Here is a 243,793-nt window from a genome sequence, read left to right as displayed (position 1 = left end):
GACACCAGTTTCCGAGAATGTTTCCCTCTCTATTTTTGGTTTGTGCCAAATTATATGTTTTGCGAAAGGCGACCCCTACCACCCAGAGCTACATGACGAGGCCTAAACCATCTCACCCAAGTAATTGAGAAGAGTTCATCGTTACAGCGTGGTGATCATTCCTTCATTCTCTTTCCGGCCTCTTGGCCCAGATGTTTTCGAATAGGCTGTGGCACTACCATAAGTCATGTCTAAATGATTCCCACTGGCAGCAACGGGAAGATGCAACAGTTGCAGCCTTAAAGAGAAACCCCCGCCTTCCCCTGAGTAATACACAGGAACCCACCCCCCACTCCCCACCCCCCTACATACAACTAACTCGCAACACACACTGAAAACAAAATCATAATAACCACCAAGAAAAAAAGCAGTTGTATGGTGGTGTGAGAAGTTCATTTTTGCACTTGCCATTCCATCTACCTGGAATACATGCAAAAAACTTTCTTTGCAGGTATCAAATGGTACATCTAATCAACCCTCACTGCCTGGATCCAGGTCTTGGTTCCTGTCCTTGTAATTTTATTCCCTGGTCCCACTTTTTCCAGTATTCCTCTTTTTTTGCAGGCAGTTCTCTCTTTCTCTCTCACTCTCTGCCCCCCTCCCCCCGCTCTTTATTTCCTACATTGTGTCAGGTATTGTTCTAGGACCTGGGATGAATGAAATGGAACATAGAAGACCCTTGATATTGTGAACCTTATATTCTGTGGCAGGAGATGGAGGGGGGGAAAAACCCAAAATAATAAATAAAGGAAGTTCAGGTAATGACAAGAGCTTTGAAAGGGAATCAGAGGAATGTGATAGGTCGGCCTTGGGAAAGGAGAGGGGCAAGACTGCTTTAGCTAGGATAAAGTTTGTTTTGGCGGGGGTGGGGGGGGGAGAGGAGATTAAAATTGAGTAGAGACCTGAATTAGAGGAAAGATTCAGCCAAAGGAAAAGCTTTCCAGGCAAAGAGAATAACACTGCAAAGGCATTGCAGTAAGAACTAGTGGGCAAATACGAGTAACTGAAAGCAGGAGGTCCAGTTAGAGCTTGGAGAATGAGGATAAGATGGTGACACACGAAGTCACAGAGTTTGCTGGAGGGGTCTGGGAGGTAATGTAGGGGTTTGAATTTTTTTCTAAACGCAGTAGGAAGCCAGGTCATAGCAAAGTAATGAGTTATATATCCAGAGCATTGACCATCCATTGTTTAGTTCCTTTGCATTCTCCCTAGACGGGTCTATAAAGATTTCATGACAGCAGGGCATACCTAAAGGACTTATTAAAAAATGGAGTTTGGGACACATGAGACCAGGTGAAAATGTGAGACCCTCTGCTTCATTCTACATCATCGTCCTCTTCTCCCATTTCTTTGACATATGAAAGCTACCACATTTCTCCATACGTAAGCCATCTATTTCTTATCTCTTTTTGATAAATTCATCCTTTGCCTTTGAATTTTCTTTTGTTTTTACCCCTCAAATGGTGAACATAGATGCTTTATAAAAATCAGTTCGTTTATCCATATATCTATATAGGTTGTTAGGGAAAAGGTCAAGAAAAGTTGTTTAATTCTAAATCAAAAGTTCCCATTATCATGGAGCGATGATTTACAACAATGCTGTGATCCTAGTACTGAGGTGACCGAAGGCCACAGCACATCGCTGCGGTTCTAATGTGTTTAGCACTTTTTCCTGCTATTAGGACTAATCCATTTCCAACATGAAAAATCGGCACCAGTTAATGACCATTTCTCAGCAAATTCATTACAGTTGAGATAAAAGTATCCAAATTGCTCATGTCACTTAAAATTACCCACTTTTATATCACATGTTACTGTAACTCACAACACATCTTGTTAGGTCTAAAATTCCCACAGTAATCACCTCCAATTAGCGTACCTCTCCACCCAGATTAAGTTACCAATCAAATACATTCTCCCAAATGAGAAGTTACGTTAATACTATCATTATATAACTCTTATTTGTATTCTCCAGTTACACTGCAGTATTCTCACCGTTTTTTTTTTTTCTTTAAATGATAACAGTGATTAAAAAAATGCATGATTCAAATGCTTCTATTTAAGAAATATGACAAAATCGGTTACGAATGTTTAAGCAAACAGCCCATATTTTTGAATGGTACATTGGGACTCCACAATGGTATGTGTGTGTGTGTGAGTGTGTGTGTTTGATACTATTTGCCACATTAAAAAAAAATGTAATCCCATCGAAATAAAAGGGAATGATAAAAGTCTTCGCAGAAGATCTCAGTAGATGCTTTTAACTGACATGTCTATGCAAATATACTTAGTCACAAATGAAAGCTTCTTAGGCCTAAATTCTGAAAGGTGAGTGGGGCTGTTAAGAGACCTTCACCACCTGGTAACCTATGTACCTCGATATAGGAAGGGGACTTTAGTTCTCCTTTAGTCCCTTTGTTTAGGATTAAATGAGACTTCAGCTTTGGTGTGGAGCTGTCAGCTGTCCCAATAAAGGATAACATACAAAAACTAGACTCTACGAATGAGAGACAAAAGGGAGGAAGATCTAGAAGTGGGCAGGAATAAAAGGGCAGCACTGAGCCCATATCTGCAGAAAATGTCCAAGGATGGCAGACACCGGTTAAGAACAATGGGAGAAGATGTCTTAGTACATTGGTTATTAGACAAGGCAAAGATGGCCTCTGCCATGCAGAATGGAGCCAGGGGAGGAGATGTGTGCATGCAGTAGACAACTGAACTAGAAAAAGCAGAACTATAAACAGCAACGATTCCCTATCTTGGGCCTGGTTATTGTGGGAAATAATTTCATGAGGTCTAGGTTGGGGCTGGGCCAGTTGCTAGAAGAGGAAGAACGAGGGCATGGAATCTGAACATCTTAATAAGTCATCTAGTAGCTCAGATCACTTTGGACATTCCTGGGGGATAAACAACAGCTCACTATAACAACACAACACTCACTGATACCTGTTTGTTCCCTAAGACCAATATGACAATGAGTTTCTACCATTTTAGCCTACAGAGACATTATTTAGTCCCGGTTACAACAGATTTTACAAAAGAGAGTTTGACCACATAGATATTTATAAAATGACTGTGGTTAAGAAAAAAGCACAAGGGCTGGAAGTCAGAAGAGCTGCGTTTCAGTCCTGGTTCTGCCGCTGTTCAGCTGTGTGAACCTGGAGAAGTCGTTTAGCATCTCTGGGTCTCAGTTTTTTCATCCATAAAGGATGGTGCCGAAGCCCGTATTCGCAATCCATGTTCTTGAGTGGATCCCCAAATGGAAGCTCACTGTGGAAATATAAAAGCCAATGGAAGATGCGGCACCGAAATGAACTGGATAACTCTAATATAACCACTCTGATATAATCATCCATCCTCATAAAGGGACTTTTTGGCCTCTGGTTTGATAAATACTGTCAAAGGCCATTTGTGTGTCACTTTCAAGAAAAGTAATTTTCAGATGCTAGTTTGGGAATAAGCTCATGAGGAGTCTTGGATCATTTCTAGTTTGAATGAATCATTAGTTTTGGCTTGGTGGGAAGTGGTGCTGAATGAAGGCTGCACATCCTTCAGAAGTCACGATGACAAGTCAGCCTTTATTTTAGCAGTGCTTGGTCTGGAACAGCTGCTCTATAGGTGTCAGTCCTATCTCAAACTCTAGATGATATTATTAACATCTTTATCCAAAGTACACTTGAGTTTTATATACTTATTACAGGAGAGAGAAAAAAAACAACAACTAATATTTGCCACGGGCCTTCTATGGGATAAGCAATAGCTAGGTGTTTTACATACATTCTGTCTGTCATTTAATCCTCGAGGCCACTTTAAAAGGTAGGTAACACTGTCCCCATTTTACAGGTGAAGAAACTGAGACTCAGAGTGGTTATGACTTTCTCAAGTTCACAGCAGTAGGCCATGACAGATCTGAAATAAAAATTCAGGTCTTCTGACATCACAGTCCATGTTTTTCCTTCTATATCATCATGCTACTAAGAAGAAAAAGAAAGGAGGGTGAGTTAGCCATCAAAGGTAGGGGAAAAGATATGCAATCAGTAAAGAGCTCACCCATTCTATATCATTCTGCAATGTCCAATTTTCAAATAATCAGAAGATGATAGAAATCTTCAATATTAAATCACTACTAAACATAAAAATCTGACTTTGATGATCCATGAGGTGCTTTCAAATTCTGCTGTGCCTTAAAGTTCTCACTAACAATACTGATTATCAGTGCACTACAGATGTGTGGAAAAGAAAAAGGCAGGTAACAGAAGCCAGATCGCCTGCTTCCAGGATGTTGGGTGCTGCACAGCTTTTATTACACCAGGTCAAGGAAACAAGTGGAGTCTATCAACACGGTCCTGCCTCTTTAGACATATATTCCAAACATACATCCATTTTCATGCCCAATGATGATGAAATTGATTCGAAAGGACCTCACCTTTCACCAAATTCTACCCTTAAAAACCTAAAACAGTCATATCACGGCGTACAATATTTTTGGCAGTCACAAGCTCCATCACGAATCAGAGCTGAAAACAACTGGAGAATGTAATGGGCATTTCAATGCCCCCTCGTTGGGTGGGTCAGACTGCATGAGGCAGTGTGGCTGTGTGGAGGGGCCAGAGGTCCGGACCTGCGGCCAACTGCTGCTCTCAACAGGGTTACCAAAGCCAAGGTTCTTGGCTGGTCTGTTCCTCAGCTGTCCCAGTGCCTATATCTCCAGCAACATTAAACATTGAAATATCTATAAGCGACCATATCTAAGTAAAGAGCTCCTTATTTCAATCTCCAAGAAGTGGCCATTTTCAGAAAGGCATTTCTTGACCTGCTAGAGCAGACTAGGATGAAAGTTGTACCGGAGGCTGGAGAAGAGCCCGATGTGTTTTACCAGGTTGGGCTCCACCACATAGGCCCGCTCTCCCTTGGCCCTCAACAGTGAGTACAGTGCCATGTCCTTGCCAAAGCCCTGGTGGCAGTATACCTGGGACAGGTAGGTGAGTGTCCGGCGGGCCGCAGGGGCAGGGAAGAGCATGGCTGGGGTGCAACACTGTGAAGCAGGGACCACACTGTACAGAGAAGGGCTCAGCCGCCGCAGTTCCAGAAAATAGTGCCGGCCCACCAGTTCCACCAGACCCATGCTATACAGGGAGAAGAAGAGCATGACGGGCCAGCTAAACCCCGGACGGCTGGCAAAACGCATGTATACCCAGGTCAGTAAGGGCCCCAGCAACATGCCCACACCGACCCACTCCAGGATCCTCATGGGCTCTGGGTTGATGTAGTGCTGGAGCCTCTCGGGATGATAGAGCTTTAAATAAAGGGCATCTCTGAGGTGTGGCTCGGAGAGGCGAGCCCGCAATAGGTGCTCCAAGACTGGGAAGATCTGCTCTTCTGGAATGGCGTCATCTTCTACCATCAGGACGTAGTCTGGGTTGTAGGTCTGCAGGGAGGACTCCAGGCAATAGACATAGTCCTGCTTCTCTTTCTCAAATGAGTTGGTTGAAGGGTCGTCGCCGTAATCATCCTCAGTGCCCTCATAGCGGTTGGCCACGGGGACGTACTTGGACAGCAGCTTGGCATCGAAATGGCTTACGCTGCGCTCCACGTTGCACAGGAAGAGTTGGTGTCCCTCGCACTGGGGTCCACATTGTTGAAGAAGCCGGTGGAACTGGGATACCACCTGCAAGACGTAGTGGAAGCCAGGCTGCCTGTCCACAGTGATGATTGTGATGACCAGCCAGGGACGGGGCGTGGCCTGCCAGACGATAGGCACTGAGCCGTTGGCTGAGGGCAGCTCCTCAAAGTAATGGAGGGCAGCTTCACCCTCTTTCAAGCTTTGTTGCAGGTACTCTTGGCTCATTTGGTTCAGATGCCAATGGCGGAGATAGAAGTAAGAGTGTAGAAGCCGGTGGCAGGCCAGGGGGGCCAGCAGGCCAAACGTCACCACCGTTAAGATGAAGAGCTGGACAGCAGTGCTGCCCCAGGAGAGCCGCCTCAGCCTCCGGAGGAGCATGGCAGCTGGAGAGGTTGATGTGCTCATGAGGTCACTTCTGGTCAGGTCTGGTCCCAAGAACAAACCATCCTGGAGTGGACCGTAGGCCAAGATCAGTGCAAGTCAAACCTAAAGAAAGAGGATGTAGAGAACGGTAAAGGGCTTTTAAAAAATCCAGGGCTGGAACTCAGCACATATCAAACCAGAAATTCTAATGTTAGGCTGTGTAGCAACTAGAGACTTAAGTCTCCCATACAGTATTATTTGGTTGTATCTGTTAATGATCTTTTGAATTCTTGTACTATTTTATTATGAGTAAGGAAACCTCAGTGCATCTGACCAAGTTTCCATGCCTGCAGATGCTTAGTTAATGTGCCGGTAAATCGCCAGGTAGTAAGATCATTATGTCAATTCGACAGCTACATAAACTTGGGTTCTTAAACAGATACAAAGAAGCGAGGCTTGACACATAGGAAATACACATTTAAAGTAAGTTCCAGTATAAGTACATTGTAAATACTTGTCGATGTAATTTTTGAAAACTGTCTTTTCTGCACATGCCAAACAAACAAACCAAAAAGAACTATTTAGGGTTCCCTGAAATGTCTTTGTCGAAATCTTCTATTCTTATTTCTCCAATTTCATGCAACTGTACTTAAAGTTGCATATTAATTTAATCCTGTTTGTTCTCCCGTTTTATCTTTTACAGAACTACTGTGGAAACCAGTGAGAGAAAGGGCCTCCCACGTGCAAGCAAAATCCAGAGCCCCAGACTTTAGGAGAGAAGGAAATGTCTGAAGAAAGATCCATGAGCAGCTTTCCAGTGAGAGAGGGGAGGGGTGGGCAGAGATGAAGATGGAAAAGACAGTTGCATCCAGCCAGTTCCAGAAAAGAATGTCGCGTGACACAATGACAAACAGTACAGGCCTGAAGTCAGGTACACGCTGGTCTGAATCCCTGCTTGGCCACTCGGTAAAAAGTCACTTCGCTCTCCACATCTTAGATTCCTAACCCCTAAAATGGAGATAGTAATAAGACCTATGTAATAGGGTTACTGTGAAGATTAAATATGTTACAGAGCAAAAATAATGTAGACTAAAAATGCCATTAAATATATCTATACTACAACTTCAAGTAATATCTTAGGACTAAGTAGACCTAACGACCTACTGACTCACACCAAAACAAACAAACAAAACCAAACCAAAACAAAAAGCAGAATTAAAAGGAGAAAACCAGTACAATACTAGTAAGGTCAATGCCAAACTCACTGAAGTCTACAGAACAGAAGGTAAACCTCTTACCTCACAAGTGTAATAGTTTGCACACATTCGGAAGAAAACAGCCTAGCTTGTGAATTATCTTGCAGGAAGGATTACCCAGGCACCAGAAAAGGCTGCTGTGGTGCAGAGTCTCTGGTGCTCTCAGATCCATGCTCTCTCCTTCTTGGGCACACAGAAAGACCACATTTCTTGGCCCGTCTTCTTCCAGGCAAGGTCATGTGACTAGGGATTGCCAGTAAAATGTGAGCAAAGTGATGGGTGTGACTTCTGGGCCAAGGTGGTTGAGAGCAGATGTGCCTCTCAACTTTCCCTTTCTCCATCTGCTAGCTGAACAAACAGGCTTGGTAGATCTAGAGATAGGTGGGGCCGCCAGATGGCAGGAGCCTGTGTCCTTGAACGGCTGCATGGAACACAGGTGTCTTCCACCGCTCACTTCCAAGAGTGGGATGTGTTGTGAGTTATACATAAACCTCTGTGTCTAGCCACTAATGATCTGTGGACTTATTAAAACAGTTAGCCTGCCCTGCCCACTAGAGTTGTGTAGAATACCAAACCTCTCCACAGGACAGCAAATCCTCAAGCAATGTTGTTTAGTTTTAACACTAATGAGATGCCGTAGGAACATAAGTCTTGTTTGTATCAACTAGTCTATGGTAAAACTGATTTCGTTATATGTCATTTCGCTTAAAGTCGAAGAGCCCATTAACGACATTGAGTGAGGACTTACTGTATCCTGACACAGTACAATCAAGAAAGCAGAGAGACAAGTCTCATTTTGACAACAGAAACAGATTATACTGTGGGACCCCAGAAGTGAGACAGATTACCCTGGTACTAGTAAGCGATCTGAGTAGTACTAAAGAGGAAAATAAGCAGGGAGAGGTTTGAACAGCTCGCCACCACGGCTTGCTGGTTTGTAAACTTCCAGAGTGCTGCAGGCAGGCTGCTTCTCTCTGTGATCTGCTCAGGTCACTGGAGCTAACAAATCACACAGCTGCACATCTCCATGTCCACATCACTACTAGTGGAAGCTAAGGGCTAAAACTGGGCTGAGCTCACACTTCTCGTAAGTTGGCCTTGGGAGTAGAGTCATTCAGGTGGCTTCTGGCTTATCCTGTTTTTCTCAGCCTTGCTAGTTATTATCCAAGAGAAATGTACTCACTTAGAAGAAACAAAATACAGTCAACAAGATAAGGCAGGCAGCTTGGAAAATGCAAGGCACGTATTAAGTGCTAAGATGACAATGTGATTATGACGACAATGCAGAGCTCTGTGCTTTGCGTGTAAAATTACTATCTCCCCTCCTTCCAACATACTCTTCCAGTGACAGTTTTTGGTAAAGCAACACTGTGACACTTTATTCTAGATAAGTCCTAGGGGTGGGATGTTTAAAGGGTGTGTGTGTGCGCGCACACGTATGTGTGTGTGCACACGCATGCTCACACAATTATCATTTAAAAACTGAATGTGATCATTTCAGTCTTCTGCTTAAAACCCTTCGTTAGTGTCCTATTGCTCTCTTTATAAAATCCAAACTTACGATGTTCACAAGGCCCTTGGTGATCTGGACCCCATCTTCTTCTGTCATCTTATTCTGCCTCGCCTTTCTCAGTGTGTTCAAGACCAGAAGTTGGCAATGCCTTTCTGCGAAGGGCTAGATGGTAATATTTTAGACTTTGCAGGCCACATACTGTGCCTGTTGCATATTTTTCTAAGACTTTCTCTTTTTAAAACTCTTTTCAAAGATGGAAAAACTATTTTTAGTGCTCCAGCCACAGAAAAACAGGCTGGAGGCCAAACCTTACCTGCAGTACATAGTTTACAACCCCTGCTCTAGACTGGCGCTGTCCAATAGAAATACAATGCAAGCCAATGTGTAGGTTACATTTTTCTTGTAGCCACAATAAAAAATAAAAAGAAACAGGTGAAATTAAATTTAATAATGTATCTTAATACAATAAATCAAAACTATTATGTCAATATGAAGCTAATATAAAAAATTATTAATGAGGTATTTTACATCCTTTTTCATACTTAGTCTTTGAAATCCACTGTGCGTGTTACATTTACAGAGCAACCACATTTCAAGTGTTCAATAGCTCCACGTGCCCAGCAAGCAGGACAGCTCTAGACATGCTGGTCTTTCACAACTTCAACTCGGTTTAGCTCATACTCATCTCCTGACCTTTGTTCACACAACTCCCTCAGCCTTAAAAAAAAAAAAAAAGAAAGAAAGAAAATCTGGCCATTTCTGACAGCATGGATGAAGCTGGAAGGCATTTTGCTAAGTGAAATAAGGCAGACAGAGAAAGACAAATACTGCATGGTATCGCTTATACGTGGAACCTTAAAAACAAATGTCAGACTCATAGAAACAGAGAGCAGAGTGCTAGTTGTCAGGAGCTGAGGAGTGAGAGGATAGGGAGCAGTTAGTCAAAAGCTACAAACTTCCAGCTATAAGATGAATAAATTCTGAGGGTCTAATGCATAATGTGATGACTGAAGTTGATAATACTGTATTGTATAAAATTGAAATTTGCTAAGAGAGTAGATCTTAGGTGTTCTCACCTAAGTAAGTAAGTAAGTAAGTAAGTCAGTAAGTAAATAAATAAATAAATGGTAAAAAAAAAAATCTAAGCAAACTCTATGTACAGATATGGAAAATTGTTAAAATGTATCTTTGGCTAAAGTAGACATAAAAAAACATATACAGCATGATACTATTCTCATAAGAAAAGGGGGAAATAGACATAAATGTACTTGTATATACATCTGCTATCTTTGGAAGGATATATGGGAGACCGGCACCTTTGCCTTCAAAGAGAACTAGGTGCTTTAGGAAATGGAGTGGGATGAAAACTTTTATTAAATATCTATTTGTACCTTTGACTTAAAAATACTGGCTTATAGAAAATAAATTTCCAATTTTAATATATTTAACATAAATATCATCTTTCTCAAGCAATTTTATCAGTAACAGTAGCTTGTTAGATTCCTTGCTAGCTCTTGGTTTGGTCAGCCTCCCCCATGAAAATTAACGCTCATGAAGGACAAAGAGCTTACCTGTCTTAAGCACCATGGATACCCAGCACTCGGCACTACCTGTCACACAAGTTTAAAGTCCATAATATTTACTGAATGAACAAACTGACAGAGGGCACATTCTAACACCCAGAAATGACTGGAGAGCCCCTGAAAGCACCAAGTCCTCCCAGGCCCATGGCTTACTGCTTTATTTTCCAGAATCTTGCTAAGGAGCCCGGTATGCTTGCAAGGCTGGCTCCAGAATTTATATACAGAGGAGGCTTGTGTGTTCCAGGTAGACAGGGGAGAGGGAGAGGACTTTCTTGAAGCTATGTTTATAAAGCAAGTGTGATGATCTTCTTTAGATTTCAGTATTTATTGGGATCGAAACTACAGACCTTAGCGCTGGTATAAAATGGACATTTAATCTCAGGCAATTTCTCCACTGGGGGTAATAACATCATTAACATCTCAGAAATCCCTTGTTTTAAAAATATGGTATGAGACTGCTGTTCTCTTGATGATCAGAGGAAGTGCAGAGATTCAGTTCTGAGGACACACGGTTCCTGCCTGAAGTGCAGAGATTCAGTTCTGAGGACACACGGTTCCTGCCTACGTTGATCAGCTCTTGCTGGGGTGATAAATAGCCCCGGATCTTCACAGCTTGATGTAACAACGTGCATTTCTTGCTCACTGGTCTGTGGATAGTCATGGCTCAGTTCCAGACTGCAGCTGAGAACCAGGTGTTTCCACATACCTCTCATTTCAGGTCAAGTTGCAGAACAGCCACCTGGGCATGCCTTGTGGTGGACAGCAGCTACATAAGAATCAAAGTATGCAGATACACTTACAGCCTTGCTTAAGCGTGCCATAGATCAAGTTCACTCACCATCCACTGCCCAAAGCAATGGGGCAGAAAAGTCTACTCCTCCCACAAGGCAGAGGAAGGGGAAAAGTGAAGATTCAACAGAAAGAAAGAACAGCAGGCCAATTTCTAAGCCCTCGGGGAAAAAAAGAAAGGATCTAGCAATCTGCTCAGAGGGTCTGGGAAATTTCTAGAAGGCATCTGGTCCCCATCTGGTCCCCATATACTGTTATGAGTTAGGACATGCTACAGTAATAACCCCAAAATCTCAGGGGTTTATAAGAATTTAGGTTGAATTCTTGGTTAAACTATTTGTCCACGGTGGGTCAATTTTCTCTGCTCTGTGTCATCAGTACTCTGGGACCCAGGTAGATGGAACTGTCTCTTACCTGAACATTGCTGATTTTGTGACAAAGGGTAAAGAGACAGATGGTAGATCACCAGCTGGCTCTCAAAGCTACAGCTCAAAAATGACACATCTTGTATTCACCTATATTTTACTGACCAGAGCAAGTCACATAATACCTCTTGAACTTAACAGAGTTGTGTAATTTTTCTGCAAGAAGGGGATATCAAAAGACTTATGGCCAAGCCTGAAGTCAATGATTAGGTAAATATATGTCTCTCCAGGGAGGAGCAGAAAATATCTTGAAAAACAATGCAATCTAGCACACCCACCTTAAGCCATGGGAGTTGGGATAGGATCCTTCATTCAATGATCAGATGACTGGTTTGCCTAAAATCCAGCTACATGAAGTTGTGTAGGCATTCAGGACAATGTTCTAGTTTGCTTTTAAAAACATCTTCTTAAAGATTGATGCACTGTGGGTGTGGTGCCCAACGCCACCTATAATTTTGTTTACTGATAGGCTTTTAAGATAACCGGTACTAGGGGAACGGATCTGAAAACATAGGGTTTTCCATTGTTAGTTTGAGAGAAGGAGGTCTCTACTCCCAGTCCAGTCATGGGGTGGGATAGACGGGGAGTTATGTCTATGTTATCACTCCGGTTGCCTTTTTTCCAGGATTCCATTGTCATCATGATGTTGGGGGCTCAGGCCCATGCTCCCACGTTGTCATGGACTGACTGGCACTGATGAGGTGTCCTGGAAACAATCCTACCTTCAGAGCCCTGATGCTAAGGCTTCCTTACAGAATTCTTGCCTATGCTTTGCAAATACACTCTGAAACACAACCAGCTCCTAAACTGGATTATGCTTGTTACCATGTCTAGGACGGAGGAGTCAAGGAGGACAGTAAAGGACGAAGACACCAAGAAATGAGCATGAAGTCGAGCTAGATGTTATAAATGGAGCAACAATGACAATCACATTTAGTGCAGCTTCTGAAAATTAAGCTGAAGGGGTCGTAGGGATATGGCAGGCAGACAGCCAGGCTGAACCTCGGGAGATAAACACACTCAGGAATGGCCTATGTTTCCCAGGTCACCCCTTCCATGCCACTGGCACCGTGGCTCTCCCAGACACTTGGATCCAAAAGACCAGTGAGTTCTGACTTTTCACCCCTATCCGGTCGCTTCCCAAGTGCTGGCAATTTCTCTCTTATGCCTCTGTTTGTTCTCTCCTCCCCTTCCCACTGCCATGCCCTTCCTCGCTGCCACACCCTGGTTACTCCTCACCTCCAGGCCAGCTGACTGCAACAGGCTTCTAAGGAGGCTTCTGACTTCCAGAATAAGCAACAGATTTTAAAACCAAAAAAACCTGTTCTGATGTCAACGCTCACTAATTAAGTTCATTTGCATCGAAGAATCACTTAATCTCTGCAAATCGTTTAATCCCTCCATCAATGACATATTTTTTATGTCACTGCAAAATAGGAAAATAAAAAACATGTCTCTGCAGAATAGGAAAATAAAAAAATATGTCATTGACGGAGGCACTGTGAAGGTGAAATGAGACGACAATTATAAAAAGCACCTGGTCAGACACAAGACACTGTGCAATGATGACAATGTTTTACATTATCGGCATCTATCTGATACTCAAAAGCACAGGTCTGAACATGGCACTCTTTTCTGTAGAACTGTTCGATGATTCCCTAATGACTGTAGAATGAAGTCCAAGTTCTTTGCCAAGGTTCTTCACAATCTAGTTCCAACTACTTTTCCAGACCCACTTCTTCTCACACAGCCAAATCAACCATCACGAGTCAGCTCAATTTTGTTAACCAATGCCACTGTAAAAAATTAATTAATTAATTACTTTTAAAAAGAGTCAGCTCAAAAGGGACCTCTTCCGAAAGCCAACTCTGATCTTCCCCAATTAGAAATAATAATCTTTTTTCTCAAGTGCTGGGGCCCTTAACAAGAACTTTCTCCCAAGGACATTTATGTGTCACTTTCTACTTTAGACTGTATCTATTTATAGCTACCACTTATTAAGGTCTGACTACATATCTAAGTTCTGTAATAAACTCACATCTATTTCTTCTAATCAAAATAGCAACTCACAAATAGCAATGGAATTAATACCATTTAGATGAGAAAAAAAAATGCTATGAAATTGAAAGCAAGAAATTCAAATACGGGACTAATTTCAAAGTTTTCTCCATGATACCTGCTGCCTTCAATGGCTTTATTCATGGCCCTTGACTTAGGCCCCAAGGAATTTATAAATTCTCTGTTAGTGGATTCAGTCTGATTTATCTTTGGTACCCCTCACAAACCCAGCACAGTATGCACAGAAGAGGCTCTATGCTTATAGACCAAGTATGTGATCACAGCCAAGTTGACCTCTGTAGGCCTCAATCATTAAGCTATAAAGTTGAGAGTATCAAAGAGCTTGGTCACATAATGATTAAAGATCAACTTATTTATAAATGTTTGCTAAGCACTTCTTAGGTGCCAGCACTGTTCTCAGGACCTCACTGATCCTCATACAAAGCCTATGAGAAGTACTACCCCTTAAGCCCCTTTTATATCTGAAAAACAAAAAACAAAAACAAAGAAAATTAAGGCACACTTAACTCATACCCAAGGTTAACAAAGCTTTTAAGTGATGATGAAACTTGAACGCAGGCAGATGGGTTTGAGAACCACTGTTCTCAACCAAGATGGAATAATGTCTCTGCACAGATTGGGAACCCAAGAAAATCAGCTGAAAAAATACATTAGAAATGATAACAGACTTTCAGAATGTAGTTTTTAACAAAATTACTATGTAAAAATAGTATTATATATACATTATATATACTAATTGGTTTCATCTAATCGATCACCAAATAATGGGATAAAAGATCCCAGACAAAATGGGGGGGGGGGGGAAGCCAACTAAAATACCTAGAAATAAATTTAAGGAATATGCAGAATATGTACACGTACTATAAGAAGGCCAGTTTTAAAAGTCTTTAATAAATGGAGAAAAATATTATTTTCCCAGCTGGAAAGACTCACTAATGGAAAGAGGAGATTGAGGTCTTTTTCTCCAAAATTAATCTCTATATTTACCATAAAGTCAATTCAATTTCCACAAATGGGCAATTTCATATAGAATGGGGCAACCTTCGGAGGAAAACTTGGGACAATATTTATAAAAATTTTATATGCACATCCCCGTCGACAGAGAAATTCTACTTGTAGTTATCTACCCTGCAGAAATGCAAACACATGCTACCAAAGATAGACAAGGAATGTTCAGGGCAGTTTTGTTTGTAATAGTAAGAAAGAGAAAGAGAAAGAGGGGGAGGGGAGGAAAGGGCTAGAAGAAAAGATGAACTTCAGAGAAAGAAAATACCTAGCAACACGGAACAAGTGTTTAGATAATTATACAAGGGGATGATGTGGAGACATTAAAAGAAAAAAGAAGGTTTAAATATACTGACATTAAAAGAGTCTTAGCTAGGTCTCTGCTATGGACTGAATGTTTGTGTTTCCCAAAATTCATATATTAAAATCCCAATCACAAATTGTGATGGTATTTGGAGATGAGGTCTTTGGGAGGTAATTAGGTCATGTAGATAGAGCTCTCCTGCTGGAATCAGTACTCTTATAAGAAGAGACATGAGAGAGCGTGCGACGTCTCTCTTTCTCTGCCAGCGAGGACACAGCGAGAAGAAGGTGGCCATTTGTAAACCAGGAAGAGGGTCTTCACCAGAACCCAACTACACTGGCACCTTGATCTCAGACTTCTAGCCTCCAGAAATGTGAGAAATAAACATTTCAGTTGTTTAAGTTACCCAGCCATTGATAATTTGTTAAATGAGCGGATTTTTAAAGTCTCTAAAAAAATGTAAACTATATCAATGCAATTTGATGAAAAATGTACATAGTACGATCATTTTATTTTTAATATGGAGTATGATTTAGTAAAGGAGAGGTGACAGTATGGAGGATAGAGGTTTTCTGTTTTTCTTTCTACGCATCTGCAAAGAGCACATATTGCTTTTATGATCATTATTAAACCTTCGATTCGACAAATACTGAGTCTCGTGCCAGGGACTGGGAGGGTGAACGTGACTATCAGGGCCCCTACTCTCAAGATTCTTGTTATCAAAGACCCAATAGAAATCCAAATGCTTTATTTTGTTTGTTTGGGTGGAGTGAGGAGAGGTTGGTTAACTGACCAGAGTATTGTAAAGATCATCTGGAATCAGTGCTAATAAAAACTGCCAGGGAATGCTCACTCTGGTGGTACATATACTAAAACTAGAAGGATATATTGAAAATTAGCATGGCCCCTCTGTGATGATGACATCAAGTTTACCTAGTGCTCCATAAGTTTTTACTGTGATGGTGGTTACATTTAACAAAATTCATCAAAATGTATATTTAAATCGTGCATATTGTTGCATGTAAACTATACCTCAATAAAATGACTTTTTTTTTTTTTTAAGCCAGGAAAATGATACTGGGTAATAAGAGAGAATCTGCCTAACTAGATGTTAAACCAATTATAAACTTCAGTAATTAAAATTTGGTGCACTGGCACCAAAAAATATTGATAAATAGACAGATGCAAACATCCACAAACTGATAGAAGTATGTAATAATTTAAACCTATCGAGATTGTAGCAATTTAAATCAGGGGTAAAAAACAGACTTAATAGCTATGCAGCAACTAGCTAACTATTAAGGAAAAGTAAATTAGCTCTCCACTTTACAACTTAAACCAGAATAAATTCCACATTAATTAACAATTAAATGACAGCTTAAAAATGCCTGAAGAAAATACAGAAGAATATTTTATAAACTTGGGTTATGAAGGCCTTTTTCAGCAAGGTCCTTGAGCAGAAACCAGAAAGAATAGGTAGAACAGATTTGACTACATAAAGTTAAACTTATATAGTGCAAAGATGAAAAACTGAGAACATTAAGCAAACTGGGAAACACTGTACAACGTACATGACAGAATTACTAGTTTACCGTGTAATATATAAAGAGCGCTTAAAAATCAGGAACAGACAAACTCTAATTGAAAAAGGAGCAACAGAATTAATAGTCAATTTGCCCACACAAATGCAAAAGACCAATACACTGAGGAAAAAGTGTTGATTTCTCCTGGGTAATCTGACATGCAAATTAAAACAAAATACTATTTTTGTCTGTGTTATTGTGTATGCAGTGAAAAATTTGAGATATCTAGAAAAATCTCAAGAATCTAGATGATGAAACTTCATCTTTATTCTCTCCTTTACTCTTTTCTGTTTTCTTAATGTTTTGTAATAAACTTTTCCTTTTAAAAAGTCTATTAACTTTAAGAGTGTTAGGTGTTAGACACAGTTTTCTCTCCTCATCTCCCAAAGTATCTGGTGCAGTGCACTCTAGAAATGCATCCCTAAAAATGCTATTCCCCCATACAAGGTTTAGTTCTCTTGGGGAAATGCAGACGCAAGCACGCACATACACCTCCGGGTTTTGTTAATGGTCCGCATAGTGATATCACTGCAGCCGCCCTGCAGTCCCCCAGGGGAGAGGATGGGATGCGCAGGGGATGCCTGGGTCTCACCCACCCTGCGGAAACTCTCGCCCCCAAACTCCGCGGTCGCAGTATGGCACGGGGGACACTCGAGCACAGCCAGGAAGAATGCGAGACAAGCCGGCCTGGTCCTAACTATCCCTGGTGGAAAGGGAATGGGGAGTGGAAGACCAGAGTCCCGGATCTACAGTCCGCCGCTGACCTTGGGCAGTCCCCGCCCTGCTCCAGCCTCAGTTTCCCCATCAATAGGCCGGGGCTAACGGTCTCGATCGCCACCCTGGCTCCCTTCGGCTGGCCTTCCCCGGAGCTGGAAGGGACACCTTCCTCTTCCCGGTCGCCCTTTTTCAGACCGGCCTGCGAGGTCGCCTGCAGAAATCCATCACTGCAGCAGTGCGTTATAGGCGTGCCCGGCTGGCGGGAGGGGTGGACGCGCGGCGGATGTCACCGCGCGCGGGCGGCCATTTGGCAATGAGCCCTGGCGCTCTTCGGCCCGACCAAGCCGGACAGGAACAGGGGTCTTACCTGGATTCCCACGTGCCCGGCTCGCGCCTTCCTGTCTGCCTCGCGGCGCAGCCAAAGCGGGCGAAGGGTGGGAAAGGTGGCCTCGTCGTGACACCCTCATCCCTATGCTAACGCCGACCTCGTCCGCGCCCGGGGGCGCCCTTCTGGGGTCCCCGAAGGGACGTGGCCGGCACCACCGGCTGGCCCACAGCGAACCCTGCCTGCCCAGAGCGCACGACAGGGGGCGCAGGCGCTCCCTGGCTGCGCCAGCCCCCGCAGCTGCTCTCCCCGTGCAAGCTGCGGCCACCCCTAATCCAGATCCCCTCGATCTGATATCCTCCCGGGGTGGGCGCTCCGACCACGACGTCAAAGGGGCTGGACAGATTGTGCGCAAGGGAAACCTACCCAGTGGGGGCGATCAGCTCTGTCCGTTACGTACGCCGAGGGCCGCCTCTGGTGTCGCCTAGGCTGGCTGGTTCGCCCCCATGGAGGAGCCATTGCTGAACCCTGAAACCCTAGAAGAGCGGGCGCAGCGCGGTTGGGTGCGCAACGAAGCCTCGCCTCCGGCGCGGGGTCCCCTCGCTCCGGTAGGCCATGTGACCTGCGAGCTGCGGAGCGACCGCAGCCCCCAAAGCTAGCTTGGGGAAAAAGGATGGCAAAAGGCGCCAACTGACGGGCGGAGAGGGAAAAGCAGGCTCGGGGAAAAGGAAGTTTAAATGCTGGAAGGATTGGGTCTCTGCGCTGTTCACAGCCTCAGCTGACTGTCAAACGTGTTCTCTGCTGGAGGGATTTGCTTTTGCCGGTAATAAGAATAATGAGGGCCACCACTTCCACCCCCAATTCCCACCGTACCCAGCGTTATACCAAGCGCCTTATGAACATTCCTCTAGCTCTCATTTCACTTTTGTGCATTAGAGATTACCACTCCCAGTTTGCAAACGACGAAAGATTTAAGAAAATAATTTGCCAAGCGCAGCCCTTATTCCAAAAGCCAGAAGTGTAAACGCTTATTAAAAAGCAGGTTTGGTCTAACCAGATCATCTAGCTTGGCATGAGATTTAGCCCTATGTCTCTTTCCACTTACCTGTCAGTCTCTGTCAGGGCTTTGGTAGTTCATTTGAATCCGAAGCAGTACTCACCCTCAACCTTTAATTTTGACGTATGGATAATATCATACCTGTCTTACATATGAAAAAAAAAAATAAGGTTTGGCCAAAGGAATAATCTTGTCCAAGTGACAGCTGGTCAGTCTAGTCTACTAGTTTGCAATGGAGTGGTTATCTGTTAGGCACTGTGTAATACCCAGAATTCAAATTATTTTAGTACTCACAACAACAATCTTGAAAGGAAACTACTATTATTATTCTAAGTTAAAACTGAGGCCCGGAGAGGTTATAAATTTACATAAGTTTACATAGCTAGTAAGTGGCAGAGTTCAGATTTAAATATATAGTCTACAGAGGCTTCACCTGTCTCCAAAGCAGTTGTTTTTTCCCCACACTGTGCTACTTCCTGCTCCTTCTATTGCTTCTGGATTTTGCTAGAGATTCATAGAGGCTCTAAACTGTATCCAGAGGTTCAGGGCATTATAACAACATCGAGCCCAGGCACTTAGATTACAAAAAGGAAAATAACAACTGCCACAGCTTACACTACAGATTTCTTCATGTCCTTACAGCATGACCTTATGGCTTCCAGGTGTTAAATGACAGAATTCAGCCCAGTTAATTTGGAGATCTAACTGACTTTAAAAGATTCATAAATCAGACAGTATCTCATCTAAGCAAACAGATAGATACTCCAAGGGATTGTACAAAATGAAAACTTTTTATTGGAAGAAGGGTGTGGCAGGGGAGTTATTAGTGAAAGAAAAGAAATGGGTTGGCATAATGGATTATTTTTAGGCTAGGACATCTTCCTTTGGCGTAGGGGCTCTGGAGGGGGTGCTTGACCAGAAAATTTCAGACTGGTTGATTAAGATTATATTCCTGGGAGAGTTTGAAAGTGAAATTAAATCAGTTATTAAATCTAGGTTCGGTATCTTGAGCTTTAGCACAAATGAAGCACTTGGGGCCTTTGGTTCCCTCTTCGACATTAGCAAGTTAGCTACAAACAAGTTTATGCAATGAAATGGAATGTAAGTTTCCAGTAGCAATTCACAATATAAAATAACATACTTGCTCATTCATGTTTTATAAACTAAGCTGTCAGTCACCACTGACAGAAAGTCTCCTTGTTTGGGAAAAATTTGTTTCTCACTCACTAAAATATTCATATTAAGTAAAGCTCTCTGAATTTTCTCTTGGCAGAGGCAATCGAAGACACTATATGGTTAGTGTAAGTTATTTTTGAGGTTCCAGTTTTGTTTTGAGAGGTTTGGTATTCAGCCTAGCAACTGCCATGGGCAATAACCTTCTGAGGACTCACCTCTGACTTCTCCTGAAGATATTAAATTATAAACAGGGAGGCCACTGGACCTAATGCCACAGTGGACTAACTTGGGCGACCTAACTTGAGCAACAGTGGACTAACTTGAACAACCTAACTTGAGCAATCTAAGCCTCTGAATGCCTCAAGTTTAGGAAATCAAATCACTAAAGGCAACCAATCACAAACAGGCAAGTAAGCGTTAAGCTATAGTCAATCAAGTAATTTCTTTCCTTTGCTTCTACCTTTTCTCTATAAAAATCTGTCTGTAAGCTACTTTTGGTAGAGTATTCCTAACCACTTTCAGTTTGGGTGCTTCCTAATTAAGGTAGATTTTTGCCGAAATAAACTCTTAAAAATTTTAATAAACCTCAGTTTCTTTTAACAATGCTTGAGAAATAAAGACTTTCCAGACATATAAAAATTGAGAGAATTGTTCACTACAAGGCCTGCACCACAGGAAATACTGAAAGGGGTCACCTCACCTAAAACAAAATGACAAAAAAACACATAATTAGGAGTAAGGTGACTAGTAGTCTGATAGAAGCAGTGGAGTGTAACCCTTATTAGGAACAGGGCATTATAAGCTTCAAAATAAGAAGAGATTTGCTATAGCAAGATAATAAAGAACATACAGCATACATAGGGACAAATTGAGACAACAATGACTGAAAATGGGAGGATTCAAAGATCCAAATTCGCAAAGGAGAATGGAAATAAGGCACACACAGACAAGAGATGACTGTATACATATAACTATCCTTTACCTATTCGTAATGGTAACCACACACCAAAGATTCAGAACTGAAGTATATAACATAAAACAAGAAGAACCAGAGGGGAAAACCACAAAAGCCAACCAAAATAAAGAAAATGGAAATACGAGGACAAGGAAGCAATGTAAACACTGAGTTACTAGAAAGCTAAAGATAAAATGGGCATCAGAACACCTCATGTTTCAATAATCGCCTCAAATGTAAATGGACCGAACTGACCAATGTTCAAAAATATATAATGTTTCTATACTCTAATAACGAAGTGTCAGAAAAAGAAGTGGAAAAAATAATTCCTTTTGCAATTGCAACAAAAAGAATAAAATACCTAGGAATAAATCTAACAAAACATGTGAAGGACTCATATAATGAAAACTATAAGACCTTATTAATAGAAATAGAAGAAGATACAAAGAAATGAAAAGATATTCCGTGTTCATGGACTGGAGGAATCAACATAGTTAAAATGACTTTATTACCTAAAGCATTATACAGATTTAATGCAATCCCCATCAAAATCCCATTGGCATTTTTTAAAGAAATGGAACAAAAAAAATCAGATTTGTATGGAAACACAAAAGATCCCAAATTACCAAAGCCATCCTGAGAAAAAAAAATGAGGCTGGAGATATCACTCTGCCCGACTTCAAATTATACTACAAAGCAACAGTAAACAAAATGGCATGGTCTTGACAGAAAGACAGACACATGAACCAGTGGAACAGAATCGAGGGTCCAGAAGTAAAACCATATTTATGTGGGCAAATAATTTTTGACAAAAATGCCAAAAACATACAGTGGAGAAAGGAAAGACTCTTCAATAAATGGTGCTGGGAAAACTAGAAAGCCACCTGCAAAAGAATGAAACTAAACTGTTGTCTATCACCACACACCAACATTAACTCAAAATAGATTAAGGACCTGAATATAAGACCTGAAACAATAAAATGCATAGAAGAAAATATAGTAGCTAAACTCAAGAACTTTGGACTTAAAGAGGATTTTATGAATTTGAACTCAAAGGCAAAGGGAGTAAAAGCAAAAATAAATGAATCGGACTACATCAAACTAAAAAGCTTCTGCTCAGCAAAAGAAATCGTCAACAAGATAAAGAGACAACCATCCGAATGGTAAAATATATTTGCAAGCAACACCTTCAATAAGGACCTAATATCCAAAATACACAAAGAACTCACACAACTCAATAACAACAAAGAAAACAAATGATCCAATCGAAAAAAAGGGCAGAGGACCTGAACAGACACTTCTCCCTAGAGGACATACAAATGGCCAACAAATATATGAAAAGATTCTCAATATCACTAGCTATTAGGGGAATGCAAATCAAAACCACAATGAGATATCATCTTGTGCCTGTTAGAATGGCTATAATCAACAGGACGAGTGATAACAAATGTTGGAGAGGATGTGGAGAAATAGAAACCTTCATACGCTGATGGTGGGACTGGAAATTGGTACAGCCACTATGGAAAACAGTATGGAGTTTCCTCAAAAAACTAAGAATTGATCTACCATATGATCCAGCAATCCTTCTACTGAGTATTTACCCCAAAGACTTGACAACTCATATCCAAAAACATATTTGCACACCGATGTTCATATTATTCACAGTGGCCAGGACATGGAAGCAACCAAAGTGTCCTACAATAGATGACTGGGTAAAGAAGCTGTGGTACATATATACAATGGAATATTACTCAGCTATAAGAAGAGATGAAATACTGCCATTTGCAACAACATGGATGGACCTTGAAATAACTATACTAAGTGAAATAAGCCAGACAGAAAAAGTTGAAAATCACATGATATCACTTATATGTGGGATATAAACCTAAAAGGAACAAATGAACAGGCCAAACAAACAGAGATTCATAGACATGGACAATAGACTAGTGATTACCGGAGGGGAGGGAGGAGGGGGAAAATTTTTTAAAAATTAAAAAAATCACAAAGCTTAAGTTAGACTCTATGCACCTTCTCTTTTGTAAGACTGGGAGGATGTCTTTTAACAATGGCAATAATGCCCTTTCTTTAAATAACTAGATTTACACTTGCTACTCAGTTTACATATTAAACTCATTTCATATTTATTTATATGTAAATAGCTGATAAATAAAATATTTAATTTAGGAAATGCAGTGAATGGGAGATGAAGAAGTGGAGACTGAGAGTAGAGACAACTTGTGTATGTTCCGAATTGGTAGTAATATTAGTTTTAAATGTTTTTAAATTTCTTATAAAAATGGATGCTACACATAATAATGTAACCTGATTACCTCTTCAGAACACATTGTAAGCTTATTTCATGTTAACAAATATGGCTCTCTATAACAGTGTTACCGGTTATATAGAATTCTGTATTATAGACATATCATAACACATTTAGGTTGATTTTAAAATTGTAAATAAAGCTATAATAAATATTTTTGTATAGTCAAATTTCAACAATCATTTGATTTTATTTTCTTTAGAATACATAATTACAGTTATGTATTTTAATTGCTGAATCATCAGGTATGACTTATATTTTCAACTTTCAGTACAAATCGACAGATTGATTGCCACTCATTTTAAAAGTAGGACAGCCTTCACAAGAATAAAATACAAAACAAGATGTTCAGTACTTCAGATATTTTAGCATTCAGCAAGCTTAAACCATATATCTCTTTGCTATTATTCTAAGTGTTAAGGTCACATTTCAAACAAGCTGACATAATTAGGCTTGATCTTCACTCAGTTGTAAGTGTCCACATGCATAATTACTAATAAAAATAAGCACAAGTGAAAAAAAGAGAAATTGTATGATCTTAAGGGAACAGGCCTTCAAGGTTAATTGAACATTTGAAATGTCAATGGTGTCAAAATGTGCTCCATGGCTTAAACATGTTCAGGAATAGTATCTTTATCACTACACTTTTGAAATGCCTATTACTCTGGCATCCAGTTACTTTTAAGGCTTTATTCAATTACAGGCTACAAATGAATCCAGCTTCTAGGCTAGTGCATAAATTGTAATTGAGATTCTAGTTCAATAAGTAAGGCCGAATGACTTAATCCATTTTGAAGTATAAATGTTATCAACCCGAACTATGCTTAGGAGGAAAAATAGGGAAGGGATGTCGCCTAAACTCCTTCCCACCTGATCCAAATAAGATCATGTATCTCCTGCTTTATACGTGTCTTCAACAGAAAATAACACCAATGTCCTGCAGTCAAGCTCCAGCAAGCTTCAGATGCGAATGAATTACTTGTGAGAGGTAACACATCAACTTAGATTCACAAGTCAGAATGAGAATGTGGCAGGTCAAAGTGCTCCCAGAGACCCTGAGAGCAAGAGAGAAGAGTTGGCCCAGTGCCAGAAGTATCTTGAAGCTGATGGGGATGGGGGCGGGGCCCAGCTGTGAGGACTTTACAAGAGCTGAGATGCTGGAGGCAGTCAATGCTGATTTCATGCCTCTGGAGGTAACTGTAACTGTGTCATCAGTGCATCAGCCTTATTCTTCCTTAGAGTTGGGCAAGAGGTGCTGATAAGGCAAGATTCTAAATACTCATGGCTTCCCAGCCATATACTACTGCTACCCGACCTCCTTTTACCTGGATCTTTTAACCAGAAATTTATATCTGAATGTACGTGAGTTGCATCTTAATGCTTGCAATTTGGTAAGTCAATAAATGTTTAAACTGATATACTCTGTCAGTTATGTTGATATCAATTCTCCTTCATTGATCTCAGAATAATTTAAAAGCTAGGGAATGAAAAAAAATTAGATATAATAATCATGAACCACACAAGACAGTATATATTCAACTAAGTAATAAATAGTATTGTCAAATTTAAATTTTATGAAGGTCTCGCTCTAAGGGAAAACAAATTTCTCATTGACCATCTAGTGCTTACTTAAATTACTTTTATTATTATTATAATGTTGGTTAAAATGTATAAACATAATCTTGTTATAAATGCCTAATGCTTACATAACTATACAAATCAAAATATATTTACAAATTAAATGTAAATAAAGCCAAATAAGCTTTACATGAATAGGATTTGATGTGACACTCGTTGTTTTGCTAAAATTAAGACCCTTCTTGAAATGCGAATATAGCACAATGTAGATTCTTTGGCTTTCAGAGAGCCATCTCATCACTCTTAAGTGTTCATTGGGGAAGAATCGTGATCTTTATCTACATAGATTCTCTTGAGACTCCTATAAACTCCAAAGGTTAGAGAGGGTGTGCCTGGAACCCTAATTGCCCAAAATTTTTGCTCTGAGGGGTTAAACTGAATAAGTACAATTATCTTGGGGAGGGAGAATGAGGCTGAGATAATGATTACTGCATTACAATTTTGTGTGTGTGTGTGTGAGAATATTTAAATTCTAGTCTCTTAGCAAATTTCAATTACATAAGTTTATTTTTTTTAATGAAAATGAGATCATACTATTTATACCATCATGGTGTTTCATTTTAACACCATAAATTGAGATACATTTTTCATTGTGAAGCTGTGCCATTGTTTAGCAAGCACTTCTTGATAGGTACCAATAATATTAAAAGAATATATCTAATTCTGATAGTTTTGATTCCAGTTTCACCAAGTAGTCTTCAGTTATCTATAAATGTGGCTTCATGCACACACCAGCTACAAGGAGAGAGATTAATGACCAGAGAATATAAGCGTCTAGTCTTATTGAAATAATTCATAAATGGTTTTTAGGCATTTTGGTTAAAACATTGTATATAAATTTGGGTAATGAGTGTTTTCTTTAGTCCTTGATTACCTGTGGGTGTTTTAAGTGTTTTTTTTTCCAAGGTAGGAAATAAGGTTACTTCACCTACATAATACCACATGGAGAGTTATTTTTATGCTAACCAGCCAACCTTCCCTAGGATACACCTCCTTCTTGCATTGTATTTCAAGTTTTAACACTACTTTCATTGTCAGAGTTGGGAGCTGGGACATTTTCTGGACATATAGACTTGAATTGGAGCTTAAAAGACAGATATGATTTAGATGGATGACTCAGATAGCTCATGGTGATTAATAAACAAGGCTAATATGACACAAACAAATTAAGCTGTCAGTTTCTGAAAGACAATATATAATATGGTGGTTGGCATGAACTGTAAATATTCGCGGTGGGAAAATACATGTTGCTGAGAAAAGAATACATGAAGTAGGGCGTCTTTGGTGTCATCATTCTCTTCAAGATATAATGAGATAAAAAAAGGGTAAAAATTGGTGTACATATCGGAAAGTACATAAGAAAACCATCATTATTTGTAGATGATATGATTGTTCTCCACCCTCTGCCCCCCCAAAAAAAAGAATTCAAGAGAATCATCAAGAGAGTTTCATAGGATCATAAGTCAAATGCAAAATATATATATATATATATATATGCCTGTCTTATACAGCAGGAGTCCCCAACCCCTGGGCCGCAGACTGATAGCGGTACCAGTCCGTGGCCTGTTAGGAACCGGGCTGCACAGCAGGAGGTGAGCAGTGGGCCAGCAAGCAAAGCTTCATCTGCATTTACAGCCGCTTCCTAGCATCCCTGCCTCAGCTCCACCTTAGATCATCAGACATTAGATTCTCATAGGAGCACCAGTCCCTGGTGCCAAAAGGTTGGGAACTGCTGCTATATAGCACTTATTGGAAAATAAAGTCTATTCTTAATAAAACCAAAGTCTATGGACTATCTATATGAACTTGGTAAGTAACATGAAGGACTTACAACAAGAAAACCATGAAACTAAGGAAACAGAAAGGAAGGCTTAAGAAGATGAAAAACGAAAAAGGAGTGTTATGATGTGTTTCTGGCTGGGAAGACAAAATATTAGAAATTTACATTCCTTCCTAAATTATTCTACCAATGTAATGCACTATATCAAAATCTCAATGGAATTTTGTTTGTAAAGTTTATGTATTGTTTTGATTCCTTGTTCTTGCTATAGGCCCCATCTCTCAATGCCATCACATTGGGGATCACATATGAGTTTTTGGGGGATACAATTCAATCCATAGCACTGGATTATTGAAAGTGTAAGAAAGTGGGCTCTCCTTTTCTCCTCTCTGAGGAGTAAAAACAGAGCCTATAACTTATGAAAATCATTTTACAAACCATCATCTAAAGGGATCAAGGAATTGCCTGTGTTCTGGGAGTAGGAACACCTTTCAGCAAGATTTCACACCTTCATTTGCAGGAGCCAAGTGGGAAACCCAGACCTCTGTGTCTCTTAGCAAGACTTCAGAACAACATTCTTTTAACTCCCATAGCTTAGGACTTCCAGTACTGGTTACCCTTATCCTTTGATCATCCAGTGGGTACTGTGATGTGCTGTCAACCTTTTAAAACTGAGGACAGGGACACAATTACAGAAGTAAGAACTTGAATTTCCAGAGAGCTTTCCCCCTGAGACTTTGATTCATTAAGTCTAGATCAGGGGCCATGGAATCCCTACGTTTTTGTTTAATAAGTGATGTTATGGTACATAAAATACAACTGGACTAAAAATAAGGGACTTCTAGAATTGTGTGTAGCATACAAATAACTCTATTCAGAGGTCATGGGATGTTAGAAAGAATGCATGGAGATATAACAATCTTACAGCAGGACATTTGCAGCAGCATACACCAAATGGTAAATAAAAATCCAAAACTATCTTAATTTTGTACTTTATGAGAGCATTAATCCCATCCTAAGTACTCGTGCAAGTTTCTAAGAGTGAAGTTGAAGGCATGCCCCCCAAATAAATACAGCACTCTGGAACCAACTTTAGTAGAGAAAGTTAGATGAAAACACATTGCCTGCTGCCACCTTGTGGCAGAATGATGTAGTCGACAATGACGAACTGCGCATCAGAAGACGGTCCTTCCACAAATTTTCACTAAGTAACTCAGAAAAATCACTTGAAATCTAAGTCTTTCTCCTTTGATTTTTAAAGGATTATTACTTAAATTACAATTTTGTTGAGACATGCAATGGGAACTTTTAAAAATAAGTGATATAAAACTTTAAGCCTTGCTTTAGAGAATGCTGGTCTGTCATTTATGAGTGAGGCCGAACTTAATTTTTGAGGACTATCCTTTTTTCTCATAAGATGGTGAAAAAGTGATAGCTGATCAGAAATGAGGAATGTGGTCAATGAGAGAGTTCTTTTCCATTCTCCCCTTTATCTATTCCATTTTCCCAGGTCTCTGGGTGAGGCTACCTCTTTGGATCAGGACAGGTTATTGGGAAAGTGTCAAGAGGCTGACTGGGGCTTTTGGAAAATATAGATCTCACTAGTAGCTGGAGAATATAGTTATCTACATGGTGAGAATTGAAAGGTTCTACCAAGGTCTGCTCTCTTCTCAGTATCTTCTCTAGCACTCTGCAGTGTGGATCGAAGTTAGGAGTGTTCTGAATTGATCTGGCTCCATTTTCCCAATATTCTCTTAGTTCTGCACACCTCTCTGTTGGCTTCATCATCAATCTGGGTAGCAAGGAGGCTTCAATGATTTAAGGCCTCACACAAAAAATTCAGAAAATAAGTATACTGCTTCAGCCCTGCTATTCAAGAACTTTGATTAAACCATCCATTTGTTAAGACTAGGACCTCAGCTTGGGAAATGGGACTTACTAATTATATTAAGACAATCCTTGGAGATGGAAATGAAGTTAGCTTTCACCTAAGGCATGCGGAATGAAAGGAGCTAAATGGATACATTAATAAAATCCTGGTTATGTTCTATTAAGAGGTGAGAGAGAGAGAGAGTGAATGCTAGGTAGGTAACCAACCATGTTCATTTACTACCAGCAATTGATTTATCACAGTACAATACACAGGTGATGATACTCGTATGAAACTCAACTAATGTGAGGAGGCTGACAATGAATAGTGGGGATTACGACAAACAAGAATAAAAGCAAAAGCATTATTCAGCTCCAGGCAATGTGGCCATGCAAGAACATAAGCCCAGCGTTGCTAGATCTTCAACATTTAAAAAAGAATTTGATAATCTGGATTTTTACATAAAATATTCTATTTTAAATGTTGGAAACTAGTTTTTGTTTTTGACCATGAAGGGCAAATAATACTGTCTAAAATAAACAGAGTATGTCTGTTGACCAAATATAGCTCATGAAACTCTAGAACAAACTTTGGACTGGAAAAAACATTGCTTGCCATTCAGTGGTTCTATTGATACAAGGCTTGCCAAGAATAGAGCAGCCAAAAGAGGGAGATCAGAACATTAGTGTCATTATTTCATACAATGTGTTTCAGCTCATGGGTTCCCAAACACAGTTCAGTCTTTTGCTTCACCTAACAAAATGTGAAGTCCATTTGGAGCCAGGATAGACAAAGTGTTCTAGTACTGGGAACCATGAACACTTTTCTGTTTACTTTCTTATTTATCCACCTGTAAGGCCCAGTAGGCAGGGGAACCAAAGTCTTCACATTATTGGAGATCCAGCGTGGATTAGGTTTGACTTTTTTTTTTTTCAAAGATGCCTAAATTCCATTGTATCTTTTAAGAAAGATACAGCAATTATTCTTGCATCTGAGCCCTTATCTAGTGTCATTAGGTTGTTGTACATAGTTCTGCAAGGTATACAGCCTTTTATTGGTAAGCTATATTGATTACCTTCCTACCATTAGAGCATAGACATTTAGTTTAATTGAATGGGAAATAGCAGTTTGTTGTTGACTAAAAAAAATCAATGCTTAATTAGCTTAAAATAGACTAGTTTTGACAACAGAAACTACTTATTTCTTATCTTTTCCCTGGGCAATTTCAGTAATTTTCAATTCAGTAATTTTCAATTCTGTTTGCACCTTACACACTTGGGAGAAAGAGAAGGTGGGTAGGGTTGGGGGTACGCTTTGAAAAAAAAACAAAAAAAAGATATCCAGGCGACCCTCCCCTCCCCCCAAGTGTTTCTAATGCTTAGGCAGGGCTGTATGTATATAGTTCCCTGTAAGAAAAGTTTACAATCTTCGAAACCCATCACATCTCTTGGGTTTTCTCCAGAACCCTTCATTTCAGCACGAGGGTCTCCAAATAACATTTTCCCGTGGTATCTGAGGCTAGCTAGTTTTTTTACTGCTGGGAGATTGACTGGAACATTAGCCAATCGGCAGTTTGAATGAGTCTCGGTAGAACCAATAACAGGCACTAGAATACGACATTTCATCTTAGTAGAAACACCAGGTTACAGTAAAATGCCAATAAGCCGAAAAAGTCTTGAGTGTTCTCTCCAGCGTCAGCCAGCCCCGGGTATGCCTTACGGTCTCAGCCACTCCCCACGCCCGCCCCCAAAGCGTTGCAGGAGAGACGGCATTACTTCCGGCGCTCGGCGCCCTCGCGTTGCGTAACTTCCGCCCGGCTGGGTGAAGCTGCTTCCTCTTTTCTTTCCCTTTTCAGATCACTGGCCGGGTCTCCCGGAAGGTTCGATGGCTCTTGGTTTACGGGTCAGGGGTGAGAGGTGGGAGGACTATGCGGACCTTGGTGAATAACTGTCCGGAGTTCTGCTCTTTGGCGGCTCGAGTGTGAAGAAGCCAGGTTAAATATCGGCCAAGGGAGCGATGGTATCGTGCGGAAATCATCACCCTCTCCGGCTCCGGGGCCTAATTCTTCCAGTTGACCGTACGGGGGCTAGGGGTCCTTGGCCTCTCGCGAGTCCGATTGAGGCTCTTGTCTCCTCTTCTGTCTCCATTCTCTAGGCGAGGGCCGACTCAGGTTGCTGCCACCGATATCCTTCCTCCTGGAGCTTTAGTCTCGGTGATCGCAGGGCTGCTTCCGAAAGTAGTAAAGTGCTTTAGCATCCTTCCCGCCTCCTTGGAGCTCCAAAACCCTGGGGGACCGGTGGGGCAGACAAACTATTTGTTCGCCTCCATTGTACATCTGAGGAAACCGAAGTTCTTGGAGAACTCACTCTTTCAAGAGAGCGCGGCTCCCTGCAAGGTAGAACTGGAATTCGCACCCAGATCTAGCTTCATTAGGGTCACAGAAAATCATGGGGAGAGCGTTTGGAAAAAGGAAAGGAACTGCAAATCTATAAAGGAGAGCTGGCATTTCTGAGTGCATACTTCATGTCAGGCATACACCTAAGTTCTTTCCATATTTATTGATTACTTATAAAGAGCATAGAAAGCGTTTACTGTTGTTATTTCTAGTTTAGGAAATACACGCTCAGAGATAATAAATGACTTGTCCAATATTTATGACTTAGCAGACATCTCCCAGATCTTTTTTCAGCTCTGCGATTGTTCCAACACAGTAGAATTTACTTCTGTTCTGATTAAACTGCTTTTTTTTTTTTTTAAATTTTAGCTTTTAAGAAAGGAAGATTTCTGAAATTTTCTTGGTCTCTACATCCTTTGCCCATTTTCTTTTATTAGCATCCTATTTAGAAATTCGTAATCATGTAAATTCAGCCCTGACTCTTATTCCACAACTTTTTTCTTTCAAAGAGGAATTTGGGGATCGTGTTACTTGGTGTGGAATTGATCTAGGTTAAAAGGCCAGCCAGAAGAATTGCTAATTTTTATAACACAGGTGGTATCTATCGTTCTCCTTGCATATTTTGCCTAAGTCTCTTGTCTTTTTTTTTTTTTTCCCCTGCAGGAAAAGGGCTATCATCTTGTGCCAAGATGTCAGGAATTGGAAATAAAAGAGCAGCTGGAGATCCTGGCACATCTGTGCCTCCAGAGAAGAAGACAGCTGTTGAGGATTCAGGGACCACAGTGGAGACAATTAAGCTGGGGGGTGTCTCTTCAACGGTATGTGGAAACAATGCTATGAGAGTGTGCTTTTCTTCTGTCAGTTGCAACCTGAAAGTAAGAATTTATGGAAGCCTTCTGGAGTAAGGGGAGTTGGTTTGAAAAGAGAGAAATAAAACAACCCAAAGTAGGTAAAGTGATGTAGTGGTCACTTCTGAAGAAGAGATATATTGACATTTGATCTTTATTTTCAAAGGTGTGCTTATCTTCTTTGGAGAGTCTGGTGCCTGATACACATTGATTATAGCTATTTAACAGGGGAAACTACATTCATTTTTTCCTTCACTGAAAAATTAGGTGCCAGCTAACAAGACCATGGAGGGAGTGGTGAAGAGAGTCTGAGGGCAGACTGCCTGGAGTTGACTGTCAACTCCACCACTTCCTCGTTATCCTCCCTGTGCCTCTTGTTTCTTGGTCTGTAAATTGTAATTATAGTAACTACATCATTGGGTTGTTGAAAGGGTAAATGAAAGAGTGACTGTTAAGGGTTACAGCATTACCTTTAACATGGTATGTACTCAACATATTCGAGCTATTGATAGTTATTATTGGGCTAGATATTATGATTATAATGGTGAATAAAATAGATACTGTCCTTACTCTTACAGTGTTGACAGTTTCATTAGACTATAATACACCAAAAGCTTATAATAATGCTATTTGTCCATTAGTCATCAGAAGTTCAATGTAATAGGTTTTGATCTAGATCAGGAGTCTATGTTTTAGAACTCAGCCATGGGGATAGAGTGTTAAAATGCTTTACATTACATATATATAACTTATGAAACCACATCTGTTACTTATTTGAATTAAGGCTGAAGATCAGAGAGAATAATAGGAATATTCAGAGTAAATTGTTGAAGTGTCATTTCTGAGTCTGTCTGGGGTTCAGCTACTCCATTCTACTGCCAGAAGGTGATTTTGTTTTAGCGCTGTGTCGTATCATGCATCCCAAGGACATTTATTTATTCAATAAATATAAATATTTGTTGAGCATTTGTTACTTACTAGACACTGCTTTACACTGGGGACAGACCCTGAAGTACAGGTTTTAGGGTGGCACTGACAAGGGAACAGACTGTTATAATACAGTGGGATGTGCACATCCCAGTTTGGACTTTATCCAGAAGGCAGTGAGGAGCCATTGGAAGGTTTTAAGCAGGGGAGTCACATGCTTTCACTTATGTTTGGAGAATACACTGCAGAGGAGCCAGGGTTATAAGCAAGAGTTCAGTTAGCAAAATTGTTTCCTCGTTCCTTCTTTCTACCCACCCCACTCCGCCTCTTTAAGGGTGGGCAGCTCACTTGGTTGAAGGTTGCCCTGGAAGGCAATATCTTCTCCTATTTCAGTTTGCTATAGTGAGCTGGCTGAGATTGTGGAACAAAAAACTAAGACTCCAAAGTGTGCTTGAAGTGGGAGCACTGACAGTGTGAATTGAGCTATCCACCATAGCCGTGCTGAAATCTGGCAGGCTGACATGGCACGGGGCACCGAAGTGTCTGCTACAGGAGGCCATTGCAGTAATCTTGATGAGGGATCATGGTGGCTTGGATCACTATGGAGGCAGTGTTGACAAGATTTGCTGATTTGTTGGGTGAAGTATATGAGAGAACAGAGGCAAGATGACCCCAGGATTTTGGAAGTATGGCATTTCCACTTACTGGGCTAGGGAAGAGTATGAGAGGAGCAGGATTTTGGGAGCTGTGGAGGCTGAATCATGAGTTTGATTTTGGACATGTAAGTTTGAGATATTTATTAGTTCCCTGAGCAGATAGGTAGTGGATATAATAATCTGCAGTCTGGGGAGAGGTCTGGGCTAATGCTGTACATTTGGAAATCATCATGTTGTAGATGATACTTAAATCCATGAGACTAAAGACTCTCCTCCAAGAAATGAGCATAGATAAAGAAGAGGTCTGGGAACAGAGTCCTGGAGCTCTGCAACAGTTTGATACCAAGAGGGTAAGGGGAGACTAACCAAAGAGACAGGAAAAAATGGGCCAGTGAGATAGGAGGAGAACAAGAGAGAGTGGGGTCCCAGAAGCCACATGAAGAAAGTGTTTCAAGACAGAATGCTGCTGATAGGTTGAGTAAGTTCACTGGAGACTTGACCAGAACTATGTCCGTGGAATGATGATGATAGAAGCCTGATTGCAGTGAGCTTAAGAGAATATGAGAGGAGAGGAATTAGGGAAAAGTGGATAGAGACAATGCTTTGGAGGAGTATTGATGTAAAGTAAAACAAAGAAAGTGAGGCAGTAGTCAGAGGGAAATGTGGGATTGATGAAAAGTCTTTTTTTTTTTTTAAGTGGGAGATACTGCCGCATGTTTATTCGTTGATTGAAATGATTTGGTAGAGAGGATAACATTGATGATGTAGAAAGAGAAGACAGTTACTGGCGTGATATCCTTGAGTAGGTGAGAGAAAATGTAATACAATGCACAAGTTGGGGAATTGGCCTTATTTAGAGCAAGGACAGTTTATCCATTGCAAAAAGGAGGCATCAGGGGATATGGGTTCAGATGTAGACAGGTTAGTAGTTATGGTCGTGGGTGATAGATGATCTTCTGATTGCTTTATATTTTTTTTGCAGTGAAATCAGAAGCAGGACTCATCTGAGAGTGAGGATGGGGGAGGCAGTTTTGGAGGTTTGAAGAGACAGGAGAAGGTATGAAGTAGTTGTCGTACAGGACTGTGCAGATGGAGTAGGATTGCTGGACAGCACTGAGGACCTACTTGAATTTGTGATCATGAGTTTAAAGTGAGACCAATCAGCATGGCGCTTTATTTTTTCTGGTCACATTCACCTGCATGGATACAGGCGTGGAGTTGGTGGAGAGTTGGATGTTACCAGGATTGGAGTTTTTACTAATCAAGTATGATAAAGGAGCAAGGAAGGAGAGGGTTGTTAAAGGGCATGATTATGACTGATTATAGAATTTAAGTTCGATAAAGAAGGAAGTGAGTGAAGGATAAGGAAAGGTAGAGGACCAATAGATTGTAGATCATGGAGAAGTAGAAGAATTGTTGGAGCCAGGAAACTAGAGAGTGAGCTGGAAAAATAGAGAATGGGGTGTTCAAAATTGAGGTTATAGAGAACATGCAGATGTAGCTAAGACTAAGAATAACTGGGAATTACCAAACCGAGGGAAGTAAAGTACAAGATCATTGGAGGAGGGAAGTCGATGGCTTGATGATCTGATATATAGGAAAGGTCATCTATATGGAAATTGATATTTTTGATGAAAGTAGTATTGCAGAGAGTGTTCATAATCTAGGAGCTGAATCTTCAGGAAATATGGGCAAGGGACCTGGGCCTTTAGAGATGAGTGCAGCAAGGCAGGGTGACAGGTGGTACAGACCAATGACATGAGCTGCAATACTAAGAGGTTTTAGGGATGAAAGTGGGTTAATGGCCTGGAAGTGGCAGTGGAGAACAAGGAGCACGCACGCCTACAGCAAGCACTGCTGGAGAAGCCTGCAGGGACGTGATAATCTCATCCAGTTTCAATTAAATCAAGAAGGAGAAGGCAGTGCTCAGAGAAGAGGTTAAGGATATAGTTTATTAAGCAATAAACTGGTACATTGGGAAACTATTGAGTCTTTTGGTATGTAAAGAATGGTTTGACCAAACAGAGAGAGGTAAAACAAGGAATTGGTGGTCTAATGAATCGTTCTTCCTTGAAAATATTCATTAATTCCCAGGTTAAGACAAAATGTAATCCTTTCCAATCTAGTTTCTTTGTCTGGGATACTGTCCCCCTTCCCCCCACTTGTCCTAGAGAAGTTAAAGATAATGAGAAGGGCATGGAATTACTGATGGAATTATTTTTTGCAGAAACAGACGAGAACAGAATTCTGAGCACAAGTTGAGGTTTAAAGAATGTGTGCTTAGGTTGGTAAGTAGTGTGAAGAGGTCAAGGAGATGGGAAATTGAAGAGCTTTTCATCTGATGCCTTCTATTTTCTCTTTAAAATGAGAAGCATAGTCATGTGAGAGGAGGCAGGGCTTGGTAGTTGGATATTATTTTGATGGAAAATAGGAGAAAACTTACTTGTTAAAAAAAGAAACATTTCCTGACAAATTCTAAGATCTGTTCAGGTTAAGAATTTATTTTGTAAAGGCTGCAGCCTCCCTGCTTTAATTACCCTATCTAAGTCTCATCACATGAGGTATACGAATAGAATAGTCAGATGTGTGGATTAATTCAGATTGGGGTTTGTTTGCAGAGGTGGAATAAAATGTTTAAGGGAAGAGGTGCATGATAGGCAGGAATTTGAAGGAATATACCATAGGGTATAGTCAAAGTATGGAAGATAGTGGAGACAGAAGGGGGCTGCCAGAGAGAAAAGAGAGAATTCAAAATTTTGGAGATCTAGATGAGGGCTGTGTATTGGGATAAGGGCATGAGATACCTGGAAAGATACAGCTTTATTCAGGGAATGGGAGATTGGAATTTTAAGATCTTGGATGTGGCTCAAAGCCCAAAATGTGGCTTTTGAAATGTGTGGCTGAAGCACAGAGGAGATCATCATTGGAGTTAAGGAGTTCAAAATATAGCCTAGATGCTGGAGGATGTGGTTTGTCCACATGTGTACATGTCCACGTGTATATTGAGGTCACTGAATGTATTGGCAGGAACTGGGGTAGAGAAGGACCCAGGTACCACAGTCATGAAGGAATGAAAGGCAGTACTTAGGAAGTAGATGACAGCATTGACTGGGGTAGAGGGTGATCTAGCTGGGCGGGGGAGCCTCACAGTAGCAGAACTTTGTGTGTGTACATGTGACTAGAACAGTGAGATGAGTGAGGTCAAGGTTCTGGTATATTTGTGTATCATTCTTTTCCTTCCATCATCACAGACCCTTTCCTTTATTTCTTCTGTTCTTACTTCTTATTTAATTATAGTAATTTTTTTAAAAAATAAATAGCTTTATTCATAGGAGATAACTCAGCAATAATGCCTTGTTGAGTTTAATAGTTGATTTGTCTAATTTTGTTGTGGAAACTAATGAGATTCATTTTCTGGGGCAGGAGGAGTTGGACATTAGAACACTGCAAACCAAAAATCGCAAGCTGGCAGAAATGGTGGATCAGCGGCAGGCCATTGAGGATGAGCTCCGTGAGCACATTGAAAAACTGGAACGAAGACAGGCCACCGATGACGCCTCATTATTGATTGTCAACCGGTACTGGAGTCAGGTAGCTAACTGTTTCTTTGCTTATTTTTATTTGAGCATTGTAGTTCCCCTTAGCACACTCTTCATTTTCAGAGTTGTGTGTTTTTGTTTTTCCATAACTGTGCCTGATTTTCTCTAGTTCGATGAAAACATCCGTATCATCCTTAAACGTTACGATCTGGAGCAGGGTTTGGGAGACCTCCTCACAGAAAGAAAAGCCCTTGTCGTGCCCGAACCAGAGCCAGACTCTGACAGCAATCAGGAACGGAAAGATGACCGAGAGAGAGGTGACTGTGGTGAATTTACCACTGCATGCTTTTTTTTTTTTTTTTTTTGAAGAGCCTCACATTGAAGTTTTCCATTTGAGGGGGAAAATGGCTTTGATATTTCCAGTTGAATAATTTGGGGGGCTTCTCTTTTCCCCCTGTGTCCTCAGGGGAAGGTCAAGAGGCAGCTTTCTCTTTCCTTGCTACTTTGGCCAGCAGTTCCAGTGAAGAGATAGAATCTCAGCTGCAGGAGCGTGTGGAGTCTTCCCGCCGAGCTGTGTGCCAGATCGTGACTGTCTACGATAAATTGCAAGAAAAAGTGGAGCTCTTATCCCGGAAGCTAAACAGTGGAGGTGAGGCAAGAACCAGGAGACGGGGAGCACAGGGGGAGGAATAAGAACTCACCTTTGCATGCTGCTTGGTACTTTGCAAGCTTTTGAATTTATTTTTAATTAAATTTCTTGGAATCCTAACCTCCAACATTACCAGTAATGTCATTACTATGGCATGTTATGAGTGCTTCATATTTTGAGCTATACGACAGTCCCATAAGAAGCTGAGGATACTCTATTAATTGGACACTTTTATAAGTAGCAGAATTAATTTTCTTATTTAAGAGATAGCTTTGTTTCTGGATTCTTGTGTGGTATTGGCCATTGATTTATAAGTGATAATAAGTATTTCAAATATTGGTAATTATAGTAAAAAGTTTTTTTCTTTGTTTATTAGATACTGATTTTTTACTTCCAAGAGTCAGTTTTGATATAGTCTTGTTTTTTTGTTTTTGTTATCTAATATTTTCAAAAAGAGTTGGCTCAGGTTTTAGAGTTAGATGATCTTTGTGTTTAAAAAGATAAAACAAACTATAAAGTTGGAAAAGTGTCTATTTGAAATAAAAGTATTATTTGAAATATGTTGTTATTCAGTGTTAATGCAGAAGTTGATATTTGTATAGTATTGTAAAGTATCAGTGTAGCTAGGTTGCATCTTCTTATTAAATGCCATGATTTCATGTTTTCAATAATAATTATGGTTCAGTAGTAATATCGTAATTTCGCAGATTATCATCAATGTGTTTAACCTTTTATTTCTGAAAGAAACATATTGAATATAATGGAGTTCGAACCATTGGGTGGGCAAAATGTATTACTCTGTGATTTTGTTTTTGAAGATAACCTAGGCTAAATTATTGACAAAATTAAAAGAAGAGGCGTTTAAAAGACTTGGATAAAAGATAGTTGTTTTAAAATATACAAATGAGAAATACCTAAAAGTGGACTCTAAAAGTCCTTTCATCTCGGTTTCCAAAGATAACCATTATAAATAATGTGGTTCGTGTTCTCCCAGACTTTTATATTCATGTATTGCAACTACTTATGTATTCCTAGCTGAACTCGTTGTCTCTTGGTGCAGTGCCTTGGCTCATTCTTCTTTATTTCTTAAGTGTCTAGCTCTGTATCTGGTGTTTAGTGGGTGCTTAGTGAATGGTGGACGAATGGCTACAAATCCTCCCTGACCTAATGTAAACAGGGCTGTGTGTTATTTTTTCTCCCTTGGCTGTACTTAAATACTTAGATGGTATTGTTAAATCCTACTAATATGCCACATGCATTATGGGATATGCCATGTGCATATTATACCCAGATAATATGCCATATGCAGAGGCTATGTAAATGTTAAACTTGATTTTACAAATGAATATCAAGTAAAATAATTGCTATATTGAAAAACTAAAGTGAGCTATATAGTAAATAGTACTTTAAAATTATTCTTTTGATGGCATGAATTTAAGGTAGGGTTTAAGTTAAAAAATAAAAACATGAGTTACAAATTGCTAAACTTTCATAACATAAAAGGCAGTTGCCACTGATAAGCTCAACTTTCTAAGAGATAAAAATATATAAAGTATGAGTTGTAGCATCAACTCTAACTTTTTGGCAATTTATTTTTTCCCCATGTTTATTTAATGGTCCTTGATTCAAAAGAATTGCATTTATCAGCTCGTTTATTAATTCACTAAATATTGATCAAGCTCTTATTGGATTCTGTCGTCTCAATATTTTAGTTTATTAAGAGGACCGAAATTCAGTCCTTAGTTCTTGGGTTATGAATCACTTTGAGAGTTTTCCGAGTATACTCTTTTTTAGCCCTGCCTATGGAGATTCTTATTCAGCAGGTATAGGATGGGTTCTAGGGAAGTGTCTAATTTTAAAAGTTCCACAGGTGATTCTGATGGGCACGCCTGGTACAAAACCACGAAAATCACTACATGACCAAGCTCTTCTGTATTGCATTTTTAAGAGTGCTGCCAAGGGCTGGTATGAGAGGGCACAGTTTTTCTTCCTGATACTCTGCCTCTAAAGGGCAGTATATGTCCTGAGAGCATCTGGTTTCATTTACTGACATTTCGGTTTGAGCTATGGTATTTGTAACTTTTAATTTTAAACATATTAACTTGGTGCAATTAGTTATATAGATTTACCTGCTATATTTGTAAATAGTATTGTACGGTTTGGTTTTTGAGCTTCAGGAACACCCCTAGCATACTATTCCAGAATATCATAAGTGACTCTAATCTCTTATCTTTATTTTTTATGATTTTATAGGTGCTCATTTGAACAAGGAAATTTCTGTTCCCTCTCCCCCTTCTCTCTCTCTCTAGACAGATGCTTCATGTTGGTGTTACTAGATAGTAGGAATATGTAATAGCCTTATAAAGTCTGTTTTATTGCTGTTAAGTGTAATAGATTAGAGTTACCTCTGTCTTGTCTATAATTCTAAAATGCAGTTTTTTGGGTGATTCGCCTTATCAGAATAAAGTTACAGAACCTCCCATTTCTTTTTTCAAGGCATTTTGACTTTATAGAAAGGGATGGGAGTTAGATGATTTTGGCTTTGTTTCTAACCCTGCAGAGCACAAGGTTGGATCATTTGCTTAAGTCATCTAACCTCTTGGTAATTAATCTGCCATGTGAAGATAATAAAAAAAGCAGCCTAATTCTTGTTATTTACAGGAAAACAAAGTGAGATAGCATGTTAATGCTTTGGTGGGATAGACAGTTTTAAAGTTTGACACTGTCATTGCCAAACTAAAATATAGTTCTTCTCCCTCAGATAATCTGATCGTGGAAGAAGCAGTGCAGGAGCTGAATTCCTTCCTCGCACAGGAGAATATGAGGCTGCAGGAATTGACAGACCTCCTTCAGGAGAAGCATCACACCATGTCTCAGGAGGTACTTGACCAGAAAGACCTTACTCTAGAAAACCTATTTTTTATATTGAAGAGCATGCAGGACAGGCGAAAACAACCAGCTCTGAGAAATGAAAATCTAGGAAAGGTTAAAGAAAGAAAATCATTGAATATTTCTCCTTGTTTATGCCTCTTTAAACAGACATTTTAGAATCTTAGTCTTTAGGAAGAAATCCCATCATATAGCGTTTTGCAAAAAAACACACCAAACCCCTAAATCATGAATTACCTCCAGTGTGAAAGACCATGTGCAATGTTACTGAGGAAAGGTTGGCAGAATTCATCTGAGAACAGGACGGTAGGAAATGCTGCTTTGATGATGGCCTAGGAACTTGAGGAATGTGGGCTTTCAATCTAAACTTGGACACAAATAATGCCATGACCAAACCCTGTCAAGATTTGGGGATTTGTTTGTTTGTTTATTTATATAAAATGATTGAGAAAAAGTGATGATAGGCCTTATAAGACTCTTCTTACACTCTTATCATTTTGATTTAGTTCAAAGTATATTCTGCTGAAATTTGACCTCCTTTTAGGGTGGCCACCCAAGTCTTAGGCTTACTATAAGATAACAGTTACCATTTACTTAGTGCCTAGCACTTAGACATTTTATGATTATTGTCTCTAATGTTCAAATGACTCCCATCTTATTGGAAGGAAACAAACTCAAAGAGGTAGGTGACTGGTCTGAGGGCACACAGCCAGAAAGTGATTAAAACTGTGATTTGGACGTAAGTCTGTTTAACTTCAAAGCCTATGTTTCTCGTTATGCCTTTGTTTTCTAAACTCCAGGGCCAAAGTCCATGCTGGGCTGGTTGGATGAGAATCATCTCGGAAGGTTATTAATACATGTGGATTCTCATCAAGCTTCAAAGGAGTTAGCGTATAGCAGTTCTTATAAATAAACTGGAGTGTAGTAAAAAAATTGAATAACTTTTGTCATGTTTTAAGACATAAACTAGATGCTAGCACATGAGAAAAATTTTCATCTTCCAGGCCTTTCTCAAATCTCACTTAGCATTTCTAACCTGGAGAGAGACATTGTTTTGCTCAGCTGACGTGGCATCCAAGATGGCACCATGCTGGCTGTTGATGCTTCCTGTCAGCTGGGAGCTCACGTTAGCTGTTCACTGGAACACCTGCATGTTGCCTCTCCAACACGGCAATTTTGGGATAGTTAGGCTTCTTACATGGCAGCTGCCTTTTCAGAGAGTGAGTGTCCCGAGAGCATCAGGCAGAGCCTCAACGTTATGTAGCGTCTTTTCCACTGAGTTATGTAGCATCTTTTCCACTGAATCGCTAAAGTTGACCAAGATTCAAGAAGAGGAGACAGTGACCTCACCTATTGATGGGAGGACTGTCAAAGAATTTTGGGGCCATATTTTAAAACCAGCGCAAAGTGTGCGTACAGATTAATGTGAATATTAACAACTTTGTGACTAGAGTATTAAATAGCATTAGCTAGTGCATAGCTCCAAAATAAACAGAACGACAAAAGTTTTTTTTTTTTTAATTTTTGTAGTATCTGATTTTAGATTGTCCTGGGGTCAGTTTAAAAAAGAGAATGGAAGTTTTCTTTTTGTTCTCTTTGGATTATTATTTGTGGAATGGAAGAGAAAGTTGGGGGTAAAGATGGCTGTTTTTTCTGAGTATATAGTTAAATTTTTGTCTCCTAAAATATTTGGTAAAATCAAGGATGTTATCTTTTGTCTCTTAAAAAATACACATTTTCTGATGGTTTTTGTTCTATCTAGGGAAATGGTACTTCTCGGAGGTAGATATATTATTGAATCTTAAGTGGTCTTTTCCTTGCATGAGAGTTCTTATAGACTTCTGTGGTTTTCATGATTGTAACTGACTTAGAATTGTTAAATGAACCTGTAATTTTATTTTTATACTCTTGTACTGAGAAGGAGGTATTGATAAAAGGCAATATTTTTCTAACTTGGTCTTTTTTGGCTATATTTTTCTGAATGCCTATCTTTGGAATATAGTTCTCCAAGTTGCAGAGTAAAGTGGAGACAGCCGAGTCACGAGTGTCTGTCCTAGAGTCCATGATTGATGACCTGCAGTGGGATATTGACAAAATTCGGAAGAGGGAACAGCGACTCAACCGACACTTAGCAGAAGTTCTAGAACGGGCAAGTGCTGTTTTATTCATAATTTGGAGATTAGAATCATTTTGAGGAGTCTACTCAGAGAAGATGGACTTGGGTAGTAGTACTTGGGACAAACGGATTCCTTTGAAGGTACATTGGTTATCATACTGAAATCTTAAAAAAGTCTCTCATTAAAGAATCTTTGTCTTCTCTGTAGGTGAATTCAAAAGGTTATAAAGTATATGGAGCGGGGAGCAGTCTCTATGGCGGCACAATCACTATCAATGCCCGGAAGGTAAAATCGCTGACTCTCTCAGGACACGTACTTTGACCCAGTATCAGGTGTTGGGCTGGGTTCTTAGCATTGTGTTTACAGGTGCAGAGTGGGCTTTTGGTAGAGGTGTGGATCAGTGAAGATAGAAGCTTAGGAATGGAAATGATATAAAACTTCTTGTTCTTTATTCTCATTTGACTACTTTTCTGCTTCTCTCCAGTTTGAAGAAATGAATGCAGAGCTCGAGGAGAATAAAGAGTTGGCTCAGAACCGTCACTGTGAGCTGGAGAAACTACGGCAAGACTTTGACGAGGTCACCACGCAGAATGAAAAGCTAAAGGTAGGAGACACGTCTCTGAGGGAGCATACAATGAAACATTCTGCTGACCAACTCACGTACATACTTGTGAACCTTCATAATTTATGAGAGAAAAGAAAAATGTGAGTTTTGGTAGTACATGTATTTATTTACTCATCATATACTTGTACCCTGCCTTATTCCGAAAATATTTAAAGCCCTACAAAGATATATTGACTGACTCAAGGTGCTGTAACTTAGGAATTGTTGAGAAAAATAAAGTGTAGGGTAAACTAGGGTAAGGATCCAGAATGGTTATAAAAATGGGGCTTGTGCACAAGGTATGTGCAAGGAACATGTGCATACGGTAGCAGGGTAGGCCACTCGCCTGTCAGTAATTGCCAAATGTGGGCCACAGAATTTGACTCTGCAGTTTCTAGCTGCCAAAATAGAGAAAGAAATATGGTCAGTGATCCTGTTAGTTTTCAAACCTGCCATTAGAATTTTCTCTTCCTAGGTTCTTGGGTGGAAGAATACAGGTTCCAGGCACCACCTCTCGGATGGTCTAATTTAATTTGGGGTTGATTTTACGTAACTAGAGGAATGGGTAGATCCACTTCATAATTGTCATAAAGCTTATCTCAAGTGTGCAAGACATCAGTGAGTTTAAAATTTTATTTGCTTTCATGCAGGGCACAGATGCTAGAGTCTGCTTCTGACTTTTCTTTTCTTTGGGCCCTCCTTAGGTAGAGTTGCGAAGCGCAGTGGAAGAAGTGGTTAAGGAGACCCCGGAATACCGCTGCATGCAGTCACAGTTCTCCGTCCTGTACAATGAGAGCTTACAGTTGAAAGCGCATTTGGATGAAGCTCGGACCCTTCTCCATGGCACCAGGGGAACCCACCAGCGTCAGGTCGAGCTCATTGAGGTAACAGCCTAGCTTTATCTTTTGTATATGTTTTCCTGCCTCTTAAATTTTATAATTTTATTCTCTCATGTGCAGTTAATATCCTGTTCATTCAGCAGACATTTATATGGTGGCCATAGGTCTTTACTCTGTTAGATGATGGGCATTCCACCATCCAGGATCAAACGGGCTAGTGGGGAGACTTAGGATCCGTTAGAATGCAGCATTGTGCAGTAGGGGCATGTTCCAGAGATGCAGTGATTAAGGAGACGGAGCATCTTAATTTGACTGTAGAACCTTCCTGGTTCCACTTGTCAAAGTGAAATACGATTCTTAATGATAAATGCAAGTTTACAGATATAAAGAAATAGAAGGGCATTCCCAGCAGTGAGAACAGCAGATGTAAAAATAGGTTAGTGTGGCTGGAGCCTTATCTACGTGGGGCAGAACAGTGGGTAGAAGCCTTGCTTACGAGCCATTGTAGTGTCTACTGCGTATGTAAATAATTTTTTTTAAAGGCAGAAACTTATATTCATGTGTTCACTTCTGTATCATCTGTAGTTTATAGTAGTTGATCTTTTGTTTATGTGAAATTAATTGAATTTAATAATTGTACTTTACATATATTTATATGCTCTTTTTAATTTTTAGTCCTCCAACTAAATTATAACATTCGCAGGGTTAAAAGCCATTTCTTTTATCTCTTTGGTATCCTACTGATTCTCTTATCAGTGTTTCGTAGGTGTCTGGTGCACATTAAGTTTTAATGAATTGAAACTTTTTGGAGTAATCCCTCTCGTCTTGGTATTTTCTTTTTTTCTTTTTGCATTCTTGAAAGATCAAATCTAGGAAACAGAGTATGATGATATTTCAACATTTCTAAAAGAACTTTTGATTTTTTCCTTTTTCTGTATGTAGCGAGATGAGGTTAGTCTTCATAAGAAGCTGAGGACCGAAGTGATCCAGCTAGAAGACACACTGGCCCAGGTCCGCAAGGAATATGAAATGCTGAGGATAGAATTTGAACAGACCCTTGCCGCCAACGAACAAGCAGGTATAATTATTCTCACTCCTCCCTGCAGTTTGTTTGCTACAGATGGCTTCTTGAAAGACAGCGTGGTCACCAGGATATGTTAGTCCTAACCGGAGCTCAGAAGTCCTGAAGAAACTTAAGTCAAATCCTGTAAGTTATTTTGGTTCACAGCCTAAATGCGCGTTTTTTTAACTTAAATTGGCCAGTTTCATTTTCCTCTTCTGAAAACTCTTTCTTTAGGTAATTCTCCCTGTTTCTCAGAGGTCTCTGATATGTTCTGCACTTTCTCCCCTTGTGCCTTTGCCCTTATCACAGTTCTTCATAACATTGCTGTTGCTGTATTTAAGGCCCCATAAACCGGGAGATGCGCCACCTCATCAGTAGCCTCCAGAATCACAATCACCAGCTGAAAGGGGAGGTCCTAAGGTATAAGCGGAAGTTGCGAGAAGCCCAGTCTGACCTGAACAAGGTAACCAGGAGGAGTAGTATAAGCAGTATTTGCTATTTAGTTTGTAAAGCTGTTATCAAGCGAGGAAAGCAGTGTGGTTGCCATAGCGATGTGCTTCTTTCCTTCCCTTGTCCTCCTAGACACGTCTGCGCAGTGGCAGTGCCCTCCTGCAGTCTCAGTCCAGCACTGAGGACGCTAAGGATGAGCCTGCAGAGGTGAAACAGGATCTCGAGGACTTACCTGCTCAGTCCTCTGCACCGAAGGCACCGCAGGAGGAATCCAACGAAATGAAGTCCAAACGGGATGAGGAAGAGCGAGAACGAGAAAGGAGGGAGAAAGAGAGAGAGCGAGAAAGAGAGCGAGAGAAGGAAAAGGAGAGAGAACGAGAGAAGCAAAAACTGAAAGAGTCTGAAAAAGAGAGAGATTCTGCTAAGGATAAAGAGAAAGGGAAACACGATGATGGAAGGAAAAAGGAAGCAGAAATTATCAAACAATTGAAGATTGAACTTAAGTAAGAGCAATGTTTTAGAGTGATTTTCTGACTCAAAAAGCTGAGGTTAGCCGGTGACTCCATAGTGTAGTGGTTAGCACGTCTGCTTTACACGCAAAGGCCCTAGGTTAGCGCCCCAGTGGAGCCATGGACCAGGCCCCGGGTGCGGGCAGTGAGTGTTTGGGAGGAGACACCCCACCTTCAGAGATCCAGTTCTTAAGGGGAGATGGCAACATCTGTGGGTCAGGGGTGGAAGTGTGTGTGTCGGGGGGGAATTAAAGAGGGGGGAAAAAAAAGCTAAGGTTAGGGCAGCATGCATGAAACGTTTCGTTAATGGCATGGCTTATCTGACAGTTGTATTATTTTGAGTGTAACTAAAGGGAGAGTTGATGCAGTCTCAGTTTTTGATCGGATGTACAGCCAAAATGGCCTGCCTGGCTGTCGTGTACTCCATTTCAGTGGTCAAGTCTCAATAAACCCTGTGGTTATGGCCTTATTTTTCATGAATCCAAATTAAGGGAAGCAGTGTCATGATCGAAGTAATATGAGAATTATTGAAATTAACTACTGGCAGATTGCTGGCATTTTCTATAATTTAAATTATAGTAAGGAAAGTATGTAGCACTGTAATTGGAACAATATTGGTCTATTTGCTTGGCAGTTAACCGGTTTGTGTATATATCAGATCATTTCAAGAGATTTCTTAGGAGGTTTACTGTAGGCATTAAAACATTAAGACAGACCTTTAAGTCAATGAAACAGCGTCATAACCTCACACGTTGCCCCTTCCTGCAAAAACAGCATCTTCTCTGTTAGAACTCGTTACTTCTTGCTCCCTATTGGTCATCGTTGAGCCTTAGTGACGTTTGGATTTGAGGGACCAGTATGCTCAAAATGTTGGGATTTCTTTGATATGTAAAAGTACAGTTAAGAGGTTTGATAATTTAGTAAGAGATGAAATTTGTCTTTAGCAGGTGGTTAATTAAGTATCAAATCTAGGATTAACAGTATACTTGTAACTTTCAATTTTCTCCTTTTTTCTTGATCGCTTTAAGGCAAATATTTTTTAAGTATGGTGTTAGAATCATCTGGATGACTTATATAAAATACATTCCTAGACCCCATCTCAGACCTACTGAATCTCAGAAATTTGCCTATTTAATGAGAGCCACAAACGTTTATTTTTTTAACTTTATGTTAGAGAACTTGATCTGAAGGGAGAAATGATTCCTTTGTACAGCTTACTTTTTTATTCTTTCTAGAAGTCTCTTGATAGTCTGTAAGTTTTATCTTTTAGCTGTGTGATATAAAATGTAAAATAGAACTCATGAAATATTTTGCTCCATTTGAAATTCCCTTGCTCTACGTCCTTTCTTTTCCCATTATGTCATTCCCCTTCCTCTGCCACCCTCGTCATAGAAAGGCACAGGAGAGCCAAAAGGAGATGAAACTACTGCTAGATATGTACCGCTCTGCCCCAAAGGAACAGAGGGACAAAGTTCAGCTAATGGCAGCTGAGAAGAAGTCCAAGGCAGAGGTAATCTATCCTGCCATGACCTGTCATTTGGGTTAAAATCTTCATTTCTGGGATTTTCCTTTACACTTATGAAGGGTAATTTCTTTAAAGTTAGTGTTTAAAACTCAGCAACATTTTCTTCCCTTTCAAAGACCATCTAAAATAGAGTTACAGGTTCTCCACTAGATAGATCAGTATTACTGGAAATAGTAGTAGTCTTTTCAAATTTTTTATCCCCCATTTCCCCATATAAATCATTGCTATAGTGATTCTTTTTCTGATTACTTTTGGGAAGAATGTTATTAATATTCAGGGGCCTAGGAAAAAAGGGTGAGATCTATTCTAGAGAAAGGTACATGTACACTACTCAAAAATGTCACTTATAGAAGCATGTAATATTGGAATGGAGTGATAGTAAAACAGTGTTGTGATGTGGCCTATGAGTGTATCATTTATCTCCTTTCATGATTCTGTAAAGGTTCTTTGGATGTTATGGGCCCTCCACTTGTGCATAGTATTAATTGATTTTTGAAATTTTATTATACCTTTGTCTTTGTTTTTGTGTGATTCCTTTCCTCCTACAGTTGGAAGATCTAAGGCAAAGACTCAAAGATCTAGAGGATAAGGAGAAAAAAGAGAACAAGAAAATGGCTGACGAGGATGCTTTGAGGAAGATCCGGGCAGTAGAGGAGCAGATAGAATATCTGCAGAAGAAGCTGGCCATGGCCAAGCAGGTGGGCACGCTTTTTAAAATTAGCTTTTTAAGTAAATGTTACGTGACAGGTAAGTTATTGATAGCGAAATTTTCTCTTTCATTTCCGTCCCTTTAAAAAATGTTTTCTCCTATCTGTATGTATGTTTGTTTTTACATTTAAGTCTTTCATCCTTTAGTTATTTTGTTTTGCGTATTCATGAGATAGGGAATTTACTTTTATTTTCAGTTGGATAGCATATTGTTCAGACATTGTTTATTGAGGGATCTGTCTTTTCTCTGCTGATCTGGAATTGGGATATAATGAATATAAATGAAAAAATATAAAATTTTATACACGATTATAGACATATGAAACTAAGAAAAACGTGCACCCTAAACGTTGGAAGCAAATAACCAGTATGTTAATTGTGGTTGTTTGTGAGTCATAGAACTACACTCTCCCCCTTCTCCTAAAGAACATGTTTTCTTTAAGTCCCAGTGAATTTTATTGATACTTAATAATAAAGATACTGAAAATGGTTGGAAAAATCATATGTGTTTACCATGAGAAACACCTTCACTTTCCGAGAAATAGCAAAATGACAAAGAAATGAAGTAGTTTTAATGGTGACGTGAACATTAAGTACCTTGAAAAGAACTATATTAAAACCTTACACATTTCCTTTTATAAACAGTGGGGTTTTGGCTTTTCTTAAATCGGTTGATTGCTACTTTTATCTCTCTTGCTTTTTTTTTTTTAATAAGTTGGAAATTGTGCTACTGTAGTTTCTAGTACAAGTAGAAAAACACAGTATGTTCTTATCAGGATAACTCATTATCTTAAATGTTAATTATTCCTAAGTTAATGTATAAACTTACTGTGATCCCAGTAAAAATACTAATTTTGTTTTTGTTTATTTTGGTACTAGACAAACTGATTTTATAGTACATATAGAAAAGTAAACAAGAATGGCCAGGAAAACTAAAAAAGAACAGTGAGGTTGAGGGGCGGTAGTTCTCTCTCTATCAGATATTAAAACATAAAGTTTGAATAGCTAAAATAGCTTGGAACTAACAGGTTAGGACCAAAGAGAAAGTTAGAAATAGATCAAGATACACATGTGTATTTAATATGTGCTAAAGATATAGTTTTAAATCAGTGGGGAAAAGCAAAACTATTAAATGTAGTAGGGCAAAAATAAAATAATATTGGGAAAAAGTTGGTTATATACTTGAATATTGTATACTAGGATGATTTCCAAATGAGTTATAGGTATAATATTGAAGAAATTAAACCAATAAAAAACTAGAAGGAAACAGGTAAATGTATTTATAAATTTGGAGTAGACAGTGCCTATCTATTAATAAAATTCTAAAAACATGAAAGAAAAGATTGGTAACATAGACTTAATGTAAAAAACCCACAAAACTTCTACATAGCAAAAACCATAAACATATCCAAAGATACTCATCTCTGATAACACATGTGTAGGTTAAAACAGTTGTAGCATTTTCTCTGTTATGTAGGTAAAAATATCTTTTAATTTCCATTGTCATGTCTTCTTAGATCTATGTGTTATTTAGATGCATATTGATTAAATTCTAAACATGGGATTTTTATCTTTTTGTTATTGATTTCTAGCATAAATACACTGTGTTAAAGAACATATTCTGTATAATTTAAGTTCTTTTAAAATTGTTAAGACTTTTTTACAACTCAATATAATGCCAGTTTTTGTAAATATTCTGCATGACTTTGTAAAGTGTAATATGCAGCTATTGGTGCAATACTCTAATATGTCTATTTGGTCAAATGTATTGAGCATATTTTTCAAATCATTTTTATGCCTACTGATTCTTTTGTCTTCTTGCTTTATCAATGAATGAAAAAGATGTATTAAAAAAAAACTATTTTAGGTAATGTTCTTCATTTATCTGATTGTTATGCAATACTGTTGGAAAGTTTGTAGATTAAATTCAGTATTATAATTTTGGAAAAGTATGAGAAAATGTGGAGTTTTATGTTAGAAGTTCTCTTAAACAACTGCTACTTGATCGGTGTGCTAGACTATGGTATGTATAACTTTTTGTCTGTTTTAACTGATTTTGAGTACAGATCAACTAATAGCATCAGACCGATAATCACTGCCAGTGGCTTCAGGTAATAGGGCTTCTTCTTTCTGTATTCCTAGGGCTAACCTAGGGATAAAAGTAAGCTTAAAACTTAGTCTCTCTTTGTCACTAAGTTAATTTATTTCTGAATGAACAGTGGGAAAGTTTAGTTTCCTGTGCTCATTTTTTTTGGAGTTAGAAGATTCTGTTAAAATGAAGGTTCTTCCTCTTTATTTTAGGAAGAAGAAGCTCTCCTCTCTGAAATGGATGTCACAGGCCAGGCCTTTGAAGACATGCAGGAGCAAAATATCCGTTTGATGCAGCAGTTGCGGGAGAAGGATGATGCAAATTTCAAGCTCATGTCAGAGCGTATCAAGTCTAATCAGATCCATAAGTTACTTAAAGAAGAGAAGGAGGAGCTGGCTGACCAGGTTTTGACTCTGAAGACTCAGGTAATTAGAATGAATAGAGCTTTCCAGAAATCTGTTGAAGTAGGGTACTTTCTACATAAAGATACACATAAAAGAATGATTTTGTGGTGTTCTTTTATAATAGGAAAAAAATAAAACTAAATGTACATCATTTAGGGTACTGATAAATATATATCCCTACGAAGGAGTACAGTGTCGCTGTTAAAACAAACATGGATCTGCTGACATGGAAGAATGTCTAAAATATATCATTAAGTGATTTGTTTTATTACCCCTTTTGTGTTAAAAACAAATTCTTCATGTGCATGTGCTGTGTGTTTCAAAAAATGTCTTGAAGGTTGCATGAGATATTGTAAGAGTGGTTACCTAATTACCTTTAGATTTTGGGATGAGTTTGAAGGTGTGTGATTTTACTTTTTACCCCTTAATATTATTTAATTCTACTTTGTGCATGGATTTTAAGAAAAAGACTACATTAGAACATCTAGCTATTCTGAAAGAGATTTTGTGTGAACTATAGTTCACATGTTCTAGTATAACAGGTTTTGAGGATTAGTGTGGCCAGAGAAGATAAATATCTGTAAATGTAGTTTTTCTCTGTTCTTGGCAATCTGGAGAAGAAACTTTTCAGTGGTTTCCCAGACTTATTTGAATCATTAGCAATATTTTTTAAAATTATTATAATCTTGCATGTATTTTGAAGGGTTTACGGGTAAAATTAGTAATAGTTTGAGATTTCTAACAAATTCTCTTTTGTGGGCCTGTGGACGAACAGAGCCTAGTCATTTTGTTGTCTTCCTTTTCTGTTTGTGTTAAAATCTGATTTTCTTCTTCAAAGGTTGATGCCCAGTTACAGGTAGTAAGGAAACTGGAGGAGAAGGAGCATCTGTTACAGAGCAACATTGGCACAGGGGAGAAGGAGCTGGGTCTTAGGACCCAAGCCTTAGAGATGAATAAACGCAAGGTATGATTGATTACTCTGTCATCTGAAGCGATGATTAGTCTCTGAGGAACAAATAAGTGTGACACTGATGAAATCATAGGCTCATCTTATTCCTTGGCCTTGGGTTAACACCTTGCCTCACTGGAAATAAGGAGTGATGAGGGGACGTTATTCATACATCCCACATAGGCAATGGAGGCAGCCCAGCTCGCAGATGACCTCAAAGCACAGTTGGAGTTGGCTCAGAAGAAACTGCATGATTTTCAGGATGAGATTGTGGAGAACAGTGTCACCAAAGAAAAGGACATGTTCAATTTCAAACGAGCCCAGGTAAGAGCAGTTTTTTTTTTTTACATTTCACTAATTTTCTGAGTTCTGAAATGACCCATCTTATGAATGAGTCATTAGTCTAATGTATGTCATTTCCTTCTTGACTGAAGTTCCTTGAGTGAAGAGGCCGCATCTGTTTTCTTCACTGCCATATCCCTAAAGTCTATCGTGGTGCCCATCACCTCGTGGGCATGAAATAAATACTTATTAAATGAATAAATCAGTGAAGAAATGGCAGCATACTACATTAGGGGACTTCAAAGTTTCACAGTTTTCAGGTTTTGGCATACCAGCTGTTTCTCACGCTGCTTTTCTGTCCTTATCTTGTAAATTACTTCAATCCAATCTACCTCCAGTTTAAAACTAATTACCTAATAAAGTGGTTCATCAATTTTTTTATCTTTTTTTTTTTTTCAATTCAGTTCCTCTAAACTCTTAGACTGTATTTTCACGCAACTGAATTGCCAGTGCCCCTCTAGTTTGTCGATGTGATTACGGTTGCCTGTTCCAAAACAAAAGAAAATACCTTGCCATTTGCAATTCTTTACATTCCTAAAAGTAATTAGACATGAATGGATAGAAAATTCTATTTTTCCACAACAGAATGTTCAAGTTGGAGCAATTATTTTTCTCAAAAATGGCAAGTCTGGGGGAGTGTGTCTAATGGGTATGCTCTCCTACCGCAGGAGGACATCTCTAGACTTCGAAGGAAGCTGGAGACCACAAAGAAACCAGACAATGTACCCAAATGCGATGAGATTCTGATGGAAGAAATTAAGGATTACAAGGTTAGAAAAACTGCCTCCGTGTTTGCTTTGTGTTATTTTGTCAAGGCCTGAAGTGGCCTACTAACAGAATGGGAGAATAAATACTGAATTTCTTTATAGGAAGGTAACCAGAGAACGGCTTAATTTGGGAAGGAAAATGGTACTCTTGTCTTAGTGCTTAGTGGATTTTCTTGTTTGTTTGCTTATGTATGAGAGCCATTTGGATCGTAAACCTATATGGTTGCTCAGACTCTGACTTTTTCTTTTAGGCACGCCTGACGTGTCCCTGTTGCAACATGCGTAAAAAGGATGCTGTACTTACGAAGTGTTTTCATGTTTTCTGCTTCGAGTGTGTGAAGACACGCTATGACACCCGCCAGCGCAAGTGTCCCAAGTGTAATGCTGCTTTCGGTGCCAATGATTTCCATCGCATCTACATTGGTTGATCTGAGCCAGGGGAAGAAGAGGGGCTGACTAGACAGGCGCCTGTTCATTAACCATCAAACCTTTACCTCTTCTCTTGATTGTCACCTACAGGATAGTTTGTCAACTACCTTCCCTTCACAGACTTTCCATCCAGGTTCTCCTCTCTAATAGCTAGATGACTTCAGGGGAAAGGACTGGTAAATACAAGTCGAGTTTAAAATGAATTAGAAACAAATAATTCTTATTTGTCTTCCTTACCAGCCTTGTTTATTTCCTGCTTTTAGACTTTTCTACATTTTCTTCTTCAGGTTCACTGTGTAATCTTACATTATCCATTCCTCCTGAAGAAGTGAAGTTAGTATTTTTGACAAGGAGAAGGGAACAAAGCAGAGAAGAGACACGTGGCTATCGGAGGAGAGGGTGGATCTGATCTTTTAGAAATAAGCTGTGGGCACAAACATTTCTTGATTTTCGTAGTAAATTTTTTGTAAACTTGGATTATAAAATGGTATAACTGTGCTACTCTTTCCTGGATGGTTTGAAGCCTTAATGAAATTATGTCCAGGATGAGTCAATCCATTTTTTTGTTCACTAGCAAAGTAATTTGTTAAGGTCAGCTGACTTCCTTGTTGAAGTTATTTCAGTTTTGAATGTTCTGCTCATTAAAGTCTTTAAATTTCTTGAGGCCAGAATGATTTCAGATACTGTAGCCCCCTTTATGTGAAAATAAAATCAGGATTGGAGAGGATTGAGAACAGGACTGAGGGTAAAACGATCTTCTGGGTACTCTGGGAACTCAACACAGGAAGGCCTTGGTGAGCTATGAATTCCTCTCATGAGCCTCTCCAGAGGGGTTGTTGTGATCCTTCTTTTCCAGAAGATTCTCTGTAATGTTTCTGTAGGACTTTATACTCCATTACCTTCAATTAAAGCAGGATTCAGTTTGCTTTGGTGTTTTGTGTTTTTCTTTGAAACTTCTGTAATTTGTCATTTTTGGTTGATTTTACACCTGTTCTAGAACTGAATTCTCTTGAACAGAAATAATCAGACTAAGAGTCTGATTATGTTTAAATTATTTATTTTTTTGATTAATCAGAGCACTTTTCTCCCAGTTGTTTATTGAGTCTGTTTTGGGGAGAGATTATACCTAAAAGATTATGGTTTATTTGACTCTTCTCAGTTCTCTTCCATATTCCACTAGTGGGTAAGAGATTGTGATTTGTTTGCCAGGGAGTATAAGGCTACCTGGCACTTTAGGTTGAGAGTTCTTGAATTACAAGTTTTATTATAACCAGCAAACCAGAGGTCTTACGTATCTGGTAAGGGGTTGTGCAAAATGGATCCCTTCTTGATCACCACCTGTCCCTAGGAGATGGGTATAGACAAATTCCATGTCCTTTTGTGATGGACTTATGATGAATTTCACAGTTATGGGTATGGATTAAGAAACGAGTTTAACTGGGCAATCTTAACAGTGTCATCAAAGGGGACACATCCCTCGATCGGCTCACCCCACCTACCCAACACACAGAGCCATGATGGGGTCAGGCCCTGCTTCTGGGCACAGTGCATTTTCACTCAGTGATCCCCTTGCTGCTCTGTGCTTATAGGACAATCTTGTACATAACTTTGTAGCTTCAGGGCAGAGAGACTACTTGGGTAGCAGGTGGTTTGGGTTTTGCTTGACTAGGAAAGCTGGCCATCCAGCAGCAGGGGACAGTGGAGCCTGTGGAAGGTTGTAAAGGAAAATGATGAGTCCCATGGGAAGCTGGATTTAGGGGAAGTTCTTCTATCTAGGAAGAAAATGTAGAAGAAAAACTGACCTCTCAATTTCTTATTCACAATAAGTTAATATTTTGAATATTTACCAGGTGTCAAAGCACTGTGCTAAATGTTTTGCATATATTGATTCATTTCATCTTCAATATGATCCTATAATATAGTTATTACTGCTTTATAGATTAAGAAACTGAAACAGAGAGCTAGTTAGTGGCAGGGCCAGACTCATCCAAGTATAACTTCATAAGAAATATGTTTAGCACAGTACCGGGAATCACAATAAGCACTCAATAAATGCATAAATGGAATAGGTGAGCAAGGAGAAATCTCTGATTGTTTTGGTTCAACTCTACTCTAGAACAAAGTACTACAGGAACTCTCAATGAATAGGGGAACATAACACAGTCCTAATCTAGGGCCCGGTAAAGAGATCCTTCTCACATTAGAACTATCACAGATAAGTCTTCAGAAAGACTTCAAAAAGACCCATATTTTCATTTATTATCTCTCTGATGACAAGCACTTTGATGGTACAGGAATCCACTCAGGGTAGAAGAACAGTAGAGGTCTAATTGCCACATTTTGATTCTGCTACTCAAGTGAGTGACCCTGGCGCCTGTTTCCTCATCTCTAATATAAGGACATGGTTTGAAGTCCCTTTGAGCCCTCATATCCTAGCTTTCAAATCATTCTACTGCGTAGATTTCAGCAACGTGAAATCCTCAGACCATATCTCACACACACACATGAAAAGTGTTTTCTTTGTTTCCATAGTATCTGATGTGCACTTCTTTATCATGGCGTTTTGCCAGTTTGTGTCTCCTCAACTAGGCAATGGGATCAGAATCTGCTTTTTCGTCTATCTCTAGCAGCTAGTCCAATGCCTGGCTCAAAATCATTCAATAAAAAAATAAATGAATAAATGATAAAACACGCTTGGGTATGTCGGCTGTTGACTTAGGTTATAGTAGGTTTATATTTTTATGAGATTTGACTTGGACATATTTCAAAAGAATGTATATGAAGAGCACATCCAGCTAGCAGATTTATGAGGGCAAGTTTGCCAGCAGCTACAGCTGTCTGAACTGTCAGAGAGCTGCAAGGTGCCTGAGGCTACAGGACTGCTGAGTGATTTGCAGCTGTGTTTATACCAGTTCTTGGTTGGACTAGAAAGCTAACAGATGCCTGAAACTTTATGTGTGTCTAGGGGGCTATGGTGTTGAGTTCAGTGGACCGATGCAGGTGCAGTTACTACATCAGTTTTCTTCTCTATGGAGCTGGGGGCCAGGCTGAGGTGTGGCAAGAAGACTAAAGGAGGTTAGAGGAAGAAGAGGAAGTTGCATTGATCGAAATCCTGACAATATAGTGTGGTTGTTCTGGAATTGCACTCTCTACATATGAATCTCTGCTACTGCTATCAGGAGCTGTGTGCCCTTGGGCAACTTACACAATTCCCTGACTCTTAGTTTTCCCATCTATAAACTAGAGGTCAAGTTTAGCTACTCTAGACTAGGTCTAGATTGTAGAGTATGTATGTCATGAGGTTTTAATGGAGATTAAATGAGATCATGGTTTATAAAATAAGTGCTCAATAAATGCTAGCTTTTAGAGTAATGTCTGTGTACAGGTGATGAAAAGGACAGACTGTGAGAAGGTCCCTGAGGCTGGAGACCATGCCCATCTTATTCACCATCATGTCTCCAGCACTTGGCACTTAAATACAAGCTGTTTGTCAAATGACTAAATGAGGGTGGTCAGGGCAGAGATTTTCTAGAGATCTCTTAATATTGTGTCTTTTCCTGAACGTTTGTCTCAGATGAAGCCATTTCAGGTCTACTTTATGATGCCAGGGTTCTGAGTTTTCTCAGCATATTTTGTGCCACTTTGGACTCTAGCAAGGAAATAAGTATAAGTCACCGCATCAGCGAGTCTCCTGTTAGGAAGGGGCTGATACCATGTCAGCATTTGAATCCCCAAAGACAATGGCAGCGGTACATCTGAAAGCGAAGTTTCTATCTGAACATTTATTGCACAGTCATAGAAACTGAAGATGGAAAAGACCTGAGGACATCTAGTCCATCCGCGTGGTTGTACAAGAAAAGTGGCTGGATCAAAACAGCCTGGTTCACTTCATGCTCACAAGACAGCATTTCGGTTCTTCCTGGAGCGGAGCGATTGCAAACACATTAAAATGAAGACACAATGCAAACAAACACTCTTTACAAACCTTAAGAAAATACTTTTAAGTACATTATTTTCATAAAACGATTAGAAACTAAACAAAAGAGTGAGGGACTCCTGGATTAGATGGATGGGGTGGGTGGGTGAAGAAAGGAATAGCCAAGTGCTTTTGATTACTAGAAAGCAGTTCCTTCTGCAGACTGGTTGGATTTTCTGGTTTTCTTATCAAAAATCTGAGTTGGGAGGAAGAGAGGCTCTGAAGCAGTTTCTTTCCCCTTCCTTCTCTATCCACACCAAGGAAGTTCTCGCCAGCACCAACACGGGGCAGCCTGTCGCCCATCACACTGCTCTGCTCTGCTCTGCTCTGCTTGGCGCTTGCTCCGCTTACACTTCTCTGGTTGGCTCGGGAGCTGCTTCCGGTCGGTATAGGGCTTGTGCAACAAGATCCATGAATAATGGAGAGTCACCTCCAGGCACATCAAAGACCTCTACTGATTGGGTCCCAGTCATTCTTCCAACTTGTCTTTAATTGTTGGAAGAACCCCCCTGGCTACTCTGCCTTGAGGCATCCATACATTGGGGCTGTTATCATTTACATGAACTGATCTATCTGTTCTAACTTATCTAGTCATACTTTATCGTGTGCTTCCTGTGCCAGGAATTACCCCTAAGAACACAGGGTTGGGGGTGGGTGACATAATCAGGCCATTGTATTCCAGGTTTCCCAGCACCAGGGCTTGGAAGAGAATGGCCTTCCTGACCTCATGAAATAGGAGCCCACAAAAGGAGCGTCCCTTAAGTTTTTCTTCTTTACCAAAGTACCACCATCCACCTGAGGACTTCTGATATTTGCATTTTTTGAGCCTAAGGGGAATTGAGAGAACAGAGGTGGAGTAGAACAGAAGGAGGATTTTCGAAGGACTCACCATTTCATGAAACCTTTTTACAAAACACTACGTACTTTTTCACAAATTGCAAAACACTGTTCGATCACTACCAATAAAAATAACCATCACTACTTAACATGAAGACTGCTTCATTTTATCACAAGCAATTATGCTTTGTTTTTCTTTATCCAGAACGTGGAGGCATTTTAAGCAGTGCTGACGGCAGTAAGTCTGCTTTCAGTCCCCGCAGCTGCTTGCCATGTCCTGGCTACGGTTTTAGCCAAGTGAGGCGCTGTGCACTGGTCATCTGCTTTGTGAAGAGGCAGGGCGGTCTGGCCTGTTACCGCCACTGCTCGGAATGCCTCAGTAGAGAAGCCTAAGTTAAGGTAAACCTGATATACAAAAATCCAAACTTACAAAACAGATACATTAAGGGATAATTAATTGCATTACAAAAGGATTCTTTACAAAAGAATTCACCTCTGGGTTCCTTTAAATAGCCAGCTTCTCAAGTACAGTCAGGAAATGAGTTATAAAAAAGTCAGTATACAACATCGGGAGCATGGCTGTCATGTGAGTTGAGGTACGCCTGTACATCGGCCTTCCGGCTGCGCAGAGGTTCAGGGGTGCACAGAGCATGATGGCAGAGTCTGCACAGCATCCTTAGCTGCTGCAGATGGGTGAGGATGGCTAAGGGGCATGAGCTCCCACAGGCAGCTGCAAACCTGCTTGTGGGCCCAGGGTGAGAACATGGGAGGACAGGGCATTTCAAAGGAGAGCTGTCCTTTCCCTTTCCAGGGCCCGCCTGTTCCCTCACTGTGGAGCTGTGTCACCTGTGAGGTTGATGAAATCTAACTTTAGAACCCTCCCACCTCCCTCTTTAGTATCTCGGTGCCTGTGTCCACCTCTGGGTTTTCTCAGACAATTAACTAATTGCTTGTTTTACCTAATTACAGCTTAGGGTGTTATCTTTCCCTAGGAGACTGGGTGGCTCTTGGTGGAAATGCAGGAATTCCATCCAAAAGTACCGCTGTGCCTTTCCAGTGATCCGTGGCTGTGACAGAGCTCCGGGGCTTGGCACAGCGCCGCACACTCATTGCAGGCATTCACATGGATTGGGGTGCTGCAGAGAGTACTGCGAAGATAAAGCAAATAACTGATCAACAAGGACGCCTAGTTCTAAACGGTGCTCTACGAAGGTGAATCAGCAGGGGTGTGCCCAAGTCTAAAAACCCTCCCAAAGGCTCTGCTCATTCATCCCCATGCTTGGGGCAGTCACGGTCCTAGAGCGGTGACTGGAGCCCATGTATCAGTCAACTGGGGGTGTTGGTTAACAAGCGGTCTCTATCCCACCCTCTGGGGAAGGGTCCTGACAATCGGCGTTTTAACAAGCTCCTCGATGACTCCGATCTACACTGACACTGAGAACTGAAGTTCAATAGTGGCCGTATTCCCTTCCCTTTCTGCAGGTCTGAGCGGTTGTACACTAGGCAGAGGGAAACCAGGTTACCGATATTAACCTCATGGGGGCATTAATGGAGCCCAGGGGAGAACCGGAGAGACCAAACCTGTTCAAAGCTCCTGAGAGGGGAGTGGGTATGAGTCTGAGAGACTGACTTGGTAGTTACAAATACAGATATGAAAAGCGGGGGTGGGGTGGGGTAGGGGGACACGTTCCTGAATGGTGAAGCTCGTGATGTTCACAAGCTTGACATTCACTTTGGGATTCTCAGAGCTAAGAGACAGGTGACTGCCGATTTGAAAATGGCCTCGTCTGTCATTTGCAGAATGTTTTCAGTTAACTCACAGTGCCAGCTCACATGTCCTGTACAGGCAATAAGGAGGGATATTCCAGTTTCATCCTAAGGCCACAACCTTGCCTACTTTTCTCTCTTTCTCCTTTACAAAAGGCACACATTAGAGTGGAGATGCTTAGTTAGATTAGAAGTATAGTGCTACTCATTCCTTAGCTAAATTGCTTTTCTGGCCCCAGAGCTTTTGTTCTAAAACACTGCATATATTTTTAATGCCTCTTCAGCCTGTCCTCTGTTTCCACTCACCACTTCCCCGTCCCCTTTCATAGTGTCATATAAACATGTTCCTACTAAATGGGGTCAGGATGGTGTTGGAGAACCAGGACCTTCTCAAAATCACGGCTCTCACCCGATCCAATCGATCCTTGGCCTGCTGTGACACTAATGAGGTCAGTTAACGTTTCAAGCACCCACCTCCCTGTTTCTAAGTTTCTCTAGCTCTGACCTTGTTCCCCATTCAGAACCCAGGAAGATATCTAGATTAACAGGTTATATCAAAAGCCACAACTCTGGATAATCCTGTTCTGTACTAAGAATAAAACCAACAACCAGGTACGAATAACGATTTTTTTTTTTTTTTTTATCTCTTGTTGATAGTGCAGAGAAAGGGCTAAAAACCAGAAATATTACTGTGGCACCTGGTGAAAAGGTTAACAAGAACTGGGGTTGTGTGGTTATTCACAGATCCCTTGCATGGAGTTCACTCCTGACTAAGGTTCTCGGAAAGACTGCTACCCTGGAGGCCTGGAAAATGAGCTTGGGAAGAGCTGCTGATGCTTTTTGGGCTGGGGAGAGCAAACTTGACCTCTAAGAAGACCTAGACCTCAGGTCCCCCACAGCTTTGTCAGTAGTTACAAAAACGCATCACAAAGTGTCGGAGGAAGGTCAGGAACTGAGAAAGGGGAGCAGCGGGTCACCTAGGACTCACAAGTCCGGTTTGTCCTTTGATACTCTTCCAGCTCCGTTTTCCTGCGCACAGCCAGCTGCAGCTCCTGACGGATCACCTGGATCTGCTTCTCGAGCTCTGAGAGCTCCTGCATCACTGAGTTCCGAGCTCCGTTTAGGGAGTCAGCTCTCCCGTTGGTGGTCAGTGAGGCAGGGAGTTCTCTTCTCCTTGGAGGGAGAGGGATGTCCTGGTGGGTCCCGGTGCCCAGCTGGTTTTGCCCTCCCTCATCACTGAAGATGTATTTTCGTCGGTTGTCATGACTCAGATTGGAAGTATTCCACACGGCAAGCCGACGGGGTCCCACAATGGACCTAGGAAACAAAGAGGCACTTTAGATTGACCCTCTGCTCTGCAGCTCTCAAAGTGTTTCCAGTCTGTTAAACCATTTCCTGTGTGAATAATATGGAGCTGGATACACATTCAGAGATGAGTAACAAAGCCATGGACTGCCTGCTAGATAGTATCATGGGGATGAAAGGAGCCAATACAATTCTTTTCAACTGAAGTTCAAGGTCTTATCAAATCTTATGCTGCCCTGAAACTGGAATGGGTGTATCATCTGGAGGGCTGATAGACCAAAGTGTGGCACATTCTTTTATGAAGAGCGTTAGATGCCTTTTTATTCTCTTCCTGCTGGTGAGGCTCAGAAATCAGCACTGCCTTGAAACATTCTATGACTAGAAAGATGGTGCTTTAGTAAAAGTGAGAATCTGTTTATTTAGCTGTTAAACTCTAAGCATGAGCCTGATGACAGATACTATAAAATGGCTCGTCCTGACTTCTGCAGGACCACCCGATGTTTACTACTTAAGTGTGAGGAGAATAAAAGCATACAAGCTGCAGATTTCAACAAAAAGTTTCCCATTACAGGGTTGACTTTATGCAGGTTGAGACTGACAGCTCAGTTCTGAAGTTTAACAACAACAACAACAACAACAACAACAACAACAACAACAACCACCCAAGAAAGCCTCAAGTTCTTGCCGGGATAATGAAAGCCAAATAGAAATAGATTCACAATCCTCTTTCAGGCTTGCGTTGAACCATATACCATTATCTCAGAGAGATAGCTACAGACAGCCAGAGAGTTATTGCTGGCCAGGCACAGGTAGTGGGGGCTTGGGAGGCAGGGAGGAGGAAATCTGGTTTCTGAAATACACTCTGACAGCTGGATGCAATGAGAAGAGCTTCTTGCTACAAGAACAGATTAGAGCCCTAAACAGGATAGCTACTGACTTCTTCTAGCCTTGTCGAAGGAGAAGGAGGATGAGAAGGATTATGACCACTTTTGCAATCTACCACAGGGCAAAACAAAATAGAAACACTTTATTAAGTCCTTGTGCTTTTGTTTCTATCCATATAACTACGTCAAAACTTTATTCCTGGATTTTTACTTGCCAGGAAGAGAAGGGGAGAAGAACCTGCAGGGGGAGGGGAAAAAGGAGAGATAATAAAGTCTTGATTCAGTTACACGGATGAGAACAAAAACACAAGAACTTAATAGGATGATTCTGTTTCACTTTTCCCTGTGGTAGATTGCAAAAGTGGTCCTACTCCTTTGTTCTTCCTTTCATCCATGCCCCTCTGTAATGTGACTTTGCAGCTCATCCTCATCAAGGGAGATTCAAGAGGAGTGGGGAAGCCTGCTTTCCTCTCCTTGGGATTTAGTCTGGTCTCATGACTTGTTTTGGCCAATAGAAAGTGGCAGAAGTGGCAGGCGACAGTTCCAAGCCTAAACTTTTACGAAGCCTGAGACATTTCCACTGTCTCGCTCAGAACTCTGCTGCCGAGACATGAACAAGGCCAGACTAGTCTGCTGGATAACAACAGACCATGGGGACAGAGTCTCCAGACTTCCCAGTTGACCCTGCTGAGGCCATCAGAGACCAGCCATAAAGCAGCCTTTAGCTGCTTTCCCCCTCCCCGCATGCTGGCTGCAGACATATGAGCAAAGGTAGCCAAGATCAGCCAACTTTGGGCCAGATCGGTAAACTGCATAGCTGACCCACAGACTCATAAGCAATTCACTGTTATTTTAAATGTTAAGTACTGAGAGAATTTCTCACACAGAAAAAAACTAACTGATGCATGCCACAGGCCACTAAAACACACAAACACATTCCAAACCACCCTGTAGTTCTTCAATATGTCTCATAGTTTAAGTCTCATATAAATGAGCAAGGGTCACCAGAGCTCAGCTTTCCTGTGCCCTGGGATGGGTAAAAATTCTATTGCACCATTGGGCTTATACCTGGATCAGAAATGTGGTTAGAATTTTCCTTCTAGCCTTACACTTCCTTTTAATTGTTTCTTCAAATCATTTCCTATCGAGTTTCAATAATTTCAAAACGATCTTATTTGTGGCGTGTATTATGTGGTTTACGATTTTTGTGTATTTAGGGTGAAAGAGGAAAGGGGGTGTATTGGAAACCCAATGAGATGAAGGACAGACCAAAAGTTATGTGAAATCACATGGTGAATAAACCAAGGACTATCTATAAATTCTCTTGCGATATCTACTTTTTTCTCTGCTTTAAATAAAAAAGGAGCAACATCTACTTTCATACCATGGCCCAAAATTTCTCCAAGCCTTTCCTCAAACCTGTATGTTAGTAATTCATTCATCTATTAGTGCTTTATTTATTCAATAAATATGGAGCACACAGGTGAGATGCCAAGTTGTAGCAGACATAGGCATTTGCATAGATTTTATTCCAGAAAGAAAAGAGGAAGAGAGAGTTTTCAAGTCCACAGAACTAACTCTAGTACTACAGAATGATTCATAGAGGGGAAAACCTGGGAGTGGAGCATCTACACGTTTTCCTGGACTGTCCGGGCAACCACAGCAATCAGGTAAGTAGAGGGAGCCAATGTGGTTTTCTCCAGAACTTTGTATATTTATCTGGGAATATAATATAGAAGAAGGAGCAAAAGCTGAATTCCATCTCAAACCCTAGTCACTAGCATCACGATTGCTCTGATAGTTGACAGGTGGCTCTGGACCACCTATGAATGCAAGATAACAGATCCTGAGTGTCAGACTTGGTGTCTAATTGGAAGGAATAAGTGTGTTATGTTGCTGGCGTCCACAGTGTTTAGGTTGCATTTTGTATCAAACCCTTCCTCAGGCTTAGAGTGTAATGTGACCAGTGTGTGAATCGTACTTAACACTAAAAATGAGCAAAACAAGCTTCCTCAGAGCAGTCATGTAACATCAAGTGTTGATGTTCCACTAGACCATTCAGAAGAGACATGACAGCTGTGGGACCACAAACACGTGCTGTGTTTGAAAGGTTACAGGTGGGTGTTGAGTTGTAGGGAAATGGCACAGGAAATGTGGCCCCGAGTTAAGCCATGAGAGCATGTTTTGCCTTAGGTCCTCCTCAAAGTAAGAGCTTCCAGAAAGAAATTCACCGAGAGAAGTGGGTAAGTTGAGTGAAAGACGTGTTTGGTTCTCAATTTGGGCGGGAGAGATGTGAAGAGGAATTACATCCAGTTGGAAGCGGGATTACTGCGCTTCCTGTTTCTATTACCGCTGGAAAACAAGTGCTTTGTCATAATGCGACGGTGTCTTTGCTGCTATGTCTTCTTGTGTTCCTATGGTTAAAAATTTATGTCAAAAATAATTATAGAAGAAAATACATGCAACATGACAGAGGACAGCTGCGGCCTGACTAATCGATAGCTTGTTGCTGACAGCTCCGCAGTGCAGTACGGGGAGACCACAGACTGAGAGGGAGAGGGCGTGTGCTCACTGCCTGGAGAGAGAGGCGTTAAAGAGAGATAGAAAATGATTCTGACAAGCCAGATGCAGACTGGAGAGAAGGGGACAGCAGCAGCCCCAGGGGAGTTTCAAACAATAAAAACGAATCATGGTGTTCACTCCTTTTCCCTTTTCCTCTGTTATGAATGAGAAGCATGAGTGTCAGGTTCAAAATTGCCCAGAAAGCCAAGCTTTGAGCTGAGGATCTGCCGTAGATGACAGAGTTGCTTGGAGATAACGCCCTAAACTGAGGCTTCTGGGCATGTGAAAGAACCAGGAGGGCCGCCTGAGACAGCATGCAGTAGAGGCCAGCCAGGAACCAGATCCAAATGCTTTTCGACACCTTTAGCCTCCATGAATGAACATGCAACAGTCATCCACAGTCTGGATGTGGGGAAGGTATGATATAATAAGAGTGCCAGGAAATGGATTAAGCAGAACACGTCTGTTGCATATTTCAACTATTTCTAGGAGTGCTGGAATGGAGTGGGGAATGGAAAGATGCCAAAAATGCAATATCGCATGAAATTAATTACCTGCAGTATTTATTGGTTCTTACCTGTATTTTGCCCACAAGAGTAATTGTTAAAGTAGCTTTGTTTTCAGGGCTTTACATGTATCCTTTAATCCTTATAGCATCTCTAGGAAATAGGTGCTCTTTTTATCTTAATTTCACAAATGAGGAAATCGAGGCATGGAGAAGTTAGGTAAATAACTCACCCCGGCCACGCCTGGCGTAAGTGTCAAAGACAGGATCTGGACCCAGCAGCTTGACCCTGGAGAGCAGAGCTGCACTTCTGACCATGGCGTAGATTGCCTAGACTGCACTTCACCTTTCATATACATGCAGATGTGTATGTGTATGTGTGTGTGTGTTTTTTTTTGTCTGTTCTATTTCTATTTGAAACCACATCTATTTTTTACTAATTGTGTTTATCAGCAATTTGGTTCTAATTCAACCTGAATTATTTACACATAATTTCCCTCTTGAGCAGAGTCTCAGTTACATCTCTGAACTGTTATATTAACACATCTGAAGAAGCTTGGTACCGGCCTCTTCTTACCTCTTTTCCACACGTTTAGTCTTGAAACGTGGCTGCTTTTCCTCTACAAATGATGTGTTTAGTGCTCTATGTAATCTCTGGTGGAAAGAACAGATTCACGTATAGAGATCGTTAGAAAACACATTCGGGGACAAAGTACCGCCCGAGATTTAACAGTGCATCTCGCCACGGCAAACCTTGCCCACTATAAACATACTTCCAGGGATGCCTGAAAACGCATCAACATGCAGCCTCAAATTCCAAGAGAACAAGAATTCTAATTATAAATTATTACTCTACTTAAAGAGAAAACAAGCAATTTGACAGGAAACTTAGAAATGCTCAGGGTTGTAAAAACGTATGTGATGTAAAGAATGTATGGCAAAGGGCCTTTGTACAATTGCAAATGGGGTCAAAAACTTAAGTCTGAATTGCTTAGCGGCCAAAATATACAATGGAGAAGGTCAGTTGTCTGCAGAGTTCTCCTTAGGAAACCAAATACTTCCTAGGATCAAAGTAAGAAAAACAGGGTTCGAGTGTACCCAAATCAATGATAACCACCTACCTAGAAAAAAAAGTACTGTGATAACAAAAGAAGAGGTCAGCATTACAGGTGAATGAGCAAAAACAGCTCCGTCTTTTGGACGGGGGCCTTTGGGGACTTTGGGCTCATTTAATGTGTTTCAATTTTTGCAAGAAAAGAATCTGTAGGAAACAAATCTTGAACACTATCTCTTCAGATTGTCACGATTAAGGGAAACCAGGTTAAAAACAATTCTATTGCTTCTGTTGTAAGCAGCAGTGGAGGGTTATATGAAAGGAAAGGGCATTATAAGACAGCTTAATTTAAGGGGAAAGTGAATTAATGGGATAGAGAGAACTCCATCTTCAACACTGAGAGTTGTCTGTGCTTCTACATTGAGCACATCTACACAGTCCTAGTTTGGGTAACTTTTCATTTGTCAGTGTGACTTGGGGCTCTGGATTCTTCCATTACTGGGAATTCTGATGTTTGAGAATGTTGGAGCAATACACCTGTGGCACGCACCTGACTGGTGTGGAGCCAGTATTGCAGCCTAGATTTGTTCTTGATTCGTGGTAGCAGCAGCCTGTACACTATGTGCTCACCAATGGTTGTCAAGATGGATAGACCAAATCCGATGCACAGCAGCACGAAGAGTCCAGAGAAGTGTTTGATGCCCATTTGTAACGTCTGTGACAAAACAGGAAGGGAATGCCCATGAATGTGATGCTCCAGCTGTCCCTACACTTATTCATTCTTAGATGTAGGTTCTTTTTTTTCTAGACCCAAAGAAAGCAGAAGAATGTCCTTCCCTGTGCGCTCCGCAAACCTCACTGTATACTACACTGTGAAAGGAATCCAGCCAGGACTGAGGGCTGCCGTGGAGCACAGTTCCTGGGATGCTGCTCACATATTGGTGGATGGTCCTTGGACTTCTGCAGAGGCCTTCAGTCTGGACCAAGCTACAGTCACTGGAGAGAGACTGAGGGATAGAGCCCAAGATTTGAAACAATTTAATATATTAAAACATCGAATAGTTGTCAAGGAAAGACCCTCTTTCTTTAATTTTCTATTGCTTACAGCCACATACTAAGAGACAAATAGAAGTCATTACTGTTTTTTTTTTTAATTAGGCATCTGTGTACCAGACACTATACACGCATAGGATGATCTTATAATAACCCTGCAAGTTAAATATTATTATCTTCATTTCACATTTGAGGAAGTTGAAGCTCAGAGAGATTACCTTACCCAAAATCACACAGCTAATAAATGGGGGAGCCAGGCTTTGGATCTAGGTTGTGTCTGAAGCCAAAGCCTGTATTGCTTTTCAAGCGAAGCCATTTACAGATCACTTGTTATTTGAACTCTTACTGTCTATTCCCTATAACAACTTGCAAAAATTTTTATTTAAAACTCATCAGTGGGATTGAAAACCCACTCTAATCTGCCTGTGAGCTCCAATGGAAATGTTTAAATTGTGTCTGAGCCTGAGTGATAAGATGACAGCTGCAGCTGTAATTTGGCTGCTCATCCCCTAGGACCACACGGAATAAATGTGCTACGCATTGGATATGTGCATCTGCCCCCCCCATTATCACGTGACAACTTGTTTTCTAATGCGGTGGAACTGGCTCAACTTGACATGTATCACAGGTCAGAGGAAGAGAAGCAATGAATATTCAATGTCGAATCTTTAAATTAAATTAAGTGATGCAGAAAAAAAATGATGATTGCAGTTGCAAGCGACATAAGTAGAAACATCACATTCAGAAATGCAATTGCGGCCTCATCTCATGTTTTCAAAAGCTGCATAAATGAAAGCAAAGACATGCAAACAAACGTTAAAATTTTCTTTTCTTCATTCCATTGCTTCACCTGCAGCTTTATCTGATAGCTCACAGCCACACACTTTTTGGGGTTCAAGTGCCAAGGACTGTCCCAGGATATAGCCAGGAGCAAATCTCAGCCATTTACTACTTCGCTTAGTCCTTTGCGAGCTCACGTTAGCCTACCCAATCTCGGTTAACTATTTAATCAATAAGTAACCATTAAAAAATGGCCTTGGTTGCTTTTTTATTTTGCTAAATATTTACACTTATGTTTCTTTAACATTTTATTGTTCATTTACATTAGTTTATGTCCATTGCACTGTAGAGGGAAAGCATATTCTGTATATATACTGTACCCATGAGTAGTACTAATTAAGCATTTTAAAACATGGTATTTTAAGTGCTTTATGTTATTCAGAAATTCTTGGTAGATTGCCATATATAATAATCTACGTATTGTGCGTTAGATATTAAACACCTAAAAGAGTGTTTTATTGATACCTAGGGAAACTAGTTGGGGTTTTGGATGAAGTGGGAATGCTTTATTGTTTTTCCCATTTAAAATAATGAAAGGAACTCCATCATCTGGAAATTCATTAGCCAGCATTTCCAGGAACAGACTAGATTTAGATAAAGGGAGATGCCTGTACTATCAAATGTTCTGAATGGTCTGTGTCCAGATCATCAGTGTTTCCAGTGACAGGTAGAGGCCAAGACCACCAATTTTGTTGCTACCCAAACCCTGCTTTGCATCTTGCTCAGATGTAGACACTTGAAACATCTGACACCTGGTTAGATAACTGACTAGTTCTCAAATCTCCAGCAAGAAATGCAGTTAAGATATTTTGCTCATCATTTGCCTTCGGCGTTACTTGCTACATCCTGTGAACTAAGCCTCTCCAGGCTCCAGGCCACATCTCCAACACACAGCGACCACTCGATTTCTCTCGTCCTCTAAAAAATGGTCTATACTTATTTTTATTCGTCTTTTACCAATTCTCTTTTGAACCCACTCAACCAATCAGGCTTTTGTCCCTATCAGTAACCTAGACAACACCTGTCAAAGCCATCAGTGAGCTCTGAATTGCCAAATCCAAGAGTTGGTTTTCACCTTATTCATGCGTCAGCTTGAACTCTGTTGATTATTTAATCTTCTTTGATATATTTTCTTTACCTCTCTCTTCATTATACTTCCTCTCCACCTTTCTGACCATAATACATTGGTAGGCCTTCAATCACTTAGCTACATCCACCTCCTTACAACAGACTCATGACTTTAAATACAACCTATGTGCCAATGATTTCAAAATTTATTTCTTCTTCAATTCCTGACTCAGCCTCTCTACGTGGATATCTAATAGCTATCTCAAACTTAACGCATCAATTAAAGTCCTAATTTCCCCCCTGAAACCTGCTCCTCACACAGTCTTTCCTATCTCAATGAATCCTTAGTGTGTCTGCAGATGTGGTGGATGGAGCTTTACCTTTAAATTATCTCCAGAATAGGATGACTTCCTATTACCTCCCCCAAGCACCCTGGTCCAAGCCACCACCATGTCTCACCTAGACTACTGGAATCGCCTCCTAACCGGTTCCCTGGCCTCATCAGTCTGTCGTCTACATAGCAGCCAGAATGACTCAAAATATCATGTCACTCCTGCGCTCAGTGCTCAGCGATGATTTTCTGTTTCATACAGAATAATGGCCTTATATGAATGAGTCTCACACTCCCTAACTTCATATCCTTTTCTGACTTGTTCAATCTGTCAGCTACGCGGGTGTCCTCATTCTTCCTTAAATCTATTGAGCAGGGAGAGTCTTCATTTTCAGTTTACTCTGCCTGTAAACTCTTCCACCAGGAGTCAACATTGCTCCTTCCTTTGTTTTCTTCAGGTCTCTGCTCAAATGTCACAGGTCAGTGACATCTACTCTAACCACTGTGGTTAAAAAGGCATGTCCTGCCATCCTCTCTCCTTTCTTGGATATAATCTATCCCTCTTACCTTGCTTTATTTTCCCCCTGATGAGGCCAGGGAACCAGTTTATTGCCTCTTTCCTCAAGTAGAATGCAAGCTATGAGAGGTCAGAGATTTTGCCTATTTTGTTCAGTGCATACCCTAACTGCCTTGAACAGCGCCTAGCACTTAATAGATTTTCAATAAATAATTTTTGTATGAATAGATAAAAGCATATGGGAGCTAGAATCTATTTTGTACAATATAATTGTAAAACACACACATGCGCACATACCACACGCACATACATATTTTCTCCCAATACTTTTGTATATGTTGGGAGATTTTTTAGAATAATTCTGTGAGGGAGAAAGATAGAGATGGATATTCTCAACTGATAGATGAGAAAGCTGAGGCTCAAAGAACTCAGGAAACATACACCATCAATCTGAGGACTTAATGTGGGAACTGGGAGGAAAAATATATTTACAATTAATAAAGTAATAATGTGAAGATCAGATGTAGTAATTCTGGCTGGCGTGTGCTGAAAGTGTATTGTATTGATTTTACTCTCTCAGGGCCCTTTGGGGGAACTTCCCTTCCCTGTTTCATGTGGCTTTGGTGTGTCTATCAATCACAGACTCCACATTGCTAGGTCACACCAGGTCAAGCATGTGACCCAAGGCAAGCTAATTTGCATTTGAATCAGAGACTTTTGGCATTGAAAATGCTTGGAGCTAAGTCATTTCCAATGTAAGTGTCTCAAAGACATCGTCCCTTACTTCCAGCCACTAACATCCCTGGAGTCTGTGGTTCCTGAGGCATCAGTTACTCACCTTCTTACATCAGAATGGTGAACTTCCCAGTATTCTTTCGATAATCCCATTTTTCTTGCTTAAATTAATCTGTTGCTTGCAACCAAAGAATCTGGCTTGATAGACTGCTTTAAAGGATTAAACAAAATCCTCTAGGGCTGAGGTGTGAATATAACCGCTTTTGAGATAGACTTCATTTCTCATGCAGAACTCTGAAATGAATGTTTGTGATGTTCTAGGAAGATTTCTCTGGCAGGTGAGGCTCTGCCGGTCTTTGTGTGCTTCCAGACTCTTGGCCCATAGTAGGTGTTCAATAAATGCTTATTAATTGAAGTGCATACTGAAAAAGAACTTAGTTACAATTAGTCTCAAGATTTCTAGCCCCTATATCAGTTTTTGCCCCCAGAGCAAAATGACTACAAGAACCATAGGAAATCATTTTATTTTTTGGTGATCTAGTGTGTTTTAAACTTTGTGTGACCTCGTCTCTAAGTCTGCAAAGCCAAATCCTGGTGTTCTAAACAATTTCCTTTTTAATTAGAGAGCTGGGGTGGGGGAGGAATAATGTTTTTATTGAGAGAGAGGTAAAGAAAAGAAAGGCTATGGAGCTTCTAACATTTCTATAACTCTTAAATACTTAGCAGCAAGGAGAAGAAGAAGAAGAAACAAATGCTGTTTCTAATTTTGAAGACTTGATTTCTACTTTCTTTTTGCCACCTCACTATCCTGTCCGGAAGAGCAGTAGCTCAATGATGTTTGCATATTCATTATTGTGTCTATACACAGAGCCCTTTGCTGGGGAGGGATAGAAGATGGAGACCTGCATCAGGTGTGGGATTTCTAGGTACCAAGGGGAGCGACTCTGTCTGGCTGGAAAGAATGAGGTAAGATTACGTGGAGGGAGAATTAACAACAATTGTAAAATGGGAAAAAAAAGATAGTCACTCAGAGAATCTGGAATTTTCTCATCAATGAAGACAGATCGAAAGATCACATTGAACCAAAGAAACAAAAGAGGAGATATATGATTTGCAAAATCCAGGGAGACACTGCACGGGTGAAGTTAACAGTGCTCACACATTTGTCTGGATGAGCAAAATCATCCAGATGGACAGCGATCAGGGTCTGCCATCAGGGAACTGCTCATCACACCCCAGGCTCTGGGGGCTGGGGCCCCTCCATGTTCTCTGACCTGGAATCGGCTTAATGGCTTGTCAGCTTGAACTGTCCCTGTTGGTGAGGAGATGCTTCACTTTCCTCTTGCTCCCTGACACCCTGCCCCTGCTCGGCTTGGGCAACCATCTTTTAGCCTTGAACCATAACCCTTTTACTATATAAACAATTACTTTAAATTCTTCATTTTCTCTTCTGAATTATGACCATATGCTTATCTATTTTCCAGAGTTGTAAATATATAAAAATCATGTGTTTAAAAACATTTAACATTACTTTCTAAAAATTTATGGGTTTACACATTTTATTTATTAATTGATTAATTGACTTAACTACTCTCAAAACTATCAGGTGTTTTTCTTTAATATTATTTATTTACATATATGTGATAAATATCACTGAAATACAAAAAAAGTGTGTATAGCACTTTTTAAAAAAATCATTTTTGAGTCTTTCTTCGAGACATGTATTGCAAGGGCTGGGATTACCAGGTCAGATGATATAACGGTTGTGACACCTCATGGTGTGTAAAAAAAGCCATTGAAATGTGTGAAAGCCTGATGCTCCCAGAGACACAGGATGCTCACATCCTCAGCAACCTCGTTTTATAATTAATCATTTTTTTTCCTTTTTAAAATGTTTTCACTTGTATTTATTCAATTAGTGAGGCTAGTTTTTGGTTTATTTTCCCGATCTCTTTTTGTATGAATCATATATTTATATCCTTTGCCCAATTACACATCTCAGAAAAGTTTAGAAAAAAATTATTAACTCCTTTCCCAATGCATTACATGTGTCTCCATTTTTCTGTTAACTTTGTTTTGTTAGATACTTTTATACAGCAGTTTGGAATTTTATACAGCTGTGTAAACTTCTGTTGTTTCAGTCGTTAGAAAATATCATTTATTGGAATAAATGTTTTATGACTAGTGGGTTTATTTTTGAAAAATAATGAACACTTGAGTCTATCTTGAGCTTTTGTACTAAAGAGTGGAACACTTAATTTTAGCCCCATGCTTCAGAGGTACTTTAGCAATAAAAGCCCACCCCTTACTGAAGTGGCCTGTGTTCCTATATGCTAATTTTTACTTTTATTTTTAAAAAGTCTTCAGATTTTACAAATATTGGCAAATAAAAAAATTGTGAGAACAAATACCATGTAAAACTAACAACAAAACAATGTATTTATGGATTAGATTTAGCTTATAAACTATCGGACTGTACCCTTTGACCTACATAGCTTTATTGCTGCTAGTGCTCCTTCAGCGTTATGGTTTTTCATTACAAATCAGCCAGTGCCTTTAAAAGCTGACGTATGATTTGCTGTTATTCACACAGTCACCAGCCACTGGGATAGCTATGGTAGCCAATACGAAAGGAAAGGGGTCCAGTTCAGATTCTCAGCCTAATAGCTTGATTTCTCTATCACAATGCTACCTCGTCTTAACAAACATCCAAGCCTATCCAAGGCATGCAAAATAGATAAAACACCGTAGTCAGAAAAACTACCTACTTTATATCCTAACAGAGAGAATCAGTAGCATAAGAATGGAATTTGTAATTTTAAAAAAATCCCTGGAAGGTTTTTCTTTGAGAATTCTTCTAAAGCATGATAGAGTATAAACCAACTGTTCTAAGGCCGTATGTTTTCTATGTTTCAAAAAGAAAGGAGGTGTTTAGTAGTTTTGGGATTGCAACATATGGTGGAAAGCAGACACAACCCATTAATAAAGGATTCACTACAACATATTGTTACTGATCTCTATAGCCTCAAAGGATATTAGTTGCTGTTATCAGTTTACTCTAAATACTGTCACTTATTTTTCAAGATGAGATAAAAGTAGAAGATGAATTAAGACTGCCTTGCTTAATATATGTGTGTGTGTGTGTGTGTGTGTGTGTGTGTGTGTGTGTGTGTGTGTATTTGCAGTGCTTAGAACCAAAGAGGTGAGGCCACTTGACAATTGATTTTCTTTTGTAAAAAATTGAGGCTTGATTTAATTATATTAATAAGAATATCAGAAATAATTTTATGCAGGTAAATATAAGAACCATAAAAATAGGAGGCCTTGCAGTGAGGTGGAAAAGCTCAGCATTTGAAGTCAGAAAACTTGATTCAAGTCTTCGCTTTGCCACTTACCAGACAGGAGACCTTGACAAAGATTTTAGACCTCTACACACCATCATCTACAAAACTGAGAAGATGGCACCCATCTCACATTCTTGTTATGATGATTGAATGATACAACAAATATAACAGTATCTGGGACAGTTGTTCGAGAAATGTTAACTATTATTTGTCACCCCCAAAAGTTGTACAGAACTAGATTTGTCGGCATCCAGCAACAGATGGAAAAATCAAAGCATTCTAACTTGGCAGTAAATGTGATCTTTCTTTCCCAAAAGCCATATAATCAGATCTTTCCAGTTGCTCAAGCTAGATACAGGCACTTAGTTCTAGGTTATTGCCACAGAGCCTTGGGTATAGCTATAGTAAGTAGACTGATCGAGCCATTAGCTTGTTAATTCCAGCCACTTCAGAGGCTGAAATATTTTTCCATTCCTTGTTAAATTTGAACATGTAATCCAAAATGCTTCAAACCCTAGGTCATAATTTTAAAATTTCCATATTTTGCTGTGCACATTGCGGAATATACAAATAATGTCTCTGTTTTAGAGGTCATGCTGGCTAGCATTACACATGCTCACTTTCCTCATACAAAGCTTTCTCTGTAAAGTCAACCAGCTGGGACAACAGTGAGAGAGTCTCTCTCTTTTACACTTTCTCCAGTCAAGAAGTCTGTTGTCCCCTCTGTGATGAAGAGGTGGGAAGACCTTGACATTGTTTTCTTTCTGGATTAGAATTACACAAATGTCCAGTTAAGTTTAGAGCGAGCGTGGCTGAGTACTGAGCGTTCAGAAGGAATCGATAGGCCTCCTGTCTCCCTTAATATGTTTATATAATAGAAGGGGAAGGTGGGGAAGGGAAAGGAAATTAGAATGAATCAACTGTGTTCTAGGCATTTTACATGTTTTACCTTTTTGAATCCTTAAAATAACCCTTGGATGGATCCTCATTTTAATTAAGAGGAATGACACAGAGAGGTTAAGTGACTTGCTTGTGCTCACACAGCTAGTAAAAATTGACTATGATAAAAACCTGAGTGGATCTGAGCCTGAGAGCTATGTTGTGCTGCAGTGGGGTTATGAATCATAGCACTGCAGGGTTAGGGTCCTTTACTGATTATTAATACTTTTTTAAAAAATTGTACAAGAATTAAAAGGACAGGAACTCCTATTCTTTGTGGCTCTTAAGTAATCTATTAAATAACCTGTGGAGTTATTTTTCCTACTTTTGAGGGGCATGTGGCAGGTGTGTGTGTGTGTGTGTGTGTGTGTGTGTGTGTGTGTCTCAAGACTAGCTACCAGCTTCTTCAAAATATAAGGGTAATAAATCTTGAAACAGATCTTTATTGTACTGAGGAAAATCACCTGTTTTATCTCTTGGCTGAGAATGTGTAGGGAGAGTATGTTTGGCTGTCCTGGTATTTTAGAGCCTTCAGCACATTCCATGGGGAACTGTCTACTGGGAGAAACAGAGCTGGTGTGACCTGGCAGGCACCGGTGTGAGAAGTGGGACCTCGGAGAGCTGGTAAAATTTCGGGTGCAGGTAGTGGTGTACTTACTGTTACACTGGTTCTCTCAAACAAGCAAAACCAAACCAACTAAGACTTTTGCCTTTTCTCTGTGACGAACTACTCCCATCATGGCCAATTTCAAGCACTCGACATGATGTCACTGAACATGGAGCTGAAGAGAGATGCACACACATCGGCCTTCACTCAGTGTGCATGGGCTCTCACCCAGCATATCTCCTTGGCTGAAGGTTTATTAGGATGTGAGGAACTCTGAGCTGAATGTGGCATTCGACAAACAGCTTCCTGCAATGAGAGAGCTCTCAGCTTCTCTGCCAGGTCTGATTTTCAAGACTAAGCTTAATATGGACAGCATTCACCTCTTCTGTGCTCACCCATCTCTGCATCTTTTGACTACCAGGAGCAAGGCCATTTCAGCATCCTGGAGCAAGTCCACTGCCACCAGAATCTTCACTGCCTCTGCCCATGGGAGGAAAGACTCTGAATCTGACCCATTCTCTCTAGCTGGGGTGGGGCTGAATATTGGAGGTGAGAGAGCTTTCCAGAAAGTTTCTGCCCTGTTTGGATAGAAGCCCCCTTAACTGAACTTTACACTAGGGTGGGCAGCCAACCCTGAAAACCCACTAGTCACTCACTGAGGCTGACAGCTGGGTTGGGCACTTAGTCAAGTCTTAGCATTTCTTACAAGAGCCCTGAAACCAGTTTCTGTTCAGGAGCTGGGGCAAGGAGACAGAAGGAGCCTGCCTGGATTCCTAACCCTCTTGAGGGATTTCAGGGTGCATCATGGGAAGTGGGCTGCAGCCTGGAAAAGGGAAAGATGGGTTTTTGCTGCCCAGAGAGAGAGGTGATTAAAAGGTGCTCAGCTAAAAGAAATATATTTGTCCCTATTGCTATAATGAGAAGTTAACAATTTGTCGAAATATACTTGAACACAAGTAAATGAAAACTGTTCACCTAACACCTGATTTGATTTGTACATCCCCTCCCCGTCATATATAAAACCCATGAGAAGTAAGGCAGAGATGTATATTTTCTTATTTTTGAACTTTAGAAGTTCTTTACTCTTTACAGTTTGGTCTCTGAATCAAAACAAAGAAAAAGATATTTATAAAAGCCATTTCCTTGTCTTTCCCCGCCAGGCTCCTTTGGGTGTTAGTCTGAATCACTGAGACAAGAATAGCTCTGAGTTGATCATAAATTTTGTGTCAGAACATGCGGCTTTATATTCAGATAGATAGTTGCTGGATATCTTGAGCTGATCTTGAAAGGGATAAGAGAAGAAAGTGAAAGTTGTTGTTGGGTGGTGCTCTTAAAAAAAAGCTCACACAATTACCACCAGCTGCTTGTGGATCTCCAGGCCTCCGACGACAGCACTGAATTCCTCGAAGGATATTTTCCCATCGCCGTCCGTATCCAGGATGATGATGGTTTTGTCCACCAGCTGCTGTAACTGCCAGTCTTCCAGGTTTTCCCCCACCATCATCTTCAGCACCTGGAAGAGCTCCCCGTTGGAAATGTAGCCGTCTCTATCTATGTCGTAGATGTTGAAAGCAAACCTTAGCTTCTGCTCCTTGTCCCCCTTGACACTGAACTGGGAGGTCCCCAAGATGAATTCCTTGAAGTCCACTTCTCCGTTGCCGTCGGTGTCAAAGACCTCGATCACTCGCTGCACCAGCGGGTTCTGCTGCAGCTCGGACAGGGACAAGAACTCGTCCACGCTCAGAGTCCCCGAAGAGTCCAAGTCCAGCTTCTTAAAACTCTTGCTTAACCTTTTAATTTCATCGTTGTCGAAGTGGGAGCACATCTCCTCCGGGTAACTGGCCTCATTTCCCATTGTGGACGCCGGGCGCGGGGGAGCTGGGTGCCGCCAGGCTCGCGCGGAGACTGTTGCTCGGTGGGTGGTGGGGGCGGGGACCTGGGGGGCTGGGCTAGCGCGGCGGCCACCACCAGCCGGGAAATACGTGCAGGGAGGAGGAGGGGGTGGGGGAGAAAGAAGGAGAGGGGCCAGGGTGGTAGGGAGGAAGATAGGAGGGGAAAAGACTGAGGGCCGAGCTACTATCCTCTTCCTTCTCTCAGCCCCTTGGAGATTTCCATTATAACCCCTCCCCCTTTGCTATTATTTTATCTTCTTACGTCCTCAACTCTCTGCCCCCCCCCCTTATTCAATAAACTCCTGCATTTACATTAGTCATCGCAGTATCCCCAGCACAGTGCCCGAAAGGCAGTTACGTGCTTAATGAATATATGTTGATGACTCAGTGGACTGCGATCAAGGGCTCCTTATGCTTACTTTGCAGGCCTAGATCTAGAGCTAAGGTATCCCATGGCCTTGTGCCAGTTTTAGCACAGCTAAAAGAGATAATAGACAGAAGCATTGATGTTATATATTTCCTAAATTCTCTGGGAGGAGAAGCCAGGATTGGCATCCTTCTGGTATAGGAGTTCGAGGTCTAAGAGACTGCCCAGAAATCACAGAATTTCTCACATGGATCACCTACCAGTGATAACATTCCTGAGGAATACTCACAATGCTGGATTTGGGGCATTTTCTAAAGAAGAAGAAATAGCTTCTGCCCCCCTACGACTTTGAATCCATCATCTCATGCACAGTACTTATTTTTGTGGGTGGCCGTCTGCAGGGCACTTCAGGGAAATGGCCGCCATGTGCCCAGTGAAGCCTCCTGAGTGTGTGGAGGAGACGGTGGCTCCTAGTCTATCTCACTCTTTCCCCCTTTTCTTCGAGTGGATTTGTCCTTTTTGTTGGAGCTTAATCCCACATGCCCTCATATTCCTTCTTCTTTTGGGAGCACATTAGTTACTCCAAATGCATAAGAAATAAAGTGGGTTCAAGAACAATACAGTCCTAAGGGACTTGGGGGAACCCCGAACCCCAGGTTACAAAGTCAAACCAATGGAGGCAAAAACTCCCTCATTTAAAAAAATGTTGGCACATCTTTTGTGTTTTAGTTCAGCCAAAATATTTGTCTAAAGGTAGCTGTGCACAAGTCCATGGATACCTTAGCTCTAGATCTAGACAGTTAAAGGGAAAAGAAAAGGTTTGAAGTCTAAAATATTTGCTGGCTGAATTATTACTGACTGACTGAATTAATGAGATCTTAAAGAAGTATTATGGGATAGAAAAAAATTTAAAATAGGATGACTCAGCATCCTATTTTGACTTAACTGTCGACTTAGAACAATAAGGCCTTGGACAAGTTGCTTAACAGCAGTTTTTCCATCTGTAAAAGGGGGCTACTCATATATTTTGCACAGTCGTAGGAGGATTAAAGCCAACATTACGCTATATGATAAATCATTATCCTTATTGCTATTATTGCTAATTTTATTACTATTCATCCTGCTGGTGGAGATTAATTCATAAAGAAAGAATACTTGGCAGCCTGGGCACTCAAGTGCATGTATGTTCATTTAATGAACACATCTCACATACTGTTTACAGTATGCCATTCATTGCTCTATGCTCTTTGCCAGCATTAGCGCTGGCTCCTCCAGTTCTGCATTCTCTGGGACCGACTGCAGACTTTCCATCACAGGCTTGAGGAATCCAGTGACTGACTTCGCTGGCACTTTGGCCCTTTTACGGAATCCTCACTGACTTTTTCCTGAGGAACACCTTGACGGTCTTGATTTAGAAAGGGTTCACCAGTGTGAAAACTCTTAGTAAGTGTATTCTTCTATAGAAGTATGTATGAGGTATCAAGGGGACAGCGGAGAGAGCATAGGAATTAAATATACCAGGTTCCAAGGCCCTGCTCTGCCTCTGTTAGCTGTGAGCCCTTAGAGGAGCCCTCCTTGTCCTAGATGCAGTGTCCTCATTGATAAAAAGTGAGAATGATTATACCTGTGTGTGGTTATTCTAAGAGTGAGATGGGGGAGTGCATATAGAAATGTTATGTAAGAGGAGAATATTGTCGCAAGAGTTAACTAATTTAATGGTTGAACAGACAACACTGGAAGATGGTACAACTCCACTGAAATAATTGAAGTGTGCAACCAGAATTGATTTACTCCTAAATAGCCTTGTAGAGGATGTAATGTTATGCTGGGTTGGAAGTTTTAGTCAACGTGAAGTTGAGTTCCCCTTTGTATAAATGATGTAGTTCAGCATTGTTTTGGGACTTGATGCCATTGTTTCCATTTTTCTTAGTCATTTCTATGGAAAACAGTATTTGTTACTATTCCCGTTTAAACTTGTGGAGGGATCTGAAGAGTTGGACATTCACTGCAGTAAGTAAATGAAAAGGGTTGGCAGATTGTTTTGGAAGAAATTAGGAGCCTGATGACACTTTGATTTCAATCAGTCATTTTTTTTCTTCCTCAAGAGTTTTCAGATAAAGAACTACGAGATGGTCATATGCAAAAACAACTGACATTGGACGATAAAACTAATAGAAATGTAAGTGGTGAGACTCGAGGCTCACGTAAGGCCATGCTGGGAGCTTTACAGGTGACCCTTGACCTTTAGCTGGAAGTCCTCCCTTTTTATGATGTTGCCAGTTGCTGCATTTAACATCTATCTTTATTGAGGTTAGTCACCATGTAGACTGTGGAACCACGTAGCCTTGCGTTTAAAACCTTTTATGAGCATCAAATTTCTCATCTGCAAAGCGGGAATAATATAATGATGTCATAGTGTTATCGTAGGTTTAGGGGGAGGGGAGTAATACCTAAAGTAGTAATTTAAAAAGTACCTAACATAGCATGCCAGCACAGAGTAGATGGTCTATATGTTTCTCTTTTATTTTCCCCTTCCTACTCCTTTATCTGCTTTTTTCCAAAGCAGAAACTTGACTCTGGCTATATGTATTTTACCTTCTTTGGATGCAACCAATCTTGTTTTAAATTTAAAACCACTTAACAAAAATACATTGAGCATCTACTATGTGCCAGACCCTGTGCTGGGTAATGGGGTTTTCTGTGGTAAATAAGAGAGAGTTCCTAGAGAAATATACAGTTTTGCCACTGAGACATCTACACATTAATAAGCAGTATGGCTTTAAGGATTTATTTACTCAGTCTTTTATGTTTATCATGTATAGTCAAAGGGATCAAAAGTATCATGCTTGATTTGATTTCTTTTGTAATTCTGGGATGGTTTTTAATATGCGCTTTGGAGTGTATGGTTTTCAATCACAGTTTTCTATTTAATAACTGTGATCTTGGGCAGAGTTACTTGTCACTGTTTGCTCATCTGTAAAATAAGGACACAAATGCTAACTCAAAGCATCATTTTCAGGATTAAACAAGATAGAATACATAAGCATTAGACTCAATGCTTAGAACATAGTAGGTACAAAACTGGTAGATGTCATCATCATTGCCTACTTTAGGCTTGCCTTGAAAATTCATATGCAGATATACTCAACTATTCGTTTTCTCCACAAATATTTATTGAGCATCTAATGTATGAGAGGGATACAACAGGGATCTGAAGCAGATACTTTCCCAGCTGTGTCTGTCCTCATGGAGCTTTCGGGAAGATGCACATTAACTACATTATCATGCCCATAACTGTTAAAGGAGCACTGGTGGTGGGCGTCACAGATGAGCACAGTAGGAATTTGATCTAGTCAGAAAGAATCGCAAAACCTTTTTGGGGAAGTGATAATTGAGCTGCAATCTCAAGGAGACGTTAACAGGATGTTCTGGGCAGGGAGTGAGTGTTCCAGAAAGAAGGAACTCCATATGCGAAGGCACTGGAGCAGAAAGAGCACGTCAGGCAGGAAGACCTTAAGGAAGGCCACTGTGCCTGGAACAGGGAGGTCAAGGCAGAGCATGGCAGTGGATAAAGTAAAGGGATGGTTTGACCATGCCCTAGACACTGAAGAATGGGCAGCATTTATTCAATCACTCCATTCAGGATCCAATTGTTTCGACATGTAAAGGGTCGAGGACACGTAAGGCATTGAGGGCTCTAGAGCCTATGATGCTGCCTTCTCAACCATGTGCTGAAATTCCACCGGCGCTCACAGCGGTTTGACGAAGTGTCTTCAGAAGCCTTGGATACAACAGAGGAAATATCGAGGCAATTTCTCATATCACTAGGCTTGGTTAATGAACGCCCTTTGTGATGAACAAAAAAGACGGCTTTTCTGCTATTTTGTGACATCTTGCATCATAGCCACTAGATGGCAATCTTCACACATTTCCACACTTTCTGTGTTTGCTTCAAGCCAGGCTCTCCAGAGCCAAGAGGCAACTACTTAGCACAGAATAATTAGGGAGGAGGCCTGTTTTATTTTTTTTTTGTGATTCCCCCATAAATTTCAGTGTATGGAAATCTAAAAAAATAGAAGACTCTTTCACAATAGTCCTAATCAGTTTGAGCACTGTTCACACCTTTTGTTGCATAGTAAATAACATTCATAAATATTCATAAGTTCATTGAATTTAACTAGGGGAAAAGCAAGAGCTATTAACAGTATGTGGTCTTAGGTATAATTTATGCTCCAAGCATTTCCAGTACATAAAAGAGGAGACCCTTATTTCATGATATCTGTTTATATGGTCATTAGCAAGGGTGACAGGGGCACTTGCTGCAATTAGATTTCCTTGTATCAGAATTCAAACTTCTGTCATTTATAGTAAGCTGAGAGCAACAGAGAAGAAGCCCTAGCTTTGTGATGATACGGGGTGAGGGGAAAACGAGACTGGAGAATTGTTGACCTCCTGCCTACCTACCCAGTAACCCGACTCAAAATACCACTGACTACATTTAAAGAAAATAGTTAACTGTTGTTTCTTTAAAGATACGTTTAAAGTGCAGCCTATGGTTTGTAGAAACCATCTTCATGTTTTCCCACTCAAATGTTGAAGCCGAGTTGGAAGAAAGGAATAACAGGATACTATAAAAACTGGTTAATCGAGCACTTTACAAAATAGGAAATTCCAGAATCATGTATTTCTGTGAAAAAAAGTCTTTAGATGTATAATGTAATAAATAAAAAAACATTTATTTGGCATCTGAGATGCTCGTAATTATAAAATGCTCCTGCCTTTTTGCAGATGGGACCATGAAGGAGGGTACACCAACTCTAATTTCTTGCACGCCCTTATTATTTACCAATTTTTTTTCTTCTGTACACATAACTCTATACGAGGGAAGAAGGAGGGAACACTTGTTAAGCTAGGTGTTCTTCATAAACTGGCTCGTTAAATATATTTCACTACCTACAAAATAGGCTCTTATTATCCCTGGTTTTGGGGTGAGGATCTAAAGTTTTAGAAGTTGCATGGCTTGCATAGTCACACTGATGCAGACAAGAGTCAAACCCTAGTATGTCCACTCCCAGAGCTGAAATTCTTTCAGTTATTCCAGACTGCCTTCCATATGGAGACTAGGAAAGATGTCCTTGCTCTTGTGGAGGTAATAGGGAGGCTACAGGCAGAACACAGGAAAAGTACAATGCCTATAAATTACTCCTGGTTCTAGCTGTGGCTGCATAAAAAGTGGGCAAGGGAGAATGGCCATCTATAATCTATAATACTTCAGTGTCTTGCTTATGCTCTAGCTGAACGGTTCTCTCCTCTACAAGGCTTACCTCCTCCGGGAAGCCTTCTCTGATTCCTTCTTGCTCCTCCATGAATGAATCATGGGCTTGCCTGTGTCACTGTTCTACCTTGTTATCTTTTGCTGCTGCCTCTGTGGTGGCATGGTGGAAGAGGTTTGTTCACAAGTCTGTCCCTCCCTGTTTGTGAGCTCCATGTTCATCTCTCCATCAGCTGCCATGCAGGGATGGCACGTAGGAGTTCAATGCACATTTGCTGAATGATGAATGAATGAATGAATGAATGAATGAATGAATTTGTTCTGGCAGCAGAGTAAAAGGAGGTGAGGCCTTTTTGAGATTGGCCTTCCTTTCTTCAGTGCAATTTCAGTCCACGTCGTAAAAGGACGCATGGAGAGCGTTGTGCTTCTTCATGTTTCCAGAAAGCGCTACTTGGATAGGGGCCATTTGACCTTATGTTTGGCTTAAATATTAAAGTTTATTGCTTAGGCTAATCCAAGGGAAGCACTCAGCTGTCAAGGTAGCTTTTGACATACACAGGTTTTCAATTTAAAGCAATCTACAGTCATTAACTTTCTTTGCCTCACCATAAGTTTCATTACATTAAATAGCAGTGACATTTTAAATTGAAACAGGAAGTGATAGGGATGGGGTGGGGGTAAGAAGCTGTTGAGATGAGACCTAGCTGTCAAGAGCAGAAGAGGCTTCGTTAAAACTCACCCTTCCCCCACCTCCTTTGGGTTTTAAAAAATAAACTGTACAGAAAATTGACCAGCACTGAAGCTTCTTGATGTGGCTCGTGTGACCTCTGTGGCTTTCAATGTATAGTTGACTAACCCTTCCCCTCCCCCTCCAAAAAATTAACAGAGGCAAGAATGGATCTGCCATGACAAAACTTGATTTTCTCAGTGAACAAATGTTAACAGGTTTCATATCAGATGCCCATTTTTCTGGACTGGGGCTGTGGTGAGGATGGAGAGCCCAGACTAGAGGCCAGTAAGTTCACTGTCCTTCTCTGAGTCCCAGGATCAATATCTTCAGCTAGTGAGGTCAGGATTCCTCTAAATGAACCTGTTTGAGAACCATAGCATCCTCTAAGCTGGATGTGTTGCAGGGCTCAATCTCAAGGTGAGCAAGTAAGCTTAAGAGAGCTTAAGTGATTTGCTGAAGGTCACTCAGTTGGTACATGGCAGGGTCAGGACAAATATAATTACCATCCATTTAGCACCTAGTAAATGTGCAGCACTTTTATGTACATTATCTCTCAAATATTGCCATTTCCATTTTGCAGAGGAGGAAACTCAGAAAGGTTAGGTAATTTGTGCTCATGGTGTTTTTATGCACCTTTCAGATGTGGATATTTTGACACCATGGCTCTTTTTACATTTGTACCTCTACAGTGTTCCTAAAAACAAACGATTTAAACTTCAGCTTTAAAAAAATTACCTAATAATAAGCTTAACAGACATCTTCATTCCATCCCTTCCCTGTAGCTTTATCCCTTACTGGATGAAGTTCAGGATTGGGGAAGCCAAGGATGGGAAGGGTCAAGAGTGGATTAAAGGTCAGGTTGGGGTTGGTGGTTAGGAATAGGGTGAGGTCAAGGATAGAGTAAGTTCAAGGATAGGGTGAAAGTCAAGTTGAGGGTGAGGTCAGAGGTGGAATGGGGCAACGTTTCCTATTTTGCACTTTCCTTGACGATAAAAAAAAAAAAACACTGAAAATGTAATGATTTACTTTTAGATTGTTTCAAAATTTACTTCTTTTTCCCTACCTGTGTAATCAAGCTCTCTAGATTCCTGAGAGAGAGTTCCTTTCACAAAGACATTTGACCTCTTATTTAGTGAGTATTTGTTTTCCTCGGCACTTGATAACATCATGAGACCCTTAGATTCATAGACAGAAAACCTCGTAACAACCCAGCAAGGTTGGAAGTAGACCGGGCTCTGAGGGGTTGAGTAATTTCCCCAAGGACATAAAGCTGCGTCCTCACAGTAATGGTAGAGCCAAGGTGGTCTGACTCCCAAGACCAGGGTTGTTCAGTGGCGCTGTACTTCTCTCTCCTTCTTGACCAGCACAAGTCATGGTCTCTCTCCCTGCATGCTGGACCTCCGTCTGTGTGTGCAGAAGATGCACATTCATAGATAGTCAGGCTGTTGGTACTTTATCTAGCTGGCCCCCAGCCCCACTTTCATCTGCCATGAGGGGCTGTGCCGAACATTTGTTTGCCCTTCCAGATACACCCTCCACCTTGCTCCATCCCTTTTTGTGCCCTAGGAAGTTCCTCTATGGACCGCATCACTGGCTTCCTTGACCTAAGGCAGTGGTGGAAACTGGGAAGGTGGGAGGAGACTGAGGTTAGGTTTTCATTCCCTGATTCTCTCTCAGCCAGGCCACTGTGGGTTGTCCCTAACCACAGGCTGCAGCTCCTGTTAGAAAGCCCTCTCCTATTCCCAGGTGAGTTCTAGGAATGGTGCTCTCTGTTTTTTTCCCTTGAGCCTAGGCATGGTAACAGCTCCTTCACTTTACCTGCCCTGGGAGACTGTACTATTTCTGTTAGTTTACTTCGTAAATAATTTCTTGAAAACCCTGCTCAGACTATTCTCTATTCCCTGCCAAGACCACTGTTTGCTTTTCCTTTTTGACTATTCTCTGTTGGTTAAAAGGTGCCTTATTCAAGCTATTATTTAGAGTAGATTTTCAAAGAGAGGTATCATCATATATCTTAATAATTCCTTAAAGTATTTTAAGTTTGCTAACCTGTGATCCGTTGCCTTCCTTTTCCTGATTTGTAAATAAGATTTCACAAAATTATTGTCCTAAAGCTCTTAAATTCAGTCAGTGACGTGAAAAAAAAATTTTTTTTTTTCCTGAGTCAAAGGAAATGAATGAAATTTAAAGCTTGCCATACGTTTTCCCCAAGGGAATTGATCTACAATGAGTCTACGGGGGGCAGAGGCACAGGTGTGCTAGGAGGATCATGGGAAACATCTGAGGTCAATTTAAAATTCCTCTCTGAAAACTGCTGGAGTCTGGTCTGCAGAATTGAACCTGCAATTTCCTAGGTGACTCTGGGGCGCAGATAAAACCCTGGAATTTAAAAAAAAAATGAGTTTATCTCTGGAAAAACTGCAGCTAGACAGTTCTAGGGTTGCCAAGAAATGAGAGGTGAATAGATCAAGGTTCTCACAGAGGACCAAGTATTAAAGTCCAACTGTCAAAAATAGAGGGGAAAAGGCGTCTTTCATGTCTTATTACTAGGTGACCATATAATTCTTTAGCTGAGCTAGAATATATTTTTGGAGTGAAAAGGTGTTGATTTCTCTGTGTTAATAGACAGAGACTTGGACTGTACCTGGCAGTTGGGAAGTAAGGTGAGAAATAAATTGAACATCTTCCTGGAGAGCACTGGTTGGGTGGGGTATCCTCTAGAACATACCTGCTTTTGCTGCACTGTGCTTCGTGTTACATATTTTCACATCTGGATGAACAGATTTATATTAGTGGTTGTGTTCATCTCCTGAAGTCTGCTCCCCTTTGTGTGCCTAAGTGGAGTTAGGTTCTGAGTCTGCAGAGCCCTGCACCCTCAGAGGCTAGCCCCAGGAGTCAGATGGTCCCTTCAGCTGACATCTTAGTCTGATTGTCTTCTGAAATGGCAGTAGCCTAGAGGTGTGCCTGTGGTAAGGGGAGATGCAAATCATTCTGTAATGCTGGCTTTGGGAACATGATTGGGAGTCTCCTTTGTTTTGTCTAATGTCTTGCTGTCAATTTTGAATCACTTGGAGATTTTGACTTGAGTTTATCATGGTCCAAACAAATGGTAGAAAACATCAAATGATTGTTGCTTCGCACAATTCCAGCAACTGGTTTGTTTCTTTCTTGGCTGAATTGACTCAGCTGACCAGTATAAGTTTGAGTATTTCTTTTATGAAAACTCATTTAAATCTCTCCAAATAAAGATAAAAATGCCTGCCTAATAGGGTTGTAGTGAGAACCAATGAGTTAATGTCGCTAGTGTATTTTCTGACATATGGTAAGAAATAGAACATGCTAGTTCTCTAATGCCCCATTTTCCTCTTTGTTTCCTTCAAATCTTTGCTCAATGATTATCTTCTCAATGAGGACTTCCATGGCTGCTGTTATCGCCCTGATCCTTCTCGTCTTGTACATAGTATCTAATTTGCTCATCTAGTATGTCTATTGTGTATTGTCTCCTCCTGCTACAATGCAAACTCATCAAAGGCAGACACCTTTTTTTCCCGAAGAATCTAGAACTGTGTCTGGCACCATAGTGGGTGCTTGATAAATATTGTTAGACAAGACAAGTCCATTCTTCCAGGTGGACTAAGATCTTGGAAGCAGGTGGGGTAGGTCATAAAGAAGCAAAGGATATGAAATACGTGTTTAGTGCCTCCCAAAAGGCTTTCAGTGAGTCATATCTAACATCATTCATGCAATGTCTATGGAACATTGATACAAGAATTAGCCAGAGGAGAAGTATTAACATCTTACAAACATTGCCAATTCTGTTATTCAATGTCATTAAAAAAAAAAAAAGAATTATTTTAGAATTTAGTACTAAAGACAGACTAACTTCCTTTTCTTTTTTTGATTAAAAATCTTTCTAATTCATTTTATATTCCTTTTTGCCATGGCTGCCAGGAAAACTGACAATTTAATTGTCAAGGGCATTACCGGCTTGCCTCTCTTTATAGTTAAAGTTATTTACTCTTCTAGGTTTTTGATATCTGATTTAGGAAAAAGCACACTTCTGTTATTTAAGTATCTATCTATCTATCTATCTATCTATCTATCTATCTATCTATCTATCTATCTCATCTATCATCATCTATCTATCATCTACTTATACTAGGTTCCCATAGCTGCTGTAATGAATTACACTAACTGGGTGGCTTAAAACAACAGAAATTTTTTCTCTCTCACATTTCAGAAAGTCGAAAGTATGAAATTAAGGAATCAGCAGAGTTTGTCCTTCTGAAGACTCTGAGGCAGAATACGTTCCATGCATCTCTTTTAGCTTCTGGTGGTTGCTGCCAATCTTTGGCATTCCTTGGCTTGTAACTGTATTACTCCAGCCCCTGCCTCTGTCCTCACATGGGCTTCTTCTCTGTATTTCTCTACACATGGCCCATTAGATTTAGGGCCCATCCTAATCCAATATAGCCTCATTTTATCTTAAATAATGATCTCTGAAAAGTCTATTTCCAAATATGGTTACATTCTGAAGTTCTGGGTAGACATGAACTTTGGGGTCAACACTATTCAAACCAGTACACTACCAATATCGCTCTTGCTTTATGTTCTTACTTTCTGCTCCCCAAGTTTTTCTCAGGTATGTTCTCCAGTTTCTGTTTCATTTATAACACAATTACTTACTAGATGCTTACTATGTACCAGGCATAGAGAATAAAATAGTAAACAAAGTTTTTGCCCCCCAGAAGTCTTACAGTCTAATGGAGAAATATACTAACAAATAGTAATCCAATTAAATAGATGTTAACAAATGCTAAAATTTATAAAATATGATAAGTGCTATGAAACAATGTGAGATATAAGATTCTAAAGGGAGATATGATTCAGATTGAATCACAGACAATGGCAGGCTCAGAAAAAAGGGGATTTCAGCTGGGAGTTTATAATGAGAAAACATTAGCTGAATAAGTATCAGAGGAAAGAGTATTTGAGGAGGAGGAGGGACTAGCATGTGCAGATACCCCCAAGGTAGGGAAACCAGTGGATATCTCTATTCTAAAAAGACCATTGTGGTGGGGTTGTAATGAGTCAGGAAGAAAGTGGCATGAGATGAGGCTGAAGAAGTAGGCAGGGTCACGTGCCATAAGGCATTGTAGGCCATGTTCAGTATTTCAGATTGTTTCCCAATTAACATGCGAGGCCATTGTGGGCTTCTAAGCAGAAGAGTGCTCTACCATATGAAAAACAAATTGAGGAAAGGCAGGAATGAAAACAGAGAGAGAGAGAGAGGCCAGTTAGGAGATTTTTACCGTGGTCCTGGTGAGGGATAATGGCTTGGACTAAAGTGATGACAGTGGAAATGGCAATAAATGGACATATTTGAGACACATTTTCTAGCGTGAAAAGTTACAGCCTGTTGATGGATATAGAAAGTGAGACGGGGGAGGCATTAAGGGTCCCTACTGGTGTTTGGAATGAGTAACTGGATGGACAGAGGTTCCATTGCCAAGACATGAAGCACAGGAGGAAGAGCAGATGTAAGAGGAAAGATGAAGGGTTCAGTTTTCGAAAGGTAAATGTGAGATGTCTGTGGGATATTTGAGTGAGATATCAAATAGAAAACTGGATATATGGTTCTGGAACTCAAAAGAAAGGTCTCTGTTGAAATACATATTTGGGAGTTGCTGGCTATATACAAGTTGTTCCATACAAGCTATATGAAAGCCATTATTGTTAGCTTTAGATTTTTTTCTTTTAAATGTCAGGCTGACCTTGTACTGTTTTATTTGGCTTCTCTTTTAAATACCGAGCTCCTGTGGCTCTTATTAAACCTTTTAGTCTCTTATCTTAGTCATCCAATTTCTGGCTCACTTTGCAGGTTTCTTTATAATTACATCGTAAAGGCAGAGCATTCCAATAAAAAGAAGTAGATTCTGACTATTTGTGTGCCTTGGGCAAATCACTTAGGATCTCTGGGTATTAGTTTCCCATCTGTAAAAGAAGAGAATCAGTTGTTTTCACTTAAAAAAGAAAACTATGATTCTGTAATCTAAGAATTGCAGCTTAAGGTATGTCTGTTTTTCTAAACTCACAAAGGATTCATCATTGGAGCCCTGGGAAGTTAGCTCTGATTAGATCTTGAAGCATAATTTGAAGTCCACATCATGACCAGCAACTAACGGTTAAACCAAACACTGTTAATGTCATTTTCAGATGTCATTGCTGTAATTCAGAACAGCATTTCTTTTGCACTTGTGGATATAGCATGTAGGGGAAAAGTCAAAATTCAGACATTTATTCATCAAAATAGCATCACATTTAAATCCAAAAAAAAAAACAAAACAAAACACCAAGTCTCATTGCAAATTTCTAGAGGAATGAACACTCTTTAGGTGAAAAGAGTAATCCATATAGCATGGTTAAGTCCTAGTGGATGTAATAGCCTGGATTATTGACAAGGCGCAGGGACAGCACTTCCTCACATTCTTCAAGGTAAAGCTATGCGAAGTGTCAATTTTATCAGTTTTTCCTTACCTCAGTGACAGCGAAACTTCTCTTGCCACAGGGAACCACTTTGTACCACTTGTCATGCAGCACATCCATAAACCCATGTGACTTGTATTGACTGATTAGTTCCGATATGTTGGAGGTCAATGGAGAGTTGGGTGGGAGACCAATGCCATAGCCTACGAGAAAAATATAATCTCAGATGAGTTTTTCACCTGAGGGTTCCTAAGGGGTTGCTGCTACACTTGTGTGATATTGGCATCAGGCCTGGTAACAAAAGTATGGTGAACTGTCACTGGATTGCCTTCAAAGGGCTCAAAGATATCTAAGGTATGATTACCTTAGATTTGCTGCCTCTCTGAGTAAATGAGATGAGTCTGGAAACGAGAGGAATGGGCTGTGCACAGTATACAGGTGGCACATTGTATTCCAAGGCCTTCTGCCCTTCCTTTCAAGATATTTCTTAGAAGCCATCTTTGAGGTCTTTACCAGGGCTAAGATTCCCTATCCACCTTTCCTAGAACCCCTTCTCTGAACCTTAAATATACAAAAGTGCATTAATCATAATCTTTGATTTATGACAAACTGTCAACATTGGTCATGCACGACCCACTTTTGCTTTCGTTTTATTTTTAAATAATATATGACCATCCAAACATATGACGAAGCATGAGAACTAAAATATTAATAAAAGGTTGTAATAATTAACTTCAATTATTTAAAAAAATGTTAATACCAAGTACTGGAGAAGATCAATAAGATTACTTACACATTGACATGGTTGTGAAATTAATATAACTACTTTGGAAAACAGCTTGTTATTATTTTGTACAGCTGAACATTTATAAACTCTAATACCAGCAATTCTAAGTACCTCCCCAAAGAACTCTTCCACAGCACACCAAGAGATATGTACAAGAATGTTCTTATAGTCGCTGTTCTTAACAGCGAAAAATTGGAAACAACCCAAATGCTCCTTGATAAGAGAACAGGTAAATAAACTGTGGAATAATCACACAATTGGAATATTATACAGTGTGAAATATATGAGCTGGAACTATGTGCAATAATATAGATGATTCTTAGCAGTATGATATTGTGTGAAAAAGGTTGGTCCCTGAAGATTACAGCATGAATTCATTGTGTAAATGTAAAAATGTTTAAGAGAAAGCAATATATGTCTAGGAATTCATATGTATATGACTAAAGTACAGTTAGAAAAAAATCAAGGATATGATAAACCAAAAATCCGGGATAGCAGTTACTCAAGGCAAGAGAGTCAGGGAGAGAGGAACACAAAGGTAGATGTAATTTGTTGCCAGTTTTATTAATGAGCTTGGACTCTCCATCCTCACTCTGTGTGGCTTTATTTGCTTTCTAAACTGTACCTACACTGTTAATCTCTTTGATGAGCCATGTGAAAGAGCTAATTACTTACGTTTTATCTTTAGCTATTGGATAGCAGAGTCAAAAAAAAAAAAGATGTTTGCCCTCAAGATGACTGAGGAAGAGAAATTAAAAATATACTTTCTTTTTTCACAGACAAAAACTAAAAGGCTGTCATGATTCCAAAGATATTTACGGGAAACAAATACCTGCTATAATTATTGTATTTTACAATTTATTTCCAAGGAAATTAGTTTTTGTTTCTTTTTTATTGCAGATACACAAATTATACAAATCCTTTTTAAACAAAGATCATGCCTGCCTGAGATGTGTGTATAACCAATAAAAGAAAAGACATCAACAATGCAGAAAAAAATTTTGAGTTTTAAAGAGCTGTATGTTTTCTGTTCCCTGATAATTTTGTTTGTTCCTTAACAATGACAAGTCAAGGAAATGATGACAATGTCAAGAGCATGATTAGAATTTTCTGTACAAAAAAGCTATTTTGAGTGTCTGTTTTGTGCCTAGTAGTTTTTGGGTTTGAAAGGCAAGACTGACAATAAAAGGCTTTACACTGGCAGCCTGTTCTGCTGCTGATGTTATCATTAAATAACATTTTTTTTTTTTTTTTTTACAATGAGTAACTATAAGGAAGTAAGCAGTTTTCTTTAGAAATGTTTATTATAATGAATGCTATTGACAGTTCAGTTGCACATACATTCATTCAGTACTTATATACATGCCAGACACAATCCTAGGCATGGATATAATAATATTTACCAACTTACGGATTGACTCACACATTCATTCATTCATTCATTCAGTTCATTCAACAAATATACTGAGTGAACAGGCGCTGTGTTAAGTGACCGGGATTTAGCAGTGAGTGAGGTAGATACTGTCTCTGCTGTTGCAGTGCATTCACTCTATAAAGAAGACAGATATTAAATAATGCACCGCGTAATGATTATTTCATTATCAATGAGATAAATCCATGAGGGAGAAGAACTGGGGTATATGTGAACATATTGTAGGAGGACTTGGAACTATCTGGGTCGATGGGTAGGATAATTAGGCTAGGTTTGTTGAATAATATTGTATTTTTTACAATACAATATAATACAATACAATACAATACAATACAATACAATACAATACAATACACTGTATTATAAAAATATTGTAAAAAATACAATAATATTCAGCCCCTGAGGCAATAGTTTTCAATAACAACAACGACAGTAACTTCTAACATTTATCAAGGGCTTACTATACACCAAGTCCTTACTATGTACCAATTCTGTAATACACTTTTACATATCTCACCCCATTTTGTAGATCATGCACTAGACCAAGGCTGTGAATTAGATTGTGGCATACAGTTCAGTTAAGTCACTCTGGGATTCTATAAATAACTAACTAGAAGATACTAAGCCCTACTGTGTGCCAGACACTATTCCACATGCGCCTAATCCCCATATGAACCCATGCAGAATATGTATTACTTACAGTGTTAAAGACTGAATAAGTAAACCAGCCACAGTCACCACACAGCTCATAGTTGGCAAAGCTAGTACTTGAAAGTAGATACATTTGAGTCTAAAACCAGTGCTATTTCCACTGTATCTAGTATAGCATGAGACCAACACAAGCTAATACTTGACTTATTTCTGCCCCTTCAGTGTAGGCCCTATCACTACAATCTTACTGATATAACCACCCAAAACTAGACAGTTCAGTAAAAAAATCACAACCATCTAAACTGGTGGTTTGTTTTCAACAGCAGACACAAATATATAACATTCATGGGAAGATTTTCTTTATAAATCGTTTCATTAAATTTTATAAATACAGTGTAAGTACAGCCCTAATTGGTATATATCTGTATACATACACATATGCACCATATATACATATATGAGAAAATTATCAAGGATGCTCCTTGATTATGTTGTTCCTCCAAAAAGCCCTCTTAAATGATTTCAGCTCACAGTAGTGTAATAATGGCAGACTTGTTTTCATTTTTCAATTGATAAGCATTTGTTGCACACCTATTCACCTATTCATTAATCTCACAAACATGTGTTGAATGCTCATTCTGTTCCAGACACTCTGCCAAGTGCTATGGAAGTTATGAAGTGAAATCAGACATTGAGTCTAATCATAAGAAGCTCATGGATTTTGACAACACGGATAGATCTTGAGATAATCATGCTAAGTGAAATAAGTCAGACAGAAAGTGTTCAGAACCACGTGATTTCACTCATGTGAGATATAAGACTGAAAGCGACAAATGAACAAGACAAACAAAACTCAGAGCAACAAAACAAAAAGAAAACCTACTGAATGGGAGAAGATAGTCCCATGTGATACATCTGATAAGGGGTTGACATCCAGAATTTATAAAGAACTCGTACAACTCAACAACAAAAAACAAATGACCCAATTAAAAAATGAGCAGAAGACCTGAATAGGTATTTCTCCAAAGAGGAAATACAGATGGCCAATAGACATATGAAAAAAGATGCTCAAGATCACTAATTATCATAGAAATGCAAGTTAAAACCACAATGAGATATCACCTCATACCTCTCAGAATGGCTATCATCAATAAAACAAGTATTGGTGAAAATGTTGAGAAAAGGGAACCGTTGTACACTGTTAGTGGAATTGTAAATTGGCATGGCCTCTAAGGAAAACAGTTTGGAGGTTCCTCAAAAAATTAAATGTAGAACTACCTTTTGACCCAGCAATTGTACTTCTGGGTATTTATCTGACAAAACAAAACAAAACACAACACAACACTAATGAGTTTGGACTCTATATTCTCACTTGGACTCTAAATCTTCATAAAGATCTATGTACCCCTACGTTCACAGCAGCACTATTCCAAGATATGGAAACAATCTAAGTGCCCACTGATAGACGATTGGATAAAGATGTTATGGTTCATATATATAATGGAATATTACTCAGCCATAAAAAAAAATCTTACTACTTGCAATGACACAGATGGGCCTAGAGGGTATTATGCTGAGTGAAATAAATCAGACAGAGAAAGATAAAGACCACATGATTTCACGTATATGTGGAATTTAAGGAACAAAAGGAACAAACTAAATGAAAACAGACTCAAAGATACAGAGGACAATCTGGTGATGGCCAGAGGGGAGGGGAGTTGGGGAGCTGGGTAAAAAAGGTGAAGGGATGAAGAAGTACAAATTAGTAGTTACAAAATAGTCACAGGGATGGAGAGTACAGCACAGGGAATACAGTCAGTAGCATCATAATGGCTGTATGTAGAGCCAGATGGGTGCTAGAGTAATTGGGGGGAATCACTTCATAAATTATATAAATGTCTAACCAATGTACGGTATACCTGAAACTAATATAAAATAAAAATTAAAAAAAAAAAAAACCAAAATGCCAGTTTACTCAACATGGCTAATTAAAAAAAACCTCATAGACACAAACAGTTTAGATTAGATGGAAAGAGGGAAGGGGCGGGGACATAGATAAGGGTAAAGGGGGTCAAATATATGGTGACAGAAAAAGATTTGACTTTGAATTGTACACTTGAGACCTATATAATTTTACTAACCAATGTCACCCCAATAAATTTAATAGAAAACAGAAAAAGAAAAGAAAACACACACACGCAAAGAGCTCGTGGCAGCACAAGGGAGATGAGGCACACATAAATGACTACATGACCTGGCGGGGAGTTACGGGACTTTTCTTGGGAAAAAAAGACAAGTGAGGCATAAATTCAATAAAGGTAAAAGTATAATGACTAGGGTGCAATGAGGAAGAAGGATAAAACTCTGTGGAGTTCAGAGGAATAACAGATTGCCACCAGATGAGAGGGTCAGAGAAGACATCTGAGATTGATTCTTGATAGTGATATTTTGGGCAGGTAAGACAAAAATACATGGTAAGAAAGTTTAGAAATTAATACTTATAAGAAATCTACATATTCCAAGAATAGAATTGTGGCACTACAACAAAAAGTAGAAAAAATGCCTTAGGGAAAAAGCTATGTTGAAGTTGCAGACATTTATGAAAGATTGCTTCATAGGAAATAATAAATATTAGATCACTCCACTCCATCACGTCAAGTTTAATTCGCAATTGACTGCTAAAAATAGATGACTATCCTTTTAAATTTTCTGTTTTAGTGCGTAAATTGAGTATTGACATTTTAATGATTTTTAGCTTTAATAAACATTATTAGCTAACTAAAACAAACTTGGCATACAGAACAAGGGGAGAAATAAGAAAAACATTATGCAGCAATGAGAAGAGGTATTTGTTAAAAAAACATACAAATCCATTTTACTCAGAAACATAAAATAATAAAACCTTGAAGGTTTCATTTCTACCTTCTCTTTATCGGTTGCTTTTCAAATTTGATTGTGTTCATTGGTCAAAGAATTCTTATTTTTAAATTGCTGACTCAACTTAGCAGCCCGAGTTGCTTTCATTATCATTAGAAACATGGCTGTGCAATAAAGACGAGGTTGACTGTTTTGTAGTTGATGGATGAGCAAAATGGAATCCTTCAACCCTAAAGATGAAGGCACCCTGGAAATTGGATACAGCTTAATAGCCCAAGAGAACAATTTTCAGAAGAGAATTCTGATCTTTTCCCCATGGATAAATCAGTTTTACTCAGCTAAGAGTGGTAGAAATGTATTTTGGCCAGCAATGTATAAGTTAGAAATTCATAGCTAAAAGAACTTCCTGAGATGTGGTTGGAAAATAGATATTTTGAAAATAAGATCTCAGCATTAAAAATGCTTCAGGAAGACAGACGAATTCAGTTTTGCAGTCTGTCCTTGGAACATCGTATTTAGCTACGCTGGAGCAATGGTTAAGAACATATTGTAATAGTCCAAACTATAAAGGAGACATTAAAAATGGGTTTCCTTTACCTCCAGGACCTCAAAGTGGAGAGAGAAGTATGTGGGAGAAACTGAGATATATGAAGGCTATGTATCCTGGGATAGTTTTATGGTGAATGGGTCTCTATTAATTCAATATGCCGAATAATAATTTATTAGGCACTTACTATGTGCTTGTATATGCTTTACATGTATTATTTTACTTAATCTGTATGACAACTCTATTACAGATGTATTATTCATAAACCCATTATGCAGATGAGGAACCTGATGAACAGATTAAGTGACTTGCCTAATGTAGCAATTAGTAACAGCAATTCTATTCTAACCCAAACACTCAGGCTCTACAGCTAGTTCTCCAAGCACTGTATTAAATTATTAGTGGAAAGCAAGTAAAAGAACAAACACAAAAACGGGCACAGGTCTTTGGCAGAAAGGTCACAAATCATTACTGTGCAGTTCCACTACTCTTCTTTCTCATTTGACCTTTATTGTCAGCTAACTCCAATGCATAAATTTGGGACATGTATTCATTTATCTCAACACTTTCTTTTTTTCCAGAGCATGCAATGTGTCTTTGTGCCCCTGGTGTATACAGTATTTAATGACCAAAGATTTCCCACATGCTACTGAATTCTTAATAGTTTTGGTTTGCTGTGCCAAGTACTCATGAAAAGGTTTCAAACTCATCGTGGAGCCACTGTCTCTCATTTGCCTCACCTTTTATCTTTTAAGCCTAAATAAATGCAGAATTGTGAAGTTGAGAGTGGTATTCAGTAGTCATACTGAGCTGGTGGGATATCGATACTATATAGAGTGAATGTATATTGAGCATGAAGGAATCAATGGACTCCCTTTTCCCTCCTAAGTTCCCGAAGTCATTTAAGGACTTGGTAAAGTATATGCAGACTATCAGGGTGCTTTTGATTGACTACATTAGTAAGTGAATGAAGTCCTTATTTCAAATCTAACCTAATGAGTTACATTAATAGGTAATACATCATTTTACATAACCGTTATGTGCCTAACATTATACTAAATCTTGTGAAAGGATATAGATAGACATATGAAGCATTCCTGTAAGTAGGAAGTGTTCATAAATTGCTTTGATGATATTTTTATGCCTATAAATTCTAATTAATGAATAATAAAGTCCACATAAGTTTGAGAAACCTAAGGGTTATTAAAGGAAAGCATGTCATATTTTTAAAAATTTCATTAAGAGAGAAATATTCCCTAAAAATCTATGAGGCTAACATTTTTTTAAAACAAAAGCAGCAATCAAGATCTTTTCTAGTATTTCTATCACATTGTTGTTTGTAATTTATAAGTAACCTCCCTTTGTGTTTTACCAAATTCTGTTTTTAGGCTGTGAACTCGTTGTCAAGGGCAGTATTAAAGTAAATTTTCTGATTTGCACCACACTTGGATTAAACTAGCAATATTTTGTTGTTGTCGTTTTACAATAAACCAATAATGATGAGAATGTTCTCTTTCTGCCCTCTTGCACGGAGAGATCTTCCATGGGCCATTTTGTGCTTATCCTCTTTGAAAACAACGTGGTGTCTGGAGATGATGTGAAATGCAAGACAGTAAGTCTCAGGAGCACAGATGGAAATGTAAACAGGAAACCAGTGGGAAGTTAATTGTGTGGCATCTGGCACTGGGGTCTAACAGAGGCAAATAAGCCATCTCACCACTGTCTTTTGACAAGATAGGCTTGCCCCCTGAAGACAAAGGTGGAAAATGGAGTCCCTCATTCTTATGCCCGCTACCAGTGATTCATTGTTAGTAGCTGCTAATGGCAGAAGGGACCTCAATTACCCAGTGAATCTAGGACAGAAAAAACGTAACATCCCTTCCATATCTCCAGATGCATCAAAAAAAAAAAAAACTGGAATTTTTCCACTGTTACATCAAAATAGGGTTACATAATAAATGTTCTTTGGTTTTCAAGCTTTTTTGTTTTTTTTTTTGTGTGTGTGCTTTTGCTAGCTCAGATTATAGTCTAAATAGAAGACCACTACTACTAAATCCCTCTCTTCCTGAATTCTCTCCCTGGTTAGGGTGGAGGTCACTTTGCCTGGAGTGGAGATTGATTTCTCTTAGGAGAAGGTGCAAAGAAACAGCATCAGCTGCTACAATCTCATTCATCACAAAAGCAAAGACTTAAGTACAGAATTTGCTGATGTGTTTAGGGGAGACAGAGACCAACCATGGTTGGAAAATTGGAATCAGAGTAGTCTTGATACACTATTTAACATGCAGGAAAGTAGAATTTTCTGGAAACAGGACTTGGACACGCCCATGGGATTGTTTCACATCAAAGTGTTTTCTGACAAGTGAACATGGTTGTCTCGAGAGCCAATGTATACTGTCAGGGAAGGGAAGCTGGGAATTGGGAGACATGAAATTTGCTGGTTCATACTACCAGCTCTATATATCAGCTGTTGTCCAGAATGAAAGCAGCTATAGACAAAGCAATCTTTCTCTGGTCCTGAAGTTCGATCGATTGGTTGATCAAGCTGGAAGCAAAAATTTGCTGCTGGTGGGGAGAAAGGCAAACCTGAGGTCCCAAACAAGGTATTGTTTAGGACTCTTAAAGGTTACTAGGATATAGAATGAGATATTTTTTTCCTACTTATTTTCTAGCTAGTGGAAAAACATTTATTTAAGAACCATGAGAGTTGGATTCTAATTCCAGTGTTATCATCTATTTGTGTGATTATGGAAAAGTGAAGTAATGACCCTGGGGTTTTTTTTGTGTATAAAGCGAGTAGATTCAATTAGATCAACATTTCTTCCAGTTGTAAAATGCAGTTATTCTAGTTTTTGCATTTTTGAATCAGAGTCATTATAGGACTTGGTCATTAGAAAATACAGATTAATTTAAAATCGGGCTCCCCATTTATTACGTTATGCCACCCCTCCCAGATATCTGAAGCATCATCATTTGGGTAACAACATTTTTTGTTGTTATCTTTTTTCTCCTCTAACGGTTGGGTAAATAAATGTTTGTGGAGTAGGTGAAAAATAAATTCCTAACTTCAGCAACTTAATAGCTAAATGCTTATGTGTTGAAAATGAAAACAAGGGAAGATGAATAGTATTTTGCCTCTGACTTTGGCATCTGTGACTTGCTAGGCTGGCAAAATGAGCACATCCTGAGTAAAAGTGAATTAAGAATGACTGATTAATACCTTCTATGGCAAACGGCTTCCCCACGGTAAGAAGTTTGCAGTCAGCATCTATTGACACTTCATAATCCAGAAGGGCTTTGTCCATGATGAAGGCGTCTAGTTTCTCTGGATCATTCCTATATTTAAGACCAAGAGAAGAAAAGCGAAAAATGATTCATTAATGGACAGGGAACACTAAGCCTGACAGCTGGCTTTTGTTTAGGGGACAGAAACCTGGACCTGAAGGGCAGCACAAGCTAGCTAGCTGCTGACTCAGCCTTGTTGACATCTCACTGACCTGTAGAGAACAGAGCAGGGGAAACAGCTACTCTTATGAGAGAGCATGACCTCTTTCTAATGGGTTTGTCTACCAGTTCCTTCATTACTGCTAAATCTAACAACAAAGCCAGAGTGGCTCTGAATTGTGTGGGAAGGTTCATTTCTCTTACATTAACTGAGTGACTTCTTTGTGCTAGGCATCGCATTTATTGTTTGCCATGCATTTTATCATTCATAATAACTGTGAAGTGGGTGGTATTTACACTGTTTTAACAGATGAGAAAATTGAAGCTCAGAGAGTTGAAGTAACTTGATCCAGGTTATTCAGCTAATAAGTGTTGGAGCCGGGTGGGCTCATTAATCAGTATATGGAAATTCTTATTTCTTTCTGTCATGATATAAGGAAATGAAAATAAGAGATCTAGCACTCCTGGGACAAAGAGAGTTAAGGTCTCTTTAAAGTCCATAGGCTAACATTCAAAAAATGGAATAGGAAGCATATGTAATAGAGCTTAGTGATTTGATTTGTTAATTTATCTCTAGATATTTATGTTTCACTTTGACCCCAGGAGGCAGTTCAGGCAAGAATCACTTAAGGAGGTGTCCCTGGATGGTACCAGCGAATTGGCTGTGGGCTAGGCTCAAGATGTCAACAGATGCCTTGTGTATCTCTTCTCTGTGCCAATGACCATTGCTTCCTTCTTCTACTTCTCCAGGAAGTAAAATAGCCAATTCAAAATACATTCTCTTCTCCCTGGCATATTGCATTTAAGATATGACGAGACCTATGTTTAACTTTAACCAAAATGAAGAACATCTACTAGCTCCACGCTGTGGGAAGCTTCAGAAAATATAGAGATATAAATTGTCTCCTGGGAACTGATGATGAGGAACCTTAACAGATTCTTGGCAATAAAATCAAAATCGAACTGCAAGATGTTCATCTGATCGAAGTCTTATTGCCACAGTAGCAGAATGTACCTTAGGAACTACATAGCAACAAGTTACCGTTTACCAATACTCTGCAAATATTTGTGGTTACAATAACAATAGAAAAAATTGGGGTTCAGTTTTCTAACAAGTAATTCCTGAGGTCTAGTCTCGGTGCTATCCTTAAATAACTACTCCTGATTTTGGACTACAAAGTGCAGCTAGCTATGACAGGTCTGCACTGCATAGGAAGGCAAGAAGCAATCGGCTCACAGACTTTCATGGGGCCCTGAGTCACTGGTGAGGAAATGGCTGGGTGTGATCCAGGTATAAGTAGCTTTTGCACTGGCTGAGTCATCTTTATAGTTGGCAGAGCCTCCAGTTGTTTCTCTCATTATAGACTCATGTTGTCTTTTTGAGCACTCATTTCATAATATATAAAACACAAAACACAGTCATATGTAAACATACTAAAATAAATTAACACTTTAATCGAGATTAATTTATTGGAAAATCATCACCTCAGAAAGCAGAACCCTGAGTAGGACCAAGCCCAAGGGAATTTCGATAGGAGAGGGGAGAATCTTGTCTCATACAGATGACTGCAGGGGTTGTGTTCTGCAGGTCTGGGCTCTGGGATGTCAGGTAGCTAACATGAGGACTGTAGTTGCTTGTAGTGGTAGCTAAGAGCTTAGGCAGTGACTAGGCCAAAAGTGGAGAGAGCCCAGAGATAAGAAGTGAGAATGCATTAATGATAAGCTCTGCCTATATTCCAATTTCACCTTGATTGGTGAATCACCTGCTTGTTGAAATGCAGATTCTGGGATGGGGCCTGAGATGGTGCATTTCTCACAAGCCCCCAGGTGCTAACTGAAATATGAATGCTGCTGGAACATGGACTATTCTACTTGACTCTGCCACTGAACATCAAGGACCTACTTTTCTGTTATGGTTCCTAGACTAGCCAAAACCAGGGGTTGGATTCTAGAGACCTGATTCTAATCCTGACTCTGCCACTTGCTAGCTGTATCACTATGGACATGCTGCTGCTTTTGGGCCTCAGCTTCTTCATTTGTGCCTGCTTTTCTATTTCTTCTCTCCAGGTTAGAGTAGAGCCAGCTCCGAGCACCGAGGCCTTCTCAGATGAAGCCTGCAGAATAAATACCCTGAGTGAAGTGGAACTGGAGACTGTAGCAGTGGCTCATCTCATCCTTTGCCAGAAGAGCCTAGTTTATGACCTATTACTATCTGGAGCCATCTTATTCTCTCTCTCAGCCATGAATTTGCCTGAAGAAGAGATGGGAAGCAAAGAAGAGGAGCTTGGAGGCAAGGGAGCCTCAACTCTGTGTCTGAGAGACACTCTAATGTTTTAATGTTCTTGCAAAATTAAAAGTGCCATTTCTTAGTATTTAAACACCATATATAACTTTAAGAGCACAAGGCTTTCTCTGTGGCCTCTAGTTAAAATTCTACAAAGTTGTTATAGGGGCCTGTTACAAACGCTCTTGAGAAACAGAGAACTCTATATCTCATGAAATTATTTATTTTCCCTTCTTTCATAAAGAAGAATTTGAGGTGGCAGGTCCTGCTGTCCATTGGGAAGATTATCTGGTTGACCATTGAGACACCAGTTTCCTGATGTTGCACAATTCCAGGGATTAAAGGTTTGAATACATGTCATTGTCCTGAGACCATTAGGCAGGAGGGAGAGGGCTACTCACTCTCATGCTGTGGTGCTTATTAAGAGACATTCCTTTCTTTCTCCCAGGCCAGTAGGTGAGCTGATCCGTAACTGCACCATCTTCCTTTGCATTCAGCCTCAATGAATTACAGGGTCTTATAATCTGCCATGGCAATGTGATTGCTCTTGAATGTTTCTCATAAATGCTGATGAGAAGGATGCAGGCATGGGATCATTGCCTTTTATCTTATTTCCTTTCTACAGGAAATCTCTGAGATAAATCCCACTTCCTTGTGGCAAGAGGAGACAGCCCATGGGATCAGAAATTCACTGTGAAGGAAGGGGTTGCTTTGGGACACTATATCCTCTGGCCACATTCTCTAAGTGTTTGATCATTTCTGCACCATTGTTTTATCAAGCGTTGTCAAGCCAACATTTACTTCCCCCACCGTCTGCTACACTAATGATCCCACCGACACTTTGAGCAAAGCTACTGCTAAGTTGGGACTATGCAGGTAACTAGTAATCTAGATCACATAATTAAATGCCCACTATTCCATACGGCCTCCTGGATCTCACACAGTGTGAGGTATTACTGAACATGGTGGGTATATTTAGCTGTCGTTTTCGAAAAACAACGACAAACACTATATCAGTAGATAAACGACTTATTGCAGTGAAAACTGATTGGACCCAAGAGGTTGACACTCACTTCAGATACTGCACTCCATCGGGTGTGGCTGGTACATTGTACCTTCTCATATACTCATGCATCTCTGGGAAGCTTTGCCTCACATAATCTTCAGCGCTGCTTTCCCGGACAGTTCCAAAGCGGAAGCCTTGGGAGGGATGATGTAGCTACGAGGGAGAAAAAGAAATGTCTTTAATGTAAATTAGTCTTAGAAGTGTTTTCAAAATTTTCTTCATTTTACCATGCTTTGGCAGCTAGTAATGTAGAATTTTATGCCACCTGCATAAATGTGCACACAGAAATGTACAGGCATAGGTAGGTGCTCTTTCATATCCCTGCTTTCACATTGATAATTGTTCCATTTTCAGAAGCAAACGGATAGAAACCACAAACAAACAAACAAACACACAAAAACAATTTTCTGCGTATATAGAGAACTTATCAGAATCCTTTAGAAACTGTATAAATTGGCATGTAGAATAAGCCTTGTTATAAATTGCATGTCAGACCAAGTAAATACAGTTAAGGTAATAAATTAAAGATTGTGCTCCTCCTTGGTTAGAACTACACAAGGGCCAACCTAAAACCTTGCATCCTGAGATGCAAATACACTGGACCCAAAGCATGAATACATCTCTTTTATATTTCTCTGTCTTTACGCTATACAGAAGTCCTTGAATAATGTCGTTTCAACATCATTTAGTTATAACATTGATGAAATGCCCTAGGAACTTGACTCTTATCTATATCAAGTTAGCCTATGTAAAATTGTTTTTGTTATACATTGTTGTGTCACAATTCCAAGAACCTATAGGTGACATTATATGAGGACTTACTGTATCATATTTTAAGTCTGTTGAATTTATTTTTGATGTTATTAGAAAACGAATCTGTTGCATTTAAGTAACTGTGTTATCCGATGCTGAGTCATGCTGTAGATTTGCTCAAATGAAATAGCATGTAAGACAATTAAAAACAACAGAGAAGAAGGGTAGCAGTAGACCCAGAATGTCATAGTTCTCTAGGTACAAAACCTCACAGTGAGGAGAGGGGGCACACTGCAAGTCCCACAGAGGCTTTCTGTCACCAAGAACAGTCAAGATAGAACACATGAAACGTTATTATTCATGAAAGTTGTAGAGAAGTGTTAATGTGGAATCTAGGCTTAAATTATTTCAAATATAGGATTAAACTGGGATTGGGCCCTATTCTGAAAATAGTCAAATCTTCTGTAGACAGCAGTATTTTTAAGATTATACTTCTTCACAATTATTACAGTAAAGTTTTTGCATTTTTTTTTTTGTTCTATCTCATGTTAACATATTTGACATCACTGGTTCTGACCTGAAGCCCTGGGGACAGGAATCCATGGACGGGCTTCATGGAGTTAATAAAGCTCCTGAAATTGTAGGCAATGTTTTATGTAAATAGATGTTAGTAACATTCTTTTATGAGGGAGAGAGCACAGAATTTTTTTTTTTTTTTAATACTTAGGCTTTCAAGTTGTTTACAACTCCAAAAGGTTAAGAACTCACAGAATATGGTAGAAACTTATATTTGAAGATGAATTAGTTTTGACACACACTAAAGGTCCAACAATATGGCGATAGTTTACACCCTTATAAAATGTTATGCAATGTATAAATATGTTTGTGAAATATATGTGAAATATTTTTAAATATGTGAAATTATAGTTTCACATATGTGAAACTTTTTAATACATATTAAATATGTGAAATTATAATTTCAGTGTTGAAATTATAGGTGAATTTATTTACTTACATATTGCCTACAGAAATATGCCTCACGGTTTAAGTAGAAACAAGTTTATTTTACAATCAGCAAAATAAATTACTCATTAATTTATTCACAGTTTATTGAGGACCTACTGTGTATAGCTCTCAGAGTTACTGGGGCCACAAAGGTAAATACTTGCAATCACTGCCCCATAGCTACACACCACCTGGTCATTCCTGATATTTCTTTGGATGCTCCAGTGTTGAGTATGTGATATGACATACCTTGCGTTTAAGGTAATCGTTTCATACACTGAACACGTTCTAATATTTTATGCCATCATAAAATATTAATCAGGCCTCAACAATAACAACAGCAGTTAACATTTATTAAATACTTATTATGTGCCACAAATATGGTGCTTAGTGCTTTACATGCAGTATCTTGTTTAATTCCCATAATACCTTCATGAAGAGGGCACTATAATCACTTCCCTTTTTAAAGATTAGTAAACTGAAGATCAGAGAAGGGAAATAACTGGCATAAAATCACACAGCTGGAAGTAGTAGAGATTGGATCAGGACCCAAGTCCTGATTTCAAAGCCACTGCTATCATTGAACACATCATGCCGCCTTCTAGCTCATGGCAGCAACTGGAGAGAGGTTTATCAGAAGGAACTCACTAGACTCTTAAAACATTCTCCTTAAGCCTTGCAATTCTCACAATAGCAATTAGCAGCACTATGGCTTGAGCGAGGCAAATTAATCAGCATTCTGTCTGCCCAACACCTACTCATTTATTAAGGCCTACATCAAGACTTTCTATATGAAGTGTTTGGGCTTGTCTAGCGCCACCCTCCTCTCCAGATAAACAGAAACAAAAATATATCGCTACTTATGTATATGTCCTGATGCAGAATCTTGTACGCACATAATATATAGTCTAGAAATTTATTTAACAATCTCTCATACTTCTCATGTATTATCTCCTTCGATCCTTCTAAGAAACTTACGAAGTATTTCTATTATCTTCCTTTTCTAGAAGAAGAAACTAAAGATAAGAGTGTTTGTCATTTGTCCAATGTCACAGGACTAGTGAGCTTTAGACCTGGGATTCGAACTCAGATAGTCTGACTGAAAATAGTGAATTTTTGACCACTGTGAACACTGCTACTGATACTATGTCATACTGACTTTTGGTCTGGTCATCACAAAATTTGCTATTTATGGGCCAGGCAGTGAACTAGGCATTTGAAACATTTTCAGTTCTCACAATAATCCTGCAAGACAGATGTTATTTTCTCTTTTACAGGTTAAGATGCTGAGGGTTGAGTAAAGTAACAATCAAATGCTCACGGCCAGTGATTAGCAAGATTCAGCCCACTGTCCTTTGCCCTGACATGCAGACCGATTCTCATTTGTGTGTGTGTCACAGTTACCTATTACGACTCTTGACACCTGACAGATGCTCTATATGTGTTTAACAGATTAGTGAATTATACTGCTATTCTTCCATCCTCCCTTCATCTGTTTAACTTCTATTTACCTCTTTACTCTCAGCTTAATCATCCCTTCCTTAACTCGTTGTTTATGCCAGATCCTCCCCTCATAAAGCCCTCAGAGTACAGATACCTTTCTTTTGTAGAACTTAGCACAGCTGCATTTTAAAATTTTAATTGTGTAATCGTTTAATGTCCATACTTTCAGTTTATTCGGTGGACTGGAAGCTCAATGTAAACTATTTAGCCATTGCATTCCAATTACTTTCATCGCGTAGTTGTTCAATAAAGTACTTGATAAATAATTGACATAACTATTCTTTGAACCCAGAGGGAGATGAGAGCTTTGACATTCCACTTAGCACAGATGGAGCTAAAAATTTAGCTTATAACTCAAGCTTTCAAAATGGACCTTCCTTTTAAGGTAAAATGGCTTTAGATCAGTAATTAAAACACTTTTGTGTCGTATATGAGAATAATTTCTTTCAGAAGTTCATTTCCTCACATTATACTGTGGCAATACTTTTATGGCCTATGAACTATATCTAGGCACTCCGGGCCTCTTTTTCCTGCTGAGTGTATCAGTACATCGCTCCCTTCCCAGGTTCTGGAAGGAGTCGGGAACCAGCAGACCCAGGCTCAGAATCCCAGTGGGGGATGGCCCTTTGTGCTTTCCATGGCTGCCTGCTGCTTTTTGCTCATGGGTTCCCACATCTGCTTTGCATGGCTCTAATGCCTGTGAAGGAAACAGTTTTGAGAATGAAAAGTTCTTCAAGTATTAACATAAGTAACCGGACTCGACGGGAGGAAGCACTTTGTTAAGCCCGACCGGAACCCCACTCTAACTGGGAGATATTTTACAGCACTGCCACCTCTCTAATCCAAGCCACCATCATGTCTGCTTTCTGCTCTCTCTTCCCCTCCAATCCAATCAAAATAATCTTTAAGCCCAAATCCGATCATGTCACTCACTTTCTTAACACTGGGCTCCACCCTGCTCTTGGGATAAAGTTGAAACTCTCCATGTGGCCTCTAAAGTTTCAGCATGACTTTGCTCCTGCCTCTTTCTCTTCAGCCTCATCTCCCCACTCTCCCTGTGGCCCTCTAGTCTTTGGCTAGTTCTCTCAGTTCTTCCAATGTATATTTTTTGCCTGATCAGAGCTGTTCCCCTATAGTCTTCATTCTGCTTGGAATGCTTATTTCTCAACCTTACTTTTCCTTTGTGTAGCTAATTCTTAAATGTTACTTCTTCAGAGAATCCTTCAGTGACTCCACTGTACACTGCAATTTCACATAATATGGATCATACTTGGAATTATTTGTAAAATGTCTGCTTTACCTGCTAGCTCATAAGTTTCCATGAGAATAGGGCCCATGCCTACCTTATTTGTGTGATCATAAGTCCCCAACAGATGTAAGATGTCATCCTCATCATTGTCATCGTCATCATCATCATCATGCAACAAATACAGTGCTTGCCGCATAGTAGAGTCTTGATAAATATTGGTTTAATAAATAAGTCATCATTATTAACACCAAGTTCTCTTAGGTTAGACACCTTACTAATTTGATATTTTTGTCATACTTCATGCCGTCTTTCTGGTCAAAAATTAAATTTTTTCCTTTAATTCTTATCATAATTAATTCAGAATAATATTTCTGCACGTGAGAGTCTAATGGAAAAAAGACAATGAGCTATTCAGCAGTCACAGAATAATAGAATCAGAAAAAGAGATCCAAGAAACAGTTGATGCAACCCGATGGATTGGCATAGTCTCTCCTGTGTGTTCATGTGGTGTGTAATTCAAACAGCCAGGGATGTCAGAAAGCCTGACTCAAGGAGGGGGGATAAAAATACACAAAGAGCTAAAGCGTTTAAGCTGGATTATAGCCATCACCAGGAAGTCCCGGAGAGAAAAAAAATTTCTTTAAGGTCTCAGCTAAATATATCACCAGCTCTTCCAATTCTGTTTATATTTGTGTCAACCTCTTCAGGCCTTGGAGGAAATATGTAAGGTTGAGCTATCTTCTTGTATGTGAATTGTTCAGTATTAATAGAATACTGAACTCTACCCAGAGCACCTACACAGAGAATCAGACATTTTGCTGGAAGCAGAGAAAAGGCTCAAAACAAAATGAAAGCAAATTCAAGAAATAACCAAACTGCTATGTCCAAGGTAAATATGATGTTTTAGATTAAAAACAATCTCAGTGTTGAATATGTTCATTTAAAGTCTACATTTGTTTTTATCTGAGATTGGTACTTGAATAATAAATGGAATGTAGTCACTGGACCTGGTATAATGTCATTTGGAAAAGGATGGGGAGGGCCGTTCTTAACTTGCCCAATGGAATGAGGTATATTCAGTGTTGAGACCATAGCTTCTCCCCAATCATTACTTATCCACCTAAAACCTATGCATTTTATAATGTGAGGTGGCCTCAGGGTTCAAAGGGGCTTTAAAAGGCATCTGCTCAAATCGTCCACTGATGCCTCAGACCGTTAGAGCAAAGCTAAATATACCACCTGGAGTTTCTTCAAAATGTAGATTCTGATTGATTATTAGGTCTAGGTTGGAGCTTGAAAGTCTACACTTCTAACAAGCTCCCAATTGATGCTGATACCGTGGTTCATGGGCCAGACTTAAGTAGCAAGGCTTTATCTATAATATTACTATTAAGTGCCAATCAAGTCTCTGCTTGAATGTCTCCAGTGATAAGAAAATTGCTCCTCTTGAGGTGTAGCTTCTATATATGGAGAATGACTTTTTGTTCCATCCCAACCAAACTATCTACATCAATATATAATAATAACAGTAATAATAATAAAATAACAGCTAATATTTTCAAATATTTACTATATGCTAACACTTTTAAGTCTAACAAGATTGCTATTTTTATTATTTATTATTACATGTAAAGAATTGAAATTCAGGGATGTTCAGTACATTGTTTAAGACCAGCAGGAACTGATAAGTTAAGATCTGAATCTGACTCTGTCTGACTTGAAGCTCTCACTCTTATCTAGCGCTACTTTTGGCCTTTATAGGTGTGTGTTGTCCAAGTTTTCATGATAACTTTAAATAACATATACCTGTCTGCGCTACAATTTCAAAATCATTTTGTGCATTATAGATGTGGCTATATAATTTATACTGCAAACTAGGACATTTCTTTAAAAGGAGACGCTATTGAAAATTAACAAGAACAATAGGCCCACTAGGACAGTCCTTAGCAAACAGAAATGTGTGTTCACGGAGTTATTAGTCATGCTCTGAACATAAGAATACAGAAAAACGAGGCTGTAAGTAATGTTTCTGGGCCCTATCCAGTTTCTAATTTGAATTACTGAGTCATTTATGCTGCAATTCTTTTCCCCATGTTATTACTATTTTCTTCTACAGAAGCTAGGTTCTCCATTTAAATTTAAGCATTTTATTGACTCTTCTTTTTCAATCTGAAGCCCTGTATGTTAGGTCAGCTAATCTCTAGTCAACAACATTATTTCACATCGTGTTTGATTTATATGAGCTTTAGCCCAGGTCATTCTGACGATTTGAGTCACTGTATTAAATCCCTTGCATAGATTAAGGCTCAGCAAATTATGTATGTGCCATGGGCCAAGTCCAGTCTGCCACCTGTTTTTGTAAATCAAGTTTTACCGGAACACAGTCATGCCCATTCATTTACATATTGTCCATGGCTGCTTTTATAATACAACAGGATTATTGAGTAGGTGTATCTGGTTTCATGAAGCCTAAAATATTTACTATCTGGCCCAAACAGAAAATGTTTGCTGGCCTTGAGTATAGATCAAACTATCTCCTTGACTCCCATATTTCAAATTTTCCTCTCTATTGTAAAACACCATCGGTCACTTAAGAGATGCCTCTGCAGGTAAATGAGCAGAGGTAGGTCTGATAAATCTCAGCAGGCTTCCTGCCACTGCCTGGACTTAGGCTCTAGTATGACACATTTCTAGCTGCATGGACTATGCAGTCCCCCAACAGAAGGTCCTGACTATTATCCTTCTTTGTTTCTTTCTAGAAAGGATAATAGGAAAATTCAGTTATAACATTTCAAAATGAAGCATTAGTATGATGCTTGGACTAAGTTAAAATTTAATTTTAAATCTCAGGGGCATGTTAATTTTAAACCACAAGCCTGAGGTTATAAGAGTTGGCCGGTAACAGACATACTCATTCTGGCTGAGTTATTTCTTTATCTCCTCCTTTTCCTTGTCACTTTCTTCCGTCCCTCATCATTTCGTTGCAGACTTTGTGTATCTGCCATCTCATCAAAGCTGGAGTTATTTATTATTTTCTATACTATTTCTTCCATAATATTTTCTCTATTCATTTAATAATAGTAGTAGCTATTATTTTAATAATAGTAGTAGCTATTCGTTCCAGGCGCTGTGACAAGATCTTAAATTCCTCATTTCATTTAATTCTCACAACATCCTTTTGAGGTATACAGAATCATTACCCTCATTTTAAAGATGAGGGAACTGAAGCTCGAAGCAGTTAAGCATCTTCTTGCCCAAGGCCACACAATCAGAAAGGGGAAGATCAAGAAACTGGATCCAGAAACCTGAAAACTTGTACTATTAATTTCTGCCTTAGGGAAAGATTCTTTTTCTTTAAGAAGCTACACATAAGATAGGCATTCCTCAAGCCTAAGGGTCAATTTAATCCAAACAACTAGACGGTTTAAAGAAATAAGACAAAGAATCCATCCATATCCTTTGGGTTTTTAAACAAGGTATTTATCAGTTATAGCAACAGCAGCGAAAACAGCAACATATGAACTGTTCTGTTTACAAAACTCATTCATGCATTTTATTCCATTCACCAAGCACTAGGAGTCTGATAGTTTCTGTGTTCTATTTATTAAAGGTAAAAAAGCAAGCTAGATGGATGGCCAAGCTCCCTAAAACAAGCACATTCATCTTGTAACCCATGGGGGTCAAACACTCGTGTTCGAAATCCAGCAGTCTTGGGGGTGGCTGTAGGAGGACTGAGCCCTGCTCCCTCCTCCCTTGCCAGCCTCACCACATCTTCACACACACCTCTATTGGCACACTGACCATCTTAATGTTTCTTTTTTCCCACTCTACTTGGCTTACAGGTTGGGGCTAAGGACTGAACCTGAAGAGAGATGTCAAAGCTGGGGAGGCTGTAAAATTAGGGAGTCCAGGTTAGAGGAAAGATGAATAGCTAGAGGAAATACCAGAGATCATTTCATCCATTTGTTTATTTTTATAGATGCTAAGAGAGGTAGCGTCTATTCATTAAGCACTTCCCAGGTGTCCGGCATTGTACTAAAACTTTAACATAAATTATATAATTTAAGCTTTCCTACAAAGTATTTATTATCATCTCTAATTTTCATGTAAGAAACTAACGCTTGCATTTAAATAACTTGCTCCAGATCACTCAGCCAATAAGTATGTAGGAAGTTTCTGAACTTAGAGTCTAGATCTAGGCTCATGATCAGAAAGGTTAAGAAGGGACTTGTTCCAGGTCACACAAATAATGAGAAGGTGAGTTTAAATAACAGTCACACAGGCTCAAATATAATCCTGTTGAATGTATAATCCCCTCCCTAAATGAATATGGCTGATAGGAACCATTGTTATTTATTTATTCTTTTTAGTATGCTACGTTTAACAACACTTCCCCATTTATGAAATCATGTTTCTAGTTTTTATTTCCTTACTTAAAAAATAATTTCCGGTATTAAATTTGCCCAGCAACGTCCCGTCCATGAAATGGCCCTGCGGTACTCATTTACCCGGCCTCTGAAAGTCCTTGGTATATTTCTGTCTCATGCATAGTAATACAAGTGTAGGGCCTGTTATCATGGTCTTATAGTGTCTAGCCTTTAGACACTATAGAATAGAACAAACCAAAGAATTACAGAATTTTAGGGGGATTACTGCTATTCTTTTACAAATGTGCTATGTCTTTGTTTCCTCCCCTCCTCTTATTTTTTCCCAAGTAAATCATATATATATATATATATGTACATATATATGTGTATATATATGTACATAATTTTTTTTTTGCTTCTTCTTTGATCCTAGTCTCAGTGTCTTTTCCCATTCATCTGAATCAGCCTATCCTTTTTAGTTGACTGAGACTCTTCCAACTGATTTATTCAAACATCCCCTTCAAATCTCATTTTATATTGAATGATCTCATGGTGCTAAGTCCATTTCTCTTATATGTCAGACTAAATATTTCATCCTGATACTACCAATGCTATTGGTGTTTCTAAATAAAGAAGCATAGAACAAGAGTAATCGCAATGGTGGGCGTGGTGGTGATGATGGTATGATATAGCTCACCATGTGCCAGGTTTTGTTTAGATGCTTTAGACATACTAACTTTTTAAATCCTTACAACAACGCTATGAGGCTGATTCTATCATTATACTTATTTATTTTTTTTAGATAAGAACCCTGAGGTATAAAGCAACTAACTAGTGTAAGTTATGTCATTATGGAGCCAGTAAATTACAGAATTGGACAGACTGTGTGGCTCTATTATTTATGTTCTTGACCACTATAGAAGACAGTACAAAAGTGTTTTGTTTTTATCAGTTATTCCCTTAACTGCTGTGAGACTAACTCAGTTCCCTTATCAGTAAAATGGCTAATCGAAAGAATTTGGCCATTATATGTGTAGCCCAACAGCCAATTGTGGGAGCTTAATTAATCCTTAATGATCTGCCAATACTAGTAGCTATCATTTATTATGATGATGATAAGGATAGCCCTCCACATTCATCGTTTCATTTCAGAGTTCCTATACCCCTATGAGGTAGGTTCTATTAATAACTTCTTCATAAATAAGAGAAATGAAGTTCGAAGACATGAAATAACTTTCCTCAGGTTCTTCAGCCCACACTGTTGGAGTCAGTTGTTATACACCTACCAGCTGACTCTAGAACACAAATATGTGTGTGTGTGTATGTGTGTGTGTGTGTGTGTGTGTGTGTATAGAGAAAGAGAGAGAGAGAGTCTTACTGGGATTTTCAACAGTGATTATGATCATAACATAATTACATTAGAACCACGATCCCTCTAAGGATGTGATTCACTATAAGTAGCAGAACTGGGGCTTGAACTTGGTCAGCTGAGACCAGGAGCGATGCCTTTTATGGAAAAAGAGAGGGTTCCTTTAAGCCCATGACAACAGAATAACCCTGGGTTTCTGGTTTTATAATTGACTTGCCATCCAGTCCAACTTCAAGGTGAAAAATGATCTGCGGACTGTGGAACTCAAACTTCTCCTTTGAATCGGTGCCCATCCCCAGCAGTACTGTCCCCTGCAGACTGAGCAGGCAGTAAGGTCCTTGTCTAAACTAGAGTCAGCAATTCTCGGCTGATTAAATGCAAATGAATGAAAAGAGTTATAAATTTACCTCAAGTCTAGTGATGTAAGCTTTTTGGCACAGCTACCAAAATCCCTGTGGCAGAGGAACTTGTTTTAATGCCAGTTTTTATTTAATTATGTAACTCAGAAGAATTAAATATCAAGGCAAGTCCAATGTGGCCTTCATTCAGGGTGGGTTGGGTGCAAAATACAGTAGGAAGTTTAGTCTGAAGATCAATAATCCCACAGAATAGACCCCAGGAAGCCAGCCTCTTAGTGAAGCTGCTAAAGGAAAACATCAGACAAACAGAAAGACAGACAACCCACTGAATAACAGTGAGAAGAGAAATCCTTTTTTCTTGCTTTGCTTTCCTCTTAGGCTAACCCTTGGGCTGTGTGTTTTATTTGCCATGGATGAACGGTCAGTCTGCCTTTGCCTTGGCATGGTCAGGAAATCGGTGATAGAGCCATTATTCAGGGGAGATGGGATCAAAGATTCAAGCATCTGTTTTGAATCAGTGTGTCCGGAAGGAGAAGATGCCACTCCTTATTCCTCCCCCAGGGCCTGTCTGTAGCATTGCTCCTAGTTTTCCCACTCGAGACCATTTCCCAGTTTATGGCTGAACTCATGTTTGCTTATCTTTCTTTTCCATTCAGCACGTGTTAAATGATTCACAAGAACAGCACAACTAAAGTAGCATTTTGCTTTGTGAGCCAAGCATCTAAGGGTAGCAGTCAACTGAGTTAAAAAGGCATTTTCTTTCTACTTCTTTTTGCAAATTCGAGAAAATTTTCATGCAGCAATAACAAAACATGCAATGATTCATAAAGACTGTAGTTGAGAAAAACGAGGATCAGCAAGATAAAGCAATTTGGCCAAGATTAGACAGCTAAGTGGAGCTATGCCTTACAGACATTTAACATATGGAACTTGTGTGCTGCCTCTGGAACTTAACCTGAATGTAAGTTCTGATTCTACTATCTTGAATAATCCTCATGGCAAACAAACTAGGAGCATGAAATGAGGAGTTTATAATTCATATGCAGAAACTGGCTTGGTGCAATCTGGAAGAGCAGATCTATGAACTGTCTCTAGTGACTAGAGAGTAGCAGTAAATGCTAACTTAGTGTCTAATGAATGAATACACCTACAGAGTAGAGAAAGAAAAAATGAAAATTGACCCAGAGCCTAAAAACTCATAATGTTAATTAATTTATACCAAGTTTAAAAGTTCACATTTTTGAAAAGTTAAGTGTATCTCATTGGTATAAAAAAATTATAAGTAGAAGCTATTGTTTTATATCATTTGTTACATCAGTATACATTAAAAATAATGAAATATTTTTAACTAAATATTGATTTAAAAATTTGTTTACTTATTCAACCCTAAATTAACTCCTTCTTCCTCTTTTCTTTGTTCATATTCAGATTGATAATTTTCAGAGAAGCTGGCTCAAAAGGAGCATTTCTCCCTGGAATTATAGAATGTTAGACCTGGTTATGCTAGAACTATTTAATTCATAACCTTTAATTTTCAGATAAACTAGAGGTGACCACGGTTAAGTGACTTGTCCATGGCCAAAGACTTGCTTATGGCAAAGTTGGAACCAGAACCTAGTTTTCCAGACTGTTGAAATTCTTAAGTCATGCAAATAAAAATAAAGTAAAATTTAAAAGTCTATGAATACATAGTTATTTAAGGATGAAAATTGAACAGAAGCCACCCTGAAGATCTGGATCAGCGTTTGAATGGTTAAAAAGGAAATTATAGAAAAATTTAACTAGTTTAACTTTATGAAAAATTTTCAAAACATATTTATTTAATGTAAGTAATACATGAATCTATTCTCATGTAAAATATAAACAAATTTTATGGCATATCTCTTTTTCTTCCCTGATGCTAGAAGTAGCCATTGATATTTCAGTGGTTTTCATGAGTACTATTGAGCTGATCTCACTATCTCAGGGACCAGATTTGGTATTTAGATGTCCCTCTTTGATTAGAGCCAGGAAAATGTACTAGCCTTGTTTGAGACTATTGTTTTGTTTGAGGAACATGAAACTGGAGTTTAAGTTTAAAGGTGCGGCTTGCTGGTATGCAAACCACAAACACAGTGATGACAATCTCTTAGATTTCCATAACGACTTTTTGTCTATTTTTTCTCAGCTAAAGAACTTCTAAAACACCTTCTAAACATTTCCTCCCAATAACCCTGGGATATCAAGATGAAGGAATTGTCGTGTTCTCCGTTTATGGAATAGGATACCAAACACTAGAGAGATGAAGCAGGTGCAGTCGATTGATTATGTTAATAGGTCCAATTCTCCTTCCTTCCTTGATTCACACCCATTGCCATGTCATGGAGAGTGCCCTCCCTCTCGGATTCTGGTTCTGGCCAGGTGACTTACTCTCGTTACTGGAATGTTAGCAGACATGATGTAAGCATAGTCTTGGAAAAGTGTTTGCACATTTCTGCTTATGCTATTGCCCTCTGCTATCGCCATGAGAAGGGACATGACTGGGTTAGTCTGCTGGAAGATGAGCTGTGTGGAGCAGAGCCACATCACCCCAGAAAGTACTGATGCCACCCCATGTCAGCCAATAGCTAGCCGAGCCCCAAATATATAAGTGAGCTCAGACTGGGTCAGCTGAACTTGGCAAGTTTCTGAGCTACATAAATGTTCTTTGCTGTATACCATTGATGTTTGTGGTTGTTAGTTACGTGGCACTATTATAGTAACATGTAACTAGTACAATGGTAACAACTATAAATGAGAATACAGAAATTTACCAAAGATCTTCTGTCTCTAAGCCCAGCGTTCACATCATTTGACCTAATTTTGCATTTTTTTTTTGCACTTATACAAGTTATTACCTTTGCCTGAATTCCCATTGCTGTTGGTCTTTCTTATTCTTTCTTAAAAATCCAGATTAAGTACTATTCTCCTTTTAGAAGCCTTTTTTGATCTTCCCAAGAAAGGGGTAACTATCCTCGTGGGTGCCACCTCTCCTTTTTATATATTTTTAATATTTCACTAATCACAGTGTAGTATAGTTAGTTGTTTACTTGAATGTATTTCTAAAGGGAATATGAGTTCCTTAGAACTCCTATAAACAATCACAGGACCTCATTAATATTTCTGGAATCACATTAACTTGCAAAATAAGAACATGGAAGGAGAAATGAATGATTTCTTGCTGAAAGATTTCAAGCATATTTCTGATTTGGTCTTGTCTGTCGCCTAGTTAGGATCTTTGGGTCAGCTGATAGGTTTAAGGACAAAGACTCTATTAATTCAGTAGTGTGTACACACACACACACACACACACACACACACACACCACCACACCATACCACACACACACACACACACACACACACTCTGTACCAGTTGATAATCCCTATGAATAACAGAGAAAAGGTCTCTACCCCTATGGAGAAAAACAATTAACAAAAGGCAAATCAGATAATCACATACAGATAGTGATAAATTAAAGAAAAGAAGTGAAAAAAAAATGAGAAAAAAGTAAAGAAAAAATGGTATGAAGAGACAGAAAGGTGGGGAGGCCACTTTTGATAAAGCAGTCGAGATACTGGGTACTTGATGGTGAACATACTCTGCTTCTTAGTTTTACTGCAGTGTTTTAATCTTCACTTGGTTATACATTTTTTGAGGACAAAACTGTATTCATCGTTCTTCGTCTTCCGTAGACTCTAGGCACAGAGCATAATTTGCTGGCTGATTTCTTATTCTGCTAATGAAAGGCACAATAAGTTCAGTGTGTGTGTGTGTGTGTGTGTGTGTGTGTGTGTGTGTGTGTGTAGTGTCTTTTCAGATTTTAAAATTTATACTACTTACTTGAAGGGTTATTATAAGTCTGTAAATTATACAAATAAATTTCATATTCCTTGGTAAAACTTCTGGGCTCTCAGAGATTTCTCATTTAAAAATGGTCACAGGCTTTATTTTAAAGATGTATGTCAAAGCATAAATCTTAAATGTCAAGAATGTTGGCTGTAATTCTTCCTGGAGAAGTCAAGGATGCATGTGGTCTCGGCCTATTGTCAGAGGTATGAGAAAAACAACTAGAGTGGAGCCTTAGCCCTTATATTAATTATAATCTGTTCTTCTTCACTCATCTGGTCATCTACACCTCTGAACAATTGAGATTTAATAAATAATTACATAACACTGATACAGGACAGCCACTGTGCTCAGATATTTATACACATTATCTTAAAATTGCCTAAGGATAGTAGTATATGAGTAGTTATTATTTTCACTTCTATTTCCCAGGTAAGGAATCCAAGGCTTGGTGTTTAAATACCTTGTCCAGGATCACAAAGCCCAGTTATGTAGCAGACAAGATCAAACACAAGTTTTCTGACTTGAAACAGGATTTAAAGATCTTTCATCCCCGCACCCCCATTCCTCCCGCAAGCAAATGTTTATCCAGTGCCAGGCTCTGTACTAGGTTCTGAGAATTATAAAGGTGATTGAAATTACTTGAGACAGTTTTCATGAGATGCTTTCCATGAACCTCAGTCAGAAGAAGAGAGCAAAAAGAGAAAAATGAAGGAAAGAAGAGTGAGCTTGAGTATTCTATGTCGCAGTTTGTCTATTTAGAAGGCCAACTCCAGCACCGAATTCCCTGGAGAGCCAGTAGTTCTCAGATCCTCCTCCCACTGAAGGCACTGTTCCCTAGTGATGGACTTGACTGCCACAGGTTGAGCAAGGATCTCAGGCAGTAAGCCCCGTGCAGTTCTCTGATATTGGAATTTTCATGCTTTTCCCGACCTCTTTGGACCAGGGACATCTTGGACTTGGGCAGGCTAGTGAGCTTTCGTATTTTCCTTCAGTGCAAACTGGTCAAGTAAACTTGTCTTTTATGAGGTTTGATTTTCTATCAGCATTTAGTTTTTATGTATTCGAACTTCCCTCTAATATGCATAATTCGGAAAGAAAGAGGCTGTAGAACAGCCATGAATTATGGCTTTTAGGGGAATGAACATTGCAGTTAATGTTGCAAGACAGCTTCTATTATAATCCCGTTTTCATATCCTTTTGACTTTTTTTTGGGCGGGGGAATGAGAAAAAATTTTCCTTTGAGCTAAAATTTTCCATGGTTTGACTCAGCCCGAGGTGATTTTCAAAAATGAAACATTTGCACAAATGTCTCCATTTATTTTTGAGTTATTGTATTTGGAAAATGCTGTTCGTTTTTACTCCAAGTATTATTAATGCATAAAAAAATTTCAAGTATGAATGGCTATTAAAACTTTAGTCATTACATGCCACTTGTCTCAGGAATGACATCTGAGTAAGATTTTAAAAGAATTATAATTCATCCCAAAGGCTAGATTCTTTTTTTATATAACTATATTATAGTATTTAATGTAAAAATAGTTAAAATATTTCATTATTTTTGGAGTTTGATTGTAATACTTGGCTAGCACACAGCTTTTCAGAGAGGAAATAAACATTTAGGTTACTTTTATGATTTTTGAATTTATGGTGAACTCTAAAGTAGCAAAACACATTTAAAAATAATTTCTATACTTTTTGAATTATATTAATCAAACTTTTCATTTTTTAGCTTACATCTCTTTTATGTGAGTCTTTTGTACATGGCACATTATTGAGACTTTTCCTAAAAATGTTGTTTTCTTAGTGAAACCTGCTTTTGGGGAGCAGAAGTACTTATAAATATAAACCTAAAACCAATTCTTCTTATGTCTAAGGATCTTTATTTAGAATGTGGGATATGTATGTCACTGTTTTGTTCTATTGGTTTGTGTTTTCAATTTGTTTTTTTCTTCCACCTATTTTTGGTGTAGTTTGATATTCTGAAACATAATCTTTCTTGTGTCCATTTGTCATTTTATGTGCATGATTTTAGATGATTTCTTTGTATTTAACTACGCTAAAACTCTATTTTCAGTGTACCTAGTCACTAAGATGAGATTACATATATTGTAAAGTGTGATACATTGAAAATTGTAATATCACTGAAAATAATAATATGATTTGTTTGAAATAATGTTGAAGTATTGTTGAGATGATCTGTGTGATCAGAAACTCCTTCTGGGCTTTTCCATTTGGTGGTGACCTTCATATTCTCCTCCAAAATGAATATTTTCACTAGGTAAATGTTTCATTTAATGTAATTAAATAACCTTAGTATCTTTTAGAATCTTGTACCTATAGTTTCATTCAACACAATATTTTATGATCTTATCTGATTTTGTCATCCTAATTAGGTACTCTTTGAGTGTTATCTCTATGAGTCTTTGAATCTTAAAATTATTCTTTTCTTTTGTCACTGGAGATAAGGCATTTTATAGAAAATGGCTTGGCGTTTTTTCATTTCAAATTCTGATCTGGTCTACATATATACATATATATATTCATATATGCATATATAAAATATATGTATATTTTATACTGTATTATGTGCATACATATATTATATGTATATATTATGATATATACATGATATACTATATATATGCATGTAATGTTATAAATATGTATATGAGAAATACACATCACATATACATATAAAATATGCCTACATATGTATGTGTGTATGTATATTTCTTGTTAATGTCTAGATTACATTATTTTCTGATTCTTTCCTGCTTTTTCCTCTAGCGTATCCATATAGCTGTTCCTGTTATTTGAAGGGAAGATACATTGCTGTGTTTTTCCAAAGTCTCTTTTTTCTCTCTCACTTTTATTATCCATTTGTTAAGAATGAGCTTTCTCCTTCTCTTACCCTTTATAATTCTGATTCATCATTCAGAGTTCAGCTCCATGATTATGTCTTCAAGGAGACCTTCTCTAGCTGCATGTCTACCCCACCCTTCCAAGTTGGTCAGCCTCCTGTTAATACATTGGCGTAGCATTCTGTTCATGATCATAACACATATATTATAGTTATGGTCATTTAATGTCTATTTCCCCTGCTAAAATGAAAGTTCTTTGAGGGCAGGGTTAGGGATCTTATTTATCTGTTATTGTCACTCCAGCCCTTATCTTAGTGGTGGACATATGGTGACTTATATATATTTATGGAATAGAATGGATTAATAAATCGCCTGCCTGCCATTTTCATTTTTAAAAATAATTTCTACATTTAAAGTCATTTGTCAAAATGACTAGACATATAGTTTTCCCTGTGATTACTATAAAGGACAGGCTAGTTATAGTACTCAATGGTCAAAAGTATTTTCAACAACTTTTGCCCATAGGGAGCTATAATTTCACCTTATGATATCATAAACCACTCAAAGATTTCATGTAGTTATCAGAACCTTGGACTAAAATTATAACCCTGAAAGCCCTTGCTGCCTATTAGTCATTTGCTACATGACACAAAGCAAAATATATTCTTCATTTTTGGACTTGAGTTTGGCTCTCAGTATATTGGCAGCTTGTTTTGATATTTGACCTGCAAAATGGTCAGCTCCCTGAAAGTTTAAACCATCTAAAAACCTAAAGTAATTCATAAGTACTAGATGTACGCCAAGCAGTAATTAAATGGACATGTTATGAATTTCTTATTTTGTTCTGATAATTATTTTTCTCAAAATACCTTCCTGAAATGCTGAGTAAAGCTTTGGGAGGCATGAGCATTCTTTTTTTTTGTATGCTTAGTAAGCATTTTTAGTGTAGTTTAATATGAGGCAGCACATTGTACTGAAAATTGTGATGGATCTGAAATTAGGAAGCTTGAGTTTAGGTATCACCCTGAACTTTGGAAAAATCACTTAACTTCTTTGAGACTCAGTCTTCTATTAAATGCTTTTTTTCTGGCACCAAATGTAGGGGATAAACTGAGGTGCTAGATTAAAGCTTTTGGGAAGTAATGGAGTGCTTTACAAATGGTTTGTGTCATTATTTGTCATATTAGTGAAGCAAAATGATCATTTTCTAAAAGCATGTAAAAATGAAAAAAAAATCACTGGATCAGGATCAAAGCTTGATTTCCTATAGGTGAAACTATTTTTTTTCCCCTTTCTTTCAGCATTCATTTGTAGATAAGAACCTGTGCAAGAGCGAGGTGATGGAAACACTTTGTGAGTACAGGGGCAGCACCTTTCATTCCTCTGGACAAGCTGGATGCAATGATTTGTTATAAGATGTGATGAGCAGGGTGAGAAATGGGTTAATAATAGTTCAAAAAAGAAGCATATAAGCTGGTAATGATCCCCACAAGGAAAATATCAAGAGTAAAAAGGCCTACAAAGCAAGATAGAGGAAAACTTCTTTTCAATAAGAATGCTTCAGTGATAAAGACCAGGGATGCTTTTCTGAAGTTCTTTTGAAGATGGACTGGTGTATTGCTGGTTTTGGCTAGAAGAAATTGACGTAATATAGATCAATTTGATAGTAGAGTAGGAAGAATTCTGGGTGAAAAATGAGCAAAATCATAAAGGTCCATTATCCTAGATGTCTACTAGTTGGGTTAAAATGGTAGCTTCCAGGCTAGGACTCTGAGTCAAAGCACCTCTCAGATGCTGGGAGAGGACCAGAACTAAGCGGAAACACAATATGGAAGTCACTGGGACCTTGAAGCTGTTAATAGAGCATGAAAACAATTACAAGATGGAAGTAAAGTTTAATCCTGCAACATGTCACTGATTCAAGAGGAAAGGTAAAACTTCTTGGTTTACACTTGTGGGAAGAAAAGATCTGGACAGGACGTCTTAAATTATCCCCGAATAAGAATAGAATTACTTCCTGAGCTTGGATGAAGGAAAGGTTAAGAAGAAGGCTGTGCCTAAACGTGAGGGAGAAGTGGACTCAACAGTGAGGAATAGAAAGTGAAAGGAGGCTGAATCTTGGCAGAAAGCTATGCTGGATGCCTCCTCTTCCTTTGATCTTTTTCACAAATCTAATGGTTGGTATCTTCCCCCTAAAATTCATGGAACTATTCAGTGATCTCTATGTAAGCAGAATCAGCTAGTCTCAATTAATAATCCATATAGGAAACAGAATACTTTTTTTTTTCAGGGAACATTTGTCTTATTTTGAAACATATGCAGTTTACATATGGGCCTTCTGGAAGAAAATTTCTTAACACAAAGAAATGAGTGTTGGGAGAATTTCAGGACCTGCGGCAAGAAGAAAGATTTGAGGTGTCCCTCATATCATTGTATTCTAATGGTTAGCAACCCTTTTCCATGATTGCCAATTCAGTAAAACAAAATATTAGGATTTTTTAAAGACTATTTTATATACATGTTTTGTATAATCTACTTTTTTTTTTACTTGACTATATCTAGCTCAATTTTTTTTTCTTAATAGCAATAGTATGTTTTAATCTCCTCTTAATGATTATAGATTATTTCTAGCTATTCCATAGTACAAACAATATCTTGATGAACAGAGGCTGATTTTGTCTCTGTTTTCTCTGAACAAAGTATATGTTGGATGAGTGGTGCTGAAGGTGGAATGAGGATGTAGCACTGGGGAGGCGAATCTGCACCAGTTCATACTCAGACACTACAGCTTCATTTGAAGATGATGAGGAGGATGGGGTGTGAATTAATCTGTGTCTCTCTCATTTCTTCATGCCATACTCAACCATAGAGTGTATGTGTAGAAATTCGAATGTCATGGCCTCAGCAGCAGTCCCTGCCCTAGAATCATCTCTTTGTGTGAGCAGTCTTCCAAGACTAAAAATTCAGGGGTGTGGAAAGGGCTGGCTGGAATAAATCAAGCTGTGGAAGACATTCTTACTGCATGTATAACTGAAATACAGGAAAGGAATAATTCAGTCCAATATTGTTGGGTATGTATCCTGTTTATACCATTGATTAGCTATACAGCCTTAGTCAAGTTACCTAATTTCTTTTAGGTTTGTTTCCTCATCTGCATGGATGCAGTAAAGTTTAAATGAGAAAAATCCATGTGAAGCAGTTAGCATAGTCCCTTAAATATAGAAGGTATCCAATAAATATTATTATTATTTATTGACATTGATATTTTTAGTTCCTATTACCGAAATCATATCTATGGTCTTATGAAGCTAAGTAGTTCATGTTTGACTCTCAGGCTGTTGATTAATCATCATTTTAAACATATAAACCACAGGAGATACATAGATTTATATATCTACATTCCTTTACATTCTCATTTGCCGGTAGATTCACCTCCATTAATTCTATGTCTTCAGTTCATGTGTGGGAAAAAACTCTAGCTCAAATATAATTAAAAAAGAAAAACCACTGATAGGTTCTGTTTTGACTGGCATTGTTACAATTTTCTGTTATTTGGCATTTTTTAGGCAGCAGCTTTCTGATAAAATGCCATGGCCATTAAGTGCATTTCTTGAGTTTGAAAAATATTAATGGATTCTGACAAAATGTATTTCTGAACTTAGGTTACGAATAAAACACACACAATTACACACACACACACACACACACACACACACACACACACACACACAGTTGGCTGGAGACAGCTAATAGCAACCAGGAAAACAGAGCCTAACTGGCTGAATTTCCCATACTGAGTTAACAATAGAGCTGAACTCACGGTTCAGCTTCCTGACTTGCCAACAGATACACTCGTGGTTAGATCATGCATGCTGGCCTGATTAACGATCAAAATGCCAAGTTGAGGCTAAATCACAAAAATCCAGCATTCACCTTAATCAGTACTGTGCATGGAGCTAAAATTTGTATTTTAGACAGAAAAACAGCCCCTTTGGGGGTCGCCAGCAAGTTCTTCAGACACACATAGACATTTATTGAGCATGAAAATGAGATTCTTCACAGGGAAACCATCAAACCTAAACTGCATCAAATTTCTATCTGTCCAACACCAGGACTTTGCCCTACGTATCACAGTTCATTCCCCCTTACTGGGGCTCTCTTTCCATAACAGCTGGTGTGAGAATGGTTTTGAATGGTTTGAATGGTTGTGAGGCCAAGATGAGTCCAGTAGGATGGAGGCAGAGGGTGGGAGCACAGCTTCCTTGCAGTTGGGGGCTGAAGCCAGGTGATTTCCACATTACGTCTAGGACTGACCTGGGGTAACTTAATTTTCTTAAATTACAAATGAGTGTGTCTATTACCTTGCATTAACTTTTAAAATAATATAAATGTATGTGTGTGAATACACAATCCATACACATATATATGGATAATTGTTTATAATTATATAAGATAATATGTGAATATTTATAGGTATCCTATGACATATTCATTAGTATAGAAATTATCTATGTATAAAGATAGTGCTTGCTAAGCAGGTTAATAATGTAAACAAAGTTAAAAGCCAATTTTCTCCTACTTTAAGAGAAGGGTTTGCAAAAATTTGACATATTTTCTATTTGTATTCAAATGAAGGAAGTGATCTTAGGCATTCATTAAAGCAAACCCAGCAGGGTGTCTAATCGAAAACTCTTTGCTGCAGTTAGTATGAATTACTGTATCTATTTGAAAGTAATAAGGCTATAGTTATTTAAAAAATTCTATAAAGACACCATCTCAAAATTATTTTGGAAGAAAATGAGGAAATAAACAGATCACATGCTCATTTGTTCAGTTTTCCATTTATCAACCTTAATTAGCTAAGTTTTGGTGGTTTTCCTAAAGTTCCTTGAACTGAAGAACATTCAGGAAGGGAAGGGAAATACACATTTTTCAATTCCTAATGAGCATCGTGTACTGTGTGTCTCATCTTTACTGAATCACTAAATGTTTCTGACCTAACTCCACAATCTACTGCTGGGGACCCAAAACCACCCAGGCTATGGCAGCATTATCTGTCTCATGCTCCCATTCAAGGATCCTACCTTTCCTTGGCTCAGAGATGGGCATTATGGTCTTAGGTTTTCTTTACTTTGATGATCTGATTATATCAATCTCATGGCTCAGACAGTCTAGGTCACTCTTGAATATAATTTGGAACTCAGTTGGGTTCCACTCTTCAATTTAAGTGAGAGGTGTTCCTACACTCTGTCTCTATCCTGCTGTACACATGTTGGGTACTTGTGCGTGGCTTCATGGCCAAGTCCATTATATACCCAATGCTTATGTAAGTGAGTGATTGCCATATGCTTAGGATTTAGGGGCACAGGTGCATAAGACAGATTTGGCCTCCTCTCTCATGAGGTTTATAACATAGTGGTGAACAGAATCAGAACTTCAGCTAGATGTTTCAAATCTATTTTCTTCTATAATGCTCTCAAATAAGGATATAGAGGCTACGGCAAGTAACTTGCTAAACTTCACACAACTAACCTATGATTGAGGCATACATTAAACTGAGATCTCTCCAACACTGGGACTTTGCCCTTTGTAACACAGTATCTCGTCCCTTACTGGAACTTTCTTTCTATTCCTTCTGCAGCATCTCATATGAGAATGGTTATGAATGGTCTTACCAAAAGCACTGACTTCAAAGTAATCCCTGCAGAAAGTTATACCCCTATTCCAACAATACTGCCAATTTTAATCCATTTATTAATGGAACAACATTTACAGAATATTTACTGTTCACTCAACACTGTGTAGATCTAGTGATGAGCAAGACACAGTGGGATAATTACAAAGTTGACGAATAGACACCATGACAATTTCAAATTGTGTTAAATGTTACGAAGGGGATAAACTGGGTGGAAATAAAAATTTGCTTTGAAAGGGCTCTGTGGACAGCCCAGCATCTTTGAGATGAAAACATTTTACTACGAAAGTGCTGCTCATTGAGGAGCACACCCTTCCTGCCTTGAAAGGCTGCAGACAGCAGCGGTGCAAGTGGAGCAAACACTGCCATCGGGATCTCACTGCCTCACGTCTGAACCATTCTCATCCTTACTTGGCTTATTACGTGCTTTCTCATTACATAAATCATACATGAACGCTGGGGGAAAAACATGGAGAGGAAATAATAAAATACACGTTTCCTGTAATTACACTGCTCAGATATCAATGCTGTTAACATTGTGTTATGTTTCCTTCTAGCCACTTCTCTTTAAAGTGTGTACATATGCATATTACAACGTTAGAATCCTAGTATATGGCTTCGTATCCTAACTTTTTACTTAATATAATATTTCGATTTTTTGACATTTTAAAACCTTCAAAATTGTCTCTACTGGCTACCTTTTTATAGCACATAGGAATATTATTATGTATTGATTGTGCTACTGTTGGACATTTACATGGTTTTCAAGTTTTTGCTATTTGAGTAAGACCGTTGCGAATCTTCACAATAAATAGTTGTTCATATATTATTTTCTTTGACAGTTTCCTAGAAGTACAAGTCAAGCCTGACAGGGCATGAACCCTTTTAAGGCTCTTGATACATATGGCCAAATTGATTGATATACATATTGTACCAACTCACCCTCCCAACGAAAGGTATGCTGGTGCCCGTCTTACTGTGCTTCCACCAAGACTGACAACTATTGGAAAAAGAGTCCTAAGTTGATAGATAAAAATATTTTCTTACAGTTATTTTTACTAATAATAAGTTCTTCAATATCAAATCTCTTGAATATTCTATTTTTATATTAATGCCAATATATTATTTTGAGAAGACTAAACAACAAATAAAAAGTCTTTTGGGATTTTGATTGGAATTGCATTAGACCTACAAATTAAGGGAAAATTTGACATCTTCGAATATTCAGTCTTCTGCTTTGGTTACATGGCAGTTTGTTTATTATTAAACTAGTTTTGTTGAGATACAATTCATATACCATACAATTCACCCATTTAAGTGTAGTTTAGTACAGTGACAAGATGTGTGCAACGATCGGCACATTCAACTTTTTATATAAGCCATCTTTTATGTTTGTAAGTTAAGAGATTTTTTTAAAAAACATGATTCCTATAGAGGACATTTCCCTGATCTGCTATGAATTTTTGTTGCCAGAGTGAGTGGAACGTTTCTCCTGTTCTGCTTTCTATATGGAAGTACATGGAGCCCACGGGAAGTGCAGCTCTCCTCAGACAGTCGCATTTCTTGGATTTTTCTTCTTTTGAGAAAATTTCTCTCTAGAATGTCTGGTGATCAAAACCCACTATTAACCTACTTGTCTTACTCTGTGCCCTCCTTCCGACTTTCTAACATCTCAGCTCATGATGGGGTGGTCGCAACTGCACCCCTCTCCCTCCAGTCTAGGGGGTATCTGAACATGCTGCCAGGTCCCCCTGTGATGCTCTTCTCCTAATGCCCCGAACTCCCCTTTAGCTCATTTGCATCCTTCAGGTCTCAGCCAGATCTTACTCTTCTCATGGGAAGAGGTTTGGGTGGGGACCGTTTCTCTGATTCTTCATTCAGATTGGGTTGCCTGTGAGGCTCTCAGATTCTGTTGTAATTTTCTTTTACAGTAAGTTACCACAGTTTAAATCATTAGCTGCTTTATGTGCTCCCTTAATTAATGTCTTTCTTTCCCACTAAACTCCATGTTGTAATGACAGTGTCTGTTTTGCTCACTACTAAGTTCTCAGCTTGGTGCCTGAAACAGAAGTTGCGGTTGCTGGACGAATTAAAGAAAGAATAACTGAATGGTTTGGTGTAGTTCGGTTCTTTCCCCTCACTTCGAACTCCATTTTCAGTATCTTGTTTGCCTTGGAGTTTTGGTATCCCTCCCTTTTTCAAGACCAGCTTTTATTATATAAATCCATATGTTATATGGGGCAGCAACATGCTGTAATATGAAAATCAATAAAGGTGGTTTTTATTATTTTGGGAAGTGCTTATCATTTTCTTTACTTTAATATTTCTGGTTAAAGTTTGCCCCTGCCTTAACGGTAGGTCTATTTAATTTTTAATATTTACTTGAATGTTCACAAGGATTGTTTTTCTAAAGTAACACCATGATTTGCCGATATAAAAATGACACTAGCCTCCTATTCTCTCTAAGAGAAACAGGCTTAAAGGGAGCATTTTATATGAGAAGCTGGAAAAGAAGAACTAGAAGCTCTACTGAAATTGGCAAAGAGCTCATTTTGAATGCTCGTGTATCCTTTCAACTCTGTGAGGGGAAGTTTTATTTTCCATTGTTCCTTACAATTTAGGAAGTGATTTTTCTCATCTTGTTTTATACCTCAGCAGGTTGGATGTCAATGGCTGGAAGGTTCTACAAATGTCCAGGTCTATACCTTCGGTCATAGACCCAGATGAAGACCTCACTGGATAAAAATAATATTGCAGTTTCTATCTACCTGTCAATCATCCCATAATGCTATGAGGAAATGATTGTGGATGATGAGGCAATAGGGGCTTGTTTTCATCCGTCTACTTTGCTCTGTTTTCTGCATTGCCTATGATGAACAGTGTTAGTTTTATTTCAAAGAAATACCCATATAATCTCTATTAAATATATAATTCATAAACTCTTTCTTTCATGGTCTCATGCTTTAAGAGCAGAAATCCCCTGCTTTGAAGCATGGAGCTTGTTTCCCAAAAGATTCGATGGGAGGCCATGAGAAGCTACATATATTACGTTTAGAGCAAAATAAATTATTCTGGCAAAAATATTTAAGTGAGGATAGAACCATCTTCTTGAATTTCATTTGCAGAGCAGGCCAGTCTCCCTTCTTTGGGGTTATCCGTAGGAGCAGCCAACATTAAGGTTATTTCTTCCCTCTGACCCCTTGTCAGAAAAAAAAAGTATTCCAGCCTGCCTTGGCTGCTGGAACATGTAGTGAATCATAAATTGGCTGTCCTGCAAAGCCTTTTGCTTTTAATTTTATTTCTGATTCAAAGAAGTTGGTTGAAGCAAGTGAATCTTAACTCTGAAATGGTGATAAATGTTCACATTCTTAACTTTTTATTAATTGTGTTAAATGTATCACCAGCATGATAAATAATTATGGTCAAGAAGAAAAATGGAGCTGTTACGTTCATAGCAAGTTATCTGACATCAGGGATTACAGATACTTATGCAGCAGGATTCAATTCACTGATGAGCTGTGTATAAATACAGACCAGAAATATTACTTTTTTAGTGAGGTTTTCATCCAAATACATTTTCCCATAGTAATATTTTAAAAGTGGTGTTTAGATTCCAAGACCGATATATATATTAACAAACAAACAAACAAATCACCATAGCCAAAATTTTGGGCTAGAAATATAAACTATTTACACTAAATAAAATACACTATAATTATCATTCGAAATATTATATGCAATGGAAAAAATAGTTTTACAGAGTCTTCTCTTTTTCAGATTTGGGTGAGATTTGGGTGCTTAGATGACATCTAAGGAATGGGAGACATCAATTCCAGGAGCACAGACTTTGGTAAAATTCTTCTAGGGAAGTCTGAGAGTTGTTATTCTCAAAGTTATAACAGGGAGACATGGAGAGATTATCCTGAGATGACTAAAGAAGAGTTAGAGGAGAGAAGAAGGCAGGTGTTCAAGATCACACTATGGGGGCACAGGGAAACCTGCCTGAGGTGAGCTAACTGAGCCATGCGTAGGAACAACAGGATGGAAATGGCAGCATGGTATAATGGGAACCGTCCTAATAGCCAGTAGGTGAAGAGGATGAAAGGATAGAAAAAGGAATGAGACAGACTGTGAGTAAAGGATGAAAGAATCAGAGTGTTACCAATACTCCATATTATCATCTCTTATTAAGATTTAGGAGAGTTTCACCTTACTGTAGAAAAACAAATATCTTAAGAGAACCACAGAAGATCTGTCATTTTTTATGTAAGTGGCATGTTTTCACGCATCAGAACTAAAATGCTATTAAGTGAAATTGAAAAATGAAAACAAAATTTTGAGAAATACTGAAAAAAGAAACCCACACAAGTCCAGTTTCATCAGATCTTAACACACACACAGTTGCTAATGCTCATGGTTTGGACTGGACATTTATCAGCCTTTGACCTCTCTGATAACCCCTGGCAAGAAGTTAGACATGGAAGATAGAATAATATCGCTCTTTGTCTCAAACAGTCAAAATTCAGTCTATGGAGAAGTGTTTAAGGGCCTGATCAACTTTGCCGCAGGACACCTTTATTTCCTTATCTCTTACTTCATCATTCCACAGATCTACACTCCAACATCCTGGCACTTCTTTATGCCTGCTGCTTTTCTTCAAACAACAGTTTTCTCCCTACTTCCTTTGGTGATCTCACACTCCCCAAGGGCTTTAACACACAGCAACACTTCTCTACCCAGGATTCCCACCTGCTTCGATCTCACTCTTGAACTCAGGCTCCATGTTTTCAAATGTCTGCTGGATCTCACGTGGATGTTCAAGACAAATTTTAAATGTTATGTATGAAACCGGACTGACGACTATGTTTTCTAGCTCACAAACTGCCTTTTCTGCTTCTTCGAATGGCATCATTATCTCAGGCACTTAGGCCTGCAAGTGAAGACATTTCTTTGTTGCCTCTCACACCCAATTAATTGCCAAGTCCTGCTGATTTGATCACCAACATATTTCTTACGTCTTTTCTTCTATCAGTGACTACAGCTATAACTTCAATCCCATTCATTGTCTTTCTCTTCTAATCTTGTTTACATGATGCTGCCGAAGCAACCGCCCTAAATGAAAACTGCTCCTCTGTGCTCTTCCGTGTTCAAAAATGTCTAGAGATCTGTACTGTCAGGTGTTCACTTTTCTTAGTTCGATGTCAAAGATCCTCTGTTATCTCAACCAAACTTGCTTTTCGGACTTGGCTCTTCTCCTTCCCTTCACGTGGCATGCTGTGGCTAAAATGAACTCCTCGAGATATCCCGACTGTGCCTTATATTTTCCACCTCCAAGCAGTTTGTTCTCTTCTTTTGCTCGGAATGTCCATTCCTCCTCCCTTGATGCGCATGTCTAGATTCCGAGTATTCTTCAAGGTTAAGCACACATTTTATCTTATTAATTAAGCTTTTCCTTGATGCACTAAGGTGCATCCTTTCTGTGTCGTCCTTTCTTTGAACTTTGACAGTATTTCATTTGTTTCTAATTTTGGCATGTGTATAACTTTCTAAGTTGTTTCTCCTTGTGTTTATATCTTTTCTCTCCTGCTTGACTTATTTTCTTCTGAATTTCTCTACATGAGTTAGTATAAGAAAAAGATTCAGTCTCTCAAAGAAGTTAGCATTGCTAGGAGAGAAAAGCGCTCATGCATGTGAATAACTGCAACATATTTAAAAATGAATGTTGAGTGACCAAAAGGTTATGAAAATTATTTTGATCACGTCTTTCTGTGGGAAGGTGAGAACATTATATCATCTGCATAATATTAACTATCTGGATGAAAATTGGACAATTCTGTCATCAATATTATTCCCCAAAGGTTCAGATATTGAGCACTGTGTTAAATATATATATATATAAACACCCTAAACTATAAATGAGAGACTTTAATATAGAAACAATAGTAGGAAAGATATTAAATTTTTTTTGGGGGGGGTAGGGGAAGGATCTTAGTAGAAATTCATTTATTATCTCAAATTAAAAATGATTTAGATTGAGGCTTGCCTCACTTTGTTAACAACGTACCGGCTGTGGCAGAAAGTTGACTTTGTCCAGTTCTGCTTACTTTGCCCTGTGGGCTAGGTTAGACTTATAAAAATTTCACCTTTTTATTCTGGTAGAGTGGAGAATGGAATGATTGTTTATTGTTTCTTAAAAAGCTGTGTTACTGCTGTGTATCGTTTATCTTTATGATTTTCTTTTTAATCCCCTAAAATAATCAAGGCTTCAGATTTCTCATGCATAGCATTGTGACTTAATTTTGGCCATCCTTGGTTCTGATTTATGAAACTCAACACTGCTTTATCTGTTTACCTGAACTCCACCCTCCTCTTCCCTTCTACTCTTAGGATCAAATGTCTAGGATATCAAAGGCAGCCTAGAGTAGATACTATTTTCTTAAATATCCTTGGACATTGTAATGTAACTGTTGGCAACTTGCATTCAACCCAATGTGGTCAGCTATACAGGTTCCCTTACTCTGTAAGGACACCCCATTCTAAGCTAATCCTGCCACCTCAGTTCAGTGTTTTTTGTTCTATATGCATTGAGTTCTCTAGCATCTGACTTTGGGAGCTTATGATAAAATGTTAGTTCTTTCCGTTTTACTATTTTTTAATGGTGAGAAAAATTCTTTACTATTTAAAATATTGATCTTACTATTTTTTCCCATTAATTCCTAAGAAAAGTAATCAATCAGTTTTTAAAGTCTGTTTTGGGTGAAAATACTTTGTAAGACTATTCTCTGATAGCCATTTTGTCAGACAGTCAAATGACACAAGAAAAAACTGTTAATAGATGTTTTTACCAGAAAGACTTTCTTCAGAACAAACATCCTCTAGGACTCCTCACACTTTTTGTTTCATTTACTACAACAATAAAATTTTTAATTCCACCAAGCAAAAGACTTTTGGACTAATCTCTATAGATGGCTGAGAGAATATTTTGAGTTACAGCATAAGACATAATATATGGAGTTATAACAGACAATAAAGAAAACTAGAGTAAAAAAGAAGTGTTACCTTAGGGTCATGTATTCCAGAAAGCTCTTCATAGATCTTCTCACCTACCATGACAGCAGCCAAGTTTGCCGTATATGTAGAAAGGCAAAACATACAAAAAATGGCCCAAAGATTCATCAGAAATCTTCCAGTCCAACATTTTGGGGGTTTGATGGCTGCTGTTCTACCAAACAAGAGGGCATAACACACATTCAAGGCTGAAGAGAAGGAGAAGACTCTACTTCTATTCCGCCCCTTGGGAGTCATACCAAAGGGGCTCTTCCATTCATACAGAGTGAGAAAGACGGCAGTGATGTGCAGAGCCACGAAAATCCCCAGCCACAATGTCCAGTGGAGTGGCCACATGAAGGCCCCAATGGGAGCTGCTGTGTCCCGGGTCCTCACTAAGATGCCCAAGCTGGTGGAGAAGAAAGGACCGGTGAAATCTATCACCTGGCTTCGTGCAGTATTGATGCTGAAGGAAGTGACTGCCATGTGGGCTGACCCAGTCAGGAGATCACCTACCAGTCCAGTCCAGTGCCCATTTTTCCAGGCTCCATACTTTCCATCCCCAACAATATAGAGGTCAAAATCAAAGTTCATGTCTTCTGCTAGCTTTTCCAGCAGGTCAATGCAATATCCATAGCAGCACTTCTTGAGTTTGATGGGCACTGAATCATTACTGCTATGGAGACTACTAAAAAGGCTGTCCAGTATAGAAGAGTCATTAGTCATGGGATCTAGGCAGAGTTGGCCAGCAGGGCACAAGCCTTCATCATCTACCTCTCGTGTGAAGACGAACGGATGCTCAATCAGGGTAACCACTCTCAGGTGCAGTTTACGTGGGTGCTGGAAGTGGGTTTTGTGCCTCTGGGCCTGCTCCGGCCATATTCCATAGTCCACTACAACCTTTCCACCCTGCCAGCTGCCCAAGCGGGTCCACATTGGCTTTCCCATGGGGTCATGTTGCAGATTCCAGATGAAAAAGTTATTTTCTGAGCTGATGATAGAGGAACCTTTTACTCTGATGGAACCACTGAGGCCTCTAAAAGTGGTGTTGGCTAGAAACCTGGCAAAGAGGGGCAAAAGCAAAAAGTAAGGAAGAGAGGTGAAACCAAAGACAGGGAACAGAGCTCATTTTTGCTTCTTTAGCTTAGTAAAAAGAAATTGATTTTTTTTTTTTTTAAAAAAAGGCATTTCCTATAATTCTGATAAGCTGGACTCTTTCTAGAAGAGTCCTTTTTTATTAAGAGAATGAAATGTCATCCTCAAGTTCTAACACCTGTGTTAGGTGCTTGGCTCTTGGTCTTACTCCAAATCTCTTTATTCCTAGTTAAGGGATGTGTTAATTCTGTTGTAAACTGTGAGTTATGTATTCTCACAACTTTCCAAGCTATGGAAGTTCTCAGCATCTTCAACATGTCTCATTTCTTCTGTTCATTACATTTGTTTGCAACTAAATTAGCTCAATCAATATTTTTTTGGTGTGAGGCATGAGTTTTGGTAAGTATTCATATACTTTTATAATTGCTAAAAAATTGCATTCATAATTCTAGAAAACAGTCAAATCTTGTTACCAGTGTTTCTCTTGGTAGAGTGGAAACAATCAACACATCTGTCCCTGTGAGGCCAGTTATAGCTGCGTGTTGGCTATCATCCATACAACAAAGAAAAGGATGATAAATAGATTTGTAGTTCTCCCATAGCCTCAAGCTACCCTCTTTCTAAATCATTAGAGAAAAACTTTTGGCTCTAGCTTCAGGGAGAGTATCTGCCAGAAGTCAAAGAAAGGAAAATTACCAACTGAGTGATAGACTCCTAACCATGTGAACCTGAGCACTGTCGGTATGTGTATGTTTTGACATGAGCAAGACAGGAAAATGCTTGGTTACAGCCTCTGTCTTCCTTGAGCCTGGGAAGATAAGACAGTAAAAGGTACCATGTAATTTTGTGGCACCTCTGTATTCTTAATTATGGCCTTTTGTCAGAATAAAAGCCCAGATTTGACACCAGAGACACCTGTGTTTGAATATTGGTCCATCCACCTTCTAGCATTGTCCTTGAACAATTTACTAAACTCTAAGCTTCAGTTTCATAATCAGCAAATGGAGAAGATAATACTTCTTCCATTTTAAGTGTTAGAAAAAATGAACATAAAGCATATACACCTTCTGACATAGAACAAATATTCCAGATATGGTAGCTATTATTTAATATCACTTGAGTTTTTTTCAATCAAGGCTGTCCCCAGGTCACTTTCCTGTCTTTTAGTAAAACATTTCTAGTTGGAGACACAAAAACTACATTATGGTAAACTCACAGAGGGTACTCGAGACACATTTTAAACGAAAAGAAATTAAATCGAAATGTGGAATGTACCATAAAAGATTTTTCTGAGGCATCAAATGACATAAGTCTAGGCTTTCAGCAAAATACATTCATCTACTGCCTGCCACGAGCATTACTCAGTAATTTATAAATGTAAATACAAGCAGTAAACAGTTATGCTGCCACAGAAGGGAGACAGAAAAATCAGAAAGTATAAAGAATATATTTATTTTTATTAGAGATTTAAATGTAAATCACATATGAAGTTGCTGCTATCACTAAATGCAAATGAAACTACTCATTTTGGTAGATTGCACATAAAGGTAATTATTCACGTTAGCACTTCTCAATGGGAATCTACCACTTGAAATGAATTCAATTTTACAAGTAATGAAGTCTCAGTTATCTTGGACTTTAAAGCAGTTTTCTGTTTCTTTGAAAAAGTAGAGATCCAAATCATTAAAATACACAGATTAATCAATTGATAATTACCCAGGTACTATTAGGAAAAGGTGATGATGATTGTGTTTTTGATAAACAACCTACTTTCAGATCTGTTAAGAAATATACGACACACATACACACTTGCTGACAGCCTAGAGAATAAAATGGTTAATAATAAATAGGTTAATTTCATTTAGTTAATTTCATTTAGTTTAGTGATTGGGAAAGGAAAGTTAAAGTTATATAGAAAGAGGAACCCTTCATTATTTTAGGAATATTTTGGGATTCATGATTATAGATTTTAACTGGATAGACCCTTGAAAGACTACCAACGAATATATACTTAAATTATCTCAGAGAAGGCGGCACTAGAAGTCATCGAAAATCTTTCAGAGATTACATAACTCCCTCATTCCAGTAAAACCATTCCTGGTTATGGGGGCTGTTAAGTAATGTTCGAGATGGCCCTGACTGAAGGACAATGCTTGGTTGTCTTTGAGGCATTAATTTGTGACAGAAAGGCAAATCTATCAAGGATCTAAATGTTTTCTATTTCTCCAGACCAAAAAAAAATCCAGTGCTTGTTTCACTATGCAACTGGCACCAAGAAACTGGGTCTCAGAGAATTTTCACTTACAATAGATTATTTTTGTCTATTTTGTTTTCAGTTTTATGGTGAGCATAAATTAGAATGATCTCATTGATAGCTTTTATAGTTGTACTTCACATTCTTTGTAATACAATGACAATGCATATAGCAAAGTTTTGATGCTATGTTAATTAAAAGATTAAAAAGTTGAAATCCTGGTTTTGCTGAAATCAAATTCTACCCTGTTCATTTTTATCTCACCCTGATCTCTTTTTGGATAAACAAGAAAATCAGGAATTATTTCACTGGCAACATTGATACAAACACCAAGCACTGTTCTTAGCATTAGAGTTATAGAGATGAAACACACTCATTGTTCCCAAAGGGCTCAAAGTCTAGGAATGGGGAGAAAGCAAAGTGAATAGGTAATTCTAAACCAGAGTAACGAGCTTCATAATAGCAGTAAACCTGGGTATCATGGGAACAGAGAAGATGCACCTGCCCGTTTTATTCTAGGGAAGAGGAGGAAGGCTCCTTAGGGGAAGAAGTGCCGGAGCTGTCTTGAAGAAGGAACAACAGTGAGCCAGGAAAAAGCTAGGGACTGATGCTGTCAACCCAGAGAGACAGATGCTTGTGCAAAAGCCAGAGACAGAGAGGGCAAACCGTGTGATGATAAATGATGAGAAATAAGGCTGGAGATAAAGGTAGAAAAGAAATAACAAAAGGTCTGAGGCCAAGATGAAGGTAATGGAGAGCCACTAGGGGAATTTCATCTGTAGAGACACATGATTATCATATTTGATTTTAGATAGATTTTTTTTCTTACCCCCTAGCTATATAGAAAATGGTTTGGAAGGAGGAGGGAGCAGAGTGTAATATCAAATGTGAGGAATGATGTTTCTTCCCAGCTCTTGCTTCTTCTCTTCCTCTCTGCTTGTTTCACAAGGGGTTTAGGGTAATGAGGGCTAAAATAATAGCAGAAGTAGAGATAAGGTGGCATAATCAAGAGGTACATAGTTTCAAAAAGAAAAGCAGCGATTTTAAGAGAGCCAAATGCACGGGGTTGCATTTAGTTCACAAATCATACTAAGAATGTGTAAAACTTGGCTCGACGGATGGTCAAGTAAACAAGATCTGGAGTATTTAGTTGAATATCAACTCTGTGTAAGCCCATGGAGCAATGTGGGTATAAAAGGGGGGAAGTAATTATAAATTTTTAAGTAGAAATTTGGAGCCTAGATAACAGGGACCTATAATAACCACCACACTCTGGGCTGATCCCACTGCTGCTTTAGCCTAGAGATGAATTCTTAATAAATCTTCCAGATTCAGGAATGTTATGAGGAAAGGTAAGGTGGTGGAAAATACAACGGGTGGAAAGCACGACATCTGATTGGTGAGCAGGGTAGGAAAGTGTGAGAAAACAATATAGGAAAAGCTAAGTGCAACTAGACCCTACACGCTTCACATGTCCATTTGATGGGATTAGATTTTACTATTTAATGAGAAAAAGGAGCCTTGAAGATTTCCAAGAATATGAAAGATAACAAGAAGTCTGCATGAGTAATACTGACCCGGAAACAGGTAAAATGCATATATAGGAAGGAAGAGATGGTGACAAGGAGACCACTTAGAAGATTACGATAACTTTGTCATGGTATGATTAGGGCCTGGCGCTCACTCTGAGTGAGAACCTGTTTTAGCACTATGCCTTGACATGGTGAGTGTGTACCAAAGCAGTTCAGGTATACATCTTTTTATTTTTATTTTTTTTTTATCAGTAGACCTCCCAAGATACCACTCTGCTTAAAACAATGAAGCTCATTAGTTAATCTGCACTGAGGTAACTTATTACTTAGATAAAAATTCCCAGTTATGTCATTAATTAAGAATGTGTTGATTTCTACAGGAGCTGAGATAAAATAATTTGCACTTTGCAAATTATGTAAAAAATGCTTTTGAGACAGTTAGTTAGCAGGACAGGCAAGATCAGTGTTTAATATATTTAAGATAGATTTTAAAAGCCACATTTACACACTTGATGTACCAATTAAAGGACTTTCTTATTCATTAAAAAAATGAACAAAGATGTTGACAAAACAACACATCACCCATGTAGTCGTTTATTTATTTAAAAATACTTGCTATGTGCCAGGGACTGCTCTGGGTGCTGGGGGAAATAGTAGTGAACAAAATAGACAAAAATCTATGTAGCTTATATTTAATCGAAGGATCAAAATAAATATTATAAATATGTATTTTGTATGGGATGCGAAGGAAGAAAAATAAAGCAGAATTAGAAGATAAGATGCATCAGGGCGGGTGGTAGTGGTGAAAATTTAGATGAGAGAGTGCAAAACTGGTTCTCTGAAAAGGTGATATTTGAATAAAGAGCTGAAGAAAGGAAATTCCTTTTTCAGCTTAAATCACTTTTTCATTACCTTTTCAACCAGAAGAATACTGGGGTAAAGAGTATTCCCTATTTAGGGAGCAACGAGACCAGTGTCCTTGAAGTGAAATTGTCTGATATGTTCGAGGACAAGCTCAGGAGTAAAGGGCATGAGAGAGTTGAAGACGAGAAAACTTACAGGGAATGGAGTTGGGAAAATGGGATTTTATAAGGCCTTTGTTTCTTCTCTACATGAGATAGAAAGCCATTAGTGGGTTTTGAGCAGAGAAGCAATATGATATGACTTACGTTTTAACAGGATTGTCATAGCGCTGTTGGGAGTGGACTACAGAGAGACAAGAGCAGAAGCCAAAAGACCAGTTGGGAAGCTGCTTCAAACACCCAGACAAAAGGTGATGGTGATTGGGACTGAGGTGGTATTAGTGGAAGTGGGAAGAATTAGTTGGATCTTTATATATTTTGAAGCTGAAACTGATAGGGTTTGCCAAAGGCTTAGTTATATCTGTTAGGAAAAAGGAGAGGTACAAATGACACCTAAGTGTTTACCCTGAGTAATTGGAGAGATGGATTCACCATTAATTGAGATAAATAAAATTGTATGAGGTGGTGAGAACTACCACGAGTTCAATTTTGCTAATAGTAAGCGTGAGACGACTTACAGACATCCAAACGGAGATGTCAAGTAGGTAACTGGAGATCATCTGGAGTTCAGGAAAGAGTTCTGGACTGGAGATTCAAACTTGGGAGTCATCGCTCTATACATGGTATTTAAGGAGACGATGTGAGTATTTGTAGGTGAGAAAAAGTCTAATGGAATAAGTCCAGGGCACGCCATCATTTGGAGGTGGTATAGGTGAGGAAGAACTACCAAAGGGAACTGAGAAATAACCAGAGGCAGAGAAAAGCAGGAGAAAAGCAGGCTATGTTCTAGAAGCCAAGTGAAAAACATGTTTCAAAGAGGGAAAAGTGATTAACTGTGTCGAATGCTTCTAACCCATCAAATACAATGAGGGCTGAGAATTGGCCACTTTCTTGAGAAAGGTGAAGGCCACTGGTGACTTCATTAGAGTAATTTTAGTGAAGTGTTGGAGCCTAGAGCTTCAAGGAAGAATGGAAAGAGAGAAACTAGAGATCACTCTTTAGAGGATTATGCTATAAAGAGGAGAAAAATAGAATAGTGGTAGAGAGGAAAAATCAAGTAAACATGTGTATGTGTGTAAACACGAAAGTATGTGTATAACATAAATAAACGGATAGGCTTTTATGCTGATGGGAATGAGCCAGTAAAAACAAAAAAATTGTTGTTGGAGAGAAGGGGAGGGATTCCTGGGACAATGCCCTTGAGGGTCAAAGGGACTGTGCACTAACGTGCAAGTGGGGGTGATATTCTTTGCTAAGATGAAACAGGATCGTAGACACAGAGAAGGCAGAGAGAATATAAAGCCCAGAGGCATGTAGGTATGGTTGTGGGCAAGAGAGCTTGTGGAACTTCTGATTGCTTTAACTTATTTAAGTGCAATTAAAAAGTAAATTATAGATCTCATTATATTCTCTTCTTATAATTCATTTAAGAGCAGTTTTATTGTACTATTTTCAAAGTGGGACCAAAGTTACTCTTAAAGGTATAGAAAGGAAAGAACATTTTGTAAGATATGTTTTAGATCAATCTCAACTGAAATGTTTAGTGTTTTGTTTTCCCACTGAGTTTGCAGCAGTCAGTCGTAAAACTATTTGGGTCTGGCATTTAAAAGAATTGTAATTCTTTAATTACGTTTTTCAGTCTCTTCTCTTATGCTTTCCATTTCTCTGGGTCACTTTTGGCAACTGATATTTTTGTAGGGATTTATTGCTATAGAACCATATATCATTTATACTAATTTAAGAATTTTTCAGTTAATTTTGATTTTTGTCCTGTTAATTCCTTCTTTCTAGGTCTCTTACTTTTCTTCTGGTTTTCTTGGCTAAGGATATATTTGTATTCATATATTCTTCTTCAATAACAGAACGTTAACTTGATCTTCATTTATCTGATTATTTATATTATTTATGCATTACTTTTACTTTTTTAAAAAGTAAATTAAACTTGCGAAAATTAAACACTTCTAAATTTACCAAAGCTTGCTAAAATCTGAGCATCTATGGATCTCTTCCCAATTCTAAATTTACTGAAATTTATTAAAGTTAAATAATTCTCATACTACAAATAATGTCATATTCTTAAAGATTTCAAGGCCTGTTTCTTCCTGATTTTTCATCTATTTTATTCAGCATGTAAAGTTTTACTAATATTAAATTTTTATATTTGTTATAAATACAATAATGCCATTGGTTCCAGTCTTGATTTTGGAGACATATGAATCTATCCATGTTGTTTACATGCGTCATCATCTTCATGTGTCTTCTTCCATGCCCAGTTGTTTATAGGTTGTGTATTTATTTCTACTTTGCTCATTTTTCACACAGCAACTTGTCTCTTTGTATATCTGTGTCTCTCATTTGTTTTGTGATTAAATTGCCTTCTTATCTTTGATTTTTTCCCCATATTGTTGCTTTCCATTAATCGTATCTGTACATGGGAATATCTATTTTGCTCTGTAAAGCCTTAAAATTTATTTTTCCCTTTGGGAGCTTTCTTTGTCTCATTAAAAAAAAAAATCTGTATTCTCATTCTTTTATATCTTGAAAAATGAGCTGAATTTCTTTTCCCATAATCATCTTATCATATTTAATACTTTTCCCCTGAGGAATGAGAGATTTGTTCATCTTCCATAAAGCTCTATAAAATTTTTAGCTTGGGAAAACTTAAATGTGATTTTTTTTTTTTTTTTTTTTGCCTTTGCCTGATTAGAAATCTTTGGCTATGTTACTGTTAGGGAAATTCTCCCCAACTCTCTTCCCATCAGCATCACCTAAATCTTGTCTGGTTTACTTGTTACTACGCACTGAATCTTGATATTTATTCCTTGGGCATGTTTAATTTAGCTCAGATCTACTGGCTGCAGTAGAAAAGCTCAATAAAGCCCTTTTAGTATAAGACAGAGGAATATTCCCAAGGTTTTCCATTCTTCTTTTTCTGGGAAGAGAGGAGGAAAATTGGGAAGAGATCCAGTGATGTTTTTGAAATTCCATCTTTTCTTCACATGACTCATATCTACAATCCTGTAATGAATCTCCCAATCAAAACCTCACATCCTCCACAGTTCTACACTATTGCATTTGCTTTTTTATTTCTTATTAAATTGCCTTCTTATCTTTGCTCTTTTCCTATAATGCTGCCCTCCATTAATCATATCTGTACATGGGAATATCTACTTTGCTCTGTAAAGCCTTAAAATTTTTTCCCTTTGGGAACTTTCTTTGTATCAGCTCATATATATATATTTCCTGTTATCATTGAGGAGCCTCAAACTATTCTCTTTTTGGATAGTCTCATGTCTTTTAGGAAACTTACACCCAATTCTCATCTTTCACAATCTGCGTGGACCTCTAGTTGTCTGAATTATTAGCTATTTATATTTTAGGTTTGTATTTTAATCCATGTGTGCACTTTTTCTTAATTCTTCAAGACTTTTTCCCTAAACCCTTTTATTCCCTAACCAATTCTCATTTTGTTTCTCTTCCTCAAGCTCTAGATTATTTCCCCTTTCTCTAGCATTCTTACAGTTTCTGCATGTAGGTTAATCTATGATTAGCTCATTATTTCTTCAATGTTCTTTCTCATATTTTCTCTAAATTTTACCTTCTTCTCTCTTCCTCTCCCTCTCTCTCTTCCTTTTGGTGGACTTTGTACAAAAGAAATATCAATGTAATGTCCTGTTAGGAAGAGATCTTGTCTTAAATTAGCTATTGACTATCCCTAGTTAACCATTTTGTTGTTGTTGTACCCTCAAGACCCTCTCACACAACCCTCTGAAATCCATCTATTTACTTCTTTTCATTTTTTTTCAATGTCTCTGTTGCTGTCTTTCTCTTTTTTATGGCCCTTTGTCTATTTGTATAGCAAGTTGTTACTAATTAGCTTTTACTCTGTGGTCTCTTTTACTGAAGCAGACCCCTGTGGTATATACCTCTCTTTTATGAGAACATGAATTTGCCCTCTTAGCCACAGAGCTTACCCAATGAATATCCTGTCAGAGAACATTGCTTTGATTTTGTTCTCCATACATGTGACACCCCTCGAAATTAAACATTAACTGTGGATGATTTCTACATGTAAAATGAATCCTCCTCAGTACATCAACATATAAACATTTGGCAGCCTATTAACCCCATCTTTGACTTTTTAGAAGGTAGGACCCTCAGAAGCATGGATTTCGATGTTCTCTACATTTTGAGAGTGGCCTCTCCCAGAGTTGCTATAAGGAATGAACAAATTCTCTTTTTCCACTGCTCTGCTTCATAGCACTGCAGCCTGTGAAGCTGGAAGAGACTTCAACGTTCATCTAAGCACCTATCTCACTGAGTCATCTTTGGATCTTAGGCAAAACACAGTGCCTGGCCAGAGAAACTGCTCAGGAATGTTGTGAGGTAAATGCAATCAAACGCATCTGCTCAAATCAGACATGTATCTCTGAAAGAGAACTAACTCTTCATCAGTTTGCCAGAAGAACAGGGCTCAATCGGCCAGGAAATATTTGCATTTGCAATTTACAGATTGTTCAAAGCATTAAAATTCCAGCACATTCCTCCCTGAATAATGGATAATATCAATAACAGAAATTAGTTTAATGAGAAGCCTTGCTGATGATAAGGAAATTCATAAGAATTAAAAATTGCTAAATCTCAATCTTCAGAGCAGAGGGCCCCATGCATTGTAATTATTGATTGCACCATTTTTTAAAACAACTTACAAAACACCTTTTAAAATCGATTTCTACCAGTTAATGGATAATAGCAATTTAATAACATATTAAATGTACATATGTACATATATAGGAGTCATTTGGATCTGTTTTGCCAATATCTGCAAAATTCAGTTACTTAAAAGCGAAACTGTAGAGTGGAAGGAGAGCTCCTGATGTTCTTAATTTTTTTCCACCAAGAAGAACAAAATACTAATCTAGGTGATTGGGTCCTATTTTAATATAAATGTTGGGCTGTGTTACTATTGGTGTGTGTGAGGGGGCCACTATGATAAAAAAATCAGACACTTGGATATCGCATTCTCTTTTTCTTGCTTTCATGGGGCACGACTGTCAAGCTGGGGCTCTTTTCCTCTGGTTTTCTCCCACATGGTAGTTAGATCTGTTCCATACCCTTGGGTTTCCTTTCCCTTTACTTTTTGGTATGAACCCTGACTCTCGTCCACAATCATGGTCTGTGCCCATTCCTTGAGCTGCTCCTGGTTGCTTTGTGTAACACTCCACCATAATTCATGTGGTCCCAGCACGAGCCCAGGTGTTGATAGCCCTTCCCTTAGCGCAGCCCTGGCAATGGGACATTATGTAGGACTTACCAGTCAAGCATCCATACAAAAGGTTACAGGGTTTGGAGACTGAAGTGGGCCCAAGAGATAGGTCTGAAATTCAGAGTAAAGATGCAGTATCGCCTTCTCTATCTCCAAATCTCTTTTTGATGTATTTCCAAATTTTATAGTAGGTGCATACAAAGTAAAAATGTCAATGAAGAACATAATTGCCTCTCAGGTAAATAAAAGCTTGAAAGCTCTCCTAATTTGGAAAAATTCCACGGTTTAATACCTGCTGGATGCTAGATTAAGCAGATTTAAGCTGTATTCATCCAAATAGGGTCCTGAGGAAATACACATTTTTCCATTGTTCCATTATTTGAGGCCCCCATGACTTGGAGAAAATTTCAGACTCCGCTCTTGGCATGACTTAAGTGATAGAAGAAGGGCAAATTCATATTTGAGCCAAATTAGTCCAGTGACACGGGTTCCTGTTGCAAACATCTTGAAACACAGACCTTAAGTGTTGGTCACCTACTGACTCAAAGTTAAAGCAGGAGTAACAGCTGGACAAAGTAGGTCATCCCACAGCAATGGGTTCTCCTTGGGCCAGGGAACCAGTGTTATCAGTATCCAAACCCTGGCTTCCATGTTCAATGCAACTGCATTTCTTTTCAGCACTTGTGGAAACATATAGGCTAACTAGTTTGGCTCGACAGAGGTTCTTAGAACAAGAATGCTTATGCATGGGTAATCATGCCTCCCGGTTTATATGCCTTTTGGCTGAAAGAATATTAATTTCAAAATAATGGGATCCCAATTAAGGAAAATTAATATTAATATTGAAAGAGCCTGGAACTTGGATTTAGGTGCACTGGATTAAATCTTCCCTTATAAAGTACTAGCTGAATGACCTTAGGCATACCACTTAACTTTTCAAGGGAGCAATCCTTATAGTTCAGGAAATTAAAGTTTCTAGAGATTAATAATTTTTCCAGGGCAACAATGCCCAGTAAATTATTATAAAGGTGGATGAAAATACCCCAAATTAGAATTACATCATGTAGCTTCAAGTTCTTCTGGAACCCTTCTAATATCCAGGGAGGAAATGGGGACCATCATCAATTTATACTGTGGAATTTCTGAATGGATATTTGTTTCAGTCTATTTTCTGAAGCTTCCTAATGCCTAAAAATACCTGACACATAATGGGTTCTGAACATTATGTGCAGAATCAATAAAAAATACAATATCTAATATTAATAAAAGGCCAGTGAATCTTGGTATTGTTTAACCATATAAGCATAAAAATGAACATAGTATGGAAGGAAAAGAGTCTCCAGCATGCTGGACCATTCTTCAAAGACAATTGAAGAGAGGGCCTAAAAATGCCAGCTAATTCCAGAGGATACTCACTAGTCGAGTGGGTGGTATCCCAATGAAGAACAATAACCAAACAACTAAGTCAAAGAAAATGTATAAAAAATATAGATAATAAGAGGAGCATATCCTCTTCCAGATGAAGAACAGAAAAGGGGGATTGTAAGTTTCCTAAAAGCAGGGCTTCTGTCTTCCTTGTATTTCTAACATTAGCCAATGACCTAGCCTAATTAGTAAGATTCAACCAATGATTGTGAATGAATAAATGAATTAATCACTGCCTGCTTGATGCAGAATAGAACTGCAGAAGCTGTTCAAAAAAGAAAGGCAAGATTCCATATCCTACTTAGAAGCTAGAATAACTACAAGGACTATGATTAATTAGCCAAAGTGTCAGGGACTTCTTAGGCCAAGGAGAACAAGATGTTTATCAGTGTCTAGACTCTTGGAATTCTTAAAGGATAATTGCCTTTGACCAGGCTATGAGTAACCCCGTGAGCTCTTTCCCTAGGAATAAGAGATTCATTAGCACCCAAGGCCTTCAGATAAGCATGGGCAAATCCTAACCTTAGGATCAGCAGCAGTAAGTCCTGAAACTCCTATTCATTTTCACCAGAATCTAGTGTTTAGAATGCAAAAAAGAAGTAAATGTTGGCAAGGTTAAAACCAACTGTTAGAAATAAAAAAAATTTATATACTAATTTTTTTTTAATTACTAGTAAGGCTTTTATGCTGCATTACTGTATTTGATTAATTTGTTACAGGATTATGATTTTATACTATGCCATGGCTAATGTCCGGCAGTGAAGTGATATACAGTACAAACTCCTTTAGCTTGGTGTAAAAGACCTGTGCAGTATGTTATCAAGTTAACTACTTTTTCAGAATCATGCCAAAACCCTCTTCACATGCAACATATGCTCCAATTGTACTCAATTTCTCTTTCGGGTCTTGGCGAATTTACATTGCCTGTGAATTTATTCCAAACCAGAAAACTCCTATTCATTTATCAAGATCCAATTCTAGTGTTTTTCAGTCATCGCCAAATCTCCAAGAAGAGTTAATTATTTCCTCCTATGCATATCTGAACATCTCTCTATTTTAAGAATCGTGTATCCCTTTGTTTTATAATCATTCACTTATTTTTCAACTTCATGCACTAGGCTGTCAGATTCAAAATGGCAGGTTGCAAATCTTCATTTTGTCTACCTCACCCTCGTTGAACAAATAGTCATTGGCTGTACCTATGTGTTTAATATATCAGATTTCATTGCTTCAGATAATTAACATTTAATAAAACAACTTGCAAATAAATTGTTAAAGATCATACTATGAACTTGCCCCCCAAGTGGTTTTGTCTACACAACTCTTCTTTTTAGTCATGATGGACATTTACTCTGGTGTGCGGGACCTGAGAAGAATAAAATCTTTTATATCTATAATTAGGTCTATCCAGTCTGCCAAGAAAAATGATTTTTTTCTAGTCTAAAAGCCCATGCTGGAAAAGCCATGCTTTTGGTGATTTCATTAACATTTAAAAATGTTAACAATTCTGTCAGCCCAAACTGAAAATGACTGTGAGAAATGAAAGCTTGCATAACTTTGACACTCGCTATTCATGGCTCATTATCCTCAAGACTTTCATTATGCAGTGAGGAAGTGGGGTCAGCCTCACAAAATTCAGGAACAATTAAGAAATTACTGTATGCAGATGTGACTTATGGACTGAGAATAACAAACTTTCTAAAAGACTATATTCAACAAAATAAGGATGATGAAAAATTCACAGATGTTTTATAGCTTAAGGCAGCTTTTCAGTTATTCATTATAAAGACTTCTTCAGGGTTTTGCTTACTTCCCTTGACCCTTTCCTGAACACTTTGAAACTTTCTCTTTGACTGTATTCCTCAGGGTGTTTCAGGAGTCCTGGGCATATTTCTGAAGTTCCTTGAATTCATTCTCAAACACATCCATGAAGAAGGAAATATTGCAATTGACCCTTATACATTGTGAATTGCTGCTGGGCTCCAAATCTCACACTTTTCTTTTATAGCTTTTAAAGTTTGTGGAATTAACTTGTGGAAATAGCCACAAGGGCAAAGGTTATCCACTAAACTAACATGTCATTAAAAAAAAAAAATGCACAGAAGAAAACTAGATGGTGTCTAGGTAAGTAAAAAAAAAAAAAAAATGACAACTATGTTTTTAATTTAGACAAAATTTTAGTTATCTATCAACCACTTGTTTTTTTTTCTATAGCTACATTTGAATAAGATATAAATATAATAGATCATTTCCTTTCCTTCTTTCTATGTCAATTTTAATAAATGTCTATTAATTGGCTAGGATGCATAATAATATTTCCATTTAATAGAATTTATATTTTAGCTAGAAGTCAGACACAGGAAAATAATGATAATGGAACGGGCTAAGTGCCACCTTATAATTCCACGAACAAAGTGCCATAGGATCCTTATGGAAGGAGGCAAATAGCTTTAATATAAATTAAATCTTGAGGAGCCGGAAAGATTGGTTTGATCTTGATAAAATGAATCCCTGAGGTATATACAACCCAAGTCAACAAATATTTCCTCCTGTAGTTTCTAAACATCTTTAGGATCCAACAGAATCATTTTTCTTGTGCTCTCCATTTTACATGAGTGAGACAGAAAGATACTAAAAAGTAATGTAGTTTTCACAAGCAGGTTTTCCTGTCTGCTCTTTATGATTGTCCTTTCAAAATGACTATTTTAAATTACATAAAAAAGCTTTGTTTACATTTTTGTTATGAAGGAGGATGTTGCTTAGATAAAATCCTGAGCCTCAATTATGTGTTAGTTCAAAAGCAATAGATTCAATCTGGACAGTGGCTGTAAAATAAAAATATGCATAGAATTAAACCTTGTGGAGATTCAAATGCAATGTGAAAAAAATGAGTTTATGAAAGAATATCTAATTTTACTACTAATAGGTCACTAATAAATAAATTTTTAATTATTTTATTTTCTTAACAACATTCTTTAGGGGATGTATAGACCGTGGTTAAACTACTATATATATGGCATTTAGTATGTGCCCTTGAACATAGTAGGTACTCAATCCAGGTGTATAAAAATTAAATGTAAAATGCTTAGGACCTCTTGAACTTTTATCAAATGATCATGTCTTTTAAAAAGGCAAAACACTATGAGATGACCTTGTGTTACTCAATACAGTCAGATGTCCTGTTCTAAGAAAATTCCCTAAAATGAGACCTAGCCTAGAGCTCGACCTTAACCTCTGTAAGAACAATAATTCTCTGATTTGGTCTCTCTGATCATAGCTCGTCAGAAAAAATCTAGGCCCCAATAAAACATCTTTAAGGGGGGGGGGGGTCATGAAAACCATTCCTATAAAATGGATTTTTCTTTAATGTAAATGAGCTTTCTCATTCTAGGTTTTGAGCCAGATTGAGAAATTGGAGAGAAAAAGTACTAAAATTTAAAAAATTATATATATATATATATATATATATATATATATATAATGTACATAGTACTTATCTGTGAGCTCTTAGTTCATTCTATGTTCTTTCTATGTATATGTTGTATGTATGTATGTATCTATCATCTCTCTATCATCTATCTACCTACCTACCTACCTATCATCTATCTATCTCATCTATCTATCTGTTAAAACGACTTCATGAATAGCAGGATCTATTAATTACATAAGTGGATATAGAACATAGGAAACTAAAGCTCAGAGAAGTTAAGTAAAACTTGACCAAGTCATGTAAGTAATAATAAGTGGCAGAGCTAAAATTCAAGTTCAGAGTCTGACTCCAGGGTCTATGTCTTTAACTACTACTCTGCCTTAAGCATCAATGCCTAGGAGGAGACAGAAAAGTATTTCCTGCTTTATTAATTTTTTTTCTTTGTTTAGAGAGATTTGTCCCAGTCCATTCATGTGGGAAAGAATGGCTGGGGATAGAAACATTTGTTGTGTATCTACTATGAGCCAAGCATAGTGTTAGATACTTTTCATATATAATTTCATGGTATCTTTATAATATATCAAGCTAGTCAGTATTATCCTAGCTTACTAATTAGAAAACTGAGGGTCAGAGTTGTTAAATAACTTGCCAAGAACACACAGTTAGTAAGGGACTAAGCCAGGGTTTAAAGCAGGACTGGCTGTTCCCCACTATATACCATGTGCTAAAAGTCTATAGATAAAATTCCAGATGACAGTTCATGAAATTCTAGCCTTATGTAACCAGAAAACCTCTCAGGAATATAAGTTTGAAGTTACTCAGAGTCACGACTTTTGCAAAAGAGACAGGTAGTGAAATTTTACTTCCTTTCACAGCCCTAAGAATGAAGATGTGACTCACACCTTGCATCCTACCTTGATAGATATTGTCCTGAAGTGAGATTGGTAGTATCCACATCCATGCAGTTCATTGTGCTGGGGATGAGAGCAAGCTCTGGCTGGATCATAGTGGCTGTGGCTACAGCTCTTGCGACCAGTTCCATGGCATCTTGTACATAGTACTCAAAGACTGACTGTGTTGTTTTTCCATGAGCAACGAGCCCTAAGGGCAGACCTTCTGTCCTCAGTTCCTCAACATTCTGGGAATCCCCCAGCACCCAATGAAGCTCAGGGGGCATTACTCCAAACTGGGTGATAATCTGGAAAATCCTCCGGATACTTCTCATGTTGCAGCCAAACATCACCATTGTGGGTGTGCTGTTCTTAATGCTGTCGATCTGGATCTGCAGGAAGCTGAAGAGGTTCTCGGTGGAGGAGAGATTGGCAGTGATGTTGATGACAGACCCGAGGTGGAACTTGGAATTATTCTGGGTGAGGAGGAGGAAGTCAGTGATATTCCAGTCTTCCTGGCACAGCAACAAGCTAAAATTGTACCAGTTGTTCATGGTCAGGATTGAGACAGTGACATCAGCATCAGAACTTAATGAATTTTCTAAACTCAGTTGTAGGTGAAGGGGATTCTGTATTTAAAGATATGAAAAAGAAGAATTAGAAAGCATTGGCCAAAGATTGTAGCATAAGGTATTTTGCTTTCTTATGAGGCTTAATCTTTTATTTTTCCCTGTGATAGTCAAATGCTTCTGGGATAAAATTGCCACAATTTGGAAAGCTGTGTTTCCTAATGGAATTATGGATTCCTTACAGCTTAACTTCTTCATAATTTTTCCTAAGAGTATCAGAAAGCAGATCGTTCTTGGTGTAAATGTTAGAGGTGACACAACCATACATACATTTGGTCTTAAATCTTTATCAAGCTTGTCTACTTCCTTACAGACAGTCCCCTTTATGCATTCCATTTCTAACTATTGCTGTTATTAACTTGTTTGTTAAATTTTACTCTGAGGTGAAGTAATTAAAAAAATTACTTTTACTTTCCTTTAAAATTAACAACAGGTACTTGTATAAGAATAGTATAGAAAATGGATACATCACAGTTTCCCAAACCTCTAGCCCCTGAGGAAGACACTTCTTCCAATATATGTGGTGCTATGACCTGATTGTTTGTGTTGACCCCAAATCCATATGTTGAAATAATAATGCCCATTGGAATGGTATGAGGAGGTGGGGCCCTTGGGAAAGTGATTAGGTCATGAAGGCTCCTTCTACCATTTGAGAACACAGTGAGAAGTCGGCAGTCTGTAACCCAAAAGAGGGCCCTCACCCAACAAGGCTGGTATCGTGATCGCGAACTTCCAGCCCCCAGAACTGTGAGGAATAAATTTCTGTTTTGTATAAGCTGCCGAGTCTGTGTTCTAGCAGCCTGAACAGAATAAGATGTATGGAATAATTAACAATATATACACTAAGATTAAGTGTATAGTTCAATATTAAATGCTTGATTACATTAATGCATACACTGAGACTGGGTTCTTGCTGTGAAATGTGTGCTTATACAACTTCCATCACAAATGTACCTATTTATGGGACTCACTAACTCAATGAAGGAAGAGTATCTTCTTTGAAAAGTCACAAGTTATTAATCATATAGGTAAAGTGAAAATAGTCCTTGAATAAATAAATTTGTTAAATTATTCTTCCTGAGTAGGCATTTGACACATTTGTCTTTTAACAGTGACATCCTTAGTAGCATGAAGCCTTACTTATGTTTAGGTGCACAATAAATATTGGCCAGATTGAACTAAATACGTTCCCACTGGGAACTATTAGACTATTGGAGTATTTCTGGGAAAGTGCTAAACATTCAGGTCAATAATATAAGTATGGAAATGAGGAGAACCATCTCAGTAAAGTTTTAAGCCCTTGTACAAAAGGAAAGAAGTGTGGTCTTCCCTTACCCATCAAAAAATATGTAACAAGAAATAGAATTTGAGCTGAACTTTGAATTCTTTGAAGGACTGAAAAGGATTTGATATGTGTAGATTAAGGAATGGAGATTCCAAAGGGATTTATGGGAGAAAAACAATGACCAAAGGCAGTAAATGAGAGTAATTATGGTGGTAGGCAGATTGGAGTCTTAAAATTTATTCTAAGAATTTTATTTTTGTCCTTCCAAATTAAGCTTTGAACAAGGCTTATAATGATAAAAACAGAGTTTTTTGGGGGATCATCTATAGGCTGCATTCAACAGGGAGATACGCCCTCTAGGATCTTGATTAGGTGCTAAGTTTTTAAACAGGAAGCCAGTGTTCACTGGTAGGAGGGGTGATGAGAAAGTGTTTTTAAATTTATTTTTTATTTTTTATTAAAATGTAATGATAAGATCTGATATGAGAGGCAAAAGAAAGAAAGAGAGAGTGAAGAACCAGGAAACAATATCCAGTAGTCAGTTCCTGGTTTCTAGGCTTAAGAAGCCACAAAAGATTTTGAGGTAAGAGGAATGAAAGCTTCACTTCCTCACTCTTTCTATTATTGATTAATATAAATTGCTCCCAACAGTTTTTCTTCCCTCCTCTTTTAGCTTTCTTCCTTTCCTTCTTCCTCTTTATTTCCTTCTCTGCCTTGACCCTCTTCCAGAAGCAAAGAGCAATGGAAGGTAAGCTCTACATTTAGCTGGCGGGAACAAATTATTTCCAACTGTTTTCTTGGCCTCAGCTACCTATTCTGTTGCCAGTTTTATTTCTAAAACACAAATATGACCATATTATTCTTCTGCACCATAACCTCTGAATCACTCATAGGATAATTTTCAATATCAGGAGTATGGCTTAAGAGGCTATTCCTAGTCTTTAATCTCCAATACCTCAAACATGCACACCAAGACAAGTCATTTATTTTTCTTGTATCAGAAAGAATATTTTCATGCCTACAGAAATTCAATATGCTGATCTCTCCACCTGGAAATGCATTTGCCTGTATTCATATTCACCCTTCAAAACTCAGCTCTTCTATGGAGATTTCCAGAAACTAGTCTATCTAGCATTTACTACTGTTTCTGCTGCTGCTGCTGATGGTCTTTTTTTCCTCACAGTATTTTTGCCCTGTTAATTTCCTGCAGTGGTGAATTTGGTTTTTGTTTGTTTTGAGTGTTTCTCTGACTGCTGACCAAGGAGAATTCATCATCTCTTGTCTATGTCATGGGGTCATTTCGTTCATCCCTTTATTACTTTTCATTCCATAATGTAGCTATTGGATTATGTATTTAACTCCCACACTAGATTGGAACCATATCTCGGCCATCTCTTCTAGCACAGTTCTTAGATAATCAGAGAGTATTTATCAGCTTTGTTGTTGTTGTTGTTGTTTGCTTCAAGTCCTGGGCTATAATCATAATCTCTTCAGTGAAAGACTGAGAAGAGCTTAATTTTTTGGTCCCATTTGGAACACAGGCTCATCATATACTTCCTATAGAGGGATTCATTAAATTAGTATGTATATAAGGAGCAAGCTATAATGGAGACAGGGATGAAAATGTTTTCTTCTTGCTCAATAGAAAAGCAAAATTAGCTAATCATATTGAGCACTGAGCACCAGACAGAGAAACGAATGCAACTGGCATGAGAGAGTGACATGGGAGTAAAATGAAGACCTTGAAGACCACCCCCCCCCCACTCTCATGCATAATGATTAATTCAGAGGATCACACTCATCCCTACAAGCGATCCTATTAAGAAATTCCAAATGCCGAATTTAATCCTTCTACAGACCCAAGGAATACAATTCTTCAAATGAATATTCATTCAATAATATTTTAGAAACATCTAGTTACATTATATTTATCTAGCAGCCTCAGATGCAGCATCTCTCAGTTTCTCTCCATATGATGATAAAGGTACAAGCATGTGCACATGTATGCACACACACACAGCTATGAAAATCTATAACACTGAAATTCAATCCTAATAGTAAGTTTATCAAAATCTGGGACAAGAATTAAGTCAGACCTATCAAACCAAGTTGAGAAATAAAACTTATGTTTTACATATAGTTTTCAAAGGGCAAACTCATAGCCTGAGAGAAGATATAATTTTTAAAAATAATTTTTACTTTGTTTATCTCCTAAATCAAAGATCCAGTAACAGAACAACCCAAGAATCAGGAAGCCTCTCTCAGCCATGCAATAGAGTAAAACTGCCTTATAAGTACATTCAATTTATATAAGTTAAAATAAATAGGTTCATTAAAAGGAGGTAGAGGGAGAGAAAATATGAAGTTAAATAGTACTGATAATTCTCATTTCCTTAAACGAATCTGTTTATTTTATATATTTTATGTATTGTAATATATACATATTATTGCACAGAGTTGTACATATAAAACCATATATACCTAACTAAATAGGTAATTTAAGGGATTTTCAAATGTAATTTTCCAATGCTTTGAATTGAATATTTATGTCTACCTAAGATTATATGCCACTTCATTCCATTGACTTTTGGAGTTTTATTCCCATCACTATCTGCTTCTACATTACTTCGGAGGTTGAAATTTCCAAAAGTAAAGGGCAAGAAGTGTGGATGGGGAATGTCCATGCCGAAATGCACTCATGAAAGAAACCTTAAGTTGAGTGCCTACTGGAGGAAGAGAGGAGTTACCGAGGTGGCAGTGCAGTTGACTGTTTCGGAGAACTCAGAAGTGTTAGAGGGTCTTTCAATGGTACAAAGGAAGATTCCTTCACTTGCTATAGGTCAGAGTGGATTTACAAAATATTTAAGTTCCACGCACAGAGAAGTCAGTCAAGAATGGTAAGAAAATTTGGAAAAATGATAGAGGGGCCTTGCCTTAAAAGGTATTGGAACATATGAGAACATAAATTTTTATAGAACATTATTAAAACAGGCAAGTACTAACAAAACAGATGTTAGTATATATAAAGTACATTGATTTTGATTTAATATACTCTATTGATATATTATACATCAAAAGTTATAAAGGAGTAAAGAAGAAATACATATTAGATTAAGAGTTGAGAATATAATTATTTGAAAACATAATGTCATTTAAATTCCTAATTCCACCATATATTAAAAATAAATTCCAGGCCATTTAAAAGTAAAAATACCATGTCATATCACTAAAAGACCAAATAGGTGGTAATATGCTTCAGAAATCACAAATGACAAAGAGAAATACATTAAACTAAATATTACAATATACCTTATTTCTAGCATTAAAACTTATCATAAATAAAAAATAAAGAAACATGAGAAACATGGGAATAATTGCAATGGAATTAATAGATGAAGAGTTATATTCGCAAAATATAAAGAACATTTACTAATCAATCAAGAAGTAGAATTCTGACTGAGCACTCAATCAACAAAAATAATTTTAAGCTCTTACTGTGAGCCCTGTCCTCTGCAAACTTCCTGTTGCCCATAAAGTGGGTGAGAGATAGACAATACCTTTTTTTCATTTTGTATTTAACACATAATTGCTGAAAGAAGTAGAACTTATTTCTTTTTCTTTCTGAATGAAAAGAAACAAGTGACTTTGTAAAAGTCAGAAAATATCAGTAACTCTTTGATCCCAGCCTACAATTTGCTGCCGTTAGCTGGACCGTCTATAAACAGTGAAAGATGCATTTCTGAACCCATTTAGATATCTGAAAGTAGAAGACATGATTACAGTAGTAGATATATAGGACTTAATATAATTATAAATTATGGAAATTACTCTAAATGTAATAGGATCTGGCAAAACTAGGGAAGGGGAAAGAATGTTCCAGGAAAATTTTAATAATTATAATTAGTAGTGGTAGCTGGATGCAAGTATTTACATTATATAAGCATTCTCTAATTGGGACTTTAGAACAAAAATAAAGGATGTATATAAAGATGACTACTCACTATACATAGGTAAACATATATAATGATTTATAAAAACATCACGCATATTTAACTAAGAATGTAGTCTCATTTGACCATTCATTCTTCTTCGACTAGATACTATCTTTCTAGTCCCAGATAAATGGCTGGAGTCACCACCTACTTCTATAGTCCCTCTGTTTGATTCTGCATTGTCCTCTTTCATAGTTTCTTCAATGTTAAGTCCCTTGCTGGTGGTAAAGTAAGCAACCTAAGCTTCCCTCTCTTCTTCTGAGAGGCAGTGCGTATAGTTGTTAGGGCTGAGGAGTTAGGGCCACCTAATGCTTCAATTCTGGTTCTATCTTGTGACCTTCTACAAGTCATTTAGCATTTTTGAGTCACAAATCCCTCATCTCCAAAACAAGGATAATGCTACCTCCTACTTTACAGATTCATTTTGAGAACTGAATGTGAGAAAGAGCTAATGTAAGCATAGTAAGCGCCTGGCACCTTGCAACGGTCAGTAAGTGGTAGACGTTACAATCTGCTTAAAGTCATTGTGTCGGAAGTGCTTGCTAAAGTGACTGCAGGACAACGTTTTTCTTTGCTACTGTCCCTTTTCCTTTCTCTATTCTATTGTCACACAATAATCCCTGAAATAGATATCTTTTACAAATACCAATCACACCAACTCCTTAGTAGGAAAACAGCAAGTCTATCTCAGGCTGGGAGAAGCTATTTATTTGGGAGATACTATGTTTACAGCAGAGACCAGTTCCCCTCCCCTGCCAATCCTCTTTCTTTGATAACTAGTTCTAGTGTCACTTCACAAGTTAAGGCATTTTGCGTGCCAAATGTTGAAGATCCCCTGTCGATCTCTGTTCTCTCTGAGAGCACAGATTCAGCTATTTTCTGGATCAGTAAAAGTTTCAAAAACAGTACTGGCTACAGTAAAAAGCTTGCCAGAGAGCTTTGAGATATTCCCTTGACAGAAGAAAAGAGGTAATGAAGCCGGGTTTGCTTTAAGATTGGAGAAAAGATGAAATTCTTGCAGCTCTTTCTTGGCAAGCAACCCCATTTAGCCGTGCCTTCTAGGCCAAAGCTCAGAAAGCTCAAGTGAGCATATTTCCTCTTCTTTTAACAGAGATGAAATCCCCTTCCTTCCATAAGTCTGCTGATTACTAAAGGTGTTCAAAGGGCTCAGAACCGGCTTTCTGTGCTGCTATCACCTCTGCTCAGCCAAACAGGCTGCAGGGGGTTTTCTGTTTCTCATTATCTCACACCTCATTTGACCTGTATTATATAGAAATCTTTTTTTTTTTTTCCTGAAAATTAAATCGTAGTCTTTTAGAAGTCCCGGCTTTTATATAAATTAACTATTTTTATTGTTCCATTAAGGATTCAGGCAAACATAATGCCCAGAAATTGTAATCTAATGAAAATAATACAAATGAAGAGCTAATAATACCTACCGATGTCCCTAGTACTTTATGCACATTGTCTTATTTTATCCTCACAGTGGCCTCATGAGGTGACTAATAGGATTAGCCTCCTTTAACAGATGACAAAAATGAGGCTCAGAAAGAGAGTAATTTTCCCAAGGTTGCATAGCTACTAAGAAAGAAAGCCTAGATCCAAAATCCAAACTCCTAGGACTTGAAAGCCTGTGCTTTTGGCCAGTACTCTAGTCTGTTCTCTCCACTTGATAAGAACAACATGTGAAGTAATGCCTTGACATTTGTAGATTTATATTTATAGTTTCAATTATCTGCGAGCAATCCTAAAGGCCCATGGAATCAAGTCACTTGTAAGATGTGTTATGGCATGGGTTAGAATGACAGGCCCTGCGTGGCTGGCACATGGGAGCCAGCGAGGGGGCCCAGCCTGCTGCCTGGTATGCACCTGGCTTCCCAGCCGTTTCTGTTCACTCACCCCCACCTCCCATTTGTAGCAACTATTGTGAAATGATAAGACTTGCCTTTATTCAAAAGATGGAAAACATGGTAGAGTGAGAGATGCCCTTAGATCTCTTACCTTGAAACAACAATAAGCTGAACATCTAAAACTCAACAAAGAACACCCAAACTGCACACCAGCACAACTAAGCATGGGATCTGTGCATAAGAGCTACCACAGGTCAGAACTCCGGGTGTCGAGTGGTGGACTGGGAATAATGAAGAAGCTGCCTATCGCAGCTGCTGGAGCTCCCTTCAGGAGGAAGGCGAGGGGAGAAGGAGTGGTGAGTTCGTGTTGCAAGTTCCCTGAACATTCCTGTCTGGGATAGCTGTGGCTGCAGGGCACGGTCATCAGGGAAGAAAGCAGAGAAGTGGGATGGGACCTCAGAGAAACAACAGCAAAACTGAGGCTGAGTCACAGTCCCCAACCCCCAACCAAGAGGGCTTCTCTCCCTATACCTGAGACCCATCACTGCAGAGCCCCAGGGGAATCTGAGCAAATGCTGCTGAGACTGTTGCTGATACTGACAGGGGCTGAAACTGAAGGTAGCGAGCGTGATTAAGTATCTACAAGAAAATTAAAAAAGCATTATTAAGACTTTATATAAAGCAAGAATCCAAGAGGCTTAGATGTCGCCTACTGGAAACCAAAAGAAAAGACTTGCATTTCTTCATTAACAGCAATTTAACAAAAAAAGCCAGTTTTATAATTAATGACATCATTTTTGCGTTTGGTAGAATATGAAAGTTTGGGAAAATTCATTTGTTTTTCCCTTAAATTCTACTGGATTTCATGATTGAAACTATAATCCACAAACTATAATGGTGTTCAACGGATATGTATAGGGTTGTCAACAAAGATCCTAGCACGTATCTCTCAGGATTTGAGTGATATATATCAAACAACACATAACAAAGTAGTAAAATACAGTGAATGCTTCAGAAGGCAGGAGTGTGGATGCATCGTGCAGTGGAATAACTTTGCCAGTCATGCCAGATGTGGTCTATTTCACTGCAGCAATATGGAGAAGACTGGTCTCCTGGAAAAAAGCAGACAATGGTAGACTGGCCCAGCCTTAGGAGGAAGTGCTGGCAAGCATAACACTATCATAAAAGAAAACCAAACTGGCTGATTTATTCATCCTGCAAAACATGTGTCGAAAGCCTATTATCTGCCAGGCCATGGATACAGAGATGAATGTCTTCAGGCAGAAGTAACAGCAGAAGCATGCCTGCGGTTCCCTTTGAACCAACTTAATCCTTCTTCCCAGGCTGATTTTCAACACGGGAAGTCAGGGGCATAGCAGGTCAGTTTGTGGTAATTACTCAAGCTTCCTGCATTGGGGTTTTGATCATGCATTCCTTCCCACCACCCCCATTCTAGTTCCATCTTATTGTTAATATTCAACTAGTTCATCTCTACCCCACCTGACTTGTGCCTTTTGTTCTAGATGGTTTCCGGCTTGGCCTCACGAGGACCTATAAGCCCAGCATGGGTGGTAACCATCTGTGGATTGCCTGGTGACACTTACCAGGTGCCCCCAGAGGTGCACAGGCTGTAGCTAAACTTTGCCTGCAGCTGGATCCCTCCCAGGACTGTGTGATTGGGTCCCACAGCATACCTACTACATAAAGCAACTCTACTAAGACTGGGAGTCTTAGAAGCCCTACCTAAGACATAGAAACAAGACACAGAAAGGCAGCCAAAAATGAAGAGGCAAAGAAGCATGTCCCACATAAAAGAGCAGAACAAAGCTCCAGAAAAAGAACTCAACAAAACGGAGACAAGCAATCTACCAGATGCAGAGTTCAAAACAGTGGTTATAAGGATGTTCAAGGAACTTAAGAGAAGAGTAGATAAACTCAGTGAAAACTTTAACAAAGAGATAGAAAACATAAAAATGGAGATAAGAAACATAATAAGGAACCAGTACAAAATGAAGACTACAATATCTGAGATGAAGCGTACATTAGAGGGAATCAACAGAGTGGATGAAGCAGAAGATAGAATCAATGATTTAGAGGATGAGGTAGAGGAGAACACCCAATCAGAATACCAATAAAAAAAAAAGAACCCAGAAAATGAAGATAGTTTAAAGAGTCTCTGCGACAATATCAAGTGTATTAACATTCACATCATAGGGGTACCAGAAGGAGAAGACAGAGAGCAAGAAATTAAAAACCTATTTGAAGAAATAACGATGAAAAACTTCACTATCCTGGTGAAGGAAACAGACACACAACTCCAGGAAGCTCAGAGAGTCTCAAACAAGATGAACCTCAAGAGGCCCATACCAAAGCACATCATCATTGAAATGCCAAAGGTTAAATACAAAGAGAGAATCTTAAAAGCAGCAAGAGCAAAGCAATTAGTTACCTAAAAGGGAGCTCCTATAATCAGCCGATTTCTCAACAGAAACTTTATAGGCCAGAAAGACTTGGCACAAAGTATTCAAAGTGATGAAAAGCAAGGACCTACAACCAAGATTAATCTACCCAGCAAGGCTATCATTTATAATCGAAGAACAGATAAAGAGCTTCCCAGACAAGAAAAAGCTAAATTTACCAAGCTCATATTACAAGAGATGTTGGAGGGATTTCCTTACTAAGAAAAAAACTTATCAAAAATATGAATAAAGAATGGCAATAACTACATATCTATCAACAAGTACTTCAAATGAAAAAATAATTAAATGCTCCAATCAAAAGATAGCGTGGCTGAATGCATAAGAAAACAAGACCCTTACATGGGCTACCTACAAGAGACTCACTTCAGATTAAAAGACACACACAGACTAAAAGTAAAGGGATGGAAAAACATATTTAATGATGGACCTAGGGGGTATTGTGGTGAATGGAGTAAGTCAGATAGAAAAAGACAAATGCCGTATGATTGCACATATATGTGGAATCTACAGAACAAAATAAATAAACAAAAACAGAAAGAAACTCATAGATACAGAGAACAATTTGAGGGTTACCAGATGGAAGGGGATTGGGAGGGGGTGGATGAAGAGGGGGAAAGGATTAAGAAATACAAATTGCTAGTTACAAAAGTCATGAATATGTAAGGTATAGCATAAGGAATATAGCAAATAATATTGTAATAACTATGTACGGCATCCAAGGGGCCATACTAGTTTAGTGGGGTGATCATTTCTGAGTTATACAGATGTCTAATCACTATGTTGTACACCTGAAACTAATATAATAATGTACACAAATTATAAAAAACATATTATTAGAAAAAAGAACTCTGAAATAAAAATGTTGGCTTAAGAGAGATTTTAGTTCCTACATCACCACCAAAGTTTTGGTCGAATTAAGTAAGATTTGAATGAGCTTACACATTTATATGTATAATAATAATTAAAACTATCAAAGTATTCAAATTATTGTTATAGACACTCTTGGTGACAAACGCTGGCATATTTTCCAATAAAAATTTTTTAATATTTTTGACAAGTGAGTTCAGAACATAGTCAGGGATGATTGAAATGTGCACCAGATAATTAAGCTGTCTAGTATGTAAGTTAAATTTCCTCTGGAAATTTGATTATGTCAATGCAGCTTAAAACCATTATTAAGAGATGGCTTATGTCACATGCTAATTTGCTTTATTGCACTAAGAATGAAAACTCAGCTAAATGTTGATTATATCTTTTTAAAATACCCTCTAGGACTAACACTACGGTTGACATAAACTTTTTCCTCAATTCCATAAGCCGTTTTTAAAATGGATACAAGTACATATTTTAGACATTTAAACCATGGTTCAACTAATTGTGATGTAGTATGGCTTTTATATATACTGGTTTAGTACCTCAGATTAATTTCATAATTATAAAATCAGTTTAATTGCATAATATCTTCTTATTTAATTTGGAAATTTAAAAAAATTATTGACTCACATTCATTACTTACTATCTATCTGCCATTGACCAGTTTAGCACCAGAAATAGTATTATCATGCCATTAAACAGTATCTCAGTAAATTTCCATTTTAGCAAAACTTGTGATCTACTAACTATGATTAAACTTTGATGTTATGATATTTTATTTCACTTGCATTACTAGGTACACATTAGCATAATTAATTCCTTGTATCTTTCAAAGCCTGGTTCAAAGTAAGCAGGAAATGTTGAATTTAGTTCTTAAAGTCTTTGGTCACAGAGGTAGTACTCTCATGAATTAGTGATCAAATTCAAAGGTTCTTTAAGCAGTTTTGGTGACCAAAGGTCCAGAACAATACACTTTGAATGAACAGGTCTATGTTCTTTCAGGACAGTCTGTGTAAGCATTGTCATTAATTAGGAAATAAAAAAGACCTAAAATCTGGATTTCATCTGGTCCTGTTGTGAACTCACTTGTCAAATCATTGCCTATATTCATTCAATAATCAGATCATAATCATTAAGTTTGAATGATTCACCAAAAGCCAATTAGTACACTTAGGATTTAATTCCTTGGTTTTTAAAGCTCACCCACTCCAAATTCCTGTACAGTTTATGGAATGCCATGAATTAAGGAATAAGGGTGAGTTAAAGACATTTCTCTTTCTATTAAAAAGATTAATAATTTGTTTAACTGAGGTGGTCTGTCTTTATTATAGTATTTAGTGAATATTACTAAATTTTACTATTTATGAATATCTACTTGTGTTTAATTTTATCTCTTGAATTTTAAAGGAAAGATTCGGGCTCAGCCCGGTTTGTACACTCTAATTTCTCTCTGTAGTCCTTAAGCCACAAGTAACTGCCCTTTATAAGAGATGTATAGAGTGCACTGATTTATGGATTCACTAATTTTTCTTCTCTACTGTGACAATCACGTGATACCTTGAGAGCACAAAAACATTAATTGCTAATATATTTAGTACTAAAAAGAATCAACTTAAATCAAATAAATTTTCTGGTTTCCATCTGATTTTCAGTATGAGCACTGGAATTGTCTTTTTCTGGAATTAGTTACTGTCCCTATATATTCATTCTATTAGCATTATTTAATCTCTCTTGGCATTATTTTCTTTGAAACTCTTGCATATCATACCAAAAGCTCTTAGGTTTTAAAATGAGAAGAACTTCCAAGCCCATCAATATGTTTTTTAAGTTAGTCTAGGGGCATGGACCCACAGAGAACAGGGACATTAAGAAGTCTTTATTATTCCCAGAAAAGAGAGAGAGAGAGAGAGACAGAGAGAGAGAGACAGAGAGACAGAGAGAGACAGAGAGAGAGAGAGAGACAGAGAGAATTGATAACCTAGGCCTTATAACATAGTCCAGCATCCACAAATGCTAGGCGTACAAAGTTGACGATTATATGTTTCCTTTCTGTCTGTGTCCTGGATTATCCTGGAGAGTTCTGATATCTCTTGTCTCCCTTTCCAGATTATGCAAGATCCATCAGAGCAGACTGTTAACATCTCTGCTTATCTCCTTTGAAACACAACCGGCTGTCATCTTGTCTTGTTTATTCAATTATCTAAGTATATCTTAGCTTCCTTTCATCTTGGAAGCCATTCCAAAACACTTGGAATTACACAAGTGCTCTAGCTCTCTTCTCTACAACCATGACTAAGCTGTTTTCTTTGCTCAGCACACTCTTTACCTCTTTTTTTGCATCACTAACTTCCAGCCATCTTTCAAGGCTGTGCTCAGGCATTTTTTTTCTTTACTCCATGTAAATATTCCTGACTTGCCTTACCCTCAAGTTGGATTTCTTGCCTCGCTTTTATCTGCTGCCTCATCACACTCTGTATATCCTCCAATCATTTATTATATGGCATAATCATTATTTGTTTACTTGTCTCTCTCTTTCTTTGGACTCTTTGGGGGTTAGAGATGTCATCTTTTACAGTAAAATTCCAAGTAACGGGTGCCCAAAAAATTAGAGAGCCATAGTGAAGATTTGTGGGTTGAATAAATAAATGGTGATGTGTAGTTTAGATTTAGACAGAGAAGCCTGACCTTTAGCTGAGATGTACGTCTATTTTTTATGAGTCATTTTCCTTCCTATTTCACTAATACAGTTTCTCTCCAGAGGCAAGAGAAATTATTATCTGCATTCCTATAAAATCTTATCCTTCCAAGAAGACACAAATCTTCTGTGATGTCAATCAAAAAGTGGCATCTGATGCTGAGAGGATTGACAGAACTGCTCAAGTGCATGTGCACCTGAGGCACTGTTTAGAAATACAAGTGTCATGATATGCACAAACTCAGTGCATGTCAGTCATTTTCTTCACACTCGAGATGGTTGTGGGGAAATATTTACTGTGCTTTATAAATTATTCACAGCTGCATTTGTTTAAATGCTCGACAGTGATGCATTTGAAACATGATTCAATATACAAAGCCGTCAATATTGAGGCGATCTTTCAGTTACTTATCTGTTATCTAAAGTGCAGTATCACTATACAGATGGAGAAACAACTGAAATCTCAGCGAGCAACCTAGAATGGTATTCTAACAAAGTAAGCGGAAATGACAATAAATAAAAGCCTATGTTAAGGACATATGGACTATGAAGAGGACAGATAAAGGAGGAGGATGAAAGTTTTATCAGGATTTTAAAACAAAATAACATGTCTATATTCCCAAGAAAGTAATCAGACTTCGGTTTACTTGAATTCAGAGACATAGCTATACTGGCATGGAGGATGGGGAGAGTAAAATGTGGACAACTACAATACAGTATAAACCTCTTCTTGTCCTGAATTAGTTTAGTTCGTCGCATAGTGTATATGGCAGAAGAGTAAAGATGCTTACTTTTTCTCCAGGAAATAAAAGTGTGGATTGCTATGAGTTGAAGCACAGTGGGCCCAGAATTAGTTCCTGGCAACTTTCGGTGTCTGGCAACTTTCAATTATAGAAAGGAAGGAGAGTTTTTTCATTCCCTTTTCTTGCCTCCCTGAAGACCTTGTTCTGGTATTTGCTTCAGCAGGTTCTCTCCCTCCCTTCGGATCTCCAATCAGCTTATAAATTTATCCAATATTATCCCTTTCCCCCTTCAGCTACTATGCCAAGTTTTACTCCTTTTCTTCATCACAAGTCTGAATATTTACTAATGCTTAAAATTTCCACTTCCTCGTTTTCCATTTTTCTCATCCAATAAATAACATTTGACACAGTTGTTCATTCCCTCTTGAAACACTTCATTCTCTAGGCTTTTCAATCCCATAGGTCTTGTTTTCTTCCTATCTCACCAGCTGATTCTTCTCAGGGGAACATTTTCTAACTTTGAGGTGCTCCAGGGCTCTGTCCCTGCATCTCCTTTTCTTATATACGCTCTATACTACTAATTTTTCTTTTTTTTAGGTGAGGTAACCCTTGGTTGACCTCATAGATTGCAAGGACCTCGTCAGCTTACAATCCCTTATTTTTTATGTTTTACACCTACGGCTCCTGGTCTTCCTAAGTAGTCTCCCATCCAAGTACTAACTAGGCCTGACCCTACTTAGCTTCCGAGATCAGACAGGACCATGCTCGTTCAGTGTGGCATGGTTGTAGACTAAACTAGTAAATTTAAATACCACCTATACTCTTTATTCTCCAACCTGGACCTTGTATATTCACATGTCTTCTTGATATCTCCTTTAAGATTCCTGTTAGGAATCTTAACAAGTCCAAAGAGTTTCATCGTGTTCTTTCCTCTTACCCTCAATCCCGATACTCCTGCCAGATCCACTTCCTTTAAAGCCTTCTCCACCAAGATTGTACCATCATGTACACCAAAAGCTCAGGCCAAAAACTAAGACATAAGCCTTTAATTCCTTTTTCTCTTCACATCACTCATTAATCCATCAGTAAGTCCCATTCACTCCGAGATATATCCTGAATTCAATTCGTTCATCATTTTACTGCTTCTAGAGCGAGCCTCCATCTGTCACCTGGACTAATGTGACAGCCCCTCACTAATCTCCCTGCCTCCACCGCTTTGTGTCTGGCATTCAGTTCCCTGCATAGCTGGCAGAGTGATCTTTTAAAAAATCTAAAACCATGACATTTCTTTGCTTAAGCCAGTTTAATAAGCTTCCCACAGCAACAAGAGCAAACTGTAAATTCTTTACCCAATTCCTGAAGTGATCTGGCCCTGCTGAGCTCACTCACTCCACCTGTGCGGTCTCAAAGCCATTCTGCTCCAACATTATACTTGAAGCCCTTTCTTTTTTATGCAAAGGAGAAATATTCTTCCCCAGATGACAAATTCTTTCTCACCACTGAGGCCTCTGCTCAAATTTCTGGGCTTTCTGTCTAACGTTGGCAGCCGCCTCACTGTACCACCCACCACCAAATCCATCATTTTCTTCACAGAACACAATTTTATCTTCTTCAGAATGTTGGCCAATATGGAAATGATCTTACTTGTTTGTTGACTATTTTCTCACTACTAAAATGAAAGTTTCTAGAGGGCCTACACACTCGATCCTTCCTATGTCCTCGGGGTGTAGGTTAATGTTCAATGGCATTTGTTGGCTGACTGACTCACTGGCTCAGCACACCTCTACATCACATTAAAATTTATCTTTCTACTGAAAACTTCAAAAGTTAATTTTTTGACTGATAAGACACATCTGAGGGATTGTTTTGGAGCGGCTGACCTGTAGAAATCTGTCTTTCTTTGCTAACTCTAACTCCACCCAAGCCTGTCTGCTGCTTCCTTTGCTTCCGCCTTCACCTCTATCTCTGTCTCTGTCTGAAGCTTGATCGACCTTAGTCTCTATATTTTAGGTATATTTTCATTTAGAAAATATTTATGGTATTGCTCCTTTGTGCCAGGCACTGTAACATATATTGGGAATGTGATGGGAATGAACAAAACAGACATGTCATCTGTCTTCATGGACCTTAGAGTCTTAAGGGGGAGGTAGATATTCATAAAATAAAAAATAATAATAAGTAATGATTACTGGGTGAATGCTCACTGTGTGCCAGGCAGTGTTCTGACTGTTTTATAACTATTATCTCATTTAATCCTTACAACATCTCTCTATGATGTAGGAATTACTAACATTTTATGGAGGAAGATCACACAACTAGTATGAAGCCAAGACGAGATTCAAAATCGGGCTCGAGAAGCCATACATTTAATCACTATATTTTACTACCTGGTGAAATTTGTCAAAAAAAATATGAGAGGCAAGAATCATTTCAAGTAAGTTCATAATTGTAATGATAAGTTCTATGAACCTAAGGTAAAGAATATAAAGAGTACATTCCAGAGTGACCTAGTCTGGGGAATCAGGGAAGATTTTCTTAGGGAAGAGGTGTTAAAACTGAGATGGGAAGGATTTAATTCCCTCCAACCATTTTCTGCCCCACCTAATACTAGAACCTTCTTTTCAAAAGCATATAGAGACTCCTCATTGACAAATTGGTAGTTAATTCATTCTTCTGACCTTACTACATCCTACAATATAATCAATCTCTGCTATTGTTTAATGTTATGCAAAGTCAGAACAAATAAATATGGATCGGATGCATGTAAAATACTCCCTGGGTAGCCATGGTCTATCTCAGGATGAATGTGAATTCAGCATGAATATGACAACTTCAATAATAACCCTAAAAAGTGAACAATAATTTCCGTTCTTCTGTGACCCATTCTAGCCACTTGTAGGGAAAGTTATTTATTTGGAAAGGAAGTATTTGAGAATATCATAATCAGATTATGCAATAAGGGCACAGGAGGGACTGACATTATTGTATTTAATTTATGACACATTAGATAAGAAATCATTTCAGAGAAATGGTGCCTCGCCTTCGTAATGCCAGTCATTGGGAAAATAGTCCTCCCTGCCCTAGAATGTGCTGCCGGAGGGGGTCATCATGGGTTCTTTTGAGGCAACAGCTCATTTAATTCCCAGATAGACCAGGAAGCTTAATTTTGATCCTTGGATACATACTTCACTCTTTACCCCAACGTTTATTTAAAAATATAGAATGTTGCACACAAGGGAGACCAAGAGAAAGAAGGGGAATGATTGCATTGCTAAATGACCAAGTCCAAGAGGATTGATCTTCTTTTTCTTTTTTTTAACTTGCAGATGAAACTCACAGATTTCAGAAAAGAAATTGCAGACTCGTAATGAGGTGGTGAGACTAAATCAGCAAACGATAAGAAACATTCCAACAGTGATTATTCAACAACCACTGAAATTTGCAAAAGATGCCAGTATTTCCCAGGAGGGTAAACAATCATGATGCTGAAATGTCAGCTGTAGAAATAGTATGTTAAAAATGCAGCACAAAATTTCCCAGCAGTATATTTTGTCTTATGGAGTGTAGCATTATGCACGACAGTCCACAGTAGCTCTAGGGTTGTAGCTACATCAGCAAAAATGTCTTTACTTCTCTGTCCATGGTAATCATTAATGTGCTGGGGACACACTGGCTAGCTTAATTTACCACCAATAATTGTTTACATCTAATAAGGTTACAATGGAATTTAAACTCAAATCCTATAAACACCTCTTTGCTCTTCTCTATGGCTAGTTTATTGTCTGATCCTACATAGCTTTGGCACGGTAAAGAAAGGCCTTCTTTTTAGTCGTCCTGGTGATACCTTCTTTATATGTCTTTTAAAATATCTCAGATTGGCAGCTCCTCACAAATGAGAAATGGATATAGGTGGGAATCATCTTATTTAAGAAATAAACTAATTACTAATACTCTTATCTCTCTAGTTTAAGTTAATATCAAGGCAATCATTTTCATCTTTAACTTTGTCAGATTACTAATCCTAAGAATTTGGGATTAGTAGTGAACTTTTACATCCCTCATGGTATGCTAGGAGCCTCTGGGCACGGGTAACATTCTACTCTTCTTCATACTTAATATTTCTTCCAAGGAGGAGAGTAGTAAGAAGCAGGAAGTCAGAAGTTGCTCCCTTCTCTTTTGATAGTTCTTTGACAAGGGTTTTCTCTTAACATTAACCAATTGCATCTTGCTGATTATCAGGTGGGGAAAAGAAGGAGTTCCTCAATGCAAAAAGCAGGAGGGGGCAGTGCTTGGAGGTACTGTATTTGTAATAGACTTAGATAAAAAGAGAATGAGAACAATCTTGCCATTTGGATGAAAGGTCTAAAATGAGTTAGCTGATGAGAATGAAGTATTTTTTCATTCTAAAAGGTTCTGGGGCCATATAAGTGTTTGAGTGCTAATAGTAGTCCACAGACCACTAAGTGACTAATGCGATCGCATTTTAAGACATGAATAGCTAATTGAATTTTATGATCTTTCGGAGATTTAGTATTATTCATTATGGGGAATGTGTTATCCAGTGGTGGTGAGACTAGCATCATATGCCTTTTCAACATCTTTTCAAAAAAGATCATGTGATTTCTGTGATGATTTCATACATAGTGCCAATTAAAACATATTTTGCTCCATAGGCACTAGAGTACTATATGACAGTATTGCTAAGCCATAGTGGGAACAGAATGCTCTGCATGAAAGGAGATGGGGTGTTGTGGTTTAGCTCCTCCCCATGAGCTCAAGGTCATAGATATTAATGTGACCTGGGAATTATTTATACGACACCTACCATGATAAGGTTCTAGTTACATGATTATAATTAATAATGAATGAGTCATTTTGGTTGAGAGATCCAGAATTAAATTTATTATCCGTTCAAGGCATGCATCTTCAGAAATAATGGGAAAATGATTTGTCTTATTCATTTCTATGGCTAGCCTGACATTTTTATATGAGATGAGTGAGCTTCTAGCTCTGAAAGTATAAGGCCTACACTAATGTCTCCCAGATGTTTATTAAAAGTCCTTAAAGTAACTTGTGGGCTCTCACATAAAATTTTGCAGTAAATCCCAAACATGAATATAGGACATATTTTATGAATCCCACATAATAGTAGGAAGCTCAAGATCGAATTTTTAATTGTTGTAAATGTTTTAAAAAAATCTTTGACTAGAATTCAAAATGATCATAACACACAGGCAATTTTAAAATGCTCTAATGACCTTTAGCAATGAACTCACTTTTTTTAACGGCAATTTTATATTTTCCCAGGCATATACTGTGTCACAATTCTTTAAGTATTTTTTTTCTCTTTTGAAACTGATTTTTTTCTAGGAAGATGGGTTGCTTATGATTTCTAGACATTGGATGTGAATAAGGGAAACTAATGGGAATATGTTAATACGTACTCAAGGTCAAATAGGTACCAGAAACTTCAAACAATCTTTCCTCGAAAGAAACAAGATTCATTTTTTATCTACCTCAGCCACTTCTGATGACAATAAATAATATTTTAAGGTGCCAAAGGGGTAATCTACAGGCAGTTTTAAAGAATACATCATTTATTGAAACAGAGTACAACTTCCTGCTTTCATAGAACATCCCTGGTTTTGTTGAGATGGTAGAACCTGGTACTTAAAGTCATAAAAGAGGCATCGGAATCTTTGGATTCTCAAGTTGGTGCCAAGGAAGCTCACATACTCATTACCTAAGCTCTCACAAGAAGAGTCTCTGAATCTGCAGTGATGTAGGTAATAGAGGGCTGGACTTAAAATTGGAAAACTACATGTTAATTCTTGCTTGGTAAAACAGTCTACCTGAGGCTCAGTTTCTCTATATCTTCATTTGTAATTTGGTGAGTTAACACCTTCTTTCTAGCATTGTTATAGGTTGTTATGAATATGAGAGGTTTTGTGAACTAAAATTACTTTAACAATTGTAAAATCTTCATCAAACTAGTGATTGTTTTTATTTTACAGATACCAAAAAAAAAAAAAAAAAGGCTCATGCCCTGTATCTAAGATCCAAAGGAAATGAGATGTTCTACTGTAACTCATACTGTGTTTATTCTTCTTTTAGTTATGAAAGAGTCTGTTAGAAAATGCAAGAATGCAAGAAAGGCATTTTGTGATCTATCATTATCTATAATATGATGGTGTAAAGGATTTTTCAAAAAGTACTGTTTGAATATTCCAAACTTAACCTTATTCTATATACAGTGTCTGTTTTACTATTATTCTTTTGTTTTAGAGAACTCTGGGTGAATCCCAGAAATTTGGGAGGCTGAAAGAAGGAACTAAGAAAAGATTAGACTTGATGTATTGGCAGTATCGGTCCAGTCTTTAAAAACTGGATTAGTATTTATAGGTAAACGATAATTGGGAGTCTGGGCAGAATAGGGGTGGATAAGTGGAGCCTAGGAAGCTAAGATTTCAGGATCTAGGGCTCGACTATCAAAAAAAAAATCTCCAATGATAGATAATAGTGATTTTGTATTCTAACCAAATTCTCTATGTCAGAGAATTCTTATTAGTTTTTGAGTCTCAAGCATAAATACAAATTAAGACAAAAATTTATTTATTGTTGAAAGGAGAATGCCAAAATATGTGCAAATATTAGCAATTTTTTTTTGCAGATAGCAGTGGATATATTAAAATTTGGCAATAATTGATGTACCAAGTCTATTTCAAAGGCAATAATTTATTATCTAGAGATCTCTAATCTAGAGATCTGCACGAGGCTGATACTTTTCAATTTTTACCCTGTTCCATAGATCCATACTGTAACTCAGAGATTTCTATTTATGCCAAAATTGTATAATCAGTTTACCCAAGTTACTTTTCTAATGGCGAGGAGACTGAGGAGAGTCAACCTCTGGTGATGAGGTACCTGAGAGAGGAGTTTCGCCAAACAATTATAGTGACATTATGTGGCATAAAGTCAATTGGCAATCGGGCATTGTTCCAGGCAATCTGGAAGACAAAGTAGATGGCCAAAGCAAATAATTTACATTAATATATTTTTTTCTAAACTTCATACTGTCTGATTCAACTATCTGTTTAGTTCGGACGAATTGGAAAATTGCCTAGTCTCCATTGCTCTCAGCAGTTAGGCACACATGCCTCACATACGGAGTTAATTGTTGTGAAATAATAACTTCATTGATAATAAAATGAAATCAAACAATGTTGAGCAAAGAGACATTAATTACCCATCAATGCATCTCAGAGTTAGAAGAAACCAGATCATCAGTGCCATCCACTATAGGAGGCAGAGCTGCATAGAGGCATTGGAGCCACAAACACTGAACTGGATTCCTGGCTGTGCCTCTAATTAATTGAGAGGCCTTAAGCAAATAAAGTCCTTAAGAGACCTGAAGCAAGTAACCCCTAATCTCTTCACAATAATGTGAAGATAGAAATATTAGCTACGAGAGAAGATATAGCAAGAATTAAATACAACAATGCATGATGCCTAGCGTGCAGTAATGGTACAATGAATGCTGGCAATCATTACTACTATTTCCTTGATATTTTGAGTGACTCAATGTGTCAGATGTGGCTCTCGTCTCTCTGCTCCAAACCCACCTTCCTCTTCTCTGCTTTGGGATGCTGGAGCTGGTATTCTACAAACCACATTTCTGCTTTGCCAGAGGCATCCGGGTAGGCTCCACCATTAGAGGCCATTAAGGGGATATTGCAAGGCTGAAGGAAGAAAAGAGACTTGCTTTTTTTCTAGTTGGCTTTCTGTTTGTTTCCTGTGGGTTTTCTGTCTGCTTGTGGTATCTTGAAGCATAACCCTAGGAATGCTTCTTTATCCGTTCGGTGGTCCCTTTCTAGGACAGCAGCTGAATCTAGCACAGTGTTTCCAGTACTTGCAGAACCACTTTATCCTGCTAGTTAGAGGTCTGGATCTGAGCCCCCGAGGGGCCCTCCTTGGAGCGCAGAGACATCATGCCAGCTGAACAGCACTCCTTTTTCTCAGATGTCAGAGTTTCAGTTTCACAGGGCTTTCTCTCTAAGCTTCTAAGTGTTAATATTTCAGCCTCTTTCTATTGATTCCTCAGCTCCAGGGATGGTAACTGCTTCCAGGATTTGCTAACTTCATACTATAGAGTTCTCTTATGGTCCTTCCAGTTACCCAACTAACAACTTTATACCTAGTTAATTATCCAGTATATTAAAGTTTCTCCCCTCCAATAACTGGTGTGGTTTCTATTTCCTGAGTGGCACTCACTGATACACTCAATATCTAACAGTTTATTTAATCACTTAGACAGTTTAGAAAGATCTCGTATTTGAGCTAAACTTCCTTCCTGGTGACTATCATCCACGGATGCCTTTTGAACCACACAAAATAACATTCTTCCTGGACTTCACTAGCCTATCCAGTACTGACGTGTTTCAAAGCAGGTTATTGCTCCAAAGGCACAGAAGTAGGTGGAGGAGGGGATGAGGGAGATGAGGCAGCCAGCGGGAAACAGCAGGAAGGCATGGATAGAAATGAAATGATTGACTGCCTGTTCAAACCAAAACTACAGTGATGAATCACCATTCTAGAACTTACCCATAAAATTCCAATAAAATGCAGGAACTGATCGGATGCAGCATCCCTCAACTTCCTACTAAAGTATTAAAATAAGACATAAAAATAAAGATCCACAACTCAAAACTTCTATTCACAATCAACTTATTGCTGGAATGGAAGGATGTTGCACAAACTGCAAGCTTATGGAGCCAGGAGAAAAAAAAATATGAAATTGATACTGTGTCTGAATATAATAGTAGCTAATATTATTTGAATACTTAATATACAGCAGGCATTTCCTAACACTTTCTCTAAGTTATTTCATTAAGTCTTCCTTAAAACTCAATGAAATAGATCCTATTATTCCTGTCTTGTAGATGAGGAAACTAAGGCATAGAGAGGTTAAGCAACTTACCTAGTGGTATTTCACTAGTAAGTGGCAGGGATGAGATTAAAACTCGGGTAATCTGGTTCCTCTGGCTCTTCACTCCTATAAAGACTAACATCTCTTTCCTTCCATCAATTAGCTTAGAAGAGTCACCAATGCCCCTCTACTGCAAATGTTCTGCTTTTTGAGGCAGTTAGAATGACATTCGACCACCTCTCTTCTGGATTAGTTTTTTAATTCCTAAATCTAGATTAAACCTGCATCTCCAAGAAGATGAGTATCGGCGAGGTTTAATTCTTACAAGGGAAGCATAGCAGAAGGTAGTACAATCAGAAATCACTCTAGTAGACAATGCAAACCAACACCTGTGTTTTTGTTTTTCATGTACTTCATTCAGTACAGATTAGTAAGAATATTGAACTTTTGGTTCAGATCAGCAATTTTCAACTGAGAAGTCACTTTAGAAACACCTGGAAAATTTTTTACATACACAAACCTGTGTCTCCTAAAATGGAGAGCCAGAAGGTCTAAGATGAATCCCAGGTATATATTTTGAAAAGGCTGCTTACATTGTGGAACTGGTTAAGAGCTACTAGTTCACATTATTAATAACGACCCAGCGGGAAAGAAGCAGATTCCAGCTCGGTTCGGCAATCTCACCACATGCCTGTTGACCTCTAAGGCCAGGAGTTGGTTTAGGTGATGTATACCTTAATATATACAGCAGCTTTGTGACCAGCTCTATTTATTAGCAAGGGATTCAGCCAGAACATAAGTGTATTCAAAGGAAGGCAATTAGCAATCTAAACAGTCTGCTTGTTGGCAAACAGAGGGTATAGACAGATTGTTATTGGTCTAAAATAAGAACTCCTTCTCCCACCCAAAAGAAACCAAACGGCATAGGCCCTCTATGAATGGCCACAGAATAGGCAAAGAAAGGGAAGGACATACTCTGAAAACGATTTTTATAGAAGCCAAAGGAAAATTAAAAAAACAAACACAAAACACTGATATTTAAATGTATTTAAATGATAAGGAGGATAATGTGACTTTTATAAGACATGAGTAATTCGCTAGAGAACATGTTGAGATGAACAATAATAGGATGGGATGGAAAAAAAATAGTGTTATATGGAAAGAAACAGGAAAACTGAAAATACAATAGTAGATTTCAAATATGCTTTAGAAGCATAAAAGGCATGATAACTATTGCAAAGTGTTGAAACAGTGCTATAGAAGACAAATTTAGTAAATCAGGATACAGAACAAGAGAATCAAGACCTGTAAGTAACAGAAAAGGATGGGCAGGCTGGCTGTGTGTCTCAGTTTGTACCCAGACAATGCCCGTTTTATGCCTCTTGTCCTATTTAATTATTAACTGCTCCCCCTCCCGCTTTCAAAATTGTCCTGGTTTGGATATAAACTGTTTGGTCACCTAAATATGGGGGATAAACCTAAGAATTATGGTGTACCTAAGAAAGAAACTATAACCACAGGAATGATAGGACTAATCAAAGACATATCTGAGCAAAAATTTTCTGTTTAAAGAAAAAAACTATTTGATGGACTTACCTCATTCTTGGCAAACTCAATAAAATCAACAAACTATACTTAGAGATACCAGGCAAATTGTTTTCATAAAAACTGTCAAGTATTTAGGAAGGAAAAAAGAAAAAAGTAAGCTTCTAGGCGATAAATGAAAATATCATGGGTTTCTCATTTCTGCTACAGTAAATGCTCAAGGACAATAAAGTGAAATTTAACTTTGGAAAAGAATTTCATGTTTCATCGGTCTGTCTTTTATTTGTAAGAAAAATAACAAAGACAGGCTGAGACAGATGTGACAGTGTAGAAAATATACCATGTAGGAGAAAGATCCGGGGAAATACTCCAACTAACCAGCATTTATTTTCTCTTTCCAGCAATCTATGCTAAGGAAATAATCTACAAAGTGGACAAAGATCTTTATGGTGGAAAGTAGTCAAAAACTTGATAATATGTAGTTAATAAAATAATGCTGATAATGGGTTTCCTGTAACATGGAAAAATAATGAATCGGTTTCATATAACATGGAAAAATAATGAGCTATGTCCTATCAAATGAAAGAATCTGAATAGAAATTCTCCATATTAAAAAAAAAGTTTGTGTAACAAATAGCAGGAGAAATATCTCAGCTAGTTAAAAGTGACTGTTTTTGCAATGAGATTAAATTTTTTCCTATGTTTTCATTTTTCTGATTTTATAATTTGAAAAAAATCAATGAAACAGGTAGAGAAATATGATTTGTTTGAAGTTTGTAGAGACATAAGATTCATGAGATAATGGCAATGAGCAAAACAGAATACAAAATTGATTGTACGTTTATCACTTTAGAAGTTCATTCATTCATTGAACAAATATTTGATTGACTACTATGTGCAAAGGACTGTTATAGGCCTTTGATTATGGCCAAATAAAACAGAAAATAATGACCTCACAGAGATAAAAACATGTATACAAGTAGACAAAAATTGGAAGGGAATGTATGCTAAAGTGATGAAATTATTAGTCTTTAAAACTGTAAATATATTTTTTTCACATCACAATTACATCGTTTTCATATAAAATTATTATTTTTTAAAAGTTACTTTTTAAAAAGTCAGTGAATAAGAGAGTGTGATAAAGTAAAGGCAACCTTCCTAGACCAGAATGTTATTAGCTTTTTCAGAATTATCCACAAGTATCCTCCAGACCATTTATTTAGCAACTTCCTTTGCACAGGATTTAGAATCACTAAACACACAGTACCTCTAAAAAAAGCCAGGGATAAGATACAAGGACATTTTTGTATTTTGAAATGACATTTTTCATGAGGAATTTGAATCACTTTGTCATCACTACTTTGTTAATTATCTCATCATAGCAACATTATGTTTTCTTTAAATACACGCGCGCGTGCACACACACACACGAATATCAAGGGAGTTTGTCAGCTTTTTGCCATTGGCTTGCTTTTCTTTAGTGCCTGTTAAATTTTAGTGTAAGAGAACAGAGACTTAAGACAAGGGAAAATAAGTGAATTAGCATATTTAAGAAAAAAGTTGAGCACCTATTAAATGTCAGATGATGTTGCTAATCCTCTTGATGTGAACTATTCTACCTAATCAGTACCTCAAACCCTAAAAGTAGTTACCCTCATTTCATTATCTCTATTTTACAAAAAAGGTTTCCAAGATTCCTTTATGAATGAGTACACCTGGAATGGATTACATTCATTGTCTCTTAGTGCCTATTTCCCTCTTGTTCTCTTGCTCTCAAATGAGGGTGGCCACCTCTCCTTTACCATATGTACTCACTCCAGCTCTTTCGAGCTGTGTTTTAAAGGTACTGTACTTGCTATGGTTACAGGCCTATGTCACCTCCTATCACTTGGCCAGGCATTGAGGCATTTCTACTTACTTGGCTACAAATGTGTTGACATTCGCTAGTTCAGGAGTGTCAAATTGGTGACCTTCCAGCTGTGGTGGGCCTGAAGATTATTTTTCTTAACAGTTTATTTTCTCTAGCTCATTTTATTGTAAGAATACAGTACATAATACGTATGATATGTAAAATACGTGTTAATTGACCGTTTTCGTTATCAGTAAGCCTTCCAGTCAATAGAAAGCCATTAGGAATTAAGTTTTTGGGGAGTCAAAGTTATATAAGAATTTTTGACTTCATGGGGGTGTTGGTGCCCCGTGTTAGTCAAGGATAAACTGCATATGTATATCAAATCATAATATGTACACTTTAAATGTCTTACAATTTTATCTATCATATTTCAATAAAGCTGAAAAAAAGTTAGTTGCCAACACTTAAGGAAATTTTCAATCTAAAAAAATCCAGTCTGGCTTCTTTCAAAAAGTCGGGATATCTGGCAATAGCCTGATGAGTAATAGCTGGTTGCAGCTAAGTGGCGGCTAGCTGCCTCCTTCAGAAAGGTCAGGCACTCTTCGGTTGCCTGCAATTTTTACCACTCGTTACTGTATTATTTGGGACTGTTTTTCACATTTTCATTATCTTCCTGGCCCCTATATGGCATCTCAGTTTGAGATCTCTGCTAGGTCATTGATTCTCAAACTGTAACTGCATATATGAATCCCCTGGGGAGTGTTTGTTTGTTTGTTTGTTTGTTTTTAATTGCACATAATGGGTTATAGCATATAAGTTAGTAGAACTCAGTGAGGCTGAGAGTCTACACTTTCAAAATTACTTAATGCGATTTTGTTTCAGGTGGTTTCTGGTCACAGTTTGAAAATCACATTAGGGGAGACTCTTAGGAATAATGTGGCCCAGCCCCAGGGGTTCTGATTTGATAAGTGTAGTCATCTATATTTTGAAAAGTTATCCGGATGCGGCTAACATACAGAGGACACCACTCCAGGGAACTGAAGGCCTAAGGAACTGTACTTGAAGGAAAAGCAGTGAGTACAATGGGAAAGTAGGAAGAGAACAGGCTAATCTTAGCCAGATCCGAGTCCTTGTCTGGTTTCCAAATATTTTGTTTGATAAGAGATGACATGATGAAATACAATTCCAGGTTTTTTTCTTCTTTTCACTGATGATTAATTCCAGTAACTTTACATTTTGTCAACTCTGACTTTGTCTAATTTTACATGTCAAGAATCTTTGGCTTCACAATATAGTAAAATTGGCTGAAGGGGAAAAGGGATGAGAATCATGGAAAGAAGTGGCTCAAAGACATGAGAACAATGTCTCTTTTCTGTCACTTGTGGTCTTCAGGAAATAGAAAACAAATTGGGGGGACAATGAAGGACACATGAAATAAGGTAGTAGAAACAGTTTTTCTACTTCTTACAAAATCAATTTCCTTAAGGCCTTACTCTTCCAGTTTTGTTCTACATAACAGAAAATTCTCAATGGTCATGAACTCTATCCGCCACAGTGAACGAGAACCCTTTTTCATAAAGTGGTACATTTCTTTAGGTTCGTGTAATCCCACCTTGACAGATGGTGGGCTTTCCACAGATGTTACTTAGTTCTGTTACACTAGAAGAGATGGAAATGGACCATTAATTCAGTTTAATCATTAGTCAGTAAGCTTCAGTGATGAGTCAGTCACACACTGTGCTAGGAGCTTAGGGTTCAGATTGGTGGAGGAGTGAGACACACATTAACAAATAATTACACTGTTGTGCCACAGGTATAGAAAAGCAGAATGTATAAGCAGAAAAGTCACAGAAGTGAAAGGGAGAGGGTAGCGAGTGCTAGGGATAGGGTGGGCAGTGAACTGTGCATAGGTGATATTTGAGCAAAAGTTTGAAGGTTGAATAGTTTCAGGCAGAGACAAGAGGGAAAGTCATTCCAAGCAGTGAGAATGGCAGGTACCAATGCTTGGAACAGCACTGTACATTCAGGCACTGCTGAGCACAGAGTACAAACGGTGAGGGTTAGTATCCAGAAGAAATGAGAATTAAGCAAGGTTCAGGTAATGAAAGGTCTTGAATGCTGCTTAGAATTCATCCCATGGGTTAGAGTTTGGCAGAGTGTAGGTGGTTTCATAAGAGAATTTAGGTTGTTCAGGGATCTGACATTAAATAACACTGAATCGCAAAGTGAAAAAGTTAATCCCTTTTCAGTTAGCGTTTAATTCTTCTGTTAAATCAAGGAGAAAGCCTCAGTTTGGTGCCAGTATGTCTTTAACACTTCTCTAACACCTGGAAGTTTTCCCTTTCGAGAAAGGGCTCGGGCAAGGGTATCGAGCTAAAATTGTTTTGATTTCACTGTGTATTTATTTTTACAGTTAACTTCTATTTGCGGCAAGCGTTTTTCAATAACGTTATGATAGAAGATGTAAAAAAAAAATTACTTAAAGTAAAACAGCAGGTTAATTTAAAAAAAATTAACGGCAATTGATGATGCAGAGATACAGCAAAAATGACGAAGGCGGTACACGAACGCGGGAGGTTTGGGAAAGGACGCCGTCATTCTTAGTGAGCAGCGACGGAGTTTAAAGTGTTTAGTGAACCGGTTTTCTTTCTGACAGTGGCTTGGAGAATATAATGGAGAGCCAAGAACGGAGGCAGAGAAGTCAGTTAGGAGGTCATTGAAATAGGCAGAGATGGTATGGCCATAGTGAAGTCTGTTGGTTTATTCCTGATATTTCCTAGGGTTATTTTGCACGAAGGGAATCCTAAGCATTCTCCTGGCTGGCCTGTGGTTGAGTCCTGATGCAGACACAAAGATCTTTAAGTGGCTGCTGCCCAGTAAGTGTTAAAGGCAGACTTGGAATAAAGATTCCAATGAGATTTAATTATTTTGCAGTGTTCCAACCCATTATGGAGTATTATTTAGAAATAGATGCAATCTCAAAAATCTTAACTGATGTATTTTTATGAATGCTAAGCAGGCAATCTTAGATTTAAAATTTGGTTTCCAAAGAGTCTCTCTCAATGCAACCTGAGTCTTGGTGGTGGTCCTTCTAGATCCCTTCTTCCCCTCAGGCCTCAGACAGGCAGTAGGCTATGTGGGCATTCAGAGTAAACATTTTTTTAGGCCCTGTTTGGAAAGTCTGAAACCCCCGCTCACCTTTCCGCCCTTCCCCGCTGCTGTTGCCGACCATTTAGGATTCACAGTATGGCCACTGTGGTTTAATGCTGGCAGACAGAACCAGGGAGGGCTGTCTGCTCCTACTGACAAATTAGTACCAAGAAAAACGTGCCCTGGATTTCCAAAACTGGACCTAGGAGTGTTTTCCTAGAAAAAGATGTTTTGATGAAAATGATTCTCATCTGTTTTTTAAATTTGAATTTACAAAGTGTTTTTTTTTTTTTTTTTGTATATTAAGTCACTGAGGCCTGTGTCAATTTTTTGTAATTGCAGAGTAGGCACTTAATACCTGTTTAATGACTATTTATAATTTATCACAGAGGAAACTGATACTCAGAGAGGTTTCCAAGGCTATACAGATGAGTCTGGATCTATAACTTGAAGATAGGTCTTCTGGTTTTCCTCCTCGCTCTATATCCCTTTGGTTTCAAACAGAAAAATCCTGTTACAGATAGTGTTTGGTGTCTAGAGAACTATTAATACCAGTTATGCTATATTATGGGTCCAACAGGCCTTTTGGCCTGGACCGAGGTCTTAACAGCCACAGATAACATTGTTTCAATGGAAAACTGAATCCAATTCTAAATTGGAGCTTAATGAATCTACAAATCATTACAACTTGGATGTACAGTTTTCTTTTTATACAGATATATAATAGAGAAATGCTTTTTAATATTATGATTTACATTTATCGATTAAAAAAATTGCACACACATATTTCTGTTCCTAGGTATCTTCACGCTTTTTGGACACCTTTATCTCCACAGAATGTCACAAATTGTAAAGAGTTATTTATACATGTTTGTGGAAGGCCTCGTAGACCATTTTGCTGATGATCATTAGCTTGTGTTTCAGTGGCTTCAGGGCAGGCATGTCAGAATCTTGAACTGGGGATGAGATGCTTTTTTGAAGTATACTCACAAAACCTGGACAATCTGACACATTCTGACACATTTTCATAAGGGTGGTGTACTCCGTTTTAATTTTGTGAATTACTGTTGTAGTGAATCACTGATAATAAGGTGCATGTTTCAGGGACATGGAAAAAGAATGATAACATTGTCATAGTAAAATGCCTTTTGAGCAAGAGGGTGGCATGAAGCTCAGTGCATTATACTTGATGAGTGTTCATTAAACGAATGAATGAAAGAATGAATAAATGAACAAAAGTTGCTTTGCTTTAGGAAGATTTACCTAGCATCAGTGTGCAGAATGGAATGGAGAAAAAAAAATACTAGGGATATAAAAGCTATTCAAGAGTGTTGGTGGGAAGAATTAATGTCTTGTGAAAATAACAAGAAAGGATGGCGAGACGAGAAATATACTGAGAAAGGCAACAGGTGAGACGAAAAGGAAGAAGTCAAAGGTATCATGAGAAATCTTGTTATGGGTTAGAAGGTACATCATTTTAGGATATCTTTAAATATTTTGGGTTTAAGGTGAGAGTGAGGGAGGTAATTGTAAATTCCAGTTAGAAAGTTCTGGTGTTGCCATAGCAAAGAGACAAATTCAGGTATCTAAACCTTGGGAAATACCTATATGTGCGTGTACTAGGTCAGGTTATTGCCTCATTTTTTATACCTACCTCCTTCTCTGAAATTGTGCCCAATAACAAAACATGTAATGAATAGTATTAAGGATAGTCCATTTAGTTATTCAGTATTTATTGTTATGTTCATTCTTACTTCAAGGCCTCTGTACTTTTATTCTCTTTGCTTGTAATGTCCTCCTCTCAGAAATTTGCATGGCCCACTCCTTACTTCATTCTCTGCTCAAATGTTACCTCTTCAGATAGGCCTTATTGACTAATCATAGTCATTTTTTGATCCTTTACTCTGCATTATTTTTCTCCATTGCATTTGCCTCTATTGTATTATATATTTATTTGTTTGCATGTCTTATTGTCTGCCTCCTCCACTAGAATGTAAGTTCTTTGAGAGCAGAGGCTTTGCTATTTTATTTACTGCTCTAGTCTAAGGTTTATCCTGAGCATGCAACTCAGGAATCTGGTCATTGTTAATTGGATTAAGGGAGGACATACAATTGGAGGGTGAAAAGGGAACTAATCTATGTGGATCGAGCTAATCGGAGATCTGGAAAATGTAAACTAAGAGATATAAAGAACATAGTCAGATGATTTGGTTAGAGCTGTAAAGTCATACAGAATTCGGGCCCCATCCTGTCATAGTAAATCATATCCATGCAAAAGTTATGGCAGGGCAGAGAAAGAAGCTGGTTTTCAGAGAGGAGGATGAAGCAGATGTGAAGAAGCCAAGAGAAGAGCTATTGGGCCCTTGGGAAAGAAATGAAAGTAGCTGTTCTACCATTTTCCAGTGGTGCAGTCAAGCTGTACCTCATGCAATTCTTCCCCTTTTCATTTTCCTGTAGGATTTCAGCACAAACCCTTTGTTTATGAGCTCAGTGGAGGGAGTTTCTGTTCCTTAAAACTGCATGCCCTTAGACAGCAACAGAAGTGTCCAACAGAACACTTGAGCACTTGAAATGGCATTAGAGTGCCTGAGAAGCTGACTTTTATATTTCATATTATTTTAATTAATGCAAACTTAAGTATTCATAAAGAGATAGTTGCTACCAAATTGGACAGAACGGCATTATGATTATTACTACAAGTGGCTAAAGAAGTACAATTAGTAAAAGATAATGGAAGCAAAAAATAAATGAATGAATGAATAAAGAGAGAGAAGCCATGATGGTGCCACAGAGCCCAAGTTCTACACCACTCAAAACTACAAGAACGTTAAGGAAATGGGTTTGGTAAAGTCCCATAAGTAGAAGTGGATTCCTAGGGTGCCTTAAATTAAAGCTATATTTTAGAGACCACTAGATGGCTCTCTGTGCCTGCAGCCAGGTGAAGGCATGTTAGATTAATTCAGGTAGAGATTTATCATTTATTTTCAAGTATAGACTGAAGCATTTCCTTATGTGTATAACACAGTGTGTGATGTGACTCAAATTAATTCCTTGCATAGCACAACATAATAATAGCTCTCTGTCTGTACCTATTAAATTCACCATATATAGAAGCAAACACTTTGTTTAATGGAATTCCTTTTTAAGTACCTCTGGTTGGAACTGAACAAATACAATTCCATAACTGAGCCAGATTGTGATTCTATTATATAAAGAAATGCTGAGGGTCTTTGTTTATGGAAATAATTTTTTTTTTAATTTTTAACCTGGAGACTATAACCCAACGTTCGTTTGACTTTGAGTTGAGATTTTTGATTCAAAATACGCGAATAGATTGAAGGCAGAGTGTACAACCATCAAAGTACTTTATACTGAAAGTTCAGCTAATGACTACCTCTAATTGAGAGGAAAGAACTGGCAACCCATTTCTAAGTCATTTTAAAGAATGCTACTGAAAGATCCAGACAGAGCTATTGTTTGGAACTCTACAAACTCGGCCACTTTGCAGAGTGATGCCAACATAAAGCTAGACTGCAAATACAAAAGAAGATCCCAACATTTAATATAGAAATACCATCATCTCAGAGTGCCCAAGCTTCAAAAAGCTGTGGCAACTCTGAGTTTTCTGAAAACTTTTTGAAAAAGGTTTTCCTTTCTTCTATTCTTTGATGTCAATGCCCAGTTAGAGTGACAATAAGGCTTTTCATTAATTATCCCCAACTGCTTCTAAAAATTTTTAACCATTATACGCTTGAAAGATTAAATGCATCAAAATTTTATTCAAGATGATCTGTGGACACCCATGGAGTAGCAGTGCATATGCATTTGCTTTTATAATCATAGAAGCAATATGCATTTAACAATTCCCTCAAAGTTGCATGCAGCAAACAGTTTTGACATATTTAGTGTTCAATAAAACACAGAGTTTGCTTTATGGCTATCCCTTTTCTATAAGCCTTAATACAATAGGGCTACTGTCCCTTAAACTGCGTGTTAACATATGCCACAAATCACTTACATTAGTACATATAAAGCCTGTATGAAAAATAGAAAACTTCTGAACCTTTGATCCATATCAAGTTAGACTCTCTCCTTTTAAACAAACCCTTTCTTCCCCAAGAAGCCTAAAACATCAATTGGGTCACCCAAGTGGGTGAGGTCACACAGCATTTTTAAAAATCCAAGCTCTACTTCTCTTGAATTTTTTTTTGTCCAGCTGCGAAACGTATAAGCTGAACCAGAATCTGCCTCCCCAGAAGCTGGACCAGGTCACCCTCTTTTTGCTTTTCACCTCCTCCATGCGTTAGCCTATGTCGCAAAGGGTTTTAGTCTTTATTGCAGCTATAACAAATTACCACGAACTTAGTAATCTAAAAGAGTGCAAGTTTATTTTCTTATTACTTATGACTGGAGGCCATAAGTGTGAAATCAGTTTCACTAGGCTAAAGTCAAGTGCTGCATTCCTTATGGAGCCTCTGAGGAAATAATCCATCTCCCTTTTTTAGTGCCTGGTAGCTGCCTGTATTCTACAGCCCCTTCTTCCATCTTCAGTGTGCACCACCCCAATCTCTGCTTCCATCATCACTTCATCACAATGACTTCATCTCAGACTGCCCACATCATTTTTATGAGACTGTGATTATACTGGGTCCTCCTGGATGTTCCAGGATAAGTTCCCTATCTCATTATGTTTAATGTAATCATAGCTGCAAAGTCCCTTTGACCACAGAAGGTAACACAGCCATAGGTTCTGGGGATTTGGATATAAAGATCTTTGTGGGATTATCGTTCAGCCTACCACAGCAGAATAAGCCATCTCCTCTTCTTCCAGGGACCCATACCTCCTGTCTCCCATCTTTTTCACCATCTCCTTCTTTAATTTGCCCAGATGTAAGGTAGAAGATATCAAGAATTAGAATTCGATAATGCTACAAAAACCTGAAGCCCAAACCATATGCTCCAACCCAATATTTTTCTAAAGAGCCAGGCGCCTGGGCACTGGAAATTAAACCATTTATTAATGAAGCAAGACTCTCATTTCCATTCTATTGTCCTTAAGTTTAGAGCCTGGGGGGCTCCTATGAGAAATTAGAGTAGTAGATAAGGCAGGACTTGTGAATTCCTCACTAATACTAACTAATAGAAATACAGAGTTATTCTTAACCTCTGACGTGACTGTTCCAGAGAACAATCATTCAGAACCCACATAAAGGAGCAACTAGTTAAGACTGGACATCCAAGTTCGCTCTACTGCTGACTACCTTTACACACATCTAACCTGAGGGTACACTTCGGTGAATTGGAACTCTGACTTAAGTGGGGCTTCAAAACAGGAGAGTTCTTCATTTTTCTTAGGTTTGGTCCATGGAATTGTATCTGCTAAGCATGAATATCATATACATATTGAAAATGCACACAGAAGTACTCTGGAGAGCAATCTGGAATACCTGAGTTCTTATCCTGATTATTTAAATTTTTATTAATCTTGCCGTTTAATGCTTTGTGTTAAAAGAATGATCATTGTCATAGTAATGCACAATGCTCTAGGTACAGTACTTAGGACTCTGCAGACATGATGTTGTCCTCACTATAACTTTATTAGATTTTCAAATTTTATGCATCAGGAAATTGAGGTGCGCAGACATCAGGCATGTTTCCCAAGGTAAGATGTCTAGAACATTGTAGAGCCAAGATTCAAAAATAGGTCTGTGCTTTGCAAAAGCCTATGCTCTTAAAACCTACTGTGTATTTCTTCCATCAATATGTTACTGTGTCATTTTCAAAATAAAGGTAATAATACTATTTGTCCTGCTCACCTCACAAATTGTGAGGATAAATGAAAAAAAAAAGAGAAATATCTGAAAGGACTTTGATAAATTTAAACATACTCTACAATATATTTATTCCTGAAATCTGCATTTTCATATTGCAGTACTGACAGCATTGGTGAGGAAATGTGATGGCAACTTATCCTTTTCTCTTATTATTTTAAATCGTGTATGTAACACATACTTATTTTTAGAAAAAATAGAAGCATGGATAGGAAAAATGCGGACCTCTGCCATTTAGTTACTATCTCCATTAACATTTTTATAAATAAAACACTAAACTTTATATTTTACAGATATAAAATCATATTTTATATATATTTTATACATTTTTTTAGGTCTCTGTGTCTATAAATATATTTTCATTTTGAAGATACATAGTTTAGTTTTTTTCTCCGTTTTGACTTCTTACTTCTGACAATACATTGCTCTTTCAAGTACTCTGTGTGTTATCTATACAGTGTTATCTGCCTCACAGGACTGTTAGGGGGATTATAGGAGCACATTTGTGAAGAAGCCTTAAATAGCGTAAATACACACACACACACACACACACACACATAATTGAAATTTTTTTCTTCTAAATGAATGTCTCAAATGAATAATAATGAGGCATATTTCAGCCTGACTAAAAAAGAAGTCATCCTGATTAATTCTTTAACACTCAAACCCTTGAAGGCTCTTCTCCATCAGTAGACCATCCACGCCAACCAGATACTAACCTTTCAGTGTCAGGGTTTACTGCAGGTGACACATTACCAGCCTAGGTCAGTATGCTCGTCTGCTCCCTCAATGCAGGAAATCAAACACAGTGTTCCCTGAAAGTGTCTGAATATTACACATTCAGAAAGACACCTGAGACTTCGGCTGAAACGTTAGGTTTAGGTAGGGGGAGAGGTGGGAGGAGAGCAGGAAGCTGGACTCTTGGCTCGCTTGTCCTCCATTGGTCTTTTCCCCTACCATCCCATAAAGGAAAGATCTGAGAAAGACAAATGAGTGGCTTAAAGATTTCCATTAGATTGTTTTTCATGTACTCAAAAAGCACTGTGGCAGATGCTGAGATGTTCTTTCTTCTTTGCCTAGTTTTATAGATTTGACATCACATTTCTGGTGCTGTGCAGTTCCTCTATGCTTTTGTGTATGTGAATGGGACCAGATAGTGTAGGCAAGAGAAAAGGCAATGCGATTCTCATCTCTGCATTTAGTTGTACCACTGAAAAGAATAATTCCTTGCTATGAGAGCCCCATATAACTGTCTAGGACAATGGTACTCAAAGTAGCTGCTTTGCAAACTGTTACCTGTTCATGATGAGATAAGAAGTTTATGCTATTATGAACCAACACACTGCTTTCTTCATCAAGAAAGACATGCTGTGAAAATAATGTCAGATGAGCCAAACAGTGTACTTAGTAGGTGGAACATAGTTGGAGACATTACACTATGTGGCTATATCTAGCGAATGATCTATTATAAGTTTAACTATAGGAGAAACTTATGACCAGTGTGAGAGACCAACACTTCTGAAAATCCTTATTGAAACTTATTCTAAGGCTCTAGAAACTGTGTTAGGTGTACCACAGGTAAAAGTTGCCACTGGTACAGAAACAGTACCGAAGGCATGTTGTCTATTCCTAGGCAAGTATGCAATCTACTGGGGAGCCTAGTTCTTTTTGTTCTTTTCTTTTCTTTTTAGGGTGGGAGAGGTAAATCCACTTACTTTTTTTTTTTTTTTAAGAGAAAGAAAATGAAGGAGTGGGTAGAGAATAAGGCGAAGGATGAAGACATGTTGAACTATGAATCACATCCCATTTTGATTAGTAACTACTAATGGAGAATTAGTGGAGAACTAAGACTCAAATGATTCATACCAGATCATAACCAACACCTCTCTGCTAACAGTACAAATTTTTGCAAAGTCCTTTACTTTCTTATTTGAAACATGTTTCACAAAACAACTCTGTCAGATTGGTAAGGCACCTTTTTTTTGACTAATAAGCATAGACGCTCAGAGATAGAGACACTTGCCCAAGATTACATGATCAGTGAGAGAGAAAGGTAGACAGAGACTCTTTTGACTAATATTTAATATATATCTGTCATTATATTGTGCTCTTCTAACCAAGATGATTGCAATTTGACTGGAGGTATCATGAAATAACATCTGATGGCACAAAATCCATGGTGCCTTCTGCAACAGCAGAAGATAAAACATTAAAGAATTAGACATTGAAATTGGTCTTCGGATGATTCAGAAACTTAGTTCGACTAATTCGATTGTAAGTTAACTCCAAGATGGAATAGTCAGAGAAGGTCAAGACCAAATGCTTTCTATGACTACACTGCGCAAGCACAAAGAAAAGCGGGTGAGACAGACTGCGCGAATTTAAAATAAAAACTTCCAAATCAATTCTAGGTCTCAGTTCTTCAAGAGAACCCTGTAAAACATCACTGATAAGGAAAGTTTTGCATCACTTGACATTTAATTTGAAATCATTTATCTTCAAGTTGGCAACAATTAGGCGCTGCTATCAGCTATTCATCACGAATTGCAAAAGAATGCATTTCCCCCAGAGGAGAGAGAGCAGTGATTAGCATGAACAAGTCAAGGAAAACTAACATAGTTGAGAACAGATGTTTTTAAAATAAATGTCTTTCACCTGTCCCCTCATGAGGCACTAAGTTATGTAGTGGTATCATTGTTCGGTCCCCTGCACCACAAAAAAAAAAAAAAAAAAAAAAAAAAAAGGTGCTGTGCTAGCCAAATGCTAATAAAGAGGTTGCAGCACTTAGCCTTGTATTGTCAAAGAAAATGGACCATCTAAAATACTTACATTTCTATGGGAATTAACATGTATTAATTGGTACATATGGCTCACAAGACAGGCAAATTGTGGTTGGTACATTCGACAAGAGGTGAAAATAGTAGTGTAGTTACTTTTTAATTGCACGAGTATGGACCTAAGCCAATTTTATTACTTCATTGGCTTTGCCTAATGGAACCACTATAAAATTAGTATGAAATATACATTTTAGAAAGAAATGTATATGCGTCACTACCTCAGCAGTTAAATTTTAAAGAATTAACTTCAGAGAAACATTATAAAACCCCTAGAAGAAAAAGCATTATGGGGAGGGAAGAGAAAGAAAAACTGTAGAAACTTAATGTGACTTATGTGTAAATATAGCTGGATCTATATGCAATATCATTATTTGAAGGTCATGGGAATAGAATTTAGAACTAAGAAGTGATCATCCTAATAAAATGAATTAACTTTAAGGAGAGGTTTGAGGGTAGTAGCGAAGTCAGAATTTAGGGGATGGAAATGTGCTTTGACCCTATCCTATGTGTAATGTTGCATTACATTTTTATTATGTAGTGATGATACACATATGATTTCCAAAAGTGGGTAAATATCTCACTTTTAATGGATTACCTTGCTTGAAGGAAGCTGATAGTATCATATGTTTATGTTCTGAATAAATAGTATATTAAAATAAAACTAGTATGCTTTTTTCTGGGGTTTGCTCACTTCAGTGTATCTCTTTCCATTCAGGAGTTGTGGTAGGCTACTATCAAAACCATTATTTATTAATTAAAGGCTTCATATGAAAGAAACCAGCATCTCAAAAGAGAGAGACTACACCGTTGCTGTTCCTGCTCTAAAAGCAATTTTGATTTGTCTGAATAAGAGACACAATCTTATTTTAGTTGGTTGTGTGGATAAGCCTACTTTCTTCTAGAATCCTTTATTCAGGCACTCGCACAATCAACAAGTTGGGTCACTGGGCAGTAGACTCTAAAGAGGACTTTGGCTAAATTAAGTCGATTTTACTTACTGTGTAAAATGACTGACATTCTTTTATATTTAGACAGTTTTTTAAAAAATCACATTAGTGTATTACAGAAAGGTCCACTTTTCAGGAGAAGCAAGGGAAAGATCAGTTATTTTTGCTGAAAGTAGATTATGGTCATATTTTAAAATTACATATTATAATAACCTGGCATTGAGATGGACATTCTTAATATAGAACATTATAGAATGACATTTAAATGATATAGTAAAAGTCAGACAAGTTAAATATGTTTGAATTTAAAATACAAAGATATATGAAAGAAAATGTCCTAGTCGGGTAAACTAGATCTGAGTTAATATAACAATCTCTCCCTTTCAAGATGTGTGCCATGAAAATAACGGTGACAATAGTGATTTAAAATAAATTTCTGAATTGAAATATAGAAGTAATGTACTAGGCAGAGTATTTATTATAGTGCCTGCTTGTAAAGTTTGTCCCTGGAGGACTCTGTTCCCTCAGTGCTCCTAAAGCTTTGGAGTTCACTGATGCTAGATGCTGCTTCATGGTTTCCCTCGTCCCCTTGTTGTGAAGTGCTGTATACTGCACTAATACATCATGCAACACAGACAATTTTCCTTCCAACTAAGGAACACTAATTTTAGAGAAAATTCTTGCTATTTAAGACTCTTCCCAAACAATCTACAAATAGGAGTCTGGAGACTGTGAACACTATTGACAACTTATGAAATACTGGATAATAAAGAAGCAATGATGAGAAGCAAGTGATGCTGACTCTTGAATTTCATTAGATCTGATTCTGCATATATATTAATAATGATGCACCCTATGGATGCAATTTCATGTTTATAACACTTCGGCTATTGGCAGCATTGTGCACCTGTGTTTTCTATGCCTTCCCATCTGCTGCCTATAGTCATTCAGATTCAGGTGATGGAAATATTTTAGATAAAAGTTAATTACCCTGCACTCTACAGATCAAAGCTCTATGGTTCAGCATTAAACAGGAATCTTCTGGGCAACTGCTGAAAGTAGTTTGCATCTGCCCTTCCTAAGATTAAAAATGTAAGGTTCATTTTTTTCCTAGAAAAATAAATCTTTAACACTCTTCATATTTTATACATAGATTCTATCAAACTTTCAATATTTGCCTTTACTCATTTTCATATATACACACACACATATATATATGGATATATAGATATATACATATACATACATATATATACATATATAAATATATACATACATATGTGTGTATGCGTGTGTGTATGTATGTGTGTATATGTATATACATACATATATACATATATATATATATAGTGAAAGAAGATTAAAAATATTTTTCCAGCTAAAAGGATAGAGTGAAAATTATATAGTTAGAAACTCTCCAGTGTCTGGACTCTTTTACTAGTATATTCACCACCGATGGTCAAGCCACAGAACTTTCTTTTAGTTTCTCAAGCTTTAAAATAGGGCCAATACCAATTACCTATTTGTTTCAAAAATACTTTGTGCAGGCTTAATGAAGCTTTATATTTTAAAAAAAGTAATGCACAAAATGCAGAAAACTCCTATTGCTTAAAGGACCCCGCCCTCTCCTTAAATATTTATCTCACCATTATTGTCAACAGTTATGTTCACAAATAGCTTTTTTTAATTGAAAACATATTTAATGTTTTAGTCCACAGGAAATTAAATCATTATATCCTTCCTTTATTTCTAGATAATTGGAGCAGAAACGAGCTGATAAAAGCAACTGCATACAGCCAGCCTTTGAGCCAACATTACACAGAAAGAAGGTAGGGACAAAGAAACCATCCCAAATGAGTCATCCCATCCATGCCATCACATATTATTGCTAATGAATTCCAATACCCGAGCCTAATTAAGCACTCTTCTTTACCTATTGCTTCTGTACTAATTGCAGATTTCCTGTTTACTCAGAGAGCAGATGCTGCTCTTTCCACCACACGCTCTCAGAGTTCTTCATGGGAGCGAAAAACTCGCAGTCAGGAACCCTCCATCTCCACCCCTCGCGCTAGTCATTCATTAGAACCTCCATCGCACTCCAACATCCTGAACTTCGACTTCTATTTCCGTGGTGCATCTACTAGGTTTCTTCCAGCAGGTCAAAAGATGATATATATTTTTTTCACTTATTATCTCCAATTCCTTCCATCGGCTACTTCTACCTCTTGTTTTATTTCCATTCGCGTTTAAATGTTTTATTTCACTTCTACTGAGGTCCTTCTACCTACCGCCTACGGATGTGGTCCTATACTTAAACAGTATCGAAGTTGTAAAGCCCGGTCCCTTTTCTCTCCGCCCCCCTCCTCCTGGGCAAGGGTCCCAGCCCCCAACGGCGCTTGTCTCCACTCCACGCTCCAGCGTCCTCTCACCTGACTCTCTCGCGGAAACTCCTGGCGCACGATGCTGATCACTGGGATGTGCAGGACGGAGCTGACCAAGTCAAGCTCCATCATCTCGCCCTGGTTCTGAGGGAAGGCGAGCAGTGCCGATACCCCTTGCACCACCACAGTGTGGCACACGCTCTGCAGAAAGGAGAAAGGGTCACTGCTCCACGGCGAGCTAGGGGAGGAGAAGGGCAAGAGCGGCAGATCGCCCAGGCCCGCCTCGATGGCCATCACTACTTCCAAAGACAAGTTGTAGGGCAGCAGCCCTTCTACGCGGTTCAGGTTGTCCACGGCGAAGAGGAGGGCGTCCCGAGGCCAAAGGGTCTCAGCCCCGGCACCCTCTCCGGGCTTGCGGGCGCCTGGCGGCCCCCGGCCATGCAAGGCGCTCCCCAACCAGCGAGCGCCGGCCGAGGACGCCGGGGGCCTCCAAGTCCCTGGCTCGGGCTCATCCCGCTGGGCGCCCGCCCGGCTGCTGTCCGGAGCGCGGCTGGCCGCGCGGGGGGCCGTGGTCCAGGGCTGCAAGTGCACCGCACCCACCCTCACCGCGTGCCCGATGCGCTTGAGGATCTGGCAGGGCTGCGGGTGCGAGGAGGAGCCAGGCACCCTGGCCAGCACCAGTGCGCAGGGCGGCGGCAGTAGTAGACAGACCCTGCTCAGCAGCCACCAGAAACTCAGTCTCCTCATTACTGAGACCCGCAGGGAGAAAGCGCGCCCCCTCCTGCTCCCGGCTCGCCCCCCTGCAGTCGCCGCCTAAGGTGTCCGCCCCCAGGTCCGGCGCGCAGCTCACTCGACGCGGTGAAGCGCTCCCAGGAGCTGGAGCGGTCTCCGGGCCATCCAAGTGGGAGCCTAGCTCGCCCGTGGCAGTCTCAGATCCCACTCTTGGGTCCCTGCACCTCGCATCCTCTGCCCGCCCTGTCCCTGCGCCGAACCGGGCAGGCGGGCGGGCCAGCGCCGCTCACCCGCGGCTGGGGCGCGCGTTCCCTGCCCGCCCCATCTGCAGGGCGGCTCGGGCACTGCGTCCGGCCCGGCGAGGAGGCTGGGCTGAGGAGCAGCCGGAGTTCCTAGGGGACCGAAGAGATAATGCGCTCACTTAGATTCTTTCCCTATTCCACCCAGGCGGGACCCACTTATTTCCTTGGGGTCGCGCAGGAGAAGGCGTTCACGCCCAGGGTGCGGAAAAGAAGCCAAAGCCGTCTTGCTCCACGGTCGGCGACCCCCTCGCGGGCTCGCCCAGCGCCGGCTTCATTTTTCTTCTTCCCTCGCTACTTCCTCTCTTCCTTTCGTCCTCTTTCCGCCCAGTCGCCGCCGTCACTTGCTTCCTCGGAGGAGCGACGCGACTGGCCAGCAAAGGGTGGTTCAGCTGGGAGCGCAGAGTTCTCCCCGCCTCGGCCGCGCCTCCCTGTTGCTGAGCCCTGGCACTAGCCTGTCGCTTGGCTGCGCTAAACGCCCACTGGTGGTGAGATTCTCGGATGGCACTTTCCGCGCCCCTGGAAAGTCCTCTCCCCTCAAAGGCTAGGAGTCGTAGTTTAAAATATTCCCTGCGACCTCAGAGAGCAAGGATTTAGAGCCGCGGATAATTCCGAATTCGGAGTTGTGCTCCTGAGGAATCTAAAATCCAGTAGTTCTCTGGGATAAATTCAAACTGGCTGAGACTTTAAAGGGTCTCTTCTCTAATATGTGTCGCTTTAAAGGTATTTCGACCTAAGGGTATTAAAGGAAGTATCGTTTACACATTTAATCTCAGCTTCCTTCCCTTTGACACGTGGGCCTTTGCGGTTTTTAAAGGATCCCTACGTTTTTAGGTTCTCAGAATTAAAACAGTGCATTCGAAGCAATCATTTGATCAAGACATTAAAGAGATTCAAAATACTTTTAGAGTTTCAAGCACAGTCAACTTCGTTTCCTAGTTTAGACCATGAGTCCTCCAGATCACTGTTTCTAGTAAGTTCTTTCATTTGTATGGTAATACAGTGAGGTCAGTGGGTTATGATATGATCTTGCCTTCCATGATCTGAATGATCTGGAATTAGAAGGAAAGGTGAGGGGTGAGTGTTAAGGGTAGGTCTGTGGTTTCCACGTATAAATTTATTTTGGGAGAGTCTGAGAGTTGCCCTTGGGGCAGAGCAAGCCCTGGAAATCAGCAATTCTGAATTTCAATACCACTTCAAGAGAACAATGACCTTGGCAATTTATTTCACCTGACTTTGCCCTGTTGTTGGATCTGTTAAATTGTTATGCAAATACAGTTAGCTTTTAGCTCTGGAGAGTTGTTTTGATTCGTGAGCTAAAGTTTCCATCCTGCTTTAAATCTTTGGGATGAAGAGGCTCTAGCTACAAAAAAATTCCCAAGAAGGTTGCAAAAGTGAATGCTGTTTTCCTCAGCACAGACCTTTAAAGGCATCTCAGAGCAAAACTTATGTGAACACCCAAAGTAGCCCTTGCAAGGCTGGGGTGCCAGAGAAAAAAAAGGATTCCACGAGGGAAAAGTGAAAATCATGATAGAAGCTGAACCAAAAGGGAAAAGTTACCACCTGAAGCCTTAGCGCGCATCCCATGCATGGATTCTGGAAATTCCTCATCATTCCAGAGGATTCCTCTGATTGGGATCTGAGTGAGAAAGTGCAGAATTTCCTGGTCCTTGCACTGTGGGAAGATTGGGAATCTATGAATTGTGTAGTAAGGAGGTATGTTTGTATATGAGTATGTGTGCACTGAGGAGTTTAACATGCCAGCTTGTGACCGTGACCTAGAGTGGTTCTCTTAGTTCTTGGCATGGCATATATATGTTCAAATCAGGTTCCCAAGAAGATAGATGGTGATGAATAGATGGGTCTATTGGGTATTGGCATCCTAGAGTCAGTCACTGTACGGATGCTCTTTAGGCCCCTCACAAGTCCACAACTACCTTGAGGGAAGAAAGGCTGAACTGGTGGTTCATAGAAGAGATGATTCTCATGGTTCTGCGGACAGAGCTGCCCCAGCTCATAATAAAACTACAGCTGAATCTTGTGAGTATTGAGAGAACAGTGAAGAACAGCCTTCCTTCCTGTGATTCCTTTTGTTTCTTTCCTGGGCTTTTGTTATGATAAACCAATTTCCCATTTCTTTTGCTGCTTCATTCTCTTTTTCTACACGACTGTAATCTGAGTGTTTCTGGCATGATTCTTTTCTCCCCTTTCTCTACATCTTCCTTTTCTTTTCCTCTTCTCCTCCTCCTCTTCCATGTTTCAATGGTCGTAATTTTGAAAGCTCTTTTAGATTCAGGCATCAGTTCGACAACCATTTACTAAGCTCCTATTGTGTGCCAGGTGTTTCTATAAGACTGTCTTGGGGATAGGTGAATAAACTCTGGTTCAGAGAAGTTGATTTTTTTTTTAACTCCTACACAAAGTCGCATAGCTAATAAGTGAACAAAATGCTAACATTGAATCTATATTCTAGTGGGAGAGACAGATAAAATACAAAATAAATAAATGCAGGATATATTAGGTGATGCTAAGGAGAAAAATAAAGCACAAAGAGGAAGTATTAGAGGGAGAATGGGTTGAAATTTTAGGTGGAGGAGCCATGGAAAATCTGAGAAGATAACTTTTGAATAAAGACCTAAAAGGAGGTGAGGGGGCGCTTCATTTGGATACTTAAGGTAAGAATTTACAAGCTGAGGAAACAGCAAGTGCAAAGGCCCTGAGGCAGAAGTGTTTCTGGTATGTTTAAGGAATAGCGAGGGATCCAGAGTTGCTGGAGCAAAATGATCCAGGACAAGAGTGGTGGCAGGTAAGATCAGGCAATGAGGAGGTGGCAGATAATGTAAGCCAATGAATAACTGGCTTCTACTCTGAAAAGAATGAGAAGGCATTGTGGAAAGGTGTTAAGCAGAAAAGTGACAGAACTTATGTTTTAACAGGGTCACTCTAGCTGCTCTGTTGATAATAGATGAAAGATGGCAAGGGTGGAAATCTTCTGACCTCCAGATATGAGGTTGTTGCAATAATCCACACGAGAAGTTGGTGTTATTATTCTCATTCTGTCAATAGGAAACCATATTTGTGGAGAGTTGTTATTTGCATAAAGTCATCACATAGTTAGTGAGTGGCACTATAGATGTGAAAATCTTAGTTCATCCCAGCTGCTCTGTTGGTAGCAAGAATCAGCCAAATTTCAAAATTGGCTTACTCAGAGAAGATGAAGCTCTTTTTATTACCAGATTTGAAATGAGAACTACTAATCTCAGAACCCATGTTGGAGAGTCAAATAAACAAAAACAAATCCAAATGCTGGCAATTTAAAATGTGCTTTTGGGCACATCTGTGCTTCCTGGTACCAGCAACGGGTAGACTAAAAGCTGAGGTATTCTGGAAGTAGCCCAGGAGAGGCTGCAGTGATGGATGCTTTGGGAGTCAGAACTTTGATTCTGTTCTCAACACTGTTTCCCTATGTGTGTGACATTAAACCTCCCAAAGCTCAAGCTTCCTCTTATAGTGGGCTTGTGGTGACAGCTCTTGCCAGTTGTGTACATGGCAGTCTGTAGACTCCTGTGGACCCCTTCAAGTTCCATGGGAATGAGAGTTACATATTTATAAAAGTATGGGCAACTTTTTAAATTTTTCGGCCTATACCTTGACATATTTTAAGTTATATCCATAACTAGCTTTGTTTTTGTAGATGGGAATAACGTTAAGAGGCATGCCCCTAACTCTGGGTCAGGCTTTTTATGCAATGGGAACAATGTAGTTATTTCCTTTTTTTAAAATAAGTATTCAGATGAAAAAGGCACTTACCTCTAGGTGACAGTTCCCATAAGCCCAAACAGCACCCTCTCCCACATCAACGTTATCTCTGTTGCTAGAGACCCTGTTGTTATGAGAATCTTTCTGGGTAAAAACAGAAAAAAAAAAAATATGTGGAGTTGGTATTGAAGCTCTGGTAGCAGAACTTGAGGAGGGAATGAATCTAGAAAAAAAACTGGGTCAGTTTGGAGGAGCAGACCCTGAGGACTCATCTATCTAAAGCCTAATTATTCTTTTCTTGTTCCTCCAATTAAAATAAAATAAAATAAAACAAAATAAAATAAGATAAAATAAAATAAAAAACCTAGGTTGACTTGACACCTGTATCACGGACCTGTATTCACCTAATTAGACATTAATTTTGACAACAGTCATCTCTTAAAAAAATGCAAATTACTCATGATTATGGGACTATCACACAGTATAAATTATTTAACCCTGATTGTTGTAAAATTAATATCTTGTTGGGAATTTCAGGCGGGCGAAGGAGTTCATTTTGCATTACACAGGAATTTGGGGACATATGAAAGGATCAGGTGAGATCTCACTACAGGAGTTTTGGGCAATCTGAGGGACTAGAAATAGGAAAAAAAGAGGCACTAGGAACTAAGACAACAATGTGAAGAAAAAGAAGCAAAAAATTAGTCCCTCTTGTCTATTTCAAATAGTATGTAGGATTTGCCTTTATGTTGGAACATATAAAGTGAAGTGCCTTATTTTGGCAGGTGATCTCCTATACCTGGGAAAACAAATTCAAGCCAGGGCTATTATCCATCAATAAATTAGGATTTGCCAACAGTTGTTTGCCTTTTGGCAATGAAAAAAGAACACTGTAGTGTCCTCAGTCTAGTTATTGTCAGGGGAATAAGTTATCAGTTGTGACAAGTGTGTGGCCTTTTCAACATCCACCAGGATTATTAGCTGAGTGTTTGGATTTCCTGATTCATCTCCTGAACCATGCACTACAAGGATCTCAGATGAGACCTGGAAAAGCCAATATGGCAGTGTCTCTCAATCTCTATCTCTCTCAATCTTTCTCCCTCTCCTCCTCTGTCTTTGTCTTTTGGTGACAATCATTTCAATTTACTGTTTATCCAAATGAGATGGGATAAAAGCTGGACCATCACGGGCTGTGACATTTTTAAATAACTTTTTCTTGTGCCTAGTTTGTAGCATAAATTTTATAATAGTAGCCAAAAGAATTTGGGAATTGTCTAAAGGATATTTGTCTTATATCTGTAAAAGCATTTTGTTTAAGAAAAATAGTTTTGTTTTTTAAGAAAGACTTTTGGGAAGATTTTCAGACCATGTGCAAGAATTATGAAATCTTCATTATTCTAGAGCTTATTAGCTTGATTGACTCCTACATACCAGGCACTTTGCATACATGAGCTCCTAATTTCATGAATAGACTGTGTTTATCTTCATTTTATAGATGATGCAACTGATGCTTAGTGAAATTGAGTCATTTGCTAAGAACAGGGAAGCAAACCCAGATTTGATCCTCTGATTCCAAAGTCCATACTCTTTTCATTTCCATCTCCAGGTGAATGGAAGCATTATGATCAGGCCTGGCTGACTCTAGAACCATTTTTTAACTAATGTACGGGGATGAACATAATCATAATTATTTGGTTATTTAGCATTTGTCAGAGGATATAAATGAAAACTAAAAGTTTTAATATGTAAAGAGATCTTAGAAAATGACTTTCTTACTGTTTAATACTATATATAAATAGGCATGAATTATTATGACTTTCTATTCTCTTTTTGGGCCACAAAATACCCAGCGGATATCTTTTGTCTATTTCATGTAAAAAGACTTCTTCCTTAGTTGTAGTTTTAAATGCTATTGGAAATATTATAACTCGATATACTCCTTTGGGCCTCTGTTCAACAATCACATACTCAGGATATCAAGGAATATATTAAAATGTGAAAAATCTATGTGATTTGGGATAGTGCTTCTGGAATGTTTTCTCACTGAGAAAATTTCAATTCAAGGGGAACTTTTATTTTATGTAAGGTAAACAGGAGCTGCTTCTTCACATACGCTAATTGACGAGATTTCCATCTTGATCAAAGGATTTAAGAGTTTGCATGATGTGAGCTAACTCGCTCAAAAATGAGTTTGGATATACTTCATATTGTATTGCATAAGCTTTTGCTAAACAGAGTTGTTCTCTATGCTATTTCCAAATGATACAGGCAGGAAAAAACTCACGATTATGTTAAAGGAGAATCTTCTAGGAACCGAACCTCTCATTAAAACGATTGCTCGTCATCCAGAAATTGTTAGTGAAGGAGGAAAGCTCTCTTCTTCCCGAATTTGAAATCGCCTCAACACTGCACCTTCTTTTTTTTTTTTGAGGTGTCAGAATTGGGTTAAGAAAATCAATTGCTCCCCTCCCCAACAGTTCTATCACACTGTGGAGGGCTGACTGAGCAACACTGAGACAAGAGCCATGGTGATTAGCTTATGATTGCATGGAATTCTACCAAGAACTCAATGGGAAAATATGTCATCCATTAAAAATGCTGGGATAATGAGACTGATTGGGATGAAGGAGAATGAAAACAGCATCTACTGTATTCTGGAATAAGATGACACTTCTTTTATTGAAGAGCTTAACGCATTTTTGCAGAAATAAAAAAAAATGCTCTCTAAAGTAAGAAGAGGGTAGACATATTAATATATTTATATAGTTTTAAATTAATTATGAATAACTGATGCCTGAGGCAGACAGTCAATAAATGGATAGCCCAAGGTTCCATAGCCTATGGAAGATGCAGAACTAAAAATCAGTTCTTTTACAGCAGTCAAAATGGGGAGAGAACATTTACCACTTACGACCACGGATGCGGGAGCTGGTACTGTGTAGGCTGGTGTTTCAACTCTGATCTTCTTCAAGGCAAAAAGGCCCCTATTTGGTTCTGACATTTGATGCCACTAAGGTGTGAGCTGAGCTTTCCTAGTACTGAAAACACTTGTAGCCCATTTATTTATAATGGCCATAAATACCGCAATCTTCATTCATGTTTTCTAACTGGGAGGTTTGGAATGTCTTTCCGCCTTAGCATGGCTTCTTCCTGAAGTTCTTCATCTGGTTGGCAGCACAGTTTCTGTGAAGTTTCAAAAATGGTCTTCAGCAAAAGCAATCTTCCTTTTCTATTGTACCAGCTATTCAATCTTCCTCTTTAAGTCTCCCTACTAGCTCCCTGCTGCTTTCTAAATTAAGTTGTGATCTTCCTGGCTTATCGGCCTCTCCATCACAGGGTTTAAACTTGCTATTACAGATTCCTGGCCCACCCGTCCCCAACTGGTATCTTCTCCAGTGCCAAAATACATCATCTTCACTCCGGAAGTGGGTGGCTAGGAGCCTATTCTTGGCAACATCCACGGTTAGTGGTACAGGCATTTGTATGTGTGTGGGATGGATAGGGGAGATTGCCTATAGTGTTTTGCTTTGGCATCCACCGTTTTCATTCTGATTCTGCTCGTGCCAGCAAGTCTTATTTGTCTACATAGTCAGGGGATAATTTAAAGAAACGAAACTAGTAAATATGATCTTTGACTATACTTTTTACAAGATCATAATGAGATTATACTGAACCCTATGAGTTTAAGAGTGGCCTTAGCAATGTATTTGTATATAATATAATGCAAAATATATGTGTTAAAATACAATTTAGCAATATGTACAAATTAAATTATTAGTCTCGATCTTCCATTCCTCTGTAGTATGACTTCACGCTTGGTGGAGGGTGTATCTCTTAGTCCTGGACTTAAGCCGTGGCTAACCCATTGCTTTGACCAATAGGACTTTAAAGGACGTGATGAAAACAAAATTTTAAAATGTGCTTGCACAGGCTTATTTTCTTGAGCTCTCACCTTTCACCCAAAGAAGAACATTCTTTGGATAACTGTTGGTCCAAAGACCAGGACAGGTACAAAAAACAGACCTGAATCTAACTGCAGCTGGGAGCCAAGTCCAACAGACCTCAGCTTAGATAAGCTGAACCCCAATAAACAACAGTCTGGTGAGTGAGAAGGAAATGCTATGTTTTATACTGCTGAGCTTTTTTGTTGTTATTGTTGTTATCTGTTATGCAAAGTGACTGATAGACATGTATAAATCTGTGGGAAAATTTTAATTAGATGCATTGTCACTTTTAGAACTATTCCAAAGATAAACCAGAGATTTATCGATTAGGAAAAAACCCTCAGACGTTTCCATTGTATCTACTGGGGAGAGCCCACATTCAGTCTAAAACATTCCCATTAGTTCTACGACCTCACACGGTGAGGTTTCACACTCTTTGCAATGATCCGACACAATGAAGATCTTAAACCATCATGAAATTGAACATACTCAGCATGGACTTTTGGAAAACAATTCCATACATTCACACAGTGCCTAGAATAAGTGATATCAAGGTGAAGATAAACATACCCGGTCACAAAATAATCTTAAAATATCAAATACTGTATTTACACTTTTCAGATAGCATGAAGAGAGATCCATACTGCAGTACATTTTAAAATTTTCTTCATCTTTCTCATTCATTTCCTTTACTATTTGCAACCACTTCCACATTTTTTTCATCATAAATTGTCCCTGAATCTTCAAACCTCCCTGTGTGAACATTTCCTCAGCGACAGCTTGTTTTCTCCCAGTCTTTCTCTTAGCTTTCTTCCTGGTTCTGCATAACAAACTCCAATTGTCCGGAGACTGAGGACTTCAAGCCAAAATCCTCTTTAATGGCCAGAGTTACGATAAAGGCAGGGAGCACTCATAATTTAATAACTGTTGACACATCACTTGTGGAAACTAAATTGCCTCTGTGTTAGGGACATGATAGATGTTTGGTGTAGAATGCAGACACAATAAAAAGGTCTCTGCTTTGATATCTCAGTAGTGTTGGAGAATTTTGTCTTCCCAACAAAGCATTAAAGATATGAGGAGTGAAGTTTGTAGTGGAAAATACTCCCTGAATTGCAAATGGGTTCTTTCTAAGAATATAAAACATAAAGACATTGAGGAAAAATATTAGATCACAGAAAATATAATATATTCCAGAAATCAGAAAGTGGGGCCAATAGGTTGAAATAAAGCTCAAATATTAATATATGTATATACACAAATATATATTTTATATATTTGTCATAATAAATATAAGAATTTCTAAATATCATGGCTCCAAATAGGTGGCATTTTGGGTTGTAAAAATGTCACTTTAATTCTTTATAAATAATACTTAATTTAGCTTTCAAAAGTCCATTTTTACTGAAGATGAAAATTTAAACAGGCTAATTTAAGGAAATTCAGTTTATTTGGATTTAATATAATCTGTTAGGGTTCTTTCTCTCCCATTCCCTTTCTTCCCTGTCCTGGGGTGGAAGTAGTTTTATGACCCGTCCTGGTTTTAGAGGTGGGGAGTTGGCTCTGTGGACACCTCTCTGTCTGTTCCAGCTCCCACTAGCGTGTTTTGGTATGGGCCTGCATCTTCTGCTGATGCTTGAAGGGCCATGACTTCTTTGCTTTTCTTCCAATTCCAGGCTTCTTTGGGCCACTGGCTTTTTCAGCCACTTTCATAGCCCCCCTTAGGCAGCCCTGAGAAGTTTCTGAGACTTGTCTGTGCAACACTGAGGAATATGGAATTTGAGGAGGCTGCTCTCAGGCCTCTCTAAGGCTTCCTTCAGCTGCTGTTCTAATGCCTAGGGGGTTCTCTACAAGGCTTCCAATCTCATCCGTGTTGCTCCAAGTTGCCAGAGAATAGTTTCTTCTGCTGTGTTATCCTCCTAACTTATTGGGGGTTCAAATAATTCATCTTTTTCCCTCTTGAGGATTTCAACCCTGTATTATTTTTCTGTTGGTGGTAATAAATTATCATATATTTAGCTGTTTAAATTAACACACACGATATCTTACACTTTCTGTGGGTCAAAAGTCCAAGCATGGCTTAGCTGGATCCCCTTCTTAGGCTCTCACCAGGTTATAATCAAGCTATGGGCCAGGCTTTGTTCAGCCAACTACCAGGCTCATTCAGACTGTTGGCAGAATTCTATTCTTTGGTTTTACAGGACTGAGAGCCCTGACATTTGGTTGGCTTGGCTGTTGGCTGCCCTCAGACCCTAGAAACCACCAGTAGTTCCTAGAAGTTGCTTACGGTTACTCTCCACGTGGGCTTCTCCAACATGGCAACTTATTTCATCAAGTGCATAAGGAGAGATGCTAAAACAGAGTATTATGTAAAACATAATCATAGGAGTGACGTCCCATTACCTTTACCATAAAACAAATCTAATTGTGGGAGTGATATCCTGTTCACTAAAGTCTATTTGTTAGATTCAAGTCACAGTCCTGACTTCTCTTGAGGGGAGGGATTATTCAAGGGTATGGACACAAGGAGGTGCGGATTATGTGGGCCACCCTGAAGTCTATTCTTCACAAACCCCAGGTGAAGAGCTGGTCACTTCTTCCAGAAAACCTTAGTCACATTCCCCTACTTCTCCTTTTCCTGTCAGCTTGTAACATTTTCATTCCCTCAACTAACTCTTACATTATCACGTACATTTTTTTTCAATCCATCTATGAAAAAAATTTGTGATTTCTCCAAGGCTTGGTCTTTACATCTTTTAAGTTTTTAGAATTCAACAACAACAACAACAACAACAACAACAACAAAACCCAAATTTTCTCTCTCAATCTGGCTCTGGAAAATGTGGCCTTTAAGAATAATCATCACTTAAGAATCTATTGGGGAGCTGAAAAGCCAAAATATGACTCTATCTTTTCTGTTCTCTCTTAAATTATGCAATAATACTCATCCTCTCTATCCAGCCTCAATGGTGGGATGGATTCAAAATTAAAAACAAATTAATTATCAATAAGAAAAAATATATCGGATGATATTTCAAATTACTACTTAAGGTGGCATTGTTAATGCTTTGAAAAACAAAGGGATATTCCTATACTGATTATAAAATCAAGCTATCAATACATATGGAGGGCCACACAACTGTTTATCTTTTTGATAAAATAATCTGCTATGTGGAAATTAATACCAGACAACAAAGAAGAAAGGAAATTAATACCAGACAACAAAGAAGGAAGGAAGGAAGGAAGGAAGGAAGGAAGGAAGGAAGGAAGGAAGGAAGGAAGGAAGGAAAGATGGATGGAAGAAGGGAAGAAAGGAAGAAGGGTAGGAAGGAAAGAGGGAAGGAAGGAAGGAAGAAAAACTGAAAAGTGTAAGTAGAAAGGTATTTTGCAGCACAATTGAAACATTGTAGAAACCAGGAAAACAACATAAATATTTAGTAGTAGGGGAATGAATAAGTTATTTGTGGCATATTAATTCTATGTTATTTCATACAGTCAGTAAAAACAAAAATGGAAATTTTAGCTTTTGGTAAATTACAAATATGAAAAAAAATCAAGTATGGATTGCATACACTTTGATTATAATTCTGTATATGAAATCTTCATTTACACATTGATAGAAATTGGAGATCAGAGAACTATTAATATAAAATAATGGTTATTATGTCTTTTAAATGAGTGACACCTCATTTACACATTTTAATGTGAAAAAGTAATATGCAAATTAAAATTATAACTAATCTAGTAAGTAATTACTCAGTTCCCCCTCATATTTAAAACATATTAGGAATCAGAAAATAAGCAAATACATATCCAAGGAGCAAGAAAGAAAAAAAATACCAGAGTGCCAACATTCTGAAGTTCACACGTTTTATTTGCAGAAAAACACTTACAGCTTCCAGTCAGTGCATTCTAATGAGCCTGCTCCTTATATGATAGCAAATTTGAAGAGATAATCAGAAGAGAGGGAATAATCCTCAGGAAATTAATGATAATAAGACCCATACTGTATCTCTCACTATTTATAAAGTATATTCACATGCACTATTTCATTTGATTCATACAAAAATTTTGAGATATGATTTTTTCATTGTGCCCATTTTACAGGAGGGAAAATTGAGACGTAAACTGGTTAAGCACCTTTGCTCAAGATCATGTAACTTAAATTTAGGTGTTCTAAATTCCAGTTCCTTAAGGTCTTTACCTTCACTGTAGCCTCTGTCTTGCAATTGTGCAAACCGACATCTGATTGTCTGACAATTTGGAACATGAGCATAGCAGGTTGCAGATCGGTCAGGATTGTTCTTGGCTTCTGGCTTATCTGCTATATGACAAGTCAAAGCCTCAGTTTCTTCATTTATAAAATGGGGAAAACATTTATAGGGCTCTTGCGATAATTAAATGAGAAAATGTAGGTAATGTGCTTGGCGTAGTGTCTAGCTAGCAGTGTAGGAAAATTTAAATGCTTACAGCATACGTGTACTCAAGGCTAAAACAGAATGTGGAATAAACCGAACAGATTTACTATACTCTCTACTCACATTGGAATTTGATATTAAGGCAAAATAGCTTAAATGGTCATATCGTGTAGATGGTTTATTTTTTTTTATTATTTTTTAGCTCATCCTTAGCACTCTGAATTTTCACACTTCTCTTAACCTCCATGGCTTTCATTCTAATCACAGAATAAAAAATTAGCAACACAGGTGCCAATTTTCATTCCGGAACATCTTAATGAATGGAAATATGTAGACTTCTACTTGATGCTGCTTTATATCACGGATTTTAGAAAGAAGACGGGGCCTGAAAAAAATTGACATCAAAAGCTTCCATCATGAGCAAAGGCTTCTGTGATCTATAGAAATCTGAGTCAAATGATGCTCCTTTGAAATGAGCTTGAGGCATTATGTTACTCTTTCTCATGTTGTCTTTTGATTTCATAAAGTATTTAATATTTTCTAAAGTCCTTCTGGCCAGATTAATTGGTATTTTCTAGATTAGCTTGGATCCATAAAAGGACTTCTCAGGGAAGTGGTTTAGTTGCTGGTAATTTTTTCAATACACACAGAAGCATACACAAACATACTACATACATCCTTGATATTTACTGTCTTGAATGCATTGCATTGCATTTCTGTCATGTTTTTGTTTTAATAAGTGAGACTTTGAACCCAGGAAAACAGGTCTGATTGTGTGTATAGATAAACGGTTCACTCTTCCTTGGATGATACATATGAACTTAACTCTTTGATACCTCCCTAAACTTGTTTATGGTACCAATTTGATGTGCTATAATTATTGGCAAATTCAGACTTTCTTATTTCCAGCAGATGAGGCACTCGCTGAATTAACCACATTTTACTTGTCTTCTAGCAATTAGAAGTACGGATGTATCACATACTTGGAGAGATGAATGAGTACGTGGCAGGGGCCACTAGAAGTTTCAGCTCTGGCCCTCCTTCCTACATTATCCCCCAGGTCTGCAAACATATAAAAATATGTGATTCACTAACACTTTTGCAAAGCAAAAAAACCCCAATAGAATGACAACAAAATAAAAATCCTCACCCATAAATAAGCAAACAAGACAAAGAAGCACCTGGTAAAAGCTGCTGAGGTCGGGGCCTACAGATGGAAACATTCTCTCTGAAATACCACTCCTCGTCTTCCCTTTTATGATACATTTGAGCTTATGACTGTGGCCAAGTGTACTAAGCTACATCTGGGACCTAATTAATCTTAGACTGTAATGTTATAATATGTGTTTCTTTATGTTAAGGTACAAGTGATGGCGAGTGTTACTGGTGATTTTGGAAAATTCATAAAGAGACAGTTAACCTAAGTGGTACATAGAGGGGAAGTAATGGATCAAATATGAACAGATCAAACATCAACAAGAGGACCTAGCATCTGAGTCAGAAAGAAGGCTCAAGTTTTAAATGGATAACTTCTGAACTTCTGAATTGTCACACTGGTACATAACACACACTCAATATTAACTATTATTATTACTGACTAAAAACGAACTCTATGTACCATAAAAAAAAAAAAAGAACTGAAAAGTATAGGGCTTCAGTATATAGGTAAGCTGTATTACCTAACTCAAAAGGCTTTGAAAGCATCTCTGCATTTTAATAGAGTGCAACAGAAGGCAAAGAATCAGTTTATTCTCCCTTTCAATTAAATTGAGTCACCACCAACCTGTACACTTGGATTGCATTAGTTCACTTCTTTGAAGAATTGCACATAATAAATTATATTTAACATTATGCACTTGTCATTTATTGTAATTGCTACAACAAAAATTGCTAAAGCATTTGATGGAGATAAAGTTGAAGATTTTCTCTACTATTTAACTTAGTTGTGCTTATATGAAATTCTCTGTAATTATTTTAGAAATAACTTATAGAAAAAGCCTGATTACCTTTAAGAAGCATGATACTCTCTCTTTTCTAGAAATATGAAATACAATTGGTTTTAATTACCCATCTTTGCTGTCTTAAAAATTTAGGTAAAGCAAGTATACTGACTTTCTTTTGCCTTTTTTACATTAACTTCTTGATTTTGTGTTTTACATCATTTATATTCCCTGTTGCATTTCCTGTTTCTTCTTTTTTTTTTTTTTGGCAGTTGTCTAAAATCCTTCATGGAAAATAATAGATCAAAATTAAGCCATGCATTCAATCAATTAATTCCACCAAGTTCTGTGTATTCTGTTTGCATTAAAAGATAAGTATGCAAATGACACATTATGTATTTAAAAATTACACATTATGCATTTATCTAAATTTATTAAATTTAGTAAGAGAAATACTCAACTGAATGGAAACAAAGAACTAGATGTTAGACCCTTAGAAGTGAAGGAACTTTGGAGGTCATCCTGTTACATCTTAAATCTCTTAGCTTCGCATTCTCGTTGATATATTTTCTGAAGATTTTGTAAATCTCGGTGTATAATTCTTCCATTTTTAAATCTTGTGATAAATAAACATTTTAAAAACATGCTATTAAGGTAGGAATGCTCAATAATGATAATGCACATCACAGCATATCAAATAATTTTGTCTAAAAGTGAAAGTATTTTGATCTTTTTTATTTTACTATGTAAATGTATTTATTTATACATTCAAATATATCCTAAGGCTCGTTCAAACCACTTATTTCTGAATTACTTATATTCATCTGAATGTTGGTAGATAAGAGTTATCTGCTTTCTAAAAATTACATCTAATTTTTGCCTTCATAAACTTTTCTAATACCTGAAAAAGTAAAAAAAAATTACTTCATCATTATTTAAATTTGAACCTAAGCTCAAAATTTGGAAACTTGGTAAACAGTTCATTTCAAGCACGGGGACCTATATGTCCTTAGCTGTAAAGAACAACAATAGCACATTCAGTTTCAGTCAGTTACCTACCTCCTACCTCTCCCAATACTCTGTCAAGTTGCAGACAATATGGAAAGGTTGTTTAGTAGCTCTGGAAAACCTAACTGAGGAACTGGAGACATCTGAATCATAAAAGTAGCTGCCAATGAAAATAAAACTGCAGGTTATGGTTGGTTCTGTGTAGGAATGGGCAGTCATCACAGCTGGGGTTACTGGACTGTGTGAGGGAAGAGGCTCCGTTAGTGTCTGTGGGAAAATACTGCCCTGTGAGTCATCTACTTTCCTGGTTCAGTGAGCCTCTTCAGAGGCATTGCATTGTGGAAACACTTCCTTTTAAGAAAAGTTGAGTCAGGTGTAAATGGTTGTGACATTCCCTTTTGCTGATAAAGAAAGAGAGAAAAGCTTCGCCTGTTTATTTTGGGCAGACTTGAAGTACTCCTTCTGTGGTGGAGAGCTTCTGTGGGTGTTTCGAGAAGACCCTTTAGATGTGAAAACCCTGTCTTGGTCCATTTGGGCTGCTGTAACACAATACCACAGACCGTAGCTTGTAATTAACAGAAATTTATTTCTCACAGTTCTGGAAGCTGGAAGTTCAATTTCAGGGTGCCAGCATGGTTGAGTGAGGGCCCTATTCTGGGTTTCAGACTTCCTATATTCTCATGTGGCAGAAGGGGCAAGGGAACTCTGTGGGATCCTTTTTATAAGAGTGCTAATACTATTTATGAAGATTCCACTCTCACTGCCTATTCACCACCCAAAGGCCCCTCCTACTGCAATCCTTTGGGAATTGGGATTTCAACATATGAATTTGGAGCCGGGGACACAAACATTCAGACTATAGTGAACCCTCCGTGACACGTTTCTCGTGTCTCCCCATTTAAAATGATCCCAGTAAGAAAAATAGGCTGAGGGGTACCCCCAAATGGAAGACCATGGATGTTTCTTCCTGGCAAATGTCTGGTACATTTCCTCCAAGAATTGCAGTCATGGGATGACAGCTGGTGTTTGCTCTTTTCTTTTTCTTGTGTTTGTGCTTTGTTAGTCTCACTTCAGCACATCACATGTTCCGTTAGCCAATTAGTGTACAATTACTTTATTGTCATATGTAGAAGTACTTGGATGTAGATAAAAAGTCTTTTTATTTTCAAAATAATTCTAATACAAGGTCACTCAAATATTAATATTCTAACCAGATATGATCAATTGGCAGGTCAGACAATATCCCTTGCCAGAGCATGGCAAGTGACCCACATAATTCTCCCTCTAGAATTAAGAGTGAATCATTATGTTGTCATACTCAGGCATTGAAGAATCATGGACATGTCTTTTTCTTTTTCTTTCTTTCTTTTTTTTTTTCTGGTTAATTTCATTAACCTATATGTAACGCTTTGCATAGTGAAGCTCTGGTAAGAGAAGCTTAACTCAGCCAACCCAAAATACAAAAATTACAGCCTCACTTGGGCTCCATCAAGTAGTGCTCTGAGATGGAGGTTCCATTTTTACAGTACAAGTTAAGGAAGCTGCAAGATTATTACCAACTTTCTGTCAATAACTTGAATTCTCAAGTTATATGAGAGGTGATATTTGTGCATAAGTCAAAAATTACTTTGAGGAAAATGTTCCAATTTAGGCATCAAAATTAAGAAACAAATGTAAGGTCATTTTAAATTGGAGACAATTTTAGATTTCTTTGGAAACTCTAAAATTTGGCATGTTTTAATGTTTTCATTTATTTTCATTATAGTAGATGAATTGGCTCCATACTTGTTAAGTGATTTTATATACCAACACCATTTCGATGAAAAAGTTTACAGCAGATTCAGTATGAGAAGAGGAGGGTACAGAAAGGAGTGTATCAAGCAAGGTATTTGGGTAAGAATGACCATGCTAGAAACAAAGTGGGCCCATCATGGGAGAGTCCCACTCTCTATGGTTGGTAAGAGATCTGGGACACAATTCTCTGTGAAGAACCAAGCACTGTGGCTTCAACAAGCTGTGAGGTACTGTGTAGTCTTCTTTCATGGTGCTCTAGAAACAGACCCTGACATGAAGATTTGAAAGTAAGAAGTTTACTGGAGAATGAATGTACTTGGGAACAGCACCGGTGTGGTTTGAGATGATTGGGCAGAGGAAGAAGGTGTTATACTTGTGACAGAGTCCTCAACAGATCCTACAGTGAGCTCTGAAGCAGGACTGATCTTTCAGAGTTGTCCCAAATTAAGGCAAGGGAACAGGGCCTATGTTCTGTCTCCCCTAACCTTCCCTTATCAACTAGACATTGGAAGAAGGCTGCCTTGAGAGGGTGTGAATTTTGGGTGAGGTTGCTTCCTTCATCAGAGGGCATCTCCCAAAGAGTGAGTAGGTCATGGTTATTAGCCATCAGCCCTCCTGGTAGCTGGGATAATGAGGTCTTTGTTCTGAAGCGAGATTAAGGTGGCCTGACCACAGCATTCCCTGTGGTTACCATGACCTGCTGGATGCAGGGCATGCAATTTTTACATTATTTATTATTAATGATTAGCGCTAATGTTTATTGAGGCTTTTTTTATGCATTGGGCACTGTTCCTAATGCTTTATGAGGCTGGCCACTTGAAGCATGATCACTCTGTGAGGCAATATAGAGCACTGGTTACAAACACAGGCTTTGGAGTCAAAGTGCTTGGGTGAGATGCCAGCTTGGCTTCCTGCTTCCTAGCTGTGCAACCCAGAACAAGATGCTTAAACTTAGACATGATCTCATGGGGAACCTGGGAATGTTCAGTGAACTTAATTGTATAAAGCATTTAGAATAGTGGTTGTCATATAATTGATACTTAAGAAATATTAGTTATAATTATTATTTTTACCTATTTTACTGATGAGGAAACTGAGGCTTGGAGAGGTTAGGTAAATACTAAAGCACATGAACTCAAGCCATCTGACTACCGAGTCTATTCTCTTACCTTTATTGAAAACTTTCTGTAATTCAATACTAAGCAAATTTGATAGGTAGAGATCCAGGAAATCTAATAGATTGTGTTTTCCATGGCTTCTGGATGACAGGGTTAAACTGAGTAAAGATTAATCCCATAAAATAATATGGTTTCTTCTGACGTCGCGGCAAGATTCTAAGTTTAAAGGGAACATCATCATTTATTTGTTTATGTATTCATTATTCAACAAAAAATTTTGGAGTTGGGCTGCTGTGTTCCAGTTCTTCTGGACTCTAAGATTAAGTGGTTAGCAGGACCATCATTGTTCCTGTGCTTGAGGACTTATGGTCAAATAAGGAAAGGGTGTTAAATTTTATAAAAGAGAAATATAAGCTATGTGGATATAAGAGGAAGAGAAAGCCTCAGATTTAGTTAATACTTAAGTGCCTACTACAGTTATGGCAAAAACTGCCACTCATAGTCATAACCTACATAAATCACTAATGATTACCCTATTTCCCCTGACCCTTGATGTGGCCTTGCGGCATGTAGTAGAAGCACATTACGTGTGCTCAAAAGGAAAATAAAATAAGTAAAAATTTAGTGGTACGGGTGAGCCATTTCATTCGATAGCTTTATGCCCTGGAGAGAACACGAAATGGGAAACATTCCTTTGCTATTTAGTCAATCGGCTTCGGTTTCCATTTACTTATAATATGAACACTTTACCAAACTGGGCATGGTTCTTATGTTAAAGAAGGTTTACTTTTCAAAAACATGGCCTCTAAACATAAACTGTTTCATCTGTGCTAAATCGAAGAAACAGCAATCTGTTCCAATTCAGCAAGAACAATTTCTGGTGTTGAAATTATTGGTCTCCAATGTAGTATAGAATAGCCCAGGTATGGTAGTTGATCTGTGATTAAAGGGATTTTTAGTGGTAGTTTTGACTATACGGACATTTGCCTCATATTCTGAAGTTAGAACTTAACCCCTGAATATGATGTGACTCCATATAGTATTGTCATCAAATAAATGGACGCTGAGCTAGGTAAACGTGGGTTCAAATCACATATCCCATATAACATGTGATATTGGGGACTTCAATTAACTTCATTTTCCTCCTCTATAATATGGGGATAAGCCTATAACATAAGGTTGTCATGAAGATTAAGTGAAAAAATATATAAAACACTTAGCACAATATTTTATTGAGCAATAAATGGTCTATTAAGAAAAATCTTTGTCAACCAGAAGTCTAGAGAGTCAGAGTTGGCACAACAGCTAAAATTTATTTTGTGCTGATATGTGTATTAGAAGCCAATAAAACAGAAAAAAAAGTAGCATATAAAACAGTGATTAAGTTTAGTTTTGGAATTAGTGCTGAGTTTGAAACCCCACCTACTACGCTTAAAAGCTTTGTAACTTTGAACAAGTTATTTTGCTTCTCTAAGCTGTTCGTCTGTAAAACGAGGCAATTAATAATTCCTAATTCACAGGGTGTTGTGAGGATTAAATGAAATGATCCATATAATACACCTAGCTGAGTTCCTGGCATTTAGTATGTACTCAAAAGTGTTAGCTAGTATTATGGGAAAAATTCACACATATCAGCTTTTTAACACCTACAGTTATTTATTTTACAAATATAAGGAAGGAAGGTCAGTAACTTGTCTGCCTGATAAGTGCTGATAACTGTCTTAGGCATGGATCTTTTGCCTCTAGGGCCTTTTCCACACCTCACTTTCTGTTCCTCCTCACACCCCCATCTCCCCATCTCCCAGCACCTTGCCTTATTCTCCCCAAGAAAATGTAGACTGTTACAATTTATATTGCTGATATAATTTTATAATAGCACAGACCTGATACTCAAAATTAATCCTACAACTAAAATTCACTCATGAAAATCCCTGTAAGGGTTTCAATAACATACAAATATGTCAAACTATGAAAGGTTACAATACCAGAATAAATCTCCAGAAATAATTCAGAGATATGTTCAGATTAAATATTCAGACCGAAGTTTAAAAAGAAAGCGAAAGATACCTTTCTGCAAATACAAAGTATAGACTAGAAGTGGCAGAAGAAGGGCATAAAAGTAAACTTTTCATTTATCTTTGTGTTTATCTTGGTTCAGGAAGAATTCCCAATAATTACACTTTATGGTTTAGAAAAAAATATAATCTCTTGTTCTCTCATTAATGTCATTTTTTTTTCCAGTTACAGAAGGCTCTTAATATTTACACCTTCGAAATCCATTTCAATGTTTACCTCTATCAACTGGGGGCAGAATGTTTCTTGAACAGAAGAAACACATTAATGTTGATTTCCACTGGTTCAATACCTAATAAAAATCGACCTATGTCTTTGAGCCTTGGAAATCTAGTATGATGAGTAGATTCCTAATGTCATATTCAGAGTCACTAGAGCCCTGAATTTAGAGTGCTTGTTGCATTATGTTTGTGGCACAAAGGAACAATGCACAAATTCAAGGCCGTGCTGGTTTTAGTCTATTCAATCTGGATCATGGTCATTCTCCATTTGCTGTAGGTGTCGAATTCTTCTCTCCTTTGCCTTTAAGCCTGACTAACATTCACTGGCTCATAAAAGTGAGACATATAGTTTCAACGAGATTGATGCAATTGTCCTACTTCCTCTTCTTCTATTACTCTGTTTTCATTCTGACTCAACTCCTGTTCAATGCTTGGCACTGGCTGAGTCTTTTCTGCTCTTTACATGGTGACCGAGGAGCTCTTGACTTTCATGTCACCTAAAAATATTTTAGCTTAAAAGTTTTACTGACACTCCCTGCTTTGAACGTCCCCTGGTAAGATAACCTGCCTTGGTTGATTTTCCTGCTCTTCACCCACTTACCCACCTGGACTGTGGGAAGATAAATACATCCCAAATGGCTAGTTGGTAGCATCCAGTAAGAGTTCTCAGATATCTACTACTTTTATACTCTTGCGGGATTTCATATTTATTACCACCCCGTTCCCCAAGTCACATGATAAATTCATATATGTATAATTCTTGAATTGTTTCTTAAATCATTATTTTTTTAAAAAATAAACTCTGCTCAATTGAACATGAGCACAATCTTTTTCCTGGAAATTACAATAATAATTAATACTCGTATAGCACTTACTGTATACTAGGCACTATTCCAAGTACTTTATACATATTAAACTCATTTAATCTTCAAAAGAACTCTATCAGGTGAGTAATATTATCTCCATTTTAGAGGTGAGATAACTGAGCTGCAGAGAAGTAATTTGTCAAAGGTTATCTGAAACATGACTAAGTGAAAGTTATACAGCATTCTAACTATCTTATGTTAGTACTGCAAATCTACTCAATTTGACAATAGTGTCTCTGTTTATCCCCAGGAGGTTCTGAGTTACAACAGTCAGGAACCATGTAAGATATGTTTGTCTGTGGTGTTCATAATTTCTCCAATGAAGTACCATTCTTTCCCCTGAAACCCAGTTTTTTTGAATTGTCTGATCAAGAGAAAAGCAATCCTAATAGAGGATGTATAGTAAAAAGTAATATGACTCAGAAGAAATATGAATGCTCCATAAATATAGGAAAAAATGCCCAACTTTACTAATAATTGGGAAAATGCAAATAAAAATAAAATATTTTTACATAACACATTGGCAAACTCTTAATCATGCTTATCACGAAGTTGTAGAAACTCTCATTTATGCTCTGCTGCTGGATGTATAAGATTGGCATAGCCTTTTTGGATGACAATTTGCAGCATCTTATAAAGACTTAAATATGTGTAACCTTCAAGGTAGCAATCCCACGTCTAAGTATCTACTTTAGAGAACTATTCATATGTGGACATAGTGAGTAGAAGGCTGTATTCCTAGTAAGAATAAAATCCATGAATTGACAATTAATTGAATAAATTGTGGTGCCTGCATTCATTAGAACACCATGTATGCAGTAGTTTCAAAAAATCGGGTAAATATGTATGTACAGAAAGTTGAAAAGCTCCAAGACATAGTATTATGCAAAAAAGAAACTTTTAGGAAAGTAAATAAAGTTATCAATTAACCTAAATAAAAACTCCACAAAATTACACACCTCTATATGGACATGTGTGCCATATGCAAATAAACCAGAGTAGCAGCTATCTTGAGGAAAGCATCTGGAAAGTGGAGACATTACTGTTTGCAGCTTTTATACTTACACTCGCAAAGACATTCATGGCTTTCCTTTTGTGTGTACATTCTCAAAACACCAAATAAATATATGTCTTTTTACAAAGTTTGTGTCTTCCATGCTATTCCTCCTGGTTTTATTTGCATTTTTAAAAAGGACTTCAGAATAGGGCTCTTCTTGGATCCTTTCCTATCTACTCAGGAAAGGCTGTTCTCTGATAAAGACAGATTAACAAAAAAGGCTTCCTGGTGTTTAAGTTCACTTCTAAGGCAAAGTGGACTTAAATGCTTATATGATGGAGGCGGGTATCAATAATCACTTACTACAAGCATTAGAATTTCCCAAGCCCCAAAGCCTTACTGTTTTCATCTATATTATTCACTTGCCCATTACTGAAGCTTACCTCTGCCCTCTAAACGTTGGCTTTACTTTTTTCCCTTTACCTGGCTAGCTCACCTTGGAAGCCAAATAGGTTAACCCATGGATTTCAGATATTCCAACGATCTCATCAATGGTGGTTACTATGTGAGAAGCAATCATTGCACTTTGGGTCCCTGTCCAAGAGGCAAAGTAGGGATAGTGTCGGTTGTGCTTCCCAGGCCACAGGCTAGAAATTTCCTGGGGGAAAAGAGCTGTGAATACAGTGAGAGTGGTGTCAGAAAATAGATGAAGAAAACAAGAAACATGATGGTAAATTAAAAATAGGAACATGGGACATAGTTGCTCAAATGACCAAATTCTGCTAAATGACCCACACATATCTCCCAGATGGAGTGTGGCCGTGGTACTCGACTGCACGGACATTGCTTAGAATCTTCCACTGCTGCTCCATTAAGTTCTGCATTAAATGCTCTCCTCTCTCCCCAGTTTCTCACTATGATGACCAGTGTCTGGATTTGGTGACAGTAGAGTTATTGTACTGAAGGCATCTCAGGCCCAGAAGGCTGCCCTTCAGTTCTGTAGGCACTGGAATCTCCTAGGTGCTCCTGGATATCTAATATTATGGAAGCAGAAGGAAGAGGTGACAGCATCTTGTTAGGCTTGGTGTAAAAGGAACGAGAACAACAGTGGCTATAAAATGAATCGAACTGTTGTAGCCTTTGTAGACCTTATGCTTTTCTTTTACACTCAGGAGTATTTTTAAATCTCCCAGCCTTCTTAACTATCCTCAAGAGATTGAAGAGAACAATTATCATCGATTCCCGAGTCAGAGCCTTAATGAGAGAATAGTACAATCTCCAAGGGCTGGTATGATGGTGGCTGCAGGAATCCAAGGGTGAAATTCAAGAAGGAAAGGTGGAGCTTAAGGAGAACCTACTTAGAATAACTTGGTCCTCTCTGGAAATTCTTTTACCAGGGGTAAACTTTGGAGGTTCTGGGCTGAGTTCAGGAGAGGTTTTTCAATTAAACTATATTTAGCAGTAGTGATTTTCATACTTTTGGGTTGTTTGGAAAGAAATAGGATGATTGCTCCTCAGGCTTAACATAGAGAAGATTCAAGATGCAGATAACACAGAAACCCTAGATGATACAAGGAACCTTGCAATCTTAAGATTTAGAATTATTGAATTCTCAGTGTTGGTCAAACATAATATGGAGTCATGAAATATAATATAAATTTTGAACTTTTTGAAAAGGCAATGCAATAGATACTCTATCATTAATTTGGGTAGTGGACCCTAAGATAATCATTTAATTGACTGGACTTACCCCCAAAGCTCCTAAACAAATTCAATAGAGGCAAAAATTTATTTCTATGACATCTTCCTAATTGTGAAGACCTTATTCTTGTAAAAGATTTTTTTTCTTTAAACTAGAATACATGTAGATGTCCAATAAAGACATTCTTAGTACTTTTCAGAATCAGGAATTTGAGAAAAAATATATAGAAAACATCTTCACATACTTTGTTTATATAATCTTTAAAATAACTCAAAGTGTTTAAAACCAGGACAGTCACAATATCTGTTTTTCTATCTACAGTCACTAAACTTTGTTTTCTTTCTCATTTAGATTTCTGAGATTTGGCCCAACACCCAAATCTCTGGGTACACATGTTAGCACAATTTGGAGGCAGTAGAGTGCTTAGAAACCAAAATGATTTGTGGTGTTAAAACAGATTTTTAAAGTAATAACAAATTTTGAAGTTAAGCTCTACTCTGGCAAAGCTTGATTAAAAAGAAAAACTCTTGCAATTTGAAAATCAAGTTATTATTTGTGCTCTAAGGATAATGAAAAGAAGCACCCAGCATAACCAACCAACAATCTTCCAAACTTAATGGAATGCAATGAGAGCGAGACAACAGTTATGCAATGACTCACATTCCTAGAAATTTGAACACAATGAACATTCATTGTTCTCACAAAATATAACTTGTTTGATCATTTCCTCTTTGTCCTTATTGTTTCTATTACACATTTACAGGATCATTCTCAAAGACAGTCAGGGTAATAAAAATGATTTTGTAGTCTCCCCCATGAGACACTTCATTTTAGCCCTAATTCAATTATAAAGCAAGTCAAATAATTTGCTCTTTGTACATAGTTTGTGTGCACCTTTCTTAATATAATGTGAAAAGGCTCTAAATGCTTGGTTTGGTTCTTCACTGTAATGGCTTATTTGCGGTCCAGAGACAATAATAATGAAATCATCATAATAATAACAGCGAACATTTATGGATTGTGTACTATATGCCTATTACTTCCATATATACATATATATTCTATATCAGTAACTGACTGGTGTTGGCCTCTCTAAGCTGGCAAAGGCTTTCTTCCTGAGAATTCCTCTCTTAATTCTAGACTTGACTATATCCTTTTCCTGACTGGGTCCCAGAAGGTTGAACTTATTAAATGTGTGCTCATCTTCTGGTAGGTGTCAGGCACTTATGTTATCTACTGAGAGGCATTATGCATTGTGATTTATAATAAGAAATAAGTATTTATTCTTCCTCTCTTTTTCTGGTACAGAGCTCCTAAAACCCTTGGAATTTCTATATTATGAGAGTGAAAGGTGTCTTTTGCTACATTAATAAGGAGACTTTGGGAACCTTCCTCACGATGGGAGCTGGTTGCCAGGGGAACCAACCCTGTGATTGGAGAGTTGTAACTTTCAGTCCCACTACCCTGATCTCCAGTGGAGAGAGATTGAAGCTTGAATTGATCAACAGTGGCCATTGATTTAATCAATCTTGCCTATGTAATGCAGCCTCCACAAAAATTCAGAAGGGCAGGGTTTGGAGAACTTCTAGGTCAGTGGACACATGGAGGTGCTGGGAGAGTAGTATGCCTGAAAATGACGTGGAAACTTTGTACCCTCTCCCCATGTCATGCCGTAGGCATCTTTTCCATGTGGCTGTTCCTGAGTTGTATCTTTTTATAATAAACTGGTGATCCAGGAAGTCAAATGTTTCTTTGAGTTCTGTGAGCCGCACTAGCAAATTAATTGAACCCAAGGAAGGAGAGGGCCATGGGAACCTCTTATTTATTATAGCCAGTTGGTCAGAAGTACACATAACAACCTGGACTTGCAAATGGTGTGTGAAAATCCAAGGAGGCAGGGCTCCGGGAACTTTCGATCTATAGCTGGTCTGTTAGAAGCATGGATAATAACCTGGGCTTGTGACTGGTGTCTGAAGTGGAGGGGGCAGGTGGGCAGGGAGTCCTGTGGTACTGATCCCTTAACCTGTGGAGCCTAACCTTGTCTCCAAGTAGATAGTGTTAGAACAGAGTTGAATTTAGGACACCCAGTTGGTGTCCAGAGAATTGCTTGTTGGTGTGGGGACCCCCTCCCCATACAGTAAAATTGGGTCTCAGAAACTAATGACACATGGCCACTGCCTTCCACAAATACTTACTGACACGGTGTATATTAAGTAGGACATACAAAGCTATCATATGCTTATCCCTGTTTATAGGTATGGCTTTATAGTTGTCTTTTGGGTTAGACAATAAGCTCCTTGAGTTTAGATACCATTCTATATTGTCTAGTAATGAATATCAAACTCGTAGTATAGTGTCTGGCTCAAAAAATATTTGCTGAGTCAATGGTCTAGTAGAGGAGGTAGAGACATAAACATATACTATAATAAATGATACAGGAACAAGAAGGTGAGATGATGCTGAAAGTAGAGATCGAAGCCCTTACAGATTATAGAAATATGGTAGAATTCTGTTATATCTTAAATTTGATAATGAGAATAATAATATTTTAGGTGTAGTAATACCTGAACCAGAGTGACTTTTAACTTCTTTAGATGATTTCACAATCGTACAAAAAATATTTTCTCCCATTCTTTAGGTTGCCTTTTCATTTTGTTGATTGTTTCATTTGCTGCGCAGGGCTTTTTAGTTTGATGTAGTCCCACTTATTAATTTTTGCTTTTGTTGCTTGTGCTTTTGGTGTCATATCCAGAAAATATGCTGCTAAGACCAATACTGAGGATCTTTTTCTCTAGGTTTTCTTCTAGGAGTTTTATCATTTTAGGTGTTGTTTTTGTCTTTAATCCATTTTGAGCTAATTTTTGTGAGTGGTGTAAGGCAGAGATCCGATTTCATTCCTCTGCATGTGATTATCCAGTTTTCCTAGCTCTCTTTATTAAGAGATTCTCCTTCTTCGAGAGTGTTCATGGCTCCCTTGTCAATTATTAGTTGACTATACATAGAATGGTTTATTTCTGGGCTCTTGATCAGAGATGACACTGATCCAAAGTCAACCAATCAATAAGCTGATCTGATGCAATAAGACATATTGAGCCCATCTCTGGAGAATATGGAGAGAAAATGGCGGCGTCGCATAGAATCAAAGTTATTAGGGAGTAGAAGCCAAGGGTAATAGACACAAGATGGGAGGCAAAGCTGGTGGAGAAGCACGGGAATGCAGGTAGAGAAAGAACAACTGAGTCATATAAAGGGATGAGCCTTTGAGGGAAGAGGCATGAGACCCTTAGACTGCCATGTACTCAAAACAAGTCTCCAGTTTCTGCTGGTCCTTAGTTCTGGATGTCGAGGTTTTCCTATGCCATTCCTAACGCCTGCAGGAACTTGAATGAATTGCTGTTTTTTATAACCTTAGGGCACAGCAGAAGAATGTTCAATTATGGTACTATGGTTTGATGAACATCTCAGGGGTATTGCCAGTATCGGGTGGACTCCAAGCCCAGCAGAACTGAGTACAGGCAAGTTGTAAAATGGCAGGTGGCTCGTTATTCGGACTTGGATATAAGGTTGTACTTGTGATCACTGGCATATGAGTAGCGTGAGTGCAGCAGAAAGGTCATACCATCAGTCAATTGACCAGTGAGTCTCTGCTCCGGGGCCTCCTTGTTCTTCTAGATCAAGAACAACAGTGGCTTCTGAACCTAAGGCAAGATTGAGGCAGTGGCTATGGTCCATATGGATCTAATTGTATTTTTCTAGCTTCATCTTCTTCTCTGCCCTTAATTATTATGCTTTCTAGCCACATTGGCATTTTTCAGTTTAAATGTTGCTCTAACTTTTTCTCCTGAAGACCTTATTTTCTCCTCATTAATGTCTACTCAGTCTTGAGGTTTTGGGTTAAACGTCCCTGCCTCTGAATGCTGTCCTTGACTAATAATTCCAAAATAAACCACCCCTCTACTTTATTTCAGAACAATTTGTAGTTTTTTCTCAGAGCCTTTTACGAATTTTGCAATTATATATTTGCTTGCATATTTATATGCTAAATATATGTTTCTGCCACTAGATCTTCCACTTCATAAGGGCAGGGCCTATGTTCGCCTGAGTAATGTCTATACTCTAAAACCTAACCCTGCTGGCACAGAATTAGACTTTAATAACATCTGGCAAATCAATAGGTAAATATGTGGGAATTAAAGTGATGTATGAGTAAGGCGTTGGGCAGTCTATTATTGAATCAAATGTTTGCTTCCCTTCAATACGTGATCATTACAGTTACCTAATATGACAATTTTCTTCTTACTATAAAACTGTATTGCATTTCTAGTGATTTTACTCTCTCTGAATATCTTTTTTTAAAGGTGATAATCAAGGAGATTTCTTTTCTTGGGTGTATTTTCTTGATGCTATGAGACTGACATAGATTGAGTGATACTATTAATCACAGTCTTAAATAGTTGCTTTTTCAATATTTTTTTCAAAAAAGCTTTTTCCAAAAGAAAGCTATGGAACACATATCATTTGTAAGTAATGTCACCCTTTCCTTGAAAAATTCTGCACGTCTTGATTTTAATTGGAAATCTGAGTATCGTTATATTTTTCTTCTTTTGAAATGGGAGTTTAATCCTGACGGCCTAGTGTATGCTGGACCTGTAGAATTCATCATGTCAAGAACAATTTTATCTGTTTTTCATATCAGATTCTAAAGCAAATTCACAGTTGGCTCAAACAGAAGGGAAGGCAGGGATGTCAAAGAAACAGATGTTGGCATTGTAGAAGCAGATGCTCTATGCTTACTTTTACATGCCGAAAAAATTCTATTATTAAAATTCAACATCTGTTTTTTTTTTTAGAGGGATTACTCACTCTCAACCAGGTTGAAAATAAGCACTAGGATTCAATGACAGGAATTTTTTGGACTCAGAATGTGATACATTTGAAAACCAAGTCAATAAACCAGAAGTGAACCTCTTCCAATGTTAGGTCTTCACAGTGATGTAAACAAGTAGCTTCAGGCATGAAAAGTTTCTTATGTGAATTGAATCTAATTTCTGCCTTTTCAAATGCTGATATAAGACCACCCATAGAAGAAAAACGAAAAGGCATCTTTGGTTTCTGAGGAACTGAAACTTGAGCTCAGGAGTATTCCAGGGGACAGTTTTGAACAGTAATGAAGGGAGAACTATCAGGCCTATGCTTTGAAATCTGGCATCCTTGAAGGTCAAAGATACAGAGCTAGCTGCCCTAGGAACCTAATTACAGCCTTGCCTCTCCGAAAAAAATTTAAACATTGGCAGGACAGAAGGTGCCAGCAGCTGTCAGGAAGCCATTTCTTCAAGGACAGCTACACCTTGACAACACTTTAAAAGTGTTTTCCTCATCTGCTCTGAGAACTCCTAAAAAATCATTTCTTTCATCTCTGATTTGACAGCTGGCCCTGAACAACTTAGTGAGTCTGTGCTGCTTTTCCCCTGTAGGGAACTGTGTTCACGCAAAAACCTTCTCATTTGTGGCAACTCAGAGTTGCAATGATCAGACAATGAGGCAATGGATGGCCCATTCAAGAAGGTGAAGGGGAAGCATCAAGGAACCTGAGTTTCCACTGTAATGCATTTCTAAATTAGAGTTTCAGACTTTCGATGAAGCTTTTCACTTTTTTTTTTCTTTTTCTTTTTTTTTTTTTTAAAGGAGAAGGGTGGAGGATCTCTTTAACTCCACTGTAACTGGCCGGCAGGAAGGACTTAGGCAGAAAACATGTGTTGATTTGTTTTCAGATATTCTGAAGGCTTGGAGGAAAAGTTGTGATGTCTAGTAAGTTTCCACAATGCTTCCCACAGTGGATTCTTGGGAGTCCACTGCGATTCCTGTTAGAAACTTCAGGAGGAAATTGGTTTTCATCTGTGAGTTTGGCATCTAGATATTGATGCCTGTAAGAAGGATTAGGGTTTGACAATAGCTACAGGATGAGAAAATCCACAAGGGAGTCTTCCGAGCACAAAAGAAAGAAATCGAAAACTTGTTAGAGAAGTCAAAGGAAAAATATATTTCTACTGTAAGAAACCATCAAATACATACTTCACTTCTTGCTGAAGACTAAATTTGAAAGTTAGAAAGTGTGAACTTTATAAATATGTAAGATTCTGATGTACTTGAAAGGAATCAACTTGGTAATGACTAAACTGGGGATACTTCTCTTTTAGGACTAGTGGGAGGGTTTAATAAGATCTGTAGCTGTCCAAGATAGTGTTTGTTATATAGTGCCGAGATCACTAGTAAAAGCAACAAAGAGAAAACAAACATAAAATCATTTATTAAATGCCCATTCCTTTTAGCAGTTGATATTGTAGAATGCTCCTTTTAACTTGTATGTGCTGAGTTTTAGCATAAGTTTGCACTAGGACGTTGGCTTTATACAGAAATGACTACGACCTCTTTAAAAGAGCAACTGATTGTTTCATCCAGCTTAAACTTGAGGAGCTGGAGTAAATTGAGACAGAGTGACAGTACTAGTATTTTCTCTAGTCTATAATGAAAAATGACACAGATACTAGAAATGCACATTATTTTTTCAATCTGTCCAAAGGATGTGGACTCTGGCAATTTGCCTTGATTCCCACTGATACAATGAGATTTTGGAGGAAAGAGTACTCAGACCTTCCTGGGTGAATGAGAGAAGCCTTCAAAGAACTGCTAATATTTTGACTAAGATCTAAAGGATGATCAAAAGTTTACTGAAGGTGTAAAACAGAGAGGCGTAGGCAAGTGTGGAATGCTCAGGAATCGACAATGTCTGCTCCTAAATTTGTTCACTGTAATTCACTTCTTACCCAGAAGCCAAAGTGCTCCTTTAGAAACATAAAAATCTGCCTACATTACTCCCCTATTTGGTACCATCTTTTGGCCAACAATGCCAAACCTCTTATTCTCCCGGTCTACTCTCCCAAAGCCCACAACCCTTTAGACACACTTGCCTTTGGTCTGTTTCTTGAACTTGCCCTCTCTTTTCTCCTTAGTCTTTTCCTCTCGTTCCCTCCCCTGTAAAGGGCTCCCTCCAGATTTTCAAAAGTTGGCTTATTAGTCATGCTTTTCCTGACTACCTTTCTAGGCTCGTTACTCTAATAACATTTTTTTTAATTGCTTTTATTCATTGCATTTATCCCTCTCCGAATTTATTAATTTTGGCCCTTATTGTATCACTAAAGAGAACAGAAGCAGCACAAGAATAGGGACATCGTTCTAGCTTCAGTAAATTTCTTAATGTTAAAACATGTGGTAGGTGCTCCACGAATGCTCATCGAATGGATGGGTGAAGAATAAATATTTTTGTAAAGTTGAAAAACAAAGCTTGATAGGTAGATAATTAGCACTAGATAATTAGGTCTGTACGTAGTGTTAGAAATTTAAACTTAATTCTGAAAGTGTGAAAAACATTAAATAATTTTGAGAAGAGGGGGGTAGCTCCTATTTGGCTTCTGGATGAATTGATGAAGAAGGTTAGAAGGAGATGAGTTAGACATGTGTCCCAATATCCTTTGAAGCAGGGCTGGTAGAAGGAGGAAGTACTGCATGGTGTCAGTTGCGTGAGTTGTGAAGCCATACTGTATGGATTTGAATAATGGCTTTGTATTTGTTCATCTGTGAAATTGTGGCTAATTATGCGTTCTGAGGCACTTATGAAGATGTGCCTCTTAGATCTTCAACTGCATGGAGAGTAAGAGTCTCAGCTGCCATGCTCTGAAAGACGTCACTGCATTCTCACTGAGGCCACATTTGCCTGGGCTGCTGCTGGTGAGTGACTGAGCATGGTGAGGATACTATGGCAGGTCCTTTCTAGGAGGCATGAATTACTCTGAACAGTGAATTTACACCGAGGTCTCTGCAACTGCTTTTCAAAACTCTCTTAAGGCCCTACAGTGTAAGCGTTTCCTACTTAACCTTCTTTCTTCCCCTCCCTCCTTCATGTAGGTTAGCCCTGAATCTTGGTTTGGTACCTCGCCCAGCCTCTGACTTCCATCCCGTTTCCCCTCACAAGTGTTTTCCCCAATAAACCTCTTGCTAATCCTGTCCTGATGTTTGCTTCATGAGGACCTGGACTGGCACACTCTTTAGTCTTAATTCCCTGCTATAGCTGTTTTTATTATTTGAAAGGCAATTTTAGAGAGAATAGATAGAACTTTGTAATTGGCTCGATGGTTGTAATAAAGCAGAAGAAAGAGTGTACTCCCAGGACTTGATTGCTCAGTCTTAAGTAACTGAGACAAAAGTACTATCTTCTATAGACAAGGAGTATGGGCGAAGAAATTTGTTTGAGAAAAAAAGGTAAGAAAAATGTTTTTTGTTTGAACATGTTACTCTTGAGATCTCTCTAGGACATCTTGAATAAATGCTCAGTTGGTCATTTGATCCATAGATCTAGAGCTCAGAGAAAAATATGGGCTAGAGATTGTGAGGTAAGTGTCATCAGGGTACAAAGACTAGCCATGGGAATAGATGAGAAGGCACAGGAAGAACAAGAGGGCTAGAGGGGAGAGCTTTGGGGAACAGAAACTTTTAAGGTTGCAACAGGAGGGGGTGTCAGCAAAGGGGAGAAAACAGAGAGCAGGTATCAGACAATTGATTGGAAAGAATAGAAATGTAGATCAATGCAATAACAGAAAACTCAGGAAATGACACTCATTTATACAATACTTTTTATGTGACAGTACAGTGGAATTGGGAAAATTGTAGGAGTCTGAGAAAATATAATTCAAATTCATACCCTACATTATAAATCTAAGTATATGTGTAAGTAGATAAATTAAATCAGTATAAAAGTCAAACTAAAAAGTCTGATTATATATCTAGTTTTGATTAGTTGTATACAACTGTTAAATTTTAAAGTTGATACTTTTCTACATATTACATGAAAATATATCCAATTCAATTAAATAAATATTTGAAACATTTGTAAATTTGAAATGAACATTACCAAAGCAAAATGGAAAGTAACAAATTTAGAAATATTTTAAAAATTTAGGTCTTTAAAAATATTAGAAAATTTAGAAATATTAATAAAATGAGACAAAAGATTAATATCAACATTATTCTACAAATATTAAAAGTTTAATAAATTGACAAAAGACATAATTCATAGAAAATGAGATTCAACTATAAATAAGCATATAAAAGATTTCTACGTCATTATTGATGAAACACATGGAACAATGTTCAACCTCTTTATTTAACCAGGTATAAATTTAAAACCAAAATGTTTGGAGGTATAATTTTATGCCTATGAAAATAACAAAATAAAAAATAATGACAGTAATCATGGATTCCTTTGGTTACTTTATTTCTCACATTTTATCAATAATTAAAGTCATTCACTAATTTACCAAATACTCATTAAATGTCTGCCGTGTGCTAGATGCTGCTCTAGGTACTAAGGATAAATGATGACTAGGATAGGGTCTTCTTTACTATCGTTCGTGAGAACATCCTCTCCTCTTTCCCTCATTGGTATTTTAAGAGTTTAGTCATTCTTTATTTCTTGCTTATGGTAGCAATATTCTGAATCTATGAGCTCCACCTTTCTTCAGTCAGTTCTTTACCTTGCTACTAGAGTGATTTTTTAAAAAAATAAGTTTCATTGAACTTCATTACACATATCAAAGAGTATATAAAATATAAAGCATAGAAACATGATTTTAATTTGCTTTTTATTAGTACCAATGAGGAGAGCATCTTTTCTTATGATTATGAGCAATGTATGGTTTCTTTTCTATGAAATGTCTGTTTGAGTCTTTATCTCCCTTCTCTCTGCCGGTTTAGTTTTCTTAACGATCTGATGATCTCTATAATTTATACTTACTAATTCTTTGATAGTCGTGTGTATATGTATACACACAAAGAAACGTGCATACATAAATACATATTTTTTTCACCTTGATTAGCATTTCTTACTTTTGTTTTTAATTTGGTCAATTTTATCAATTGTGCTTTTTGAATCTTTTGTGAAATATTTTCCTATTATATGTTCATAAAGATATTTCCCTAGATTGTTTTCTAAAAGATTTATGAGTTTGCTTTTCATCTTAAATTCTATCCTCTAGGAATTGATTTTTATATATGGTCCATGGTAGAGATCCAATTTTCCTTTTTCCATATGACTATTGTCCTAGCACCATTTATTAAATAGTCTATTCTCTTCCTACTGCCTTGTAATACTATCTCTGTGATAAATCAGTTTCTGTATATCTGTGGGTCTGTTTTGGGGCTCTGTATTCCGTTGGTCTATTTCACTAACACTGATGAAGCACCATACTGACTTAACACTCATAGCTTTAAAAAAATTATTGATAGTTAGTAGGGCAAACCTTCCAACCTTGTTTTCTTTTGTAAGAATATTTTGTGTAATTTTGGCTCTTTGCTCTCATATGAATTTTAGAATCAGCTTGCCAAGTTCCATAAGAAAAATATCTTCTTGGGATTCTGAATGGAACTGCATTAACTCCATAAAGTTGAGAGAATCAGCATCTATATGATTTTGAATTTTTCTATACAAGAATATAGTTTATCACATTTATTTGGGCTGTCTTTAATAGCTTTTAATAAACTTTTAAAGTTCTATATATAAAGGTCCTGTATACATCTTGTTAGATTTATTTCTAGGTACCTTATATTTTTGTTGCTATGAAAATGGTTACATTTTTAAAGTTACATTTTTATCAAATTGTTGCTGGTGTTCAGAAATGCAATTGATTTGTCTATTGATTTTATATTCAGCAACATCATTAAAACCTTTTAATATTTCTAAAAATATGTCTGTAGATTCTTTTTAGGTTTTCTACAAAGCCATGATAGCTTTTGAAAATATCAGTAATCTGGTTTATTCATTTCTCATCCTTATCACTTTCATTTATTTCCCCTTAAACTTTGCAGGATTTCTAATCCTGCATAGAATTAGTGATAGATACTGTTTTTGATTTTACAGTATAAGGAATGCTTTAACATTTCACCATGATTTTTGATGTTTATTCTAGGTGCTTGGTAACTATCCTTGATCAGGTTAAAGAAGATGACTTCTAGCTTTTCTAATATGATGAAGGGATAATGACTTCCATCAAAAATAATTTTCTCATCTATTGAGATTATGATATGATTTTTCTGCTTTAATCTCTTCATAGTGCATTACATTTTTTGATTTCTAATATTAAACTAACTTGCAGTCCTGAGATAAACCAATTTAATTACAATTAATTATCCTTTTCAAGCATTACTGAATTTGGCTCACTAAAGTTTAAAATTATTTTTTATGTTTACAGATGAAATTGACTTATGTAATCTTATGGTTCTGTCCTTGTTAGTTTTGGTATCAAAGTTATTACAACCTCATAAAGTGAATTTAGGAATTCTCTATTTCTATTCTCTGTAAGAATTTGTATAAGGACGGAATATCTGTCTTTGAATGCTTAGTAGAAGTCACCTGGATTTCTATCTGAACTTCTTGTTTTCTTGATAAAAAGATTTAAGCTGGTTCAATTTCTTTAATGGTTATGAGATGATTAAGATGTTCTACTTCTTCTGGAATCAATCTTGATATTTTATATATTTTTTTTCAGAATTTGTTCATTTCATCTATGTTTCAAAGACTATTATTTAAAATGCCTTCTTATCTGTTTAGTCTCTGCTAAATCTGTGGTTTCATTCTTAGTACTTTCACTTTGTTTTCTTTCATATGCTATCATTTTCTCTTGATTAATCTAGCTTCTCTATTTTATTTATCTTGTCAAGAAACTAACATTTTGCTTTGTTCATCTCTTTATTCTATGTTTGATTGCCATTTCATTATTTTCTGCTCTAACCTTTCTTTTTTTGTCTGCTTTCTTCAGCTTTATTCTGATGATATTTTCCTAATGTCTTACTTTGTATGCATAGATAATTAATTCTGAAAAAAAATTTTAATGAAAGCAATTAAGGCTCCATATTTCTCTCTAAGTAGTACTTTATTTGCCTTCAACAAGACATAGTGTGTCATATTTTCATTACTGTTCTATTATTAATATTTTCAGATTTTCATTATGATTTCTTCTTGGACCTATGAGTCATTTAGAAAAATGATTTTAAATTTCCATGACTGTGTAGGGTTGCTGTATTTCTATAACAAATTTTAAAAATTTATTGCATTGGGTTCAGCATATGTAGCCTGATTGATACAAATGTCTGAATTTAAATGAAGTTATATTTGTGATCCAGTAGCTGGTTAATCTCTGTAAATATTTCTTCCATGCGTAGAAGGTGTGAAGTCTGCAATTATTGGTTGCGATGCTCTGTATATGTCCTTTAGAACAAGCTCCTTTATTTTGCTGTTTACATATTCTGTAATCTTACTGGTTTTTATTTTCTTTCTCTTCTAATTATTGAGAGAGAGGTATAATAAAATCTTTCACTGTGCTTAGATATATGGCTGATTTTAGCGCTGGGGCAAGGAAACTGCAACATGAACCCAGCGCATCTTATAGTGCTGGAGAGTAACGAAGTACTCAAAAACAACAGGATGAGAGGATGTCAATGGGACACAGGGGCCACCCTGAAAGGGCTAACTAAAGGTTAAAGCTGGAACATTTTGAGCAAAACAATACATAATGAAGTATTGGCTTATAACCTAAAGTATAAAATACATCTGCATGAGTACAAACTGATACAAATAAATGGCTAAAATAAATAAATGGGGTAAGAAACAAATCTTCCTTTAAGAAGTTCCAGATAATTCAGGTAATTACATAGCCTCTAGAGGTGGAATTTAACCTCTTCCCCTCTCCACCCCCACCCTCAAGCAATGTGCATTGCATTTAGCAACTTGCTCCCCAGGAATAGAGAATGAAAAGGAGTAAAAATAACTCTAATTGTTTCTATATTGATTCATTGTATTCACTTGGCCGAAACCCAGCCCTGATTAAATCCAACTCTCTACCTACTATCTTCCTGTACTTCTGAAGCTGAATGGTCTTGCTTAAAATTCATGACCACAAACCTCAGGATTGTTAGTGCTACCAGCAATCATCCTGTATTTTCCTACTTCATTCACTCTTCAACTCTTCTAACAATATTTCAATACTTTCACAAACCTTCGAACCTTCCCACTGACTTCCACCTTGCTCTCAGTTGATGACCTTGCTTTCCAAAAATTAATTTAAAAAGTTCTTTGAGTCCAATGATAGAAAAGAAATACTAATACTCTTAGGCAGGGTTCTGCAAGCTGAGACCCATGGGCCAAATTGTGTCCACTGCCTCTTTTAGTATGGCTGAGAGCTAAGAATAACTTTAGCATTTTACAAGAGTGAAAAACAAGGAAGAATAATATTTTCTGACATGTGAAAATCATATGAAATTCAAATTTCTGTGTCCATAAATAAAGTTTTACTGGAGTATAGTCAAGATCTTTTGTTTATGTGTTGTCAGTGGCTGCTTTAACACTGCAGTGGCAGAGTTGAGTTGTTGTGACAGATACAGTATGGCCAAAAGCCTAAAGTATTTACTATTTGGCCGTTTACAGAAAAAATTTATGGTGTTCTGCTATAAAGCAACACCTTTCAAGATTACCCAGTATAGGTAGTTGAGTGCTAAAATTGCTAAGGAAGGGATCATTCCTCTATGATTCATGAGTATTTACCCTAAGTTATTTCTTGTTCAAAAACCCCTCAGATTCCCCTTGACACTGATGACCAATATTTTCAGGATACAAATCACATTATTTTTAATGGTGTTCTCCCTTCACTATGTGTTACTAGATTATCTTTACCATAAGGCAACCAACAGAGTTCTGAAATTTCTGTGTTGCTTCTCCCATTCAAATTTGCCATTTTTTATAACAGAAAATGTCTGAGTTCCATATAGTGTAGGACTTTTCCATTTACTCTGCGTATGCTACATGAGGAGGAAATAAAGTCTACAGTTGATATGCATTAAGGCATCTTGCTTCATTTCTGGGAGTTAAAACCATTTAGTCAAATAACTTAAAACAACTTTGCTCCTTTGGCAGAAATTGGACTTCCTGCTGACGGTAACACTGTTATTTGGAGGAGGGAATGATCTGTACACTTCTTGTGTAACATTTATAATCACCAGCCTGTTACAGATGTGCCTGAAATCATCTTCCATAGTATATTTTTAAATCTTTCACTCAGCCTAGTGAGATTTCTGAATCAATATGTGTGGAGAAACTTAGAGAAATCAAATAACCTCTTTTTTTCCCCATACATTTTTACTTTTCATTAAACAATAACGGTAGTAATTTAATAATCTACTTCTGGTACTGAGAAGAGACCCTGGAGGGATTCTGGATGACTGATGTTTAATGGGGACTCTACACTCTTCCACACTTTGACTGAAAACCAAATGAGAAAATTTTGCTGAAGAGGTTAGTTTCTGGAATGAGTTGGAGGTAATTAAGCAGTGGACCAAAATGAGCATAGGAAGGAGGATGAATTTGCGGGAAGGATAACAATGTTGCAGATACAGGTTGAGAGAGGAAAACAAAAACAGTGTAGTGACAAAGAAAAAAACCCACATGGTTGTTCACAGGGACTGCAAGTAAAAGCCATACATACCGTGCTGTTAGTAGTAAATATTTTATATAGGGGCGAGATCCACGTTTCTGCTTTTGCTTTTTGCTTCTGGCTAATTTAAATGAGGTTTATTCCTATTAGTAAACATACTATTTCAAACGATGTTATTACAAAAAATGAATTCTAATGACACCTCTGGTAAAAGGACTCTTCTGGCACAACTGGAGAGGGAAATGGGAGGGTAGAAATCCTTCTGGCAAAATCCCAGTAAGAATTTCCTCTTATTATGATAATCTTTTTTATTTTTTTTTTATTTAAACTAATTCACTCATTTAGACCGGTGGTTTACAATTCTGGTTGCACAGCACATAAGAATCAATCATGAAGCTGGCATATATAATATGTAATATATACATATATTTATTGTATATGCCAAGGTCTACCTTGGACTCCTTAGGTCCCAGTGTTTGGGTAGAGGGTGACCCAAGCTGCACTGTTATTTTTAAAAACTCCCTAGGTAATTCTAATGTGCAGCCAGGGTTGAGAACTACTGATTTAGACGAGAGTTTCTCATCCTCAGTACTGCTGACATTTTGGCTGGGAAAGTCTTTGTTGTGGGAGCCGTCCTATGTATTGCAGAATGTTAGCAGCATCCCTGTCCTCTATGCACTAGATTAGGAGTCCCCAACCCCCGGACCACAGACTAGCAGCAATCCATGGCCTGTTAGGAACCGGGGCGCATAGCAGGAGATGAGCAGCAGGCCAGCCAGCAAGCAAAGCTTCATCTGTATTTGCAGCCCGTCTCCAGTGCTAGCATCACTGCCTCAGCTGCACTTCAGATCATCAGGCATTAAATCCTCACAGGAATACTGATCCCTGGTGCCAAAAAGGTACCAGTAGCACTAGATGCCAGTAGCACTCTCCTCCCCATCAAGTTATGGCAACTAAAAATTTCTCCAAGAATTGCCAAATTCCCCCGAGGGGCAAAATTGCCCCGTCTACCCATTGGGAATCAGTGATCAGTGATTTACACCAAATGAAACCAGAACAATCAGATAGGTGCTCTGAAGTGGATCCCAATTCCTTTAGAGAGGAAATAATACCTCAAAGAAAACATCTTAATAAATTCAGTTACATTGAAAATTGGTACAGCCATTAAGAAAAACAGCATGGAGGTTCCTCAAAAAATTAAAAATAGAACTACCTTATGACCCAGCAATCTTACTTGTGGATATACATCTGAAGGAAATGCAATTGGGATCTTGAAGAGATATCTGTACTTTCATGTTCATTCATTGCCGCATTATTTATACTTGCCAAGACATGGAAACAACCTAAGCATCAATGAATGTATAAATAAATCTGGTATATATACAATAAAATATTCCTTAGCCGTGAGAAAGAAAGAAATCTTGCCATTTGCAACAACATGGATAGATTTTGAGAACATTATGCTAAATGAAATTGATAAACCAGAGAAAGAAAAACATCTTATGATCTCACTTATGTATGAAATCTAAAAAAGCCAGACTCATAGAAATAGAGTTAAAATGGTGATTTCCAGGGGCTTAAGAGTAGGGGACATGGGGAGATGCTGGTCAATAGGTACAAACTTCCAATTATGAGATGAATAATTTTCGAGGATCTAGTGTATAATATGGTGACTATAGTTAATAACATTGTATTATATACTTGAAAGTTGCCAAGAGAGTAGATCTTAAATGTTCTTACCACATACACACATGCATGGTACTTATGTGAGGTAATAGATATGTTAACGAACCGTATTGGGGCAATCATTTTGCAATATTCATGTGTGTCAAATCATCATATCGTACATCTTAAACTTACATAATGTCGTAGGTCAACTATACCTCAATAATAAAGTTGGAAAAAATTCAGATATTAAATAGTATGAAAAATATGAACTCTGCATCTTTATCTCTGTATTTTTATATTAGTCTGAATACACAAAGATGGCTCCTTCACTTGAAGATAGCCTCTTTAGGCTTGGCTCATTTGAAGTAACAGAGTAGCCTGGGGTATTTAGGGAAAAAATTAATATTAAAATAAACATCATGCATTTTTTTTTTTTACTTACAATGTTATACGTGTGTGTTATTAATACAGAACAATAGTTTCTAGTTATCTAACCCATGAATCAAGTAATCAACTCTGATCTATTTTAAAAAGAAAGAGTAGCTTTCTCCACAGGGGTTTTAGGAAGAAAAATGGGACATTGTGATAATGATGAAGAGTATGTGCCAAGTACTGGCCTACACCCTTATATGTTTTATCTTTTTAAAACATTCACAAATAACCCTGTGAAGAATAATAATACCATCTGCTGGTAAGAACTACATCCATATTTATAATCAGTTCTGCTCAAGCGATAGTGTGGTACAATGTGAAAGAAAATCTTTTAAGTTAGAAAGACCTGGATTTGAATTGTAACTACACCAATTGCTAGATGTTTGCATTTAGGTCAGATGTCCATTTTGAGATTGCGCTTCCTAAATTTTGAGATGAAAGCAGCATGGCTACTGTGTGTTAGAATTAGAAATCATATATATAAGATGCCAATAATATCTGGTCATAGTTGACATATAATAAACATTAGATCTCTATGTTTTTTCTTTTTAATAAGTACTGACTATTCTAGGAGCACTTTTCTCATTAATCCTCACAAGAGTTGTGTGAATTAAGTATTATTACTTTATTTTACACTTGAAATCAAGACTTAGAGGAATTAAATAACTTGTGTGAAGACAAGCACTAAGTCACAGGGTCAGAACTTGAACCCAGGCAATCATCTGGGAGAGAAGACTGAGTTAGAAAATTACCTATTAGTATCCCTAAGTCCCCTTTAAGCAGGAAGCACATGAATACTTTTTGTTTTGATGTTTTACTGCTGTTCACTACAGGACACTATAAAGAGAAAAATGGAAATAAGTATGGGAAGTAAAGACATCTCAAAATTGCATCCCTTAATCAATTACAGACTCCAAAACTATCAGGACTGAGGTTTTCATAGCCCCTTTCTTGAGTTTTTTGGTTTTTTTTAGATTCTTCAGTGGAAACCTCTAGGTCCATATTTTTGTAATTTTATTCTTGAGATGGTGAAAAAAACTCAATTTTTCTTTTCTTGCCATAAAATGTTATTAGTTCTCAAAGGAGAGCTAATTAAGAAGAGAATACATGTCCAAATAAAATTCCATTTTTTCTTAATTTTTGCAAAAAATAGAATTAGTTCATGTGGATCAATAAGTTTCAGATGTGATCAAATTAATCTCCATCTTGAGAATGAGTCTAGATGTTATCTAAAGAGATTCCCAAGTAGATAATTATATCTCATTATGATTAAAATTCATTAGTTGACTACCACAAAACAAAAGGCAAGACAGTTAATGAGTCTCACAAAAAACCGCCAAAACAAACCCAAATGAGAGCAACTTGTCAAAATTCACGAAGAAGCAAACAGATAAGAATAAATGGAAAGGATATAAGATGGCTCTTTTTCATACAGTATCTATTTTTTTTAAAATCAGCTATAATCAGGGAAACTGATAAGGACAGTGCTTTTTTCAATTATCTGGATAATTCATTCAATTATCATCAAACTTCTCTTTACTTCCTTCACCAGGTCCAACTGTAGTGATTATCACTGAACCACATGCCTCCTCAGTGTTCTCACTTTATAACCAGATTACATTATATTTCAACATAAGCTACAATATTTGTATCTGGTTTCCTGAGCTGATACATTCTACCTGTATGTTTTGAAAATATTGCAAGAGAAAATAATTGAAATAGATTGAATTAATGGTTGAAACTAAAATGTATGTGGTTACATAATCTCTTCAAAAATATCTTTAAAATAATTAAAGGAATTTCAATAGTTTTTAAGAAAGAAATTTCTGTATATCTATATCTCTGGGTTTTTTTTTTTTTTTCAGAAAATAAACACAACAAAAATTAACCATAATTACTTTTAGGGAGAAGAACTGAAGGGTCAAGTTTTTGGATAAGAAGAACAGAGAAGGAATGGTTAAACTTTTTTAACCTTTCTTTATTGTTTAAATTTTTTACCCACATATATGAATTAGTATTCTTTCAAGTCAATAGGACAGTAGAAAAGCACACTGGATGGAATTATGGGGACCATTTTTTTTTTTTAATTTTCTCTATTAAAATAACTAAAAAATATTGATGTTACGTTAGGTTTAAGCATAGGCTTCAGAAATTGTACATTTGCATGTGACAAAATCTGATCTTTACTTAGATAAACTCATAGAAGGTCCTAAGTTTAATTTTTTTTTGTATGGTATATCTAGGGAAAAAACAGAATATTTTACAAGTACCATATCCACTGGAAAAACAACTGATGAGTTATTTGGCACAATGATTGCACACATGGCCCTTGTCCCCTTGTCCTTAACTTGTTCTTTTGCAGTTAACTGACAACTTCATTAAATCATTTTTATTATCTTTATGTTTTGTGCTACTGAAGCTGAAGCTTATGTTATCCATTGATGTGCTTATAGTCTTATCATCAAATCTGCTTTGCTGAGAAGAGTAAACATTATCATTAAATTCATTTGCCACATGTGGCAGGACTTCAAGCTCAAGAAGCTCACACTTTTATAACTTATCTGTAGAATGACTTTCTGATAGTAAGAGTCAGAAAAACCCATGATAACAGTAAGACATAGCTTTATTTAACTATTTTCCAAAGTCTTTGAATCTATGAAGCAGGAATGTTTTTAAAGTTGCTTAGAAGTGACCTGGCAGTGATGTATGACGGTTAAGAGACTGAGCTTTGGGGTTTGACAGACCTTGGTTCTGTTCTCTATTTACCACTTGGGAGCTGCTTAACCTTGAACAATGTATTTAACCTCTCTGGACCTCAGATTCTACATCTATAAAATGCAGATAATATTACCTTACTTTATAGTGTTGAACTGAAATTAAACGGACAATTAATTTAAAGCACTCAGTACTCATTATTATTGCTATTAATATTTTCATTGCTCCACACTTTCCTCATATTTATGTACCTACAATGAAGTTTGCCTAAAAGTATAATTTAAATGGCTTAAAATCCCGATAATAACAATGATGATGATGATGATGATGATTATCATAGCTAAATTCATTAGACTCTAAGCACTTTTTTCATTATCTTATTACATTTTTTTCATAACATTGGACTTCTTCTTCTGGTTGAAATGAATCAGCAAGGAGGAGATTTACCTTTTTACCTGAAATAATTAAAAATAACAACAACAATAATCCCCTGCCCAAAGCTGGGCATAGTACATGAACAGGTTTCAAGATATTGCACATACTGAGGCAATGGAGAAGTAATATCTCTGAGAGATGAGAACGAACTAAAGAGAGCCCTAAAATTTCCCTATCTTACTGACTTGAGAGTGTTTTCATGCCATGGTACAGGGAGAGGGAAGTTTAAATCTACCCCAGGAGACTTCTTGAGTTGAGAAGATGAAGATGAGAGTCTGGTGAGATCAAGGTAGCTGGGGTTTACAGGGAAAAGTATCAGAAAGGGGAGGGATGCTCAGAGGACTCTGAAGACCTGCAGAGATTCTCCCTTGAATATTAACAGAATACTGATTAATACATGCATGTAAAGAAACCACTAAGACACAAGGAAAAGAACAATCTGGAATGATTGAGAGAAATAGCTCATACTCACACAGGGCCAGCAATAGTGCCTGTTTCCATTAGCCAAACTAGAAACCTCAAAATTTATGAGGCATTGGATAAAGCATTCAGGAGGTTAACCCTAGACTAAATGCTGCTCTGGTTCTGCCTGACAAATGTTACAAGCAAGCACCAAATGGATCAAAATGTTTCTAAGTGCATTCTGGAACAAAGTTCAAGAATATTTATTGACATAAAAATAACCTAGCATGAGAAAAGTTAAAATTCACAAAGTCTGGCATCCAATAAAAAATTTTCAAGCATATAGGAAAATGCAATGTGTAATAAGGAGAAAAATCACTATATTAAAACTGACCAACAACTGACTCAGATGTTAGAATTAGCAGAGATTGATGTTAAGACGGTTATTATAACTGCATTTTGTACATTCAAAACGGTAAAGGAAAGATTAAACATGTTAAATAGAGGCATAAAAGATTTTTTTTCAAAAATTCATATTGAACTTTTATAGAAAAGACTACAATATCAGAGATGAAAAGTGCACTGGATAGAATTAATGACACTGGAAATGTAATTAATTGGACATTGAAAATAAAAAGACTAGTGAATTTTGTGACATAGAAGTAGAAAATACCCAAAATGAAACACAGAGGGGGAAAAGGAATAATAATTAAAACAATAATAATAAACAATAAATTAAGAGTGCATCTGTGTGAGCTGTGTGATTTCTTTAAGTAACCTGAGAATGTGTGTAATTGGAGTTCCTAAAAAGGGAGGGGCAGAAAAAAATTTTAAGAAATAACAGCTGAAAAATTTTCAACTGAATAAGTCCACAGATGCGAGAAGCTCAATGAACCTCAAGCACAAGAAATGTGAAGAAAATTATACCAAAGTACATCATAAGTAAATTTCTCAAAACCAGTGTTACAGAGAAAATCTTAAAAGCTACTAGAAAAAAAGATACATAATATATTGAGGAACACAGGTAAGGATTACAGAAGATTTCTCATTGGAAGCATGTAAGTGAGAAGATAGTAGAGTAAGAGTTTTAAGGCACTGAAAGAGAAAACTGCCAACCAAGAATTCTATACCCATTGCAAATATCTTTCAAAAATAAAGATGATTAAAAGAAGAATATGTCCTTCAGGTAGAAGGAAAACAATACAGCCAGTCCTTGAATGATGTCATTTTGCTCAACATCATTTCCTTATAACATTGATGAGATACTGTAGGAACTTAACTCTTGTTTCTATCAATTAGCCTATGACAAAATTGGTTTTATTTTATGTTATTTCACTTAAAGTCACGGAACCTATCGACAACATTAAGTGGGGACTTATGGTACCATATGTAAATGTGTAGTTCTAAAAAAGTAATAAACACCCCCATTAAGGGCAGAATTGTTAGATTGGATAAAAAAGCAAGACCCAATGTATATTACCTACATAAAATATATAAATGAATTAAAAGGATGGAAGATAAGAAATATGCTAACAATAATCATAAGAAAATTGAAGAGGCTAGCTTAATGCCAAATCAAAGTAGTTTTCAGAGCAATGATATAGACAACACTCCTTTGAGGGTAGTGTATTAGGGTTTTCCAGAGAAAAAGAACCAATAAGAAGTGAGGTCTGTCTGTCTATCTATCATCATCATCTATCATCTTTAAGGAATTGGCTCACATGATTTTGAGGGCTGGCAATTCCAAAATCTGCAGACAAGCCAGCAAGCTGGAGACCCAGGTAAAAAATTGGTATTGCAGTCTCGAGTGTAAAGAATTCTGGAGGCAGAATTCTTCCTTCTTGGGGGATCTGTCTATTCTCCTAAGGCTTTCAACTGTTTGAGGCCCACCCACATCATGAAGGGATAATACATCATGAAGGGATAATCTGCTTTACTCAAAGTTTAAATGTTAATCATGTATTAAAAATACCTCACAGTAACATCTAGACTGGTGTTTGACTTAACAACTGGGCATTATTGTCTAGCCAATTTGACACATAAAATTAACTATCACAGGTAGGTCGTATTTTTTAGTTTCATTTTATAGATGAAATAAGCAAAGACTCAGCAAGTTGAAGGCTGCCTTGGGAAAATATATTATTAATCAATATGCTGAACTGATCATTGTAAATAGTGCAATACAGAATTATCTCCTCCTTTGATATAAACTTGATTTGACACCTTTATTGAATCTCTGTGTATTACACATTTGAGGGCCAAATGATATTACTTAGAAGAAAGGTGAACTCATGGTAATAAAAATATCTCACATTTGTTAATGTCTATTATAAACAGACATTTTAATTCTATTATAGTATTTAATTTTATAACACAGTAGGTGCTCTGTAAATTTTATTTCCATTATAACATTATATACCAAATGTTATTAATAAATGGTACATTATTCAGGAAAAGTATTCCCTTTGGCATATTGAGTTAAAAGAGGTCTTTGTGTAATTTTATTTCATTAATAAAAATTTTATATGTTTTATGGTCTGATATACATACATAGTGAAATGATTACTATAGCCAAGCTAATGAATATATCTGCTCCTCGGCTACCATTTGCATGAGTGTGTGTGTGTGTGTGTGTGTGTGTGTGTGTGTGTGTGTGATGAGCACACCTGAAATCGACTCTCTTAACAAATTTCCAGTATCCAACATCGTATTATTAACTATAGTCATCAGCCTGTACATTAGATCCCTATATTGATTCACTCTACATAACTACAACCTTGCACCCTTTGAGCAACATGTCTCCCTTTTCCCTACCTCCTCACCACTGGTAACCACTGTTCTACTCCCTGCTTTCACGTGTTTGACTTTTTAGATGTCACATGTAAGTGAGGTCATTCGGTATTTTTCTTTCTGTGTCTGGCTTATTTCGTGTAGCATAATGTCCTCCAGGTTTCATCCATATTGTTACAAATGGCAGGAACTCTATCTTTTTAAGGGTGAATAGTATTCCATTGTTTATATACACCACAATTTCTTTATCCATTTACCTGTCGATGCACATTTCTCTGTGTTTTTAAATTTTCTTTGAACAATAAAACAAATAATGAAATTTTTAAAAACACACTTCATAAAGATTCAAACTACAAGAGCATAATTTTGTTTTTCTCTAAACCATAGTCGCTCAGGTTTCATATGTGCTGTAGAATTCATGGAGCTTAATCGGCATAATGTATCTTTATATCTTTTATGATATTGGGCCCCATATAGTTAAACAGCAAAATTACTGAGCTAATTCATGCAAAGAAAATGTTTAATTGCCAGTACACAGGAAGAATAATGGTAGTGACCTTATTTCTTCTCTCAATGTGTTACCCATTTTCAGCTCAGAGCCAAACTTGAGGATCCTTTTCCTGCCAAAAAAGTGAGATAACCCTCTGTCCATCACACAGCAGAGCCGAATACTGATTTTGCAGAACATAGGCAGCCAGGCAGAGAATTATAAAAAAAAACAAACAAACAGAAAAAAAAACCCTGCTCAGCTGTGCTAGGGGAAAGCAGAAATAATTCCCATGGAAAAAAGTAATCAGTTGCAGACATTTATTAGATGGTATTGGAAGGTTTATAAGAACTCTTGAACTTAAAGTTATTGGGTAGAGAGTGAGACTGAAGATTTTCCACAATTAATAATAGGTATCCTGAGGCAAGGAAGCAATCATTCCATTGCAGACTAGTATGAGTCGTAATTGGGTAGGACACACAGACCAGAATCCGCTGAAAGTGAATGAAGGCTCAGAATTCAGAGCAGACTAGAATAGAAAATGTTGTTTTAGTTAAACTAGGTGACGAGTGTTTCTAGTTCATTAGGGAAATGTACAAGCTAATCACCTTCATTTATTTAATCACTCACCAAAGATTTTCTGAGCACCTACTTTGTGCCAGCCCCTGGACTAGATGCTGGAGAGAAAATAGAGCGAAGCAGATATGATCCTTGCCTTTTTGTAAATTACAGTTTAATGAAAGAGACATTAATAGAACAGTCAAAATATAAATGTGAAATCGCAATTGTGAAAAGGCTTCCCATCCCTAGGGCTTTCAGTCCTCCTGTCCCCTCTGCCTGGGAACACGTTTCCCTCTGCTGTTCGTTGTTTCCTCACCCCTTTCAAACAGTGGCTCACATCTTGTCTTCCAGATGAAGCCTGGCCTGATCATCCTGTTACTATTACAATCTTCACCCACCTCCTTTCACTGGCATTCCCAAACTTTTTGCCCAATGCTACTTTTACCTTTTTTTCATAGAATTATTGTCTCTTAACAGACTACGTGATTTACTAATTTACACACTTATTGGTACTGTCTCTCTACAGGTGGAATATAAGCTTCTGGAAGGCAGAGACCTCTGTTTGTTTTGTTCATTGGGTTCATATCCTACAACAGTACCTGACACATAGGAAGTGCTTAGTATTGGTTAAGTAAATGAATAAACGGGGCTATGAGAGTACATCAAAACATCTTCCAGTGGCCAAAGTAGTTATAAATTCCTATACTGATTTAACTCCATTGTAAAATGTATAGTTTTCTTTTCATATAATTGACTCAGGTTTCAGTTTACTCAGGCAATTTCTTCATGGAATCCTAAGAATTATTATTAATTAAAAAAAAAAAAAAACGGAAAAGCAAACCCTCCCATTTTTCATTTCAATTTTGATACTAAGATTATGCCAACTAGGAAAGTGACTTCCTTGCAGCATGTTGCCTTAATATGGTTTATTTTTATCTGATTTGTTTTTTACACAGTTAATATTATATACCGAGACATGTATGACATGAGTTAGTATGCATTATTTTTATAATATATCACAATACTTCCTTGGCCTCTGATTTCTTGAATCTTTTCTTTTTCTTCTTCTTCTTCTTTTGCCTTTTAACATGTATAATTGTATTGCAGTGTTAACTTACTTGACCCTCTCCATGACTATTTTCTTAAGAATTGTAATTTATGGACTATTTCTCTGGTTTACAGGAGAGAGTGTCTGAAATCACAATTGTCCAGGAGAATTTAGGTTACATGGGCATAATCCCTTCAAAGGATCTTTAGCATATAACGAAGCATTGATTATGTGCCAGCAGCTGGGGATTTAAAAATGAGAGGACATAGAGGATCTTCAAGGAGTTGCTTAGCTCTATTAGCCTTGGAATTGAGCCATTAGTGATGGTTCACTGCAGCCTAAATTCTGGGCCAATCATGTGTAAGCGTTGCCATAATTTAAGGAGCCTGGTGGAGCTAAAACTTTCTTGTTAATGGTGTTTTTTTTTTTTCTTTCCTCTCCTTAGTGGCCCCCTCATGACTTATCAGAATTCTCTATATAAATCAAATCTACATTTAACTGGCTATCTTTATTCACACACCTGGGGTTCATTGACATGGGTTTTGTTAGCATCTGTGTCCTTTACCCTCAGACACTTAATAAGGAAATCTAGCTTTAGATGGAAGTGGAATTGTAATCTTTCCAAGAAACTTGTTACTGTTACGTCATCCTGAAGTGTGCCACTTAGTGGTTCTGCATGGTTGGGGCATACCCAACCGTGGGTGAGAGGCTGGAGAGTTAATGAGGAGCCAGATCAAAAGAGTATGTTTTGCCTTACTGGGGAGTCTGAAATTTATCCTGAGGGCAGAAGGGTTCTATTATTATTATTATTATTATTATTATTTTTAAATCAAGGGAATGGTATAATCAGATTTACATATTTGGACTATCATTGTGGCTGCAGTACAAAAAATAGCTTGGAAGGGTGGCAGGATGAGATGTAGGACAACCTACTCAAGGGAGTGTGATGACTTGAGTTAGAAAAATGGCAATGGAAAAGGGGAAAATATGGAGATGGCCTTGAGATGGGTACGTAGATGAACTGGAGAAGGAACAATATGACACTCATATTCCTGGCTTGGGCATTTAGGTACTCTTAGGAGAAGTAGCTCACTTGGGAAAAAAATGATGAATTCATCTATGAATATATTGAGTTACATGTCTGTGGTTCATCAAAAAAGAATGTCTGTTTAAATAGTTAGGTGTGTGTCTCTGGATCTCAAGAGAGATACTTGGATGGACATAAGTATTTGGTATTCATTAGCATATAAGTGTTAATTGAAGCCATGATAAGATTTACCAGGGCTAGGGTGTGAAGTAAGAGGGAAAGAGAGCCAACACTGTAGTTTATTAATATAGGGATATACAGAAAATAAGGTCCTGTAAATGAGACTGAGATGGAGATGGCAGAGAGTAAAAAGAAAACCATATTCATAAGCAATGGACCTATTATAGCATCCATCATCTGTATGGATCTTGTTCTCAGGACAAGGGCAGAGTGGAGAGGAAGAGTGATATTGCTAAGGCCTTTAATGAAAGAGGAGACTGATGAGGTGATGGTAGATGATGGTTACTGATGGTCAGCAGGTGGGGAGAATGTGAC

General features: G+C 38.1%; 4 protein-coding genes across 15 annotated transcripts; 1 reads left to right on the top strand and 3 right to left on the bottom strand.

Moving 5' to 3' along the window:
• Window positions 1–4,298: 4,298 nt before the first annotated feature.
• PGAP4 (post-GPI attachment to proteins GalNAc transferase 4) lies at window positions 4,299–18,279 on the bottom strand. Of its 6 annotated transcripts, none has more exons than XM_016123903.2 (2): window positions 18,031–18,279; window positions 4,299–6,148 (listed from the first exon to the last, which is right to left on the bottom strand). In XM_016123903.2, the coding sequence occupies exon 2, from the start codon at window positions 6,065–6,067 to the stop codon at window positions 4,856–4,858; it is 1,212 nt and encodes a 403-aa protein (XP_015979389.1). In that variant the 5' UTR covers window positions 6,068–6,148; window positions 18,031–18,279; the 3' UTR covers window positions 4,299–4,855. The 6 variants fall into 6 exon arrangements, with proteins under 6 accessions (XP_015979389.1, XP_015979390.1, XP_015979393.1 ...); XM_016123904.2 differs by lacking the exon at window positions 18,031–18,279 and adding an exon at window positions 17,647–18,002; XM_016123907.2 differs by lacking the exon at window positions 18,031–18,279 and adding an exon at window positions 17,296–17,566.
• An 11,916-nt stretch (window positions 18,280–30,195) lies between these two features.
• Window positions 30,196–54,027, top strand: RNF20 (ring finger protein 20). 6 transcript variants are annotated; one of them, XM_036239176.1, is made up of 21 exons: window positions 30,219–30,282; window positions 30,558–30,798; window positions 31,462–31,616; window positions 36,653–36,820; window positions 36,938–37,085; window positions 37,235–37,417; window positions 40,179–40,297; window positions 42,309–42,455; window positions 42,631–42,708; window positions 42,908–43,027; window positions 43,732–43,911; window positions 44,809–44,944; window positions 45,271–45,392; window positions 45,512–45,882; window positions 47,281–47,398; window positions 47,962–48,111; window positions 50,423–50,635; window positions 51,453–51,578; window positions 51,747–51,887; window positions 52,574–52,675; window positions 52,924–54,027. In XM_036239176.1, exons 3-21 carry the CDS (start codon window positions 31,488–31,490, stop codon window positions 53,098–53,100), a joined length of 2,928 nt encoding a protein of 975 aa, XP_036095069.1. In that variant the 5' UTR covers window positions 30,219–30,282; window positions 30,558–30,798; window positions 31,462–31,487; the 3' UTR covers window positions 53,101–54,027. The 6 variants fall into 6 exon arrangements, with proteins under 6 accessions (XP_036095071.1, XP_036095069.1, XP_036095068.1 ...); XM_036239175.1 differs by lacking the exon at window positions 30,219–30,282 and adding an exon at window positions 30,289–30,422; XM_036239177.1 differs by lacking the exon at window positions 30,219–30,282 and adding an exon at window positions 30,309–30,396.
• A 2,720-nt stretch (window positions 54,028–56,747) lies between these two features.
• Window positions 56,748–193,680, bottom strand: GRIN3A (glutamate ionotropic receptor NMDA type subunit 3A). 2 transcript variants are annotated; one of them, XM_016123899.2, is made up of 10 exons: window positions 192,317–193,680; window positions 150,277–150,881; window positions 133,351–134,398; window positions 103,268–103,413; window positions 99,687–99,802; window positions 90,224–90,375; window positions 66,542–66,706; window positions 65,515–65,591; window positions 60,670–60,998; window positions 56,748–59,062 (listed from the first exon to the last, which is right to left on the bottom strand). In XM_016123899.2, the coding sequence occupies exons 1-10, from the start codon at window positions 193,013–193,015 to the stop codon at window positions 59,034–59,036; spliced, it is 3,366 nt and encodes a 1,121-aa protein (XP_015979385.2). In that variant the 5' UTR covers window positions 193,016–193,680; the 3' UTR covers window positions 56,748–59,033. The 2 variants fall into 2 exon arrangements, with proteins under 2 accessions (XP_015979385.2, XP_015979386.2); XM_016123900.2 differs by having other exon boundaries at window positions 56,748–60,998.
• PPP3R2 (protein phosphatase 3 regulatory subunit B, beta) lies at window positions 76,422–77,281 on the bottom strand. The gene has a single exon (XM_016123902.2). It carries the CDS (start codon window positions 77,278–77,280, stop codon window positions 76,768–76,770), a length of 513 nt encoding a protein of 170 aa, XP_015979388.1. The 5' UTR covers window position 77,281; the 3' UTR covers window positions 76,422–76,767.
• Window positions 193,681–243,793: the final 50,113 nt, after the last annotated feature.

The sequence above is a fragment of the Rousettus aegyptiacus genome, unplaced genomic scaffold (assembly GCF_014176215.1).
Source record: "Rousettus aegyptiacus isolate mRouAeg1 unplaced genomic scaffold, mRouAeg1.p scaffold_m13_p_3, whole genome shotgun sequence".
In the NCBI taxonomy this organism is placed as follows: domain Eukaryota; kingdom Metazoa; phylum Chordata; class Mammalia; order Chiroptera; family Pteropodidae; genus Rousettus; species Rousettus aegyptiacus.
The sequence above is the reverse complement of the archived record's forward strand: the minus strand, read 5'-3'. Positions and strand labels throughout refer to the sequence as shown.

What these genes read in the sequence shown, in the direction of transcription:
- PGAP4 (XM_016123903.2), bottom strand. Translation starts at nt 6,067, where the DNA reads ATGAGCACATCAACCTCTCCAGCTGCCATGCTCCTCCGGAGGCTGAGG.
- RNF20 (XM_036239178.1), top strand. Translation starts at nt 31,488, where the DNA reads ATGTCAGGAATTGGAAATAAAAGAGCAGCTGGAGATCCTGGCACATCT. An exon ending in CCGGAAGCTAAACAGTGGAG is followed by an intron (nt 37,418 to 40,178) that starts GTGAGGCAAGAA and finishes CTTCTCCCTCAG; the next exon opens with ATAATCTGATCGTGGAAGAA. An exon ending in CGCAGAATGAAAAGCTAAAG is followed by an intron (nt 43,028 to 43,731) that starts GTAGGAGACACG and finishes GGCCCTCCTTAG; the next exon opens with GTAGAGTTGCGAAGCGCAGT.
- PPP3R2 (XM_016123902.2), bottom strand. Translation starts at nt 77,280, where the DNA reads ATGGGAAATGAGGCCAGTTACCCGGAGGAGATGTGCTCCCACTTCGAC.
- GRIN3A (XM_016123899.2), bottom strand. Translation starts at nt 193,015, where the DNA reads ATGAGGAGACTGAGTTTCTGGTGGCTGCTGAGCAGGGTCTGTCTACTA. An exon ending in AGTTTCCGCGAGAGAGTCAG is followed by an intron (nt 150,882 to 192,316) that starts GTGAGAGGACGC and finishes CTTTAAATACAG; the next exon opens with AATCCCCTTCACCTACAACT. An exon ending in CTGGAATACATGACCCTAAG is followed by an intron (nt 103,414 to 133,350) that starts GTAACACTTCTT and finishes TCTCCCTCGTAG; the next exon opens with CTACATCATCCCTCCCAAGG.